This window comes from Pinus tabuliformis, chromosome 4_2 (assembly GCF_031772625.1).
Source record: "Pinus tabuliformis cultivar Carrire ecotype Pingquan chromosome 4_2, CPIR1, whole genome shotgun sequence".
NCBI lineage: Eukaryota > Viridiplantae > Streptophyta > Pinopsida > Pinales > Pinaceae > Pinus > Pinus tabuliformis.
The window spans coordinates 35,666,509-35,954,866 of record NC_142304.1 but is presented as its reverse complement, the minus strand read 5'-3'; the positions used below and the strand labels follow the sequence as shown (position 1 = coordinate 35,954,866).

Here is a 288,358-nt window from a genome sequence, read left to right as displayed (position 1 = left end):
TGAAAAAGGCGAAGCCTTATCGAATCGTCGTTTAGGGTGTTCGACGAACACCACAGATGAAAAGTCATCACGTGATTCGATGGATCTTCACCTGGATTTCCATTGAATTTAGGAATGTCAGATGGAAGTTTATGAGGAATCGCTGGCCACCAAGGGGCATAAGAATCGGATCGTTGGCTAACCGGTGTAGATCGGGTAACTCTAAAGTCGCCACAAATGGTAACTACTGATTCAGGTTAGGCGAAGCATAACCAGGGTACGATGGAATCGCTTGAGCAGTGGGCCTTTGCATACCAGCATAATGTAATTGATGTTGGTATGACTGATACGGTTGGTGGACTTGACCACTGTAAAGTGGTTGGTTTTGACCGTTTTGGATATACGGTTGTCCACTGTTCGCAAAGATCTGCTGCTCAGAACCTTGGTACACTTGCTGGAATTGCGGTTGTTGGTATTGCACAAGCCATGGTTGTGAAGTCATGTTATGTTGTGCTATGCTAACCGTTGGACCAAGGTGTGGGGTAATTGTACCTGTTTGGACCTGTGTTGCCCCACCAGTTGGCGATTATGGTTGTGACCCATGGTCAAGTGGCTGTTGCATTACAACCTGAGAAATCTGAGGTTGACATGCAACAGGCATCGCTTGAACTTGTGACACGGTTACAATAGCCGGTGTGGTTGGGATGTTCGTCATAGGTACACACTGTTGCATAGAATATACAACCCTGGGTTGTTGAGGTAGCATAGGTACCCAACTACTTGATGCGATTCCAGTATAACCTGAATACTGTTGTGAACTCACGTATGGGTACCCTCCCAGAGGGGGTAATGAAAGGGCATACTGCCCCCCATACGGTAGCAGTCCGGAACTCAAGGGGATTGATTGTCCTTGGGGACTGGATTGCCCAAATTGACCTCCAAATGGATCAATTTGGCGAGTCTCAACATAAGAGTTACCGGGTATTACTCCGGATGAACAAACTGGAACAGACCATACTGTCGAAATAGTCTCTTGGTGGATTCCTTCTAGCTGTTGTGAGCTAGTCGGGACAGCTGGTATGCCGGCAAACATTGTCGGAGTGACGGCAGGGGCTTCTGTGTCGTTGTGTCATTTGACATAGTCCTAGATGATGACGGTTGTTCAGACATCTTAAGTCTATCCAATAGATTGCCTAGCGATTCTACAGGAACTTCCACTTGTGGTGAATTAACTTCTGATGAAGGAAACAGAGTGACCCCGACTCCAAAATGGGTTGGAGTACTTGCTTGCGGATCCTCTGCAATTTCCTCTATCGCAATCAAACCCGGTGGAAGAGGAAGACCGTCAGGTCCGTAAAATATTTCTGGTGCCGAAGAAGTGGTTGCTTCGACAGCGACAGTTGTTTGAGGAACCAAACTCTCTGGACTGGTTACAGATGGAACTGGTTCAGTTATACAAGTATTTGCCCCCAGACTAGGATCAGTATTACTATCCTTCTGTGGCTGTTGAACTTCTTCTATAGAGGCAGGGTTTCCAGAAATGTTAGGAGTAACCGGAACCTCAGATGCAGTTGGAACACTTGTTCTAACTTTTATAGGAGATTTTGAACCAGTTAAACGAGTTCGCTTTGTCCGTACTGTTTTCCATTCCGGAGACAAAGACGGTTGACTCGTAAGCCTCCGCGAACGACGGGGTTTCAATTGAATTTCTTCCACGATTGCGGATTACTCGATCAACCAAAATATTAAAAGGGGAAATTTGTGTTTCCGAATTGAATGAATTTTATTAGACGCTTTTAGACACAACTTGCTTTTTCACTTTTTAAGAGTCGAGAAAAAGCTAAAGATGACTCTAGTCTCCTTCGATGTTTTAACGAGCCCGAAGTGAAAAATGCTCGGATGGACTTTTTCAGTTATAGAGTTTGAAAAAGGCCAAAAGAAACTGCTCTGGAGATCTAGGCAGAGGGTGTGCCAAACCTTTCGCAAAACCACAGAATACGTTTTACGGTACGGGTGGTCGATCTTCGTGAATGCTGTGTTCACTACATTACGATCAGTAGGGTGGCCGACATGGCTTCCTATGGATAAAAGATATATGCCTATAGGGGTCTCCCAATATATACGCGACGGTACGTGGGAGCACAAGTCCGTATTAGTGCCACCGACTCTCAGGAGGAATCACCCACCTTCTTCGAGATCGACAGTCACTACGTTTAACGACGCCGGAACACGTCTCTAGCTTAGACCTCTATGTGTTTGCGTTATGTTTCAAAGCGTTGTTATGTAAATTAAATTTATTTTAAGGTTGATTTTGTTAAAGTTTGCCTTTCAAGGTTCACCACGAGATGTATGATACAAATTCCTAAATGCAGTCTAAGATGAGAAGCAAGCTTTTCAAATCTTTTAACTTTGAAAATCCTAACTACTGAGGGAAAAGAAAGACATCATCTTTTCACATAGATCAAAGAGCACACACTAATGCACTTTTTCCTAAATCAACATGCAAACTTATCAAATGCAAAATGTACAATGCAGGTATTTCTTTTCTCTTTCTTAATGTTGATGTAATACAAAAAAGAAAGCTGTTGTATAATTTCGAATTCAATTTCAAGTGAAAGCAAACAAGCTTGTCCAAAATCAAAAGACACCTTAAGATTTACTTGTTTCGACACTAGAAATATATAAATTCAAACCATATGACGAAAGCAAAAGCTCAATCAGCTATGAAAAGCAAACAAACTAACTCTTAAGATCAAAACGACACTTAATCACAGGTCTAGATCTAAGAGGCCACAACAAGACTAGTTCACTTTCGTTATGGGAAACTGCAAATGATGTAAGGAATACACAAAGAACAAATACAGTTTCTTTATACAACCGAGGCGGAATAGTGGCAAAGAAAGGTGGTTTCAGATAGGCACATTGACTGATAACAGGCTGCAAAAACAAGGATGAAAACAGGGCAATAAACAGCAGGGAACCCCAGTAGCAAAAGGCAAAACTGGTTCAGCGCAGGTAGTACACTATCAGTTTGACATTCAGCGCAGGTAGCCCCTTCGGGATCTGTGCTGAAATGCAGACTGCCTTCACAGTGCCTGCACTGAAGAGATAAACTTTCGTTTTTCTCAGTTTCCGGGTCACAGATTACTCAAAAATTCACAGTTTTTGGCCAAATCAGAAGCTATCAATCAAGTACACACTAGAGGATGATTCAAAGGAGGATGAAGACTATCACTAAGAGCTATTTAGAGTCCTTGTGGATCAGCTCTTCAAATCATAAACATGCCCAGAAACTGAGCTAGAGTAGCTGCCCTCTACTTTGCATCTGAAAGATTCAAATGCAGTTCGATTCGGTACTCCCTGTGTTTAGGAAATGAATAGAAAAAAACACAAGCAACCAACAAGATACGATCCCCAGCGGAGTCGCCAATTTGTTGTTGGGAAAATTATCCAATACGGAATGACCCTATCCCACTCTAAGGGTGATAGTACCTCAGCAACAATCAAAGCAAAGCTATTCGAGATTACTTCTTTATGAGATGTAAGAGAGGGGAGAAAGAGATCCACTAACCGATGTCTTCCGCTAATGTTTGATCCAATCTTCTCTCCTTGCTGCTTGCTCCCAGCTCCTTGCTCTTTCACTGGCCCAGCTACACCAAGATCCTGCAAAATGGCAACAGAGGGAAACTACAAGAAGCATACATTCATAACTGATTCAAGGATTAGAATAAATCAAATACAAAAGTATAACAATACACCATTGAAACACATGCATATAGAAGAACCTCAAATGCTTTATTAATGGAAGAAGTAAAGTTCAGGAAGTGATACAACCATAAGAGGCCCAATCCAACATCACCTCCCAGCAGAAAGAAATCTCCTCTTCACCTCCTTCAAGCAAATCACCCAATAGTTCTAAACTCAAACCAACAACACTTCCTTACATTCACAAGATTCCGGCCCCTCTAGACCTCATGAGAGAGCTCTATATATAGGAGTTTTGGAGAAAGGATGAGTCAGCTTGAGGCTGGCATGAAGCTGACTAGTGTCCTCTCCCACCTCAGTTATTCTTCAGTTCTTGAGTCCACTTGGAGGTTCTTGCTTCCACTTGTAGATCTAGACCCTCTTACTCATCACCAGTTGAATTCCCTAATCCAAGTGTCATTTTGGAAGCTTCCTGGGCATTGACACCTTGAGGAATGACTGTGCCACTTGGCCAAACTCGCCCAGCGCAGGTAGCCTTCTTTGCAGTTGACATTCAGCGCAGGTACACAGTGGAGCAGTTGACATTCAGCGCAGATGCTCAGTGGAGCAGTTGACATGATCCAGAATTAGCTTGTTTTTGAGTGTTTTCAGGTGGAGAACTGATATTCAGTGCTGTGGTTTGCTGACCTTGTTCCTCTAGGGGTAGGAGCAACATGTTTAGGGACTTTGGATCCCTTAGATTATTGACATTTCATGCTTCATGCTGTAAGGCACAAAAATGTCTATAACAGTTGCCCCCTAAAGTATGAGGTCGTTTATCAGGTGAAATGCTTTATCAGGAGGATCCGAAGTTCATTCAATCGTTGAGAGGTGACCTGTAATAAAATACAATACAATACATTATTTTTTATTCTGCTTTCATGATCTAGCTGAGGTGGGCATTCCCATGCTCAGCTTTATAAATTCATTTTGGTACATAGAACAGATGATCGTCTGATGGTAGACTGATAATTATCTACTGAAATTATCATCCTTTGAGTAGGATGATCATCTGCTGCAATGATGTACATGTCAAATGTCTTTATATTTCCTGAATATATATCGCAGCCCGGATGGATGAAACTAGATCCGGGGTCTTCGAACTCGTTCGATCTTTACTCTAAGTACAAGTCGATCCATGTGAGAATTGCGCTGAAGTCGAACATGGAAAGACATCGCTTGATTACCGGTCAATGATGTAAACCGTTAACAAGCGCGAGAGGAATCACCGATAATGATAATGACCCTCAAGGTACTGCAGTACAATTCACGTGGTGTGAATAAAGGACTTGGTGTCGAACACCACGCAAAATCTTCTGGTCGAAGGTCATTGATGTATACATGTCGCCAGAAGTGAGAAACTTGCCATTGAGGCATGCAAGCTTCAAAGTACTGAGGGGGGTGTTCCTAGATCAACTTCTTGGATAATGAGCTGAAGTCGACAAGAAGCGATCTGTCAAAGGAGGGCCTTAATGAATCCCACATCAGTGACACGGAACGGAGCTAATGATTTTAATGGAGGTGAAAACAATCTATGACATATGATTCAGGGTGGCGATCATGGGTGGATGAAGGATAATGTATGGCAGTGGATGGGACACGGTTGACTCTTTCTGAACAACATCTCTTGAACATATAACGACACTGATGCGATGGATCAGTAGCATTACCCCAAATGTGGATGGTTTGGCGAGACCATGGTGATGAGACCGGTGAATGAAACAACCCAACCCGATGTGATACGGAGGAAAAGTGTCATGTTCAAGAGCGACTTGCTACCATTAAAGTTTTGAGGTTCTCCCAATTTTTCCCCAGTCATTTCTGACCAGTACCTCTTTATTTTTGTCAAGCTTGAGAAGGATAACATATGCTTGTTCTATAACCTGCCCTTCGAGCAAGCCCATCGCTATGTTTTAACGAGCCTAGCGATAGGGAAACTAGTTCTCGTCTAAAGACAAGTTTGTCGCTATTTAATCATTTTAACGAGTCTAACGACAAGGAAAACTCGGTCCTTTTCATTTTTAGAGAGTCTGAAAAGGTACAGAAAGTTAACTCCAAAATTCCTTTTTCGTCATCTAATCCCTTAAGTCCGAAAAAGTATAAAACAATACAGAAGGGATGAATTTTCGATAACTTTAAAGAGCCGAATAAAACAAGCGCTCGACCTTTTTGTGTAATAATCCCTCAGGTCCAAAAAGATTAAAATCTAGAGGAAGGATAGCTCTTCCGGTCACTTTAACGAGCTGGAAGGCCAAAACACGGCAAACTTTTCATATTTTACGAGTCAGATGAAAAGAGCTCAAACAAGACTCATCTTTTGAGGAACGAGTGATAAACAGGGATAGCAGCAGATTCCAGGTACAGGTTGGAATTTTCCAATCACGGCAGTGTCACAAGGATGGCTAGGTGAAATCACTCTTCGCAGCTATTCCTCAAAATGGGTAAACAATCATATGGAGGTGAACGATCGGCCAAATGGAATGGAGGTGGAAGGTGCAAACACGACCAAGGCTTTTATGGCTAATAAATTTACGATCACAGAGGTTATTTACCGGGATAGGTTCATTTTTTAATGAGCTTGAAATCTGGAGGAAACTCTTGCTCACGATCGCTTTTCTATTTTTTAACAAGCATAAATTCCGCGTTAAAACTGCTCGGATCTTGCTTTTCTATTTTTTAACGAGCATAAATTCCACGGTAAAACTGCTCGAACCTTCTGTTTATTTTTTAACGAGCATGAACTATGTGCTAAAACTGCTCGATTGATTTTGCATGCCCCCAGCATAATAATGCAAACGAGGCGCATGCCCCCTAGACTTCAGGAGGTCATTTCATTTTTTAATGAGGTTGACACAGTAAAGAACTATCCTCTTGACTCTTTATTTCATTTTTTAATGAGGTTGACATGAGATAGGAACTATCCTCGAAGTTTTAGATCCATTAGAAATAGAAGGTTTCATATTCCACTGTGGCCTTTTCCGCCAGATTACTCGGAGGCGGTAGGGCAAAAGTACCCATTAAAGTGGGGTCTTTTAGGAAAATTACTCCGATATTTTGGAGAGAATGATTTCTTCCATGGATCATTGGGATGCTTCCCATAATAAATGGTGGCACAACTTCTGTCGAAGTTGTCGTCGAACTGCTTGGTTGATATTTTTCCTTGCCGTTTGACAACTGCGGATTCCCGTAATCTTTGTTCCTTGTCGAAATCAAAGCATCATTCTATTGCTTGGAGGTTGACAACATTAGCACCTGGCACGGGGAAGAATTTCCACTATCAACCATATTTTGACCTGGATTCGGAAACGGATCAGTTAACACAGCTGGGGTTTGTGAATTCTTTAAGAATCTTTTTAGCTCAGCTTTGTATGGACAGTCTGCTGTCCAATGATCCTCGTCACATATCAAACATGGACTTTTTGGTTTTCCTTTCCCAGGAGGGTTTGAAGAAGATCTTTTAGGAGATGATTCTCCTTGTTCTTTCTTCTTCCCTTTGTTTTGCTTCTTCTTGCTTCCTGGTTGATTGGTTTCTTTGCCTTTATCTGTTGATACGGCATTTACTTCCGAAGCAAGAATTTCTTCTTTTGCATTTTGATCTGAATTCTTACGGGCTTTCTTTGACGAAGCCTTTATCGATTTCACATTTGCCGTGCCAATCACGCCATCACCGACATGAGAGTCACAATTGGATTTAGGAGGAGGAGGAATTGAAAATTCCGGTCTAGGAGCGTCAGGTATTTTGTCGTAGAGCGTGCCGGACTGAGTATAAACTAAGTCCAAATACTGAGCATGAGCGATAACTTGCTCCTCTGTTACGACTCCCCCCTTTGCCACATCTTCTGTTATAGCAGGAAGTAACGACTTTATAAACCATTCAGCTAACAGCTGATCGGGAACGTATGTTTTCACCATCCTACGACGACGACGCCACTCATGTATATGATCAGATATATGGGTGGCCGTTGTCTGCTTGAAGTTGGTTAATATTTTTGTTCCTGTTTCATACCTTATCGGTAATTGAAAATGGGTTAAGAAAGTCGTGGCTAGGGAGCTAAAATTGTCGAAAGAGGCTCTAGGTAATTCAATATACCATTTAGCTGCTGGACCTGTCAATGTCCTCTGAAAAAGGCGAAGCCTTATCGAATCGTCGTTTAGGGTGTTCGACGAACACCACAGATGAAAAGTCATCACGTGATTCGATGGATCTTCACCTGGATTTCCATTAAATTTAGGAATGTCAGATGGAAGTTTATGAGGAATCGCTGGCCACCAAGGGGCATAAGCAATCAAATCGTTTGTTAACCGGTGTAGATCGGGTAACTCTAAAGTCGCCACGAATGGTAACTGTTGATTCAGGTTAGGCGAAGCATAACCAGGGTACGATGGAATCGCTTGAGCAGTGGGCCTTTGCATACCAGCATAATGTAATTGATGTTGGTATGACTGATACGGTTGGTGGACTTGACCACTGTAAAGTGGTTGGTTTTGACCATTTTGGATATACGGTTGTCCACTGTTCGCAAAGATCTGCTGCTCAGAACCTTGGTACACTTGCTGGAATTGCGGTTGTTGGTATTGCACAAGCCATGGTTGTGAAGTCATGTTCTGTTGTGCTATGCTAACCATTGGACCAAGGTGTGGGGTAATTGTACCCGTTTGGACCTGTGTCGCCCCACCAGTTGGCGATTGTGGTTGTGACCCATGGTCAAGTGGCTGTTGCATTACAACCTGAGAAATCTGAGGTTGACATGCAACAGACATCGCTTGAACTTGTGACACGGTTACAATAGCCGGTGTGGTTGGGATGTTCGTCATAGGTACACACTGTTGCATAGAATATACAACCCTGGGTTGTTGAGGTAGCATAGGTACCCAACTACTTGATGCGATTCCAGTATAACCTGAATACTGTTGTGAACTCACGTATGGGTACCCTCCCGGAGGGGGTAATGAAAGGGCATATTGCCCCCCATATGGTAGCAGTCCAGAACTCAAGGGGATTGATTGTCCTTGGGGACTGGATTGCCCAAATTGACCTCCAAATGGATCAATTTGGCGAGTCTCAACATAAGAGTTACCGGGTATTACTCCGGATGAACAAACTAGAATAGACCATACTGTCGAAATAGTCCCTTGGTGGACTCCTTCTAGCTGTTGTGAGCTAGTCGGGACAGCTGGTATGCCGGCAAACATTGTCGGAGTGACGCCAGGGGCTTCTGCTGTCGCTGTGTCATTTGACACAGTCCTAGATGATGACGGTTGTTCATACATCTTAAGTCTATCCAATAGATTGCCTAGCGATTCTACAGGAACTTCCACTTGTGGTGAATTAACTTCTGATGAAGGAAACAGAGTGACCCCGACTCCAAAATGGGTTGGAGTACTTGCTTGCAGATCCTTTGCAATTTCCTATATCGCAATCAAACCCGGTGGAAGAGGAAGACCATCAGGTCCGTAAAATATTTCTGGTGCCGAAGAAGTGGTTGCTTCGACAGCGACAGTTGTTTGAGGAACCAAACTCTCTGGACTGGTTACAGATGGAACTGGTTCAGTTATACAAGTATTTGCCCCCAGACTAGGATCAGTATTACTGTCCTTCTGTGGCTGTTGAACTTCTTCTATAGAGGCAGGGTTTCCAGAAATGTTAGGAGTAACCGGAACCTCAGATGCAGTTGGAACACTTGTTCTAACTTTTATAGGAGATTTTGAACTGGTTAAACGAGTTCGCTTTGTCCGTACTGTTTTCGATTCCGGAGACAAAGACGGTTGACTCGTAAGCCTCCGCGAACGACGGGGTTTCAATTGACTTTCTTCCACGATTGCGGATTACTCGATCAACCAAAATATTAAAAGGGGAAATTTGTGTTGCCGAATTGAATGAATTTTATTAGACGCTTTTAGACACAACTTGCTTTTTCACTTTTTAAGAGTCGAGAAAAAGCTAAAGATGACTCTAGTCTCCTTCGATGTTTTAACAAGCCCGAAGTGACAAATGCTCGAATGGAATTTTTCAGTTATAGAGTTTGAAAAAGGCCAAAAGAAACTACTCTGGAGATCTAGGCAGAGGGTGTGCCAAACCTTTCGCAAAACCACAGAATACGTTTTACAGTACGGGTGGTCGATCTTCGTGAATGCTGTGTTCACTACATTGCGATCAGTAGGGCGGTCGACACGGCTTCCTATGGATAAAAGATATATGCCTATAGGGGTCTCCCAATATATACACGACGGTACGTGGGAGCACAAGTCCGTATTAGTGCCACCGACTCTCAGGAGGAATCACCCACCTTTTTCGAGATCGACAGTCACTACGTTTAACGACGCCGGAACACGTCTCTAGCTTAGACCTCTATGTGTTTGCGTTATGTTTCAAAGCATTGTTATGTAAATTCAATTTATTTTAAGGTTGATCTTGTTAAAGTTTGCCTTTCAAGGTTCACCACGAGATGTATGATACAAATTCCTAAATGCAGTCTAAGATGAGAAGCAAGCTTTTCAAATCTTTTAACTTTGAAAATCCTAACTACTGAGGGAAAAGAAAGACATCATCTTTTCACACAGATCAAAGAGCACACACTAATGCACTTTTTCCTAAATCAACATGCAAACTTATCAAATGCAAAATGTACAATGCAGGTATTTCTTTTCTCTTTCTTAATGTTGATGTAATACAAAAAAGAAAGCTGTTGTATAATTTCGAATTCAATTTCAAGTGAAAGCAAACAAGCTTGTCCAAAATCAAAAGACACCTTAAGATTTACTTGTTTCGACACTAGAAATATATAAATTCAAACCATATGATGAAAGCAAAAGCTCAATCAGCTATGAACAGCAAACAAACTAACTCTTAAGATCAAAACGACACTTAATCACAGGTGTAGATCTAAGAGGCCACAGCAAGACTAGTTCACTTTCGTTATGGGAAACTGCAAATGATGTAAGAAATACACAAAGAAAAAATACAGTTTCTTTATACAACCGAGGCGGAATAGTGGCAAAGAAAGTTGGTTTCAGATAGGCACATTGACTGATAACAGGCTGCAAAAACAAGGATGAAAACAGGGCAATAAACAGCAGGGAACCCCAGTAGCACAAGGAAAAACTGGTTCAGCGCAGGTAGTACACTGTCAGTTTGACATTCAGTGCAGGTAGCCCCTTCGGGATCTGCGTTGAAATGCAGATTGCCTTCACAGTGCCTGCACTGAAGAGATAAACTTTCGTTTTTCTCAGTTTCTGGGTCACAGATTGCTCAAAAATTCACAGTTTTTGGCCAAATCAGAAGCTATCAATCAAGTACACACTAGAGGATGATTCAAAGGAGGATGAAGACTATCACTAAGAGCTGTTTAGAGTCCTTGTGGATCAGCTCTTCAAATCATAAACATGCCCAGAAACTGAGCTAGAGTAGCTGCCCTCTACTTTGCATCTGAAAGATTCAAATGCAGTTCGATTCGGTACTCCCTGTGTTTAGGAAATGAATAGCAAAAAACACAAGCAACCAACAAGATACGATCCCCAGCGGAGTCGCCAATTTGTTGTTGGGAAAAGTATCCAATACGGAATGACCCTATCCCACTCTAAGGGTGATAGTACCTCAGCAACAATCAAAGCAAAGCTATTCGAGATTACTTCTTTATGAGATGTAAGAGAGGGGAGAAAGAGATCCACTAACCGATGTCTTCCGCTAATGTTTGATCCAATCTTCTCTCCTTGCTGCTTGCTCCCAGCTCCTTGCTCTTTCACTGGCCCAGCTACACCAAGATCCTGCAAAATGGCAAGAGAGGGAAACTACAAGAAGCATACATTCATAACTGATTCAAGGATTAGAATAAATCAAATACACAAGTATAACAATACACCATTGAAACACATGCATATAGAAGAACCTCAAATGCTTTATTAATGGAAGAAGTAAAGTTCAGGAAGTGATACAACCATAAGAGGCCCAATCCAGCATCACCTCCCAGCAGAAAGAAATCTCCTCTTCACCTCCTTCAAGCAAATCACCCAATAGTTCTAAACTCAAACCAACAGCACTTCCTTACATTCACAAGATTCCGGCCCCTCTAGACCTCATGAGAGAGCTCTATATATAGGAGTTTTGGAGAAAGGATGAGTCAGCTTGAGGCTGGCATGAAGCTGACTAGTGTCCTCTCCCACTTCAGTTATTCTTCAGTTCTTGAGTCCACTTGGAGGTTCTTGCTTCCACTTGGAGATCTAGACCCTCTTACTCATCACCAGTCGAATTCCCTGATCCAAGTGTCATTTTGGAAGCTTCCTGGGCATTGACACCTTGAGGAATGACTGTGCCACTTGGCCAAACTCGCCCAGCGCAGGTAGCCTTCTTTGCAGTTGACATTCAGCGCAGGTACACAGTGGAGCAGTTGACATTCAGCGCAGATGCTCAGTGGAGCAATTGACATGATCCAGAATTAGCTTGTTTTTGAGTGTTTTCAGGTGGAGAACTGATATTCAGTGCTGTGGTTTGCTGACCTTGTTCCTCTAGGGGTAGGAACAACATGTTTAGGGACTTTGGATCCCTTAGATTATTGACATTTCATGCTTCATGCTGTAAGGCACAAAAATGTCTATAACAGGGATCTTAAGGGGGAAAAGGAAAAACCCAAAATCTAAGGGGAGAAAAGGTAAAATAAACCTATACAAAAGTGTTGTAAACTAATGGATTGGACTCTGAAAATTAGGGGCTGAAAATACTGAAACCCTAGACTCCTCACTCAGTCAATCTCTTCCTATAACAATGTGGAGGTGTACTGTAAACACTAAGGGGATTTTTCCTTCCTCAAAGGGAATAGTTAAGAGCATATAGGCCTAGGGGAGACTTAAACAGAGATAGGAAACCCTTCCTAGTATACACACAACAGTCTTGGAAAACCTAAAGAAATATTGTAAAAATTTCGGGAAACTTTGAGAATGCAGTACTGACCTAGAACAGTGGAAAACACAGTTTTTGGGCCAAAAAGTGAACTCTGTAATGCATATATGGTGCTCAAAAGTGTGTTTTTCTCTTGGGACTCTCAATCAATAGATATTACACAAATTATATTGTCTCCTGGTCGGCTCGTACTTGTGACTTGTGAAAAGAACCAGAAAAACACTAGAATCCAAAAATTTGACAAAAATGGAAATAATACTATAAATAGAAATTGAGAGGCTAAAAATCCCTATAGTGAAACCTGAACTTTACTAAAACTTCAGTCACCTAAGAATTTTGTTATTACATCAGCAGGGTCGCCATTTGTTAGCATGAAATTTCTTGGAAGGTGTACCAAAAACACTTCACTTAAGTCATTAGGTGACACGTGACCCTAACATCAATTTGTGACTGCTTACGCTTCAGATCTACAATAAAACTTGGAAAAACCTATAACAAAAAACACATATATGATCCAAAACTCCAAACAACAATATATATATCCAATGTAATAACCTAAATGGAAACAATTTTAAAATGAACAAATATTTTATTGATAACACTTGGTGAAGGAGATCTACAAAAGGGTTGGAAAATATCCCTCTCTAGGATGGGTCCTCTGATGTCCTTAATGCTTCAGTAATCGATTCTCTCTCTCAATATGTGAAAAACCCAAAGCAATGTGGAGAACTCAAGTGGGAGCTCAAGTGAAAAGAGACGATAATGGTGATGATGATAATGATTATCATGAATAATGAATGGAAACCCCTCCTATTTATAACAAAGTATTGATATAATCTTGAAAACGGTAAATAATAAAATAATACTGACCAAATCAAGATATAACCATTAGGAATACTTTAAAATGATCAAATATCTTTATTTAGAAATAATTAACAAATAAAATGATTTATTAATTATTTCACGAGCATTAAGAATGATGTGAAATTGAAATAATTATTAAATAGTCTTTTTGAGACATGTTTTCGGCTATAATCGCATCAAAATTCATTCGTCGACGCATTTCGAACCATCAAGTGTGGTTCATTGTCAGGACAAGATGAAGAATCAGATAATGGCAACAAGTTAAATAAAGAGACCGATCATTCCAACGGCTAGAAAGAAATGACTACTTTTTACCAAAAGAAACGGTTACATTTGACTGGACCAAGAGTTAGGGGAAATTTAATTAATTAATTAATTAATGAGTTAATTTGTTTATTAAATTTATTGATTTATCTATTTAAATATATATGTTTATAATTAACTAATTTTTTTTTTATCTATGTTTATATATAAACATATTTATTTATATATATCATGTTTAATTAAATAAAAACTAAAAGTATATATTAGTAAAATTTATACCTAAACGAAGGAATTAAACCCAATAAATAATTATTAAGGGAAAAATCATTATCTTACTTTTACTATATATATATATATATATATATATATATATATATATATATATATATATATATATATATATATATATACACACTATTATTGGAAACATGATGAGATAAGTTAGGAATAAAACTAAATAATAATAATAATAATAATAAATAAATAAATGCGAGAAATACCAATTAAATAACAAAAATGGAGAAAACAACAAATAAATAGAAAAGGGGACAAAGAGGAAATTCAAACAATTCATGAGTCAAGGGAATAAAATTGAAACTAAAATTAAAACCATAAAAGAAATAAAAAGAAATGAATGAAGAAGGGAAAAAAAGGTGGGGTGGGGGGGTGCTAGGAGGAAAGGGTAGGGATCCAACAACTACTAATTTTCTAGTCGTCATCCCTGTTAAGATTACTCTACCTCTTTTCAATTTCAACGGCCTCCCTAAACTTATGGTGATGAAAAGGAGCAATCCTAGCAATAACCTGAGCCTCCTCAATGCATATGTGATGCTTAGTCTTCTCCATGTGTTCTGCCAAAGCTGAAGACCGTGTCCTGCAATACTTGACATCAACTACGTGCTCATGAATCCTCTGATTAATAAAGCACCCAATTTCACCAATGTATGGGGTCCCATAAGAACATTGTTAGGATATTTCGACACATAGGATATAGTTAAGTTCAACTTGGTCTAGTATAGAGTTAGGTTAGAGTTAGGTAAAGTGTGTTTCTTTACCGTTGTACATTTTGTAACTTACAATCCGACGGTCACGATATGTAGTGATCCGACGGTTCACTCTCACCTCGGTATTACCGACACTTGATCCGTGGCTTGACACCCGATTGGTCCATGAGTTCTATTTAAAGCGCATGGAGGGTCATTGTTCGGGTAATCTGTGCATGAGAGAAGCTTATGTAAATTTTCATTCTTTGATTAATAAATTGCCTGTAGTACCCACGTTGGGACAGGCCGTGGACTGTTTCCCTCCTTGCACTTTGAGGGTTTTAACCACGTCAAAAATACTGGTGTATTGATTTGAGATCTGGTTGTGAGCGGTGTCCTTTTGGTGTTCTTTCTGAGGAACTTACCCTGTAAATTCCTACATGGTATCAGAGCTATTTGAGGGCCGCGTCCGTTGGTGATCCAAATCTGAAGCCGGTAGAACTGCATGCGGCTGTCGTTTCCTAGATCTGCTGTTTCTGACTGCTTTCGGGCCGAGAGGACTGCTCTGTTGCATTCGGAGCATCTGTTCCAGTGAGGAACCCCTTTCGTTTCACGCGAAAAGGTTTCCGGTAGCCCTAGCTGCGTCATTTTTCAGATCGGGAGGTATACAGTGTTTTTTGCAGTTTACTGTTATTTTCTCTCTGCTTATTTCGGTCTCAGTTTATTTAGCTTTTTTTAACCGGATCTATACCTTTCATTTCTGCGTATGCTCTTTGCCCTGCGACTCTGTGCGATCTGGGCAAATCAGAAACAGAAAGGAAGGATTTTTCTCATGCGTATGCTCTTTTCCCTGCACCTTAGTGTGATCTCGGAAAATCAGAAACATTGAGAAAAATATTTAGTTTTTCGGCTAAAGCTAACTTTGAGATTTTTTTTAAAATTTCTAGTTTTTTGGCTAAAGCTAACTTCGAGCCGCAAGGTTCATTTTTCTTTGCATATTCGTGTTGGGTTTTGTGTTTTGTGTTTTGTAGGGAAAAAGAGCTTTCTCAAGGCAAGCACGCAAACCAAGCCGCCCCCCCCCCCTCTCTCTCTCTCTCTCTCTCTCTCAAATTTTTTGTATAGATCAATTGGTTCAAAGCTATTTTAAGAGAGTAGAGGTCTTGGGTTCAAGTCTCCATTTTGTGGGGGCGGATTTTTTTTTTTCATTCCCGCACATTCGCGCACTTTGCCGGCAACGTCAACAATTTTTTTTCAAAAAGCCATAACTTCTTCATCCGGAAGCCTTTTTCAGAGCCGTTTTTTTTAAAACCGCCTATTTTTTCGAGATCTATCCATTGGAACACTTACTTTCAGCATCTTCAGCTTCAGTTTTTAAAAAAAAATGGAAAGTCCATGCCAAGTCATTCTTGACAGCACTAACTACTTCCAATGGGTAGCCTACATGGAAGATTTACTTAGAAGTAAAGGTCTCTTCAGAATAGCCACAGACCAAGAGAAGAAACCAAAAGATGAAGACAAGGTTGCAAAATGGGAAAATAGACAAGATCAAGCACGTGGTTTGATAGGGATGTTATTTCTCCTGATCTTAGATTCCACATTGCAGAACTTGAGACTCCTCATGAAGCATTAGAAAAACTCGCTAAAGTTTTTGGGATTAAAAATGAAATTAGAGCCCATCAACTTGAAAATGAGCTGCTTACTTTGGATCCTAATAATTTTTCTTGCATTGAAGATTTCTTGTCCAAATTCAAGACCCTTAGATATCTCTTGGAAGGTGTTAAAGTTAAGAAAGAAGATGGTAACCTTATTTATTCCATCCTTACTAAGTTGGGACCAGCCTACTCTGTATTTGTTTCCACTTTCCATTCTACAAGGGAAGCTTTCATTTGTCAAGGACAAGACTACAAGGCCCCTTCCTTTGACTCCTTTTGTGATTCCTTAATAAGAGAACAAGAAAAACTCTTACACCTTGGTCTTCTTAATCTTGGAAACTCTTCCACGAAAGCGTTAGCCGCCCAGCAGCAACCAAATTCAAAGAATCCTAAGAAGTCATTTCCTCAAAAGAATGGTCCTAAACCATCTCAGCCTCAAAATGAAAGATCATTTCAGCAAAATGATAAGACCAATAAAAACAAATGGAAGAAGACTGATAGACATTGTAACTTTTGTAATCGAGATGGCCACTTAGAATCTAAATGCTTTAAGAAGATGGAAGCCTTGGAAGCCGCAATGAAGAAACATAACATCCATGTGGAGCCTACTTCAACTTCAACTTCCGGAATGGCACTTTCTGCATGTCATTGTCAATCATCTCAGTCTGGTTATGCATTAAATGTATCTTCTTCTTCTTCTCATTCTCATGAGTGGCTCATTGATTCTGGAGCCTCTTGTCACATGGCCAAAAACCAAGCCATGTTTTCTTCTTTAAATGATTGTAACACCAAAAATATATATGTTGGTGATGATAGATCTCTTAATGTTGTAGGGACTGGAACTGTTCATCTAGACAATGGTCAGTTTAATGATGTATTATGTGTTCCAACCTTATCCTGCAACCTTCTATCTGTCTATCAGATAACTCATTCAGGTGAAGGTAAAATTGTTGAATTTTCACCTCATGATGTTGTAATCAAGGATCTAAAAGATCCTAAACAGATTCTAGCTACTGGTCTTGCTGATGATTCCAAAAGGTTGTATAAGTTTCACAACTTTGGGTCATCAAATCTTCCCTCAGTATTTGTTGCTCATAATGATGAAGTGAGCAAACTTTGGCATGAGCGATTTGGTCACTTAAACTATCGCTCCCTTCAGCATCTATGTAAAGAAAATATGGTGACAGGTCTTCCTATGGTATCTTGCAGAGATGGTGTTTGTTCCGGATGTGTACTCGGAAAACATCATCGGGACAGTTTTGAAAAACGTGCCTCTTGGCACGCCTCAGCCCCTTTACAGCTTGTGCACAGTGATTTATGTGGTCCTCTTCCTGTTGCTTCATTCTCTGGCTGCAAGTACTTCTTAACTTTCATTGATGATTTCTCCAGACGCACTTGGGTATACTTCTTAAAACTCAAGAGCGAAGTATTTAACACCTTTTTGGCCTTCAAAGCCTTTGTTGAAAAACAATCTGGACATCAAATTCTTAAGCTAAGAACTGATAATGGTGGAGAATATGTTAAAAACACATTCATCAACTTTTGCACCGAAAATGGAATTCAAATGCAACATACTGTTCCATACACTCCACAACAAAATGGTGTAGCTGAAAGGAAAAATCGCACCTTAAAGGAAATGGCTAATTGTATGCTGCAATCTAAAGGACTCAGTCTTAGTTTTTGGGCCGAAGCAATTAATTGTGCAAATTATATAATCAATCGCACTCCTACTAAGGTTCTAGAGAATATCACTCCAGAAGAAGCTTGGAGTTCCATTAAACCAGATGTAAGTCACTTTCGTGTGTTTGGAAGTGAAGCATGGGCCCATATTCCAGATGAAAAGCATAAAGCTTTAGAACCTAAGAGTGAGAAATGTACTTTTGTTGGATATTCTGAAGATGTAAAAGGTTATAGACTTATTCCATTTAAGTCCAAAAATGTTATCATTAGAAGAGATGTAAAATTTGATGAAAATAAATCGGCCTGCGAGCCTAGTCCGGCGGATGTGCCACCTCTTCCTATCTCTTCTACTTTTGAAAACATTTCTTCTTTAGATGATGAAAGCGAGGATGATAATCCTCCCCCACCTTCTCAGGATCCTCAACTTCCAAGATGGGTCCGTGCTACTCGGGATGCAGCAGGTGATCTTGCCGGTGATCCTACAGATCAGCGACGTACACGTTCTCAGTTTGAAAGAGCCTCTTCTTTACTGGCTCAAGCTCCAGTAAATCATGATCCTGACACTTTTGCAGAAGCTTCAGGCCATCCACATTGGGAAGCAGCTATGAATGAAGAATATCATTCATTGATGACAAATGATACATGGGATCTTGTTCCTCTACCAAAGGGACAAAAACTTGTTAGATGTAAATGGGTTTACAGAACCAAGTATGGACCAGATGGGAAAGTTGATAAACATAAAGCTCGTCTCGTTGCTAAGGGCTTTTCACAGGTTGAAGGCATTGACTACACTGAAACCTTCTCCCCTGTTGCCAAAATGAACTCTATCCGCCTTGTTCTTTCCCTTGCTGCCTCTTTAAAATGGGAAGTCCATCAGATGGATGTTAAATCTGCCTTCTTGCATGGGGACTTGCAGGAAGAAATCTATATGGAACAACCCATTGGCTTCATACAAACAGACTCCAGCCTTGTTTGTCGACTTAAGAAATCCCTTTATGGCCTCAAGCAAGCTCCTCGGGCTTGGTATGCCAAAATGGATAGCTTTCTTTTAGAATCTGGCTTTTCTAGGTGTCATTCTGACAATACTGTCTACACCAAGAAAGTGGGCAACTCTCTTATCATCCTTGTTCTTTATGTTGATGATCTTATTCTTACTGGTAGTGATCCCAACCTTATAAACCATGTGAAGTCCAGCCTTAAAAAGAAATTTGAAATGACAGACTTAGGACACTTACACTATTTTCTCGGTCTTCAAGTCTTGCAATCCCAGGAGGGTATTTTCCTTTCCCAGTCCAAGTATGCTTGTGATATTCTTCGTCATTTTCACATGGAAGACTGTAAGCCAGCCCCTTCTCCCTTTCAGTCTGGAGTCAAACTTTCAGTCTCTTGTACTTCTCCTGAAGTTGATGCTACCTTATACCGTCAACTTGTCGGAAAACTCTTGTATTTAACCCATACTCGTCCTGATCTTTCCTTTGCTGTTGGCCTTGTTGCTCGTTTTATGCAAAACCCCCGTGAAAGTCATTGGAAAGCAGCTAAAAGAATACTTCGTTATGTTCGAGGTACAGTACAGTTTGGGATTCATTACAGTGCCAAAGCAGCTCCTCTGTTAGTTGGTTTCACTGATTCTGATTGGGCTGGTGACCCTGATGATCGGAAGTCTACTGTCGGTTATGTCTTCACTCTTGGTTCAGGACCTATTACATGGGCTTGTAAGAAACAGGCTGCCATTTCTCTTTCGTCAGCAGAAGCAGAGTATCGTGGTGCCGTGGAAGCTAGTAAGGAAGCCTTGTGGCTTCGTCAGATCCTATCAGAGTTTGGCTTTGAGCAGCAGCATCCAACCACACTTTGGTGTGATAATCAAAGTGCCATTCAGCTATGCAAAGATCCAGTCCAGCATCAGCGCAGCAAACACATTGAACTACACATGCACTTCATCAGAAAGCTCATTCATGACCATGTTCTTGAAGTGCAATATTGTCCAACAGATGATCAGGTTGCAGACATCTTCACAAAGGCTCTCACAGAGGCGAAGTTCACTAAACTTCGATATATGCTTGGAGTTCAGGAAGTTGTCACTAAGGGGGGATAGGCTCTAGTGCCTCCTTCCTTCTCCTATTGTGTCATATTTGTAAATCCTTCAATCCTATCCCAAGTTGTTCTTAAGGGGGGATGTTAGGATATTCCGACACATAGGATATAGTTAAGTTCAACTTGGTCTAGTATAGAGTTAGGTTAGAGTTAGGTAAAGTGTGTTTCTTTACCGTTGTACATTTTGTAACTTACAATCCGACGGTCACGATATGTAGTGATCCGACGGTTCACTCTCACCTCGGTATTACCGACACTTGATCCGTGGCTTGACACCCGATTGGTCCATGAGTTCTATTTAAAGCGCATGGAGGGTCATTGTTCGGGTAATCTGTGCATGAGAGAAGCTTATGTAAATTTTCATTCTTTGATTAATAAATTGCCTGTAGTACCCACGTTGGGACAGGCCGTGGACTGTTTCCCTCCTTGCACTTTGAGGGTTTTAACCACGTCAAAAATACTGGTGTATTGATTTGAGATCTGGTTGTGAGCTGTGTCCTTTTGGTGTTCTTTCTGAGGAACTTACCCTGTAAATTCCTACAAACATGGAATAACATAAACACCTTTCATATCCTTCAGTTCAACTAGTTCTTTTACAAATATTAGGGAGCTATGAATGGTGTTAATGGGTCTAAAGGTTGAGGGAACATTATGCTTCCTTAGGATTTTCACAGTCTTGTCAATGGTCCCCTGGATGAAAGGAAGATGCACCCCTGAGATTCGATCTTAGGGTCTTTCTTAACCTTGGGACCTTTAATAGGTTTAGTGAAAGCTTTAAGACCCTAGTGCTTAGTATACCCATTATTAACAAAAAAATTAAGGAGATGGGATTTCTCTCTATAAATGTGGTTTTCATTAGAGATTCCTAGTGCATGAGTAGCTAACATGTTGATAACCCTAAAATTTTTAGCAAGGAAATGATGAGACTTGGCACGAGGTTCAAGCGAGCCTACAGTAAGCGAGCATGAGTGTAATGCAAACAGAACGGACTCTGGACCTTAGAGTGTTGGCTTAGTGGGTCCTGACCCAGGTTTAGAGTTAGTTGTTCCAACCAACAAAACCCTACACTATTGGCCCTTTTGGCAGCAACCCGTGCAGCACAGGCAACAGTCTCACCCGAAGCAGTATGGGGGGATGCAAGAACTAAGTTTCTACATCGAGAGACTAGTGTGATGTCTTCCCATGCCTTAGATCTGCCTCTACACATATTGATAGACTTTTAGGGGCTATTACTATAACTCTATTACAACAACCTTTATACCTTTGCGAAGGTCCACAAACATTCCTTGTGAACCTTTAACAGTTAATTTACCTACATACATGCATCATAAAGAAATCCTAAATTGGAGTTTTCATATATCTACTTAATTTGTTAGAAAACATAAAAGGAACCACCAAAATCTTCATGGAAGTTCTTAAGCATTTATTGCATACATTATTAAGATAGATTCAAGATAATCACATAGCATTCAATCAATATTTCATAAAATATGTCATTTATCACCAACATATAACATTAATAAATATAAAGAGAGATACTCAGTAATTCCTCAAAAACAATATTTATTGTTCTTCACTTCACTGATTATAGACTCAAACTACCTTGCGCACACAGTTGCAGGGGTCTGTGCACTCAGTTGTGGACTCTACCTAGGCCTCCGCACACTTAGCTACAAAGCCTTCCCTTCTCTACCTAAGCATAGGAAGAAGATCCTTCCTTCCTTAGCTCTTGCCCAAGACTCTTCAATGAACCCAATTCTCTATCTCTATTCTTCTTCTTCCTTTCACTAAGACTCAACTATTTATAGACTTTCGCGTACAATTCCATGGTCCATAGACCATGGGCGAATCTCAAAACCAACTCAAAAATTTACTGAAAACAAGGAGCTAAGCCTCTCTGACTCTTATTTCTCTACACGCTTTGCATCCACAAATCATGGATACTTTACATCTCTTACAAAATTGTATACATAATTTGTTTTTATTAACCCCAAAATAACCTAGGGGACCCCATCCCAATAGGCCCCCAACACAAAGTTCATGACTCGCCATTGAGTCACTCAACTGGTTGTTCCACTTTCTGGCAGTGTTCACTGAATGCTTTAGTTAATGCTTGTAGCTCCGTTGTACTGTTGCTTGCTGCACCTCCTAACCACTTTCTCTATGGTTGGCCCCTCCACTACTAGCTATGTAGGCCTCTGCATATGTTGAATAGCCTTCAGCTTCTCAAGAATGATTTGTGAGAACTGGCTGGCTTCCTCTATCCAAGGTTCAAGTTGTGCATTGAGCATAGAATTCTTCTTCTGCAATTCCTGTATCTGCAACAATTTTTCTTTACCTTCTTGTAGGTGCACGAAACATTGGACTGGTGCCATGTCTATGCTGTCGTGTTGAGCTCATCGTATTGTTGTTGTTCTTCCCTATGTTTTGTGCTCAACTGTTGCAGCGTAGGATCTTCCTACAATGTACCCCATAGGCCTAGCGCCTAGGTGAAGAGCTTGTCGCACCCTTGAACAACAACATCTATCTGGGCCATGGATTCTTTAATTGTTGCATTCCTTTGTTCCCGAACCTCTGGTGGTGTGTTCAGCTGCAATTTCAACTGTAGCTCAATTATCTACATCCTGAAGTTAAGATTCACCTTGTCGATCTTTTCCTTCTAAACACACACTACAGTAGCCAACTTCCTTACCTTGTTTGAGACCTTTGCATCATCAGGTATACCTAGCTCAGGGATGGATTTGCAGGCTTGCTTGATCGCTGTAACCAGGTTCTAACGTTGTGTGTGCAACTCTTCCCGCTCCTTCAGGGCCTGAGTCTTTTCCACTAAAAGTTGTTGGTTGTTGACTTTGAACTCATTGATGGTAGTGAGTTCGCGCTATTCTCTGATCTTGAGCTCTTCCATGATCCCTTGATTTAGTACATGAGGGTACTCAAACGGTGGCATGGCAAGGTTCAATCCCATGTCTTTCACTGTTTGAAGCACCACGTGGTGCTCATCCGAATCCATGCAGACTGACCCTTTAGGTAAAGGAAAGACTCTAATGCTCTGAGGCTAGTCAATCTCTGATAGTGCACATCTTTCATGTGTCAGGCTTGCTTGCATGTCGCTCGCCTTCCCGACATCTTCCTGAATTCTATTCACTTGGATCTAGAGCTCACGCAGATCCTTCTAGATGCTCCTGAGCATCTCCATGTATTGTTCCTCTATTCTTTGCAGCACTTCTGTCGTTATGTCCCTAATTTTCTCACCGATCTCATAAAGATCGCCCTTTATTAGCACCATGGGATCAAGATGTGTTTTCTTATTTGACTTCTACTTCTTTCACTGCCCACTTTGCAACTCCTACGTGCACTTCTTCAGTATGAAAGGGGTGGTTTCCTCCTCACCTCCACCCCCTCCTTGCTTTGACATCTCTTGCTCATTAGTATGGTGGGAAGTAGACTTGTTGCTGTCCTCTACATCCTTCTATTCACGCTCTACCTACCCACTGTTAGAGCACTCCTTCTCCATACAGGCCTTCTCTGCAGTTAACGTAGCAGCCTCCTTCCTTCTTTCCTCGGCTAATGTGTGTGTGGCTTATTGAGCTGCATCTTTCTGATTTTGTGGATAAGATATTTCTGTGCTTATGCTTGTTCCTACATCTAACTCCATATCATGTGCACCATTCCTGTGGCCAGAGCCACAAAATCTCTTGGATATCAGTATTTGTCACCATATAAGGCAATGTGTGCCATATCTGCTTAGGTTCTTTGTGCGCTTTGATCAAGACCCTATGGAAATTGGCTTTGCATTCTGCATAAGCCGATAGCTGCATGTACAAGGTTGGAAACAACCTTGGCCATTGCTTAACTGCCATGTGCATGCCCATATGCATCAACACCCAAAATATCTTTGTCTCGTTAACATGCTCCAGATCTTTTGATGGTCATAACAAGGCAAACTGTGTTGCCTTGGGCAATTCTTCTTTGTGCAGAGGAAATTGGCTATCCTCCAGTAACCTCCAAGCAACCAAAATAATTGACAACAACCAAGCATAGTGAAATGGGTTGCTCTCCTCCTGGGCCTCACAATAGGTTGCAAGGAACTCGTGACATAGATACTTGTCCTGGTTGTACTGAACCCCCTTCGTGCATTCTGATGCGAGTGATATTACGAGCGCTAGAACTGCATCTGCATGACATTTTCTCATTACCTTGCCTGCTAAATTCTAGGTATCCAACTGCGCTATTAGGTCTAATATGGACATGATAGAGTACCCTTGTGACTTTTTAATCAGACCAAACTCCTTCATTTTATCTGCCAACTCTTTCTCTCCGGTTTTTCCTCCAAATTCTTTGGCAAGGTTCGCGCCTTTGTAAGGTAACTTAGTGATCCTATGGATCAACATGTTGGTGACGGGGATATGGTTGCCTAGTCATAGGTACCCATCATGCACCAGCAGAAGGATATGGCACACACATAATATATTAATGGGGGAACGATGATAATTTGACACCCACAAAAAATTGAGCAACCCTGACTACTCAACACCTCACACCCACTTCATGGGTTCCAAAATTGTAACCCCCGTGTCATCAAAATAGGTTTTTACATTTTTGTGTGAGTGGCAAAGTGTGGAAACTTTGCGTGGTCTGCAAGGTCCCAATATTCCATTTTAATAATTGGAATGTGCACCATCCTAGGACCCTCAAACACAGTTTTCTCACGTACAAAAGGTGTTGACACTGAAAATTTCCCCTTCGCCATCAATATCCTCGATTCCCCGAAGTTCTTCTTCCTTTAATTCTAGCACTTTTTTTGGTTGCTTATCCTTTTTTTTCTTTGCCTGTGCCTCGCTATGCTTCCTCTATGATGCTCACACCAGCATCGGCTTCTTTTGTTTTTCCTTTGCATCTGGTTGCTTTTCTATCGTAGCAGGCTATTTTTCTTTTCCCATAGTCTGTTTTGGCTTGGGCAACCTAGGTGTCGTGGGAACAACAGGGCTAGCCTCCACACTGGACATGTCTGGTCTTGGTGCTTCAGGCACAACTGCTTCCAAACTGATGGCTTCAGCGGGATTAGTGGTAGTCATTCTTTCTATAAATAACTCTCAAGCTTCGGGAGAACAGTTTGCTAGTGACATAAAGTCTTCCTTGAATGCTCGACTCGTATGCAACAGACAACAAACTTCACCAACAAGTCTTAGAGTGCAAAGTTTTCTCTGTTGGAATGGAACACATAATTTATAGGTGAATTTGAATTCAAATCCAACCATTGTCTCCAAATTATGATAATAAATGTTGTTTTGGTGGTAGATCTTCAAATATTTTCACCTTAATTTTCGCCACCCCGCTCTTCTTAACCATCTTCTAGCCATCAAGTCATGAATAGTAACTCCAACAGTCATTTTCCTGTTGGGTTGCATGGTACCTTCCGCCCTAGTGCATCTTCCTAAGCACAACTTCATTTGTTGTATCTTCGTCACTCTCTGTGTACCCTGCTCGCTACCTTGTCCTCCAAGCTAGGCAATGTAGTTTATAGTCCAGCATTCCCTTGCAATTTCCTGGAGCACTAATACTATCCTACTGCCATATAGTCATTGCACAAGATCTCCTATTTACAATTTCAACCTTCTCCCTTTCACTCTTCTCGGGAAGGGTTCCTCGTTCAACTTCACAAGCTGAACTGTGACACCATCTATAAGTTCCTTGACAATATATGGCCCTAACCAATGCATCTGGAATTTACCCAAAACTTTAGTGAACTTACTATCGTATAACAAGACAAGATCGTTTACCTTGAATGTGTGAAGCTTGATATGTTGATCATGCCATGCTTTTTCGCATTCCTTCTGCACTTGTTGATGGAATCCTGTCAAAAATTGGTCTTCTTTGATCTCCATTAGTTGTGAGAGCCATTCTTCCAATGCCTCGTGATCTACCATATCCGTCAACGATACTATGCACAGACTAAGCACAATGTATTCCATCGCCATCATGACTTTGACCCCATATACTAATCTGAACGACATTTTTTTTGTGAACTTCTTACAAGTAGTCTTATAAGCCCATAACACTGCAGGTAAGTGTACATCCCATTCATACCACTGTGTGTTACAGATATTTTTCAGTGCGTTCTCCAAAATCTTGTTAACAGCTTTGATAATTCCATTTACATGTGGGTGATATGGTGAAATCTTCTAATGGTAGACCTCGAACACCTAAGTTAACGTGCTGATTGTTTCATTTAGAAAGTGCATACCCCGGTCACTCAACAACACTTTTAGGCATCCAAATCTCGTTAAGACATATTCAAACAAGAATTTTGTGGTCATAGCCACCATACGATCCTTGACAGGCTGTGCTTCATCCCATCTGGTTAGATAGTCCATCACAGTGATAATTTAGAGTGCACCTGTTTTCTTTCCAGGGGGATGAATTCGCCCAATAACATCAATCTCCCACTTCTCAAATTCCTAAAAAGACACCTTAGGATGTATTGGTAACTCATCCCTTCGTGTATATCTACCAGTTCTTTGGAATGCATCACACACCTTACAATATGCCTTGGAATCCTTATGTAATGTTGGCCACCATAGACCTGCGTGCAAAATCTTTTGCGCGGTTTCTTTGCCTACGTAGTTTCTTCTCCAAGCCAAACACTATCCAGTGATCAAAGTACTCTTCCACAAAGTTATGAATGAACTCCTTGAATGCTTCTATAACTACTCAGGAACATATTGCAGTCGCATTCTTTAGTCTAAATGGCATAGCAGTGTATTGAAAACAACCCCACTCTATCTCGAAGGTCATTTTTCTTTGATCCTCTGGCGCAATCTTGATTTGATGATACCTTGAAAACCCATAAGTAAAGGACTAGGCCTCCTACCCTCCCACATTGTCTAACACTTTGTCTGTAAATGGTGTTGGAAATTGATCGTGAACACATGCATCATTAAGCTTCCACAGATATACGCAAATCCTTATTTCACCTTTTTTTTCTTTTCTTGGACCACCATCGAGCTCACCCAATTAGATCCTTCAATAGGTTCTATGATTCTTGCCTCTAGAATCTTATCCAGCTCTTAGAAAAACTTTTCCTTATACCTATTATTAAGGTGATAAGGCCTTTTTCTTTATAGGCTTCGCATCCAGCTTCAATGTGATGTTCATAAGGCCCAAATCACCAATTATGCCCTTTAAATCTGAAAAATTAGTGGGGAAGAGATCCTAGTATTCGTGAAGTAATTCAACAACTTTATCTACTGTAGTGTCGTCCCAATAATCTCCAATTTTCGTGAACTTCGGTTCTTCCTTCGTGCCAATGTTTACTTGCTTCATCTTCAAAGGTGAAAATATGTCCAGGTTTTCTATTTGTGGGCATTCAACCTCCCGATGCCCTTCTGCCTTTGGAATATTGAGATTCGTTGGCTCTTCTTTCTCTTCTTCAAGGGTCACATTATAGCATTCTAGTGCATGGCACATTTGGGTGCTCCAATCCGGTAGGGTCCATTACATAGGTTCCTTTGGTGTTCTGAAGATAACTTCTTTAATCTCTTGCAACGCTTCGTCGATGCTAGAAAATTCATCTTCAAAATTGAAAGTAAAAAAGAAACCTTCCTTTAATTCATCCCAATCCACAGTGCCATGGCGGAGCTCCATTGCAAGATACTAATTCATGGGAATTGTATCCAAGATATGAAAAAATATGTGTACCCATTCTGGCTGCGGTTTTGTCCCTAGTTCCTTAGTCCACTTTGCTAGTTGATCGCACAGATCATCCTTCTCATTATACTTCTCAGTCATTCTGGTATTATCACGCCTAAACTTTAGCTTCATCATTCTTCTGTAATCTCGTCATCCAGAAAAACTAACCTTATGCGTACCCCAACATCGTGCAGGCATAGCACACAATTCCAGCTCCAATGCTTGAAAGTGGTGGTCCTCAGGGACTTTGCACTCAAATTCATCTAAAATCATATCTACATCAGTTAAACCATGATAATAATGTAATTTTCTTACCTTTGACAAAACACAGCGCAATGCCTTCGTCATCATATTGCATCGCAATGCAGATACTTCATGTAAGCTATTTTTCCAATGCTCTAATTCCTCATCTGAATCAGAGGTGCAAGAACTCTCTCCATCCCATGCAATCCACCCATCTACCATCGGATTGAACCATTCCTCATCTCGCACTATTATCTTGTAAATTTGATTGAGCTCATCGTCACTTTCTTCATAATCATGGACTGGTGTAGTATATCATGCCCCTTCTAGAGGGTAGAGTGGCACTATAACCCTAAGTGACTTTCTTTCAAATGACATTGTTCTTTTCTTCAAATTGATGAACCCATTCATATCAATAGCCTAATCAATTCCTAGGAGCGCGGGGTAGGGATTACTATCGTTAATGATTTCTATAACTTCAAAGTCTACCACTGTACTTGCACCTTCAATATCAACTGTTACTCAATATAACCGTCCCATGGGGATGATTTTTTGTTGGTTCACCATCTTGAGCTGAATCAAAGACCACTACAACGCAGGTCTCCCCATCCTTTCCCATGTCTGTTTTGGTAAAACGTTTTCATCGGACCCCAAATCCAAAATGACCTGGTCCATTTCATAATCACCTATTTGCATTGTTAGCTGCTCTCTCGCCATCTTCGATCCTTATGCTTGCCAATCTTTCCAACCACGCAGTGTCCATTAGGGGCTTCCTCTTTGTTGGTGCATTTATTTATTATTTCCTACAGGTCTTCCTTAGCCTTTCTATTGTGCAACAACTTCATGAAAGTCTCTAAAAATGTACTAAGTACATAAGGATCAACCTCTGCAGGCACATTGATTTCTTGCATCTTGTCCTGGCTTCTTGAGGTGGAGGCCTCAACAAAGCTCTTCTTGGCTTCCATAAATGTTTCCTTAGCATGATCCAGATCAAAAACAACTTCTTTCTCTGGAGCTTTGCAGACACATCCATCTTCTTCAGGTTGTTGACCTTTATTAGTGTAAGTTGTCATTCCACTTCGCAGCACAATATTAACAATTTGATCTTCTTCGTGGGGCTCAACCCGCATCATTTGTAAATTTTGCATAGGATGTTGAGGCTTCGTTTTCTTCTCTTCCATCATAGCTATTAACACTGGGAATTCTTCTATAGTATGGTTGAACTATCTGCAATATTTACATGATGGGTGTGTAGGATTCTGGCATTCTCATGCATAGTGCCTCGGCTGTCCGCAGTTGTAGCAGATAATCTGACCATGACCTCTACCAGGTCCTTCTCCCTGTCGTCCCTATCCTTGAACCTGATAACCTCCACCTGCTCCTTTAGTTCCTTGATCTAGAGGTCAAGTCTTTGCTTGCCTACAGTATGTAGGGTTTCTTTTGATCACCAGATCATATTTTCGACAATGGCACTCATCATGGCCCACCAATTTGTATAAATTACAGAACAACTACTGGGATTTCTGAACGAACTTCTGAAGGAAATGGAAATTATTCGTTGCATGCTATCTGGTAACTTGACAAATGGCACACCATGACATAGCCCCCATGCTCGGCCCTGCTGGGGCTTTTTGCTTTAGGGGAATTGTCCCCCCTGCTATAATATAATTTGTGTACATGGGACAATGATCTTTATCCTGCCCATGGCCCTTGCACTTCAAACACCAAACTTCTGCACTCATTTATGGCTTAATCTCCTTGTATTTTTTCAGACTCTGTAATTCTAAGTGTAGGTTTGCCAAATGTGAATGGATTTGTTTTACCCCTAGGTTTGTATCCTAGATAGGTGATGCATGCAACCTCATCACGATTTCCAAGGCTTCTACCTAATTTGCTATCCTTTTTTATGGCAGAGCAATTCTCAAATGGGACAAAAGTGACGTAATAAACTGGTCACGTTGCTGGCTATCCGTGATCTGCAAGTTAGCATGTCTGATTTGGCACTTCAACCTCTGATCAAATTCCTAAGTCATCTCCTTGACCTTCATCATGATCTCTTTAAACTCAATCACTGACTGAGAGTCAGGTTTAGGCTTACAAAACTCTTTGTTCAAAGTTGTCTTAGTCTCTGCTAGCGTTGCATGAGGATTATCAACGAAATACTTAATGTACCAGGTTAGTGCGTGATCGTACAAAGTGGTAACCAACTGTGCCTTCTTTATATTGTCGTCAAAGATGTGTTGCACTATCCATACAACATTCACAACAAACTAGAATTGCTTCGGGTCTTCATTTCCTATTCCTTTGAAAATCAACATCTTCATTGCGTTTGCCATGTTGAATGGTGGTGCTGGAGGTGGAGGTGGAGGTGTGGGTGAAGGTGTATGCGATGAAGGTGGAGGTGGAGGTGGAGTGGATGGGTTACTTTTTCCAGGAATCCCTTGAGAGAATAGTTGAATAGCTCTTTGCGGCATAGTATGCCACACCCCTTTGTAGTTGCTTGAAGGAGGTTCAATCAATGGACTATACTCTGGTCCCAATCTTTCACGATTTCTAAACAATCTTCCACTTCACATAGCTCCAACATCAAGGTAATGGAATAACTCTTTTTTCACATAATAGCATTTTAATCCAATTATTCAATGATCGTAAATACTTACCTTGCGGTCCTTTGAAGAATCTTTGCTCTGCTTCACTATAGCTGACTAAGGTATCAACTGCAAATTTTGTAACATATCCTCCCAGAATTCGATTGATCCAATGATTGAAAACCTGTGTGATCTTGTTTTAAAAATCTTCTAGGTTTTGCACTAATTCTGGAGTCGATACTATAGGACTATCGAGCTTCCACCTTCCTTGACTATCTATCAATTTAGCTAACCACTCATACAATTCACTTGGGAAGGTGCAGAAGAAGATTTCATGTATCTCTATGTACATATATCTATTCAACCAATCCTCCTTCGATGGGCACAAATTCCTCTTCTCTTGTGCCGCAAACTCGTGAATCTTTTGATCCAACCACTTTTCAATTTCTTTATTAGATGGATTCCAATGACACAACATCACATATCTCTTTAAGAAGTTCCCAGTCTTGAAAATGGAACCATTTGTTGGCTTACGGGGTCCTAATCTAGGTTCAGAGTTATTTGTGCCAACCAACTAAACCTTACACTACTGGCCCTTTCGGTAGCAACCTGCATAACATAGGATGTAGTCTCACTTGAAGTAGTATGGGGAGATGCAAGAACCAAGTTTCTGCATCCATATAGTAGTGTGATGTCTTCCCATGCCTTAGATCTTCCTCCACGAAGAGTCCTTGCGGACATTTAACAGTTAATTTACCTACTTACGTGAATAATGGGAGTTCATGCACATCTTCTTAATTCCTTAGAAAACATAAAAGGAACCACTAGAATCTTTGTGGAAGTGCTTAACCATTTATTGCGTACATTATTAAGATAGATTCAAGATAATCACTTAGGATTCAATCAATATTTCATAAAACATGTCATTTATCAGCAGCATCTAACATTAACATATATAAATAGAGATACTTAGTAATTCTTCAGAAAATAGTCTTTATTGTTCTTCACTTCACTGATCACAGAACCATAATACCCTGTGCACATAGCTGTAGGGCTCCACGCACTCAGCTACGGACTCTACCTAGGCCTCCACGCACTCAAATCTGGAGCCCTCCATTCTCTACCTAAGCGCAGGAATTAGAGCCTTCCTGCCTTAGCTCTTTCCCAAGACTCGTCAATGAACCCAATTCTCTATCTTTGTTCTTCTTATTCCTTTCGCTAAGACTCAACTATTTATAGACTTTTCCATAAAATTCCATGGTTCGCGGACCATTGGTGAATCCCAAAAATGACTCAAAACTTTACTTAAAATAAGGGGCTAAGCCCCTTTGACTCTTATTCATCTATGCGCTCTGCATCCACAAAATGCAAAGACTTTACATCTCTTACAAAATTGTATACAAAATTTGGGTTTATTAACCCCAAACTAACCTAGCGGACCCCATCCCAACACAGAGTCATTCCCTTGCCAGAAGGAATATTACGCGCAGATTTAGAGGAATATAATAGCTGGCTCGAAAAGATCAAAGGTGTGGGTGTGAATTTAGTCACGCTGCCACTTCAGACCCTTCATGCACTTCATCAAGGTGTCTCGAATGAGCTTTAGATCAGAGAACAGTGTGCACTATCAGTGATTAGTGAAGTTAAAATGAACAATGAGAAGATCTTCACTGAAAAGGCTCAGGCTCTTAAGGAAAAATAAGAGCTAGTAGCACGAAGCCAGAGCCTAGAAGAAACAATTACACAAATGTGTAATTCAATACCAGAGATACACATTCCATAAGATGTGGCAGCTTCAACAAAGGTTTGGAAATTGGCTGCTGCAGTGAGACAATATAAGGATGAGATAGGCCGAGTTACTTTTTATTTTCAAATGAATATCTCAGAACTCTATTTGAAATTGTAGTTGATTACTTCATGAGATGTCAAGGAGCAGCGTGACACAGCCATCAGAGAACACATGTATACTTTGAAGAATGCAGTATCGGGATGAAATGGTCTTTTTGAAACTATAATGGAGCTATGGACTAAGTTGCAGGAGGACTATAACCTGCAACGAATGCATACAAGGATCATATATGCACAACAATAGGTTGATGAGATCAGGGCTACTATGTGCACTTTGGTGTGAGTCCAGCGCTTTGTGCGCTTGCAAGAAATGAAGTTGTTGTAGGCACAGGTTGAGGAGTTGTAACACAAAGAAGCAGTTTTGAAGGTTCAGATTCAACCATGGATAGTGGAAGAAAGCCATATTACTCTAGCCATCTTGGAAAAGTTGAAGACTTTCTAGCAGACAAAAAGGACCATGTGCCTCACGATGGAGGGACCTACTACAAAGAAGCTGATCAAAGAAGTGCAGTAGGTTGCAGTACAGAGCACAATGGAACTTGAAGTCTTGAAGATGGATTTCAATGACCTCCACAATAAAGTCAAGAAGCCAACTCAGTGACTTGAGGGAGAGTGTTGAGGGCCTACTGGGATGGGATCCCTAGGGTCAAATTTTATTAGTAAAGTCAATTTCTGTAATATTTTTTGTTAATGAATGCAAAGTCTCCGTGAAATGTGGAAGTGGAGCATGAGTCTATGTAAGAGTCAAAGGGTCATTATTGTTGGAAATAATACTGAGAGGGGGGGGGGGTGAATCAGTATTATCAAGTTCTTTTAATAAATCTTCCTTATTTATACTTTGAATTATTTTTGCATGTCAGTACCATAAAATAATGAACATGAACAAAGAAAACAGATAGTCACACCAAAGAACACCAGATGTAAGGTGGAAACCCAATGTGGGTGAAAACCACCTGCTGCAATATGTCTCTATCTTCTTTCAAATTAGAAACTCCTTTTACAATGGTTTTGTACTGGTGCAGTCCTTTACCAGTACGGAGGCTGCAACCTGCAGAGAGCTACAACTCTCTCTCGTTTTCCAGTCTCTCCTGGAAGGGAGCTACAACCCCCTACTTCTTTTCTTTCAAGGACCACTTTTCATAAATTTTCAAACTGGATCCATGAACATCAAATGATCATAAAGTACAAGTAAATCACCCAGTCAACTGCAGTAACCAAATCAATAGTAATAGTAAACTAAACCCAGAACACCTTATCAACAGAGAAAAGTCAGTCAAATAAATGCCTTAATACAGATAAGCAGTTTTTCTTTCTCTGGCCTGTGTGGCTACGCACTTCACCTTCTGCTCCCCTGCGTATACCCGCAGAGAGCCTTCTGCTGCACCGCGTACCCACACACTGTTTCTTCAATCACGCTCCGTACTATTACTGTAGGCACGCACCCATAGATACTATCGCGCCGTGTACTGCTATTGTAGCCACGCACCCACAGATGCTATCGCGCCGCGTACCTATGCACCTGCGGCTTCTGAGGCGGTGCGTACTTTCCCTGTGCCTACGCACCTGAACCTCTGTCGCGTTGTGTACGCACACACTGCGCCTTATTCTGCTCTGCGTACCCACGCACTTCTCCTTCTTCTCCTCTGCGTACCCACGCACTTGCACCGTTAATCACCTGCGTACCTCTGATTAGGGCCGAATTGGCAGTCCCCCAGTGTGCCACAGATAGTCAGATGCTCAGATCTGATCATGTGCTCGAGAGATCACCCTTGATAGATTCGCTTTCAACTTCACTTTTATATAGATCAAGCTTTTAAAACAATAACCCAATATTTCAGATCTTAAGATATTCAATTTGCAAAAGATGCCTTAGCCAAGTGATCTCCTTTGCTTTATATAGGCAAGCTCTTCCTAAAATCATGGATCAATACCATAGATAACCAATACAAGGGGCCCAAAAACATGGGGCTCAATAATAATAATAATATAAAACAATACCACTGGCCAAACATAGGAAACCCCACGTGAACGCGCTTCTCTGCCTTGAAGTAAGTGAACTGGGGGTACGCACCTTCTGAACGGGTGACCTGTGTGTGTGGCCGCAGTCCCTTCACGGCGTACCTGCGGGTACGCACCTTTAGAAATATTCTCCTGCGTACCTCTCAATTTCCAACATTTTTGAGAGGCTGATCAGAGCATTGCCACTTGAGGGTGTTGCCATCAAGTACAACATCTGTATCATAGAGCCATACCAGAATCATAATGCCAACAATTATTCCCTTCTATGGGTAGGTGATAGGATGGTTTTTTAGACCCCCCCATGGTCCACGGACCATGGTATTGTAATGCTAAGGCTATATATAGTTGAGTCATAGCGAGTCTAGGAGGATAACTTTTTGTGCAGAATAATTGTAAGGGCAAGGTGCTAAAGCAAGAAAAGTATGTTTCCTGTACTTAGGTGAAAGGGGAAGGCTCCTACAACTGAGTGCACAGAGACCTTGGTAATTACACAGTTGAGTGTGCAGGCCCCTATAGCTGAGTGCGCATGGATAAGAGGTCTGTATCTGAACGTTCACATCTTAATAAAGACTGTTTTGAACCGAATCTATGCATTTGTGCCTTCTTTATTTACTTTTGTTTAAGTTTATGTATCTTCGCTCTGTGACCTTTTTTATGTGAATTGATGCTTAATTTCTTTGCGAAACAGATAGATCTATAATGTTTATGCATAATAAGTATAATAATTAACCACCTTTGCGGAGCTCAAGAAGTTGTTAGACAAATTTTCTATAGTTAATTGATTGGAAAGGATAAATATGTGCAACAGTAGATCTAGGTCATAAGGGCTTCAGAATATACAACTTATTGCACAAAATTAGTGAATCTGTATATTTTATGCATGTTAAGCATGACCATGTACCTTCGTAAAGGTCTAAAGGTCATTTCGATAGAATTTCAGTAATTGACACTCAGAAGGAATAGATCTACACAAAGGGCAGTCTAAGCTATAATATCTTTAAGAACACCATCACACAACCCTCTAGATGCATAAACCTAGTTCTCACATCCCCTAATACTTCTTCAAGTGAGACCGCAACTTGTGCTACTCAGGGTGTTGCCGAAAGGGCCAATAGTTAGGGTTTTCTTGGTTGATGTGAACAACTCTCAACCTAGGTCAAGACCCCTTATGCCAACAATAAGATAGGATCTGGTAGGTAGGTCAGCAAGATGTCAGGTATATGGAGATTGTGCACAAGTTGCATCATGGTGTTGGTATAGGTACAGGTGATAGTATAGGTACAAGTACATGTGCAGGTACAGGTACAGGTAGTGGTACAAGTATTGGTGGTAGTATAGACATGGGTACACATATAGGTGCAAGTGAAAAATGTATGGATTATTGTCTTATAGTAGATGGATTGGTGAGGTTCCCAGAGAGGATAAATGTACCCGATAACAGTGAGCTCAAGAAGGTGATGTTGAGAGAGTTTCATGTGAAAGCTTATTCAAGTCACCCATTTTATCAGAAGACATTGACAATGGTGACGATATTTTAATATTGGTCAATTCTGAAGAGGGATGTAGCATGTTTTGTGGCTAGGTGTTTTGATTGTTAGCTAGTGAAGGCAGAGTGCAAACATACAGCTGGACTATTATAGCCGACTGTGATTCCAAAGTGGAAATGGGAGGTCATTCCCATGGACTTTGTCACAGTGTTACCGAAGATAGTGAGACAATATGATTCCATCATGGCTATCGTGGAAAGGTTAACAAAGGTTGCACATTTCATTTCAGTGAAGTCTACATTCTCATCTAGCAATGTAGCATGGGTATTCATCCGAGATGTGGTTAGATTGCATGGTGTTCCAAAGAATATTGTGTTAAAGAGGGATGCGAAGTTCACTTCCAAGTTTTGGAAGGATTTGTTTTCAGGTTTTGGCATAGAGTTGACCTTCAGCACATATTATCATCCACAAACAAATGGACAGATAGAAAGGGTCAACAATATATTGGAGGACGCATTGATGATGTATGTGACGCATCAGTAGCAGAAGTGGGAAGAGTATCTTCCTTTGATAAAGTTCGCATACAAAACCGGTTATCAGGAGTCATTGAGGATGAGTCCTTTCGAGGCATTGTATGGGTGCAATTGTAACACTCCTATCAGTTGGAGTGATCCGGTTAGTAGGGTATTCATTGGACCAGATATGCTGGCACAAATGGAACAAGAAATGTAGGTGATCAAGAAGAATCTATAGGTAGCACAAGATAGGCAGAAAATATACGTAGATCAGAATAGGTTGTTCAAGGAGTTCTAGGTTGGGGAACATACGTACTTGCACATCAAATCAAAGGAGATCTCCTTGCGAATTGAATCATGTGCCAAGCTAGCACCACGGTTTGTGGACCCTTCAATATCATTGAGAGGATTAGGTCAGTAGCCTATTGACTTGCACTGCCTCCGACAATGAAAGTACATGATGTTTTCCATGTATCTTTGCTTGAAAAGTATGTTAAGGATGTTGATCATGTGATTGAATGGTCTATATTGCAGGTGGAAGCAGATGGAGAATGCTAGCCAGAGCCTCAAGTGTATATTGCAGAGAAAGGTGCTCATGCTCCGGAACTGAGCAATCAAGAAAGTTAAAGTGAAATCGAAGCACTTTGGGACCAGTGAAGATACATGGGAGATGGTGGATTAGATGTGGGCTATGTATCCTTCCTTGTTTGTCAGTTGAGGCAAAGAGGTTTGATATGCTGTTTTGGTATATGCCTTCATAGGGTGTTTTGGTATATGCTTTCATATGGTGTTTTGGTATATGCCTTCATAGGGTGTTTTGGTATATGCTTTCATATGGTGTGTTGGTATATGTTTTGATATGATTTTTGGGTATATGTTTTGGTACATTTTTTTGGTATATATTTTGGAGATATTGCTATATGTACGTATGTATATTGATGTAAATACTACCATGAGCTGTGTTATAAATCTTCACTAAGAAGTATGGGTGTCATGTCATTATGATTATATTGTCATGTTATTATGATATCACGTGGTTATGTTATCATGATGTTATGATTTCATGTGGGTTGGCACTTAGCAGGATGATCATTGTAAATATTATAATGAGCTATGTTATAAAGATCTATTATGTGGTATGTTTTCATGATGTTTTTTTTTTAGCAGGTCCTTCATTGTAAATATTGCATTGAGTTATGTTATAAAGCTCCACGAGCATTATTTCAGTGGGTTGCTAAGGTATATGTGTGATTGAACACCGAGGGTGGTGTCACCAAGGGGTAGGATTCTGTAATAGACTTGGTGAAAATTCCATGTAATAAAAGTTAAAAATAATAACCATGGTTGATGGGACATTTATTTCAAGATAAATGTTGGGAAAAACATCATAAGGGGTGTCCATTTGGTTGTTTATGGATGAGGAAATTGGCAAAGAAAATGGATAAGGCTTTGGAAAGGAAAAATGGCATTTTTGGAACAATTACTTATGAAAATAATGGAAATTATGAGAAAAAGGAGGTGAAAGGTCACAAGTTACATGTGAGGAGGAAAATGAAGGAAAATAATAGAAAATGAAGAAAATATAGGCCTCATTCATAAAAAGGATTATGAGGATCAGTTGGTAACCTTTTGTGAGTTTAACTTTGGAGATCTCTCATTATTTTTTATCTCTCTCTCTCACTCTTGGATGCTTAGAGTTTCTTAGAGAACTTTGGCATTTGAGCAAGAAAGGTTGAGAAGGTAAGAGGAAGTAAATATCAAGTTGGGAAAGGCAGGATCAAGTAGCTACAATAGGCTTCATTGTAGGTATTGACTTGCATGTGTATTTTCCTTTATAGATTTGGCATGCATGGTATTGTGTGTGGCTCTTTTATATCATGGCATGGGTTTTTCTAGTTGTGATAGTGTTCTTCAAACTAGCCATTCCATTTCCTAATAGTTTTGATGAGATGGGTTTCTTACATTTAGTTAATGTGGGATGGTTAGATGGATTCAAAGCTAAGTGAGGTGGATCTCCGAACTGGAAAACACATGGCCTAGTGGTCATTGAACTAGACTGTGGATCACAGTAAATCCACTGGCCTAGTAACCCCTAAACTAGACCGTGGTTTGTGGTAAATCCAGAGTGTGTGCCTAGGAATCCTTGCCGATGAATGATGGGATATACGGTAAAGCCAAGAGGTGGATATCTCTCCATTGGGCCTAGTAGTCCTAGGATGAAATGTATGGTAAATCCTAGAGATTGTGTCACGGTGTGGGACCTAGTGATCCGTAGATCAAACTGTGGATTACGATAAACCCTAAGAGACTAGGAGGCACTCAAATTCCTCACGTGTAGGCAGAGAACTCTGGTGGCATCCATGCTTGTTGGTGTTTTTTGTGGTCTGTTCTGTGAGTACCACATTCATGCTTGGAATATGGCATGGGGGTGATTGGCGAAAGAGAGACTTGGCTTAACGAATCTATCATCGAGTGGAACATGGTAGTCCCATATCTAGTTGGTTTGTTGCATTCATTAATGAGAAATTAATTCCCTTGATTTTCATGTGTAAATGTACTAATGTATATGTGGAATTTATCGCTGATATGTTTATGATATTTCTGTCCCTATTATGTTGGTTATATGTATTTTTTTATGAAAACAACTACGTATGGCTCTCAGCATGTTTTTAATTCTAAATGAATGGATAATGTATCTATGGCCTAATAAATGATAATGTAGCAAATGAGATGAGGGAAAAATGGTTCATAGTTATTCTCAGATAAGTATGAGATCCCTACACTTAATTCTGTTATATACACCTATAGGTTAAATCTTGATGATATGTTTGACGAAATTCATTTCATGTCTAGTAGGGGTTTGGTTAAGGTTTTGTTCAACTTATTGCTTTGGCATCATTGGTTTCCTGTTATTTTATTAATCTTATGTTATCACTCCATTATGGGCAGTGACTTGGGCTTTTGGCATGAAAAAGTGGCTTAAATCCCAGGGTCATTAGCACATAACTTGCAATTTTGGTCTTTGGTCGCTCCCTTTCCCATAGCATGAGAGCCACTATGGCCTAAGAGATCTAGAAAAACAATGGGACCCAGGGACAAGTTGTCTACATTGGGTCCCCAGACGCTGACACATAAGCCTTGGAGAGAAACTTTGGCTTTCTCAACATTGTCATGCCTATAGCATGAGAGCAACGAAGACCTAAGATGGTCAAAACTTTAGTAGGACCTAAGGACATGTTTCTTGAAGTGTTGGATTGGTTTTTGCGGGTCCTAAAGTTGATTTTCGATGACTTTGTGTGATGTTTTTGTCGATTCCACTTCCTTAAGGTCACATAGGAGGTCGAATCCAATCATAATGGCCTCTTTTCACATGTTTACCTTGGTTGTCTAGTTTCTTGGGTAGATGTGGGGGGATGGCCTTACATTGGTCTTGGTTATACATGCCATATCTATCATTTGATGTAAATGTCATGTAAATACCTATGATGTAATCATTGCAAATTTCAGTCATGTATGGACAATTGTGGTCAAGCCTTTTTGGGCATGTTATGTAACTTGTAACCCCACTGTGATTGGGTGACTGATGTAAGTTTGAGTCCATGGTGATAGGAAAGGTCATGTCATAGAGTTATGTACTTCTATGTTTATCTTTAGAAAATTTAACATGTGCTAAAGGGGAGCATGATCAATTCAGATCAGATTTACAATGCTCATGTAAATAAAGGGAGAGAAGCCTTCATTCAAGCCTTGGTTAGCCCTTTGCCCTTGATGTCAAAAGGGGATAGTAACTTGGTGTTTGAAAATCTTGGTTCTTAGTTTGATGTGTTTTATAAGTACTTATAGGTTGTGGTGACAAAACACCAAAGTGGTTGCCATCAATTCCAAAGGGTGAAATTGTTGGCATTATGACTAATGTGTTGTCCTTTATGGTAACCTACTTGATGTGTTGGCTTTTCATGGAAAGCTACTTGATGAAGATGTCAATAGGATGTGTCTACATGTGACAAAGAGTTTGGTTAAAGGCATAGTAGTTCATAGATAGAGGAATGATAAAGATGAAGCTTCAAAAAATATACATGGGTTCTATGAAGCAAAGCCACATACACAGACGAGTATGAAGAAGGAAATGCGCGTACAATTTCCACACCATGGTATTCTAAATACCAAGGGTATTTACCATAGTATTGAGTCTAGCAATGGATATTTGATCCCGTCTAAGAATACCATTGACATTAGTGTGGTTTCTGCCTATGGTATTGTCTAAGGGCTAATCTATATAAGGAGATGAAGTTCAAAGTGTTTGGCGTGTGCAACTGATGACTATTTCATGAATAGTTAGATCCAAAGAAAGTGTGCATGTAATGGGTTGTTAATGATTTTCTTGATCTGAAACTGCGATTGCACCCCAGAATTTGATGATGGATCAAATCCAATAAATCTGAAATGACTATATTGATAATGGGTTGATTTGATCTATGACAAAATGTTTGAATGTGTGATTATTCTATATGCCAATATTTGGGTATGTTTCAAAATTTTTTATGCAATGATGGTTTTGTGTCAATAATTGCACATATGTACGTGGGTTTGATAACCTGAAAGGTGTGTACACATGCAAGTTTAATACAGGTAAGACATCTATCTATTCAGATCTGTACGCAAGTTTCATTCTTGAAAAGTGCATATACATGCGGAAATGCTTTGTGGAAAGCACATATACAAGCCAGGGTTTTGTTGAAAAGGATGTTTGATCAGTCTAACTAGTCATGTTGTGTTTTCGTTATCTATCAATGAAGTCTTAGTTGATGGTCTTGGTTTAACAGTGATAGTTGAAGTTGAATTGATTGATTGAAGAATGATGATGCCACTAGTTGTATGTGATTGAAGATCAATGATGGTTCTGTGATTATTTCAGAATGATTTAGTGGTTTTTTGTGTGACTCAAAGTTCATTTCAGAATAACAGTGATTCAGTTTTAGGGTTTAGTGTTTTAAGATTTGTATGTAGGTATGCCTCATGGAAAGCGCGTATACACACAAGTTTGTTACAGTAAAGTAGTGTATATATTCTGATATTTTATTGATGAGGGTTTTTAGTTTATTCAGTGAGTTGATGCAGTCTTTCGGTTTAGTATTGGTATTATGGTTACAGTGATATAACTACTTTGGTTGTTTGAGAATTAGTTTATTAAATTTTGTCTTAGTTGGTTTAATGATTGGTTGATTCAGTTGGTTCTATGATTGAGTGATTTGTTGCAGTGATTAGTTTCAGTTTTGATAATTGATATTGGGCTTAAATGATGGTAGTAGGTATAGTATGAAAATTTGATTAAACGTGATGTACAAATTGTGATGTTTTATAGTAGGTGGATCCAGTGTGGTCCACGCTGGTGTTGAGGGTTGGGCACTTCAATGAGTAAGTTGAAGCTTCCTTCTAGTGGTAGTTGGTAAATCGGATCAGGGTGTTGGAGCTCCCTTCCATTGGGTGTTAGTAAACGAGATCAGGTGGTTGGAGCTCCCTTCCAATGGGTGCTAGAGAATGAGAGAATGTTGTAGCCTTCTACAGGTGGGTGTTTATGTGCTGATATGAGTCTGTGCCAATACAATATTGTACGATTTTTTATTTATAACATAAGATGAAGATAGAGATGAAAACAATGGTGGGATTTTTTTCCACATTGGGTTTCCACCTAAAATATTGGTGTTCATGTGTGTTGATGTGTTGATTATGTGTGATGATTATTATGTTCTTATTGCACATTGTTACTGATTAATTAATTCCTATTAAAGTATTGATACACTAGTTTTAGTTAAATTAACTGAAAAGTAAGATAACTGGATATATGCTAGTTTTCTTCATAATATTCGTGTACATACACGAGTTTCTTTCAGTAATGTCACATATAGAAAGATACGTAAGAAAATAAAATTTTGATTGATTTTTAAAATACAGATTCACCCCGCCCCACCCCCCCCCCCCCCGCCCCTCAATATTTTTCCCAACATTCAAGACATATTCCCCCATGGTTCGCTTAATATTATGGCACTTTCTAGAGAAATTTATAGTTCCTCCATTTGAAACCATCACTATACACTCTAGTGCTAGACATAGGAAGCAATTCAATTCCTTAGCTATCTTACAATGAATAAAATTATGGTACTACCCGAATCAATCAACACTATTACCTTTTTCTTCTTCATATATCCTTCTATCTTGAGAGTTTGAGGATTGGTAATTCCTACCAATGCATTACAAGATATGATCAAATACATTTCCTATTTTTCTGGGGTTGTTTCCTGGTCTATATCCTCCTCTTTTGATGTTTGTTGTTCCTTTTCTTCCTCCTCTTCACAATCTATGTAGAATAATTTATTCTCGGCACACTTTTGACATTTAGTGTATTTTCTATCACAACTATAACAAATCCCTTTTGCTCTTTTTTCCTCCATTTTTTGTGGTGTCAACCTTGTAGGTTGTGGAAGACTAGGAGCAATAAGACTTCCATCTTTAAAGTTATTAGTGGTAGACTTCCTTGTTTCCATAATTTTTCTTTTAACTGTTCTGCCACCCTAAATACCTTATCCAATGAATCAGGTTCGCAAAGGTGAACGTCATGTTGAATGTTATCTTTTAAATTCCATATTAAGGCATCAATCCTATTCTCCTATGGGATCTCAATTACCCTAATAATCAATTTTTGGAAGTCTTCAATGTGCTCCACCATTGAGCCCTTTTGTTTGAGATTTATCTATTGGCTAAAGAAGGTGTCTCTCTTTGAATATTCATAGTGTGCTATCATTTCCTCCATAAAATTTGACTAGGTGACAAGTGGTTTACGAGAACAAAGCCATCTATACCATATAATTTGATTATATTATAAATATAAAGATGAAATATATACCTTTTGTGAGGGTTTCACATCCTGTAGATCAAAATATTGCCTCATCAACAGTATCCATGTTACCGGATCCTTGCCATCAAAATTCCTCATATCTATTTTTGGATTGTGGTGGTTCCTAAACCCCACCTTAGAGTCTCTAAAATAATAATTCATATTCCTTTTTTCCTCATCATAATTTTCATGGATTACCTTGCCACCACCGGGAAGCCTTTCTCGCAACAACTTTGTTGGGATGGGGTCCCCTGGGTCAGTTTAGGGTTCGTTAACCCAGATTTTGTATATATTTTTGTAAAATATGTAAAGTCTCTATGATATATGCAAAGCACATAGATGAATAAGAGTCAAAGGGACTTAGCCCCTTGTTTTAAGTAAAGTTTTGAGTCATTTTTTGAGATTCACCCATGGTTCGTGGACCATGGCATTATATTTAAGAGTCTATAAATAGTCGAGTCATAGAGAATCTTAGAAAAGAAGAGACAAGTTAAGATAGAGAATTGGGTTCATTGAAGAGTTTTGGGAAGGGGCTAAGGTAGGAAGGCTCTACTTCCTGCACTTAGGTAGAGAAGGGAAGGCTTCGCAACTGAGTGCACGAAGGCCTAGGTAGAGTCTGTAGTTGAGTGCACAGACCCCTGCAGCTGTGTGTGCATGGTAGTTTGAGTCCATAAGTAGTGAATTGATGATAAATAAAGACAATTCTACAAACAATTACTAAGCAATTTTTTTGTATCTTTTTATGTTATATGCTGCCGATGAAAGACATGTTTTATGAAATAATGATTGAATGCTACACGAATTTATTGAATTTGTCTTAATAATGTATGAAATGAATGCTTATCTAATTCCATGAAGTTTCATATTATTTCTCTTTTGTTTTCTGACGAATAATGTAGATCTACACGAACTCCAATATAGGGTTACTTTTTTATTCACGTAAGTAGGTAAATCGATTGTTAAAGGTCCACAAGGACTGATCATGGACCTTTGCGAAGGTTTGAAGGCCGCTTTAACTGAGTTGTGGTGATGTGCCCTAGAAGTTTATAGATCTGTGCGGAGGCAGATCCAAGGTGTTGGAAGACATCACACTAATCTCTGGATGCAAAAACTTGGTCCTTGCATCTGCCCATACTGCTTCGAGTGAGACTTCAACCTACACTACACGGGTTGTTTCCAAAAGGGCCAGTAGTGTATAGTTTTTTTGGCTGGCACAACTAACTTTGAACCCGGGCCAGGACACCCTAAGCCAAAAAATGGCTCTGTTTCCGAGACCGGGATTTTCTTAAAGAGATGTGTGATGTCGCATCATTAGAACTCGACCAAGAAAGAAATTGAAAAGTGGTTGGATCGGAAGATTCACAAGTTCGCAGTGCAAGAAAATAGGAATCCATTTCTATCATAGGAAGAGTGGTTGAATATATATCTGTATACAGAGATACACGAAATCTTCTTCTACACCTTCCTAATTGAATTGTACGAGTGGTTAGCTAAATTGATAGACAGTCAAGGAAGGTGGAAGCTTGATATTCCCATAGTGTGGACTCTAGAATTAGTGCGATGACTAGAAGCCTCTGAATAAAACATCACTTGGGCCGTCGATCATTGGCTCGATTGAATTCTGGGAGGATTTTTTACAGAATTTGTAGTTCATACCTCAATCAGCTATAGAGAAGCGGAGCAAAGATTCTTCAAAGGACCACGAGGTAAGTATTTAATATCACAGAATACTTGGATTAAAATGCTATTATGTGAAAAATGGTAATGCTATTACCTTGATGTTCGAAGCTACGAAGTGGAAGATTCTTTAGAAATCGCACAGTATTGGGACTAGAGTATAGCCCATTGGTTGGACCTCCCTCAAGCAACGACGAAGGGGTAGTGTAGACTATGCCGCGAAGTCTTGTTCATAGAATAACTTAGGATATTCCTAGGAAAAATCATCCATCCACTCCACCTCCACCCCACCTCCAACACATACACCTTCACCCACACCTCCATCTCTACCACCACCATTCAACATGGCGAATGCAATGAAGATGCTGATCTTCAAGAGCATAGGAAGTGAAGATCCAAAGTAGTTCTGGTTTGTTGCGAACGTTTTATGGACAACACAACAAGTCACTAATAATAATAAAAAGAAGGCTTAGCTGCTTACTGTCGTGAAGGATCTTGCACTAACCTAGTACATTAAGTATTGTGTCGATAATCCTCTTGCAATGCTAGCAGAGATGAAGACATCTTTGAACAAAGAGTTCAGTAAGCCTAAAATCTAACTCTCATTCGGTGATTGAATTAAAGATATCAAGATGAAGGTTGACGAGACGCCTTGGGAATGTGACTAGAGGTTGAAGTGCCAGATTAGACAGGTTAACATGAAGGTCATAAATAGCCAGCATCGTGAGTAGTTTATCACGTCGCTTTTGCACCACTTAAGAATCACATTGTCACAACAGAAGATAGAAATGTAGGCAGAAGTCGTGGAAATCATGATGAGACTGCACACATCACCTATTCAAGATACGAACCTAGGGGTACAACAAATCCACTCAAATTTAGCAAGCCTACACCTAGAATTACATAGTTTGAAGAAAGACAAGGAGACTAAGCCTAACATGCGCGCAGGAGTTTGGTGTTTGAAGTGCAAGGGCCATGGGCATGATAAGGATCATTGTCCTGTGTTCAAAAATTATATTATGGGGTGGGGGAGGCATTCCCCTGATGCCAAAAGCCCCAACGGGGCCGAGCATGGGGGCATCACTATGGTGTGACATTTGTCAGGTTACTAGAAAACATGTGACAAATAACTGCCACATGCTTCAAAAGTTTGTTCAAACACCTTAGCAGTTGTTCTATAATTTCTGCAAATCTATGGGCCACGATGAGCACAAATGTCGAAGTTATAAGCTGATGATGGAAAGAACCCCTACTTACTATATGCAAGTAAATACTTGGCCTCCAGATAAATGTGTAGGAGGAGCGCGCGGAGGTTTTTAGGGCTGAGGACAGGGCCGAGGAGGAGGACCTAGTAGAGGTCGTGGTCAAATTATCTGCTACAACTGTGGGTAGTTGATGCACTTTGCGCAAGATTGCTAGAATCCTACACACCGGTTAGGTCAATACTGTAGAGAGTTCGACCATACTAGAGAAGAATTTGTTGTGTTAATAGCTAAGATGCAAGAGAAGAAAATGCAGCCTCAACAACCTACGTAGAATTTACAAATGATGAGGGCTGAGCCTCGTGAGGAAGATCGAAGCATTAATATTGTGCTAGGGATTGGAATGATGACTGGCACTGATAAAGGTAAACAACCCGAAGACAATGGATGGGTTCGCAAAGCTCCGAAGAAAGAAGCTACCTTTGACCTTAATCACAAGAAGGAAATGTTCATGGAAGTGAAGGAGAGCTTCACTGAGGCCTCCACCTCAGGAAGCCCAGGCAAGATGCAAGAAATAAGTGCGCCAGTAGAGGTTGATCCTTCAGTACTCACTACATTTTTGGAGACCTGCATGAAGATGTTGTAAGATAGTAAGGCCTGGAAGGACTATAGGAATTAATAAATAAATGTGCTAGTAAAGAAAAGGCCCCTGATGAACATCACACTGTCAGAAAGCTTGGTAAGCATAAGGCATGAACAGGGTGAGAGATGTTGCTAATAACGCAAATATGTAACTATGAAATGGACTAGGTCATCTTGGATCCGGGGTCTGATGTGAATGTTATAACAAAACAGACATGGGAAAGGATAGGGAGACCTACACTGCAGTGGTCTCTGATTCAGATCAAGATGGAGAATCAATAGAAAATCATCCCCATGAGATGGTTATATGAACTAATAGTTGATATTGGCGGTGTGAGTGCAGCAGTAGACTTTGAAGTTATAGGAATTATCAATGACAGTAATCCCCACCCTATGCTCCTGGGAATCGACTGTGTTATTGATATGAACGGGGTAATTAATTTGAATAAAAGAATAATGTTGTTTGAAAGAAAATCACTTTGGGTTATAGTGCCACTGGACCCTGCAGAAGGAGCACGCTATACTGAACCAGTCCATGACTATGAAGAAAGTGATGACGAGCTAGATAAAATCTACAAGATAAAAGAGCAAGATCAGGACTTGATCAGTCCAACAACAGATGGATGGATTGCATGGGACTGGGAGATTTCCTACACCTCTGATTCATACGAGGAATTAGAGCATTGGTAGAATCGCTTAAATGAAGTTTCTACATTGTGATGAAATCTGATGACAAATTCGATGCGTTATGTTTCATCGGAGGTAAGAAAGTTACCTTATTATGATGGTTTAATTGACGTAGATCTATTCTTAGGTGACGTTGAGTGTGAAGTCCCTAAGGACCACCGGTTTCAAGCATTAGAGTTGGCACTGCGCACTACGCTTGCGCGATGGTGGGGTACCGATAAGGATAGTTTCACTGGATGGCGAGATTACAAAAGAATGATGAAGCTATAGTTTAGTTGTGCTAATACCAGAATGAATGAAAAGTATAATGGAAAGGATGATCCACATGATCACCTAGAAAGATGGACTAAGGCATAGGGGATAGAACCACAGCCAGAATGGGTACACATATTTTGTCATACCTTGGATACAATTCCCATGAACTGGTATCTTGAAATGGAGCTCTGCCATGGTACTATGGAATGGGATGTATTGAAGGAAGGTTTCTTAGCAAGCATCGATGAAGCACTGCAAGAGATTAAAACGGTTATCTTCAGAATGCCGAAGGACCCTATGGAATGGATCCAACCGAACTAGAGCACCCAACTATGCCACGCATTGAAATGCAATAATGTGACCACTAAAGAGAAGTAAGAAGGCCCGAGGAATGTTAATATTCTGGAGGAAAAAAGGGCATCGCAAAGTCAAAGGCCTACCAATATCAAACTCAGACATCTCTGCACCTTTGAAAACGAAGCAAGTAAACATTTGCACTGAGGAAGAACCAAAGTTCGCAAAGATTGGAGATTATTAGGATGATGCTATAGTAGATAAAGTTGTTGAATTACTTCATGAATACCAGGATCTCTTCCCCAATAAGTTTTTAGATTTAAAGGGCATAATCCGTGATTTTGGCTTTATGAAGATCACATTGAAGCGAGACGTGAAGCCTATTAAATGAAGGCCTTATCGTCTTAACCCTAAGTATAAGGAAAATGTTCGCCAAGAGATGGATAAAATACTAGAGGTAGGTATCATAGAACCTATTGAAGAATCCAATTGGGTGAGCCTGATAATGGTCCAAGAGAAGATAAAAAAGAGAAAAATAAGGATTTGTGTAGATATGTGGAAGCTTAATGATGCATGTGTTCATGATCCATTTGCAACGCCATTTATAGATGAAGTGTTAGACAATTTTGGAGGGAAGGAGGCCTATTCCTTTACTGATTGGTTTTTCAGGTATCATCAGATCAAGATTGCCCCAAAAGATAGAAGAAATACCACCTTCACAATAGAGTGGGGTTTCTTTCAATACATTGTTATGCCATTTGGATTAAAGAGCATGCCTGCGATATTTTCCCAAGTAGTCATAGTAGCGTTCAAGGAATTCATTCATAACTTCCTGGAAGTGTACTTTGATGACTGGACGATGTTTTTCTTGGTGAAGTGTCATGTAGCAAGTCTGTGCCTTATGTTGGATACATGTCGCAGATACCAGATAGTGCTGAATTTGAAAAAATGCATATTATATGTTCCTTTTGGAATCTTGCTGGGTCATGTTGTGTGCAAGCAAGGATTAATGGTGGACCCTACAAAGATTGCAGCAATTGTGAACTTGGAGACCCCTAGGAATGTCAAGCAACTCCCCATGATGCTGGGAAATATGGGATACTATAGAAAATCTATCAAAGCTTATGCTCAAATTACCACGCCCATGGAAAACTACTAGAGAAGGATGCGACATTCTATTGGGATGAAGAATGTCAGCGTAGTTTAGATGTGTTAAAAGAAAATATGGTAATTGCACCACTCTTGGTATTTCCCGATTGGAAAAAGGAGTTTCATGTACAAGTGGATGCTTCTTGCATTGTTCTGGGTGCAGTTCTAACACAGGCCGGTGAAGGAGAAATGGACCATCCTATAGCCTTCACAAGTAGGAAGTTATTGAAGGCCAAGAAAAATTATTCAACGACTAAGCGTGAAGGGGTGGCCATGGTCTATTGACTGCAAAAATTCAGGCATTATCTATTAGGAAGGCATTTCAAGATGTATACAGATCATTTTGCCTTAAAATACCTGGTCAACAAGCCTTTGTTGGGGGGAATGATTTCCAGATGGTTATTATTATTTAAGTAGTATGACTTTGAAGTCATTGTGAAGTCGGTAAGATTGAATGTTGGACCTCAACATTTGTCACAAATTGAAACAGGCGAAGAACCCAATAATTTGGAGGAAGGTGTTTGGTCAATTTAGTGTCCTAAATTAATCTACATAAATTATCAATCCGGGTATCGTAAACTGATGAAGTGTAGTGCACTGTTTGTGCTAGCTAACCCTTCGTACTTCGTTGTTTGTATGTCTTATGTTGTTTTCAGAGTTTTTGGTCTTTTAATTCCTAATGATTTACAATGTAAATTATCAAAACTAAATCTAACTTTCTTAAAGACTGCTCAAAATCTAAAAATGAAAACAGAGCTAAGAAAGATATGGAAACAAAGCTAAGAAGGAAATGAAAACAAAGTTTCTATTCTCATTTTACCATTATTTCCAAATCATGAATTAGAATTGAAAGTGATATTTGCAATTGATGTCTAACTAATTGCAGAAATAAAACTAAATGAAATTCTTGGTTACTCTGCCTCTCAATTTTGGGAGAAAGTCTCCTTGGGATGGCATTTGAGTAATTCCGTACTTCATTAATCTAAAAGAAAGAAAATACAAAGACGCAGAAATAACTCATTGCATAGATGAAATGTTCAACCACTTAGTTAAGGATGAATTATCAACTTTAAGGGTTTTCCATAAACATTCATTAACATCATGAGTTAGTATTTTGAACTAAAAATGAAATGGCAAAGACAGTAAATGACACTAATCAGTTTAACTGAGAATTTAAACTCAAAATAGTAAATGAAGTAAACTATTCAACAATGTATCCTTACCATTCTTCAATCATTCTCTCATCCTGAAACAAGGTTAGTTTTTGATTGAAGAAACAAGATTACACTATTGAGTTCTATCTTCTAAACTATTGATAAGAACTAAAAAGAAATCAAGCTAATGGAAGCTGCTCTAAATTATAAACACTATTAGTAATAAAGATGATTATAAACACAGTTTCAGAAAGAAAATGATGAATTTACAGTTAACAAGAAGAAGACAAATAAATAAAATAAAACCTCTTCAGTGTAGGGGCCCTCTGCAACTGATTAGGCTACACTTGCTCAATCAAATCCATGAAAACTCCTTCAAATGTTCATAAAAACATGCGGTCTTCTCATATTAAAATAGGGACACAAAACATCCAAAAATTACAAAGTCTGGAACTTCGATTTCACATAAAAACGACTACTATTACTGCTAACCTCTTTGGTCCTTTACACAGGTATTTATAAGAAAAATCAATAACTGTTTTTGGATGAAAGAATGCTATAGCCAAACACATAGAAGACAGATATGCAAAATTTCCTCCCCGGTTGCTGGAGAAATAAATCCAAGACATGGTGGCTGTTGGATTCGTTTGTACAGTTGGCAGTTGGAGTCTATAGGTATAGGTAGTTGCTCCAGATAATGCTTCCCATCACTGTGAAACACATTAATTAACCACGAAACAGATTCCTATTACCCTCAGTCTCTTTTCGTTTGACTTATCCATTAACTGTAGCCTTATGCTATATTCTTTGTCGACCTGGGCTGAATGAATATGACAGGGCCCATTTCATGATGATTTCAAAGCTGCCCATGTGGCTAGTTTCTCCTTCTAACACCTTGTTGTTGGGAAAAGTATCTATTCAGAACGCCCCTATCCCACTCTAAGGTGTGATAGTGCCTTAGCAACAAACAAGGAAAACTACTTTCGTATTCTTCTTTATGAAATGTAAATGAAGAGGAAGGATAAACTAACCTGTGTCTTGTGCTAGTTTGTTGATCCAATCACTCTCCTCTTCGACAGCTTCCAGCTACCTGCTCTCTTACTTGCCCAGCTTCACCAAGTTCCTACAAGATCACAGAAGAGGAAAACTACAAAGACATAGATTTACATTCATAAATAGCTTAGGATCAGATTTAAGCTAAACATGCAAATATAACAGAACATCATTGATACACAAGCATGTAGGAGAAACTCAAATAGTTTTATTGATATAATAAGAATATCCAGGAGGAGATACAACCAAGTGAGTCCCGATCCAGCATCTACCTCCCAGCAAAGGAATCCCTTCCTCACCTCCAACAAAGCATAAATCACCCAATGCACTAATCTCAATCTCAAAACCAACAGCAATTCTCTGCAAAGTACAAAATTCCAGCCTCTGGATCTCTGGGATGAGGGATCCATATATAGATGTAAGCAAAGAGGATGAGTCAGCTTATGTTTTGACTTGTGGCTTCTCTCTGTCAGTTCTTGCTTCCACTTGGAGACTGAGAGCCTCTTACTCATCACTGGTTGAATTCAGTGAGGCAAGTGTCATTGGAGAAGATTCTGGAAGCTTCCATTGTCTCTCCACCTCGTTGAATGACTCTGCCACTTGTCATTTCCCACTCAACGCACCTGGGTAGTGCATTCAAGTGCATTGCAACGCACCTAGCCAGTGTATTTGAGTGCTTTGCAACGTAGCCAGCTAGTGGAGCATCTGAACTGATCCTGATTTGACTAATTCTGAGTAGTTTTTGGTGGAGAACTTCTGGGAGAAGCTGTCATTGGTTGACCTTGTTCCTCTAGGGGTAGGGACAATGCTTTTAGGGACTTTGGATCCCTTGGATTATGGACATTTCATGCTTAGAGCTGTAAGGCACAAAAATGTCTATAACAGTTGCCCCCTAAAGTATGAGGCCGTTTATCGGGTGAAATGCTTTATTAGGAGGATTCGAAGTTCTTTCAATGCTGGGAGGAGACCTGTAATAAGATACAATACAATACATTATTTTCACACTTTTTTCATGATCTAGCTGAGGTGGGCATTCCCATGCTCAGCTTTATAAATTCATTTTTGTGTACATAGGACAGACAATCGTCTGATGGTAGACTGATGATTCTGATGAAGTCATCATCCTTTTGGTAGGATGATCATCTGTGCCGTAATGCTGTACATGTCAATTTCTTTATTTTTCCTGAATATATATCGCAACCCAGATGGATGAAACTAGATCCGGAGTCTTCAATCTCGTCCGATCTTCACTCGAAGTACAAGTCGATCCATGTGAAAAAATGTTTTGAAGTCGAACATGGAAAGACATCGCTTGATTACCAGTTAATGATGTAAACTGTTAACAAGCGCGAGAGGAATCACCGATAAGGATGATGACCCTCAAGGTACTGCAGTACAATTCACGTGGTGTGAATAAAGGACTTGGCGTCGAACACCACGCAAAATCTTTCGGTCGAAGGTCATTGATGTATACCTGTCGCCGGAAGTGAGAAACTTGCCATTGAGGCATGCAAGCTTCAAAGTACTGAATGGGGTGTCCCTAGATCAACTTCTTGGATAATGAGCTGATGTAGACAAGAAGCGATCCGTCAAAGGAGGGCCTTGATGAATCCCACATCAATGACACGAAACAGAGCAAATGATTTTGATGGAGGTGAAAACGATCTGATGATATATGGTTCAGGGTGGCCGTCATGAAAGAATGAAGTATAATGTATGGTAGTGGATGGGACACGGGTGACTTCTCTGGATGACTTCTCTTGAACATGTCGGCGACACTTATGTGATGGATCGGTAGCATTTACCCCAAATGTGGATGGTATGGCGAGACCATGGTGATGTGACTGGTGAATGAAACAACCCAACCCGACTCAGGCACGGAGTGGAAGTGTCATGTTCGAGAGTGACTTGCTACCAATAAAGATTCTTTGAGTTTCTTCCCAATTTTTCCCCAGTCATTGCTGACCAGTACCTCTTTATTTTTGTCAAGCTTGAGGAGGATAACATATGCTTGTTCTATAATTTGCCCTTCGGGCAAACCCATCACTATGTTTTAATGAGCTTAGCGATAGTGAAACTCGTTCTCATCTAAAGACAAGTTTGTCGCTATTAATGTTTTTAACGAGTTTAACGACAAAGATAACTCGGTCCTTTTCATTTTTAGAGAGTCTGAAAAGGTACGTAAAGGTAACTCCGAAATTCCTTTTTCGTCATCTAATCCCTTAAGTCCGAAAAAGTATAAAACAATACAGAAGGGATGAATTTTCGATAGTTTTAACGAGCCGAACAAAACAAGTGCTCGATCTTTTTGTGCAATAATCCCTCAGGTCCAAAAAGATTAAAATCTAGAGGAGGGATAGCTCTCCCGGTCGCTTTAACGAGCTGGAAGGCCAAAACTCAGCAATCTTTTCATATTTTATGAGTCAGATGAAAAGAGCTTAAAGAAGACTCGTCTTTTGAGGAACGAGTGATAAAATGGGTAGCAGCTGATTCCAGGTAAGGGTTGGAATTTTCCAAGCACGGCAGTGTCACAAGGATGGCTAGTGAAATCACTCTTTGCAGCTGTTCCTCAAAATGGGTAAACAATCAAATGAAGGTGAATGATCGGCCAATGGAAAAGTGGAGGTGACGGTGCAAACATGACCAAGGCTTTAATCGCTGATAATGTTACATTCACGGTGGTTATTTACCAGAGGATAGTTCATTTTTTAACAAGCTGAAACGCGGATTGAAACACTTGCTCGGTCTTATGTTTATTTTTTAACGAGCATGAACTATGTGCTAAAACTGCTCGATAACATGGTCTAGTTTTGATTTTTTACCATAAATAGCTTCGTCCTTTCAAAGATAGTACTGTACTTTCAATTGCTTCATCAAACTAGTTAGAAATGAACAACATTTGCTTGGAAATGAGATTAAAACGCTAATATTTTACTTTGAACTACATAAAAAGCAATTAAAAAGTGTTTTTACCTCTCATTTTACCATTTCATTTGAACTTGGTTTGTTGGAGCTTTGGAGGTGCCTCTTCCCCCTTGATTTTCATCAGCTGATTTCGGGAGATTCTGTGGATGATTCTCGGCGCCGTCTGGACCAGGTAGGAGCTAAACCTGAGCTCTTTCATTTCATGGTTTCCTTTCTGCATTCTATGCTTCATTCTCTGCTTTTGTGAGCCCCTAGGGTTTGATGGGTTCGTTCTGCCATCAACGCACCCTGGGCATATCGAAACCTGTGCTGAATGTTGACCAGTATGAAGGCAGTTTGACATTCAACGCAGGTGGAACACTGCTGTAGGTGCGTCGGGTGCAGAAAAGGAATTTGTTGCACAGTTTTTGATGAAAATTTTTTCCTTTTTCTCATCAAAACCAGGATCTAACTCCTCTCTTGTTTGTTTTTCAGAGATCTCGGAGCAAAATGACCCTTACATGGCGAGAACGAGAACATGAAGAAGAGGACATGATTGCCCTACATGATCCGGTTACAGTGAACGCACTGCGGAACTGTGGCTTGCTGAAGTTCTTCCGCATCTCTAGCATGAGACAATAGATTAACCTACTGCAGTATTTGCTCGATGCTTGGGATCCTATCAATCAAGTTTTCCAGATTAGGGGCAAATCTATCCCCTTGACTGCAGTAGACATTTACTTCTTGACTAGCTTGTCGAGGCGGGGTGCCCCCATTTCTTTGTCAGGTTCGTCCCGAGGGAGTGACTCTGTGAGAGAATATGTCCGCCAGTATTGCAGGGAAGGATCTCAGCCGAGTAAAGACGGCAAGATCATCATCCGTGATGTCACTGACAGGTCCCTTAGGTCTATCCTATTTACTTTTGGTAGGATGGCCGGTAGTGCGTCTCTTCATGTAGCCAACAGATCCTATATGCAGCATGCCTTGGAATGCCTCCAACCGAAAATATTCAACTGGTGTGATGCAGTACTTCTTGTGATGAAAAGTTAGTTGACCAAGATAAAGGACGGGAGGTTGAAGAACTTTGGGTTCGGTTCTATTTTGACCGCCTTTGCCTTGGAGAAGATACCACTGATGCAGCCGCAGTACATTGCACTCGACTTACCTTCTCCTACTGAACCACGTATGCAGAGATGGGTTGACCATATGTCTAGGCATGCTGGCCAATCTCAGATTTCGTTTTCTGATACCTTCTTCAGGTGGTTTGATCGTCAGAAGATGGCTTATGCTGAGTATCCATATGCTGGCATGGACTTCCGGGGTGATCCGGATTTAGTACTGCCAGATGGCGAGCAGTGGGGTGCTATTGGTAAAATCTTTGACCATATCACTGTTTACTATTTTATTTATAATGTCCTTGTGCTTTATTCTATCAAGACTTTAATCAAACTCATGTGTACATGCAGATGTTCGTCCTGTTCGTCCAGTAGTTCGCCTGAGAGTGCCAGCCACTGCCCCAACAGGAGAGGCTGTCGGGAGGGTTATTCTTCGTGACCTTGATGTGGCCGAGACTCTCACAGCTCTGCAGGAGTAGGTTGAGAGCCTTACTCTCGGTATTCCGGATGTGAGGATCGACGAGCTACCTTTGCAGTTACAACGGCTACTACTGGTGTGCCTAGACGATGGACTCGTCTCTTACGCATGATCGCACAGGCTGTGACTTGCTATCACGAGCATCACTAGACTAGGGTGCCCCCTAGCATTTTGAGTTTTTGGGTCATGTGACCGATTTTGTCTTGGTTACCGAACATTATATGTAAACCATAAACAGTTATATATATATTTTGATTTTCAGGGTTTTATTCTGGTTGAGTTATATGATCCACATGTTTCTTTTTATAAATTTTGCAAATGTCTATCTAACACATAGTTTGCTAATGAGTCAGTTAATGTGTTTAAGTTTCTAGAAATATGTTGGTATTGAATAAAATCAAATTGTCTTTCCAAAATCTTAACCCTTAGGAACATGCGATAAATAGCTCGGTTTCGGATGGAATATATACCATTGAGTTGTAGTGTTACTAGTTGTGAGTCTAACCTGACGATTAGTCGGCGTATACCATGGGTGATGGCATTAGAGAGAAGTTCTATCAACGCGCTATACTCAGCGATGTTATTCGTTGACTGACCAATACATACACCTCTGAAACTTACTAACTCGCCGCTTGGATCAAAAATGGCCCAGGCTGCGGAGGACAAGTTCCGCGAACTACGACTTGCTCCGTCGGCATATCCAACACATGTCTCCAAAAGGTTTGACATCTGCAATAAATGTAAAAAGGTGGATTATTCGACCAAAACGAACACTTTATCGAAAACAAAATACAACAAAAGCATACTGGTTACTATTTAAGCATAGTAACGCTTGAGGTACAACCCATTACGAGGTTGAGCCAGTGGAACTTCGTCATAATCCATTAACTCGTAGGCTCCTTTTGCTAACACCCGTTTAACAATATAGGGGCCCATCCATAAAGACTTAAATTTACCTGCTCCCAATTTATCGGATTCTTGGTCGTAAAGCAAGACCAAGTCACCTTCTGAGAAGACACGGGGTTTGACATTTTTGTCGAACTGTGCCTTGACTCGTTTCTTATGGGATTCGTTAGCCAAAGCGGCATCACGACGGGTTTCATCCAATTGGATTAATTCCAAGAAACGCGCCTCTTCTTCTGAAGTTCCAGGGAGGAGATTGATTGCGAGTTTAAGAAACGAGATTTCGCACTGGACTGGTAAGACTGCTTCCAGGCCATATACCAGTTGGAAGGGTGTGAACCCGGTTGCATTCCTTACCGATGTTTGGTAAGCCTACAAGGCTGAGTACAGGATTAGGTGCCACCTTCTTTTGTGAACTCCGATCATCCTTTGCAACATACGCTTCAGGACCTTGTTGATCGCTTCAACTTGTCCGTTGGCTTGCGGATAATACGGAGTAGAGCTGTCGTGAGACAATCCTAGTTTGGCAGCTAATTCGAGCATCATGTGATTGTGAAAATGCGATCCATGATCTATGACTATAGCCTGTGGTACGCCGAATCTGGTGACTACATGATTGAAAAAGAAAAGGGCAGTTGTTTCACCAGTATTATCTAATGTAGGCATCGCCTCGGCCCATTTGGTAAAATAGTCGACTGCGACTATGATATACCCATGCCCCCCGATCGAGGTGGGGTTACATGTCATGAAATCGATGCCCCATTTGGCAGACGGCCCAATAGCAACTATTGGCTGTAGAGGTGCGGGTGGTCTTCTGGTTTTGCTATCAAAAATTTGACAAGCATGGCAACTTCTGACTGCGGTTATGCAATCTTTGAACATTGTTGGCCAGAAGTATCCTGCTCATAAGATTTTTTGTGCTGTAGCATATCCAGATTGATGCCCACCACAAGCTCCTGAATGACACTCATTCAGGGCTTTTTCGGCCTCCTCATGGGTGAGGCACCTTTTCAGAACTATATCGATACCACGACGGTAAAGTGTATCACCAACGATCATGTAGTCTTTTGCTTGGTATCGAATACGTTTTTGTTCAGAATGAGAGGTGTTAGGCCTAAAATTTTGGGTTTGGAGATAAATTATTATATCTCCATACCACTCATTGCTTGTAGATATCAGAAACAAATTCTCATCCACGATTGATTCTTCGGATGTTTCATCGTTGGACGACGATGGGAGATCACATAATAATTCTGCAAAAACTAGAGCTTTCTTTGATTTGGATTTTACAAATTCCAGATCAAACTCTTGAAGGATTGCTATCCATTTTGAATATTTGCCCCCCAGCAACTGTCGCGACAATATATAAGTCATGGGGTTGCAATCTGACAGAATGGTAGTTTTCCGGAAGAGGACATAGTGTCGAAATCTTTGTATCTCTTGAACAGCTGCAAGCGCTAGTTTTTCAACATAAGAATATTTGCTTTCTGTATCATTTAAGTTTTTACTTAAATAATATATAGGGTGTTCAATTCCATCGACTTCTTGAACTAAAACCATTGCGATGGTTGTATCTGCTGCAGCCAGATAGAGGTTAAAATCTCTTTGATAATCGGGGGCGTACATTAATGATGCTTTCATTAAGGAATATTTTAAAGCATCAAAGGAAGCTTGCACAACCTGATCCCAGAAAAAGGGTACCTCCTTTTTCAAAAGACGTGTATAACCTTTAGCAAGTTCGGTGTAATTTGGAATGAACCTCCTCAGAAAGTTTGCTTTCCCTTGGAGTTTCTGAATATGAAGCAAATTTGAAGGTGGAGGCAAATTTATGATTGCCTGGACCTTGCACGGGTCGAGACGAATCCCATCCTTGGAGACTACAAAGCCAAGTAAACGACCAGAACTGACGCAAAATACACATTTGTGCGGATTGAGTCATATCTTGTAGTGTCGGCAACGTAGAAATATCGCTCTTAAATGCTGCGGATGATCAGTCCGCTTTCGCGAATGAGCCAGAAGGTCGTCGAGGTATGGTTGAACGATGTTTTTGATGTCATGGAAGGCATAATTCATTGCCCTCTGAAACGTCGCCCCTGCGTTCTTTAAACCAAAGGGTAATTTTCGATATGCGAACGTGCCCCACGGACAAATGAATGCAGTCTTTGACTGGTCCTGTGGGCGGATATTTATTTGATTATACCCGGAAAATCCATCCATGAATGAAAAGATTTCGCATCCGGCGCATTCATCAATTATCTGGTCGATGAAGGGTGTAGGGTAGTTGTCTTTTGGACAAGCTTGATTTACATCCCAATAATCGACACACACTCTAATTATCCCTTGTTTCTTCATAACAGGGACAATATTCGATACCCAATCGGTTAGAGGAACCGGGTAGATGAAACTAGCATGGAGAATTTTTTCAACTTCTGCCTTAATGGCAGCAGCTTTCTTGGGGTGCACCTGCCTGAGCCGTCGTCTTACCGGTTTGACATCTGGATACATCTTAATTTCATGTTCAATGATACTCGAGTCGATGCCTGGCATCTCACTGTATGACCAAGCAAAGACATCTTTGAATTCACGAAAAAGAGCGTTATATATTTCCAGTTCTGAAGGAGAACAACATTTGCCAACATAAATATTCTATACAACATCTGTTTTAGTCGAGATATTTATGGCTATAGTCTCTTCAATGTTGGATAAGTTTCGCTCGGAATCCACCGTATTTACAATATTTGATAGGAATTCAAAAACTGAAGGATGATGAAGGTCATCTTGAGTATCTTCTTCATAATCCGGAAGAAGGGAACGATGGTGGCAATCATTCCATGGTGCCCCTTCAATCAACATTGATTGTACGATTCCTTCGTCGGTTCCATGCACTCGCAACCAAGGATCTGAAGGGGTACCATATTCTCTAGACCTATCTACCCAAACGCTTGATGAGCGTTGATTTGGGTTTGCCTCCCATGCTAGAAACATTGATTGCTATAATACTTCTATTAGGCTTGGGGGCAAAACCATTGCATGATCCATGTTGATATCGTTTTCTGAGATCTTTGTGGAAGATATCATATTGCAGGTTCCTATCGACGCTACTTCCGCCAGATTGATTGGAGGTGGAAGAGCAAAAGTTCCCATTAGTATAGGATCTTTTAGTAGGCCTACTCCGATATTATGAAGCGAATGGGGGCTTCCATGGATCATGGGAATGCTTCCTGTAACTTGAGAACCATTAGGGAGGAAGTTTTGTTGATCGACGATTGTAATCCCTCCTTGAAAGGGAAATGCAATCTTTCTAAAATAGGTCAACACAATAGCTACCATGGCATATATCCATGGTCTTCCTAGTAGGATGTTGTAATCAAGATTCCCATCGATGACTTCAACATCTATTTCTATTGTTTTTCCCCCTAGTTCAACTTTCAAGTTATTTAGGATACCATATGGGGTATATGTCCTTCCGTCGAATGCTTTTAATGTCGTCGAAGATCACAACAAGGTTGGAGATCCTAAAGTTTTCCAGCAACTCATCGACATAATACATGTAGATGCCCCCTCATCAATAATTGTTCGATGAACAGTTTTGTTGAGGGCTTTCACTTGAATAAGGAAAGCTAGTTGGGCTGGTAACTGAGGATCGTATCCTTTGTGGTCGAAGGATACAAGATTGGAATCCTTAGGATCAACCCCACCAATGGTTGATAATAAAGCCTGCCTTTGGGATGGGCAATTTTGTAGTACTTCAAGAGTCGACATAGCGGATGGCGATTGGGCCAAATCTTCCACTATGTTATAATGCTGCGCCGCTCTAGCGCGGGGATTAAACGTCGACTTGTGTACTACTCCCTTTGGCGATTTTATTGTTAATTCAGGAATGATGGGTGGTACAACTTCTGTCGAAGTTGTTGTCGAACTACTTGGTTGATCTTTATCCCTGTCGTTCGACAGCTGCGGATTCCCGTAATCTTTGTTCCTTGTCAAAATCAAAGCATCATTTTGCTGTTTCGAAACCGACAACATTAGCACTTGAGACGGGGAAGCATTTCCACTTTCAACCAGATTTGTTCCTGGATTCGGAAACGGATCGGTTAACACTGCTGAGGTTTTCGAACTTTTGAAAAATCTCTTAAGCTTAGCTTTGTATGGACATTCTTCTTTCCGATGATCCTCATCACATATTTGACATGGATATTTCAGTTTCCTATTTCCAGGAGGGTTTGAAGAAGATTTTTCGGGAGATTGCCCATCCTGTTTCTTCTTCTTCCCTTTTCCTTTCTTCTTGCTTCTTGGTTGTTTGGTTTCTTTGCCCTTATCTGTCGATACGGCATTTACTTCCGAAGCAAGAAGTTCGTCTTTTGCATTTTGATCTGAAATCTTACGGACCTTCTTAGATGTAGCCTTTGTCGATTTCATGTCTGTTTTGCCAATCACGCCATCGCCGGCGTGAGAGTCATTGTTCGATTTAGGAGGAGGAGGAATTGAGAATTCTGGTCTAGGGGCGTCAGGTAAGTTGTCGTAGAGCGTGCTGGATTGAGTATAGATCAAGTCCAGATATTGCGCACGAGCTATAACTTTCTCTTCTGTTACGACTCCCCCCTTTGCCACATCTTCCGTTATGGAAGGTAATAACGACTTGATAAACCATTCAGCTAATAGCTGATCGGGAACGTACATTTTTACTATCCTGCGATGACGTCGCCACTCATGTATATGATCAGATATGTGAGTGGATGTTGTCTGTTTGAAGTTGGTAAGGAGTTCTGTTCCCGTTTCATACCTTATCGGTAATTGAAAATGGGTTAAAAAGGTTGTGGCTAAGGTACTGAAGTTGTCGAACGAAGCTCTAGGCAATTCAATATACCATTTTTCCGCTGGACCCGTTAATGTCCTCTGAAAGAGGCGAAGCCTTATCGAATCATCGTTGAGAGTGTTTGATGAACACCATAGATGAAATGTCATCACGTGATTCGATGGATTTTTGCCCGGATTTCCATTAAATTTAGGAATATCTGATGGAAGTTTATGTGGAATTGCTGGCCACCAAGGGGCATAAGCAATTGGATCGTTTGTTAACCGGTGTAAATCAGGTAACTCTAAGGTTGCCATGAATGGTAACTGTTGATTCAGGTTAGGTGAAGCATATCCAGGATACGATGGAATCGCCTGAGCAGTTGGCCTTTGCATACCAGCATAATGCAGTTGATGCTGGTATGACTGATACGGTTGGTGGACATGACCATTGTAAAATGGTTGATTTTGACCGTTTTGAATGTACGGCTGTCCACTGTTCGCAAAGATCTGCTGCTCAGAACCTTGGTATACTTGTTGGAATTGTGGTTGTTGGTATTGCACCAGCCACGGTTGTGAAGCCATGTGCTGTTGCGCTATACTAACCGTTGGACCAAGGTGTGGGGTAATTGTACCCGTCTGGACCTGTGTCGCCCCACTAGTTGGCGATTGTGGTTGAGTCACAGGGTCAAGGGGCTGTTGCATTACAACCTGAGAAATTTGAGGTTGGCACACAACAGGCAGCGTTTGAACCTGTGACACCGTCACAATAGCTGGTGTAGTCAGGATGTTTGACATAGGTACACATTGTTGCATTGAATACACAACTCTTGGTTGTTGAGGTAGCATAGGTACCCAACCACTTGAGGTGATTCCAGTGTAACCTGAATATTGTTGTGAACTCCCGTATGGATATCCTCCCGAAGGGGGTAATGAAAGGGCATACTGCCCCCCATACGGTGGTAATCTGGAATTCAAGGGGATTGTCTGCCCTTGGGGACCGGATTGCCCAAATTGACCTCCAAATGGATCAATTTGTTGAGACTCAACATAAGAGTTACCGGATATTATTCCGATTGAACAAACATGAACGGACCAGACTGTCAAAATAGCCCCTGAGTGGGCTTCTTCTAACGGTTGAGAGCTAGTTGGGACAGATGGTATGCCGGTGAACATTATCGGAGTGACGGCAGGGAGTTCTGTTGTCGCTGTGTCAGACGACATAGTCCTAGATGTTGACGGTTGTTTAGACATTTAGAGTCTATCCAAAAGATTACCTAGCGATTCTATAGGAACTTCCACTGGTGGTAGACTAACTTCTGATGAAGAAGGATATAGAGTGACCCCAACTCCAAAGTGCGTTGGAGTACTTGTTTGAGGATCTTCTACAATTTCTTCAATCGCAATCAAACCAGGTGGAAGGGGGAGACCGTCAGGTCCGTAAAATATTTCTGGTGCTGAAGAAGGGGTGGAATCGACAGCGACAGATGTTTGAAGAGCAAGACTCTCCGAACCAGTTGTAGATGGAACTGGTTCAGTAACACAAGTGTTTACTCTAAGACTAGGATCAGTATTACTATCCCTCTGTGGCTGTTGAACTTCTTCTGTAGAGGCAGGGTTTCCAAAAATGTTTGGAGTAACCGGAATCTTGGATGTTGTTGCAACACTTGTTCTAACTTTAATAGGAGATTTGGAACCGGTTAAACGAGTCCGCTTTGTCCGTACTAGTTTCGATTCCGGAGACAAAGATGGTTGACTCGTAAGCCTCCGCGAACGACGGGGTTTCAATTGACTTTCTTCCACGATTGCAGATTACTCGATCAACTAAAATACAGAAGGGGAAATATGTTTCTGAATTAAATGAATTTTAGATGCTTTAGACACAACTTGTTTTTTCAATTTTAAAGGGTCGAGAAAAAGCAAAAGATGACTCTAGTCTCCTTCGATTTTTAATGAGCCTGAAGTGACAAGTGCTCAGATGGACCTTTTCTGTTAAGGAGTCTGAAAAGGAACGAAAGGGACTGCTCTGGAGATCTAGGTAGAGGGTGTGCCAAACCAATCACAAAACTGTAGAATACGTTTTACGGTACGGCAGTCAATCTTCCCGAATGCTGTGTTCGGTGCATTGCAATCAGTAGGGCAGCCAACACGGCTTCCTATGGATAAAAGGTTTTAAGCCTATAGGGGTCTCCCAATATATACTCGACGGTATGTGGGAGCACAATCCGTACTGGCACTTATCGTCTCACAGTGGAGGAATCACCCAACCATCAGTGAGGACAACAGTTACCAGGTTTTACGACGCCGGAACACGTCTCTAGCCTAGACCTCTATGTTGTGCGTTAAGTTCCAAAGCGTTGTTAGATTCATTCAATTTATTTTAAGTTGATATTTCTTAGAAGTTTTCCTTTTTGGATCACCACGAGATGTAGATGTAATTCCTAAATGCAATCTAAAGATGATAAGCAAGCTTTTATCTCTTTTCAACAATGAAAATCCTAGCTACAAAAGGGGAAAAGAAAGACACAATCTTTTCTCAAAGAGCAAAGAGCACACTGTAAATGAACTTTTCCTAAATCAAACCATACAAACTATCAATATGCAAATGCACATATGCATGTATTTGTTTTCACTTTCTTAATCTTGATGCCTAAAAAGAAAGTTGATGTACAAATTTGAATTTGCTTTCAAGTGAACAACACAAACAAGCTTCTTTTTCGAAATCAAAAAGGTAGAAAAGATTACGACACTTTATGATTTTGAAGTAAACACTCGTTTCAACACTAGAAAGAGACAAATTCAAACCAAAGCAAAAGTAAAAGTATAATCAACTGTCAACAGCAAAGAAACTTTCTCCTAAGATCAAAATCGACACTTACGACAGATCTAAATCTAAGGACGACATTATGACTATTTTACTTTTCAATGGAAAACTGTAAATGATGTAACAAATACACAAAGAACACCTACAGTCTTTTTGTACAAAGGAGGTGGAATTAAGGCAAAGAAAAGGGGTTTTCAGACAGGTACACACACTGATAACAGGCTGCAAAAAACAAAGATAAAACTGAACAAAATGAAGCAAAGAACCTCAGCTGCACAGGGCAAAGGCTGATCAGCGCACCTGTTGCACAGAGAAACTGAATTGCAGTGCAGGTAGCCCTCTTGGGACCTACGTTGAAATGCAGAACCTCTTCACAGAGCCTGCGCTGGGGCAGAAACGAGACTTCTATCCGGGTTCTGGGTCACGGTTTGCAGTTTAATCTATGGATTTTGGCCGAGTAAAAGCAATCAGTAAGGTACAATTAGAGGGATGATTTAAAGGAGGACTAAGAGCTATCACAAAGGGCAATTAGAGCATTTATGGATCAGTTGTTCAAATCATAAACAAATCCAATGGGTGGATTGAAGTAGCAGCTACTTTGCATTTGATAATGGCAAATTCAGTTTGATTGCTACTTTTGTGTTTATGAAGCAAACAACAAAGAAACACAAACAAACTAACTAGACACGATCCCCAGTGGAGTCGCCATTTTGTTGTTGGGAAAAGTATCTATTCAGAACGCCCCTATCCCACTCTAAGGTGTGACAGTGCCTTAGCAACAAACAAGGAAAACTACTTTTGTATTCTTCTTTATGAAATGTAAATGAAGAGGAAGGATAAACTAACCTGTGTCTTGCGCTAGTTTGTTGATCCAATCGCTCTCCTCTTTGACAGCTTCCAGCTACCTGCTCTCTTACTTGCCCAGCTTCACCAAGTTCCTGCAAGATCACAGAAGAGGAAAACTACAAAGACATAGATTTACATTCATAAATAGCTTAGGATCAGATTTAAGCTAAACATGCAAATATAACAGAACATCATTGATACACAAGCATGTAGGAGAAACTCAAATAGTTTTATTGATATAATAAGAAGATCCAGGAGGAGATACAACCAAGTGAGTCCTGATCCAGCATCTACCTCCCAGCAAAGGAATCCCTTCCTCACCTCCAACAAAGCATAAATCACCCAATGCACTAATCTCAATCTCAAAACCAACAGCAATTCTCTGCAAAGTACAAAATTCCAGCCTCTGGATCTCTGGGATGAGGGATCCATATATAGATGTATGCAGAGAGGATGAGTCAGCTTATGTTTTGACTTGTGGCTTCTCTCTGTTAGTTCTTGCTTCCACTTGGAGACTGAGAGCCTCTTACTGATCACTGGTCGAATTCAGTGAGGCAAGTGTCATTGGAGAAGATTCTGGAAGCTTCCATTGTCTCTCCACCTCGTTGAATGACTCTGCCACTTGGCGTTTCCCACTCAATGCACCTGGGTAGTGCATTCAAGTGCGTTGTAATGCACCTAGCCAGTGTATTTGGGTGCTTTGCAATGCAGCCAGCTAGTGGAGCATCTGAACTGATCCTGATTTGACTAGTTCTAAGTAGTTTTTGGTGGAGAACTTCTGGGAGAAGCTGTCATTAGTTGACCTTGTTCCTCTAGGGGTAGGAACAATGCTTTTAGGGACTTTGGATCCCTTGGATTATGGACATTTCATGCTTAGAGCTGTAAGGCACAAAATGTCTATAACACACCTGGAACCTGTTAGAGCATGGAAGTAGCTGCAAAATAGTCGGTTAGCTACAGAATAGGCTGTGTTCCATAGCTAATATACAAAAATTTATTCAAGCAACAAAACATAAAATCAGAATATGTAAATCACTAAATATCCTCCTCAAGATAGTATATACTAGTTATTAGTGATGAAAATGCATATTTCTTATGGGAAAAGCAAAGAAAAGGAATGAGAACAGTTGCTATGGAAAGAGTAATTTTGAGGCTCAACATACCCCCACTGAAAAAAATTACATGTCTCCATGTAATTTTCAAAAATGTGAACTTATTTCTCCTATTGCATTTGTTTTGACACTTCTGCCAACACATCCAACTTCCTTTTGTTACTTCTCCTTGCACTAACTTCCAACTTGGGCTTCTTCATAAGAAGTTTGTATTTTAGGTTGATAAATGTTCTGCTCAAATTCATATTTTTCCTCTTCAAATTCCTATTCTTCTTGTACCATAGCCCTAGGTGCAGTATTGTATTGTCATGAATGGATTTATCCAGTTTTCTTTGTCCCTTCAGGGTTTCATTTTCTTGCTTAATATGCCTGTTCAATATCTCCGACTCATAGATTTTTTGTTTGAGAGAGCTAGTTAGAGGTTCTTGTGGATTGACAGGTTGCTCTAGATTGGTTGAGGATTCTGGATCCATTGAGGTATCCTTCCTTTATAATGACTCTATGTAGTCATAGACTTGTTTCTATACTAGATCTATGCCAGGAGAAGCTCTGCTTGGGTTGCCTTCAAAATTCTGTGAAGGGGAATTTTGTGGACTGTATTTAGGTGGAATACTGTCAGGAGATTGAACTGGGGTTTCTTCCTCTAAGTTTATGAACTGGGCTCCTTTTGTTGTTACCTTCCTCACCTTACGTCAGAGTCTAGAGCTCCTTCTCAGGTTTTGGAAGCTTATGGTTTCTTCTCTTGTGTCCTTCTTCCTCTTCTGTGTCTCCTTCTTTTTCTTAATTTCAACTCCATTGATATGTGTTTTCACAATTGGACTTCCTAGATCCATGTACTTTTGTATGACAATTTTTCACATCATTATTTCTGTTATTTTTCCTACCAGGTGAATTCTATTTGTTTCCTTTGTTTCTCTTCCTGGTTTCCTTATGCTCAACTCCTTTATTATTTTGGCTAGAATTGGAATTTCTTTAATGGCTTGTAGCAAAGGGATTTTGATACAGACATTCTTCAATTCATCTAGAAAATCATAATTTTGCAACATAATATGCTTTTCTACTCCTCTATCAATTTGTAATCTTTCAGAAAAAGGAGGTGTAGAAGTAGATGTTGGTTGCTCAATGATAGGAGCTGTGTTCACTCATTCTTTTTGTTTTTCTTTTTCAATGTTTTGCTTTTGGAGAGACGTTCCCTCAAAAATTTTATTAACCTTTAGAGAATCTTCCTCGGAACTATCTTGTTCTTGAATAACTACATAAGGTCTTTCCTTTTCTAATATCCTACTAGATCTCAGTTGAACATCATTAAGATCTACAGGAGTGATCATATAAGTTGGAAATTGTTGTCCTTCTACCATGTAAGAATTATGAGGATTTTTGTTATTGGGGTTTGGTAATGGTTGGGCAGGTAGGTGATTTGGTTTCTGCTGAAATGGCAGTAAGAGTTGAGGATTTTGGTTTTGTTGTGGAAATTGTTGTGGAAATGGTAATGAAAGTTGAGGGTTCTAATTTTGAAGTTGTGGCTGCTGATTTTGTTGTGGAATGTGTCGGGGAGGATAATTCTGATACGATGGAGGATATTAATAATATTGAGAAAATCTCCCTTAATGATTTTGTAGTCCTTGTGCCCATGGTTGAGATTGAGATTGAGGTTGAGGCCAAGGTTGCTGCCAAGAATTCCAATTTGGTGGGCGCTGGAGATACATTTGATTGTTAAATCTCTAATTTTGTGGCCCCTGCCAAGGTCTTCTAGCAACAAAACAAAGAGGTTCTGCAGAAGTTCGAACTATTTCTTCTTGAAAGACAGCCTTAAGACCTGGAATTGAAGGACAACCCTTTGTCTCATGGATTTCTAAGCAAATCATACAAGTTTCTACAACTTTTGCATCCAAAGGAAATTCTCTTAGAGCATGTTTTTTTTTTTCTGCATTTTGGACAAAAAATGGCTAAAGCATCAGCCTCGGTTTTCTGCTTGTTTTGTAATTTAAGGGTGTCTATTTTCTCACTAAGACTCCCTAGAATGTCAGTTTTAAATTCATCAAGCATATTACCAATTTATACACTACTTACAAATACAGTTGCAGATTTGTTTACTCTAATAAGAGAAGGATCTCTTGGACCTTTCCCAGTTTTAGATTTCCCTCTTGAGAGATGAACACATAATTCTCCTATATCATTTAATGGGAGTTGAGAGATATCTCCCATCCCCATCATGTTGAGGATATCTATCCACTCATCTCTAATGGCTTTTAATAAAAGAGCTTTCAAGTATCTTCATCTAAATTGTTCATCTTTGCTCTTTTCAAATTATAGTTGAATCTCTTAATAAAATCCTCTATGTTTTGATACTCTCTTTGCATCATTTTGAACACTTCATCTTTGTGATTGGTAGGCATGCAATAATCCAAATACCTATCCAAAATTGTTTTCTTCATGTCATTCCATGTTCTAATGGACTAAGTGACTAACCCCATGAACCATTTCAAAGCAGCTCCTTTCAATGTTGAAGGAAACAACTTAAGTTTTTGAGAATCTTCTAGATAGTCATAGGTTCTGCACAAGACTTCAAACTCAAATAAGAATGTTTCAGGATCCTCACTTTTTAACCCATGGAAGTTTGGGAGGACAGAGGGTGAGATATTTTTCATTGTGGCATTTGTTTCCTAATCCACTATAGGGAATCTAAAAGAATTATCTATTTCCCTATTTCCTCTACCTCCTCCATTGTTTCCTCTACCTTCTCAATTATTTCCTCTACCTCCTCCATTATTTCCTCCACCTCTCCCTCTACCCCATCCTCCAAATAGTGAGAATTCTCCATCTTGTTCTTCTTCTGCCATTATAGTTTCTTCAGATTTAGTACAGGGTTCAACCTGTAAGGTTACTTCCTCCTCCTCTGGTTCTTCTATTAATGGAATATGGGAGAGAGGTTCTACTTCTTCTTCCTCACCAGGTATTCCTAATTCTTCAACTAAAATGTGCTCTCCTGTGGAGGTGAAAAAGGCTATTCCTGTTGTTGGAGATTCGAAATTTTCTCCCCTAGGATTGACTTGGTAGATGAAGTAGGAGAAACTTTTGATTGGATTTCTTCCCCTGGAATTATAGGAGTCTTATGGATGGGAGTATGAGTTTGGGATGGAGGTGTGTATTTTCTTGTTCTTGGTGGAGTAGGTGGTGTTGTAGGAATTGAACTTCTACCCCTAGCTATAAATCTATCCCTAGAGTCTCTTTCTCTATGCATGTCATTATTTTTTTTGAATGTAAGAGATAAGGCTACCTAGTTACACTTCCTCAGCAACAGTGCCAAAATTTTTGGTAAATTTAGTGTCCTAAATTGCTGTGCATAAATTATCAATCTGGGTATCGTAATCTAATGAAGTGTAGTGCACTGTTTGTGCTAGCTAACCCTTCTTACTTCATTGTTTATATGTTTTATGTTGTTTTGGGGGTTTTTGGTCTTTTAATTCCTAATGATTTACAATGTAAATTATCAAAACTAAATCTAACTTTCTTTAAGATTGCTCAAAATCTAAAAATGAAAACATAGCTAAGAAAGAAATGAAAACGGAGCTAAGAAAGATATGGAAACAAAGCTAAGAAGGAAATGAAAACAAAGTTTCTATTCTCATTTTACCATTATTTCCAAATCATGAATTAGAATTGAAAGTGATATTTGTAATTGATGTCTAACTAATTACAAAAATAAAACTAAATGAAATACTTGGTTACATTGCCTCTCAATTTTGGGAGAAAGTCTCCTTGGGATGACATTTGAGTAATTTTGTACTTCATTAATCTAGGAGAAAGCAAATATAGAGATGCAAAAATAAATCATTGCATAGATGGAATGTTCAACCACTTAGTTGAGTATGAATTATCAACTTGAAGGGTTTTCCATAAACATTCATTAACACCATGAGTTAGTATTTTGAACTAAAAATGAAATGGCAAAGCTAGTAAATGACACTGATTAGTTTAACTAAGAATTTAAACTAGAAAATTAGTAAATGAAGTAAACTATTCAACAATGTATCCTTATCATTCTTCAATCCTACTCTCATCCTGAAACAAGGTTACTTTTCTATTAAAGAAACAAGATTACACTATTGAGTTCTATCTTCTAAACTATTGATAAGAACTAAAAAGAAATCAAGCTAATGGAAGCCACTCTAAATTATAAACACTATTAGTAATAAAGATGATTATAAACACTGTTTCAGAAAGAAAATGATGAACTTACAATTAACAAGAAGAAGACAATAAATAAAATAAAACCTCTTCAGTGTAGGGGCCCTCTGCAACTGATTAGGCTATGCTTTCTTAGTTAACTCCAAGAAAAATCCTTCAAATGTTCATAAAAACATGTGGTCTTCTCATATTAAAATACGGACACAAAACATCAAAAAATTACAGAGTCTATATCTTCAATTACATAAAAACTATTACTATTATCGCTAACTTCTTCAGTCCTTTACACAGGTATTTATAATAAAAATCATATAATTGTTTGTGGAGAAAAGCATGCTACAACCAAACATGTAGAAGCCAGATATGCGGAATTTCTTCCTCGGCTGCTGGAGAAATAAATCCAAGACATGGTGGCTGTTGGATTCGTTTGTACATGTGGCTGTTGGAGTTTATAGGTATAGGTAGTTGCTCTGGATAACGCTTCCCATCATTGTGAAACACATTAATGAACCACGAAACAGAGTCATGTTACCCTCAGTCTCTTTGCATTTAACTTATCCATTGACCGTAATCTTATGCCATCTTCTTTTTCGACATGGGTTGAATGAATAGAACAAGGTCCATGTCATGATGGTTTCAAAGCTACCCATGTGGCTAGTTTCTCCTTCTGACACCTGGAACCTATTAGCACGTGGAAGTAGCTGCAGAACAGCCGGTTAGCTGCAGAATAGGCTGTGTTTCATAGCTAATATAGAGAAATTTATTCAAACAGAAAAACATAAAAGCATAATATGTAAATCAGTAAATGTCCTCCTCAAGATAGTGTATACCAGTTATTAGTGATGAGAATGAATATTTCTTATGGGAAAAACAAAGAAAAGGAATGAGAACAGTTGCTAGGGAATGAGTAATTTTGAGGCTCAATAGAAGGATTTCCAGATGTGTAGCTCTTTGTGGTGCACGTAGCTGATGACCATTTTGTAGAAATTATTCACTTCTTAACTACAGGGATGGCCTTGAAAGGATATACAAGTTAGAAGAAGAAGGAATTAGTAGTGCGCACAGCTTACTTTTCAGTCATTACGGGTCATTTGTACAAAATGGGTGTAGATGAAATATTGCGGAGATATGTGCTGGATTTTGAAAGTGACATCATTCTCGACAAACCTCATGGGGGAGTTGTGGGAGGCCATTATGCGGATAAAGCAATTACACAGAAGATTTTGAATGTAGGAATATGGTGGCCAACATTGCACAAGGATTCCAAGGCATACTATAAGGCATTCGATACATGTCAAATAAATGGCAGATTGTCGCGAAGGGATGAGATACCACTACATCCTCAAGTATCTTTGTAGGAATTTGAGAAGTGGGCGATTGATTTTATTAGGCCAATACAACCCCCTGGAAAGAAAATGGGCTCACAGTACATTATTATTGCAACAAAATATCTAATTAAATGGGCAGAAGCATAGCCAGTAAAGGATTGTGTAGGGGCTATGACAGCAAAATCCTTGTTTTAATATGTCTTCACAAGGTTTGGATGCCCAAAAGTGTTGATGAGTGACATCAATATGCACTTTCTGAATGAAATGATCAGTGCATTGACTGATGAATTCTAGTTCTACCATTAGAAGAGTACACCATATCACTCGCAGGCAAACATAATTGTCGAAGCTTCTAACAAAATTTTGGTGAACACACTGAAGAAGATCTGTAACACATAGCAGAATGATTGGGATGTACACATACCTGCAGTGCTATGGGCTTATAGGACTACTTGTAAGAAGCTGACATGAGAAACTTCGTTCAGATTAGTATATGGGGTTGAATCCGTAATGCCAATGGAATACATTGTGCCTCGTCTGCACATAGCATATTTAACGGATATGGCAGATTGCGAGGCCCTAGAAGAATGGCTTGCGCAACTCATGGAGTTTGAAGAAGACTAATTTTTGGCAAGATTCCATCAATAAGTACAGAAGGAACATGAAAAAGCATGGCATGATCGCCATTTCAAGATTCACACATTAAAGGTAAATGATCTTGTACTGTTATATGATATTAAGTTCACTAAAATTCTGGGTAAATTCTAGATGCATTGTGTAGGGCCATATATGGTCAAGGAAATTACAGATGGAGGTGTAGTTCAGCTCGTGAAGCTGAATGGGGAACCCTTCCTGGGAAAAATGAATCGGAGCAGGTTGAAGTTGTATACGGGGGATCCTGCGAGATGACTATATGGTAGTAGGACAATCTTCGTGGATAAACTACACTACTGAGTTTGGAGAACAAGGCAGTGACTAGGCTGCGTAGAGATTGATGAGGATGCATTGGATGGAGCTGCATGAAAGCGAAAGGTACTGCACAGCCCAACAGGAAAATGACCATTGGAGGTACTATTCATGACTTGACAGCCAGAAAGCAATTAAGAGGAGAGGGGTTGTGGCAATTAAGGTGAAAATATTTGAAGATCTGCTGCCAAAAAAACATTTATCATCTGAATGTGGGGGGAACTATCGGATTTGATTTCAAAATACCCTATAAATTACGTGTTCTGGTCGAGTAGAGAACACTTTGCATTTTTAGTGTTGGAGCCTTTTGTTGCTTGTTGCATATGAGCCGAGCCTTCTGGGAAGAATTTTTGTGACTCATGAACTATTCTTCCATATTCCAAGAGTTATTTATGGAAAGAATGACTGTTGCTAACCCTGTCAAAGCCCTTATTTCAGAAGCAGTTGTGTCTGACATGCTAGGACTGAAAGTGTCTAGTATGGAGGCTATGCTTGCTATGCCCATGGCACCGAGGTCACCTACGCTGAAACAAACTATGGCTAAGGAAAATAATCCTGCTATGAAATAAAAGAAACCAGTCGTGAAGGAAAAACAAAAGAAGTCAATGCAAGTGTGAATTTCATTAAGGAAGCAAATCAAGACACAGGCAAAGCAAAAACAGGATAAGTAGACATAAAAAGTAGTGGACCTATAAGAGTAGGAATTCCAAGGTATCGAGGATGTTGATGCCGAAGGGGTGGAGCCTATGATGAGGTTGCTTGAGTATATACCTCCATGAAAGGGAAAAACTAATGTCACGAAGGATCTTGATACAGGGAAATTTTCCGTTTCAACACCTTTTTGGCCTGAGCAGGTTGTGTTTGAGGGTCCTAGGTTGGTGCATCTTCGGTTGCTTAAAATGAAAGATTGGGACCTCACAGACCATACAAAGTTTCTGCCCCTGGCAACTCACAAGTATATGAAAAAAATATATTATAATGACACGGTGGTTACAATTTTGGATCCCATGAAGTGGGTCCGCGATGTTGAGCAGTCAGGGTTGCTAAATCTACTGTTAGCTCTGCATTATCATCGCTCCACCATTAATACATTCTGTGTGTGCCAACGCCTCACGTCGGTGCATGATGGGTACCTAAGGCTAAGAGAGCCTATCCCCATCACCGACATGTTGATCCATAGGATCACAAAGTTACCTTATAAAGGGGCAAACCCTGCCAAAGAGTTTGGAGGAAAAACTAGAGAGAACGAGTTGGTAGAAAAGATGAAGAAGGAGTTTGGTATGATAAAAAATTCGTGAGGGTACTCTATCTCATCTCTATTAGACCTGGCAGTAAACCTGGCTACCCAAATTCTCGTAGGAAAAGTAATGAGAAAATATTGTGCAGATGAAGTTCCAGCGCTAGTCATATTGCTCGCATCTCAGTGCGCAAAAGGGGTTCAATACAGCTAGGTCAAGTATCTACGTCAGGAGTTACTCATGAACTGCCGAGAGGCCCATGAGGAGAGAAATACATTTCATTATGTGTGGCCATTATTTTTGATTTCCTTGGTTGCCTGGAGGTTATCAGCGGATAACCAATTTCCTTTGTACAAAGAAGAATTTCCCGAGGTAGAGTGGTTCACCTCATTATGGGCCTCAAAAGATCTAGATCGTGTTAAGGAGACAAAGATATTTTTTGGTTGTGATGGATATGGACATGCATATGGTTGTTAACTAGCAGCCAAAGTTGTCTCCCACCTTGTACGTGCAGCTATTGGCCTTTGTAGAATTCAAATATGATTTTCATAGGGTCTCGATCAAAGTGCGCAAAGACCCTGAGCAAAAATGGCACCTGTTGCCTTATATATTGACAAATATAGATATTGAGGAAGTTGTAGGTCTTTGGACATAGGAATGGTGCATGCCTATGGAGTTAGATGCAGGAACAATCATACGTGCATAAATCTCTACTGCGCAGAAGCAGAAGGATGCTGCTCAAAAAGCTGCATGCACATTGGTTGAGAAAAAGAAGAAGGAGGCTACTACGGCAGCTATAGTGAAGGCCCGTATGGTGGAGGAGTGCGCTTCCAAAGTGCAGGTAGAGTGAGAACAGATGGATGTCAAGGAAAGAGAGAAGTCTTCATTCGACCACATTGATGAGTAAGAGGTGTCATAGCAAGGAGGAGGTGGCGATGAGCAGCAAACCACTCCTTTCATCATGAAAAAGCGTGCTTAGGAGAATAAAGGTGGGCAACGAAAGAAACAAAAGTATGATAAGCAGATGCATGTTGACCCCATGGCACTGCCAGAGGGCAATCTCAATGAGATCAACAAAAAAATTCGGGACATGATGACAAAGGTGTTGCAACAATTTGAGCAGCAATACATGCAGATGGTCGAGAGCATCCAAAAGGATTTGCGTGAGCTACAGATCTAGGCGAACAGAATTCAGGTGGATGTCGGGAAGGCGAGCGGTGTGCAAGAAAGCCTCACATAGGGAATGAGTTCAGTTTCAAAGATTGAATGGCCTCAGGACCTCAGAGTATTTCCTTTACCTGAAGCGTTAGTCCGTGTGGAATTAGATGAGGATCGCGCAATGATTCACGCAGTAAAAGATATGGGGTTGAACCTTTCCGTGTTACTGCTCGAGTCTCTTCATGTGCTACATTAGAGGGTCATTGATGAGCAAAATGTTATAGAACAGCGCACACTCACTTCCGTTAGTGAGTTCAAATTCAACAACTAGCAGCTTTTCGCACAAAAGACTCAGGGCCTGAAGGGGAAGGAGGAGTTGTAGACACAACGTCAGAACCTGGTCACAACGATTGAGTAGGCCTGTAAATACGTACCTAAGTGGGGTAACTCGATGATGTAGAGGCTTGAGCCAAGGTAAGGAAATTGGCTGCTGCAATGCGTGTTACCGGGAAATGTGTCTATTTAGAACTGCTCTATCCACGAAGGTGTGACAGCTGCCTTAGAAACAAACAGAGAAAACTACTTTTGTATTTCCTTTATGAATTAAAGATAGAGGGGGATAGAAAGAACCGACCTGTGTCTTGCGCTAATCATTTGATCCAATCCCTCTCTTCTTTGACAGTTTCCAGCTACCTGCTCCCTTACTTGCCCAACTTCACCAAGTTCCTGTAAGATCACAGAAGAAGAAAACTATACAAAGACATGGATCTATATTCATAAACAGCTTAGGATCAGATTTAAGCTAAACATACAAATGTAACAAGCATCAATGATACACAAGCATGTAGGAGAAACTCAAATAGTTTTTATTGATATACAAGAAGATCCAGGAGGAGTTACAACCGATGATTCCTGACCCAGCATCAACCTCCCAGCAAAGAAGCCCCTTCTTCACCTCCAACAAAGCATAAATCACCCAATACTCTGATATCTATCTCAAAACCAACAACAATTCCTTGCAATGTACAAAATTCCAGCCTCCGGATCTCTGGGATGATGGATCCATATATAGATGTATGCAAGGAGGATGAGTTAGCTTATGATTTGATTAGTGGCTTCTCTCTGTCAGTTCTTGCTTCCACTTGGAGACTGAAGGCCTCTTACTCATCCTTGGTCGAATTCAGTGAGGCAAGTGTCATAGGAGAAGATTCTGGAAGCTTCCATTATCTTTCCACCTCGCGGAGTGGCACTGCCATTTGTCATTTCCCGCTCAACACACCCTAATAGTGCATTTAGCTGCGTTGCAATGCACCCAACTAGTGTATTTAGGTGCTATGCAACGCAGTTAGCTAGTGGAGCAGCTGAAATGATCCTGTTTTGACTTATTCTGAGCAGTTTCTGGTGGAGAACTTCTGGGAGAAGCCGTAATTGGTTGACCTTGTTCCTTTAGGGGTTAGAACAACACTTTTAGGGACTTAGGAGCCCTTGGTTTATGTACATTTCATGCTTGGTGCTGCAAGGCACAAAAATGTCTATAACAGATGCCCCCTAAAGTATGAGGCCGTTAATCGGGTGAAATGCTTTATTATGAGGATCCGAAGTTCTTTCAATGCTGGGAGGAGACCTGTAATAAGATACAATACAATACATTATCTTCATACTGTTTTTCATGATCTAGCTAAGGCAGGCATTCCCATGCTCAGCTTTATAGATTCATTTTTCATGTACATAGGACAGACAATCGTCTGAGTGTAGACTGATGATTCTGATAGAGCCATCATCCTTTTGGTAGGATGATTATCTGTGCTGCAATGTTGTACATTTTAATGTCTTTATTTTCCTGAATATATATCGCAGCCTGGATGGATGAAACTAGATCCGGGGTCTTCAATCTCGTCCGATCTTCACTCGAAGTACAAGTCGATCATGGCTTGATTACTAGTAAATGGTGTAAATTGTTAACAAGCACGAGAGGAATCACCGATAATGATAATGACCCTCAAGGTACTACAGTACAATTCACTTGGTGTGAATAAAGGACTTGGCGTCGAACACCACGCAAAATCTTTCGGTGGAAGGCCATTGATGTAAACCTGTTGCCGGAAGTGAGAAACTTGCCATTGAGGCATGCAAGCTTCAAAGCACTGAATGGGGTGTTCCTAGACCAACTTCTTGGATAATGAGCTGATGTCGACAAGAAGTGATCCATCAAAGGAGGGCCTTAATGAATCCCACATCAATGACACGGAACGGAGTAAATGATTTTGATGGAGGTGAAAACAATCTGATGATATACGGTTCAGGATGGCGGTCACGAAAGAATGAAGTATAATGTATGGTAGTGGGTGGGACACAGGTGACTTCTCTGGATGACTTCTATAGAACATGTCGGTGACACTTATGTGATGGATTGGTAGCATTAACCCCAAATGTGGATGGTATGGCATGACCATGGTGATGTGACCGGTGAATGAAACAACCCAACCCGACTCGGACACGGAGTAGAAGTGTCATGTTCAAGAGTGACTTGCTACCAATAAAGATTCTTTGAGTTTTCTTCCCAATTTTTCCCTAGTCATTGTTGACCAGTACCTCTTTATTTTTGTCAAGCTTGAGGAGGATAACATATGCTTGTTCTATAATTTTCCCTTCAGGTAAACCCATCGCTATGTTTTAACGAGCCTAGCGATAGTGAAACTCGTTCTCGTCTAAAGACAAGTTTGTCACTATTAATCTTTTTAACGATTTTAACGACAAAGATAACTCGGTCCTTTTCATTTTTAGAGAGTCTGAAAAGGTACGTAAAGGTAACTCCAAAATTCCTTTTTCGTCATCTAATCCCTTAAGTCCGAAAAAGTATAAAACAATACAAAAGGGATGAATTTTCGATAACTTTAACGAGCCGAACAAAACAAGCGCTCGATCTTTTTTTGCAATAATCCCTCAGGTCCAAAAATATTAAAATCTAGAGGAGGGATAACACTTCCTGTCCCTTTAACGAGCTGGAAGGCCAAGGACTCGGCAATCTTTTCATATTTTACGAGTCAGTTGAAAATAGCTTAAAGGAGACTCGTCTTTTGAGGAACGAGTGATAAAATGGGTAGCAGCTGATTCCAGGTAAGGTTTGGAATTTTCCAATCACGGCAGTGTCACAAGGATGGCTAGTGAAATCACTCTTTGCAGCTGTTCCTCAAAATGGGTAAACAATCAAATGGAGGTGAATGATCGGCCAATGGAAAAGTGGAGGTGACGGTGCAAACACGACCAAGGCTTTAATGGCTGAAGTACTACATTCAAGGTGGTTATTTACCAGGGAATAGTTCATTTTTTAACGAGCTTAAACGCGGGTGGAAACTTTTGCTCAGTCCGGGTTTATTTTTTAACGAGCTTGAACCTCGCGGTAAACACTGCTCGATTAATCCAGTCATATGATAAGAATGTCTCATATAAAAACGGAAATTTTTAGAGTTTTGCCCCACATCCTTTCTTTATGCAAGTTAGGAGACGACCAATCCTACGAGTTTAAAGGGTTAGAGGTCCTAAAAATTTAAAAAATAAATAGTCGCTCTTTGCTTGCACTCCAAAAGGTTTGCATGCCCCCAGGTATAAAACAGAGTTTCAAGGTTACCTCTACTTCTCTCCATCAAAACACTTGTTTTGACAAGAGGGGCCTACCTCTTACAGGTTACCCAAAGATTGTTCTATTCGCGGCACAAACAAAACACTTCTTTGGCGATATCTATCGAAACAAACAAAGGTGAGCGACGATGCCCGCCAACTCACATAACTTTGACAAGAGAATCTTGTTCTAGAATAACCCCTCTTCCAATCACGGATGGGGTACAGACTAGTCATATTCTCCTGCGGAAACCTACTCTATACCCAAAGTTTTCCTACCGAAGCAGACCAGGATGCATGCCCCCTGGGTTTCAGTCATATCCCTCCGAATTACTCACGCTCATCGGGAGGACGGACTGGAAATTGAGACATTTCTTGCGTGAAAAGACCATTTAGGGATGGTATATGACTATTTTCTATGCGTGATCCGGGAAATGAAAGCTGGTCCACGAGCTTGACCACTCTTCCTTCATGCGGAAAACACATTACTCTAAAGAGTGAGGAGACAATCGCTCCCATGCAATAAATATAGTCTCGTCCAAGGAGTAGATTGTAATCTAGGGGTCCTTGAACTACCATTATGTTCAGGTGAACGGTTTTCCCTCTCAATGTTATGGGCACATCGGGAAGGATCCCTAAAGGTCGATTGGTTCCTTTATCAAAGCCTGTCAGATTTCTCATCTCAGGCAAAAGCGATGGCGAACCAAGCACTTTCCAAGAAGTCGAGGAAAGGATACTCACAGAAGCCCCCTCATCTATGATGGTACCAGCCATAACCATTCTATATATTTGGACGATAATTCGGAATGGTATGCTAGCTAGTAAACGGGGTCTGCCTAGTTGATTCCAGTCGAAGGAGACAACTAGGTTGCTTGGAGGTGGGACCGAATAGACGGCCGGGTATGACTCTGACGAACTTCCTTCCTGCGGTAAAGGAACGGGTATATTGCCCCCATGTTTGTTGGAGTCTGTGTTTATGAAGAGAATTTGGACGGTGTCATCCTTGTTATCCTCAGTGAGTGTATCATCTGAAGATGAAACCTCTGAAGGCAAGACCGGGTCAACTTCCGCCTCGACCTTTTGACTTTTGTCTGGTATGGATCCAGATGGTTCATCTTCAATGATAGGTGCTTCAGCCGACCACCTCAGCGGGCTAGCTGGATTTTCGACTAGTGACGGACTCGGCAAGAGTTTTTTATATCCAGGAGGAAGTCGTAACGGTGAAACCGGACGATCATCCAAAACTCTTTTAGCTTCGTCTAAGAAGGGACAACGGTGGACGGTATGATCGCCTTCACACAGTTTACAAGGAAATCTATATTTTCCTTTTTGTCCCGGGACTTCACTTTCACTAGTCGACGGTGTGCTTTCAACATGATCATCAGAGGTTGATGACACCGGGTTGTGCAATCTAGGAGACCAGTCCCTTAATATCCGAGGGATGCAAGGAAAATTTCTGTGAAAGTGGTCTCCTTTGCAAATGACACATGGAAATTTAGGCCTGGTCGGTGCAGTGTGTGGATTTTCATTAGACGACACTCGTTTTCCCCCATTCACCTTTGGCTCCTTCTTCTTCTTCTCTTTCTTCTTCTTTTCCTTCTTCTCCTTAGGAACTTGATTTTTGGCTTTACCAACCCCATCAAGCGAAGAGGAAGGAGGAGAGGAAGAGTTAGAGGAAGTAGAAGGTTGGTGGGAAACTCTGGACTCATCTAATTGCTGATTCGATTGTTCAGGAATAGTGGTGTTCTGAATGACAGCGGTTGAGAAGAGCCATACAAGCAAACCAATTGTCAGTCTTGGAAGCGACAATGTGGCCATATGGGGTGCACCAACATCTCCCCAAGAGGAGAAGGGACTAGGATTTCCTCCAAGGGGAATTCCTTGGTTGGTAGACTCCATTTTCTCAACCCAAGATCAATGTAGGAAAGGGGTAATGAATATTTCGTTTAAAATAATTTTTTATACGCTTTGACACAACTTGTTTTTTCAGTTTTTAAGAGTCGAGAAAAAACAAAAGATGACTCTAGTCTCCTTCGATTTTTAATGAGCCTAAAGTGACAAGTGCTCAGATGGACCTTTTCCGTTAAGGAGTTTGAAAAGGAACGAAAGGGACTGCTCTAGAGATCTAGGTAGAGGGAGTACCAAACCAATCGCAAAACTGCAGAATACTTTTTACAGTACGGCAGTCAATCTTCCTGAATGCTGTGTTCAGTGCATTGCGATCGATAGGGCGGCAGACACGGCTTCCTATGGATAAAGGTTTTAAGCCTATAGGGGTCTCCCAATATATACTCGACGGTACGTGGGAGCACAAGTCCGTACTGGCACTTATGGTCTCAAAGTGGAGGAATCACCCAACCATCAGTGAGGACAACAGTTACCAGGCTTTACGACGCTGGAATACGTCTCTAGCCTAGACCTCTAAATGTTGTGCGTTAAGTTCCAAAGCGTTGTTAGATTCATTGAATTTATTTTAAGTTGATCTTTCTTATGAAGTTTGCCTTTTGGGTTCACCATGAGATGTAGATGTAATTCCTAAAATGCAATCTAAAGATGATAAGCAAACTTTTATCTCTTTTCAGCAATGAAAATCCTAGCTACTAGGGGAAAAGAAAGACATAATCTTTTCACACAGAGCAAAGAGCACACTGTAAATGCACTTTCCTAAATCAAGCCAAACAGACTGTCAATATGCAGATGCACATGTGCATGTATTTATTTTCGACTTTCTTAATATTGATGCTAAAAAGAAAGTTGATGTGCAAATCTGAATTTTCTTTCAAGCGACAAACACAAACAAGCTTCTTTTCGAAATCAAAAAATAAAGACGATTACGACGCTTTACGATTTTGAAATAAATACTCGTTTTTGACACTAGAAAGTCACAAATTCAGACCAAAGGCAATAGTACAAGTATAATCGACCATCAACAGTAATCAAACTTTCTCCTAAGATCGAAATTGACACTTGCGACAGATCTAAATCAAAGGACGACAGTACGACTATTCTACTTTTGCAATGGAAAACTGTAAACGACTCAACAAACACACAAAAACATCTACAGTTCTTTTGTACAAAGGAGGCGGAATAACAGCAAGGAAAAGGGGTTTTAAAACAGACACATACACTGATCACAGGCTGCAAAAATAAGAGACAAAACTAGAAAGAATGAAGCACAAGAACCTCAGCTGCACAGGGCTAGTCTGATCAGCGCACCTGTAACACAGAGAAACTGGATTACAGCATAGGTTGCCCTTTTGGGAACTACGCTGAAATGCAGGAACTCTTAACAGTACCTACGCTGGGGCAGAAACGAGAATCTTTCCGGGTTTTGGGTCACGGTTTGCAGTTTAGTCTTTGGTTTTTGGCCGAGTAAAAGCAATCAGTAATGCACAATCAGGGGGTAGATCTAAGGAGGGTCTAAGAGCTATCACAAAGGGCAATCAGATCATTTGTGAATCAGCTGTTCAAATCATAAACAGATCCAGTGAATGGATTGAAGTAGTAGATGTCTACTTTGCATTTGTTATGGCAAATGCAGTTCGAATGCTACTTATAAGTTTATGAATCAAACAACAAAAAGATACACAAACAAACTAATTAGACAATCGTGCCCAGCGGAGTCGTCATTCTGTTATCGGGAAAAGTGTCTATTTAGAACTTCTCTATCCCACTAAGGTGTGACAGTTGCCTTAGAAACAAATAGAGAAAACTACTTTTGTATTTCCTTTATGAATTAAAGATAGAGGGGGATAGAAAGAACCGACCTGTGTCTTGCGCTAATCCTTTGATCCAATCCCTCTCTTCTTTGACAGCTTCCAGCTACCTGCTCCCTTACTTGCCTAGCTTCACCAAGTTCCTGTAAGATCACAGAAGAAGAAAACTATACAAAGACATGGATCTATATTCATAAACAGCTTAGGATCAGATTTAAGCTAAACATACAAATGTAACAAGCATCAATGATACACAAGCATGTAGGAGAAACTCAAATAGTTTTTATTGATATACAAGAAGATCCAGGAGGAGTTACAACCGATGATTCCTGACCCAGCATCAACCTCCCAGCAAAGAAGCCCCTTCTTCACCTCCAACAAAGCATAAATCACCCAATACTCTGATATCTATCTCAAAACCAACAACAATTCCTTGCAATGTACAAAATTCCAGCCTCCGGATCTCTGGGATGAGCGATCCATATATAGATGTATGCAAGGAGGATGAGTCAGCTTATGATTTGATTAGTGGCTTCTCTCTGTCAGTTCTTGCTTCCACTTGGAGACTGAAGGCCTCTTACTCATCCTTGGTCAAATTCAGTGAGGCAAGTGTCATAGGAGAAGATTCTGGAAGCTTCCATTGTCTTTCCACCTCGCAGAATGGCACTGCCATTTGTCATTTCCCACTCAACGCACCCTGATAGTGCATTTAGGTGCGTTGCAACGCACCCAACTAGTGTATTTAGGTGCTATGCAACGCAGTTAGCCAGTGGAGCAGCTGAAATGATCCTTTTTTGACTTATTCTGAGCAGTTTCTGTGGAGAACTTCTAGGAGAAGCTGTAATTGGTTGACCTTGTTCGTTTAGGGGTTAGAACAACACTTTTAGGGACTTAGGAGCCCTTCGTTTATGGACATTTCATGCTTGGTGCTGCAAGGCACAAAAATGTCTATAACAATGCGCACTTCAAAGGATAACGTCGATAAGGTGACTTTCGACCTACAGATGTAGATAGTTGTGCTGAAGTTGAAGTTGGAGCTGACTACACTGTTGGAGGTTTCGGAACAAAGAGGAGGAGTGATAAAAGAATCCATGGCTCAGCTAGATGTCATCGTTCAAGGATGCAACCAACTCTTCACTCAGACACTAGGCCTCTGGGATATATAGGAGGATCTTACGTTGCAATAATTGAACATAGAACTGAGGGAACCATAATAGTAGTATGATAAGCTTAGTACAACAACACGTATGATGGAACCAGTCCAATGCTTCGTGCACTTATAGGAAGGAAAAGAAAAATTGTTGAAGATATAGGAATTGCAGAAGAAGAAGTTTGTGCTTAGCACATGTCTTGAGCCTTGGACAGAGGAAGCCAACTAGTTTTCACAGACCATTCATGATAAGTTGAAGCTAGTGTAGTAGACACAGAGGACTACGCAACTGGCAGTAGATGGGCCAACCACATAGAAACTAGTCTAGGAAGTATAGAAAGCAGCAAAGCAGAGTACCATAGAGCTTCAGGCTCTGACCAAGGCATTCAACAAACTCTTCCAAAAAGTGTAGCAACCAGTTGAGTGACTCGAGGGTCAGTGACGATCTTTGTCTTGGGGGCCTGTAGGGATGGGGTCCCCTGGGTTAGTTTGGGGTTACTTAACCCAAATTTTGTATGCATTTTTGTAAAAGATGTAAAGTCTTCGTGATATATGCAGAGCGCATAGATGAATAAGAGTGAAAGGGGCTTATTCCCTTGTTTTAAGTAAAGTTTTGAGTGAGTTTTGAGATTCACCCATGGTTTGTGGATCATGGCATTGTATTGAAGAGTCTATAAATGGTCGATTCTTAGTGAATCTTAGAAAGGAGGAGACAAGTTAAGATACAGAATTGGGTTCATTGAAGAGTTTTGGGCAAGAGCTAAGGCAAGAAGGCTCTGATTCCTATGCTTAGGTAGAGAATGGAAGGCTCCACACCTGAGTTTGTGGAGGCCTAGGTAGAGTCCGCAACTGAGTGCACAGACCACTATAGTTGTGTGCGCAGGGTAGTTTGAGTATGTAATTAGTGAATTGAAGATCAATAAAGACAGTTCTCCAAAGAATTACTGAGTACCTCCATTTGTATCTGTTTATGTTATATGCTGCCGATGAATGACATGTTTTATGAAATAATTATTAAATGCTACGTGAATTTATTGAATCTATCTGAATGCTTAGCCACTTCCACAAAGTTTCATATTATCTCTCTTATGCTTTCTGACAAATAAGGTAGATCTACACGAACTCCAATCTAGGGTTACTTTTTGATGCGCATAAGTAGGTAAATTGATTGTTAAAGGTCTGCAAGGACTGATCGTGGACCTTCACAAAGGCCTGAAGGCCACTTTAACTGAGTTGTAGTGACATTCCCTAAAAGTTTATCGATATGCATGGAGGTAGATCCAAGGCGGTGGAAGACACCACACTAATCTCTGGATGCAAAAATTTGGTTCTTGCTTCCCCCCATACTGCTTCTGGTGAGACTGCAACCTATGCTATGTGGGTTGTTTCAGTAGTGTAGGGTTTTGTTGGTTGCCACAACTAACTCTAAACCTTGTTCAAGATCCCCTAAGCCAACAAATTTTGTCAAGACATTCATCGCATCCATGTCTACTCTAAAAACCTCCATGTTTCCTTTTATACCATCCACGTCACCTTGTATTTCTGCTTTTAAACCATCCATGTCCCTCATTTTTAGTTCATCTTAGGTTGCTCTATGTGAGAGTGAAATTTGTTGCACTTGGTCCCGTGATTTTGATATATCATGTTGGAGTTATTCCTCTTCATGTGTCAAAATAGAGCTTTAATATGGCTTAATGGGTGTAGAATATTTTTATTTTGGAGGAATTTTAGAACCAAATATTGACATATATGCTTCAATATGCCCTTTGAATCACTTCACACTGATTTTTCAAACAACATTTATGTAATTTAAAAAAAAAATGCACATCTTTTTCTTGCTTTTAGGAGCTCGATATTTAAAGGTTTGTAACTCTGTAATTTTGGATCTTCAAGGTATGAAATTCATTATTTTGGTAGCCCTATGAGCCTTCTTTCCAATGCTACAATTCAGAAAAAAAATAATGGATTCTTCAAGATTATGTTATGTCAAACCTCCCACAGTGTCCATATTATGGACTGGTTTAGTAGAGAAAAATTGTACATAATGCCACCTATCACATTTTTATCCTTCAGACCTGAATTTGTTACACAAGAAACTAAATTCCATTATATTTCTTTCACATTTTATAAAATTATAATCCAATACAAGAAGATAGAGTTATGACGATTTTCCCTCGGTCACTAGTTTGAGACTAAATTCTGGAGCATGACAAAACCCTAACTTCTTCAGACAATATATCATAAACTATAGTGAACCAGGGTCTGAAATTCTGACATGAAGTTCACCAATATTTCTTCTCCACATGGTCACAATTTTAGCTTCTGAAGCTTCATATAAAAAAATTCATAGCGAAAATTCCACGATGGCCTATTTGAAGCAGCGAAACCTTAGAATCCAAAGCTCTGATACCAAATGTTATGCAATCAGCTCACAAACTAGAAGAAAAGATAGATCACAAACCTTAAATTTTCCTCTTTGAGGGGGAAACCTCCTTTACATTACATAAATGAACAATTCTTGGATGATTGAGATGACAAGACATCCTTTGTATATATATGAGTATAAGGGATCACAATATAATCAAAGCCTACATAACAATAATAATGTAAGGGAACAATAATAACAATAGTAGGATTCTATGGGGCACAACAATAACAATAAGGGGTCAAAAGGAACTAAAATTCAAACCTTGCAATGGAAGCTCAAGGCCCTTAAACTTAAAATCAAGATTTGGAATAGGGAAGGATTTGTGGATATCTTTAAAGAAAATCATCAACTAGAGGAAGCAATGGAATAGATCCATATCTAGATCATTCAATAAGGATGATCAAAACCACTCGTGAAGGAAGAAGGGTGTTTACTTAATCAACTTCAAGAGCGATGACAATAAGAGGAAGCTTTGTGGCATTAGAAATCCCTAAATCAATGACCGCGAGAGAGTGAGAGAAATTCAAAGTTTTTCCACTAGTCCATGATCAGTCATGATTAGCATAACCACATTACCTCTCTATCCTCTAGGAATGGAGATCTTCTTGAAAGCCACTAAGACATGGAATAGGAATTGATCTCCTTCTTCTCAAATTTACTTTAAGAGGATGTTTTCGACCGCTTTGAATATATAGAAAAGGTCACTCAATGTATTCCTCGAATTGTGAATACAAGTTAGAATGAGGCTCTAGTGCACCCAATTTTAGTTGATGAGGTGGAAATGGTTATTAAAAAGATTTCACGAAATAAATCCCTTGTCTTGAATGGCTTTACCTCATAATTCTTCAAGGCATGTTTGTCCTTCTTAGACTCCGACATAGTGGACTTGGTGGAGGAATCTCATCAACATCGCCAGCTATGTTCAAGTTTGAATTTCACTTTTCTTACTCTCATTCCTAAGCCTAATGTTGCCAATGATCCTAGTGGTTTCTACCCCATCGCCCTTTGTAATGTTATTTACAAGATCCTTTCCTCTGTTCTGCTACGTCGGCTTATGCCCATATTGCACCATATTATTAGTCCATAGGGATATGGTTTTGTGGAGGGGAGACAAATCTTATATGGGATAGTATCTGCTCATGAAGTTATCCATTCCTTGAGGAGCACTAACTTCCTTGGCATGCTAATGAAGCTAAGAGTTTATAAAGCTTATGTCCGCCTCAATTGAAATTCTTTCTCTCTGTCTTAAGGGATTTTGGATTTGCAGAGGATTGGATTAGGTGGGTATGTTCCTTGATTTCCACCCCTTTCTTTTCTATTCTCCTCGATGGTACTCCTTTGGCTACTTTGAGATCTTCTCATTGGCTTTGCCGGGGTGACCCATTCTCACCTTTCGCGTTCATCATTTTTTCTGAGGTTCTAGGCCATTTATTTGGTAGAATAGTGTGAGATAATGAGATAATTGGTCTCCATATCCCAGGAACTGATATATCTATGTCCCATAAGCAATTTTTAGATGATAATTTGTTGTATTTTCAACCTTCTTTCTGAGAAGAAGTGGCCTTTGATGGGATTCTCGCAAAATTTTTAAAGGATTTAAGTATGCTACTTAATAAAGAAAAATATCATCTTTACTTTTTCCCACGTTCTGAAAATGGTGCAACAATAATTGGAATGGATTATGGGTTTCTCTATTGACTCTATCACATCCAAATACTTGGGGGTCCCTCTCGCTGTAAATCCTTTGCATATTTCCTACTGAAAGGAAGTTTGTAATAATCTTCTGAAGTGCTTCACAAATTATACCTTTCATGTACTACACCTTGCTGGACGAGCCACTCTTCTGAAATAGTTATTGCAATATATCGCTATTTATCATCTCTTGGTCCTCATAGCTCCCAAACTAATCTATAAAGAGTTGGTATCAATATGTCACAAATTCTTATGGCAAGCTGCTAAATTGTAAAAACAAAAGTGGTCCCTTGTGCCATGGGATAACATCTGCGTCCCAAAGACTCATGGTGGACTGGGACTCAAAGACCCGGAAGATTTTCACGTGATCATGGGCGCGAAGCTCTGGTGGATATGGGTGCAAGGTGATATGGACCAATGGAAGAACATATGGAGCCAAAATATAGGAAAGGTAAATCTCAAGCATCCCTCCTGTGGGACCATTTCGCGCCTGTCGGTTCGGCTATATGGAAACTAGCTTGTTGTAACAGTTTCCTTATTTGTGACAACTTCTTCTAAGAAATCAAGAATGGCTCTACCACTCTCTTCTAGAAGAATCCTGGGAGCAGTTTCCATGCTTAGATTTGAATGTCTCTCTACAAGGTCTGAAAGAAAGCCTAATCCATCTTAATGACTAGACTGTTGCAAATTTCTAGTCAAAGACTCCTTACTAATCACATTATCATAATTGGAAATTGTCCTAGGATTGGTAAGTAGATGATCCTCTGGATAGTTGGGTGGCCTTGACTCAAGCTTTGCGGGAGTATTATGTTCCTGTCTCATTATCTCTGGATAAGCTACGGTAGGGTTATAAGATGTGGGGCTCATTTGATATTAAATAGGCTTATCTGCTTAAGATAAATTCTCCATAAATTTGAAGAGGAGGTTTGTGGGAGAAATTCTAAGGCTGGAAACTTTTTGATAAAGTTTCTCACTTCCTGTGGTTTTTGGGTCACAAAAGAATATGGACATGGGACCAGTTTCTCAAGAAAGGATTTATTGGGCCATCCCAATGCCTAATGTGTAAACAATAGGAGGAGAGCATGAATCATCTATTGACCACTTGCAAAATCTCCAATGAAGTATGGGTAGGGGTGGGAAAGATGTTTGGACCACTGGAACAAGACAATGAGGAGATGCTTTCAACAATCAATAAATAGAAGAGGGTTCGATTCAAAAGTCAAATAGTAAATAGATCCTGGATCCTAGTCCTGGGATTTCTGCTTTAGAATACCTAGAAAGACTAGAACCACACTATCCTTCATAAACTAACCCAATCAAGTTATTCCATTTGGAAGACCATCAAATAAAATCTCAGGGAATCTATATTGGTAGAAAAAGGGGATGAGAAGGACTAGAAATCTTACCCACCTGAAACTAGAATTCTCTCCTCACTCAACTTTTCCTCTAAATTGGGCTTTGTACTATCTCTTCCTCTACCAGCTACTCTAATTACATCACATTCTAGATTCATTCCTCCCCCTATGGGATTTTCAAAAGTAAACCTGATGGTGCCTCTAACAGAAGCCTAGGTTTGACGAAATTCGGGGGGGGGGGGGGGGGTGATTCATGACTTGCAAGGCTCTCCCCTAGGTGTATTTGCTGGCTATTACAGAGTAACTACAAATAGTGTAGGAGAGATAATGGGTCTAGTTAAAGGCCTTCATCTAGAGCTCAACCTTAGTTTCTCCAAAATTCAAATCTCAGGTGTTTCGAAACTGGTTATTCATATAGCTCAAAAACTTTTGGATGGATCCCCCCCATCTAAGCTGGTGCACAACTAGTGATTAGAGACTCAAGCTTAGATCAATTCCTTCCTAAACATGTCTTCCTTTATTATAACAATCCACATGTTGAGATCTGGTAATAAATTAGGTGAATGGCTCATAAATTGGGGAACAATGGAAGGTCATGGTGATTTTTCTATCGTGTGGCCTCTAGCTCTAAGTTTACCTGATTTGGATCCAGAAGAAAAGGAATCCCTACCTAAAGTACTAGAAGAAGATAAATCCTACCCTGATGGGGGTGTACGAACACTTGGCTGGACCACCTCGAAGTTCACCTCACAAGGCATGTGGTAGGTAAAGGCTTTATGAAGTATAATGTGATGAGATGAGGTGGAAGTCAATAAAACTCTTCAAACCCACCTCTGGTTTTTATATTCTACAAAGATGACCATGTAATGGTTGTTGTACTATGGACGATGAAATTTGTGTGTAGGATGGAGGATGAGAGTGTTAGAGGCTGAGCAAGCTTGCCAAGGCCATGGGGTAGCTTGACCTCGGTGGAATACTTGGACTTTGGTACTGTGGCATCCTTGATGGGATTTTGTGCATTCATATCTGATCCTGATTCGTTTGAAGGTTCATTTCCTCTCTCATGGATTCAGTTTGGTTATGCAAGGTGGAACTCCGGGTGTCGCTAAAGGAGGGTTGCTCTAGGATGGTGGGTACTTGGCGATTTCTAGGTTATTTTTTATATTTGGTTAAGATATTTTCATGTGTTGTGGTTACTGATGGATGTTAGTAAGTCAATGTTGCATATTTCCTAGTGGTGGGAATGACCTTGTCTGTGGCTACATTTTCTTTCTCAAGTCAATTTTTGTATAGATAGTTAGGGTATTCAGTGGCATCTCCTTTTTCTGAGGCCTTTTGGAAAATTTCACAAAGGACAAGGTGTTTTTTGTGAGGAAGTTTATAATTCCCTTGTTTTTTGTCTCCTAGTTTCTTATATTGAGGAATCGTCGAGAGTGTCCTTTTGTGCTTTTGGGCAAACAATTGTGGCTAGCCTTCTGCTGTTAAGGCTATGGACTTAAAGAGGAAGAGAGACACCTAGGGGATTCATCATCATGGTACCTGTGCATATTTATTGGGTAGCCTAGCTTGGTCAAAGTTGTAAGCCCAAAGAGGGGAGTATGTGGCACTGTTCGTGGCTACTTAGGCATGTGGAGGTGGTTGGTTGCTACTGGGAGGAGGTATCCTCCCTACACATTTTGGTTGGTGATATTCAAGAGTGGGCATTCATGCCTCAGCAACATGGACATCCCCATCATGGAGGAGGGCATCAGTGCGAGGGTGGATGACAATTTTTGGAGTTGAGCTTGACTTCATAGAATGCAGTCAGTGGAGAACAAATGGATGAGGTTGCTCAAGATCGTGAGTGCTCACCATGTAGATTGGAGGCTCTAGCCTCGATAGGATACATTGCATATTAGATCATAGACATCCAAGCCAACTTGGACATTATGAGAGAGCATTGTTATGAAGATCAGAACAAATTGGTGGTCTACTTTAATGACATACAATTCTACCTGAATGAGACTCTAGAGCTGCTAGAGAGTATTAGCCCCAACCATACATACCTAGATTACCACCTCCGTGATTTGGAGGCATGAGTAGCACACGTCGATTTCCATATGCATGATCAGGTTGGCTTCCTTATGGGTTCCCCTAGACTTCACCCCCACCACCCTCCGTGATATGATTATCTCAGGTTCTTAGTATTTTTTGTCATATTTTTGTTATGTAAGACTATTAAGCCTATTGGAAATAATGGTTATCTAGTTGCATATTTTGCTATCTATGGAACGCCTTGCTCTCCCCTCTATCTTCTGTGAAGCTAAGTGTTGTTGGGAAAAGTATCCAATACGGAATGACCCTATCCCACTCTAAGGGTGATAGTACCTCAGCAACAATCAAAGCAAAGCTATTTGAGATTACTTCTTTATGAGATGTAAGAGAGGGGAGAAAGAGGTCCACTAACCGATGTCTTCCGCTAATGATTGATCCAATCTTCTCTCTTTGCTGCTTGCTCCCAGCTCCTTGCTCTTTCACTGGCCCAGCTACACCAAGTTCCTGCAAAATGGCAAGAGAGGGAAACTACAAGAAGCATACATTCATAATTGATTCAAGGATTAGAATAAATCAAATACACAAGTATAACAATACACCATTGAGACACATGCACATAGAAGAACCTCAAATGCTTTATTAATGGAAGAAGTAAAGTTCAGGAAGTGATACAACCATAAGAGGCCCAATCCAGCATCACCTCCCAGCAGAAAGAAATCTCCTCTTCACCTCCTTCAAAGCAAATCACCCAACAGTTCTAAACTCAAACCAACAGCACTTCCTTACATTCACAAGATTCCCGCCTGCCTAGACCTCATGAGAGAGCTCTATATATAGGAGTTTTGGAGAAAGGATGAGTCAGCTTGAGGCTGGCATGAAGCTGACTAGTGTCCTCTCTCACTTCAGTTATTCTTCAGTTCTTGAGTCCACTTGGAGGTTCTTGCTTCCACTTGGAGATCTAGACCCTCTTACTCATCACCAGTCGAATTCCCTGATCCAAGTGTCAATTCGGAAGCTTCCTGGGCATTGACACCTTGAGGAATGACTGTGCCACATGTCCAAACTCACCCAGCGCAGGTAGCCTTCTTTGAAGTTGACATTCAGCGCAGGTAGACAGTGGAGCAGTTGACATTCAGCGCAGATGCTCAGTGGAGCAGTTGACATGATCCAGAATTGCCTTGTTTTTGAGTGTTTTCAGGTGGAGAACTGATATTCAATGCTGTGGTTTGCTGACCTTGTTCCTCTAGGGGTAGGAACAACATGTTTAGGGACTTTGGATCCCTTAGATTATTGACATTTCATGCTTCATGCTGTAAGGCACAAAAATGTCTATAACAGTTGCCCCCTAAAGTATGAGGTCGTTTATCGGGTGAAATGCTTTATCAGGAGGATCCGAAGTTCATTCAATCGTTGAGAGGTGACCTGTAATAAAATACAATACAATACATTATTTTTCATTCTGCTTTCATGATCTAGCTGAGGCGGGCATTCCCATGCTCAGCTTTATAAATTCATTTTGGTACATAGAACAGACCATCGTCTGATGGTAGACTGATAATTCTCTGCTGAAATTATCATCCTTTGAGTAGGATGATCATCTGCTGCAATGATGTACATGTCAAATGTCTTTATATTTCCTGAATATATATCGCAGCCCGGATGGATGAAACTAGATCCGAGGTCTTCAAACTCGTTCGATCTTCACTCTAAGTACAAGTCGATCCATGTGAGAATTGCGCTGAAGTCGAACATGGAAAGAAATCGCTTGATTACCGGTCAATGATGTAAACCGTTAACAAGCGCGAGAGGAATCACCGATAATGATAATGACCCTCAAGGTACTGCAGTACAATTCACGTGGTGTGAATAAAGAACTTGGTGTCGAACACCACGCAAAATCTTCTGGTCGAAGGTCATTGATGTATACCTGTCGCCGGAAGTGAGAAACTTGCCATTGAGGCATGCAAGCTTCAAAGTACTGAGGGGGGTGTTCCTAGATCAACTTGTTGGATAATGAGCTGAAGTCGAAAAGAAGTGATCCGTCAAAGGAGGGCCTTAATGAATCCCACATCAGTGACACGGAACGGAGCTAATGATTTTAGTGGAGGTGGAAACAATTTGTGAAATATGATTCAGGGTGGCGATCATGGATGGATGAAGGATAATGTATGGCAGTGGATGGGACACGGTCGACTCTTTCTGAACAACATCTCTTGAATATATAACGACATTGATGCGATGGATCGGTAGCATTACCCCAAATGTGGATGGTTTGGCGAGACCATGGTGATGAGACCGGTGAATGAAACAACCCAACCCGATGTGATACGGAGGAAAAGTGTCATGTTCAAGAGCGACTTGCTACCATTAAAGCTTTGAGGTTCTCCCAATTTTTCCCCAGTCATTTCTGACCAGTACCTCTTTATTTTTGTCAAGCTTGAGGAGGATAACATATGCTTGTTCTATAACCTGCCCTTCGGGCAAGCCCATCGCTACGTTTTAACGAGCCTAGCGATAGGGAAACTCGTTCTTGTCTAAAGACAAGTTTGTCGCTATTTAATCATTTTAACGAGTCTAACGACAAGGAAAAATTGGTCCTTTTCATTTTTAGAGAGTCTGAAAAGGTACAGAAAGTTAACTCCAAAATTCATTTTTCGTCATCTAATCCCTTAAGTCCGAAAAAGTATAAAACAATACAGAAGGGATGAGTTTTCGATAACTTTAACGAGCCGAATAAAACAAGCGCTCGACCTTTTTGTGCAATAATCCCTCAGGTCTAAAAAGATTAAAATCTAAAGGAGGGATAGCTCTTCCGGTCATTTTAACGAGCTGGAAGGCCAAAACTCGGCAAACTTTTCATATTTTACGAGTCAGATGAAAAGAGCTCAAAGAAGACTCGTCTTTTGAGGAACGAGTGATAAACAGGGATAGCAGCAGATTCCAGGTACAGGTTGGAATTTTCCAATCACGGCAGTGTCACAAGGATGGCTAGGTGAAATCACTCTTCGCAGCTATTCCTCAAAATGGGTAAACAATCATATGGAGGTGAACGATCGGCCAAATGGAATGGAGGTGATAGGTGCAAAACACAACCAAGGCTTTTTATGGCTAATAAATTTACGATCACAATGGTTATTTACCGGGATAGGTTCATTTTTTATTTAACGAGCTTGAATGCGCCAAAACACTGCTCAATCTTATGTTTATTTTTTAACGAGCATGAACTATGTGCTAAAACTGCTCGGATCTCGCTTTTCTATTTTTTAACGAGCATAAATTCCGCGGTAAAACTACTCGATAATACCAGTCATAAGATAAGAAATGTCTCCTGTAAGATCCCATGTTTTATAGAGCTGGCGCCTTACCAAAGCTATGCTCCCTCTCATCCTTTCTTTATGCAAGTTCGGAAACGGCTAATCCCAAAAAACAGATAAATAACCGCTCTTAGCTTGTACTCCAAAAGGTTTGCATGCCCCCAGGTATAAAATACAATTTCAAGGCTGCCCCTACTTATCCATCAAAACATTTGTTTTAAAGGGTGAGGCTGGCCTCTTTCTGATTACCCAAAGATTGTTTTGTTAACTTCTTCAAACGAAAACATTTCCTCGGCACTATCTACCGAAGTAGACAATGGTGAATGACCTTTGTCAAACACGTAACCTTGACAAAAGAATCTTATTCTAGAACAACCCCTCTTCCATCCACGGATGGGGTACGGACTAGTCATATTCTCTCGCGGAAATTCTACCTTATACCCAAGGTTTCCTCTGCCCGAAGCAGACCAGGATGCATGCCCCCTGGGTTCCAGTCCCATCTTTCCGAATCACTCGCACTCATCGGGAAGAAGGACTGGGGGTGGAGGCATTTCTTGATTGAATAGACCATTCAGGGTTGGTATGTGACTATTTGCGATGCATGATCCCGGAAATGAAAGTTGGTCTACGAGCTTGACCATCCTTCCTTCATGTGGAAAACACATTACTCTAAAGAGTGAGGAGACTATTGCTCCCATGCAATATATATAGTCTTGTCCAAGGAGTAGGTTATAATCCAAGTGTCCTTGAACGACCATCACGTTCATTTGAACGGTCTTCCCTTTCAATGTAACAGGTACATTGGGGAGGATCCCTAATGGTCGACTGGTTCCTTTATCAAAACCCGAGAGATTTCTTATCTCAGGCAAAAGCGCCGGGGAACCCAGTGCTTTCCAAGCAACAGAGGAAAGGATACTCACAGATGCCCCTTCATCAATGATAGTGCCAGCCATTACCATTCTGTAAATTTGGACTATGATTCTGAATGGTACACTGGCTGGCAACCGGGGTCCGCCTAGTTGGTTCCAATCAAAGGACACAACCAGGTTGCTTGGTGGTGGGACCGAATACACGGCCGGATATGACCCTCATGATGTTCCTTCCTGCGATAAAGGAATGGGTGCATTGCCCTGATGCTCATCAGAGTCGGTGTTAATGAAAAGAATCTGGATGGTGTCATCCTTATTCTCTTCAGTGAGGGTGTCATTTGAAGATGAATCTTCATTGACGGTGTCATTTGAAGATGAAACCTCTGAAGGCAGAACCGGGTCAACTGCCGTATCGACCTTTGGACTTTCGTCCGGTCTGGATTCAGTAGGTTCATTTTCAATGACTGACGCTTCAGTTGACCACTTGAGTGGGCCAGCTGTATTTTCAACCAACGAAGGACTTGGCACGAGTTTTTTTAATCCAGGAGGAAGTCTCAACGGTGAAACCGGGCGATCTTCCAAAACTCTCTTCGCTTCGTCTAAGAAGGGACAACGGTGGATGGCGTGATCGCCTTCACACAGTTTGCAGGGGAATCTTGCTCCCCCTTTTTGTCTTGAACCTTCACTTTCGCTGGTTGACGGTAAGCATTCAACATGGCTATCAAAGGTTGATGCTCCCGAACTGTGCAACCGAGGGGACCAGTCCCTTAGTATCCGGGGAATACAGGGACAATCTCTATGGAAGTGGTCTCCTCTACATATGACAAATGGCGATTTAGGCCCGGTCTGTGCTGTGTGTGGATTTTTGTCAGATGTCTTTTGCTTGCCCCCAGTCGCCTTAGGCTCCTTCTTCTTCTTCTCTCTCTTCTTCTTCTCCTTCTTCTCCATGGGAGCTTGGCTTTTGCCGGCTCTACCTTGCGAAGACGAAGGATTGGAGGAAGAGTTATAGGAAGTAGAAGGCTGGTGGGCAGCTCTAGACTGATCTAACTGTTGACTCGACTATTCAGGAACCATGGTGTTCTGAACTACATTGGTTGAGAATAGCCAAATTGGCAGGCCAATTGTCAGTCCTGGAAGCGACAATGTGGCCATGTGGGGCGCACCAACTTCTCCCCAAGAGGAGAAAGGACTAGGATTTCCATCATGTGGAATTCCTTGGTTGGGGCGTTCCATGTTCTCAACCTAAAGATCAACGCAGGAATAGGAGGTGATTATGTTCCGTTTAAAATAAATTTTATAACGACGCTTTAGACACAACTTGCTTTTTCACTTTTTAAGAGTAGAGAAAAAGCTAAAGATGACTCTAGTCTCCTTCGATGTTTTAACGAGCCCGAAGTGACAAATGCTCGGATGGACTTTTTCATTTATAGAGTTTGAAAAAGGCCAAAAGAAACTACTCTGGAGTTCTAGGCAGAGGGTGTGCGAAACTTTTCGCAAAACCACAGAATACGTTTTACGGTACGAGTGGTCGATCTTCGTGAATGCTGTGTTCACTGCATTGCGATCAGTAGGGCGGCCAACACGGCTTCCTATGGATAAAGGCTTTGTTCCTATAGGGGTCTCCCAATATATACGAGACGGTACGTGGGAGCACAAGTCCGTATTGATACTTATCGCTTCACCGTGGAGGAATCACCCAACCACTCAACGCTAAGATATCACGTTTAACGACGCCGGAACACGTCTCTAGCTTAGACCTCTATGTGTTTGCGTTATGTTTCAATGCGTTGTTATGTAAATTCAATTTATTTTAAGGTTGATCTTGTTTAGCAGTTTTCCTTTATGGATCACCACGAGATGTATAGTAATACTCCTAAATGCAGTCTAAGATGATAAGCAAGCTTTTCAATCTTTCAACTTTGAAAATCTTAACTACTGAGGGAAAAGAAAGACATCATCTTTTCACACTAATGCACTTTTTCCCTAAATCAACATGCAAGCTGTCAAAATGCACATGCACAATGCAGGTATTTCTTTTCTCTTTCTTAATGTTGATGTAATACAAAAAAGAAAGCTGTTGTATAACTTTGAATTCAATTTCAAGTGAAAGCAAACAAGCTTGTCCAAAATCAAAAGACACCTTAAGATTTACTTGTTTCGACACTAGAAATATATAAATTCAAACCATATGACGAAAGCAAAAGCTCAATCAGCTATGAACAGCAAACAAACTAACTCTTAAGATCAAAACGACACTTAATCACAGGTCTAGATCTAAGAGGCCACAGCAAGACTAGTTCACTTTCGTTATGGGAAACTGCAAATGATGTAAGAAATACACAAAGAACAAATACAGTTTCTTTATACAACCGAGGCGGAATAGTGGCAAAGAAAGGTGGTTTCAGATAGGCACATTGACTGATAACAGGCTGCAAAAACAAGGATGAAAACAGGGCAATAAACAGCAGGGAACCCCAGTAGCACAAGGCAAAACTGGTTCAGCGCAGGTAGTACACTGTCAGTTTGACATTCAGTGCAGGTAGCCCCTTCGGGATCTGCGCTGAAATGCAGACTGCCTTCACAGTGCCTACACTGAAGAGATAAACTTTTGTTTTTCTCAGTTTCCGGGTCACAGATTGCTCAAAAATTCACAGTTTTTGGCCAAATCAGAAGCTATCAATCAAGTACGCACTAAGGGATGAAAAGGAGGATGAAAAGCTATCACTAAGAGCTGTTCAGAGTCCTTGTGGATCAGCTCTTCAAATCATAAACATGCCCAGAAACTGAGCTAGAGTAGCTTCCCTCTACTTTGCATTTGAAAGATCCAAATGCAGTTCGATTCGGTACTCCCTGTGTTTATGAAATGAATAGCAAAAACACAAACAACCAACAAGATACGATCCCCAATGGAGTCACCAATTTGTTGTTGGGAAAAGTATCCAATACGGAATGACCCTATCCCACTCTAAGGGTGATAGTACCTCAGCAACAATCAAAGCAAAGTTATTTGAGATTACTTCTTTATGAGATGTAAGAGAGGGGAGAAAGAGGTCCACTAACCGATGTCTTCCGCTAATGATTGATCCAATCTTCTCTCTTTGCTGCTTGCTCCCAGCTCCTTGCTCTTTCACTGGCCCAGCTACACCACGTTCCTGCAAAATGGCAAGAGAGGGAAACTACAAGAAGCATACATTCATAATTGATTCAAGAATTAGAATAAATCAAATACACAAGTATAACAATACACCATTGAGACACATGCACATAGAAGAACCTCAAATGCTTTATTAATGGAAGAAGTAAAGTTCAGGAAGTGATACAACCCTAAGAGGCCCAATCCAGCATCACCTCCCAGCAGAAAGAAATCTCCTCTTCACCTCCTTCAAAGCAAATCACCCAATAGTTCTAAACTCAAACCAACAGCACTTCCTTACATTCACAAGATTCCCGCCTGCCTAGACCTCATGAGAGAGCTCTATATATAGGAGTTTTGGAGAAAGGATGAGTCAGCTTGAGGCTGGCATGAAGCTGACTAGTGTCCTCTCTCACTTCAGTTATTCTTCAGTTCTTGAGTCCACTTGGAGGTTCTTGCTTCCACTTGGAGATCTAGACCCTCTTACTCATCACCAGTCGAATTCCCTAATCCAAGTGTCATTTTGGAAGCTTCCTGGGCATTGACACCTTGAGGAATGACTGTGCCACATGTCCAAACTCACCCAGCGCAGGTAGCCTTCTTTGCAGTTGACATTCAGCGCAGGTAGACAGTGGAGCAGTTGACATTCAGCGCAGATGCTCAGTGGAGCAGTTGACATGATCCAGAATTGCCTTGTTTTTGAGTGTTTTCAGGTGGAGAACTGATATTCAGTGCTGTGGTTTGCTGACCTTGTTCCTCTAGGGGTAGGAACAACATGTTTAGGGACTTTGGATCCCTTAGATTATTGACATTTCATGCTTCATGCTGTAAGGCACAAAAATGTCTATAACACTAAGGGGGCCATGAAACCCATTTTTGTACTCTAGATTTCACTAATGATAATATGATGTAGCTCTTTTGACCGAAAAAAAAATGATTGGCCTAAAGGATCGAGACCTTATAGGATGAAGACTTTAAGGTCACAAACAAGATTGAAACTACACATCATATAGTTAAACAAGAAGTTTAGAGGAAAGGAGAGAAGTTGAAGACCTTGATTGTAGAGGATTTGGTAAGAATCATCAGGAGAGAGAAAGATGATTGGATTTTCTCAAGGAGAGAGGAAGAAATTCTATGGAAAATGTAGGAAACTAAGGTAGAATTGAGGGGAGACTTAGGCGACCTGTAGGGCATGGATCAGATGGAGGATGTGATGGATGATAATCTAGCCTACTGGAAGAAGAGATTTATTGCAAAGGAACTAAAAGTCAACCAGTAAGATCAAACAAGAAATGAACTAAGTGCATCTAGAAAAACAGAGTTTTGCATCAAACTAGTCTAAACTATGATCTATGAAAAGAAATGCTGAGAAATGCTGCAAGAAAGGAAAGCATGAAAGAATACTCTTGCAAATAAAGAAGTGAGCATGATGAAGAAGATCTGAAGCAAGGCAAAACTAGACTATTAACCTACTAAAAAGTTGCAAACACTAGAAGTCCTATGAAGGAAGAAAATCTGTGTTTTTGGGGCAGCAAGAGGATCTTTGTCTCAAATCATGGTCCCAAAGGGAGGAAGAGAGGCCAAGGCACTGTTGCTAGCCTTTTGAATCTTTTTTTTTATCACTACTTAACCTGCTATAGGAAGCAAAAATGGAAGCAACTATTGAATCATCAAAAGCAACCTATTCTTAACCATCAAAGAAATACATCTAACAGGAAACGAATCTAGGAACTGAAATAAAACATAAAAATACAAGTAAAGAGGAGCTGGGATACTTGGATTAGGCCCTAAACCAAGAGCTTTAGCGCTCTGAGGTAACTCAGTGCTAGCTCAAAAAGGATTCCATCTTTATTATCAAAACAATAACAAGATTACATAAAACTATCTAAAAAATAATAAGCTCGAAGTTGGAGCAGAGTTTACATAAGCAAAAATTCAAAAAGAATCCAACCCTAGTGAGGCCCTAGGCCTATCTACTTATACAAATGAAGCCACAAACAACTTCCTTAAAATTAGGGAGGCTTGGCTCCCAAAACTCGAGAGAATCATCAGTCATCCTCCACTTGCTTGACTGCCTTCTAGTGCATGATTTGGCTACTTGTACTCTGAAATGAATGAAGGGGAATTCGAAGTGAGGAGTAATAAATGAGGGGAATTCCCTCCTATAAGTCCTCTCATTTTTCCACTTCGAGTTATTGCTGCCATTTTTCCACTGGATCCTTGACTTTGACCTCAAAATTCATCAATAATCTACATTAAACACATGTTATACCACATGGCATCATAACTAACTCAACTCACTCCATAAGCACAAATATAATCAAAAAATCTTACAATAAGCTAAGAGAGTGGTTGATTTGACTAGGTTAGGAGGTAAAATGAGCCCATATAATTACCCATTTATGAGGCTCATCATCATCCCCTACTGAAAGTGTTGCTCATCCTCTGAGCAACTTGGTCCATCTCCTCATCTTTTATGGCCCTGGTGGCCTCCCTAGCATCCCAAGCCTTTGATGTGGTCTCCTCTTCCTTGTCATAGAATCCTGCCTTCCATTCTATCTCTTCCCATTGCTCCTCTTCTTCTTCTCTTCTACCTTCCAACATGCCTAGCAGCAGTGGGGGACTCAATTTGAGGCCAATCCAGTTGACCTTCAGCCTTTGCATGGAGTGCTTGTACAATGGCACTCTTCTTAATGCCTCCTTCATCCTCATGGGGGAATGATATTCACTGATCTACAGACTATGTGGTAAGGTGTTCCATCTCCTCATGCATGTATGCACACAGTCATCCCCAAGTAGCCTTTTCATATCCTCAAAGTGTGCAATGGATTATGCCTGACCACTTATATATCTAGGGGAAATCTGAGGATTATTGGCAAGCAGGTTATGTGTGTTGATGAATGCCATGGGATTTGATGGCTTAACTTTGATCATTAATGGCTCATTCTACTCTTTTATCATCAACCTTCCTATTTCAGCTGCCCTCAACTCTTCATGGTTCATCCATGAGGCCATGGCCATTAGTTGCAGGTACCCTAGCTTGGCATTGGGGTCTCACACATTCATGTCTATGAGGGCCATGTTATGTAGGTAGAATTCTGCCATCTTTGCCTTATCCTCTTATGTGTTGTGGTCACACAGGTCTATAAATGATCCAGGTGAATGTTGGTGGCCACCCATGTATCCCATTTGGGCCCCCACGATTGTCTCTTTTATTTTTTTAGTTTCCTTAATTGTAGCAAAATTTACTATTTTTAGCAGTTTTTCGGGTCGTGAACTTCCGTAGTTGTTTTGAGGTCGTAAACGATGTTTTTTGGGAACTATGGGAGCAACATGGGTCAATGGATTGGTTTTTCTCTTCTCAAAGTTCTAGTGTTTGGATAGATCTTTCTAACGAGCTATTGTACATGTCAAACGGAGATCTGGTTCCAGAGTTACGACCCCGGAAAGTTGATGTACCAACTTACCGAAAATGGGGCCCACAATTTGGCGTTTCATCTTCTAGGGTTAGGTTTTTCGATGTTAAGGGTTTCCATTGTTACTCAACAATAAATAGGCCTTCGAGCCTCATTATAACACAGTTCAGAGGCATGTAGCTGCCACATCTCTTCTCAGAGATAAGCTACCATCGCCCTAACTGGTTTATTTCCATGTCTGTTTGTAAGCATATTTTAGTATTTTACATTAATGAAATGAAGTATTATTTCTGCTACGTCTTTGTGTATATGGTTATCTCTGTACTTGCGTTCTTTTTTAAATCTGGATCAGTGGTATCAGAGCGGTCTGCTTTTTCTCTATTTTCTATGCATTTCCCCAACGAGGTTGGGATATAAGGAGTTAGGGCTTGAACTGGTCAAACCTTTGCAAGACCAACCTCGCAAATCGCGATGGCCTCCCATGGTGGAAGAAAAGAAAGACAAGGGGGCAGGATATCCTATATAAATCTTGCTCGAGGAAGCCCTCGAGCGGCAAAGGAACGTGATGATGGATAGCTTTGCGCAAATCCTTCAACAGCTACCCAGAGGCGATGCATCGGCTTCCAACAGCTACTTTGGAAATGCCACAACGTTTAAGGTACAAGTTAATTTTGAAATCCCCATCTTTGAGGGTCAAACAGACGCAGATGTCGTAGATAAATGGTTAAATATGCTAAATGGGTATTTTTCTGTTCATGAATTTTCGAGCCGGGAAAAGATTGTTTTTGGTCTTCTCAAAGTAGCCCCCCATGTCAAGCACTGGTGGGAAACCTACTGCGAGCAGAAGAATGAAAGTACGAGCTCACTATTTTCAGCTACACCCACTTGGGATTCATTTCACGATGTCATCAAGGAGCAGTACTACCCTGTCAAAAGCTATGAGGACAAATACATCAAATGGACCATATTGTGGCAGGGAAGGGACCAAGATGTGTCGGAGTTCACAAAAATTTTTCATACCCTTCACACACAGTTGGGTATCAAGGACTTTGAGCTGCATTTGGTACTCAAATACCGCGGTTTCCTACAAAGATATATCTAGGAAGAGATGGAGTTATTGAACATCTCTTCACTTGGCACGGTGTACTAATATGCTGTCAAAATCGAGCAAAAGTTCAAACAGAAGAAGCGAGACTTTGGATCTGCAAATCCGAAGGCCAAAGGACAAAGCCAAGGTGGGGCAACCCAAGACAACCCGTCGAAGCCACAAGAAAAGAAAAACAACACGAAGTCAAAAAAGTACACAGGAAAATGCTGTGAGTTCCACAAGAGCCCCACTCATAACACAAGTGAGTGTCGGACCAAGCAGTCACTGGTGGAAAAGTTGAAGGCTTCAGAATCAGATGCATGTTCTGACCCTGAGTCAGAACCTGACAAGGGGAATGGCAAAGGGAAGCAGATCATTGATGCGGAGCCCAACGTCACTGTTGCCACCGCCAATATCCAAAAGAATGAACCTGAAGATCCAGAGGAGGGGGAACGTCTTTTCCACTCACAGATGTGGGTGAAGGGTTCGCCACTTCAATTCATTGTCGACAGTGGCAGCCAAAAGAACCTCATTTCAGCAGAGGTCGTGAAGCAGATGGGCATACCGACTACACCACACCTACAGCCGTACAGTATCGGGTGGCTTCATGAAGGGTGAGATATCAAAGTTTGCCAGCAGTGCCACCTTCCTTACAGCATCAAACCCTTCACAGATGAAGTATTGTGTGAAGTTACACCTCTAGATGTTTGTGATGTATTATTAAGCCAACCATACTTGTGGAGGTGACAGGTTGTGCATGATTCAAGGCATCGTGATATCACTATTTCTTTGTGTAATACATTATACAGGATACCAGAGGCAGCACTACCTACCGCCGCCTCTTTAATCACTGCCAAGAAAGGCAACAAGCTCATCTCCCAGACTAGGAAATTCATTTTCTATCTAGTTCACTCCCAGAGTAAGGGGAAGATCATCACCACATACATGACCCCCATGAAGGGTTCCTCCATGCAGTAGTAGCAGGAAAGGGATATGGTCATGAAACAACACAGGAACAACTTCTCCTCACCCACAGGGGCACCACACAAGTTTCAGGTGGGCAACAAAGTCTCGTTGAATTGGCAGAAAAATACCTTACCAGAACCCATCAGAAGCTTAGACCACTCCGACATGGTCCTTACAGTATTACCAAGTTCATGGGAAATAATCCTTTGTAGCACAACATTCCTCCATTCCTTCACTTGCACCGAGTGTTCAATGTGGACCGTCGTCGACCAAGCTTCCCACCATTACTAGACACACCAGAAGTTGCAGAAAAGTTTACCAGGGACCAAGTTCAATAGATGGAGGAACTCAAAGCAATTGGAACCATTGCTTTCTAAGGGGGAAGGAATGATCCATGTGTATGTTGGTGCCCACCCACCTATCCCATTTCCCCCCCACAATTGTCTCTTTTAGTTTTTTATTTTCCTTAATTGTAGCACAATTTACTATTTTTAGTAGTTTTTCAGGTCGTGAACTTCCAGAGCCGTTTTGAGGCCTTAAACGATGTTTTTTTGGAAATCTGGGAGCAACATGGCTCCATGTACCAATTTTTCTCTTCCCAAAGTTGTATTGCTTGGATAGATCTTTCTAACGAGCTATTTTACACATCAAATGGAGATCCGGTGCCAAAGTTACGACCCCAGGAAGTTGATGTACCAACTTACCCAAAACGGGGCCCACAATTTGGCGTTTCATTTTCTAGGGTTAGGTTTTTGGATGTTAAGGATTTCCATTGTTTATCAACAATAAATAGGCCTTCAAGCCTCATTGTAACACAGTTCAGAGGCATGTAGCTGCCACATCTCTTCTCAGAGATAAGCTACCATCGCCCTAGCTGGTTTATTTCCATGTCTGTTTAAAAGCATATTTCAGTATTTTACATTAATGAAATGAAGTATTATTTCCGCTGCATATTTGTGTATATGGTTATCTCTGTACTTTGTTGCGTTCTTGTTTAAATCTAGATCAGTGGTATCAGAGCAGTCTACTTTTTCTATGTTTTTCTTTTCATGTCCCCAACGAGGTCGCGATATAAGGAGTTAGGGCTTGAACTAGTTGAACCTTTGCAAGACCACCCTAGCAAATCCCGATGGCCTCCCATGGCGGATGAAAAGAAAGACGAGGGGGCAGGAGATCCTACAAAAATCTTGCTAGAAGAAGCCCTCGGGCAGCAAAGGAACACGATGGTGGATAGCTTTGCTCAGATCCTTCAGCGGCTACCCAGAGGTGACGCATTGGCTTCCAACAGCTACTCTGAAAATGCCACACCATTTAAGGTACAAGTTAATTTTAGAATCCCCATCTTCGAGGGTCAAATAGATGCAGATGTCATAGATAAATGGTTAAATATGCTAGATGGGTATTTTTCTATTCATGAATTTTCGAGTCGAGAAAAGATTGTTTTCGCTCTTCTCAAAGCAGCCCCCATGTCAAGGAATGGTGGGAAACCTGCTGTGACCAGAAGAATGAAAGTACGGGCTCACTATTTTCAGCCACACCCACTTCGGATTCATTCTAGGATGCTGTCAAGGAGCAATACTACCCTGTCAAAAACTATGGGGACAAATACATCAAATGGACCACACTACAGCAAGGAAGGGACCAAGATGTGCTGGAGTTCACAAACATTTTTCATACCCTTCACACACAGTTCGATATCAAGGACTCTGAGCTACATTTGATACTCAAATACCATAGTTTCCTACATAGATACATCCAGGAAGAGATGGAGTTCCTGAACATCTCCTCGGTCGGTACTGCGTACCGATACGCTATCAAAATTGAGCAAAAGTTCAAACAAAAGAAGCGAGACTTTGAATCTGCGAATCTGAAGACCAAAGGACAAAGCCAAGGTGGGGTGACTGAAGACAACCCATCGAAGCTGCAAGAAAAGAACAACACCACGAAGTTGAAAAAGGACACAAGAAAGTGGTGTGAGTTCCACAAGAGCCCCACTCATAACACAAGTGAGTGTCGGACCAGGCAGTCGCTGGTGGTAGAGTTGAAGGCTTTAGAATCAGATGCATGTTCTGACCCTGAGTCAGAACCCGACAAGGCGAATGGAAACGAGAAGCAAATCGTTGATGCAGAGCCCAACATCACTGTTGCCACTGCCAAGATCTAGAAGAATGAGCCCGAAGATCCAGAGCAGGGGGAATGTCTTTTCCACTCACAGATGTGGGTGAATGGTTCGCCACTTCAATTCATTGTCGACAATGGCAGCCAAAAGAACCTCATTTCAGCAGAGGTCATGAAGTGGTTGGGCCTATCGACTACACCACACCTGCAACTGTACAGTATCAGATGGCTTCATGAAGGATGAGATCTCAAAGTTCGCCAGCAGTGCCACCTTCCTTACAGCATCAAACCCTTCACAGACGAGGTATTGTGTGATGTTACACCTCTGGATGTTTATGATGTATTATTAGGCTAGCCATCATTGTGGAGGCGACATGCTGTGTATGAGTCAAGGCCTCATGCTGTCATTATTTCTTTGTGTAATACATTATACAGGATACCGGAGGGAGCCCCACCTATTGCCACCTCTTTGATCACTGGCAAGAAAGGCAACAAGCTCATCTCCCAGACTAGGAAATTCATTTTCTGTCTGGTCTGCTCCCAAAGTAAGGGGAAGATTGTCACCACATCCATGACCCCCATGAAGGGTTCCTCCATGCAGTAGTAGCAACAAAGGGATATGGTCATGAAACAACACAGGAACAACTTCTCGTCACCCACAGGGGTACCACACAAGTTTCAGGTGGGCAGCAAAGTCTGGTTGCATCGGCAAAAAAAACGCCTTACCAGAACCCATCAGAAGCTCAGACCACTCTGACATGGTCCTTAGAGAATTACCAAGGCCATGGGAAACAATGATTTGGAGCATAACATTCTTCCATTCCTTCGCTTGCATCGAGTGTTCAATGTGGATTGTCATCGACCAAGCTTCCCACCATTACTAGACACATTAGAAGTTGCAGAACAATGCACCAGGGACCAAGTTCAGCAGATGGAGGAACTCAATGCAATGGGGACCATTTCTTCCTAAGGGGGTAGGAATGATCTAGGTGGATGTTGGTGGCCACCCACATATCCCATTTGGCCCCCCACAATTGTCTCTTTCAGTTTTTCAGTTTCCTTAATTGTAGCACAATCTACTATTTTTAGTAGTTTTTTGGGTCCTGAACATCCAGAGTCGTTTTGAGGCCCTAAACAACATTTTTCGGGAAATATGGGAGCAACATGGGTCCATGGACTGATGTTTCTCTTCTCAAAGTTGTACTACTCGGATAGATCTTTCTAACGAGCTATTGTACACGACAAATGGATATCCAGTGCCAAAGTTATGACCCCGGGAAGATGATGTACCAACTTACCCAAAACAGGGTCCACAGTTTGGCATTTCATCTTCTAGGGTTGGTTTTTTGGATGTTAATGGTTTCCATTGTTTCTCAACAATAAATAGGCCTTCGAGCCTCATTGTAACACAGTTCAGAGGCATGTAGCTGCCACATCTCTTCTCAGAGATAAGCTACCATCACCCTAGCTGGTTTATTTCCATGTCTGTTTGTAAGCATATTTCAGTATTTTACATTAATGAAATGAAGTATTATTTTCGCTCATCTTTGTGTATATGGTTATCTATGTACTTTGTTGCATTCTTGTTTAGATCCAGGTCAATAAATTGCCTGTAATCTTGGAAAGGCAATGTGCCTCTTTGTGCCAAATTCTTTATCTGAAATTGCAACCATTAGTCCTTGAGATATAGGCCATAGGATTTTGCTAGTGTTCTACATTGCAATGCCTCCATGGATAAGCTGGCCATGCATGCCAGGTGGGTCTCTTTCTCTTGCAGTTGTATTTCTCTTCCAGCTGTCTCCTTAGCAATTCATTTTTAGTTTCAAGGTGGCTTCTTGTAACTGCTTCCCTGTGTCTGATAGCACTCAACTCTCTGCCCATTTCTCTGATTTTGTTCTCCATATGGCCAATAGCCTCAACTCCTTTGTATTTGGCTATTTGCATCCACGTATGTGTTCTTATTCTCTCTTTCTCTAATTCGAAGAATAGTGGAATTGCAAATTTTTGTGGAATTATTCTTACTCCCTCAAGTAGGTTGTAGTAGGAGGCAAGACTAGGCTGGGGATCAGGTTCTTGTAGCTCTGTTTCTTCCTCCTTTAACTGTGGTTGTCCTTCCATTTCTTTCTGAAGCTTTTGGGTCTCCTGTAGTTTTGACAGTGTCTCCTATAGCACTGTTTGAGCCTCCTGTACGACTGTTTTTGGGTCCTGTAGTTCTACATTTTCTTTCCATGTGGGAGATCTAGTAGTCCCCCTTTCATATGTGATAGGTGCCTTGGAAGGGGATTCTTTTCCTTGGGCAGAGGGTGAATCTTCAATTGTAATTGGCACTTTTGAAGAGGGCTGAGGTTTCCCTGTTTTGATTCTTGTGCTCTTCCTAGCCCTGAAATACATGGAGGCCTGCCTTTTCCTCTTTTGTTTTAGCTTGATTGGTGTACTGAGGGTAGTGAGAGTAGTTGTTGCCTCTCTTTCCAGAGTCTCACGGGACACTTCTCCTTGTTTTGTCTTTTCTGCCTCTTTCTTTCCTCCATCTGTCTCTTTTTCTGTCTCTGTTCGTTCTTGCTCTATTTATTCAACTTTCTCCTCCTCTATCTTTGTTTCTTCCTCCTTCCTTTCTTGTTCTACTAAGTCATCAGTTGCTTCACCTTCTCCCCCTTGCTGCTCTTCCTCCTGATTGCGAGTAGGACTGATATCATAGGTTAGGGTATTTATGTCATCCTCAACTATCATGTTTCAGAAGATTTCCCATGCTATAGCGAGTGTAAATGTATGCAAGGCTTCTTCCACTAAAATCTTTATTAACCCATGGTGAGCTAGCTACTCTGAATTTCCTGCTTGAACCTTAGTGCTGGAGTCAATGAGGGACTACATGAGGAAGTAGGGGATGCTGAGCTTCTGAGGGGCTGGAGTGTCCATGCCATACCTTAATTAATGAAGGATTCTAAAGTGATAGCCATAGACAATGTTGTACCTCCCCTCATAGGAAATGTATTTGATTATTTGGTAGCTAACCTCATCCTAAGGATATGGTATGCTAGCCCTTCTAATGCCATTTTTATCCTCTACAATGGTTTCATTGTTTTGGAAAAAGTTTTTCTTAGCAACCTGGCCAATTGATTTCTCATCCGTACTCCAAGGCAGCGCAAGTGGAAGGGTAGTGACCCTACTGATAAGTTCAGGGGTTATCTCCATGGAAATACCTCTAAAGGTGACAGTGGCATGTGTTTTGGAGTGAGGGACCAAAGAGTGGGAAAATTCTTGGGCAATTTCCTCATCAAACCCTCCGAATTTCTCAAAAAAGTTCATCCAATCTTCTCTTGTGAATATGTCCACTACTTGGGATGTGCATGGAGCCTGGAGGAATTGTTGGGTTCCTTCCTCATAAATCCTCTTGTCATTTTGTTTATATTCTTTTTGGAAACCAAATGTGGAGATGGAGACAACAATTTTTGAAGAAAACAGAGAAACAAAGGAGAGTGTGTTTTTTTTTTAACAAAAATTCCTTTATGTATTTTCTCCTCCTAAAGGGTTTATCTTCTCCTCAAATTGAAACCACTACTTGCATATATTGATATTTTGGTGGAATGCATGGAACCTACCTCCTCAGCTCGAAAATCGTGCTAAAACTCATGTTTTCTCCCTTCAAACAACTGACTGCGCCTCCTGTAGAAGCCTGATGTCCCTCCTGTAGAATTCTTGTAGGTGCTCCTGTAGAACCTATAAGTGCCCCTGTAGAAAACTTTGAGAGTAGGAATATGGGAGAGATCAATGGAGAACGATGGTTACGAGGCTGCGGGGGCACAAAGAAACTGCTGTAGCTGAGTTTCGAGGAGAGAATGAAGGAAAAGATGGTGAGATTGCTCTAGGCAGAGTACTTATTGCCCTTTATGGATATTTCTGGTGATGGAGGGTGAGCTAGCAAAGTATACGTGGGCCATATTCAGACTGTTGGTCCCCACTTGCCTTATCATCATGGCCCCTCCTTGTAATCATCCCTCATGATTGCATCGGAGTTCACACTTCCTTCACTACCTGTCCTTGACATCTTCCTTGAGTTGACTGTGCGCACATGTGGATGGCATCTTCGGATGAGTGGAGTCAACTAGATGAAGGTGGCCAAGTTAAGTGGCCACCTTTCCCTCATCCAACCTCAACCATCTCATTACTTTTGCATGCCTTCTAATTACACAAATGCAAACAGAGGAGCGAGTTAGTTACTTACTTGAGATTTGAATGTATTTGTTGTGAGGTGTTGTGGTTCTCTCTCTCTGCTGCATGCCTTTGTTTCTTTTAATGCATGTTGTCTGCTTGCTGATATGTGGCTGTGTCTTGTGCAGGTTATTCTCTGGCTAGATCTGAGCTTCAAGTGTCTTCTTCAAACTTCATGTTTTCACTCTGTTGTTGCTGATGCTGGATTTTAATGGGATCAGCTCCTACAGGAATTCCTACAGGAGCTCCTGTAGGTGCTTCTCCCTTTGAAACTTCAGCTTCTTTCTATGCTTTGAGCTATGAGGATGATGCTAGAGATGTAGATAGGTATGGATAGGTATAGGTAGGCTTCAGGTGAGGTGGATGGTGTTGTTTCCTCTCTTATTTTTTGTGTTTTTTTCTTTTCCTAAAAAACTGTTTTTTTCTGTGTTTTCATTGGACAGGAGGAAGAATGATGCTTGGGGTGTGATGTAGGCTTGGGAATGATGGCAAGGAGGTTTGAAGATTGTAGGAGGTTCTATAGGTTCTTTATGAAGCTTCCTTGTCCCTCAAACTACCTTTTATACCCATTTCTGGCTCTTTCTAATTCCTACAGGAGCCTCCTGTAGAAAACACATTTCTTGAAAAAGAACATAGTGAGGTGAAAGAAATGCCAAGAATGATGGAGAAAGGTATGGGAAGGTACGATAGGTGATGGTGTTGGTTTCAGGGCTCCCTTAGCACCTTCTACTGCTTCTTGTAGTCCTCCTGCAAACTTGGAATGCAAATGAAAATTCATTTTTCTTTTTCTCTCTTTTTTTTTTTTGAAAACAACTAGGGCGCCTCAGGGAGGTTTTCACCATAATTGCCTACCCTGGGTGCCTCCAAGGGAGTTTTTCACCTAGGGATCTTATTTTTCTCTCTTTTTTTTGACATCACTCGGCCGCCTAAGAAGAGGTTTTCAACCCAATGATGGGACTCAAGCGCCTCATGGAGGTTTTCACTTGAGTCCTTATTTTTTATTTTTTCTTTTTCTTTAGTGAGTGGGTGAAGTGGAGGCTAAGACATGCTCCACTACCATCACTGTCTTATTAAAATCTTCAATGAACTCTCACTTGGAGAGGGGTTTCTTGTAGACCTTCAACCGGTGTCCATTGACAAGCATGGGGATGGCTTCATCATCAATGGTTCTGATTAGAACTGAACCATTGTCATTGCATTTATCCACAGTGTAGGGTCCCAGCCATCTTGTCCTTAGCTTGCCTTTGAAATCTTTGTATCTTGAATCATAGAGTAGTACCCAATCTCCCTCTTCGAATTGCTTCTCCTTGACATTTTTGTCATGCCATATCTTTCTCTGAAGCTGAACTACCTCTATATGGAGAATGGCCTGCATTCTGTGTTCATCCAATCCATTGAGCTGAAGTAATCTTTCTTTCTGTGCATGGCTGAGGTCTAGGTTTAGCTGAGATGCCATCCTTAGGGTATTGAATTCAAATTCTATTGACAGCAAATCCTTCTTCCCATAGACTAGCTCATAGGGTATTAACCCTGATGGTGGTCTTTCAAGTTGTGTTGTAGGCCCAAGTGGCCTCAACTAATCTGTCCACCCAGTCTTTTTTGTTGTTGCTCACTACCTTTGTCAAGATCCCTTCCAATGATCTGTTAGTGACCTCCACCTACCCATTGGCTTTTGGATGGTAAGGGGTCGAAGTCCTGTGCTTGATTCTATGATGTGTGAGCAAGTCTTCAATCAAATTTGAAGTGAAATGACTATCTTGATCTATGACCAACTCTCTTGGATACCCAAACTTGTATAATATGTTCTCTCTCAAAAATTTAGCTACTTTTTCCTCTGTCACTGCTTTGATTGATTTTACCTTTGCCCACTTTGTCAAGTAATCGGTGCACACAATCATGTATTGTTTCTGCTTTGAAGGAGGGCCGATAGGCCCCACAAAATCCATGCCCCAATTCTCAAATGACTCAAAGGTCAATTGAGGTTGCATGGGCATCTCATCCTTTGGAGTAGGTTTCCCCATCCTCTGACACCGATCACTCTGGCTGGTATATCTCCTCACATCCTGATGAAGAGTGGGACAGTAGTAGCTTGCTTGCAGTATCTTGAGGGTAGTTTTTTTTGGTGCAAAATGACCTCCGCAAGGCCCGTCATGACAGGTCAGGAGGATGTCAAAGACTTCCTCCTCCCTGACACATCTTCTCAAGATCTGATCTGGCCCAAATTTGAAGAGATTAACCCCAATCCAGGTGAAAGGGGTGCTTTTCCTTATTATCGTGCTCCTCTCTTTTGAAGACAGGTGTGGTGGGAATTGAGCTAAAACCAAGTAGTTTGCTATATCAGCAAACCATGGAGAGAGTACTGAGATAGAAAACATATGTTCATCTGGAATTTGGTCATCCACCATGCCTTCTTCACCTGTAGGCAAATTTACTCTAGACAAAAAGTCAGCAACAACGTTTTCTATACCAGGGTTATCAATAATGGTCAAATCAAACTGCTACAATAAAATCAACCATCTAATAATGCGAGCATTTACATCTGGTTTGTTCATTAAATATCTAATTGTAGCATGATCACTGTGCACAAAAGTTTGATAGCCTATGATATAGTGTTTGAATTTGTTTAAGGAATGCACGATAGCTAGGAGTTCCTTCTCGGTCACTATATAGTTTAAATCTACCTTTGACAAGTTTTTTCCTATAAAGTATATGGCATATAATAACTTTTCATCGATTTTTCCTAAGGCTACTCCTATTGCTTTGTTCGAGGCATCTGTGTAAATGCGGAAAGGTAGGGCCCAGTTTAGGCCTCTCAGAATTGGGGCAGTCACGAGCTTGCTCTTCAAGGTATCTAGGGCTCCTTGACAATTTTCTGACCATATGAACTCAACATCTTTACTTAAGAGGCAAAACAAAGGAGAGGCTAGCCTGTTGAAATCTTTAATGAATCTCCAGTAATACCCAGCTAAGCCTAGGAAACTTCTAACATCTCTCACTGTTTGAGGAGGTGGGACCGTTTGGATGATGGCAATTTTGTTGGGGTCCACCTGCAATCCTTGTTGAGATATTGCATGACCTAGCAGAGTCCTTGATCCGAATTGGATCCATGAAGGATAATCAAAAGAACCATGGATGTACCAGGTCGGGACAAACTTCTAAGAATTGAGAACAACAATCAAAAACACCTCTAAACTAGTGGCAGTTGGCAGCCAGCGTGGAATGACGAGGACCTTGGTCAAAGCGCGCTGACTGAGGCCCATGGTATTTGTGTGGGAGGCGAAATTAGCCCCTGGGAGGCCCGGATCAGGAAACAGAGGGATTTTTTGATGCACGATTAGTGCTAATCACGCATTACTGGGCGAAAACCCTCAAAATGGAGAAGCCCCGAGTGCTCAGTCGCATGGACAGCCGGGAAGACAGTGGGACAAAAGGCAAAAAGGCTAAAGGATAAGGCGGGACCTGCCCTCCGAAAAACCAATGGTATTGATCGGGGGCACCCTCAAGCAGTAAGCAGAATTGGAAAAAACAAAGTGATCCCACTCAACATTCGACGCGTGGCAAGCAGAGGAGAGAGAAAACCACTGCTCATCATGCGCTAACGATTGAGAAAGTTAACCGTGCAAAATGAGCATATGGCATTGGATCTAGGGGATCCAGATCTGACGGTTGACCTTGCGTCCGATGGCAAGACTAGATTTAACAAGGGAATAAGCCATAATTTAGAAGGATTTGAGGTCTTCTTTGACCGCCACAGTGGCAGAAGACTCATTCCATGACATAACCAAAGAATTGAGCCGACAAAGCAGGCTGGCGCAGTTTACAGGAGGACATGTGGCCAGTCCCTGTGAGCTTGGTGATGACGCCAAACAGCGAACTCCAAGTGCAGCTGTAGTCGGCGATCTGATGGAGGTGGAAGGGGAACCAAGAAGCCATGGGAACGAATGGCCTTAAAGCCATAAACAGAGACAGAAGACACACAAAGAGGAAACAAAGAGAAGCAAAGAAGACAATGAAGCAAAGAAAAGAAGAAAGAAGATAGAGGGTTGAGCTAACCAAAGGCAGCGTCGAGCATTAGAGAGCTTGAGAGGTTCAAGCCATCCCCGAGAGGATCTGTCAAACCAGAGAGGTCGAAGAGCTGGTAGGAAAGGAGTTGGTTCACTCTAGTGGCTTGGGGAATCCAAGAACCACCCTGCCAAGCAAATATATTTCAGGAAACTCACATTGAACTCCTACATTGTAATTCTCTGCTTAAGACACAATATTAAGGCCACCACTGAGAGATGGACCAGAGATGTAGCCCTGGAGGATAGGGTGAACTCATTAAATTCTTATGTTCTTGTGTTTGCTTACTGTATTTCTCTGTTGTCTTTCCATTTCAAGTGTCTTTGTATTTTCAATCTGATCGATCCGTTGCCTAAATAACATAGACACGCACTAGCACATGAGTCTGTAATACCTCCATTCAATAAATCTTTCACTGAGGTCACTCATAGGGTGATTATCAATTCAAGTGGTATCAGAGCTTAGGGTTGTAAGGTTAGACAAGCTTGTGTTGGTTTATCTGTTGAATGCTCACTAGATCAAAGCGTAAATTAGGAGAAGGAGAGTTGGTCGAAACTAATCCTGAAATTGGCAGAGTCTATCCTCAGAAGACAATGTTAGAGTAAGGTTCTGTGGGGCCAGACCCTCAATCCATAGAAAGTTTCGAAGCTATAAAGTCTATGGTAGAAAATTGTATAAGGACTTTAGAAAGCATAAGGATGAAAATTCCTCAGGTCATAAACAAGATAAATAAGAAGATGAGTCTCACTTCCATGACCACTCCAAGGGAAAAGGGAAAGAGGAAAGCTTTCTCACACCTCCTAATAGCCCTGTGCATAATAAGAAAGCATCTTTGATCAAGCTAGATGTTAATTTTGACATGCCTATATATGATAGAGAGCTAAATGCTGAAAAGTTGGACAACTGGATTAGACAAATTGATGTGTATTGCAGACTACAGAACATAGACTCAGACAAGAGCAAGACTCAGCTAGAAGGCCTATGCCTAGGAGGCACTGCCTTAGTTTGGTGGGAAGGAAGAACCCAAGCTGATATGAAAAGATATGGTAAGACTATCTCTATTTGGAGTGACTTTGTTTTTGCAATAAAGAAGGAATTCTATCGATTGGCCTACATGCAACAATGCATGATGAGTTGGCAAACTCTTCGGCAATTGAAGGGGCAAAGTGTGCAAAGGTATACTCAAGAATTTAGAAAGAGAGCATTGGTTCTAGGAATTTCATTAGACTCACCAGAGACTCTTTTGAAGTACATTGGGGGTCTACACAGCTACATGAGGCATACCATCCTCATGTTCAATCCCACTAGTATAGATGAGGTATCTATACAAGCTACTCATATAGAAGCTAGAGGAAAGAATGGAAATCCAGAAGTTGGGGGACCATCCCAACCCATTGCAAGAAAGAGCAAGGAGAAACGAAAGCAAAAGTGGAAATCAAGGAAGGCTAACACTGCACACAAAAGCAAAGCTTCATGCACTCACTGTAAAAAGGATGGGCATGATGATGAGCATTGTTGGATTCTGCACCTAGAGTTGAGACCTAAGAAGTCTGAGGGCAAGAAGAAGAAGACTATTGCAGCTATTCAAAAAGATTTGGGGTCAGACTCAGGAGATGAAACAACTACTGTAACCACAGGTATAAAAGGTAAGAATTCTGAAGCATCTACTAGTAGTTTTGCCCAATCTGTTATTGATGAAGAAAATGAGAGAAAAAGACATGAGCTTTTCCATATTCAAGTTGTTTCGAAATATAAAAATATTGATACTTTGCTTGATAGTGGCTCACAAGTAAATCTAATTTCTGAAGCAATTGTAAAGAAATTGGGATTAGCAACTACACCTCATAAGCATCCATACCCATTAGGATGGTTGAATGATAAAGCACAACTACAAGTGACTAGACAGTGCAAACTCAAGTTTTCTTTTGGGTTAGCATTTGTAGATGAGGTTGAGTTAGACATAATTCCTTTGGATATATGAGGAATGTTTTTAGGAAGTCCTTACTTGTATGATAGGAAGGATATCTTCTATAGAGCTGAGAACAAGTATCTACTTGTTAAATATGGAATCAAATACTTTGTAAGAGCTCATAAGCTCAAGAATAATTATATTGTCATAAACTCAGGGCAAATGAAAAGAATGATAAATTAATGCAAACAATTCCTACTGATGGTTGTAAAGGAAAAGAAACCTGATAAAACCAATGTATTTGAGGGCTGTAATGCTAAACAACAAGCTAATATAGAAAAAGTTGTTCAGAGTATGGTGTCTTATCTCAAGAACCTAAAGGTCTGCCACCCAAAAAGGGAATAGTACATGATATTATTTTGCATCAAAATGTTCCATTGCCTAACATTGGAATGTACAGTTGTCTACTTTACAGAATGTTGAAATCAAGAAGCAGGTGCAGGAGTTGCTCGAGAAGGGGTTCATCAGGCCTAGCACATCACCATGTGGGTCACCAATCGTTTTGGTGAGAAATAAGGTTGGCTCATGGAGAATGTGCATTGACTACTGAGCACTGAATAAGATAACAATAAAAAATCATTATCCCCTTCCTCGCATAGATGATCTTTTAGATCAATTGAAGGAATCTATTTATTTCACCAAGCTAGACTTGGAAAGTGGATACCATCAGGTCAGAGTTGCAGAGCAAGATGCATGGAATACTGCTTTCAAAACAAAGCAGGGATTGTATGAATGGCTGGTTATGCCTTTTGTCTTTACTAATGCTCCTACTACTTTCATGAGATTAATGAATGATGTACTCAGACCTTTTCTTGATGATTTTGTTATTGTGTACCTGGATGACATTTTGATCTTTAGTAAAACATGGGAAGAACATTTAAAGCATGTTAAGCAGACACTATATGTTTTGAAAAGAGAAAAACTTTATGTTAAAATCTCAAAATGTGAATTTGGCAAGACATCTCTAAACTACTTGGGACATATAGTAGGGGGTGGTGAATTGAAAATAGATCCCTCTAAAGTGATAGTCATTGTAAACTAGCCTAAACCCAAGTCTACTACAGAAGTGAGAAGCTTCTTAGGAGTACCACAATATTGGAGGAAGTTCATTTCTAACTTTTCCTCAATTGTAGCTCCCTTACATGCTTTAACAGGACTGAACAAGGTGTTTCAGTGGGGAGGAAAACATCAGGAAGCCTTCGATACCTTGAAAGAAAAGATTAGTATAACACCTGTACTAGCACTGCTAGATCTACAAATACCATTTGAGATCCAAACAGATGCCAGTGACTATTCTATGGGCGCAGTGTTGACTCAGCATGGTAAACCCATATGTTATCATTCTAAGACTTTTAATCCTGCAATAGTTAACTATCCTACATATGATAAAGAATTGTATGCATTAGTTCAGAGTGTGAAAAAGTGGAAACATTAATTAATGGGCAAAGAGACAGTAATACATATTGATCATCAACCACTTCAATATTTGCACTCCCAAACTAAGTTGCAACAATCAAGACATTACAGATGGATGGATTTTCTACAACAGTTTCATTTAGTCATCACATATAAAAGGGTATACATAACAAAGTTGCAAACATGTTATCTAGACCCAATATAAATGCATCTACCATACTTGAGCATACTTTTGTACTACATGAAAGATACATTGAACAATATGCTCTAGATATGGACTTTAAAGATGTATATGCAACTTTGAGTCAAGGAAAAAGAGTAGAAGAATTGGATTATCATGTGAAGGACCAACTCTTATACCATTGTGGGAAACTTTGCATTCTACAAACTGAGAGAGTAAAGATAATTAGGGAAGCACAAACTTCTCTAATATCAGGTCACTTTGGGGTAAGTAAAATAGTTGCACAACTGCAAAGTTTTTGATATTGGCTGAAAGTGAATGAGACAGTTTCTAGATATGTAAGAGGGTGTGCTATGTGTGCTAAAAGCAAGGCCAGTAACAGAAAACTAGGCTTATACACTCCATTTCCAGTTCCTTCTCACCCTTAGGAAAGTGTTTCCATAGATTTTGTTGGAGGACTGTCTAAATCTAGGAAAGGTCATGATTATCTATATGTTGTTGTGGATAGGTTAAGCAAAATGTGTATTTTGATACCTTGTAATAAACATATTACAATTGAACAAACTGCAAAATTATTCTTTGAACATGTATGGGTTCATTTTGGATTACCCACTTCCATTGTATCTGATCGAGATACCCGATTTGTGGGGAAGTTTTTGTCAAGTCTGTGGGAATGGATGGACAACAAACTGAAGAAAAGCACAACTTTTCATCCACAAACTGATGGCCAGAAAGAAGTAGTTAACAGGACAGTGATTCAGTTACTGAGAGGATATTGCAACAAACATCCTAAGCTTTGGGATGAACATTTGTGTTATGTGCAACATGCTTACAACATCGAAAAACATTCTTCTACACAGAGATCTCCTTTTGAGACCTGTTTTGGTTTCACACCAAGGTCTCCTTTGGATTTTGTCTTTGGTAAATATACAATAGTTGATGGACACTGTGATGTGGATAGGGCAACTAGGTTCATTGAACAGATCCAGGAGATCCACCAGGCAATACATGAATAGCTAGAAAAGAGCCAAGCCGAATACAAGGCTAGGCATGAAAAGCATCGGATGGAGCATAGTTTTCAAGTTGGTGACCAGGTCTGGATGTATATCAGCAAGGACAATACGCAAGGTGAAGGTAAAAAGCTAAATCCTATCAGGTATGGACCCTTTAGGATACTTGAGGAGATTGGTGAAAATTCTTTTCGCCTTGATCTACCAGCTTACATGCACATCTACTTAGACGTAAATTCTGATTACTTGAGATTGTTTGAACCTTCAATGATTGAGGTCCCTGAAAAGAAAAGTCAATTGCCTTCTATCGATGACCTACTACCTGAATATCTTAATGAATTGCAGGAAGACACCGTACTGGACAGGAAGGTGAGGACGATGCACAGGGGAGATGTGGAGTACCTCAAGATTGGGCTCAAAGGTTCAAAGCCAAGCAGTGCAAAGTGGATTGAGATTAGACAAGTGAGACAACAGTATCCTCACTTAGTCGGTGCTTGAAAACCAACTTTTGGTGGTCCAAAAGATTTTCAGTGGGAAGGCTGTGATTCGAATTGGATACATGAAGGATAATCAAAAGAACCATGGTTGTACCAGGTGGGGAAAAACTTCTAAGAATTGAGAACAACAATCAAAAACACCTCTAAACCAGTGGCAGTTGGCAGCCAGCGTGGAACGACGAGGACCTTAGTCAAAGCGCGCTGATCGAGGCCCATGGAGACTGCACGAGAGGTGAAATTATCCCCTGGGAGGCCCGAATCGGGAAACGGAGGGAGTTTTTTTTATGTGCGATTAGCGCTAATCGTTGGGTGAAAACCCTCAAAATGGAGAAGTCCCGAGTGCTCAGTCGCATAGAGAGTCGGGAAGACCGTGGGAAAAAAGGCGAAAAGGCTAAAGGACAAGGCAGGACCCGTACTCTAAAAAATTGGCGGTATTGATCTGGGGCACCCTCAAGCAGTAAGCGGAATTGGCGAAAACAGAGTGATCCCACTCAGCAGTCAATGTGTGGCAAGCGGAGGAGAGAGAAAATCGCTGCTCATCGCGTGCTAACAGTCGAGAAAGTCAACTACATGAAATGAGCGGATGGCGTTGCATCTGGGGGATCCAAATCTGATGGTTGAACTTGCGTCTGATGGAAAGAATGGATTTAATGAGGGAATAAGCTACGATTTAGAAGGATTTGAGGTCTACTTTGACCACCACGATGGCGAAAGACTCATTCCATGATGTAACCAAAGAATTGAACCGACGAAGCACGCTGGCGTAGTTTACAAGAGGACATGTGGCCATTCCCTGTGAGCTTGGTGATGATGGCGAATAAGGAACTCAAAGCATAGCTGCAGTAGGCAATCCGATGAAGGTGGAAGAGAAACCAAATAGCCATGGGAATGAATGTCCTTAAAGCCATAAACAGAGACAGAAGGCACACAGAGAGAAAAAACAATGAAGCAAAGAAGGCAGTGAAGCAAAGAAAAGAAGAAAGAAGATAGAGGGCCGAGCTGACCAAAGGTAGCGTGGAGCACCAGAGAGCTTGAGGGCTTCAAGCTATCCCTGAGATGATTTGTCAAACCAGAGAGGTCAAAGAGCTGGTCGAAAAAGGGTTGGTGCACTACAGTGGCTTGGGGAATCCAAGAACCACCCTGCCAAGCAAATATGTTTAAGGAAACTCACATTGAGCTCCTACATTGTAATTCTTTGCTTAAGACACAATAAAATAAGGCCACCACTGAAAGTTGTACCGGAGATGTAGCCTTGGAGGATAGGGTGAACTCCTTATTAAATTCTTGTGTTCTTGTGTTTGCTTACTATATTTCTCTGTTGTCTTTCCATTTCAAGTGTCTGTATATTTGCAACCTGATCGATCAGTTGCCTAAATAACATAGACACACACTAGAACATGAGTCTGTAATACTTCCATTCAATAATTCTTTAACTGAGGTCACTCATAGGGTGATTATCAGATCAGTCCCTTTAGTCATAAAAAATTCACATTTTTCCAGACTGAGGGACAAGTTCATCTCAATACACTTGTCTATAACTTTTCCTAGGTTAGATAAAGCTTCCTAAAAGTCAGAGCCATAAGGAGTAAATTCATCCATGTATATCTCTACTGCATCATGAACTAATTCAGAAAATATACTTAGTACCACTCTTTGGAAAGTGGCTGCAGTGTTACACAATCCAAAAGGAAGGACCTGGTATGCAAAGGTACCCCAAGGACAAGTGAATGTTGTCTTATCTTGGTCTTACGAGCTGATTTCAATCTGATTGTACCCGCTAAACCCATCTAGGAAAGAGAAAAAAAATTTCCCTGCCAAACCTTCTAACACTTGATCTATGAAAGGTAAAGGAAAATGGTCCTTTTTAGTGGCTTTTTTCAATTCCTGATAGTCGACACAGATTCCCCACTTACCATTTTTCTTTGGCACTAGCACCAAAGGAGAGACCCATTCACTGTCAGAGATGGGATAGATGAATCCTGCGTCAAGCAATTTCTGTAGTTCTTCCTTAACAATATTTGTAAGTGCTAGATTCATCCTCCTTTGAGGCTACTTGATTGGCTTGCAACCCTCCTTGATGTATATATCATGAGTACATACTGAAGGGGGTACTCCCTGCATCTCCTTATAACTCCAGGCGAAGGCATCTAGGTGTTTTCTCAGCGGGCCACATAGTTTCTTCTCTTGCGAAGTGGATAGGGATGGATTGATTTTCAAGGTTCTTTCTGGACTAAACTCTATATTCTTAACACGAAGAGAATTGGAGTCGACTGCACAGAGATCAGTTGAGGGGTTGTTTTGGGTTTCTCTTACTATGTCCTCTAATGGTGATACACTAGGAGGTGGATTCTAAATCATATTTTCAATCATATCATCCTCATCTTGCAGTTTCCCCCCATGGTGATTTCTAATGCACAAAGCGATGCAGAATAGACTTCATCCTCATCTTCCTCCTCCAACTAGAGAGGTAGATCATGTTCTAGCAAGAGTTGGGCAGGAGGATATAGGATTAACTACATGGAGATATGCTCGTTCTTTATGGTCATGTTCCCAGCTCGACAGCTGATGTAGGCATCAACAGTAGACAACCAAGGTCTTCCCAGAATGAGACGATACCCAGTGAGCTTTGCCTTTGGCTGGAGAACTAAGAAATTAGGAGGGTAATCCCAAGAATCAAAGGAGACCATCACATCTTCCACAATCCCCTCAAGAGTCACGATGGAGCGGTCTGCTAGCTGCAGCACGGTCGTGGTCTTCCTCAAGGAGCCCTGGAGGTTGAGTTTGAGCATTGTGTCCTCTGTCATCACATTAATGGCAGCTCCCAGATCAATCAAGGTGTGTGGGATCATGGTGCCATTGATGTGGACATCAACTACTGGGCTTCCAGGGTCCAGATATTTTGGACAGATTACCTGCCCTATCGTCAGGTCGGATAGTTTCCCTATGATATTGATGGTTGGGGCATCTCTCTTGTACCTTCCTGGATTCCTAAAGCACTTCTCTTTGATCAACCTATTGTAGATAGGCACATATTTTATGGCTTGGAGAAGTGGTATCTTCACACATAAATGTTTCAATTCTCCCAGGAGTTTAGTTTCTTCTAGGGTAGGCTGGACTGCCACGGATAGTCTCTCAGGAAAGGGTGGATTTGATTTAGCTTCGCTTTCCTCTTTATCTTCCTCAACCTCCCTAGGTGGAGGCTTGCTATCTGGGAGAACTTTCCCAAATCGCAAGTTAATTTCCTGAATCTCTACAACATAAGTTGAGCATGATGGTTCCCCACTATACACTTGTTGAACTTGTCTGTTGTTCGGGTTTGGATTTGGTTGGGCAGACATTTGGGGTTGCTTTGGTAGAGCAGGAGGTAACAATTGTGGTTGGGTAGGTGGTGGAGGCAAAAGAGCAGGAGGAGAGTTGTATTGGGGCCTCCACCCCTGATGAGATGCATTCCACTCAGGCTGCAGTTGAGCATATGATTGAAATGTATGGGTGGCTTGTTGGTCATGATATGGAGATGTGAAGGGCCAAGGAGGAGGTCTGGACTAGGAAGGATGGGTTGTGGGGCCCCAAGAAGGTATGGGAGTGACTTGGTTGGGGTTGTAGTATGCCTGAGATGTCCCTTGCATCCCCTACTGATATGGTCTAGGTCCATGCGGCCTCCTTTGGTTTATGTAATAGAGCTATTCAATGACTCCCTCAACCCCTTGATATATAGCTTTAAGTCCAGGCAAGGAAGGGCACTTATCTGTAGAATGATTCTCTTCACAGATTGAACAAACCTCTATAGAGTTCAATGGGCATTCATTCCTAGGATGCCTCCTGGTGCATCTAAGGTAAAAAATGGCCAAATCCCTCTCTGCTTCCTCTTGTTTCCTTTTGATATGTAAGGTATCCATTTGCATGGCAAGAGTCTGTAGCATCTCACTCTTGAAGTCTTCCAGCGTGTTTCCAATTTCTCCTTTAATGGATGAGTCAGAGGAAGAGGTACTAGTTATGGGTTGACTCCCCCTACCTTTCTTTCTGGCTGCTCTAGAATGGTTTCTAAAAATAGTCTTTATGTCCTCATAGGATAGTTGGTAGATGTCTCCCCCAGCCAGTAGATGGAGGGTGTCTAAAAGATATTCTTGAATTCCTTTGAGTAGGATCAAGTTCAGAGACTCAGGGTCAAGTGTACACTCAGCCCTTTTGTAACTGAGTTGGAATCTCTCTTCATAGTCTTCCAGGGACTCATCACTTCCTATAGTCATTCAGAAAAATTCTTCTTTAGTATATTTTGACCTACAATAGTCTCGATACTTGTTGTTAAAGGCTTGTTGCATCTGAGCCCAAGTTGTGATGCTATTGCCAGGTAATCCCATGAACCAGCGTAGTGCTGCATCCTTGAGAGTAGAAGGGAACAATTTCAACTTTTTCTCATCTTCTGCATAGTCATAGGTTCGAAAGATAACAACAAACTCAAACAAAAAGGTGTCAGGATCTTTTGTAGTCAGACCATGGAAATGAGTTAGGGAAGAAGGGCTTATATTCTTCATTTTGGTGTCCCCATTGGTCTCCCGAATGGGAAAGGTACCTTCTATTCTCTCTCCATTCCCCCTAGCATTTCTTTGTTCAACCACTGGCTCCAAAGAAGTGTTTTCTTCTTCTTCTCCCCCTATAGGTTCTTCAAATATGTCTTGCTATTCACCTAAGGGTTCTTCTTGATCGCAACCACCGAAGAAGAGAGAAGGCTGGCTGTGTGAAGCAGTGGGGGTGTTGGGCAAAAATTTTCCTGAGTTATCTCTATTCCTACGAGGCATGAAAGGAAATATTTTTGGTTGGTTTTTGTTTCTTTTCTCCCACACTAATAGTACCTATAAAACTGAAATTGATTGAACAAATAAAAATACAACTAACTGAAATGAACTCGTTGAAATGAAATTTGCAGAATTCAAAAAGGAAAACAAGGAAATGTAGAACTTGAAAGGAAAGGAAATGACTAGTCTACTCTTGCTGAAATGAAATTTGCAGAATTGAAAAGGAAAGCAAGGAACTGCAGAACTTGAAAGGAAAGGAAATGACTAGTCTACCCTTGCTAAAATAAACAATTAGTAGAATGTTGCAATAAGAAATAGAAGAAAGCAGTAATCGTATAATACTCTTACCATTCCCTGATAATGGCACCAAAAATATGGTTAGCACCAGTATTGCAGCAATAATACTGCAACTCCTAGGCTACCTTCTTTACTCTTATCAACCCGGTAGTTCGTAACAAACTTGGAAGCATCGATGATGTATGCACAAGTACTAGTTCTTACTACAGGTTGTCACTTGGTCAGCCGGCGCAAGATCACTTGAAGCTCAAACCAAATTCTATGGATTCCAGAAGAAGCTCTATATGTGATGAAAGGAGAGAAATATCACTCTATAGATGCTACTCTAACTACAGAAAGGAGAAATACTGAAATGTAAAGCAAACCTAGTAAACCCTAATTAACCAACTAATCCTACTTTTGCAGAAAGCACTATGAAAACCATGAAAGGAATGACATTACCTACTCAAGGAAGTAAACAACATCTAACTAAGCTATTTCTGGAAGTAAATAAGCAAAAAACATCTTTTTGGATTTTTATGTATTTTCATGTGAATTTGACATGCATGCAATTTATTGTGTGTGAATGTGGCAGTGAATAGGTGGTGTTGAAGGGTGGTTTTGGGACTTGAGAGGATGTAGGATGGTGTGGATGGGTCATAGGAGGTCTCAGGTGGCCTTCTGGAAGCTTTTCCTACACTCGGCCTTCAAAAGGAAGCCTACAAGAAAATCTACAAGAGGACACAGGAAATCTACAGGAGGAAAACAATGTTCTACAGGAGGCCAAGAGCAGTTTTCACTATTTTGAGGGTGTGAGAGTGGGTGAAGGAGGTGGATGAAGGTTGGAATGAGGTGTTAGGACACCTAGGGTCAGAAATAATCATCAGGAGAGAGAAAGATGATTAGATTTTCTCAAGGAGAGCAGAAGAAATTCTATGGAAAATGCAGGAAACTAAGGCAAAATTGAGGGGAGACTTGGGTGACGTGTAGGGCATGGATCAGTTGGAAGATGTGATGGCTAATAATCTAGCCTACTACAAGAAGATATCTACTATAGAGGAACTGACAGTCAACCAATAAGATCAAACAAGCAATGAACTGAGTGCATATAGAAAAACAGAGTTTTGCATCAAACTAGTCTAAACTATGATCTATGAAAGGAAATGCTAAGAAATGCTGCAAGAAATGAAAGCATGAAAGAATAATATTGAAAATAAATAAGCGAGAAATATGAAGAAGATCTGAAGCATGGAAAAACTAGATTATTAACCTACTAAAAAGCTGCAAACACTAGAAGTCCTATGAAGGAGGAAAATCTATGTTTTTGGGGTAGCAAGAGGGTCTTTGCCTCAAATCATGGTCCCAAAGGGAGGAAGAGAGGCCAAGGCACTATTGCTATCCTTTTGAATATTCTTTTTATCACTGCTTAACCTGCTATAGAAAGCACAAATGGAAGCATCTACTAAATCATCAAAAGCAACCTATTCCTAACCATCAAATAAATACATCTAACAACAACCTAATCTACAAACTGAAATAAAACATAAAGATATAAGTAAAGAGGAGCTTGGCTGCTTGGATTGGACCCTAACCCAAGAGCTTCATCCCTCTGAAGCAACTTAGTGCTAGCTCAAAAAGGATTCCATATTTATTATCAAAACAATAACAAGATTACATGAAACTGTCTCAAAAAATAATTAGCTCGAAGTTGGAGCAAAGTTTACATAAGAAAAAATTCAACAAAAATCTGACCCTAGTGAGGCCCTAGGCCTCTCTACTTATAAAAATGAATCTACTGACAACTTCTTTCAAATCAGGGAGGCTTGGCTTCCAAAACTCGAGATAATCATCAGTCATCCTCCACTTGCTTGGCTGCCTTCTAGTGCATGATTTGGCTGCTTGTACTCTGAGCTGAATGAAGGAGAATTCGAAGTGAGGAGTAATAAATGAGGGGGATTCCCTCCTATAAGTCCTCTCCTTTGTCAACTTCATGTTATTGCTGCCATTTGTCCACTGGATCCTTGACTTTGACCTCAAAATTCATCAATAATTTGCATTAAACACATGTTAGACCACATGGCATCATAACTAACTCAACACACTCCATAAGGATAAATATAATCAGAAAATCATACAATAAGCTAAGAGAATGGTTTATTTGACTAGGTTAGGAACTAAAATGAGCCCATATAATTACCCATATATGAGGCTCATCACAAATCCAAGCAAAGTCCATCTAAAATATAGAAACACAAATTGGAGACTAATAGGGTGGAAGATAAAAAGTCAATGAAAAGGCATAGACAAGCAATTGAAGACACAGTGAGAGGAGAGGCTCCATTCAACACTCTAGAAATAAGGGAAGATATCCATGAGTACTTATCTAGTGTTGAAACTAGAGGACACCACCAACAATAGAGAATTGAGAAAAAATTAATGCCAAACGAGTTCAAGAAATCAAATCCCCCTACCTTTGATCGAGAAATTAACAAGGCTAAAGAAGTGGAAGTATGGTTGTTAGACTTGAATAAATATTTCAGATTCCAATACTACTTTAAAAATATGAGTGCTAGAGTATCCGTTTTCATCTTGAAGGGTAAGGATGATAGATGGAGCAAGAATTTGAGAAATATCAAGGGAATTAGAGAGAAATAACTATCATCAAAAAGGCTTGAGAAATATTTATGTGAGAAGTATCTATATGAGAGGTATAATGACATCAAAGTTAAAAAACTCCATGAGGATAAGCAAGTGTATCTTACCATGGATGATTACACCAACAAATTCCTATAACTTTTGAGGTATGTGTTGTACATCGAATATGAGAAGATGAATATTCAAATATACCTCAATGGGTTACCACAAGATTACCGAGACATGATTGGGTTTGATGAGCTAATAAATTTGGAGGACACCATCTAGAAGGAAAAGTACTACTACAATCATGCCAAGCATATGGTTGAGTTCTAAACATATTGGAAGGAGAGATATAAGGTAACCTTGAAGGGAAAAGATCCAAAATCCTCATGCTATATAAGACAGAAGGGAAAAATGTGAAGTTCACAACTGCTGCAAAGGGTGAGTTACAACATAATTTCACTATCACCAATAGAAATTGGTCCACTAAAAAAATATGAGAAGAGATTGAGGATTCCAAGAAAATTCCTTTGCAGTGTTGGACATGTGGAGAGAAACACCTCTAAAAGGATTATCCTCAACAATAGAAAAATAGTAAAAGGTTGCAAAATGTGCAAGAGGAAGCAATGGTGAACGATGCAGCTCAAATTGTGCCTTGAATTTATGTTGCATTAAACATAAGCAAGAAAATCATCAAGCTTCAGTAATCCAAATGGAAGGTATGGTTGTTAAACAACTTATTTCAACTTTAATTGACGCAAGTTCTCATTATAGCTTTATCATCCTTGGTGAGCACCAGTATTACAGCAATACTGCTGCAACTCTTGGGCTTCCTACTTTACTTTTATCAACCCGGTAGTTCGTAACAAACTTGGAAGCGACGCTGATGTATGCACAAGTACTAGTTCTTACTGCAGGCTGTCACTTGGTCAGATAGCGCAAGATCACTAGGAGCTCAAGCCAACTTCTATGGATTCCTGAAGAAGCTCTATATGTGATGAAAGAAAGGAAAGCTTACTCTACAGAGGCTACTCTACTTGCAGAAAGGAAAAGAAGATTGAAATGTAAAGTAAACCTAGCAAACCCTACTTAACCAACTAATCCTACTTTTGCAGAAAGAGAGATGAAAAACCATGAAATAAATGCCATTACCTACTCAAGAAGTAAACAACATCTACTGAAGCTATTTCTAGAAGTAAATGAGCAAAAAAACATCTTTTTCGATTTTTATGTATTTTTATGTGAAATTGTCATGCATGTAATTTATTTGATTGTGAATGTGGCGGCGATTAGGTGGCGATGGAGGGTGGTTTTGGGACTTGAGAAGATGTAGGATGGTTTGGATGGGTACTAGGAGGTCTTAGGTGGCCTTCTAGAGGCTTTTCCTGCAATCGAACTTCAAAAAGAAGCCTACATGAAAATCTACAAGAGACTGCAGGGGATCTACGGGAGGTCTACAGGAGGATGCCGAGAGTAGTTTTGGAGGTTTTCAAGGTGTGAGAGTGGGTGGAAAGGGTAGCTGAAGGCTGGGATGATGTTTTAAGGTGCCTAGGGGTCACCAAGGATTGCTAGGAAAGGAAAACATGGTCGGGGAAGAGGAATAAACCCTATGGAAAAACGCAGAAAACTAAGGCAGATTTGAGGTGAACTTTGGGAGACCTGTAGGGCATAGATCAGGGAGAGAATGTGATGGCTAGTACGTTGAATTTTTGTGAGAAGAGATTTGCTACAAAAGGACCTGAAAATCAAACAAGGAGATCAAGCAAGCAAGGAAGCTAAGTACATCAAAAAACATAATTTTGCATCAAGCTAATCTAGATTATGAGCTATGGAAAGAAATGCTAAAAAATGCTATAATGAGAGAAAGCATGGAAGGAAACTTATTGCAAGATAGAAATGAACAGGGTGAAAGAGATCTAAGGCAATGCATTAACCTTCTAACAAACTGTAGCACTAGAAATCCTATGGAGAAGGCAAATATGTGTTTTTTGTGGCAGCAAGAGGGTCTTGGCCTCAGTTCATGGTCCCAAAGGGAGGAAACGAGGCCAAGGCTTTGTTGATGGCCTTTTGTATATTCTTTCTATCACTATTCAACCCGCTATAGAAACTCAAATGGAAACAACCTTCTAAATCACCAAAAACAACCTATTCTTAACCACGAAAGAAATTTATCTAACAACAACTAATTCACAAACTAAAACAAAGCATATAAATACAAACAAGAGGAGCTTGGATGCTTGGACTGGGCCCTAACCCAAGAGATTCAGCCCTCTGAGGTAACTCAGTACTAGCTTAAAAAGGATCTCATCTTTATTATCAAAATAGTAATAAGATTACATGAAACTATCAACAAAAGTAAGATCGAAGTTGAGCAGAGCAAAGTTGCAACAAAAATTCAAAAGTTTGACTAACTTCCTAATGAGGTCCTAGGCCTTTCTACTTATACAACTGAAGCTCCCAACATCTTCCTAAAAATTAGGGAGGCCTGGCTCCCAAAACTCGAGATAAACATAAGTTATCCTCCACTTTCTCGACTGCCTCCTAGTGCATTGATTTGGCTGTTTGTGATCTGAGATGCATGAAGGAGAATTCAAAGTGGGCAGTCATAAATGAGGAGGATACCCTCCTTTAAATCCTCTCCTTTCTCCACTTCAAGTTATTGCTACCAATTGTACATTAAATCTTTGACTTTGTCTTCAAAATTCAACAAAAATCTGCATTAAACACATATTAGACTCCATGGCAACATAACCAACCCAACTCATTCCATAAGCATAAATATAATAAAAAAACATGCAATAAGCTAAGAGAATGGTTGATTAAACTATGTTAGGAGGAAAAATGAGCCCATATAATTACCCATTTATTGGGTTCATCATCACCCCCCTACTGAAGGTGTTGCTCATCCTCTAAGCAACTTAGTCCATCTCCTCATCTTTGATGGCCCTGATGGCCTCCTTGACATCCCATGCTTCTGAAGTGAGCTTCTCCTCTCTGTAATAGAATCCTGCCTTTCTGTCCACCTCTTCCCACTGTTGTTGCTCTGCTTCCTCTTTTCTACCTTCTAGCATGCTTAGTAGCAATGGGGGACTCAATTTGAGACCAATCCAATTGACCTTCAAATTCTGCATAGAGCGCTTGTATAGTGGCACTCTCCTTAATGCTTCTTTCATACTTGTTGGGGAGTGATACTCCCTGATCTGCAAACTGTGTGGTAGGGTGTTCCATCTCCTCATACAAGCATGAATATATTCGTCCCCGAGTAGTCTTTCCATATCCTCAAAATCTGCAATGGCTTGAGCCTGATCATTGATATAATTAGTGGCAATTTAGGAATTATTTGCAAGCAACTGGTGTGTGCTGATGAGAGCCATGGGATCTGATGTCTCAGCTCTGATCATTAAGGGCTCATTCTGCTCCTTTATCATCAACTTTCTTATTTCTGCTGCCCTTAACTCCTCATGATTCATCGATGATGCCATGGCCATTAGTTGTAGGTCCCCTAACCTAGCATTGGGGTCCCACACATTCATGTATGTGAGGGCCATGTTATGCAAATAGAATTTTGCTATTTTTGCCTTGTCTTCTGATGAACTTTGGTCACATAGGTCCATAAATTGTCTGTAATATTGGAAAGGCATTGTGCCTCTTCATGCCAAAGTCTTTATCTAAAACTGTAGCCATTGGTCCTTGATGTATAATCCATATGATTTTACTGGTGTTCTACATTGCAATGCCTCCATGGACCAGCTGGCCATGCATGCCAATTGTGTCTCTTTTTCTTGCAACTGTCTTTTTAGTAATTCATTTTCTATTTGAAGGTGAGTTCTTGTGATTGCTTTTTTGTATGACAACACTTAGTTCTCTGCCCATTTCTTTGAGTTGATTCTTGGTATGGCCAATATCCTCAACTCCCTTGGATTTAGCTATTTGCATCCACCTGTGGGTCCTTATTCTTTCTTTCTCCAACTCAAAGAAAAGTGGGATTGCAAATTTTTGTGGAATTATTCTTCCCCCCTCAAGAAGATTGTAGTAAGAGCCAAGACTAGGCTGGGGGTCAGGTTCTTGAGCCTCTGTTGCTTCCTCCTTCCCCTGTGACTGTCCTTCTAGTCCTTTTTCAAGATTTTCGATCTCTTGTAGTTTTGGCAGGGTCTCCTATAGAATAGTCTGTGCCTCCTGTAGGACTATTTTTGAGTCTTGTAGTTCTACTTTTTCCTTCCATGTGGGAGATCTAGGAGTCCCCATTTTATAAGTGATAGGTTCCTTGGAAGGGGATTCCTTCCCTTGGGCAGAGGGTGAATCTTCAATAACAATGGGCACTTTAGAGGAAGGCTATAGACTGTTCTACAAGAGACCCTATCAAGACTACAGGAGATCGAAAAACTTGAAAAAAGACTAGAAGTACAGTCACAGGGGAAGGAGGAAGCAACAGAGGCTCAAGAACCTAACCCCTAACCTAGTCTTTTCTCTTACTACAATCTTCCTGAAGGGGAAGAATCATTCCACAAATATTTTCAATCCTACTATTCTTTTAGTTGGAGAAAGAAAGAATAAGGACCCACAAGTGGATGCATATAGCTAAATCCAAGGGAGTTGAGGATATTGGCCATATCAAGAATCAACTCAGAGAAATGGGCAGAAAACTAAGTGCTATCAGACAAAGAAGCAATCACAAGAACTCACCTTCAAAGAGAAAATGAATTGCTAAAAAGATAGGGTTTCCCTTGTTTGATCCTTATGCTCTTCCTAGCCCTGAAATGCATTAAGGTCTGCCTCTTCATCTTTTGTTTTGGTTTAATTGGGGTGCTAAGGGCAGTGAGAGCAACTGTTGCCTCTCTTTCTAGGGCCTCAGGAGACACCTCTGTCTTTTCAGCCCCTTTCTCTCCTCCTTCTGTCTTTTTCTCTGTCTATGTTGGTTTTGTTTCCTCTTGTTCTGCTTTGGTTTCCTCCTCCTCCCCTTCTTGTTCCTTAGTTTCTTCCCCTTCTCTCCCTTGTTGCTCCTCCTCCCCACTATCGGAAGGACTGATATCATATGTGAGGGCCTTTATGTCATCTTTTGTTGTCATGTTTTGAAAAATTTCCCATGCTATGGGGATTGTGACGGTATGGAGGGCTTCTTCCACTAACATTTTAATTAACCACTGGTGAGCCAGCTGATCTAGACCTCTTTCCTTTAACTTAATGCTGGAGTCTATGAGGGACTGCAGGAGAAAATAGGGGATGCCGAGTTTCTGGGGTGTCGGAGTGTCCATACCCTATATCAGCTCATGGAGGAGTCTAAAATGGTATCCATAGACTATGTTATACCTCCCTTCACAGGAAATATATTTGATGATTTGGTAACTGACCTCATCCCAAGGGTAGGGTATGCTTGTCCTTATAGCGCCATTTTTGCCTTCTACAGGATGTTCATTATTTTGGAAGAAGTTTTTCTTGGTAGCCTGTCCAATTGGTTTTTCATATTTTCTCCAAGGTAATCCAAGAGGAAGGGTGGTAAACCTACTGATAAATTCTGGGGTGATTTCCATGGAGAGACCTCTAAAAGTAACAGTGGCATGGGTCCTTGAGTGAGGAACTAAAGAAAGGGAAAATTCCTGAGCAACTTCTTCATCAAACCCTCAGAATTTCTCAAAAAATGGCATCCAATTTGCTCTGGTGAATATGGCTACTACTTGGGGATGTTCATGGAGCCTGGTTGAATTTGTGGGCTCCTTCCTCATGAATCCCCCTGTCATTTTTCTTATACCCCTTTTGAACACGAAATGATGGAGACAAGAATTTTGTAGAAAATAGGAAAACAGAGAAACTCTGTGTTTTTTTTTTCTAAGAAAACAGGCAGATTTTTTTTTATGTAATTCCTCTTCTTCTATGGAATCAATTCCTCCTTAAAATTATATCATTCCTTGCACATATTATTAATCCAGGTGTGTATGCATGGAACCTACCTCCTCAAGCCAGAAATTGAGCAAAAACCCCGTGTTTTCTCCTTAAAAACTGCTTACTGCCCCTCCTATAGAACTGCCTGTAGGTGCTCCCATAGAACCTGTAAGTGTTCCTGTAGAATGCTGATAGCAGGAGGATGGATGAAAGTGATGGAGAACGATGGTTTCGAGCCTTTGGTGGTGACAAGGAGATTGCTGCAACTAAGTGGAAGAGGATAGAATGAAAGAAAAGGCAGTGAAGCAGTTTCGAGGAGGAGTGCTCATTTCTTCTTTTAGATATTTCCAGTGAGGGGGTGAGCTGGAAAGAATGTACATTGCAATATTTGGACTGTTGGTCCCCACTCGCCTTGTCATCTTGATTTCTTCCTGCAACCACCTCCCATCATTGCATCAGAGTTTGCAAACCCTCCACTACCTATCCTTGGTATTTTTCTCTGAGTTTGACTACATGCACGTGTGGTGGCATCTTCAGATGAGCACAGTCAACTGGATGAGGGTGGCCAGTTAACTGGCCACCTTTTCTCATTCAACCCTAACCATCTCATTTGCTTATGCATATCTTTCAATTACACCAATGCAATAGAGGAGTGGGTTAGTCACTTACCTGTGAGTCGAATGTATGTGTTGTGAGGCATTTTGGCTCCTTTTGTTGCTGCATGCTTGTATTTCCTTTGTTGCATGCCTGTATTTCCTTTGTTGCATGCTTTCTACTTTCTGATGTGTGGCTGGTTGTTTTGTGTAGGTATCCTCTGGTTGGATCTAGCTTCATATGTCTCCTTCAATCCCATGGTTGCACTTCTTTTGTTGCTGTGGCTTGATTTTAATGGGATCAGCTGCTACAGGAATTCTTACAGAAGCTCTTGTAGCTGTTTCTCACTTTAAAATTTTAGCTAATTTTTTATTCTGGGAGCTGCGATGATGATGCCAGAGAAGTTGATGGAGATGGAGAGGTACTTGGTAAGTTTCATGTGATATTTGAGGTGTTGCTCCCTTTATTTTTATTTTTTTTTTCTAAAAACTGGTTTTTGTGTTTCCCTGTGACAGGAAGGGAAAAAACTGATGATGATGATGTGATGCAGGTGTGGGATGGATGGCAAGGAGAGTGGATAGCTATAGGAGGGTTTACATGCTCTTCATGAAGCTTCCCAGCCCCTCAGTATTGCTTTTGGAACCATTTCTGGCTCTCAGTGATTCCTACAAGAGCCTCCTATAGAAAACACAAGGCCTCCTGTAGAGCACACAGTTTCCGGAAAAAAACACAGTGGGTTGGAAGAAAGGTTAGAAATGATGGAGAAGAGTGTGGAGGAGATTAAATAGGCTTTGTGGCGTCTTCTCTTTCTCCCTGTGGTCCTCCTATAACTGGAAATGCACATCAAAATTCAATTTTCTTTTTTCTTTTCTCTGTTTTTTTCTCTCTTTCTTTTGCATCACTGGGCCACCTCAGGAGAGGTTTTCAACCCAATGATGGGACTCAAGCACCTCATGGAGGTTTTCACTTGATTCGTTATTATTTTTTCCATTTTCTCTGTTTCTTCAGTGTGTGGAGGCTGAGACATGCCCCACTACCATCACCGCTTTATTCAGATCTTCAATGAACTCTTGCTTGGAGAGGGGCTTCTTGTAAATTTTCAACCTATGTCCATTAACAAGCATGGGGATGGCTTCCTCATCAATGGTTATGATTAGAACAGAACCATTGTCATTGCATTTTTCCACAGTGTAGGGTCCCAACCATCTTGTCCTCAGCTTGCCCTTAAAGTCTTTATACCTTGAACCATAGAGCAGTGCCAAATCTCTCTCTTGGAATTGCTTCTCCTTGATATTTTTATCATGCCATATCTTCCTCTGAAGCTAAACTACCTCTATGTGGAGGAGGGCCTGCAATATTTGTTCATCCAATCCATTGAGTTGGAGTAGTCTTTTCTTCTGTGCATGGCTGAGGTCTAGGTCCAGCTGAGCTGCCATCCTTAGTGTATTGAATTCAAATTCTATTGACAGCAAATCCTTCTTCCCATAGACCAGTTCATAGGGTGTGAACCCTGTGGTGGTCTTCCATGTTGTGTCGTAGGCCCAGGTGGCCTCAACTAATCGGTCTACCCAATCTTTTCTGTTGCTGCTCACTACCTTGGTCAGAATTTTCCAAAGCTCTATTAGTGACATCCACCTGCCCATTGGCTTGTGGATGGTAAGGGGTGGAAGTCTTGTGGTTGATTTTATGATGTGTGAGCAGGTCTTTAATCAAATTGGAAGTGAACTGATTGTCTTGATCTGTAACCAATTCTCTTGGATACCCGAACTTGTAGAATATGTTTTCTCTTAAAAAATCAGCTACTTTTTCCTCTGCTGCTGCTTTGATTGCTTTTGTTTCTGCCCACTTTGTCAGGTAATCGATGCACACAATGACATACTACTTTTGTTTTGAAGGAGGGTTGATAGGACCCACAAAGTCCATGGCCCACTTCTCAAATGGCTCAAAGGTCACTTGAGGTTGCATGGGCATCTCATCATTTGGAGTAGGTTTCCCCATCCTTTGACACCAATCAAATTGGCTAGTGTATCTCCTCACATATTGATGAAGAGTGGGCTAATAGTAGCCTGCTTGCAATATTTTGAAGGCAGTCCTCTTTGCTACAAAATGGACTCCACAAGGCCCATCATGACATGTCAGGAGAATGTCAAAAACTTCCTCCTCCCTGACACATCTTCTTAAGATCTGATCTCGGGAAACTTTGAAGAGATTTTCCCTAATCCAGGTGAAAGGGGCACTTTTCCTCACAATCTTGCTCTTCTCCTTTAAGGACAGGTGTGGTGGAAACTGTGCTAAAACCAAGTAGTTTGAAAATATTAGAAAAGCATGGAGAGAGTACTGAGATAGCAAACACGTGTTCATCTGGCATTTGATCATCCACCATTCCTTCTTCATTTGCAAGCAAATTTACTCTAGAGAAAAAGTCAGCAACAACATTTTTTTACTAGGCTTATCAACAATGGTAAAATCAAATTGCTGCAGCAAAAGCAACCGTCTAATAATGCGAGCATTTACATCCGGTTTGTTCATTAAATATCTAATTGCAACATGATCAGTGTGCACAAAGGTTTTATAGCTTGTGATATAATGTCTGAATTTGTTTAAGGAATGCACCATAGCTAGGAGTTCCTTCTCGATCATCATGTAGTTTAACTCTGCCTTTGACAAATTTTTGCTTATAAAGTATATGGCGTAAGGTGAATTTTCATCAATTTGTTCTAAAGCTTCTCTTATTCCTTTGTTCGAGGCATCTGTGTGAATGTGGAAAGGTAGGGCCCAGTTTGGGCCTCTCAAAATTGGGGTAGTCACAAGTTTTCTCTCCAAGGTATATAGGGCTTCTTGACAGTTTTCGGACCATATAAATTCGACATCTTTCGCTAAAAGACCAAACAAGGGAGAGGCTAACTTACTGAAATCTTTAATGAATCTTCTGTAATATCCAGCTAAGCCTAGGAAGCTTTTGACATCTCTCACCTTTTCAGGATGTGGGGCCCTTTGGATGATGGCAACTTTGCTGGGGTCCACCTGCAATCCTTGTTGAGATATTGCATGACCTAGCACAGTCCCTTCAGTCATAAAAAATTCACATTTTTCTGGACTGAGGGACAGGTTCATTTCAATACACTTGTCCAAAACTTTTCCTAGGTTAGATAAATCTTCTTGAAGGTTAGTACCATACGGAGTGAAATCATCCATATATATTTCCACTGCATCATGAACCAGTTCAGAAAATATTCTCAATACTGTTCTCTGGAAAGTGGTTGGAGCGTTACACAAATCAAAAGGAAGGACTTGATATGCAAAGGTACCCCAAGGATAAGTGAAAGAGGTCTTATCTTGGTCTTCTGGGCTGATTTAAATCTAATTGTACCCGCTAAACCCATCTAGGAAGGAGAAAAACTTTTTCCCTGCCAGACCATCTAACACTTGATCTATGAAAGGCAAAGGAAAATGGTCCCTTTTAGTGGATTTGTTCAATTCCCGATAATCGACATAGATTCTCCACTTACAATTTTTCTTTGTAACTAGTACCAAAGGAGAGACCCATTCATTGTCAGAGATGTGGTAGATGAATCCTACATCAAGTAATTTTTGCAATTATTCCTTAAAAATGTCTTTAAGGGTTGGATTCCTCCTTATTTGAGGTTTCCTGACTGGTTTGCAATCTTCCTTAATGTTTATATGATGAGTACATACTGAAGGGTGCACTCCCTTCATCTCCTTATAACTCCAGGTGAAGGCATATAAATGCTTCCTCAATAGGGTGCATAGCTCCTTCTCCTAGGAAGTGGATAGGGATGGATTAATTTTCAAGGTTTTGTCTAGGCTGAACTCTATATTCTTAACATGGAGAGAGGTCGGGTCGGCCACATAGAGATTAGTTAAGGGATTGTTTTGGGTTCCTTTCACTATGTCCCCTAATGGAAAGGTACTGGGGGGTGGACTTTGAATTAAATTTTCAATGATAGCATCCTCATCTTGGGGTTTTCCCCCCATGACAGTTTCTAATGCACAAAGTGGTGCAGGATAAACTTCATCCTCATCCTCCTCCTCCAACTAGAGAGGTAGATCATGTTCTAGTGAGGGTTGGGCAGGAGGGTATAGGACTCACTGCTTGGACATATGCCCATTTTTTATGGTCATGCTCCCAGCCTGACAGCTGATATAGGCATCGATGGTAGCCAACCAAGGTATTCCCAAGATGAGAGGATACCCAGTGAGCTTTGCCTTTGGCTAGAGAACTAAGAAATCAGTAGGGTACTCCCAAGAGTCAATGGAGACCATCACATCTTCCACAATCCCCTCAGGGGTCAGGGTGGAGTGGTCTGCTAGCTGCAGTACTGTTGTGGTCTTCCTCAAGGAGCCCTAGAGGTTGAGTTTGAGCACAGTGTCCTTTTTCATCACATTAATGCAGCTCTCAGATCAATCAATGTGTGTGGGATCATGGTGCCATTGATGTGGACATCAACTACTAGGCTTCTAGGGTCCAAATATTTCGGACAAATTACCTGCCCCAACATTAGGTCAAATAGTTGTCCTATGACATTGATGGTTGGGGCATCTCTCTTGCGCCTGCTTGGATGCCTAAAGAACTTCTCTTTGATCAACCGATTGTATATAGGGACATCTTTTATGGCTTGGAGAAGTGGTATCTTCACACATAACTATTTCAACTCTCCCAGAAGTTCAGTTTCCTCTGGGGTAGGTTGTGTTGTCCCGGATAGTATCTCAGGAAAGGGTGGAATTACTTTAGGTTCACTTTCCTCTTTATCTTCCTCAACCTCCCTAGGTGGAGGCTGGCTATCTGGGAGAACCTTTCCATATCGTAGGTTAATCTCCTGAATCTCCATAGCATATGTTGGGCATGATGGTTCCCCACTATATACTTGTTGAGCCTATCTATTGTTTGGGTTCAGGTTCGGCTGGGCAAGCATCTGGGGTTGCCTTGGTGGAGCAGGAGGAAATGATTGTGGTTGAGCAGGTGGTGGAGGAAAAAGAGCTGGAGGAGAGTTGTACTGGGGCCTCCACCCTTGAGGAGATGCATTCCAGTGAGGTTGTGGTTGAGCATAGGTTTGAAATGAATGAGCAGCTGGTTGGGCATGGTATTGAGATGGAAAGGACCAAGGAGGAGGTGTGGACTAGGAAGGATAGTCGGGGGTCCCTAAGAAAGTATGGAAGTGATATGGTTGGGGTTGTAATATGCCTGAGATGTCCCTTACATCTGTTGGTATGGTCTAGGTCCATGCGGTCTCCTTTGGTTCATGAAATAGAGTGGTTCAGTGGCTCCTTCGGCCCCTTGGTATATAGCTTTAAGTCTTGGCAAGGAAGGGCGCTTGTCTGTAGAATGATCTTCTTCACAAACGAAGCAAACCTCTATAGATTTTAATGGGCATTCGTTCCTAGGATACCTCCTGGTGCACCTAGGACAAAAAATGGCCAAAGCCCTCTCTGCTTCCTCTTGTTTCCTTTTGGTATGCAACATATCCATTTGCATGGCAAGAGTCTGCAGCATCTCACTCTTTAAGTCTTCCAACGTGTTTCCAAGTTCACCTTTTATGGATGAATTGGATGAGGAGGTACTGGCTATGGGTTAACTCCCCCTACCTCTCTTTCTGGCTCCTCTAGAATGGTTTCTAAAAATAGTCTTTATGTCCTCATAAGGTAGTTGGTAGATGTCTCCCCCGGCTAGTAGATGGAGGGTATCTAGAAGGTCTTCCAGAATTCCTCTTAGCAGGACCAACTTCAGAGATTCAGGGTCAAGTGTGCACCTGACCATTTTGTAATTGAGCTAGAGCCTCTATTCATAATCTTCCAAAGATTCATCACTTCCCATGGTCATTCAGAAGATTTCTTCCTTGGTATCTTTTAACCTACAGTAGTCTCGATATTTGTTGTTAAAGGCTTGCTAAATCTGAGCCCAAGTTGTGATGCTATTGCCAGGTAACCCCATGAACCAGCACAATGCTGCATCCTTGAGAGTAGAAGGAAATAGTTTCAACTTTTTCTCATCTTCTGCATAGTCATAGGTTCGACAGATGACAACAAACTCAAACAAGAAGGTGTCAGGATCTTTTGTGGTCAAACCATGGAAGTGAGGTAGGGCTGAGGGACTTATATTCTTCATTTTGGTGTCTGCATTGGTATCCCGGATCTGAAAGGTACCCTCTATTCTTTCTCCATTCCCCCTAGCATTTTTGTTTTCAGCCATTGTCTCAGGAGGGATGTTTTCTTCTTCTTCTTCCCCTATAGGTTCTTCAAATATCTCTGGTTGTTCACCTAAAGGTTCTTCTTGATCACTGCCACCAAAGAAGAGAGAAGGTTGGCTATGTGATGTAGTGGGGTTGTTCGGAAACAATTTTCCTAAATTATCTCTATTCCTATGAGGCATGAAAGGAAATATTTTTCGTTGGTTTTCATTTTTTCGTTGCTTGTACCTGCAAAACTAGAATTGATTGAACGAACAAATTGCAACTAATTGAAATTAACTTACTGAAAACAAATTGCAGAACTGAAAAGGAAAGCAAATGGAATGCAGAACTGAAAGCAAGGAAATGACTAATCTAGTTTTGCTGAAATGAAGTTGCTGAAATGAAATTTGCAGAATTGAAAATGAAAGCAAATGAAATGCAGAACTGAAAGCAAGGAAGTGACTAATTTAATTTTGCTGAAATGGAAATTACAGAATTGAAAATGAAAGCGGGGAAATGTAGAAACTGAAAGAATCAACTACTCTACTTTTGCTGAAATAAATTACTTAGCATAAGGTTGTGATAGAAAATAGAAGAAAACAGTAATCACAAAATAATTTGATGCTTCCGCAGCAATGGCACAAAAAGGTGGTCAGCACTAGTATTGCAGCAATAATGCTACAACTCCTGGGCTTCCTACTTTACTTTTATCAACCCGGTAGTTCGTAACAAACTTGGAAGTGACAGTGTTGTATGCACAAGTAGTAGTTCTTACTGCAGTCTGTCACTTGGTCAGCTGGAGCAAGATCACTGGAAGCTCAAGCCAACTTCTTTAGATTCCAGAAGAAGCTTTATATGTGATGAAAGAAATGAAAGCTTACTCTACAAAGTCTACTCTACTTGTAGAAAGGAAAAGAAGATTGAAATGTAAAGTAAACCTAGCAAACCCTACTTAACCAACTAATCCTGCTTTTGCAAAAAGAGAGATGAAAAACCATGAAATGAATGCCATTACCTACTCAAGAAGTAAACAACATCTAATCAAGCTATTTCTAGAAGTAAATGAGCAAAAAAACATCTTTTTGGATTTTTATGTATTTTTGTGTGAAATTGTCATGCATGTAATTTATTTGATTGTGAATGTGACAGCGATTAGGTGGCGATGGAGGGCAGTTTTGGGACTTGAGAAGATGTAGGATGGTGTGGCTAGGTCTGAGGAGGTATCAGGTGGCCTTCTAGAGGCTTTTCCCGCAATCGGGCTTCAAAAAGAAGCCTACAGGAAAATCTACAGGAGGCTGCAGGGGATCTACGGGAGGTCTATAAGAGGATGCAGAGAGCAGTTTTGGAGGTTTTGAAGGTGTGAGAGTGGGTGGAAAGGGTGGCTGGGATGATGTGTTAAGGTGCCTAGGGGTCACCAAGGATTGCTAGGAGAGGAAAAGATGGTCGGGAGAGAGGAAGAAATCCTATGGAAAAATGCAAAAAACTGAGGAAGATTTGGGGTGAACTTTGGGTGACTTGGAGGGCATAGATTAGGGAGAGAATATGATGGCTGGTATGCTGACCTGATGTGAAAAGATATTTTCTACAAAAGGACTTGAAATTCAAACAAGGATATCAAGCAATCAAGGAAACTAAGTACATCAAAAAACATAATTTTGCATCAAGCTAATCTAGATTATGAGCTATGGAAAGAAATGCTAAAAAATGCTATAATGAGAGAAAGCATGGAAGGAAAATTATTGTAAGATAGAAATGAGCATGGTGAAAGAGATCTAAGGCAAAGCATTAACCTTCTAACAAACTGCAACACTAGAAATCCTATGGAGAAGGCAAATCTGTGTTTTTTGTGGCAGCAAGAGGGTCTTGGCCTCAATTCATGGTCCCAAAGGGAGGAAAGGAGGCCAAGGGTCTGTTAATGGCCTTTTGTATCTTCTTTCTATCACTTTTCAACATGCTATATAAACCCAAATGGAAACAACCTTATAAATCACCAAAAGAAACCTATTTTTAACCACGAAGGAAATTTATCTAACAGCAACTAATCCATAAATTGAAACAAAGCATATAAATAAAAACAAAAGGAGCTTGGCTGCTTGGATTGTGCCCTAACCCAAGAGCTTTAGCCCTGTGAGTTAACTCAGTACTAGCTCAGAAAGGATCTCATCTATATTATCAAAATAATAATAGGATTATATGAAACTATCTACAAAAGTAAGCTTGAAGTTGAGCAGAGCAACGCTGCAGCAAAAATTCGAAAATTTGACTAACTTCCTGCTGAGGCCCTAGGCCTTTCTACTTATACAACTGAAGCTCCCAATAGCTTCCTTAAAATTAGGAAGGATTGGCTCCCAAAACTCGCGATAAACATAAGTTATCCTCCACTTTCTCGGCTGCCTCTTAGTGCATTGATTTGGTTGTTTGTGTTCCGAGTTGCATGAAGGAGAATTCGAGGTGGGGAGTCATAAATGAGGGGGATACCCTCCTATAAATCCTCTTCTTTGTCCACTTCAAATGATTATTGCCAATTTTCCATTAAATCTTTCACTTTGTCTTCAAAATTCAATAAAAAACTGCATTAAACACATATTAGACTCCATGGCAACATAAACAACCCAACTCACTCCATAAGCATAAATATAATAAAAAAGCATACAATAAGCTAAGAGAATGGTTGATTAAACTATGTTAGGAGGCAAAATGAGCCCATATAATTACCCATTTATGGGGCTCATCAATCCTATAGGTTCGAAACAAATGTGCTCTGTAAAGGGAAAGTCATGAGAAATCATGGTTGGTATAGCTAGCCATTGGATCCAAAAACAAGGTGAATAAATTAGTGGAATCATCCACCCTTAATATCTTGTTGTTAGGATAATGATTTCCTAATTGGCATAGATTGGATGGTGACCCAAAGAACCAAAGTAGATTCCTACAACAAGTCACTAGAGTGTCTCAATAATGAATGGGAGTAAACAATGCTTTAGGGAATGAGGAATAGTATCACCATTAAGAAAATATCAGTGCTGCAAATGAAAAGATGCAGAAAAAATCATTGCACCCTGCATATGGTCCAAGTGACCAATCAATCAAAAAGCAGTGAGGTCGTAATGGAAGCTCACTTGGTGTTAAAGTAGTTCAACGATGTGTTTTCGAAGGAAATATTGAGATATCCACCTAGGAGAGAAATCGATTTCTCCATTGAGTTTATTCCTATATTAGTTTCAATCTCGAAAGTTGCATATCACATGAGTGCACCTAAGCTAATGGAGCTAAAATTACAACTGAAAGAAATGCTAGACAAGGGGTATATTAGACATAACATGTCCCCATTGAGAGGCCCAATGCTATTCATATAGAAGATGGATGACATGTTATGGTTTTTCATTGATTACTAAAATTTGAATAAAGGTATAGTGAAAAATCAATACCCACTACCCAGAATTGATGACATGTTTGATCTACTAAGAGGGGATGAGTGTTCTCAAAGATAGGTTTCAAATCTAGTTATTGTCGAGTTCGAATTAAGGATGAATGCATTGGCAAGACAACCTTTATGAAAAGGTATGGAAATGATGAGTTCATGGTGGTTCCATTCGGACTCATAAATTCCCTTGCCACACTTATGTGTCTAATGAACAATGTCCTTAACCCATATTTGGACAAGTTTATATTGGCTTTCGTGGATGGCTTCTTGGTCTACGTGAAAAAAAGAAGAAGAGCATGGAGATCATTTTGAATAGATATTGAAATTACTGAGACAACATGAGCTATATGACAAGTTCAACAAATTTGATTTCTTCCAATCAAAATTTCAATACTTGTGACATATCACTTCCAAAAAGGAGTGGTTGTGGATCCATAAAATATTAAGGTCATCATGGAGTGGCCTACTCCCCACAATGTCATGGAAGTTAGATCATTCATTGGATTGGTTGGATATTATTAGTAGTTCATTTGCAATTTTGTGAAGATTGGCATCCAATCATATCCTTGCATAGGAAAGTAGTCAAATTTCAATGGACTTCAATGTCCACAACTTGTTTTGGAAAAGTCAATAAATTACTCACATAACAGACCTATGAAAGGACTTATTCATTTTCAAAGATGCATGTAGGGAAGGAATAGGTGGGGTCTTAATGCAAGAAGGACATAAAATTTGTTATGAATCAATGAAACTAAATGAGCATGAGGAGAACTATGTCACTCATTCCTTAGAAACTGCAACAATAGTGCACAAATTAAAAATGTCTAGGAACTACTTTCTTGGGAGAAAGCTTATGTTGATGTCAAACAATGGAGGACTAAGATACTTGTTGACCAACTAAATTTGAATTTTAGATAAGCTAGATCGTTATATTTGAATCATGAATTCGACTTTGAGATAAAGAACATTAAGGGCAAGGAGAACAAGATAACAGATGCACTTAGTATGATTCTACAAGTGGCTCACCTGGAATCCATGAAAACTTGTAAAATTGAAATAAAAGAAAGGATAAAAGAGGCATTGATACATGACATACATTACTAGCATGTGAGGGAATTTTTGTAGCAGTAACTAGAAGGACCATCTAGCAAGAATTACTTGATCACTGATGATTGTATGTTCCTTGTATAAGAAACTTGAAGAATCTCATAATGGATGATTTTGATAAAATACCTTATTCAAGTCATCCTAGTTATCAAAAGATGATAACATCCATGAAGAAAATGTATTATTTGTTAAGAATGAATAAGAAAGTGGATAACTATGTTGTCAGGTGCCTAGAATGTTGATAAGTTAAATTTGGATGTAGGCACCCAATGGGATTACAACAACCAATCCCAATTCTTGAGTGGAAGTGGTAAGTAATATCTACGGAAGTCATCATAGGATTTCTAAGAAATAACAAGTAACATGATTCCATTATGGTGGTAGTGGAGAAGTTGAATAAGGAAGCTCACTTTATAGCTATCAAGTCCATCCACAAATTCATTGACATAGCTCTGATTTTCATGAAGGCGATATTCATATTGCATGGCATACCCAAGAAGATCATATTATATCAGGATGCCAAGTTCACTTTCAATTTTTGGAAGGATTTTTTTGTTGGTTTTGGAACCTAGATAGATTTTAGTACATCATATCATCCTTAGACTAATGGACAAATTGAAAGAGTGAACATAACTTTAGAGGATGCATTGAGGATGTATGTCATGCATCAACCAAATAGGCGTGAATCGTTTCATTCGTTAATGGCTACCAAGAGTCACTAAGGATGATCACTTTCAAGGATTTGCATGGCAGAAAATGTAACACTCCCATTAGATGGGATGATTGAGTGAATATGATAGTTCTTAGACCACACATTCTAAAGGAAATGTAGCAAGAATTTATTAATATGAGGCCAAATTTGAAGGTATCCCAGGATAGAAAAAAGAGTTATGCAGATCAACATAGAATGCGTAAGGAATTCCCAGTAGGAGATCATGTATATCTCCACATCAGGCTAAGGAGAGTTCACTAAGAATGTGATATTATGCTAAGTTAGCACCCTCATTTTATTCACAATTTCAGGTTTTTGAAAGAGTGGGGCTAGTGTCTTATTGATAGGCATTACCACGAACAATGAAAGCACATGATTCTCTTCACATTTATTTTATGAAGAAGTATGTACATGACAATAATCATGTCTTAGATTGGTATGTTATAGAGGTGGAATTCAAGGAAGAATTCCAACTAGAACCATTATGCATCCTAGACTGGAGGTAGATTATGCTCTAAAATTAAGTAATAAAGCAATTCAAGATGCAATGGAAGAACTTTGTACTATATGAAGAAACTTTGGAAATGGTAGATCAAATAAGGGTACTATACCCATTTTTGTTTACTATAAAAATGCATGTAAGAGTTATAAATATAAAGTTAAGTATTTGTAGTTTTGTTTCCTATTTATAGAACATTGAAAGTTGTGTTCCCTTATGGGGGTTGTATTTGTAATATCTTGTGAAAAGTGTTTTCATTGATGTCAAGTGAACAAGCGAATACAAGTTCGGGGGGGAGTTTTTTGAAGATTATTACTAATGAGATGTGGCCTATGATTGAAGGAATTTTTTCTAGAAGTAAATTACTTAAAATAACAAGGTAATTATTTATTTGGATAACCCTCTCATAGGCCTTTCCTATGGCATGTAACACTTGGTATAACTCATAGGGGATCAATAGTTATCCTGGTGAGAAGTTTAGCAAGGTTCCAAGGCATATTGTTCCACTTGGACCTGATAATGTACAATCAACAACTAATGTGGCAGAGCTCTTGTAGGAGCATGATGAGATAGAGATGAGGTGGGAAAAAGTGTGTGGCTGACAAGTAGGAACACATAAATAACAAGTAGACTCTATCACTGATAGGTGGACTCTAGCATGGATAGGAAGAAGTAATAGAGCTCAAGGTTTCAATTTTTTTTGGTGCCATGTGCACAAAATGAAAAATCCTAGACCCCTTCCCCCTCCATTAAATTTCAGGCATATGGGGAGTGGGCAAGATGACCTCTATTTTCTGATATAAAAAATATATTAGGATTATTTCGGTTTGCTAGTGGAGATGCATGGGATTCAAACGCATAAGCAGAAAATTGTGAACCACACCCCCCGCCGACCCCAAATTAATCATCGGATTCAATCGCATAAGCGGAAAATTTTGAACCACACCCCCCCCCCCCCCCCCCCCCCCCACCCCATCATTGTACTTGTAGAGGGTGATTAACCTCATTCATTAATTGAGTGAAGGTAAATCATATCAACAAACAAATAATTTTGAAGGTGTGAACAAATAAGTTAGGTAGTCTAGCATAGTTGGTGGCCTAGGTGGCACTAACGCAATATTGTGACACAAGAGGACAAGTTATGTAATTTTGACAAGTGACATCTAGCATGGTAAGGAAATAGTGACAAGTGGTGAGGATAGAAACAACGTAGCCAACATAAGTATTGATTTAGCATAGGTAGCAACCTAACATAGGTGGCAGCCTTGTTAGGGATGACATAGCAGGGTGATATTAGCAAAGGACATGGCAGGTGAATTTGGCATGTGTGGGTGTCTAAGTGGCCTACTTCTGCGTGACTCATGGAACCACTCAGAGGATACCATGTGGTAGGATAAAATTAGTAGATGATGTGGTAGATGACATGGCACTTTCTCATGATTCATGTCAAGGGCTTGTTTGGAAAAAAAAATCAATATATTAACCTTTGTTTAAAATAGTAGAAAATAAGGCATTATGCCCCAAAATAGTAGTGGGGCCCTTAGAGTGTAAATCTTATGGAATTATTTCGGTATCCATTGATCCAGGGATGTTCACACATTGACACCTTTTAAACATGCCTAGATATGAGATTTAACAAAGAGTTGGTCAAAGTTCTGCCCAATGTGGCTCCAGAAGAGTTATCCGACATATCTAGGGATCCGAATAATTTCAATGCCAATTAAAATTAATTTATATGGATACTAGATAACGGGCATAGTGCCTTTTGAGTTAAGTTATTGATTCTAGCCCATGGTACTATAGAAAAATAGCCCATGTGAGGGGCTGTGAAATTTGGTGTTTGGACAAATTTGGCATTCTAGAAATTTGGCGTTTGAGTGCCAAAATTGAAAAAGAACAATTATAGTCTAAACAACAAATTTCGACAAACAAATTGAATAACACAGAAACTAATTTTTGGACAACATGCATGAAATGACATGATGGAACGAAAAAATATGTTTTCACATGCAAGCTGAGAATATAATTGTTGTTATATATAGAAGCAAGTGTTAACTAATTGAACATCAGAGATAACAACAACCAACTTAAGACAAATTTGAATCCTAACTACAAGCTACAATTTAAAGTAGAAAATCAGCTGAGAATAAACAAAGTTACCAACTTAATGAGAATTGTGACCTCAAAATGAGAACTCTAGCCAAAAATACCCCATAAAACATGAAAAAATGTCCTAAAAATGAAAAGTGTTGATGCTGGGACAACATTTATTCTTCAAGGTAAATTTTCAACATTTTTTTAAAAATGGCAGTATAAACTATTTTTTTTGCCCAAAAAACATGAAAAAACACCCTCAATACAAAAAGTGTTGATGTTGGAACTACACATTTTTTTCAGGGTAAATTTTCAACATTTTTAATAATGGTGTTAAAGATAAAATACCATGAATCTGAAAAACTTTAAATTACAACATTTTTTATGCATAGTGTTAAAGATAAAATATGATGTCTCTAAAAAGTGTTAAAAGTCCAACAATTTTCAGTCATGGCGTTAAAGATAAAATATCATGACTCTAAAAAACCTTAAAATTCCAACAATTTTTAGTCATGACATTAAAGATAAATATCACGCCTTTGAAAAGCCTTGAAATTCCACAATTTTGAGAAATCACATTAAAGATAAAATACCATGACTTAGAAAAACCTTAAAATTTTGACAATTTTTCAACCATGGAATAAAACCAAATATCATGACTACAAAAAACCTTTAGTTTTCAATATATTTCAACCATGAAATTAGGGAAAAATTAAATGACTAAAAAAACTTTAAAATTGAACATAAAGAGTCATTATACCAAAAGAACAGAGTTACTAATCAAACGAGAACTATTACCTCAAAACGTGAACTGTAGCCCAAAAACCCAAAAAAAACATGAAAAAAACCCAAAAACGAAAATTGTGTATGCGAGAACGATGTTTTTCTTTAGGGTAAATTTCCAACAAATTTTTTTAAATGGAAGTAATTTTTTTTTCCTTTTTTTCCAAATGGATGAAAAAAACACCCTCAAAATAATAAGAGTTGATGTTGCAACAAAGAAAAAATCGTGTTACAATTTTGACACTTTTTAGGAATGGAAATAAAAATAAAATATCAGGACTTTGAAAAACCATAAAATTCCAATATTTCTTAGACAGGATGTTAAAGATAAAATATCATGTCTCAAAGCCTTATAATTCCAACAATTTCCATCCATGTTGTTAAATATAAAATATCATGACTCTTAAAAACCTAAAATTGTAATTATTTTCAACAATATCATTAAAGATAAAATATCATAACTCAAAAAAAACTTACGATTTTGACAAAACTTCAATCATGGAATTAAAAACTTAATTTTTTTAACATATTTCAACCATGAAATTATTGACAAATTATATGACTAAAAAATTTTCTTTAAATGAACAAGTAAATTAAAGATCCACTATTCGAAGAGTAATTTTTATTTTAAAGGCTAAAACTATAGGCCTTTTCAAATCTTAGCCTAAGACAACTTATCTTATTGCAACAAAAACCTAAAAATCAACCGTCAAAACAAAGTGTCCCCTTTTAATGAGGCATTAAAATTTCAACATTTTAAAAACTATCTTATGCCAAATGATAACAATGAATAATATCATGGCAATATCACTGTATAATTTAAAAAATCAACATTAATTTCTATCATTTCTTTACTTTTAGTCAAAATATCAAATTTGGTAGATCGAATATAACATACATTATTTTTGTAATTCATTATTGCATTGTGATTTCATTGTGGATATTCTAAAGAGATGAATTATTCATAATTAAAACATACAATCCAACAAACGTAGAAACGACTCACAGCTTCATCTAAGATCACATGGAAGTCAAAATATTTATTTCAAGTCACCATGAAAACATCATTTATATAAAATGTCTCAGACATTTACTTAAAATTTCCCATAGGTTTTGGAACACCATCAAAATCTACATATCCATATGAATGACTGGATGTAGATGAAGATGACCCATATTCTTCTCTTTCAACTAGAGCCCAATCTGAGTCAACATGCATGCCCAACTTATGAGGTTTCAAAAGTATTCTAGATCTACGACTAGGTTCAATAGACTCCCATATCAACATTGTTTCTTCTGGTAGCAACTTCTTCAAAATATATATGGTCGTGAAGCGAATACTTCTTCTCTTTATTAAATTTAATTGATAAACAATTATGTCAACATCATCCAATTTTAAGAGGACTGTGCGGTGACAATTTATATTTGTACCCTTTCTTTTTCTCTTTCTATCAATTTGTTTATCAACTGCCATCTTTGGATTGTACACACCATTGAATGGGTGGGTATTTGTGGCATACCAATGTAATTCAACAACCGTAATATCTTCATTTTATTTAATAACCTTTATAACCTCGAAAACCCATAATGGATAGCCAAGTGGGTCTCCATTTTCTAATATTGCTATCATGGAACCCTCCTTAACATCTTGCATAGAACCCCTGTAAAAGTCTTCCATGGCTTCATGTTGTGCACATAATCTTCTAGAAACAATATAGATTTATCTTTCCTCTACCCGTGGAGAATTAATAATACTTGATATTATTGTTTTTCAACAATGTGTCTTTCCTCCTGTTCATTTGGCATATTTTGCAGCCAAATAAATGGAGTCTTCAAAAGTGTATCTTCATTTCTTGATCTTGAAATGATACCACTTTGATTATTGAAAATCACTCCCACCAAACTAAATCAACAACATCAAAGTACTCATATGTATGATCTCTAATACATCTTTTAATTTCTTCCAGACATTTAAAGTAATTTTTCTCTCTCTTATTCTTTAATGCATTATGGAGTTCAAAAACTAATTGTAATAATAATATCTTTGATGCAAATATTGGATGATCTAGAATGAAATCCAAAAATGCTAAACTGATGACAACCCCCATTTTGCAAGAGTTGAATACTTCTTGCCCCGTATAAGTTGTTTTTGCCATCAATTTTTAAATACGAAATTGGTGCTCGAAGCTAATGTCATTTAAGTTATTCAATGCATTTCTCCTCACCATGCAATCCCAGAATGAACCTTTGGATGTCAATAGTTTCTTCCAACACATAAAAAATAGGCTCTGGCATGTATGATTTCTTAATACATTCAATTAATGATGGTAGGATCCCAACATCCTTCCTCCTCAATGTTACTGAAAAATGACTAAACATCTAATCAATATTGTCATGAGTGTGCCCAACAAGAAGGAAACCAACCTTTACCTTTTTAAAAATTCCCAACTCAAAAAGCATGTTTAGATATCAAAAAATAACTTTATTTTTGTTTTCACGGCTTGTGTTGTCTAATTACAGATACAAAACTTCAGGAATAATACCATACCAATGAGAAACCACATCATGGATTATAGTTATGGTCATATTTGCATCATTATGAATATTTGGAGTTGTGAAGTAAACCCTTGGCAAAATCTTCCCATTAAAGACCGTACAACCAACCAAGTGAAACTGAATAAAATTTTCCTCCTATAAATTTTTTGGTGTGCAGAAAAAATGTGGCATAAGTGTTTTCTTTTGGTCCATACCATCAATTATCAAACCCAAATATTTATTTGGATTATCATAACACTTGTTTCTATGCTTATACAATTTTCGTCTTTCACTTGTTTTTTGATTATGATGCTCTTGAAGTGCTTTGACAATGGAATATGCACATAAAATAAAAGAAACCTATTAATAAATATATTTTCATAGTTTATAACTATCCAATTTTTAAAAATAATGTTATGAAGCCATACCTTTTTCTGCCCTTGACATTTATCCCTTTGTTATTTAAGAGAAGCACATGTACTGCAAACCCCCATCCTTGCCTTCTTAGGAATACGAAAATTGTTGAATTCATTCTTCTATATCTTTATAAAATATGAATATGTAATAAAATTACCATCTCCTTCAACACCTTCTGCAAATTCTCTTTATAAGTTGTAGATTTCTCGTCTTGAGAAATTAATGTATTGTGTCTATATTAGGCATACACTCTCCATTATTTGAAAAGAAGTCTCTCATCCATGACATTGCAGTAATTCTTGATGACCCAACATCTCTTTTATAATGTACTTCTAAGTAAAAGTAGGATCTTTTTCCATTTTTTCTTGGATTCTTGACAAATGAAATTAGCAATTGAATGCAACACTTTGAAATCCTTTCTACAGAGAAATACATTCCCAATATGATAATTGATAACCTTCTAGTGAAAATTGAATGCAACCCACTAAATATGAATTTTGCATGCTTTTATTGATTGACAAATATCTCTTCCTTTGCTCCAAAGCAAACCTGAAATCCATATGTTTCAAGAAATCCTTTCGACAACATTCACTTGAAATCAGATCATTGATAGAACTTCTACTTGTGAGATATTTTGTCCTAGACCTTGCATAACTGGAATATTTTGGATTGATATGAAAAGTTATACTCCTACTCCTAGATACAATATTTGCTTGCAATGTCTCCATAATTTCATTATTCTTTGTAGAAGAATTTCGTCATCATTAGGAGGAATATTATCCTCACTATGATCATTCTGAACATAGTTAGAAAATTCACCACCATCATTTCTTAGAAAATATTCATTGCCATCCTCACCTGGTGGAAATTATTTACTACCAACATTTGTGCTTTTGAAATCCTGACTCGGTTCTATTCCCCGGTAAGGTAAGGTTCTATCGAGAAACACTTTTTGCTTCCATCTCGCCCATTGAACCCACTTCACACCGCACCAAATTCCCATCAATCAATCACTCTGCTGAGTGGGACAGGCTTCTCCTCTCCCTTTGGTCTTTAGGCCTTACTAACCTTCTTTCCTCGCCGACCTTGTCTTATCTCAATCTAGCTGCCCCCTCGCTTTCGCTAGAAAGAATCCCGTTCATGAACTCTAATAAGGCAGGTTCAAATTGTCACCATCTTCATCCATGCTTTTGAAATTCTTGCTTGGAGGATTCAATTCATAATCACCATGAATTCATTTGAAACACTCACTTAGAGAAAATACATTATTAACATATGTTCCTCTACAATTATCATTTGCAAGAAATTCTTCATCCTCCCCTTCATAACTAGTGGTTTCATAATCCTTAGGATTATGACTAAGTGGAAAATATGACTCTATTCATAGTCAAATTATCATTTGCAAGAAATTCTTCATTCTCCCCTTCACCATTGGTGGCCTCATAATCATTGGGATTAGGACTAAGTGGAAACATTGAATTTCTATTTAATGGAAAATTTTCGTCCTCCCCTTCATCAGTGGTGCTCTCATAATCCTTAGGATTAGGACTATGTGGAAAATTTGACTCTGTAAATCCTTCATCCCCCCCTTCATCAGTGGTGCTCTCATAATCCTTAGGATTAGGACTAAGTGGAAAATTTGACTCTCTATTTAGTAGAAATTCTTCATATTGGCCTTCGTCAGTGGTGCTATCATAATCCTTAGGATTAGGAATAAGTGGAAAAATTGACCCTCTATTCACAGGAGATTATTTTTGTTTCCCTTCATCAATGCTTATCTCATCATTTTTAGGATTAATACCAAGTGGAAAATTCGTCTCTCTATTCATAGTAAAATAATTCCTCTTATATTCATCAAAATTAATAAATTTGTTGCAAGACGAAGATGTCGATGCTACAGAAAGAAAAACTTCATTATAAAAAGAATCCATGACCTTCAACCAGAAGATGTCAAATGATACAAATGCACTCTCTCCCAATGACAATTTATAGCTTAGAGATTGAAAATTTCCCTCTAAAGTTTCCCCCCAAAATTTTTCTCCAAAAAATTTCCTTCCAAAGTTTCCCCCTAAAAACTTTTGCTCCCTCCAAAAGTTTCGTCTAAAATTTACTTGAAGAAATATTAATAAACTTTTGATCTTGAAAAGGTTCACACTACTTTCTATTCAAAATATCCACATAAATTTTCATTTAATGCATTCCTTCAAAATTAAAATAATTTTTCTATTTAAATTATTTAACATTGACTACTTAACTAAATTAATTTTTATAATTAATATTTTATTTTCTATCCTACAATGAATAAAATCTAAGCCTATAATATTAACTATATATTAATTTTATTAATTTTATTTTCAATCCCACATTCGAGAAATGCTAATACAATCCAACAATATTTGCTACATAATAACATTCATTGTTTCTTTTCGTCACATCACATCAAGTCTTCTGGGTTTTTCTAAGAAGTATGGAGCAATTTTGTGAAAGAGATGCATCTTCATCAATAAGACATTCAACGAGATTTTTTTTGCATTTGAAAGGTTAGTTTTCCTTCTATGTTGACTATTTAAAAGGGAATTTGGGGAAAATTTGTTGTTTTATGGTCTTTATGCTCCAATATTTTTAATTTTTTTTTACTACTTTTCTTTTCTTTTTTCAAATTTCTTTTTCCACTATCATATTTTATTGGAAAAACCACATAAAAAAACTATTTTTTCATATTTTTATAGTGAAGAAGATGAAAAAAAACCTCAAATTTGTAGGCTTTTTAGGAGAAAAGAGTTTTATTTTTATTTTTTAGGGCTTTGAAATGAAAAATGCGGGTGTTAATTTTTTAACTTTTTTTTTAGTTTGGTTTTGGGGGGATTTCAATTCCAGCATGAAAAAAAAGAGAAAAAACTATTCCATTAGAAAGAAAAAAATCCATTTATTGACTTTTTTTTATGAAAAACAAAAAAAAAAATTAATTAATTTGTTTTTAAAACCATATATATTGCCTTTTAATTTTTATTTTTTTTAGATTCATTTTTTGTTAAATAATACAAGTATATATATATATATATATATATATATATATATATATATAGTTGTATTTAGTGCTACTTTTTGGAAGCTTTTCCGTGTGGATTTTTACGGTCTAATTTCTCTAAAATCCAGCCAAAATTCATTGAAATCACAAGATTGATGGGTAAACCCTGCACAATAGAAGTGCCAGAAGGGTTTTCCATGATGATGAATCCATATATACAGTAGAAAAACTAATTTAAATAACACAAATCAATATTTAACTTCAAAAGTTTCACTAGATTCCGGCACCGGAAACTCCAAAAAGTCGCATTATAGACAACTCCTATATATATATATATATATATATATATATATATATATATATATATATATATATATATATATATATTAACTTTATTATTTATTTTCTTTAAATGGGCTCAAAGATCTGTGGGTAGGCCTGACCGCTCCCGAACAAGCCCACTTATCGACCTTTGGCCCCTTGCTGGGCTGAGGGGTAAATTCCTAGAATCGGCCCATCGGGGAGTTGAACGCCCATGGGCAGGCCTACCGAGCCTTTCAAGACTTGGCCCCTTAACCTAGCAGGGATTGAAGGCTCATGGGTGGGCTTGCACAGGCATGGAAGGCCCACCCACAGGCCTTCAGCGCCCCACTGGGTCAGCCGAACGCCCGTGGGCAGGCCTGCACGAGCCTGTTAGGCCTGCCCACAGGCCTTCGGCCCCCTGTTGGGTCGAGGGGCCAATTCCTGGAATTGGCCCCTTGGCTGGGCAGGGGGCGGAAGGCCTGACTTTTTACCCCTAATTTAAAAGAATATATATATATATATATGTATATATATATATATATATATATATATATATATATATATATATATATATATATATATATATATATATATATATATAATTTCTTTAATTTATATTGTTTAAATTTTTTTTCTATTCTTTTTTTAGTTTTAAATTAATATATGTGTTTTTTTAATTAACACACACACACACATATATATATATATATCCAGGTAGATGGCATCAAAGAAGGTCTATGTGATTGTTTTTGGAACAAGAACAACAATTCCATCATCTAAAGTTGTAGTTGCACGCTCTATGAATACTACTGAATATACCCGAACTGAGAAAAATCGTAAAATTTTAGCAATTGGCCTGTAAAGTATATTCAATATTATTTTTGAATCGAGGAATTTATGAAAAATGAATTAAATAAATTTTACATGGCATGTTAAAAATATTGGGAATGATAGTACACATATCTATATATATTGTGGTATGATTAACTTTGGTGAACCATATGAGGTGATGGGCAGAGTATGAGAAATATGTTCGGTGCCAAATGTAGATATTGTTTATGTTCTTGAAAAATTAGCCAAGATACATGAAAATGTTAGATATCATCTCTCAAAGGTCAAGTATGACACATATGAAGAATCTACACCGTGTGAAGAAATTGCACCCAACATTTCAAATAACATTATAAGTATGCTTATTTATATTTATGTGTTATGAATTATTGTAAGGATCATTAAATTTTTTATAAATGATTGATCATTGAAATATTGTATTTTTTTTATAGGATTTTGCTAAGGGTCATTCAATAATGTTGGAGGGTATTTATTATTTGGAACCAAATATTATGAATGTGATCAACAGTTTCCATACAGAGACAAAATAAGAAAAGAGAAATAATCCATGACACTGCCATAGTACATACATGGAATCATCAAAAAATCCCTAAGGTAGGTCAATCTAGCAAAGCTAAAAATGTTTCTTTTGAAGATGTGGAAACTGAAGATGAAGCTGAAGCTAGAAAACATGTTACCATTAGTGAGGAGGAGATTAGAACTGTTGTTCAAAAGGAGAAAAGAAATAAAACACCAAAAAGAAAAATGGCCATGAATGTCTCTCTTCTAGTTGATGATGAGGAGATTGTTTATGTAGAAGAAGATATATTAACTAGTAAAAAGAAAAAAGAAAAAATTGTTCAAACTGTTAAAATCATGGGCAACAATGAACATCAAAGTGAAATTTCTAAAGGAAGCAAAGAAATCATAACACTGGGTGTTGATTTAGAGTATGGCATTATTAAAACAAAACAAAATGTCATTCGAGATCACTTGATGAATAATAAATTAATTATTGGTGGCAAAACATTTTAGCTCAATGTCAGCTAATTATATAGGCCAGATGAAGGACAATATCAATATAAAACTAGAAAAAAGCACCTCACCTACATGTTTATAGTTTGAAAACATTGTTCAGGTACAATCCATATGCACATGTAGTGGATTATGTGGTTCTTGTTGATCCAAATAAAGTTCCCAACAAAAATCCATTTGATAGGACATGATGTTTTGAATAAAACTATTATGTAATTGGAGAGAACCATTCAGAAGAGGCCAGATGACAATTGATCAAAGAATATCTCAATAACTCTATTTTTGAAATAGTGAAATACATCATTTATGTTGGTTTAACATTATCAAAGCAAAATTTATTAGTGTGGGATCATAATGCAAATAATGAGTATAGAATGTCAATGACTTTCATCCAAAGGGTCAGATTTATTCATAATGAATTTTTAGAAAAATGTGGTGGGGATTATACAAAAGTTAATTTAATCTTTCAGAAGGAATGTTGTATGGAAACAGGTTAACAAATTGAGGATAAAATCAATTCAAAATGTGGCAAAGTAAATTAAGAATTATTCAAAGGCATGGATAACATTTTCCAGTTGGCATTTAGAACTAGGGAGATATGAAAATTGATTGATGATACATTTGACATGTGGGAGAATATTACCATAAAGAATTATAAGGTTATAAATTCTAATCCCATAATATGTACCAACAGTAATATAGGCCCTGAAATGAAGTCACTTCCAGATGATATGAATATCACACCTTTGAGAACATTGCAATGAGTGAGGGATGAAAAACTAGTCAAATCAATACTATGTCGTGTGAAGTCAGGTGAATTGTCATTGGACGAAATGTGCTCATAATTTCAAAAGTAAGTTTGTTGAATTATTTTTCCTTTTTCTTGAATTATAATTTTCTTTTAAATATAACATATTGTTGTTGGCAGTAATTTTTATACATATCACTATATTAACATTTTTTAATTTATTTATTCAATCATAAGTTTTATATGAAAATACAAGAACGTATGGTTAGAATGTTGAATGAAGAGAGTGGTGATGATGTTGTACACAACTACCCAAAATCAAGTTCTACAACAACATTTAAATATTTTTATCTTGCATCCAAAAATGCAAGTTGATTTTTACATTCATTTTATTCATATGTAAAAATAGAATGTTACTTATACTTTTATTTGTTTACTTCATTAAAGATGTCTAAGAAAGATGCAAGGGGAGTACCAAATACTTTCAAAAGATTTATTGAAAAAATTAAATTACAAATGTTGAGAAAGCAGCATCTTAGGAATGTTGAACTTGATCCTACTCTTACTCATTTCATTTGGAATGGGTTGGACACTATCCAATATCAAATAATACAAGGTGATTGTGAAGACATTGCAAAACACCTAAAAGGAAATATGCCCTCATTATGGCAGGCATTCCTCATGGTTTCACTTTCCCATACATTGTAAATGATAGTGAGCCTTATACTTATCAAAATTTTAGTAAAGTGGTTACGAGCTTTCAAGAAGTCCCAACATCACCACTTTGGAGGTTTGTGACATTTCATTCAGACACATAATTTGCAATGTTATTAACAAGCTTCAAGGGAAAAGCAAACTCAGAGATGAAACTTACATGGTAAGACATTGAAATTGTATGTTTGATTAATGTTAAAAAAATATTTATGTACAAGTTAATTGAACTTTTACTATGTCATGTTACAGGAAAAATTCGAATCTTATTTCTTCCATAGATCAACTAATTATAAGTGATTATGATTTCATCCATGTTAAATGTTGGACAAAATATTATAGCCATAAGCCTATTCTTTTGAATCGAGTACATGGAAAGGGTCATAGCCAAGTACTGGTTCATGATGTTGTCGCAAGAAAGTTAACATATGAGGATAGAGATGAAAAAGGAGAAATAATTAACATTTATCAAAAACCACACACATTGATTAATTATCTTACAGATTTATGTTCAAACGAAGGAGATTGGGTTTCAGATTTATTTTCAGGTTCAGGTAAGTTTTATTACATACAATTGAATTTTAATATTTTCTTTTTTAGTTTTTATGTATTTATACTAATTTGCTTACTTATTTATTTTGTGCTTGATAATTAGGTACAACAGTAACATGTTTCTTAAAAAAAAGGAAGAAACTACATTTGGATTGAAAAAGACCCACTACAATGCAATTTTATTCAACAAATAATTAATACTCCTCAATTTCTTCTAGATGCAACGCAAGAAGTTGGTTTGAGGAAATGAGATTTTAATGAATCGAATGTGGCAAAAAAGGCAAAAAAACTTCAACCACCATCATATGGAATGATTCGAAAAGGACACTCTAGGGGACTTGCAGACATTAAAGATCCATTAGAAGAGGAAAATGATGAAACTCAAGTAGAAAATATTGTGGAAGAAGAAAATAATGAAGTTGTAGAAGATGATGAACATGGATTATATGATATTTTTGATGAAATTTAAGTTATGCTTGCAAATAAAGCTCAATATTGAGAGATATTCATTAGTTTTACTTATAATGTTTTGACTTTGAGATTTTATGAGAAGAATGAGCATTTGATTATTGTTTTTATATGTTCAATATTTGTGTTATTTGATTTTCACTTTAATTTTTATGGGAAACATTTTTTTTTTGTAAAAAAAATATGATTACTATTAATTTTTCACATAAAATTCATAAAAAAAATGTTGTTTTTTAATTTGTTTTTTGTTAGGATTTTCCCATAAAAACCGTTTATTTTACATGTCATTTTTGACAAAAAGTCTCAAAATGATATTTTTTCGTTATATTTATATTGAAAATGTGTATTTTTTTGTCAAATGTTTAAAAAAAAAATTGTGACAATTATTTGATGTGCATTGAAATATTAATTAATATTACATAACCATGTAGAAAATACTAACTTTAAAAGATTGACCATTTTTTTATTTTTTAACTATGCGAAAAAAATAAAATTCCATTATAAAAAAATTGAAAACAAAAATAAGAAAACAAAAATACATAAATAAACTTAAAAATAAATACCTTAGGGAAGAAGACGACATTAGAAAATGTAAAGTGTCAAAAATAAATCCTCTAAAAAAAGGAGTTGATCTTGCATCAACACTTTTTAAAATTATCATGAAAATCACTCACATTTAAAAAAAATGGTGATACTTGATAAATAAGAAAATTTCAAGTGCGAAAAATATGCTTAAAAAAACGGTGTATTGTAAATCACAACTTTTCAAAATCAAGTGATTTTTTGCTACCTCAAAAAAATGGGTAATTGGTAATTTTCCCATTTGATCGGTAACTATGTTAGAGTAGCTTATTTTTTAAATGTTGAAAGTATAGATATTTTAAAATCATAGCCTAATACTACTTGACACTTTGCAATGAAAATTTAAAAATCAACCTTAAAATTAACATGCAATGGAGGCGAAGTCGACCCATTGCAATGAAAACATAAAAATCAGCCATGAAATTAACACATTGTTGTAGCGGACTTGATCCATTATAACAAAAACTTTAAAATCAATTATCAAATTGACACATAATGGGGTTGGGTTGCTAGTTGAGCATTGACATGGGCTCTACCGAAAAAATTAAAATAAAACATAATAATAAATAAATAGATAAATAAATAAAATGAGAAAAACAAAACAAAACAGAGAATAAAATATTGAAAAAACTTCTTTAAGAAAAAAGCTTAAAAAAATAAAATGTAAATAAATAAATATATAGAAACATTAAAAATAAAAGATAAAAAAAATGACAAAAAAATCAACCATTAAAAAAGTAGGAAAAGAAAACAACAAGAATTAACCAAAAAAAGATAAGAATTTAAGTAACAAAATTTTAAAAAATATACAAGAAAAAAAAAACATTATTAAAAATGCATGAAAAAAAAAAGGTATTTCCGAAAAACATAATTTTAGGAAAAAAAAAAATAACACCTAAAAAACAAAAGCAAAAAAATTAAATAAATAAAAACAAATTGAATAATAAAAAATAAACAAATAAAAAAAGGAACAAATAAAATACAAGCTTAAAATAATTAAAAAACTTTATTTAAGTCATAATGAATATTAAGATCAAAACAAATAATAAAATCAAAAGAAATACATTAAAAAAAACTTAAAATGAATTTAAAAAAAAAAAACTAAAAATAAGTTTAAAATAAAAATAAAAATAAGAAACATTTAAGTTAAATTAAAATTAAAAACTAAAAAAAATATATTATAAAATTTTAAGAAAAATAAATATTTCTTTCAAGCCTCAATAAAAGGTCATCGTGGGGCCAGCGGAGTGGTGTTGATAGTGTTCAACACCAGTCCATAGATCATGCGATGACCTTTTAGTCTCTAGCTGGTGGAGGATAGATTATGGGAATTGACCCTTCAACAGTTGGGGACTGAATGGCTACCCCAAGCCAGTGAAGCAATAAACATTGAAGTTATGTTGGTCATGCGACAATCTTTTAGCCAACCGGAAGCAATTTTCAAGGGTTTTTTTTGTTTAATTCTATATTATTTTTAATGTTTTTAATTTTTGTTTTTAATTTTAACCTTTTTTTGAATATTATTATATTTTTTAATTGTTAATTTCTATTTTTAATGTTTTTTATTTAATTTAATTGTATTTTTTTCATTGTATGTTTTTATTTTTTACATTTTTTTTTTTACTTCAATTTTACGTGAATGAAGTTTTTTGGAAGGAAAAACTTCAAATGTCACCATCTTTGGATGTAAAATTCATAAAAAAAATTCATAGAATTGTTTATTTTTCTAACTTTTTTTATTTAATTTTTTTCATAACAGTCTATTATTTAACATGTCATGCTTAATGAAAAGGTCCTGAAATACATATTTTTTTAATTATATCTTTATGCAAAAAGTGTATTTTTTTTCAAGTGTTTATTTTTTTTTTAGTTATAATTATTTTCAGTGTATTAAAGTATTAATTAGCGATATATAGATATATATAAAATTCTAACTTCAAAATATTAATTTTATTATGTTTTTAAAGTTTGAAAAAAAAAAGTAAAATTTCATTATAAAAAACATTTCAAAGTAAAAAAAACACAAGTTTGGAAAACCATTTAAAAAACATCTTAGGGTAAAAAACAAGAAGATGAATAATACAACTTGAAAAATGGTTAAATAATCGACATTAAAAGAAAATTGAATACTTAAGACATAAGAAAATTTAAATTTTCGAAACTATGTCTCCCAAAAAAAGGTTGATGTTGCATCAACGCTTTTCAAAATTCGCATGACAATCTCCAACATTTAAAAAACAATATCCATACTTAATATATCAAAAAATTTAAGTGTCAAAAATAAGACCAAAAAAGAATGAGTTGATGTTGCATTAACACTTTTAGAAATTGGCATGAAAATCACTAACATTTAAAAAAAGTTCATACTTAATGCATAAAAAAATTTAAAGTGTCAAAAATATGCTTAAAAAAGGTGCATTCTGAGTCAACACTTTTCAAAATCAGATGATTTTTTATAACCCCTGAAAATGTCAAACATCAATAGAACTCCCTTTTGGTTAGTAATTTTATTAATAACTGAGAGATTTAAATATTTATAAGAAGAAACAATGTTGCAGAGGGTAATTGATTTGTATTGTATTGTATGAAATTGTGAGAGGTGTGTGTTGGGATGAAGAGCAAATCTGAGGAGGAGACATTGATGACGAAATATTTTATTAAAAAGAATCACTAGATACAAGTTTTAAAATTTATGAAAGAAGGGTCTACAAGGTTGTGCGGGTAGGTTCTTGCACAATAGGGAGTTGGTGTTTCCTTTCAATTGGTGTTGATAATGATGGAGTTGGTACTTCCATTCAGTTGGCACCAATAAACCAAGGAGTTGGTGCTTCCTTTCAATTAGTGTTGATAGATCAACAAGTTGGTTCTTGCAAAAGAAAAGGGAGGTTGGATCCATTTGTAGGTTGTAGCCTACAAAAGTTGGTGTAATGTGAAGTTGTAGCTTTATTTTGCATCAAAATAAAAAATAAATTATGGTTTTTCCTTGTTGGGTTTCTACGTTAATATCTTGTGTCTAGACTTTATGAGATTAGTGTTTCTGAGAATCGTTTAAATTTGAGCAAGTAATTTTAAAATTGTTAAAATATTGATTCACATTTCCCCCTCCCCCCTCCCTCTCGATATTTTTTTGGTTTCTAAAAATTAGTATGAGAGAAGGTTCCTTCAGAAATACTCTAATAACTATAAGGAACAACAAACATAATTCCTAACCAAGATATAAATCATACTATCAAGGCTCCTATCTTTACTGAAAAAATCTACGCATTTTGGAAGGTGAGGATGAGGACTTACTTACAATCTCTTTGTGCAGTTGTGTGGGACAGAATACAAAATGGATATGCAAAGCCACCTATCACACTTAACAAAGAGGATAAACTTGAATTCACTTATAACTCTAAATAAGTGAATGCACTCCTTACTGGTCTTCTTGAATCTAAATTGGCCAAATTTATGCAGGGAACCACAATCAAGGAAATATATGACAAAATGAGAAATTTCTATGAACTCAATTGTAAAGAAAACAAGGCTAAACTTCAAGGTTACAAAATTCAGTTTGAATCCTTAAAGATGCATGAGGATGAGGAAATATCTAAATTCTTCTTTCAATTGGATAAAATAGTCAATGCAATAAAAGGGCTTGACGAAATAGTAACTGAGCTAGCTGAATCATGTGTAGTTGGAAAAGTGTTAATATCACTCCCTACAAGATTTCATGCCAAGTTGCGAGCCATTGAGAAAATTTGAAACCTCAACACTCTAACATTGGATTAATTGCATGGAATGTCAACTACCTATGAAATGAGGACTTCAAAAGGAAAAACTACATCAAAGGAGACAACCTTCAAGGTTGAAAAAAATACCAAATAAGATCAAGATGTCTCAAGTTCTAAATTGGATGAAGAGGAGGAAAAGTTTCTCAGAAAATTGAAGAGGTGATCCAGCAAATACAAAGGTAATTTTTCGTTCAAAATTTTTAATTGTGGTAACGCAAGTTATTATGCATATAAATGTCCATAAAGTAAAAGAAAATGAACATGAATATAAGGATAAGTATATGAAAGTACATAATGATAGGAATACCAAAAATAAGAGTTTATATACTCAAAATGCTAGTAGTTCCTCAGAATATGAAGATAAAAAATCCTCTAATGAGGACAAGGCTAAATGTAGTACAAAGGAGTTCGTGCTCATGGATTTAGACAATCTAGAAACAAAACAAGTAGAGTCTTATGAAGAAGTGGTTGAAGCATATTTGGAAGGTGAATTAATAAGTGCTTTAGAATAAATTAAAGGATAAGGGAAAATAATAAGATGTAAAAAGAGATGCTAAGAAATTTTGAAAAAGCAAGGGTAACTCTGAAAATTTGGCACCTCTTCTTCTAAAACTTGAGGAAGAAAATAAGATTTAATATACTTAGTTGGAACAACTTAAATAAAAAGGTAAGAAATGTGAAAATATTTAGGAGGAGGTAGTCACCCTTAGAAAAGAGTTATAAAAGACTAAGGCATGGCTCATGCTAAATTAGAAATTTATCAAAGGATCTAGTAATTTGGATGAAATTCCAAGTGTCCAAAGATCCCCTAATATCAAGTCTAGTTTGGGATATGAAGGAGAGACAATCCTAAAAGCACTTGAATACAAGGAATCCATCACCATTGTTGATGTATTCAAAGGACTAGACAAAGTTGCAGCTAAAGAAAATGATCCCCAATAGTAGTACTAGGAAAGTGGAAAGAATAGCAGCAAGATAAAAATGGGTGAAAATAAAAATCAACAGAAACAATTGAATGTAAGTTTCAGCCATTCAAACACCCACACTTCTCAAGAATGAATCAACAAATAGTTCTTGTACTTTAAATAAGAAGCCAGAAAATAATCAATAGAATAATGGTTCCTAGGTATGAGAATATTTTTCATGGTTATTTTTCTACATGCACAAATTATTGACATAAAGTTGCATTTTGTAAAGCATACTTTAAAATGGGAAAATATGAAATCAGAGAAACAAATCATATCAACCAAATAGGAGATTTTCCAGTTTAAAAAGTAATGTTCTTAGGAACATCAATTATTTTTCATCATTGTTTTATGTGATTAAATGTTATAACTAGCATAATTATGGGAATAATTCAACTGAATATAATAGTAGAAAACTCAGACTAGCTCCTAAGATTAAGAATGCCAAATAGGAACACAAGGTATGGTAGTAGAAAAAGGAAGAAAGTAATGGAAAATGTGGCATTGTCTTATATGCCCAAAATTAAGGCAGTCATTGATATGTAGACAATGGGTGTTCAAAGCACATGATAGGTGACAAGAATAAATTCTTGTCTTTAAAAGAACACAAAATAGGAAATATCACTTTTGGAAATGATGCTCCACACCGTAAAATCATGGGAAACGGTATAGTTATTCTGCTAAATGGAAAAGGAAAATATGAGAATGTGCTCTTTGTAGATGGAATCAAACAAAACCTATTGAGTGTGAGTCAAATGTGTGATCAGGGATATGATATCCTTTTCTAATCCAAAGATTGTGAAATAAAAACATTAGGCATAGGAGAAGTAGTGACCAAAGCTACCATAATATAAAAGAATGTATACATTTTAAATTAATAGAATGAGAAGTGTTATTTAGGGAAGTATGATGAGAGATCATTATGGTATAGAAGGTTAGGACACCTCAACTTCGACCATATTTTGAAAATGGGTAAAAAGGAAGTTGTAAGAGACTTTTCAAACATCTTTAAAATAGATAACACAATTTTGTAAGTCATGTTAAGTTGGTAAGAAAATTCGAGTTCCCTCCAAGGGAAAATAAAAATTATCCACCAAGCCTTTACAATTAGTCCACATGGAATAATGTATTCTTGCAAGAACTCATACTCCAAGTGGTCAGCTATATTTTAGGTTGATTATTGATGAGTATAGCAAATATACTTCATTTTCAATCTTAAAAGAAAAATTAGAAACATTTGAAATTTTAAAATCTTTAAAGCCATGGTTGAAAATGAAACCGGTTGAAAATTGAAGTGTGTAAGAATAGATAGTGTTGGAGAGTTATATTCTAATGAGTTTGATAATTATTGTAAGGAGCATGTCATAAAGAGGAAATTTCCCATTGCAAATACTCCACAACATAATGGTGTGGCTAAAAGGTTGAATAGATCATCATGGTAATTAGCAATAACAATGATGGATGAGAGAAATATACCAAAAGAAATTATGGATGAGATAAATATAACACCAATTTTTTTGGTTGAATATGTTCAAACAACATTTCATATTTTAAATAAATCTCACTTCTAGCTAAACATTGACAAGGCCCGCTATGAACTGTGGTATGGAAAATTGGTAATGTGTTGGGTGTGGAGCCTGATTATCTTCCTAATTGTTCAGAGGTTTTTTTCTTCAGCCACGTTGGATCCCTATTCCTATCTGGGTAGTAATTCCTCCCATATGATCACTGTTAGGGGGGTCGAGGGGGGCGACGATAATTTTATGAGACCCCTCTGACGAGGGTTTGGGGGAAACGCCCCCGAAGCTAAAAATATATGAAAAGTTTCCATATAAAATATTGTAATTCCATAGCCAATTTGGTTCATTTATTAGGAAGATGATATGATGGTAGAAGTTATGTTAATTTAGGGTGTTTTACCCTAGAAGGAAACCCTCAATTTATATGACGGAATTGTATTGCGATTGTGTATTATTATTTTGTACGAGAAAGAGAGAGGAGATTGTGTGATTATGAAGAGGAAATTACAACAAATTTATTGTAGGTTGTATCTCTTCATTTTGTTGGATAATATAAAAGGAAGGACTAGTTGTTTCTTTGTGGATGTAACCCAAATTGGTTGAACCACATATATCTGTTTCTCCCATGTTTTATTCATTTCTATGTTTTCTTTTTCACAATATTTTATGTTCCATTACTCTGCTAATTACTTTCTAACATAATGATAAACCACTTCAAATTATTTTACTGCAAGTGAAAAATTAAAATTAATGATGATAATATTGGTAAGTTTCATGCAAGAGATGGTGAAGGAATATTCCTAGGATATTCAACTAAGAGAAAGGTTATATATGTTACAATAAACGCTCAAGAAAAATAGCTGACAACATTGATGTAAGAGTGAATGAGTCTATTCCTCTCAAAGGTAGGAAGCCAACATATATCAACCTGAATGATCAATCCAACAATGAAGATGATGATGAACAACTTGAAGAATCAATCAATGAAGAACCAAAGAGCCCCCATCCAAAATACCCCTCAAGGTATGTACACAAGCATCATCCTTTGAATCATATTGTTGGTAATTTTCATGTTGAAGTCTAGACTAGAAGAAGAGTGATGAATCCCCCCAATCACATACATTTTTCTACGATGTCTATGATTGATCCAAAATATTTCTCTCAGGAAATCCAAGATGACCATTTGGTGAACACTATGAATGAAGAACTAGATCAAATTGAGAAATATCTGACTTGAGAATTGGTTCTAAGGCCAACAAACAAAAATGACATTAGAACCAAATGGGTCTTCAAGAATAAATTAAATGAGGATGGACAAGTGGTGAGAAATAATGCTAGATTAATATGTAAAGGCGATTCTCAAGTTGAAGGTTTAGATTTTTATGAAACATTTTCTCCTATAACTATATTACAGGTTATTAGAATGTTTTTAGTATTTTCTAGTTACAAAAATTTCAAGGTATATTAGATGGATGTGAAATTAGATTTCTTGAATGGTGAGCTTGTAGAAGAATTTTATGTTGAACAACTTGAAGGTTTTTAGCTACTAGAAAATCCCAAAGAAGTGTGCAGGTTGAAAAAGGAATTATATGGTGTAACGCCTCCTCCAACATTTACCCAGTTTCACCAGTTTCCCTTTGGTAAACATGAGCTGAGGGTCACTATGATAAAACTCAACCTCCTATATGACCTTAAGGAAATAGTGTCAACAACTTGAGACTTATTAACTTCCTTCAAGTGCTACAGGACCTTCACGAGCAACCCAACTGCTTTAGAAGTCCAACCCCTGAGATAACTCTCTTTTTCATTGACCTAAAGCTCTAATCGCCCCTTTGCAAGGCATACCAACAACTATGGATCTCTAGTAGCACTGATAAGACTACCTCCATGTGATTGTGGACTTTTATGCTCAATTCTATGCCAACGCCCCCGAATCTTGAGCCACTTCTTCAAGGCCAAGACTCAGGCCTATACCCAGAACTCAGTGAAACTTCCAAAGTTGATAAATGACATAGAATCAATTATTTTAAACCAAAACTAAGGCCAGGACTTGACCTGACCCTCCCAAAACATAACTGGAATTTCGTTAAACACTTGGTAAACATGCAATGTACAGGTCATTAATGTAAGTTTGAACATAAGAAGTTAAAAACTTATATGAGGTTTAACAAGAAGGATCACCGCCTTTTCACTTTAACTTTCATAACATCAATTAGTTATTGCATTCATTATTAATTCATTTACAAGTAAAAAAATGGAAAGAGTCGTGACTAAGAACTATCAAATAACCATGCTTATAATGAGCTTATGACCAACTAAATAACAATGAGAGAAAAACCATTAGAGCCACATAATAACAAGTAAATTTACTCATCAAAAGAAAGAGAAACTTAGTTGTTATTAAACATAGGAAAAATCCAACTAGGTTCGATACTTCCACATACCACCCAACCATAGATTGGCTTAACCACATATTTCTTTCAACCAATCACCCTCATGCCATATTCCAAGCATGAAAGTGGGATCTCATGGGATAAACAAATCCATAAAAAACCGAGGGAATCTAGAGGTCAAACTATATCCACCCTCACCATACCATGATCTCAACTAAACCAATGTCAAGATCACAAAACCAAACTGAAATTGGATGCCTCAGGATTGCTTCTCTAATACCTTGAGGAATTTTCCTATCTCGACCCTCAGGATTTACCGTGTATCCCACCATTACCGATCAAAGGATTCCTAGGCCTTTGGGAATTTTCCTGAGACACCTCACCTAGATCTAAAATATTCTGACAATCCAAGGCTCAAATCGACAAAAGTCCCATCACACCATGGCTATCCAAAAATGGAAAGGTAGGGCTAGAATCTATTTTCGAAACCCAAAAAAGCTCATGCCAATGATAGAAAAATAACTAAATGCCAACATGCACATACCATGCATGTTAGAACTAGCTAGGAAATCATACATGCAACCAATTAACTGCAAGTATTGTTGTTGAGGATGTTTGATCCAACTTTTCCTTTCTTGATCCTTTTTTTCCTTTTCTTTCCTTGTCCTTCCTTTTCTTTCTTTCTCTCCTTCCCCTCTTGGTTCTCTTCTCCTCTATGAGACTAATTCCAAAACTAAACTGACAAAAGGCTACCAACTGATGCTCATATGTATTTTTATGATTCATGCCTCTAATTTCCTCATGTTTCCTCTATTTTCCTTCAATTTTCTCCTCACATACAACTTGTTACCTTTCACCTTCCTTTTCTCCTGATTTCCTTTAGTTTCATAAATAAAATGTCAAGTAATGCCTCTTTTCCTTTTCAAAGCCTTTTCCAATTTCCCTTAGCTATAAACACAACAAGTTATGCCCACTAGGATATTTTCCAAACATTTAGCTTTGAATAAGTGTCCTAACTTTTATTACATGAACTTTTAACTTGGGGTTGTTACAGACCCTTCCCCTTAGGGAAAACCATCCTCAGTGTTTTATGACACTTACAACCAAAAAAACCACTGAAAGCCAAAACATACTACCCATGGAACTTTATAACCCATCTCGTTATAGTATTTACAATGAACAACCTTCCGAAAGAAAAACCATAATGACCAACATGACAACATGGCAATTATACTGCTTATTGGAGCTTTATAACACAAATCATTGCAGTATTTACAATAAAAACCATACATGAATATGGACATATGCCAAAATTTCTTTGCCTTAACTGGCAAACAATGAAGGATACATAACCCACATCTGATCAACTATATCCCATGTACCTTAATCGGGCCCAAAGTGCTTCCACTACACCTTAACTTTCTCTATTTCTTTTTTCCGTAGCATGATTTGTTTCCATTGCAATATGCACTGAGGTTCCAGTTGGAATTATCATTTTGGTTCCACCTGCGATACAAACCAATCAATAACATTATCAACATCCTATACATATCTTTTAAGCAATGAAACATGGAAAACATCATGGAAAGCAAGTCTATAGTCCATTGTTGTAAGGCTCTCAAGAATCTCAAAAGGTTAGCAATACTATGGTGCCAACTTGGCACATGATCCAATCCTTAAGGATTTCTTCTTGGGCATGATGCGTAAATACACAAGCTCCCCAACCTCAAAAATCCTTAAATTCGCTATGTTGGTTTGATAACTCTTCTGCTTACCCCATGTTGCTTTCAGATTCTTCTTTATAAATTGCATTTCCCATTCCATGTCTGGTCCAATAAGTACCATGTTCATTGCATCACTCCAATTAATGGGAGTATTACAACTCTACCCATACAGTTCCTCAAACAGACTCATCCTCAGTGACTCCTGATAACCGTAAGAATACTCAACCAATGGAAGGTACCCCTCCCATCTCCTCTATTGATGTACCATGTACATCCTTAGCATATCCTGCATAATCCTATTGACCCTATCTATCTGTCATTATTTTTGTGGATGATAATATGTACTAAAGACCAACTCTGTCCCCAAACCTGCAAACATCTCCTTTCAAAACTTGGAAGTGAACTTGGCATCCATATCTGATACAAGATTCTTTGGGGCACAGGGAAATCTCATGATATCCCTAATGAAGACCTTTTTTACCCCACTAGATGAATAAGTAGTCTTCACTGGAATGAAGTGAGCTACCTTGTTGAACCTATCTACCATAACCATGATAGAATCATGATGCCTCAATGTCGTCAGAAGAACTATAATGAAGTCCATGGAAATGACCTCCCATTTCCATTATAGAATCAAAATAGGCTAAAGAAATCCACCTAGATGTTTACACTTTTCTTTCACCTACTGGAAATCCAAACATCTAGCCATGAACTCTTCCACTTCCTTCTTCAGATTCGACTAGTAGTAGAACTTCTTCACTATTGTCAATATATTTTGATATCTTGGGTGACCTGAATATGGCTTTACAATAAACTCACTAATGATAAGCTTCTTGAGTTCACTGTCACCTATCACATAGATCTTGTCCCTAAATCGCACCAAGCCATTTTTCGTGAGATGATAGTCCATATCTTGATCACCTATAACTTGTGTATACGTTCCCTGTACCTATCATCTCGTTGTCCTACATATAAGATATGATCCTAGAAATATGTTGCACTTGAGTTCACTACTACAACATGGCTCAACTGCACTTTCCTTCTGAGAGCATCTGCAACCCTATTCTCCTTACCCTTGATGTATCTAATATCGAAGTCAAATTCACTAAGGGTATCCAACCGTCTAGCTTTCCTAGCATTCAAATTCGATTGGTCAAACATATATCTCAAGCCACTATGATTGCTCATCAACACAAACCTCCTTCCATGAAGATAATGTATCGACATCTTCAAGGCATGAATAATAGCTTCCAACTCAAGATAATGAGTCACGTAGTTCTGCTCATGCTCAATCGGTTTCCTAAACTCATATCAGATCACCCATGCCTCCTTCATAAGGACTTTACCAATGTTGGAAATAATACTGAGAGGGGGGGGTGAATCAGTATTATCAGATCAGATAAAACTTTTCAATTTCATACTCAGAAACATATACGCGACTTCAGTTAAGTGAACCCGCGTGTACACGCGACTGTGTCTAAATAAACTAGCGTATATGCAGAGATCTTATGATTCAGTTAATCTTATCTTCAGTAAATGCATCAAGATATTATTAAGCATATTAACAGTAAACAGGTGCAGTATAACTGAATAGATCATCACACAAAAGCCACACACATGAACACCATGATATAAGGTGGAAACCCAATGTGGGTGAAAACCACCTGCTGCAATTTGTCTCTTTCTTCTTTAATGAGAAACTTCTTTTACAATGTACTGGTGCAGTCCTTTACCAACACGCAGGCTACAACCTGCAGAGGGCTACAACCCTCTCTCATTTTCAACTACTTTTGGAAGGGAGCTACAACCCCCTCAGCTCTTGTACTAGCTGATCCATTTACTAGTACGTAGGTGCTGACCCTACAACCTTCAGGGACCACGTTTCATACATTTTCATACTGGATCCATAAGAGTACAAAGCAAACATTACCGCAATACAATCATCAACTTATACTTGCATCATAATTCATTAAACAACCCAATACAGAATCACTGAAACCTTGTCATCAAGAACACAGAACCCTAACCAGAATCCAGAACTCTGCAACAGCCACCAGAATCAGCAGCAACCTGAAATATCAACCCTTATCATGCATACGCTACTTCACTGTACCAAAACCGCGTGTATACGCGCTTTCTCCAAAGGAAACCCGCGTGCAGATCTAGAAATGATTACTTCTGCCTTCGCTGTCAGATCCGACCCTTGCCAAGCGTCCCGAACAGATAACCAGTACTACCAGATCTTCTCACTGCGTCAGACACACCATCCACACCACTTTACCTAGTGATCTTCTCCTTATATAGCCTTAGGCCTTGTTCAATACCAAGAGCCAAAACCATAGAAACACAATACCATCAACTTCAAAACTAGGGATCGACACGCCCGTCGAGACACAATGGTCCGAAACCATAGGCACAACTTCCAAGGACTAACCGCCATGGACCAAAGGTACTTTTCCACATACACGCGCTTTTTCTGAAGCCAACCTGTGTGTACACGCGACTTGGGCTTAACAAACCTGCGTGTATGAACTTCCTTGGCAAGCTGTACTAGAATCTGTCTTCTGATTAAGTTGCCATCACCTGTACCAACTTCTAAGCATCTGTACCAACCTCTGAGTGAGTTGCCATCAAGGACAACACTTGAATCATAATGCCAACAATCTCCCCCTTTGGACTTGATGGCAACCACCACACCAAGTCACTCTCCCCCTTTGACATCAAGGGCAAAGGGTGGACCAAGATATTCTCTTCTTTGGTATACCTTCTGCTGTCCATACTCCCCCTAAGTACCTGCTGAAATCTCCAAATGTGCTCCCCCTTTGTGTATGCCAAAGTGTACCAATCTATCCATCCTGCTCTTGCTGAATTGTGCTGTTCATTCTCCCCTTGACTGTAGGCAAGATCTGCAAAAGATGTTCTTCAAGAAGAACAAAGACTTATACATCATAGAAGACCTTCCTATCACCAAAAGACTCAACATACATTCATCACCCAACCTAGTGGGGATATACCAATATTGACTCATCCACCTAACAATGTGGAGATACATTAAGAGTTTACTCATGATAAAACATGAACATTACATCATTCATCCCAGGCATAGTGGGGAAACCAACAAAGGCCGTTACATGACCTTGACATCATAAAAGAGATACATGACATAGTGATGAAATATCTAGACCAAGACTTTATCAACAACTTCTAACCATAATGCCAACAATGCATTATTTGAAGAATATTCTCCCCCTGAGTGTGAGCCAACCATGTCTGAACCATTTCCTGAGTCTGTTCTGCTCCCCCTGAGCCTGAGCCAACCATGACTGAACCTGGGTCTGTTCTGCTGCCCTTTCTCCATATACGTGACTTTGCAGCCTGTAACTCGCGTATATACGTGACTTGTCTTCATTATATCAGCATATGCAGGATGGAATACTGAATTTCATCACTTTCAGATTCCCCTGTGTCTGTTATGTCAGTTGACTGAGTTATCCCACACCTTTCTGTCTCTGTCTTCTTCAATTCCTGCAACTGTGATGATGTATGGTCCCCTTGTCTTGAATTTTGAAATCTGCTCCTGCATTCCCTTGCTTTATGCCCATAGTTGTTGCATGTATAACACCTTATATTTTTCATGTTCCTTCTATCACAATCAATTGCTTTGTGTCCATATGCATTGCAAGCAAAGCAATACCCTCTGAAATACCTGGGATGCGATGATCTTTCTTGAACCATTCTACTTCTGCATCTGGCTGCAACATGTCCAAGATTATGACATACATAACATTCAACATTATTCAGTGGAGGAAATAATCGTCTATCACGTCCATAGTTAGGAGTAAAGGATATTCCTTGAGAAATTTCTTTCCTTGGTTGTTCCTTGAGCATTTCAGATTTCTCATTAGAGTTTCTTGCTTCACCTTGTGAACTAGATTCACCTTCAACATATTCATGAAAACCAAGACCAGTCTTGATAGCAGGAGATCTTTGACTATTAAGAATATCATCCAAGACTTTAGAACTATCTTGAAATCGTAAGAGCTTATCCTTTTCTTCTAGTTTACCTTTCAAGATATTTACCTCAACCTGATGTTGTTCTTCCTTTTTCAGATACTGCTTCCTTAGGTTTTCTTCAGCTTTTCTCCCTTCTTCCACTTGTCGCTTTAGTTTGATCACTTCATGTTCTTGATCTTCAAGATCTTCCTTTAGAGAGAGGATCTTTGATTCAAGTCTCTGAATAGTTGTGCTCTGATCTTTTGCTATATCCTGCAATCTCTCCCTTACCCTGGTTTCTGTCTCCAATAGTTCTTTTAGTTTGGCAACTTCTTCAGTTTCTGCATTCTTCTCTTCATGTGCCATGAGACTTTTAATATCCTCGCTATTATTGGGTGAAGCATTCTTCTTCTTATGTGCCATGAGACTTCTAATATCCTCACTATCATTTAATGAACTTTTAATATGGGTATAATAGCTTCTACCATCTTCTTCATATATCTTTCCTTTGTTATGAGGACATCTAGCAGCATAGTGACCAACTCTACCACATAGAAAACATTTGAAAGGTAGCTTATCTTTGAACCGTCCAGTTCCCCGTTCAAGATTCTTGACAAAATTTACCTCATCTTCTTCCTCTGACACTTCGAATGCGGCCTCTGGTGGTACCTCTTGTCGCATTTCAAAAGCAGTTAAGATCCCGTGAAGCTGTGACATGGTAATTTTCCGCACATTCTCCTTTTCTTCTATGGCAGATACTTTAGAATCAAATTTAGTAGACAGAGATCTCAAAACCTTTTGAACTAGGACAACTTCCTCAAATTCTTCACCTAGATCCCTCATACAATTCACAATCTCATCCATACGCAGGAAATAATTAGCTACGCTTTCATTACTTCGCATCTTAAGAGTTTCATACCGGATTCTGAGAGTTTGAAGCTTTGCTATTTTTACCTGATCATCTCCTTCGTAGCTTGTAACGATTTTGTCCCATATTTCCTTAGCTGATTTGAGATGCATGATCTTCATAAATTCTGATTGAGTCAAAGTACTCAATAGGACAGTAACTACTTTGGCATTGAGCTCATATTGCTTTTTCTCTGCTGGATCTGTAGGAGTTGCTGATGGGAATTTGTATCCTCCTTCTACGATTCCCCAAACTTCTGCTCCAAGCGACTGTAGATATGCAGTGGTTCTTATCTTCCAGTGAGTAAAATTGTTCCCGTCAAAGACTGGTGGCCTGATGTGTGCCTCTCTTTCTGGATTAGCCATTTGATGGATCTTTTCCTTCAAGCGATCAAGCTTCCTCTGAAGGACTGGCTCTGATACCAATTGTTGGAAATAATACTGAGAGGGGGGGGTGAATCAGTATTATCAGATCAGATAAAACTTTTCAATTTCATACTCAGAAACATATACGCGACTTCAGTTAAGTGAACCCGCGTGTACACGCGACTGTGTCTAAAGAAACTAGCGTATATGCAGAGATCTTATGATTCAGTTAATCTTATCTTCAGTAAATGCATCAAGATATTATTAAGCATATTAACAGTAAACAGGTGCAGTATAACTGAATAGATCATCACACAAAAGCCACACACATGAACACCATGATATAAGGTGGAAACCCAATGTGGGTGAAAACCACCTGCTGCAATTTGTCTCTTTCTTCTTTAATGAGAAACTTCTTTTACAATGTACTGGTGCAGTCCTTTACCAGCACGCAGGCTACAACCTGCAGAGGGCTACAACCCTCTCTCGTTTTCAACTACTTTTGGAAGGGAGCTACAACCCCCTCAGCTCTTGTACTAGCTGATCCATTTACTAGTACGTAGGTGTTGACCCTACAACCTTCAGGGACCACGTATCATACATTTTCATACTGGATCCATAAGAGTACAAAGCAAACATTACCGCAATACAATCATCAACTTATACTTGCATCATAATTCATTAAACAACCCAATACAGAATCACTGAAACCTTGTCATCAAGAACACAGAACCCTAACCAGAATCCAGAACTCTGCAACAGCCACCAGAATCAGCAGCAACCTGAAATATCAACCCTTATCATGCATATGCTACTTCACTGTACCAAAACCGCGTGTATACGCGCTTTCTCCAAAGGAAACCCGCGTGCAGATCTAGAAATGATTACTTCTGCCTTCGCTGTCAGATCCGACCCTTGCCAAGCGTCCCGAACAGATAACCAGTACTACCAGATCTTCTCACTGCGTCAGACACACCATCCACACCACTTTACCTAGTGATCTTCTCCTTATATAGCCTTAGGCCTTGTTCAATACCAAGAGCCAAAACCATAGAAACACAATACCATCAACTTCAAAACTAGGGATCGACACGCCCGTCGAGACACAATGGTCCGAAACCATAGGCACAACTTCCAAGGACTAACCGCCATGGACCAAAGGTACTTTTCCACATACACGCGCTTTTTCTGAAGCCAACCTGCGTGTACACGCGACTTGGGCTTAACAAACCTGCGTGTATGAACTTCCTTGGCAAGCTGTACTAGAATCTGTCTTCTGATTAAGTTGCCATCACCTGTACCAACTTCTAAGCATCTGTACCAACCTCTGAGTGAGTTGCCATCAAGGACAACACTTGAATCATAATGCCAACAACCAAGCCCTCTCTTGCAAGAATTTTTACACACTGCAAACTCCTTATCCAAATCTGCAATCTTTAACACTAGAGCATTCGTCAACAACTACTTTCATTGTTCAAAACTGGCTACACACTCCTCTCTCCATTATAACTTCACGCCTTTCCTCTAAAATGATATAATAGGATAGGAAATGTGTGAGAAGTTCCTAATGAACCTCCTATAGTAATTTGATAACCCCATGAATGATATGACTTCATCCACATTGCTAGGAGTTTCCCATTCCATGATATCTCTTATATTTTCTGGATCTATTGTTGTGCCTTCCTTGGAAACAAAATGTCCCAAGTAGTGCACATTTTTCTAAAATAATATACACTTGCTAAGCTTGGCATACAACAAATTCTCTCTTAGAAACCTCAACACTTCTTCTAAATGCTCGGCATGGTCTTCCTCATTCTTAGAATATATCAAGATGTCATCAATGAATAGAATAACAAACTTCTCTAGATAAGGACACAACACACTATTCATCAAGCACATAAAAATAGATGGAGAATTAGTCAAACTGAGTGGAACTACAACAAACTCATAATGCACATACCTAGTCCTGGAGGTGGTCTTCTAGATGTATTCTTTATTGATACATACTTGATGGTATCTTGATCTCGAGTTAATCTTTGAGAACATTACTACTCCCTTCATCTGATCAAATAAGTCACCGATCCTTGGTAATGGGTACATGTTCTTGATCACCACCGTATTTAGTTTCCTGTAATAAATTCACAACCTCAGAGTACCATTCTTCTTCTTCACAAACAATACTAGTGTATCCCAAAGAGATACACTTGGCCTAATGTATCCCTTATCGATAATTTCCTTCAACTGCAACTTTAACTCTACTAACTCTGGACTGCTCATCGTGTAAGGTGTCTTTGATGATGGTGATGCCTCTAGTACTAACTCGATAAAAAATTACACTTCCCTGTGGGGAGGAAACTCTAAAATCTCTTATGGAAACACATCTTGAAACTGCTGAAATATAGGATACCTATTGAATATTTCTCCATCCTCAACATCATTACCCTTGTTACTAGAAATATGAATTGCAAACATTACACACCCTTTATTTCAATTGTGCTTAGCCTGCATAGTTGTAACCATCCTCATTGATGTAGGCTTCTTCTTTCCCTGTAATATTCTATTTTCCCCATTATAATCTAGGCACTCAATAGCCTTGTCGTAACAATCTACTTTGGTCCTGTGAAGATACAACCAATCCATACTCAAAAGCATACTATATGATCCAAATGGAAATACAATCAAATGTGTTGTAGTAAGCATACCATTCAACTCAAATGCACAAGCTCTTACCCAGTGATGTACTATCTTCTTAGTACCTGTAACCAAGTACACGAATAAAGACTATACATCCACCTTTTTTCTCAAGCCACACTTATCCACAAGGTCCGGATCACCATAACTATAATTAGATCAATGATCAATCAAAATAGAAATAACTTGAACACAAAGTTTACCATCCATCTCAAGAACATATGCTTGATGATCTGCTTGCTTATTTTCAATAGCTGCATAAGTTCGAGGAATACTATGACCAACATCCCAAACTTTCTTCACCTCCTGAGAACTATAGATCTTAGGCCTACCTCCCTGGTACAATGAAAAATCCTTCTTAGAATGATCTTGCGCACATATCCAGCACTATAACGGTTCTCTACCATCACCTCTGATCTCTTGCTCTCCAGGCTGCAACCCATGCCCCTTATGAATTGTATTTAACTTCTTGTGAGGAACCATATTTTCTTTCTCACCTACCATTTGAGGTATTCCTCGCTTCGATGGCCACTTCCCTTACCTTTCTCATTTCCTTTCAAGTCACATTTAGACTTAGATTTGTGCTTTGACTACTCATAACAATGCTTTAGCTTCCTGATGGCTTCCTCCAATGATTTAGGATCATCAAACTCAATCCAATCTCTATATGTTGCTAGTAGCCCACTGATGAATCTTTGGATCTTAGAATTCTCATACTTGAGATAAGGAACATACCTCAACAACTCCAGGAACTTGATATTTTACTCATCATCCGTCATAGAAGCCATCTGCATCTCATAAAACTCCTTAGCTTTGTCATCATAGTACCTCTCTCACAAGTACTTCTTCTTGAAGATTCTCTCAAACTCATCCCAAATCAACTTGTCTCCCTAAATTCCCTTGACATTCTTCACATCTTCCCACCAAAGATTAGCTTTCCTATTGAGATTGAAGGTGGCTATATTGGCTTTCATGTTCTCTGAATAGTTGTGCATTCTGAATAATTTCTTCATCCCAAGCAACCATACCGCTGCATCTTCTGCCTTATTCATTTCTCCATCAAATGTAGGTCACTTTAATTTCTTGAAATCCTCAGGTAAGTATTCACCCATCCTATAAGGATGATGATGGTGATGACTGTGATGATTTCTCCTAGATGAGGAACTAGAATGATGTCCATACATATTAGTCCTCCTATTAGTTGTATCTAATGATCTTCCACCTCTAACTATATCGCCTATATCCAATATATATGCAGAATGAGATCTACTACCATAGGCTCCATTATTTTTCTCGACATGTTCTTGATTGATTCTCATATATGCCTATTTCTATGATAAGACTCAACCTTCTATATGAACTTAAGGAAATAGAGTAACGTGAGACCCTACTGACTTCCCTTAGGCGCTACAGAAACTTCGGGAGCATCCCAACCCCTCAAGGAGTCCAACCCTTGAGATAAATCCCTTTTTCACTTACCTAAAGCCCCAGTCACTCCCTTTCCAAGGCATATCAATGACTATGCCCCTCCAGTCACACTAATAAGCCTACCTCTATGTGATTGTGGAATTTTCTGCTCAGTTCCATGCCAGGGACCCCGAATTTTGAGCCACGTTTTTAAGGTCGAGACTCAGGCCTCTGTCTAGAACTCAGTGAAACATCCATAGATGATAGATAACATAGAAACAATGCATGTAAAACAAAACTGAAATGAAGACTTAACTTGACCTTTCCCAATCAGGACTGACATTCCATAAAGCACTTGGTAAACATGCAACCTACACGTCCTAAATGCAAGCCTGAACATAAGGAGCTAAACAATTATCTGACGTTAACAAGAAGAATCATTTCCTTCTCACATTAGCTATCATTACATTAGTTAGGTCTTTCATTCATTATTCATTTAGTTACAAGTAAAAACATGGAAACATCCATGACTAGGAACTGTCAAATAACAATGCTTATAACAAGCATATAACCAGATAAGTAGCAATGAGAGAACAACCATTAGAGCCACATAATAACAAGTGCATGTAATCATCAAAGCCAAGAGAGACTTAGCTGTTATTAAACGTTGGAAAAATCAAACTAGGTTCGGGACTTCCACATGTTAGAACCTAGATTTGCCTCAGGCTGAAAAGGCAAGGTTCTAGGTCCACATCAAACCATGCTCAGCCTCGTAGCTAGCCCTACGAGGACAGGAGAGGGCTCTCTCCGGGTCAATCTCAGCAAAAGATAATCAATGGGGCTGGAGATGACTAAAATACAAACTAATCTTAGGCTAGGTATGAAGTGCAAGGATTTGATTTGATTTTTTGGGGGTTTTTGTTGGAAAAAGGGAAAGGCAAATTTGGGACTAGGGATGAAGGCCAGTTCTTGCAGAGTTCAAGTTGGGGCAAGGAAAGCAATGGATAGGATGCCTTAAATTGAATGAATGGATAGGAAGGATTGCTGAGAAGCTGAAGAGGGAAAGATTATATCAAGGATCCTCTACAAGCTGAAGAAAGCATATAAAACTAAACAAAAGTCAAAGGTAGATCATAGCAGTTTATGAATTCCACCTTAAGCACTCATTTGTTTAAGTTCTGAAGCAAAGAGAATCGAAATGGCATACATAAAAATTAATGAACTTACAAATACATGGAGAAAAACACCATCCAACACAGAGCCACAGGGATCCCAACAAGTGCTACAAAACCCTGATCTTTCCTTTGCCAAAAATGCAGAAGTGAATGTACAATGGAGTGCCTAACTTTTCCCAAGTGTCCAACCATGAAAATGACTTAGAAATTACATAATATATACAAGCCAAATCCATTCCCTTGCCTCTAAGCATCGAGCTCATCATTCTAGGAGCTGTTTGAACCAATTCTAAACAAGGAACTAAAATCTAGGTAGTCAAACAACTTACCCCTATATGAAAGGAAACTGATTCATTCAGTTGTTTTTCACTTTTTAGTGAATGAATCTTCTAGAACAAGTAAAAATGTGCCAATATTACATCATGATTATCAAAATACATCATGAAAGATCAAGAGTAACCTCAAAAAGCAAAACTAGTCAAAACTGGGCGAATTTATGAGCTATACAGTGAAAAATAGGCAAAAATCCTCTATGCGCCGCCCCTGATTCTCTATGCATCATGCCAATTTGGAGCTGATTTTGTGGCACTTCTTGAAGTCCAAATTGAGCCCAAGATAGCTCTTTGGAAAGCCCTTCCCACCTACTTTCCAACCCAAGTGGAATTTCTGGATTTGGTGTCCATTTTCCCCTCCAAATGTCCAATCTCCCAAGATTGCTTCCTGTGTGTCAAAATAGGGGCAGTGAGGTCATTTTTTGAGGGTTTTTGGCCTCCTGAGGACTCAAAACCTGCCCAAATTTCTTGGCCATGCACCAGAAAACACAATTTTTCATCAAAAATCTACAAATGTAAACTTCTTGTGATTTGGAGCTCCCTAGCAAAAGTGCGCACCACATGGCATGGCACATAAGGAGAAAAACCCTGTTTTTTGTGCCGAAATTTGTCAAAATGCCAAAAATACCCCAAATTTCTTGAAATTTGGGTTGGAGCTTCTCCATCAAGTGTCATGTTGGGATAAAGAGGCTTCGTCCAATATCCAAAGACGATCATGCTCCTTTTGCCTCTTTTGCTTCCTTATTGCCTTCTTTAATTTTGCCTTTAGATTCCTTATTCATGCCTTGGAACTCATATGTCGCGCCCTGTAATGGAAAACCATGTGTCTCAACAATGCTTTATCTCTATCGGCCTTGTCCAGAAGTCTCTCCAATTGGATGTTGATTCTATCGAGCCAAGACTCCCGATCCTCATTAATGTCTTGCTCCAATGAAGTGAACTCAATCCTCCTCCTTTGTGCAGCTTGGCGATTCTCGCGGATGTTTTGTAACTCCATGATTGCTTGCTGATCTTCAAGCTGTTTGTTCCTCTGCTCTAGGTATTTCATAGTCCACTTAGCCCTCTCCAAGTCAAGGGATAAGGCTTTGATCTATGTTTGCTGCTCCTGAATAATCTCTCTAAGATGTGCACTTTATGGGCCCGTATCTATATCATCATCATGAATGAGAATGAAGTCGGTCTCTTGTTCACCTGAAGGCCCTTCATCCTACATTGGCCTCTTGCCTTTGTCCTATACCTATGACGCTGATGTCGGAAGTGAGGCCCCTTCCACACCAGGTGGAGATAACACTCGCTTTGCTGCTGCAAACAAATGTCTAGTGCGACTCTGATATGTGATGAATACCGGCACACTAACGGTCTCATGGCGCTCATACTGATGAGAAGGTCCACCTATCTCATGCCCAACCTCTTAAAGCCCCTGTGAAGCTCTGAAAAAATCACGAGAGATGAAATCATCCCAAGTGATGCCCTGTAATCCAAGCTGATGAACCACCAAAATCTTGATGAGAGCAAAATGATAAACACTGTTAAGTTGCTGCTAAGGGGTTTTGTGCTGCACAAGGGTGGTCACCTTCTCTATGTTTCGGAAAATGAAATACGGAATGTTCATCATCCGTACCCTGGTGAAATGCATGAGCAACCTGATGTGATAAGAATAAACGAGAGAACCCTCCCTCACAGCTGAAATATTTCACGATTAATTTCATTAGTGGAGCATATTCATATTTAAGATATCGGAATGGAAACACTCTCTTGAGCTGCCTCAAGAAACCGGTTTTAATGTATGGCTCATAATGCTGCCGGTCAATCTTCTTCCTCTTGGTCCATGGTTCCCCAATGTTTGGTATGCCGGTTGCCAGTGAGACAGATTCTGGTGTAAGTGTGAAGGTGACACTAGCTAAGGTAGCTTGATCTCCATGTAAATGCAGCACAAATAGATGAGCCAACTCATGATGAAATTGAACATTAGCAACTTTCTGACAAAACTCATAACATGACTGATGCTAAAAACAAAACATGGCAAGAGGGCAGGCCTGTAATTTAGTGAGGGTGATTGGTTCTTCTCTGATATGTCTGCCACCTCTATGAGGCCTCCGGGGTGCATGTTCCTCCATGGGTGAGTCACTTTGGGTTTCCATTTCATAATCAGATGAATGCTCAGATGCCATGACTGTTGTTATTCAAACTACCTTGGAGAAATAGATGCTAGTGTATGAAAACTGTGTTGAACTTCTCTTTTAGTGATGTGCCTAAACTCTGCCACCAAGGGGAAAACAAATGAAACAGGGACTGTTAGGAAGGGGAAAGTGGAATCTCAGAAATTGAGTGAGGGGAAGGGGTCCAAAAAGGCAAAACACAGGCCTAGCCTAGAAAATTTCCAAGTTGTAGCAAGAAACTAGGGTTTGTGCGAAAATGAGGAATTTGGGGGATCTTAGTGATGAGAAGTGTTTAATAAGGTACATTAAGGATAAGGGAAGGTGTATGAGCATCAGGATACAAGTTTTATCGATGATTTGACCATCCAAGAGAAATTGCCTTCAAAACCCTAGGAGAGGGAAATGACCTTACCTAGGCGCAATTGAAGCATGAACAAGGCATAAAATAACCCAGTGGAACTTGGCATGATGATGATAATCCTCTGAATGATGGCACATTCTGCCGAATGGTGACATGAAGACTAGGGTTTGGTGCATTTGGGATTTTGAGAAAGGGAACTTAGGATAAGGGATTAGTGATTTAAGAGGTATGTAAACTTGGGAAAAAAGGGAAGCAAGGGGCCAATGAGGTAAGGAAGTAAACTAGGTGACACAACAATGAATTGAAACCCTAGCAGCAAGTTTCTTTGAGGTAATTTTAAAAGGTAAGGTTTGGTTGTTTTACACAAGCATCATGAAGCACCACCATCAAAACATCATCAAACTTGGATAGAAAACAACTTTGAAGACTGTAACTACATTGTATCTAGACCATTCGAAGAGATTTCAGGTGATTGGAGCAAGTTTGGGAAATGTTCGGGCTCTCTTGTTGTGTGCGCCGTGCCCCACCTATGCGCCGTGCCTTTATTAATTTACACTGCGCAACGCGGCCCAATGCGTCGCACCGGCTGTATGCGCCGCGCACCTGTTTTTGACCGATTTCTCCCAATTTCTCTTGCTTACCTCCAAACACAACTTTGCTTTGCTTCCAAGAGTGCAAATGAACTTTTCAATTTGAAGAAATGACTTATAAACTAGGAGCTTTTAAGTTTTTGGCTCATGAAACCCACTTTCATAATATTTGCAAATGACTTTATTTCAAACTCTACTTTTTTTTTGTTTCCACTTGATTTTTTGAGCCAATGATGAATCTCCTTGTCTATTATGCAGGGATGGATGTCATTGGATTTGGCAAAGGAGACCAGGGTTGTGCTTGAAGAATTTCACAACTGAAGGAGCTTTGAGAATTACATATTCATTACAAAAAACAAATTTGACGATTTCTTCTTCAAAATAGAGTTTTGAAGAAGAATCATTCTCGAGCATTATTGATGATGAAAATTCTGAAATGAAAACTTATTGGAGACATCCTCATGGCCTGCTGGCATTATTTGACATTCTGAAGACCAAACCCTAGACCTAATGACTGAAATGACTCTTTGCTGACCACGAGACCAAACAAGATTGTACATGACTTTAAAATTGACTTTGATGAGCAGACACAGACCGGAAGATACATAACATGAGGGGCATGAGTGAAAATACCCTTCCGTCAAAAGATCGATGCTCCTAATGGAATGCAGATGATCGAACTGAATGAGACCCCTAAAATGAAATGCAACAAAAGAGATTTTGATCTCTGACGGAGGGCTGAAGAGACCGACTCTAACATTGGCTCCAATGGGGATGGTAGCTCCTTGGAGGTGCCAAGAACTACAGATCTTTGGGTGAGCAGACAGTGCCTTCGTCCATTGGGCTATGGAGTCGATGACTTGACAAAACCACACAAGATTTGTTAACTCATTTATTGATTGAAAATTGGACTCAAAACTAAAATTGAAAACCATGATAAAACCAAACATGACTAAAACATAACTAACAAACCTACCCTAAGTGTTCTTTTCATCACTTGATCAAGTGAAATGGAACAGCCAATGCAACCAAGTAAGCATTCCGACTACTATTTGATTTCTTCCCTAATGCTTTCTGATGCACAGGAAAAGGGAAGAATCGAAAGGCATCTCCCACGGAAACTCGGAATCAGGTTGACTACTGATAAACTTGCAAAGCATGAATTGACTGGATGACTTCAAGAATACTATGAAAGGATCTTCATAAACATCGCTATTGATTTCCATTAACAGATTACTACTCTGGTCCAAGTAATCTTCATAGCTAGATATTAAAATTTTCCTCACATTTGTGCTGTCTTTCTTTGGTGATTGCAGCAAGTTGTCAAAAGGATCCTGAATTTCGTGAATAACCAAACTCTGTTGCTGATTCCAAACAGAACAAAAATCTCCTTTATCAATCTCCTCATATGACTGCAAACTTTGATCTGAGCTTTGTAATGAAAAATCTGTTAAACAAGACAATGAAGGTGACCTTTGAATCAGATTATTATCAACATTCTCTTCTGTCAGATGGGTAACTAATTGAGAAGAACTTTTACAGCACACATCATCCAACATATGAGCAATAGGATCATCAAAAACTTGAGAAGACTGTTGTGATGTATCTATTAAACTGCACTAGGGGCTAGAGCCAGTCATTGCTAGTGGTTAGTCATAGCCAGGTCATTCATCACTGCCGATAGCCAAGCATAGCTAGAAGGGAATTGCCAGCTGGTGTCATTGCCAGCCGATAGTCAATCATTACCAGCCAATCATAGTATGACATCCTACTGGCTGTTCATCGTTTTCTTTAGAGATATTACGAAGATTATGCCTTATAAACTAAAATGCTTCGAAACAAAAGGGTACAAAATCCTCTTGCGTCATTAGATCATGTATTTTTGCTGCCACACCTTCATCTGTAATATGACCTTCATCTTCAACATTAAAACTGAGAGATTGTTGATCTCCTACAGGCTGCTCATTTGAAGATTTACTATGCAATTTACCCTTCAAAAACTGAAATTATTCAAAACAAAATGGTAGGGAGTCATCCTGTATCATTTGATCATATGTTCCAGCTTCCATGTCTTCATTTGCAACTTGACAATCAATGGCTTTTAGGGACTGCAAAGTTGAATATGAGAAGTCTGGAACAAAGTTTTCATCGCCCTCAAGAGGGTCGAAATCAAGACTTGTTGACAGCTGATTTCTGATTGCACGGAAGTTGTCTCTGATGAACTGAAATGAAGCAAAACAAAAAGCAAAGATCCTTCACTTACTTCAAAATTTTATGTACTTTCCTCATCATTTTCATAGCTGATATGCATCTGCTGATCACTGTATTCGAGCTGCTGAAAGTGAACTTCTTCCTCCCACAAACTAGCTGCTGGTTTGTCTGAAAGATTAGCTTCTATTTGGAGAACATAATCATCATCATACTGATCAAACTGAGACAAATCATCAGTATAAAACACATCATCAAGCATACATGTCATATCAACAGATCTCTCTTCTCCAAGATGATCTATAAGACAATCACTATGACAACTGGGATAAGAAACAAAATGTTTTGGATTAGCCACTTGCTCCTTTTCAATCAGTGAGCCATGATCGCGAACATCATACTGATTCCTTGTGGTGATCTTTTGCATCATCTCTTCCACTGCACTTACCAAAATGTCAAGCTTTACCTCTAGAGATGTTGGTTCCTCCGGATCTATGTTTTTCATTTCTTCTTCCTTCAACCTTGCCCTTCGGATCAGCAAGTGAGCCTCTACATTTACTGCACTTTTCTGCATCTCTTCAAGTGTTGCAACATTTATTTATCTCAACTGAAACTCCATTTCCGGATCAAAGGCACCCGGATAGTGCAAGAGAGCAGATCTAGGAGGAGGTCTTATATCAACCAGCATTGAATAATAAACTTGATTAAATCTAGCTTAAAATTGTTGTACTATCTCCCCTGGAAATCTTTTTAGCTGGTTATACTCTTCTATAATAAAGAAGAGGTTTTGTCTTACCACCCACCTATCAAGGAAAACTTTGACGAACTGTTGGAAATCTGAGATGCTAGCATCAGGCAGGGCTTTGAACCAACTCTTGACTTTGCCTTGGAAAGAAAGAGTAAAAAGCCTTATACTGACATCTTCTTCATCAACTTAAAAAAGGTCTAGAAAAGTCTCAACATTCTGCACATGTTGCTCAGCGTTGACATTCTTACTTTCACCGTCAAATCTCGGCAAGTATAGATCATAGTGTTTGGGGAAAGCATGAAGAACAGAAGGTAAAACAAGAGGTTTATACCTATCTAGGACTATGGAAGGTGTAGGAGTATATACAAGAGCTATAGGATCAGATCTTTTTTCTTTAGGCTCAGCACGCTGAAGAGAGTCATCATGAGATGTGGGAAAAGTAGGGAAGCCAGGATCAAAGGGAAACTCAGTATTTACACTTTTTGAATAGATCGAGTGAAGATTTTGATCACCTTTATCATACAACAAATTCTAAAAAACTCTCAGGACAGCTTCAAGAATAGCAAAGAAGTAATTTACAAGAAAGCAGACCAGATATTGAATACCATTCCACTTTGGATACCTGAACTTTGTGTAAGATCCTTCCATTTTCGCAGAGAAAGAGTTAGTCCTCCAGTGGAGTCTTTACAGGAGTCACCAGGTGAATGCTTTCAGCCTTCTTATGTCTGATCGTTGTCCACCATCAACCATCAGATCTGAACTTGATACATGTACTGGGGTGATCGTTTAGATCAGATGTTCAATTTATAAACTAAACCAGAGATTGACTGAAGTAGCATTTAACTACTTGCGCTAATGAAAAGCAAAAGCATTTCGAAGGCTACCTGGCTAACTTCAGGATCCGTCTGTAGTCTACATAGTGAAACAATGAAAATAAACTTTCTTCCCCAGTATGGTCGCCACTATGTTAGAACCTAGATTTGCCTTAGGCTGAAAAGGCAAGGTTCTAGGTCCACATCAAACCACGCTCAGCCTCGTAGCTAGCCCTACGAGGACAGGAGAGGGATCTTTCCGGGTCAATCTCAGCAAAAGATAATCAATGGGGCTAGAGATGACTTAAATACAAACTAATTTTAGGATAGGTATGAAGTGCAAGGATTTGATTTGATTTTTTGGGGGTTTTTGTTAGAAAAAGGGAAAGGCAAATTTGGGTCCGAGGATGAAGGCCAGTTCTTGCAGAGTTCAAGTTGGGGCGAGGAAAGCAATGGTTATGATGCCTTAAATTGAATGAATGGATAGAAAGGATTTCTGAGAAGATGAAGAGGGCAAGATTATATCAAGGATCCTCTACAAGCTGAAGAAAGCTTATAAAACTAAACAGAAGTCAAAGGCAGAGCATAGCAGTTTATGAATTCCACCTTAAGCACTCATTTGTTTAATTTCTGAAGCAAAGAGAAGGTAAATGGCATACATAAACATTACTGAACTTACAAAAACATGGAGAAAAACACCATCCAACACAGAGCCACAAGGATCCCAACAAGTGCTGCAAAACCCTGGTCTTTCCTTTGCCAAAAATGCAGAAGTGAATGTACAATGGAGTGCCTAGCTTTTCCCAAGTGTCTAACCATGAAAATGACTTAGAAATTACATAATATATACAAGCCAAACCCATTCCATTGCCTATAGGGGTCGAGCTCATCATTCTAGGAGCCGTTTGAACCAATTCTAAACAAGGAACTGAAATCTAGGTAGTCAAACAACTTACCCGTATATGAAAGGAAACTGATTCATTCAATTGTTTTTCACTTTTTAGTGAATGAATCTTCTATAACAAGTAAAAATGTGCCAAAATTACATCATGGTTATCAAATTACATCATGAAATAACAAGAGTAACCTCAAAAAGAAAAACTAGTCAAAACTGGGCGAATTTCTAAGCTGTATAATGAAAAATAGGCAAAAATCCTCTATGCGTCGCGCCTGATTCTCTATGCGTCACGCCACTTTGGAGCTGATTTTGAGGCACTTCCTGAAGTCCAAATTGAGATCAAGATAGCTTGTTGGAAATCCCTGCCTGTCTACTTTCCAACCCAAGTGGCATTTCTAGATTTGGTGTCCATTTTTCCCTCCAAATGTCCAATCTCCCAAGACTACTTCCTGTGTGTCAAAATAGGGGCAGTGAGGTCATTTTTTGAAGGTTTTTGGCCTCCTGAGGACTCAGAACATGCCCAAATTTCTTGGCCGTGCACTAGCAACCATAATTTTTCATGAAAAATCCAGAAACGTAAACTTTTTGTGATTTGGAGCTCCCTAGCAAAAGCGCGCGCCACGTGGCATGGCGCATAGGGAGAAAAACCATGTTTTGGGTTGGAGCTTCTCCATCAAGTGTCATTTTGGGCTAAAGAGGCTTCGGCCAATATCAAAAGATGATCATGCTCCTTTTGCCTCTTTTTCTTCCTTATTTCCTTCTTTAATTCTGCCTTTAGATTCCTTATTCGTGCCTTGGAACTCATATGTCATGCCCTATAATGGAAAACCATGTGTCTCAAAAATGCTTTATCTCTATCGTCCTTGTCCAATAGTCTCTCCAAGTGGATGTTTATTCTTTCGAGCCAAGACTCCCGATCCTCATTAATCTCTTGCTCCAATGAAGTGAACTCAATCCTCCTCCTTTGTGCAGCTTGGCGATTCTCTCGGATGTTTTGTAACTCCATGATTGCTTGCTGATCTTCAAGCTATTTGTTCCTCTACTCCAGGTATTTCATAGTCCACTTAGCCCTCTCCAAGTCAAGGGATAAGGCTTTGATCTCTGTTTTCCACTCCTGAGTGATCTCTCTAAGATGTGCACTTTGTGGGCCTGTATCTATATCGTCATCATGAATGAGAATGAAGTCGGTCTCTTGTTCATCTGAAGGCCCCTCATCCTGCATTGGCCTCTTGCCTTTGTCCTATACCTATGGTTCTGATGTCAGAAGCGAGGCCCCTTCCACACCGGGTGGAGATAACACTCACTTCGCTACTTTAAACAAATGTCTAGTGCCCCTCTGATATGTGATGAATACAGGCACACTAACGGTCTCATGGTGCTCATACTGATGAGAAGGTCCACCTGTCTCATGCCCAACCTCTGAAAGCCGCTGTGAAACTCTGAAAAAATCACGGGAGATGAAATCATCCCAAGTGATGCCCTGTAATCCAAGTTGATGAACCACCAAAATCTTGATGAGAGAAAAATGATAAGCACTGTTAAGTTGTTGGTGAGGGGTTTTGTGCTGCACAAGGGTGGTCATCCTTTCTATGTTCCGGAAAATGAAATACGGAATGTTCATCATCTGTACCGTGGCGAAATGCATGAGCAACCTGATGTGATAAGCATATAAACGAGAGAACCGTCCCTCACAGCTGAAATATTTCATGATTAATTTCATTAGTGGAGCATATTCATCTTTAAGATATAGGAATGGAAACACTCCCTTGAGCTGCCTCAAGAAACCAGTTTTAATGTATGGCTCATAATGCTATCGGTCAATCTTCTTCCTCTTGGTCCATGGTTCTCCAATGTTTGGTATGCCGGTTGCTAGTGAGACAGATTCTGGTGTAAGTGTGAAGGTGACACCAGCTAAGGTAGCCTGATCTCCATGTAAATGCAGCACAAATAGATGAGGCAGCTCATGATGAAATTAAAAATTAGCAACTTTCTGACAAAACTCATAACATGATTGATGCTGGAAAAAAAACATGGCAAGAGGGCGGGCCTGTAATTTAGTGAGGGTGATTGGTTCTTCTCTTATATTTCTGCCACCTCTATGAGGCCTCTGAGGTGCATGTTCCTCCACGGGTGAGTCACTTTAGGTTTCCATTGCATAATCAGATGAATGCTCAGATGCCATGACTGTTGTTATTCAAACTACCTTGGAGAAATAGATGTTGGTGTATGAAAACTATGTTGAACTGCTCTTTTAGTGATGTGCCTAAACTCTACCGCCAAGGGGAAAACAAATGAAACAGGGACTGTTAGGAAGGGGAAAGTGGAATATCAGAAATTGAGTGAGGGGAAGGGGTCCAAAAGGGCAAAACACAGGCCTAGCCTAGAAAATTTCCAAGTTGTAGCAAGAAACTAGGGTTTGTGTGAAAATGAGGAATTTGGGGGATCTCAGTGATGGGAAGTGTTTAATAAGGTACATTAAGGATAAGGGAAGGTGTATGAACATCAAGATACAAGTTTTACCAGTGATTTGACCATCGAAGAGTAATTGCCTTCAAAACCCTAGGAGAGGGAAGTGACCTTACGTAGGCGCAATTGAAGCATGAACAAGGCATAAAATAACCCAGTGGAACTTGGCATGATGATGACAACCCTCTGAATTATGGTACATTATGCCGAATGGTGACATGAAGCTCTTGGGACAACCATTAGGGTTTGGGAATTTTAAGTATGAGACTAGGGTTTGGTGCATTTGGGATTTTGAGAAAGGGAACTTAGGATAAGGGATTAGTGATTTAAGGGGTATGTAAACTTGGGAAGAAAGGGAAGCAAGTGACCAATGAGGTAAGGAAGTAAACTAGGTGACACAACAATGAATTGAAACCCTAACAGCAAGTTTCTTTGAGGTAATTTTAAAAGGTAAGGTGTGATTGTTTTACACAAGCATCACGAAGCACCACCATCAAGCCATCATCAAACTTGGATAGAAAACAACTTTGAATACTGTACCTACTTTGTATCAAGACCATTCCAAGTGATTTCGGGCGATTGGAGTGAGTTTGGGAATGGTTCGGGCTCTCTTGCTATGTGCGCCGCGCAGCACGCCCAATGCGTCGCACCCCACTTATGCGTCGCGCCTTGGTTAATTTACACCACACAATGCGGCCTAATGCGCCGCACCGGCTGTATCCGCCGCTCACCTGTTTTTGACCGATTTCTCTCGATTTCTCTTGCTTACCTCCAAACAAAACTTTGCTTTCCTTGCAAGAGTGCAAATGAACTTCGCAATTTGAAGAAATGACTTATAAACTAGGAGCTTTTAAGTTTTTGGCTCATGAAACCCACTTTCATAATATTTGCAAATGACTTTATTTCAAACTCTGCTTTTTGTTGCTTCCACTTGATTTTTTGAACTGATGATGAATCTCTTTGTCTGTTTTGCATGGATGGATGTCATTGGATTTGGCAAAGGAGATGAGGGTTGCACTTGAAGAATTTCACAACTGAAGGAGCTTTGAGAATTACATATTCATTCAAAAAAACAAATTTGACGATTTCTTCTTCAAAATAGAGTTTTGAAGAAGAATCATTCTCGAGCATTATTGATGATGAAAATTCAAAAATTAAAACTTATTGGAGACATCCTCATGGCCGGCTGGCATTGTTTGACGTTCTGAAGACCAAACCCTAGACCTAATGACTGAAATGACTCTTTGTTGACCACGAGACCAAACAAGATTGTACATGACTTTAAAATTGACTTTGATGAGCAGACACGGACCAGCAGATACATAACATGAGGGGCATGAGTGAAAAGACCCTTCCGTCGAAATATCGATGCTCCTAATGGAATGCAGATGATCAAACTGAATGAGACCCCTAAAATGAAATGCAACAAAAGAGATTTTGATCTCTGATGAAGGGCTGAAGAGACCGACTCTAACACCACATAACACTAGACCATAGATTGTTTGAACCAAATATTTCTTTTAGCAAATCACCCTTGTGCCATATTCCAAACATGAATTTGGGATCTCATGGCATAAATGAATCCATAAACAACAAAGGGAATCCAAAGGTTAAACCAACTCCACCCTCATCATATTGTGATCTCACGTAACCTGGTGTGGAGATCAAAAAACCAAAACGAGAATGGATTCCTTAGAATTTCTTCTCCAATACCTTGAGGAATTTTCTTGTGTTGACCCTCAAGCTATATCATGTATCCCACCATTACCAGTCAAGGGATTCCTAGGCCTTTGGGAATTTTCCTAAGACCACCTCGTAAATCTTCTGGCAATCCAAAGCTCAAACTCAGAGAAGTCCCATCACACCATGACTATTGGGAAATAGCAAGGGAAGGCTCAAATCCACTATCGAAACCTGAAAAAATCCATGTCAATGATAGAAAAAGAACCAAATACCAATATGCACATACCATGTATGTTAGAGCAGCTAGGAAGTCATACATGCAACCAATTATGTACAGGTATTCCTGTTGAAGTTGCTTGATCCTTGCTTTCCTTTTCTTTCCTTGTCCTTCCTTTTCTTATTTTCTTTCCTTCTCCTCTTGGTGCTCTTCTCCTATCTGAGACTAATTCCAAAATTGAACTGATAAAAGGCTACCAATTGATTCTATTATACATTTTTATTATTCATGCCTCTAATTTCTTCATTTTTCCTCTATTTTCCTTAAATTTCCTCCTCAAATGCAACCTGTGAACTTTCACCTCCCTTTTCTCTTCATTTTCGTTATTTTCATAAATAAAATGTCAATTAATTCCTCTTTGACTTTTCAAATCCTTTTCCAATTTCCCTTAGCCATAAACACAACAAGTGATGCCCACTAGGATATTTTTCCCATTGGAATAAGTTTCAGTTGGCTTAGGGGGTCTTAACCCAAGTTTGGAGATAGTTGTGCCAACCAACAAAACCCTACAATACTGGCCCTTTCAGCAGCAACTGACGTAGCACAGGCTGCAGCCTCACCCAAAGTAGTATGGGGGGATGCAAGAATCAAGTTTCTACATCCAAGGACTAGTGTGATGTCTTCCAGCACCTTAGAGATACCTTTGTGTAGATTGATAGACTTCTAGGTCTCATTACTGTAAGTCTCTTAAAACGACCTTTATGCTTTCACGAAGGTCCACGAACAGTCCTTGTGGACCTTTAATAGTTAATTTACCTACTTACGCACATCATAAAGCAATCCTAAATGGGCGCTCATGCAGATCTACTTAATTAGTTAGAAAAGATAAAATGAACCACCAGGATCTTCGTGAAAGTGCTTAAGCATTTACTGTGTACATTATTAATATAGATTCAAGATAACCATGTAGCATTCAATCAGTATTTCATAAAACATGTCATTTATTAGCAGCATATAACATTAATAGATATAAATAGAGAGACTGAGTAATTCTTCGAAAAACAGTCTCTATTATTATTCACTTCATTGATTACATACTCAAACTACCCTACGCACACATCTGCAGGGGTCCATGCACTCAGCTATGGACTCTACCTATGCCTCTGCGCACTCAACTATGGAGCCCTCCCTTCTCTACCTAAGCACGGGAAGTAGAGCCTTCCTGCCTTAGCTCTTTCCCAAGACTCTTCAATGAACCCAATTCTCTATCTCCATTCTTCTTCTTCTTTTCGGTAAGACTCAACTATTTATAGACATTTCCATACAATTCCATGCTCCACAAAACATGGGTGAATATCAAAACTAACTCAAAACTTTACTTGAAAAAAGGGGCTAAGACCCTTTGACTCCTATTCATCTATTTGCTCTGCATCCACAAATCGTGGAGACTTTACATCTCTTACAAAATTGTATATGAAATTTGGGTTTATTAACCCCAAACTAACCTAGGGGACCCCATCCCAACAGGCCCCCAACACAAAGATCGTGACTCACCCTTGAGTCACTCAGTTGGTTGTTCCACTTTCTGGCGGAGTTCACTGAATTCTTTAATCAATCCCTATAGCTCCGTTGTACTTTGTTTTCAGGGAAAATTTTAAGAACCCCCCCTAAATTTATAAATATAATAAATCGGCGAATCTCCATGGTATATAGGAAAAATGGAAGGCGATTTTATCAATAATATAATATGTATATATAATATTTTGGCGAATCTCTCACCAGGCATGACGAATATTTTACTCAATTATAAAATCTTGTAAGATCTTGGCGACTCTTTCACTAAATAATAAAACTTTGTAAAGACCTAGTGAATCTTAGCATAGGCTACATGCTGGTTTAATCCCCCCATTTAAATAGGCTACATTCCAGGTGAATACCATGGGTCAATACCATGTGCCATTTTGCTGAATACCATGGGTCAATACCATGTGCCTTTTTTATTTTTGTTAATTCTAATATTAGGGTTAATAATGGTTTTTTTCATGGTATTAATAACAATCTAGTCCATGGTATTTGTCCCATAGTATTTTGGCCATAAGTTTCACCTAATTATAACCTATTTTTTGAGTGTTCGTAAATATAAGGTGACTTATGGAGTAAATACAAAAAAATGTTTTTTTTCGTTTACCATACCTCTCGTTTATTTATATTTTTATTAATTTACCATACCTCTTTTACAAATATGGTATTTGGCCCATAGGATTCACTTAAATAAAACCTCTTTCTTGAGCCTTCATAAATAGAACGAGGGTTATGGACTAAATATAAAAAGAGGTTTTATTTTTTTACAATACGTCTAGTTTATTTATATTTTTATTTATTTACCATACCTTTTGAGTAAGTATAAAAAGACATGTTATTTATTTACCATAACTCCACTTTACTTATATTTTTATTTGTTTACACCCTTACATGTATATAAGGTGACTTATGGAGTAAATATAAAAAATGTTTTATTTATTTACCATACCTCTCATTTATTTATATTTTAGTAATTTACCATACCTCTTTTATAAATATGGTATTTGGCCCATAGGATTCACTTAAATAAAACCTATTCTTGAAAATGGGCGAATGGATTCACTTAAATAAAACCTATTCTTGAAAATGGGCGAATGGAAGGTTGTAAGTCCTAATTTCAAGGGCTAAATTTACCTTTTTTACCCTCCCCCTTAAAATAAGGTGGGCTATTTGAGGTGATTTGTAAAAATGTACTATGATACAAAATATTCGCCCACTAAAAATTTAAAACCCCTTAATTTCGCCGAAGGGCGAACATTCGCCCCTAAAATTATCCTTGTTTGTTTTGCTTCTTTTTGCACGCCCTGGACTAGTTTATTTGTGGTTGGCCCATCCACTACCAGTTGCGTAGCCCTCTGCATCTGCTGCATAGCCTTCAGGTTCTCAAGAATGGTCTATGAGAACTAGCTGGCTTCCTATGTCCAAGGTTCAAGTCGTGCGCTCAGCACAAACTTCTTCTTCTGCAATTCCTATATCTGCAACAATTTTGTTTTACCTTCTTGTAGACGCGCGAATCATTGGACTAGTGCCAATGTCCGTGCTATCATGCTGAGCTCATGCTACTGCTGTTGTGCTTCCCTAAGTTATGTGCTCAACTATTGCAATGTATGATCTTCCTGCAATACTTAGTAATTCTTCAAAAACAGTCTTTATTGTTCTTCACTTCACTTATTACAAACTCAAACTACCCTGCACGCACAACTTGAGGGGTATGCACAGTCAACTGTGGACTCTACCTAGGTGTCCACGGACTCAGCTGTGGAGCCTTCCCTTCTCTACCTAAGTGCAGGAAGCAGATCCTTCCTACCTTAACTCTTTCCCAAGGCTCTTCAATGAACCTAATTCTCTATCTCCGTTCTTCTTCTTCCTTTCACTAAGAATCAACTATTGATAGAATTTTCCATACAATTCCATGGTCTGTGGACCATGGGTGAATCTAAAACCTGACTCAAAACTTTACTTAAAACAAGGGGCTAAGTCCCTTTGACTCTTATTCATCTACATGCTCCGTATCCACAAATTGTGGAGAGTTTACATCTCTTACAAAATTGTATACAAAATTTCGGTTTATTAACCCTAAACTGACTTAGGGGACCCCATCCCAACATTCTCCCTTGATCTTGGTCTTATTTTTCCTTTATTAACTTTTATTACATTAACCTTTAATCTTGGGCTATTACATATGGACTCAAACAACAACACAAGGGATGGAAATTCTGTATTGAATATATATATCTTCTACATTGCGGATTCAAAAGAAGAGTAGTAGACAACAATTTTCCTAACGAATATGAAAATGAAAATATTTTAATTATTGTTGTTTATGTTGATGACATTATTTTTGGTAGTGATGAAAATGTAGTTAGTCAAAAATTTGCAGTTGATATGCAAAATAAATTTCAAAATGTCCATGCTTGGGGAACCTTCATTCTTTCTTGGTTTACAAATTACACAATTAGCTAGAGGTATATTCATCTCCTAAGGGAAGTACCTCAAATAAGTGTTGAAAAAATTTGGAACGGAAGAATTCTCACTTGTCAGTACTCTAATGGTCACTAGATGTAAGATCAACAATTATGATGAATCACCTAAGGTAAATCAAACAATGTACAGGTCAATAATAGGTAGCATATTATATTTAACAACTAATAGAATAGACTTATGCAAATTGTTAGTGTTGTTTCCGTATATCAATCACCCCACAAACAAAGTCATCTCTTGGCATCCAAAATATTCCAATATTTGAAAGCTACAATGGATTATGTGTTATGCTCTTAACCTGCAAAGTAATACCCAAACATAGAATTTGCGAAGAAAAGATACCGAGAACACAAAATATGCGACGAAAATATACCCAGAGCACAGAATAGCAATGATTTTATTATTCAGAGAGAAATGTTCACAGGCCTCTTCGAGGGGGCAACCTCCAATAGAGCAGAGCTCGATTACAAAACAAGACACGATGCTCCTCGCAGGGAGTCTCTATCCTTTATATATGACTCATACATGCAATACCACGCGCCAATATCGTGGGTTTTATTAATACCATCTATCTAATACTACCGCCCATTTACCATCTATCTAATACTTCCGCCCATTTGCAACTAACTGTGGTCCCGTCATTAATTGCGGGTTAACCACTTACAAATATTAATATGGGCTTTATTGACTCTTGACTATGACGTGATCCCAAGACATAAATAAGGGGGTTAGGGTGGGACCCTAACATGCCCTCCCCCTTAAGACTAGCCTTGTCCTCAAGGCTGAAGCTGCGGAAACTACTGAAGAATAGTGGCTGGTTCCCAAGTTGCATCTTTCGGAGAGGTGTCTTTCCATTTGACGAGGACCTCCTTAATCATGCGGCCGCGCAGGTGCTTGTCTCGTGTGTCTAGAACCTGTTCAGGTTGAAGCCAGATTGACCCTTCTTCGTCCAATTCAGGTAGACTGGTTTGAACTCGGCAATTGTTCCCAATCACTTTCTTGAGGGACGATACATGGAAAACTGGGTGGATTTTTGTTGTAGGTGGCAAAGCCAACTTATAAGCCACTTCTCCAATGCGCTGAAGTACTTGGTATGGTCCGTAGAATTTTGGGGAGAGCTTTTGACAACCCTTGTCTTTGAGTGATGTTTGCTTATATGGTTGCAGCCTCAAAAAGACCTGATCCCCTTCTTGAAATTGGTGCTCTGAGCGATGTTGATCAGCCTGTTGCTTCATACGGTTCTGGGCTTGATGAAGATTCTCGCGCAGATGGGCAAGCATGGTTGCACGGTGTTGTAGGAGTTGATCCACGGCTTGTACTTTGGAGCACCCCGTGAGATAAGAAGTAGGGGAAGGCGGAAGTTGTCCATAGACTGCTTCATAGGGAGTCATTTTGGTGGTGGCATGATAGTTGGTGTTATACCACCACTCCGCCAGAGGTAACCACTTTACCCAAAGGTGTTGCTTTTCTGAAGTGAAACACCTAAAGTAGGTTTCTAGACATTTGTTGACGGCTTCGGTTTGACCATCTGTTTGCGGATGATATGAAGTACTGAGTTTGAGTTGAGTGCCTTGTATTCTGAAGAGCTCCTGCAAAAAATTACTGGTGAATATTGGGTCACGGTCGGACACAATAGAAGTGGGCATGCCATGCAATTTGAAGATCTGATCCATGAAAGTTTGAGCAACCAAGGTTGGTGTAAATGGGTGGGGTAGGGCGCAGAAATGAGCATACTTCGACAGTCGGTCCACAACCACCATGATGACTGACTTGTTACCAGACTTTGGAAGACCTGTAATGAAATCCATGGAGACCTCTGTCCAAATTGACGCCGGGATGGGCAATGGCTGTAATGTGCCTGGTGTGTTGACGGTTTCCCCTTTGTGGCGTTGACAGACGTCACATTCTGCTACGAAAGTAAGGATGTCCTGTTTCATGCCGGCCCAAAAAAATGATCTTCTGGTGCGAGCATACGTCTTCTGAAAGCCCGAATGTCCTGCAATGGGAGATGAGTGCAATTCTACCAAAATGCGACTTTTGAGGGTGGATGTTGGCGATATTACAACTCTGTCCTTGTAGCGAAGAATATCATTCTGCCACGAGTAGCCCTTGCTGGAATTAGGATCTACCTGCAATTGAGAAATGAGTTGGGAGAGCCCGGGATGTGAAAACCATTCCCTGCGAGCCTCTTCAATCCAGTCGGGAATGGGGAGGGAAATTGTGAGCAGAGTACTTTCCTCCTCAAATTGGCGCGACAATGCATCTGCTACCCTATTGTCTTTCCCTTTCTTGTAAATGATCTCATAATCATATCCCAGCATTTTGGCTAACCATTTATTTTGTTGTGGGGAGGATAGGCGTTGCTCCAAAAATTATTTAAGACTGTGATGATCTGTGCAGATTTGGAAACGTCGCCCCAACAAGTAAGGTCGCCAGGTCTCGACTGCATGTAAGATGGCCATCATTTCCTTCTCATAGGTAGATTGGCCCAGATTCTTCCCACTTAGTTGTTGGCTGGTGAAGGCCAATGGTCGCCCTTCCTGCATTAAGACCGCTCCAATACCTGTTCCCGAAGCATCACATTCAATGACAAATGATTTGGTGAAGTCCGGTAGTGCTAAGACAGGAGTGAAACACATGGCGGTTTTGAGAGCAGTAAATGCCTGTTGTGCTTCCTCGTTCCAGAAGAAGGAATTTTTCTTTAGGAGTTGCGTTAAGGGCTTCGCTATGCGGCCATAGTTGTAGACAAATTTACGATAATAGCCTGTGAGACCCAAAAATCCTCTCAAGTTTTTCAAGGTCTTAGGTTGAGGCCATTCTTGCATTGCCTGGATCTTTTTGGGGTCCACCTTGACACCTTCACGCCCCACAATGTGGCCCAAATACTCAACTTCTTCCATGCCAAACGAACACTGAGACATCTTGACAAATAATTTATGCGTTCGGAGCAGTTGCAAGAGTAGATCTACATGCTGAAGATGTGCCACCCAAGTGCCACTATAGATGAGGATGTCATCGAAGAAGACAAGGACAAATTTTCTGAGATATGGTTTGAGGAGGTGATTCATAAGGCTCTGAAAAGTAGAGGGGGCATTACAGAGACCAAATGGCATGACGAGGAACTCATACTGGCCTTCATGAGTTCTGAAAGCTGTCTTGGGAATGTCGACTTCCTTCATGTGGATTTGGTGATAGCCTGAGCGAAGATCCAACTTAGTGAAGAATTGAGCCCCATTGAGTTCGTCCAGCAAATCGTCAACCACTGGGATGGGAAATTTATCTTTGACTGCTAACTTATTGAGGGCCCTGAAGTCGGGACACATCCGCCACTCCCCATCTTTCTTGAGGACCATGACCACTGGGGATGAATAAGGACTAATGCTGGGACGAATGACACCTGCTTCCAACAATTCCTTGATGATTTTTTCTATTTCATTCTTTTGGGTGAACGGATATCTGTATGGCCGCACATTTGGGGGTTGGGCCCCTGGAACCAATGTGATGCTATTATCATGTTCCCCTCGCGAGGGTGGAAGCTCATGAGGCTTGTCAAAGACCGTCCGATGTTTATTTAAAATCTGTTGCATCTCAGGATGAATTGGCGGAGACATGGTGTCTACTACCTGGATGGCATTAAATTGAGCTACCACTCCATGATGGCCCTTTTTTAACAATTTTTCCATCGTATGCGAGCTGATGATAGAGGGGGCTCCCGCCTGTAGTCCACGGAGGGTATGTGTGGAGTTGTTCTGCTTAAAACTCATATATAACTCCTGGAAATCCATTGTGATTGGCCCAAGAGTGCGGAGCCATTCCGCGCCTAGGACAATGTCGCAACCCCCCATATGTATTGCAAACATGTGGGTTTTCAATTGATAATCCCCCATTTGAATTTTGACATTTTCACAGCGACCTTCACATTTCATTGTGCCCCCATCTGCAATCTGGACTTGGAAGTTAGAAACTGCCCGAGCGAAACAATGTGCTGCTTCAGCGATCTTTTGATGGATGAAATTATGGGTACTTCCACTATCAATCAAGACTACTACTGGGCGATGTTTAAGAAAACCCTTGATTTTGAGAGTTTGAGGGGAAGAAATTCCTGCCAATGCATTTAGCGAAATAATTGGTTCATCAGATACAATTTCCTTTTGGTTATCTTCTTCGATCTCCTCCAGTTCCTCAAGTGGTGGATCTTCCTCGGTGGAGCTGTAGTCAGTGGCATCTATTTGAAAAAACTTGTGCTCTTTGCATTTATGACCCGGGGAATATTTTTCATCACAGTAGTAACATACTCCTTGCTTCCTTCTTTCGGCCATTTCCGCAGGTGACACCTTTTGAATCTTAAGTGTCTGAGTCGTATTGGGAGCCTGTGAGGGACGACCTTTAGCGGGGAAGTTGGGGCGGCTGGATTGGGCTGTTAATGCATGTTCCACCTTACGGGCTACCTGGCAAGCCTCTGTCCATGTGGGAGGGTGGTGGAGTAGAACCTGAGCTTTGATGGCTTCTTTAAGACCGCTGATAAAGCATTCCATGTAGAACTCATCTGTGAGACCCCTAGTGTGGAAGGCTAAGGCTTCAAAAGCAGTAATATATTCCTCCACTGTACCCGTCTGTCGGAGCTTAGTGAGACGCCCCAAGAAAGAGTCTTCCTGTTCAAAGCGACTGCGAAGAGTTTTGGCAAATTGGGCCCAATCCCGAAACTGTCCATTGCAACGCTGATGCCATTCCTTCCATTGCCATCGTTCATTGCCCAAGTACATGGTGCCCACCATAAGCTTAGTACCCTCATCTATGATATGATTCAATTGGAAATACTGCTCCATTTGTGCTAGCCATGCGGACGTGTGAGAACCGTCAAATTTATGCATATCCAACTTGGGAGGTCGCTGACTAGGTGGTGGATGGGTGTGCCAGACATGATGAGAGTGGCTAGACTCACCCTCATGGTATTCATGGCCATTATACGCCTCCTCGTGGGCTGGCTCCTTTCCCTTTCGGAGTGCATCAAGTATCTGGTTACTAATTCCTTTAAGCTCAAGTTCGATAAGCTTCACCGCCGATTGGAGGGAGTGCACATGCTCTTCAATTTTGTCGATACTTTCATTGGCCATTGCTTGGGTGCAAGTTTCTACCATACACCAACCTGAGGACAAAAATTGGGACCGCCTAAAAAAAATTTCACTAAGAAATTGAATGGTACCACCTTGCTCAGCTCGTCGTCCTGATTCTGATGGGCTAGGTCACCAATAAGCGCCCCGGAAGATCTCAGACTTTTTTTAACGGAGTTTTACTCCCTGATCAATACTACAGTCGCCAAATCCTCAGAATGTCAATGCCGCCAAAAGTCCTGCGAAAATTATATCCAGGGACAGGAACCCTTCACAACTACTCCGATCTGGTGGATCTGAGAGATCGGAATGGTGGAACAACTGCTGCTGCTGATCTGATGGAGTTGCGGGACTGATGTCTGCTGCTGCTGCCCTTGCTGATCTGGAATAGGTGATGTGTGATCCCCCGATAGAAAGGGAACTATGGTCTTGAGGAGTGTCAGGTGCTACAGATCGCAATATACATAAGGGTCTGACAGTAGTACTCGGCCCAATGTTTCAGGGCTCTAACTAAGGAGGATCGACCGTACCCTTAGCCGTACAACCCAACTACCCTATCGTACGGGCGAGTAATCTCTCCGAGTGTTGTTCTCGATGTACTGTAGCCACAAGACGGCCGAAGGTTTATCTATGGCGAGGTTTCAAGGGAGCTAGTGGGCTTCCTATATACCCAGAGGGTACGTGGAAGACAGTCCGTGCGCGGTTCTGTCTAATGTGCTACTACTCGAAGGGGTACCCATAGGGGTTACAAGGGAGTCCAACAGACGTGACCACCTCTTGTATTTCCTGCGTGCATGCCTCCCCAAATCCGCAGGTTTATGCGCTTAACGACAGATCCCGTGGTTTAAAGACGCCAGAACACGTCTCTAGCCAAAAAAAAACATTGCTAAAATTTGGAGATCCCACCGAGCCCTGGAAAGTGCTCTGATACCACTTGTTATGCTCTTAACCTGCAAAGTAATACCCAAACATAGAATTTGCGAAGAAAAGATACGGGGAACACAAAATATGCGAAGAAAATATACCCAGAGCACAGAATAGCAATGATTTTATTATTCAGAGAGAAATGTTCACAGGCCTCTTCGAGGGGGCAACCTCCAATAGAGCAAAGCTCGATTACAAAACAAGACACGATGCTCCTTGTAGGGAGTCTCTATCCTTTATATATGACTCATACATGCAATACCACGGGCCAATATCATGGGTTTTATTAATACCATCTATCTAATACTACTTCCCATTTACCATCTATCTAATACTTCCGCCCATTTGCAACTAACTGTGGTCCCGTCATTAATTGCGGGTTAACCACTTACAAATATTAATATGGGCTTTATTGACTCTTGACTATGACGTGATCCCAAGACATAAATAAGGGGGTTAGGGTGGGACCCTAACATTATGGGTTATGGTATCCACGATGTAAAAGCTTCACATTAACTACATATACAAATGTTGATTGGGATGGAAATATAGATGATAGTAAAAGCACAATTGGATATTATTTCTTTCTTTGAGAGTGCCTAGTGGCTTGGTTGAGAAAGAAATAAGAATCTATCTTTCCCTCTACTGCAAAAGATGAGTATATTGCAACAACATATAATTGCACATATTTTTTGGATGAAGTAAACGTTACAAGATATGAAGGTAATTTATCCAGATGCTATCCCCATTATCTGTGATAACACAAGTTCTATCTACATATCTAAGAATCTTTTTCTTCATTCAAAATGAAACATATTCCCATAAATTATCACTTTCTTAAAGAAAAGGTTGACAATTACATTTTGAGGCTGGAGTATTTTAAGTAGATAACATCTTCACTATGGATCATAGAAGCTTGAATACATAAATCTTCACTAAAATTGCTACTTGAGAACCTTTTGAGTATTTTAGGAAAAACTTGGCAATGATTTCTCTCTCCTCTCTTAACTGTCCTTGTTCCTAAGAAAAGAGGGGGTTTGTCCAAATAAGTGTAGGGATAGCTAAATAACAAATATTAAGATTATGAGGAGTTGACAAGTCTACAAGAGTATAAAAACTTAGGGGGAGTTCCTAAGCCCCTTTACACTATTTTCAAGAGGGGACAATGAGAAAATATTAGCATGATGTCATGCCTTTTGATTATTGATACAAATATATTTAGAGGTATAGGATGCAATTGGCTTCTAAGAAGAAAATGGGGGGAGCGAGAAAAGCAAAAAGATTGTAAAGTGTGAACCTCGTAGCAAGATAAGTGTGCCCAAGTGATTGAGTTTCCACCAATGACCGACAATGTTTCATAGGAATTTTTGGTGGTGTTACCATTAATTCCAAAGGGGGAGATTGTTGAGAAAAATTTTGTCATTGATTTCAATTGAAGAAGTGAATACAAGTTTAAGGGGAGTCTGTTGATGATTATTATTGTTCATAAGTAGCCTATCATTGAAGGAGTTTTGTCTTGATCCAAAAAACTAAACTTGATTTGTTGAAGGCATCATTGTATCTATGTATTTTTGTTTATATCTATATTTCATTTCGTTCCTTCATTAAATACCAAAAATAGTAAATTATGCTACAATTAAGGAACCTGGTGATAGCTAAAATTCAAATCGATCTTGTTGAAACAATTGTCCCCCTTGAGTTAGTTTAGAAGGTAATCAATCTATGGGGTTGGATACCTATTGCTCACAGTGATTTTGTTTAGTGCCAAATAATCAATGCAGAGCCTCCACATCCCATCCTTCTTCTGCACACATATAATCGGGCTCCCATAGGGTGAGTAACTTGGTCAGATGTTCCCTTTTTGTAGCAAATATAGGATTTTCCACTTGATCTCTTCATTTTCTAAAATGGAGCAGCGATATATCATCCCACTGGGTATAGGTGCTCCAAGAGTCTGATTGATTGAATTCTTGACCTGACAGTGCAAGGGTGCCCCTATGTGTGGGAAGAAGATGTAAATTTATTCTTTTGTGGCCTTATCTACCTTATTCTACTACGTGGGGGAACACTACCAAGGGACCATGGATGTGGCCATGACCTTCCTCTTAATTTGAGAGCGAATCAGAAAGAAAACCAATTTCTCAGTCTGAGAGATGATCTTACTGCATTGCTTAGCATATCTCAAAGATATGGCGGTAGGTGGGGTTACCTTTGGTATTCTATACAACTTACTGCACAAATAAATAATAAAAGCGTAAGGCCTTGACTCATACACATCATGAAACTTCCACAAGTATGGATGGCCTAATAACACATCACAAACTTCAAGAGGAGAAACGTCACATACTACCTCATTCATGAAAGGTTTGATTTTGTAGGGAAGATGACACTATTGGCTGACGTGAATATCTCATCCTTGCTGGACCCACCCAATGGTGTATGGCTATGGGTGTGGTGTGGTGAAATGGCCTAGCCGCTTAATGACCTATGCTGAAGTGAGGTTCTTTTGGCTCCCACTATTGACAATGAATTGCAATGGAGACCCCTTCACCCATATTTGTGAGTGGAAGATACACTCTTCTTATGGATCCTTGGGATCAACCTTTCACATCTCGGTGGTAGTAATGGTGGCGCTAGGATTTACATTAATAATTTTCTTACCTTTGTCATTCCCCTTGTCGGGTTCTAAATCAGAGTCAGAACATGCATCTGACTCTGAAGCCTTTAGCTCGGCCACGAGTGACATCTTGGCTTGAAACTCACTTGTGTTGTGAGTGGGGCTCTTTTGCAACTCACACCACTTTCCTGTGTCCTTCTTTGTCTTTGTGGTGTTATTCTTCACTTTTGGCTTCGATAAGTTGTCATGGGTCACACCCCCTTGGCTTTGTCTTTGTTTAGTCAACAGAGTAACCTAGTCTTTCTCTTTTTTTCTATGCATGTCCTCAATGAGGTTAGTGTATAAGGAGGTAGGGCTCAAAGTGGTTGAAACTTTGGAACACCATCCTCACTGATCGTGACAACCTCTCATAGCGGAAGAAAAGAAATACTAGGAAGTAAGAGATCCTTTCAGAATATTGCTTGAAGAATCCCTCGAGTAATAGAGGAACAAGATGATGCACAAATTTGATGAGATACTTTGACATATGCACATAGGTGATACATTTTCATCCAGCAACCACCTTGGGAGCACCACTCCCTTTAAGGTACAAGTCAAATTTGACATTCCCATATTTGAAAGATGAATAGATGTAGATGCTGTAGATAAATGGTTAAATCTATTGGAAGGATATTTTTCAGTTTATGATTTTTCCAATAGGGAAAATATTTCTTTTCAACTCCTCAAATTTGCCCCCCACATCAAGGAGTAGTGGGAAACCTATTGTGAGCAGAGCGATGAGAGGGGCATAATAACCTTTGCAAAACATGATCTCTGTATTTTTTTTTTAATATTTGTATTTCATTTTGTTCCTTCATAAATCTAGATCAAATGGTACAAGGTTCTATAAAGGTTGTTATTCCGCTCTCAACCCTCTTCTCATAATAGGTTTCCCACCAGAGTATAGGGACGGGCCACTTAACGACCTTTCCTAAGATGAGGTTCTTTTGGCTTTATCAAAGGGGTTGTGGCCAGTCAAGCTATGAAGAGCTCTATCATAGCTGTGTTGTACATATGGAATATCTCATCCCATGTCCATGAATTCTATGGCTTTACCCATTTTCCAAAAAACGTTTTTAGGGCCTCAAAATGGATCCAAAATTTTACGACCTGACAAACTACCAAAAATAGTACATTTTGCTATAATTAAGGAAACTGAAAGAAAAAATGGTAGGGGTTCAAGTGGAATAGGTGGGTTACCAACAATATCCACCTAGATGAGTCCTTCCCTCATTAGGAAGCAATGGTCCCCATTGTGTTGAGTGCTTCCATGATATGGGGAAACTTCTGCTCAACTTGGTCCCTAGTGAGTCACTTGCTCTAATGCAAGAGTTGGCCAACTTTCACAACTCAATACAGTTGGATCCTCTATTTACGAGTGCTCTTGATATTTATGTCCATGATCCGATCAATTGTAGAATGTGAAATGTAGTTTAGGTTGAGCTCTGATGGTGTCAACTACTCAACAATGCCTAATGTGTCCAACAATGGTGTAAAGTATGGCCGAAGGTAGTCCAGATTGAATACAGGGTGCAAACCAAGGAATGGGGGGGTACTGACCTCAAAAGTGTTATTTTGCACAATCTTGGTGATGGTGTAAGTCCCGTATAGAAGTGTTCAAATTTTACAATAGACTATAGCGAGGTGATCTTTCTTCATATGTAACCAAAACTTGTCGCCCAAAAAAAACTTATGGGGCACCTAATGTTGATCACATCGTTGTATGTATTTAGCATTAGGTTTCTCCTGGATGTTGCGAACCAGCTGCAGGATATGCAGAATGCACTCAATAAACCTAATGGCTTTATTAGCTTCAAACTAAACATGGGAATATTCTTCATGTGTAGTTTCAATTGGCAGTGCAACATCAAGGGGACATAATGGTTGAAATCCTAGGCCCACTTTAAAGGGGCTATTACTAGTCGAGTTATGGAGAGTTTTGTTGTAGCTGTGTTGTAAATAGGGAAGAATCTCATCCCATGTCCCTGGATACTTATATTTGTACATGCATAGTATGTGCACAATCATCATGTTGACAAACATTTTCTAGCCATCAGTCTAGGGGTGGAATGTAGTCGACTTGGTGATATTTTCCCTAAGCTTATGATTAGACCAATCTCATTTTTTGTTATTTTATTTCAACATTTATGCTACCAATCCAGTGGATAAAGGGTATAGGGAAAGCAAATCTTAAAAGTGAAGCTCTTCTTTGAAATATTGTTGGGATATGGCTTGAAGTATTGGAGAAATTAAAATGGTGTTCGTAGTGGCTCTGGTGTGTAGTTGGGTCCATGGGCTCGTGACTGAAAATTTTTCAAGCCTTCAGTTTGAGGAAGCATATACGTCCTTGTTTAGGGATGAAATATCAAGTTGACAGAGGGTGGAAATTTCATCATGATTTCACTTGATGAGTTAATTGTCTCAGGATTGCTGTGTCATGACATGTATATGTATGGCTTGTTCAGTGCTTCTATGAAGCTCACAGATGATTACATTATAGGAATTGTGGTTGTGTTTTATACATCAAATTGGGACATATTCCAGGGCACCCATGATGAGTTGGAATTTATTTCTTGGCAAATATATGAGGCTAAGAATGGATAATCCAAACCAATATTTATGGCAATGGAAGCGCGACCTATGGATGCGAGGAAGAATACATGCTCTAGTTCGATCCTAATGAAGAATTTCAACATTGCACCATTATTTGGACATATAAAAGCACAGTATTCTTTGTGGATGATATCCTTATATGAGAAATTCTAAGAACAGATACCATGGGCACACACTATCCACAAAACCCATGTCTGTATATGCCACCATATGGGATAGTTCATATTGGGCCACCAAAGGAGGCCGATACATATTCAATTACAACTCTTCCCCTTTTCTTGTCACACTAGACAACCGTAACTTGGAAGGATGCATTGTTGATCCCTTGGATCAATTTTCCACAGTCTCTTGCTCAGCATATACAACCTCCTTGGCATCACTTTATAAACTTGTCAAGATTTCAGAAGACCAGAGGGCATTAATGGAATAGTTCAAAAAGCATATAACCACCACATCTCTTCTTGGAGATAATCTACCATCACCTGAGCTAGTTTATTTCTATTTTTCATGTAAACAACTTTCAATTCATTGTTAATAATCGATTGAAATTATGTTTTCATTGTATCTTTGTATTTATGTTTATATCTGTATTTATGTTTTGACTGTATCTTCAACTTGTTGGATAAAGATATGTCACCTATGGGCATCTGTTGAAGGATCTAGGCAAAGTTGTCCACCATCATGTTCCTCTGAAACTTGAGGGCTTCTTCAAGCAATATTTTGAAAGGAGGCTTGAAGGCCTATTTTTTATTGAGAAACTAGCTCAATAAGAACAAAATCAGAGTGCTAAACAAAATCAATGTTATTTATTATCAGGCACTAAACAAAATCAATTCACTAAGGCATTGATTATCGGGCACTAAACAAAATCAATATCAGGAATAGGTATCCAATCCCATGAATTAATGACCTTCTCGACCAGCTCAAGGGGGCCAAGTATTTTAGCAAGATCAATTTAAAGTATGGCTATCTCCTGGTTCCTATAGAGCCAACAGATGTATGGAAGACCATGTGCAAATACATGGAAGGCCTATTTGAATGGTTGATCATGCCCTTCAAGTTGACAAATGTGTTACAATCAGTGATACAACTAAAATAGAACTTCAATTCAGTAATAACAAAGTAATGAAAGCCTAGAACAAGCAAAATTTCCTTCGAGCGACAGAGCTCAAGGGGGCCAAGTATTTCAGCAAGATCAATATTAAGTCTAGCTATAATTGTTCTTGTCATATCACCGATCAATAATGAATTGAAGTTATGTTTTATTGTATCACTGATTATGAAACCCTCCATCCATTAAAGGCATTGTTGTATCTCTATATTTTTTTTATATTTGTATTTCATTCCATTCCTTCATAAACTATAAAAAAGAGTAAACTATGCTACAATTAAGGAACCTAGTGATAGCCAAATTTCAAATCAATCTTGCTTAAATACTTGGCTCCCTTGGGCTTTTTTGCTCAAAGGCATTTGTCTTGTTCTAGGCTTTCAATACTTTGTTATTAATGAATTGAAGTTATTTTTTCACTATGTCTCTGTATTTGTTTTATATATGCATTTCATTTTGTTCCTTCATAAATCTAGAATGTGGCATCCACCCATGGAATTTACCCATGGGAGCCTATTTATTATTGAGAAACAAATAAAAACCCTAAACATCCAAAAACCTAACCCTACAAGATGAAGCACCAAAAGTGAATGGGCCATGTCGCGGTAAACTGGTACATCAACCTCTCGATGTCATAACTTTGGCATTTAATCTCCATTTGACGCATACGATACCTATTTAGAAAGATCTATCTGAGGAATACAAATTTCTACCACAAATCATTTTTGAAGCCTTTGGGATTGACCATTTTCCAAAAAAACATCATTTAGGGCCTCAAAATGGTTCCAAAAGTTCAGGACCTGAAAAACTGCCAAAAATAGTAAAACATGCTACAGTTAAGGAAATTGAAAGAAATAATGGTGGGGTTCCAACTGGAATAGGCAGGTGGACACTATCCACCTAGATCAGTCCTTCCCCCTTATGAAGTAATGGTTCCCATTGTGTTGAGTGCCTCCATAAGATGAGGAAACTTATGTTGAGCTTGGTCCCTAGTAAGCCACTTGCCCTGGTGCAAGAGTTGGCAAGATTTGACAACTTGATGTAGTTGGATCCTTTGTTTATGAGTGAGATTGACCTATGTGTCCATGATCTGATAAGTTGTGGCCTATTCAACTAATTCAAACTCATGGAAAGTGGTATCCATCCATGGTATTCATCTACCCTTGGTATTCATCCATCCATGGAATTTTCCCATGGTATTGTAAGTCGCATCCACCCATCGTATAATTCATTCACCCATGGAATTTAACCACCCATGGAATTTAGCCATGTTATTGTAACTAAAAGAGGCTATAAGTGACAAGTCACATTTTGTAAACGAACAAATTTTCCACCACAATGTAGCTTTTACAGTTATTCTATATTTCAATAAAAAGTGTATTTATGGTTTTGTTTACTACGTGTTCTCTTATTTTTCTTCCATATCAATTTTTCAGATCTTGGGGGAGGCCCCCAAGAAAAAATTGATATGTTAGAAAAAGACGAGAACACACAGTAAACAAACCCATAAAGAATTTTTTAATTAAAATAGTGAATAACTGTAAAATTTACATTATGGTGGAAAATTTTTCCTTTTACAAAATGTGACTTGTTACATATAGCCTTTTTTAGTTACAATACCATAGGTAAATTCCATGGGTGGGTAACTACAATGGGTGAATTAATACCATGGGTGGATGCTAATTTCCCTTTGGAGCATTCCTCCCCCTTTAAGAAGAAATGGTCCCCATTGCATGAAGTTCCCTCCTTAGAAGAATTTGTTGAATATGAAGAGGCATTGAAGAGATTGCTTTTGTGTGGTTGATAGATAACTGTGATGGAAAAATTTCGGGGATAGAGATACCCTATAATGCTTGTGGCCAAAGGTTATACTGCTAGTGTGAGGCTTAGTAAATAGACCTCGATGAACCATGGGTTTCTGATTATCCATAACTACAATGAATGAATATCTGAGGATAGAGATACTCGGTAATTGTTATGACCGATTGTGATGCTGACAATGTGCGATCTAGAAAATGGAATTTGATGACAAGGGTTTTGTGCAATTGACCCATAACCTTGGGTTTGTGGGTCACCCATAACCATGATGAACAAGGGTCCTAGGATAGAGATACCCTGTAATGCTTGTGGGCCAACTGTGATACTAATAGTGCAAGGCCTAGAAATGGACCTCGAGATAGTTTGTTTTTTGGTATACCAAGGTATGGTAGAAATATGGTGACTTTTCACGTGGCTTATCTTTGTAAATTATCACCATCCAATGACATGTTGGAAAGAATTCCTCCAAGGGCTCAAGTTTCACATTTCTAATTCCCATTTTTATGAATTGATAGAGGAACATGATCAAAATCACGTCAGGGAAACTTTCCAAGTCCAAGCTAGACAAGAAAGAATTTAGAATACATAAACTCAAGAACATAAGCTAATATCCAAGAAGAATTAGCTAGAATAAAGATTGATGCTTTGGATACATGACACAAGATTACCAAATTTACAATATTTCATTGATTTCCATACTCATTTTCCTAGCCATCTTTCATTTCTTTCTCCACCAATTTAGGATATGTAACATCGTTAATGGATGGTAAATCATTGGCATCTAAAACCATTTATGCACCTTGTCAAGGAAACTCTCTTGAAAAAGATGATGGCCTTCATACAATATCTGTACCAAAATTATTGACAAACTTTAAGGTTTCCAAGTCATCAATGACCCATGGTCGAGGTAGTAAACTTTCACAACTGACCAAAGAGGGCATGCCATCCTTTTCGAATATTTCAGCAAGATGGGTAGCACTCATATAAAAAATCTTTCCTACAAAAATTCCATTTATCTAGTTTTCTAAATGCTTCCCTCCATCAAAGTGTGATACAACAAATAGGATCAAATATTTTTCCTCCTCTTCTTCCTTGAATTTCTTAAATATATCTTTGAAATCCACTTCACTTAAGCACCGCTCCCATAGTCTCTCTGAAAATTTCTTGCTTTAGTCTTGGCATATGAAACATAATCATCTAGATTTAAATGTTTCCTGAAGGAGGTAATGGAATCCCTGAAGACTTTGATCGAAGTGAGCCTCGCTAGATTGGCCTCACAAGGATAATTTGAGATAGAGCGACAAGGAATTGCACATGGTCTATATGGAGATTCAATGACGTGGTGAGTAAAGGAGATGAAACCATTGAAGATGATCTCTCTATTGAATGATCGATAAAATATAGGTATCCATCCACTGATGGAAGCCATACATCATCATATGTGAGCCAAATCCTGGTAGGGGTGATGGGGTAGCCTTTGGCCCTTCACGGAACTAGAGAATGTACACAAATATCTCCTAAAACACCACCTTTCACAAAATTCCATAAGAGCCATATATATATATATATATATATATATATATATATATATATATATATATAGATATATATATCTATATATATATATATATATATATATATATACATATATATATATATATATATATATATATATATATATATATACATATATATATATATATATATATGTATATATATATATATATATATATATATATATATATATATATATATATATATATATATATATATATATATATATATAGATATATATATACACCTGTCGGCATGGACAGATGAGTATACATTGCTCCATGAGAATACATAACGTTATAAGGGAGAGGTGGTGTCCCATATTACAGGTCATCGTAATGTAGATCCCCATTGGCCATGGCAATGGCTATGGCACTGAAGAGAGTGTAGTATAGTGGTATGTTATTGTTTTACACCATGTAGGGGTATGTGTTGAGAAAAATATAGGAATTGGTGGAGGACAATAATTGGAGGACTGAATGGAGAAGGGAGTCAATGATGTTGGGGCAGAACTGGACAACAGAGGACAAGTATGAGACATTGAGGGTGTTGATCTAGATCTAGATCTAGAGGTTCGATCTAGAACAAATAATGTTGGAAACATAGGAGAGAACCCAACACCATAATATTGATGAAAAAATACATAAAATGAATACATCCAAAACAAAATATGAAGAGAGAACAAGATATACCATAAAACTTAATTATTAAATGAGAGGGAAAATGTTGCTACATCTACATTGTGTGGATAAATCTATCCTGTTATGAAGTGAGGCTCATTATTTATAGCCTTTTTTGTGTTTTAATACCATGGGTAAATAGCATGGGTGGTTACCATGGGTGAGTTATTTATGACTTTTAGTTACATTACCATGGGTAAATTTGCATTCGGATCATTCCTCCCCCCTTAGGAAGCAATGGTTTGCATTGCGTGAAGTTCCCTTTAGAGAATCCTTTGTTGAAGATAATTTGTGGATGACCAAGTGTTGTTGAAGACAAGGGTTTTGTGTGGTTGACCCAAAACCAAGGGTTTTTGGGTGACCCATAACTCAAGTTTCATGGATGACCCATAACCATGATGCATGAAGATCCGAGGATAGAGATACCTTGTAATGTTTGTGAGCCAACTGTGATATTGACAGCGTGTGGCCAAGTAAATGGACTTTGAGGAGAAGAGTTTTGTGTGGTTGACCCAGAACCACAATGAACAAGGGTTCGAGGATAGAGGTATCCTGTAATGCTTCTGTGCCATCTGTGGGGGTGAGGATGCATGGAATAGAAAATGGACCTAAAGGTATTTCACTTGTCAGTTTTCCTAGTAGAAATCTGAAAACTTATCAAGTGGCTTATCTTTGTGGATTCTCAAATGACTCATTGCAATAAATCTGTCATGTGCTTTTTCGCACTTGCCACTATCAGAAAGGGTATTTATAAAGGTCCCAATAGACTCTATGCTAGGAAAAACACCCTTGTTTCTCATGTTTTTCCAAATCAACGAGGCTATGTTTATAACTTTCATGACTAAGGCCACTATATAACTATTTCTATCTGGATCATACTCATTTCTAGTCATCTCACGAAATATGTTGGAAACTTCCTCCATTTTTTTTTTACCTTGATAAGGGTTCGAAAAATAGTATTATAAGTCACAAAATCAAGAAAATCGCCATTAAAAACCACTCCATTGAAAAAACAGTAACAATCACCCATTCTACAAACATAGCAATATGTGATTATCACTGAATTGTAAGTAGTGGCGCTGGGAACATGTCCACATCACATCATAGTTTCAAAATATATGGTCACTTCATCTTCTTTGAGAGAATATCATGAACCACAGTGTTGAAAGATCTCTTACCCGGAGAGAAATTTCTACTCCTCATGTCATGCAGGAACTTTAATGCCTCATCAACTTGGCTTAACTTGTAGTGGGTGCCCAGGAAGGAATTATAAGCAGATTTATTGAGAGGATCCCACATGGGCTGCATGATCATCTTTCCAAAAGTATTCTTATATTTCACGGAATTACCTTCCTTCTCTCAACCCTTCAATAGAATTGCATAGTTATTGGCATCTGGAGGGAATTTATCTCCCAAATTCTTGTGAAACTCCAAGAGCATCGTCAATTTCATTGAATCTAATATATTCTCGACTGGGTTGGAAGGATTTGATATGAGAAGAACATGAATATTTAACCCTCTCCTTTTTGTTCGACTCAAAGCCATGTCTAGGGAATTTATTGTGACATTAAATTTTCCAACTCTGGGACAAGGAATAGTTACTAATTCAACACCAACATGCTATTTAGGATCCCTGCAAAAATATGGATTGTAGGGTGATGGGATCGAAAATTCATTTATTGGGTCTGCCAAACAAAATCAGAGCATTTTTATTGTTGGAGTAGCCCCTACTATCAATACTATTTGATAAAAGAGCATTTTTATGACTTCATGCATAAAATCAACCATTACAGATCTGAAGATTGGAATTCCATAATAATCTTGACGGCCTACAATTCCTCTTAATCCCAAAGGTGTATCACTAATCTAATCAAATGATAACTGATTTAGGCCAAACGCATTTGAATAATACCATCTTGGTTGTGATCGAAATAATAGGGATTCTCCTTGTATGCCTACCAACCCTATAGTAAGGGGAATGTTTGTGCTCGATCACATGGAGAGACCTTGAAGAGACCAAGATAGGCTTTCAGGGGCTTCTAGAGGGCCTACAAGGTAGGGGAGGACCTCCTCATGAGGGGCTCTCTTGAAGCAATGGTGCTTGAGGTAGAGTTGAAGGAAGTAGAAGAGGGCACAGGGTATGATAACCCATCCATGTCCTTGAATGACACATTGTAATAGGATAACTACCCTCATTACGAGTTCTTCTATTATCCTCATTGCATGAGTAATACCACAGAGTTGAACACGACCCTTTTAGTCCTTTCCTACTAATTCCTGTAGTTGTACGGATTGCGCTCCTTCACTAGTTTTAGCAAGGATATCTTGACATTCAAATTCTTGGTCTTGTCGGGCACACATATGGGTTATGAGTCTAGCTGATGCATTTGTGTGAAACTTGACCCTGAGACCTTGGTTTTGTAAAGAAGACTTGTATGCGGAGACCAAATCCAAATGGGTGTTTGGTTTGCAGAGCAACAAGATGGGATGATAACTCTTATTGTAGAGAAAATAAGATACCAAAAGAGGAATTGAGGTAAACAATTTTGTTGATAAAATGGAGCACGTTGTGCACTGAAGTGTGGAGTACTTGTTAGATATGAATGGAGTGTCAGATGATAGTGTGAGATAACGGGAAATTTGCATTAAAAATTATGAACTAATTTTTTTTCTAAAGTTCGACATCTCGTTCCTAACCATAATAGGTATTTGAATATCGACAATGATCACAATGATAAGAGATTCATAATATAGAAATCCAAGTAATGGCCCAAATTTGTAAATAAATCTAGATGTATATCAATTTGACGAGATATTAATAAAACTATTTGATACGACCTAAAGTGCTTGTTGTCCATTAACCTTCGCAGTGATTTTAAACATTCATACTAGAAATCACTAGGATTAGATAGAATGAAAATATCAAAGGAACCAAGATGAAGGCCATAACATGCTTGGATCCATCCTCTTCCTTGCTAATATAGGCATTCAACCAACAAATCACAATTATGAAAGAAGCATGACAAAAAAAAACATGATAAAAATTGAACATGGTAGTAGCACCTACTTTAGTACCACTGATTTGGATCTAGATCTCAAGGATAGATCCAAAATCAATAATGTTGGGAATAGAGGAGAGAACCCAATACTAGAACATTGCTAAAAAATAATGCATAAACTTAATACATCCAAAACTAAATATGAAGAGAGAGAAAGTTATACCATAAAACTCAATTACGAAATGAGAGGGAAAATGTTGTTACATCTATATTTGTGTGGATAAATCTATCATGTTATGAAGTGAGGCTCATTATTTATAGGCTTTTTTGTGCTGCAATACCATGGGTAAATACCATGGGAAATTACAATACCATGGGTAGATACCATGGTTAAATACCATGGGTTATATATTTATGACTTTTAGTTACATTACCATGGGTAAATTTCCATTCGGGTCAAGCTTCCAAGAAAATGTAAGTGGATACTTTGATCTAGAAACCCAACTCGATGAGCTAGAGTGCCTCCTGGAGGTTCTACATTACTAAGAGGAGAAGTGGCCATCTTGATTGGTTGATATCTGGGTGGCTCAAGAGCTTGTTGGCCATCGTGATCATGTGGATCCAAGTGACAATCGAAGAGGTAGCTAGGGTTTTGAGCTATTCATTGGTCACTACCATCACCATGTGGACACTGGTGTTGGCCAGCACGTTGAGAATGTTTAGATAAAATTCAATGATATTGACCTTTCAAAATCCCAACAATTTTATCAATGCCACGACTTGCTCCGGCAGATGCAGGTCATCCCCCAACCACTCTAAGTTTATTCCCTTGTTTTACGTACAAGTTCTCCTCCTGGCCATTATTGCTTTGAAGTTCAGAGAAAAACGAAGTAGCAGCCGCAACATCATGAAGAAGAATACTCCTCTCATTATTGCAATCTAATAATATAATCCAAAGATATTTTGCTGACAACTGTAATTCCTCGTACAATATTGGACCCTAAGGTCTCTTAGATTCTCATATTTTTCCGTAGGTGTTGACCGCCTTTTTTTTCTATTTATTTATTTATTTATTTTTATTTTTTTTCTCTGTAAGATCTGTCTCCATTAAGGGCCACTAATCAAATCTCCAAAGAAGAAGAATTGAGAGCTTTTATAGCCCAGGAAAATGAGGACCAACAACATGGTGCATGAGAATGGAAGCCAATATTTCTTCATATTAATCTTGTTTATTCATTTATGTTCTAAATTCAATGATCATGGTCATTGGAATCCATCATCTCTATACATTTATTCATCTCTACAGTCTATTGAAAGAGATCAGAAGATAGGTTTGTCTCTACCTCTCTGATGATTGTGAGAGTTTCAAGACAAAGAGAATTGTTGACAGATCCTCTCTATAACCCTTGATTTCCATGGAGTCGTATTTGTCTTTGATACCATTGATCTATATCTTAGGGGAGGCCCCCAAGATCTAAAAAATTGATATGGAAGAAAAAGAGGCAAATGTAGGGTAAACGAAACCATATTTTTTTTTTTATTAAAATAGAGAATAATTGTAAAAGCTACATTGTAGTGGATAATATGTCCTTTTACAAAATGTGACTTGTTACTTATACCCCTTTTTTTTTACAATACCACATGTAAATTCCATGAGTGGGTAAATACCATGGCGAATGAATACCATGGGTGGATGCCAATTCCAATACCATGGGTAAATTCCATGGGTGGATGAATACCATGGGTGGCTGCCACTTTCCGTTTGGATAATTTCTATAAGTAAATTGTTCAAAATAACAGTAAAGGGTTTAGTTGGATAGCCCTCTTAGATACATTTTCAACTATATATAACACTTGATATAAATCCTAAATGATCAAGAGTTATCTTGGTTTGAAGTATAGAAGGGTTCCAAGGTGCATGGTTCCACTTGGACCTGATAATGTAAAATGAACAGCTAATGTGCTAGCGCTGATGTAGAAGTGTGATGATATAAAGCTAAGGTGGCAGAATGTGTGTGGCTAAAAGGTAGGAACATGGAAATGACATGTAAACTCTAACATTGACATGTGGAATCTATTGTGAACTAGAAGAAGTGACATGGATCAAGATTTTGATATTTGTTTTTAATGCCATGTGCACAAAATGACAAATCTCAATACCCCCTCCCCCCCCCCCCCCACCTCCCTCAATAAATTTTCAAGTATATCAGGGTTTTCAGGTGGGGGTGGGGGTGGGGGTGGGGGGACCGCCAGGTTGAATCTCTTCCATCTCATCTAATGAAAACATGCGAATTTATTTGGCACACTACTGGATATGGGTGGGAGTCAGTCACATAAGCAAAAAAATCATGGACCTCCCTTGTTAATGATATTACAGGCAGGGTCATGAACCTTAGCTATTGATCGATTTCAGGTAAATCAGAACAATGACCGATCATAATTGAACATATGGATGAATAATTTAGGCGGTCTAGCAAAAGTGGTAGACTAGGTGGCACTGATACAACATTGTGATGCAACATGATAACTTCTGTGAATCAATAAGTGGTAGCCAATGTGGCAAGGATGCAATTATAGGTGGTGAGGATAGTGGTGACACGGTAAGCACATGTTGCATTCTAACTGTTATCACCCAAAGAAACTCTCCTAGGTTGTATATCAAAGATGCTCGGGAACATTACAAACTCAACAAAAAGTTGGAAAAATGGTGGATGAATGAAAGAAATGTTGCATATTCAAGCCAGATAACCACTTCTACTATGATTTTCCCCAGACATGGGTGAACACCCCCAGACTACAAGGCTTTAGACCACCAATTACTTACAGTTTTAAAGAAAATGTGATGATGGAGAAGACTGACCACACCAGCAGATGCACAACACCCTATGATGGTCGGCTGCAACCAGTTAAAAGGTCTGTAAATCTGTTTTCTAATACATAGACAAGATGACAGCCCTCTCACATTAAAATAACGGAAACCTACAAACAAATTCAATGATACATTCTAAATCCTAACACAAAGGTGGGATGATAGCCCCTCTAATGCTAAACATTAACAGCACACGAATAACTGCAAAGCAGGCACAACCTAGAACAAGAAGGAGAAGTGGACAATGAGCAATTAACAACAAAAGAAGCTTGCATTAGTAGAAAATGAAGACCAGACGTTGCAGGTATCACAACAGTTACAATCTCCAGAAGTTGAACCTTACAGCAAAATAACACTCATCAATCTATTACATTCTGTCTTCTGGGTATATATAGAATCTGTTTACAAAATTGCTCTGCTAAGCTATGCGTGGAGGTGTCATAATGGACCACCAACCGCATTTACATTCAGATATGGTCTTTGATACAGACTGCTGGTTTTAATGGAGTGAATTATGGATTAAAATCCATGCCTGATAAATGCTCTCCACTACTCGAGGTCGTCCTATTTGTCCTTGGCCATGCTGCTTGTTAAATGTAGTCGCTGAGATATTATTATGCAGGTACAGGGAGCTGTTGGCTTCGTCTTTCCTCGGGCAGTAGAGAGCAGTCGGGGGTTAAGGTTTCATTGTGGAAGAATAAGCAGGCTGGGAATAAATCTCAGCCGTTGGATCGCAGAGATCAATGGCGAATATCGCTGGCGGGAGGAATCAGGAAGAATAGGTGGAGTGAATAACAACCATCGGATCACAGAGATCAACAGCTGCAATTAACTGACAAAGATTATCGAGAGGACACGTGGGTGATTAAATAAGGGTCATCGGATGATAAAAATCAACAGTGGAGAACGTGCGGGAGGAGCCATTGGGAGGCGGACAGGTGAGGATGACGAGGGCCATTAGATTTGGACGTGGTAGATCTGATGGCCATCGCATGCAGAAGATGCACGATGAATAACGGGCGGGGGACCGTACCGGAAGGGCAGTAAGCAGTTTCCCTGCACTGATTTTGGGAGAAGGTGGTCTACGTACAATGGGCCACGATCAAATCAAAACAGGACGCGTGGTAGATGGAAACTGCAGCCACCGCGGGTTATCACATATACAAGTTGCGCAATCGGGGCTCGCGTCAACCGTCGATCTCACCATGGATGGTGGGATGGAAAGGAAATTACATGGGGCTTCATGTGTATGCGAGAAAACATAGAGACTGTTAGATCTGTGATCAACGGTGAAGAACAAGGGTGCGGGTTATGATCTAAATTACATGCACGCTACTGTGAAAACCACGAATTCGTAGTTTTAGCCTCTACGCCCGGGACCACAAGGAAAAAGGGGGTAAACAGGGATGTTTAAACACGGAAAAAAGAGGTTTAGGGGTAAGAGAAACGAGTAAGGCAGGGTTATGGAGTTACAATAAGAATGAGGGAGAAAAGGAAACCAGCAGCTGCGAGTACCTTAGCAACCAAAACCACCACTGTCCAATCTGATTTTAACCTTTAAACACTGAAACTGTAGCAGAGCTATCATTGGCTTCTTCTAGGGATGAGATCCTCCCTGCGAGGTCTCAAGAACTGCAGACCAATGCCTTCATGCAAAACCAGCTTAAAAACATTTGCCTAGTATCCATTGGGCATGGAGTCAACTAAGCCTACAATAGAAACCTATAAAAGAAAAAGCTTACAATCATTAAAGCCTGAAAACTGAAACTTCAAAAATTGCCCATTTGCTGGGCCACAAAAATTGTTGCCTATCATCCAGTTCATCATATATCAGCAAGAAAGGATTTATTTGATCCTCCACCTCAAACAGTTTAGGACATTTGAGCTTGAGAGGCAGATATGGATCAAATTTCATTCCCCTTCTGTGTATTTTCCTCCTTGGAGGTTCTTCAGGGGAGCCTTTGTACACTTGCTGAATAACCACCGTTGTTGTGTACTTGTCTGTATCTTTTGCAGTCTACACAACTAATATGAAAGATGCACCATTGTATTCTTGTGCAGGGGACACAAAGACATTTTCTACTCCTGAATCTTTGTTTGAACAATCCTCATCCAAGGAGGAGCCCCAAAATTGCACATACTCTTCCTCTGTCATCTGATAAGCTGCCCTTTCATTCTGTGTGGAGACCTCTTGGGCAGGCATTAGAAAATCAAAACTGATGTGATCAGTCTCAACCTTGAGCATTGAAATATGTTCTGCCTCAGTGTTCAAGTGGAAACTCTGAGGGATTGTCATTTGAGCAGACAAAGAAACAAAAGATGATGGGGAGCCTTCCTCTCCCTTTTTAATCATTGGACTGGGGACCAAAGAAGGCTACAAAATTGGCAGATTTGCATAGCCATGTGAAGGTGAGCTAGCATCAAGCACAGATTCTTGGAGGAAGAAGGGATCTGCTACTGACTGCCACTGCTGGTCAACTTGTTGTTCTGCAGCAACAACAAATTGCTGAGCAGTCCCTTTGGATATTGCTTTCTCATAAGCAGCCCTGGTTAGGAAAGGAGCACCTTCCAAACTATGGACCTCCTCCTCTTCTTCAGGTTGCTCTTCTTCCATGACTGAATTCTGCAAAAGGGTCTTGACCCCTTTATCTTCATTTGTAATTTTATTTCTTTGCAGAATCTGTAAATGCTCATTTGCTTCTTTATATGGATATGGAGTTGGAAAAGAAAAATAACAATGAGCTCTAGCCTCTTCAGAGTACTGCTCAGCTTTTAGTTTGGAAACTTTAGAGGCCAAGAACTCAATCATCCTAGCTAATTCATCTATCTCACGCTCTGAGGATGATGAGGATTCACCTCCCTATCTTCTGCTTTCAGCATCTCCTTCAAGTCTCTTTGCTGCCAGAATGTTTGATTCAACTTCAAAAGCTACATCTTGCATATCAGCCAAAGAAGTGCATCCTTTTTCCCTTAACAGTAGGCAGAACTGAGAATCAAAGGAATTAGAATAAGTAAGCATGGCAGAAATAGGGGTAGGCTTTACTTCAACTCGCATTCTGCTATACATATGATTCATCTGATGTTAAATTCAGACAGCAGCTCACCATCTTCTCTCTGCAAGTTACCAAATTCATCATGATAAAAGAGCAGTTCATTATTATTTCCCCAGTGCTTTAAAAGTACATCATATAGGGCCTCAATATCTACAATAGACCTAGGGGGTAAATTTCTAAACCATTTTCTAGCTTCTCCATCTAGGCTTTGAACAAAAATCCTCATCCAGACATCCTCTTCATTGATATCTAGGTTATTAGCATAGCTATAGAAGGCCTCTAAATTCTCCTCGGCTAATATTCCTTCTGCACCAGTAAACTTAGGCATAAATTGTTGATAATCTCCTATAGGCATGGCATTCAAAGGAGTAGGCAAGACGAGGGGTCCATACCTAGCAGCAACTATTTGTTCTATCTTTGTGAGGGCTTGCTGGCCTGCCATGACTAAGGTATATGAAAGGGATACTGGTGGACTAAGTGGAATGGATCAATGAAAAGAATGATAGAAACAGGGGAATATGATGGACAACATGGATGCTTTTTTCAACTGAGGTCCAAAAGGGAAATGAATAACAAGGAGTTGTATGAATCTCTGAAGGTATTTCTACACTGGCAGAGATACATAAATATTCCAAGGCTTACCTGATTCTGATGCTCCTTGCTACAGTATTTTCTTTTGTTTACGATCTTCTCAGGATTAGGCACTAGTCAACTGCTGATTTCTGAGGATATCTGTGAGCATACCTCACTAACTGCACCAGAACTGCAATGTGGAGTCGCCAAATGATGGTCTTCCTCCAATGGAGTCGCCAAACAGATGATTACAACCAGAAACTGTGTTCAAACTTTGTCTGTCATCAAAGCTTGAAGCTGTGTCATTCTCCCAGGGAAGATGAACTTCAATTCTCCTCTCCCTGGCAATGATGCCAATTAATGTTATCACCTGAAGAAACACTCCTAGGTTGTATATCAGAGATGCTCGGGAACATTACAAACTCAACAAAAAGTTGGAAAAATGGTGGATGAATGAAAGAAATGTTGCATATTCAAGCCAAATAACCACTTCTACTATGATTGACCCTAGACATGGGTGAACACCCCCAAACTACAAGGCTTTAGACCACCAATTACTCACAGTTTTAAAGAAAATGTGATGATGGAGAAGACTAACCACACCAGCAAATGCACAAGACCCTGTGATGGCCGGCTGCAACTAGTTAAAAGGTCTATAAATCTGTTTTCTAATACACAGATAGGATGACAGCCCTTTAGCATTAAAATAACGGAAACCTGCAAACAAATTCAATGATACATGCTAAATCCTAACATAGAGGTGGGATGATAGCCCCTCTGATGCTAAACATTAACAGCACATGAATAACTTCAAAACAGGCACAACCTGTAACAAGAAGGAGAAGTGGACAGTGAGCAATTAACAACAAAAGAAGCTTGCATTAGCTGAAAATGAAGACCAGACGCTGCAGGTATCACAACAGTTACAAACTCCAGAAGTTGAACCTTACAGCAAAATAACACTCATTAATCTATTACATTCTATCTTCTAGGTATATATAGAATCTGTTTACAAAATTGCTCTCCTAAGCTATGCATGGAGGTGTCATAATGGACCACCAACCACATTTACATTCAGATATGGTCTCTGATACAGATTGTTGGTTTTAATGGAAAAAATCGGCCTTTTTAGATAGTTTGATGTCCTTCTCTGGCAGCTGGAGTGAATTATGGATTAAAATCCATGCCTGATAAACGCTCTTCACTGCTCGAGGTCATTTTGTTTATCCTCAGCCATGCTGCTCCTTAAATGTAGTCGCTGAGATATTATTATGCAGGTACAGGGAGCTGTTGGCTTCGTCTTTCCTCGGGCAGTAGAGAGTAGTCGGGGGTTAAGGTTTCATTGTGGAAGAATAAGCAAGCCAGGAAGAAATCTCAGTCGTTGGATCGCAGAGATCAACGACGAAGATCGCCGCCAAGAGGAGTCAGGAAGAATAGGCGGAGTGAATAACAACCGTCGGATCATAGAGATCAATGGCTGCGATCAACTGATAGAGGTTATCGGGAGGACACGTGGGTGATTAAATAAGGGTCGTCGGATGATAAAAATCAACGGTGGATAATGTGCAGGAGGAGCCATCGGGAGGCGGACAGGTGAGGACGACGAGGGCCGTCGAATTTGGACGCGGCAGATCCGACGGCCATCGCACGCGAAAGATGCATGACGAATAACGGGCGGGGGACCATACCGGAAGGGTGGTAAGCAGTTTCCCCACACTGCTTTTGGGAGAAGGCGGTTTATGTACAACGGGCCGCGATCAAATCAAAACAGGACGCATGGCGGATGGAAACTGTCGCCCCCGCGGGTTATCGCTTATGCAAGTTGCACGATCGGGGCTCGCATCAACCGTCGATCTCACGATGGATGATGGGATGGAAAGGAAAGTACACAGGGTTTCATGTGTATGCGGGAAAACACAGAGACCGTTAGATCTGTGATCAACGGTGGAGAACAAGGGTGTGGGTTATGGTCTAAATTACATGCGCGCAACTGTGAAAACCACGAATTTGTAGTTTTAGCCTCTGCACCCGGGACCACAAGGAAAAAGGGCGTAAAAAGAGATGTTTAGATGTGGAAAAAAGAGGTTTAGGGGTAAGAGAAACGGGTAAGGCAGGGCTATGGAGTTACAATAAGAATGAGGGAGAAAAGGAAACCAGCAGCTGCGAGTACGTTAGCAACCAAAACTAGCACTGTCCAATCTGATTTTAACCTTTAAACACTGAAACTGTAGCAAAGCTAACACTAACATAAGTAGCAACCTAGTACAAGTGGCAGTTCAGTCAGTGATGATGGAAAATGATGAACAGAGGAGATGACATGGTAGAGTATGCCAAAATGACATATGGCAGGTAGATTTGGCCTTTGCAAGTTTCCAAATGGCCTATTTTTGGGTGACACATGGAACCACTCAAAGGATGCCACATGGAAGTATGATGTTAGTAGATGACATGGCAAATTACATGTAACATCTTCAAGATTCATGCTAGAGGCTTGTTTGGAATTTTGTTTAGGATATTAACCTTTAACTAAAATAGCGGAAAATAAGGCATCATGGCCCAGATATGGGGGCTTCACTTAGAGAGAAATACCATACCACGTGTGTTCATATTAGGGGATATATATTTAGGAACAAATTATATAATATTTCGAGTATATAATAAGGGGTAAAGAATTTTTAGATAGGAAGGTATAAAAAATGGAGCTCAAAGTTAATGAAAAAATTGTAAAGATGTATAAAAAATGTTAATGAAAAAATGGATACCTACAATATCTACAGAAAGTAGGGATTTTTTTAATTGGGCAGATGTATTGGGTTCGTATTGGTAGGGGTAAAATAATGTGTTTTTTAGAGGTATTTTCCAATAACAAAGTTATTGATCAAACGAGAACTATTACCTTAAAACAAGAATTCTAGCCAAAAAAACCCCAGAAAAACATGAAAAGAAGCTCAAAAATGAAAAGTGTTGATACTCCATCACCATTTTTTTCGGGTAAATTTTCAACATTTTTTTAAAATGATAGTAAAAGTCGATAAATCCTTTTTTTTTGGTGCCAAAAACACCTTGAAAACAAAAAGTGCTGATGTTGGAATAACGTCTTCTTCTTTTGGGGCAAATTTTCAGCATTTTTTAGCAATGTTGTTAAAGATATAATATCATGACTCCAAAAAACCTTAAAATTCCAACAATTTTGAGGCATGGCATTAAAGATAAAATATCATGTCTTTGAATGCCTTAAAATTCCAACAATTTTCAACCATGATGTTAAAGATAAAATGTTTATAACTATTTTTAACCATCGAATTAACGATAAAATATTGTGACTTAGAAAACCTTAAAATTTTGACAATTTTTCAATCATGGAATTAAAACCAAATATCATGACTATGAAAAGCCTTAAGTTTTCAATATATTTCAATTATGGCATTATGAAAAAATTATATGACTAAAACAACTTTAAAAATGAACACTTAAATGAAAGAGTCATTATACCAAGGGTAGTTTTTTTTTCAAATGTTAAAAGTATAGCTATTTTAAAATCTTAGCCTAAGATAATTTGACGTATCACAAAAAAAATTTAAAAATCAACCATCAAATTGACATGAGTGTAGGTGAACTTGACCTGTTGCAGTGAAATCTTAAAAACTAACCATGAATTGATAAACTATGGTGGAAGACTTGATCCATTATAACAAAAAATTTAAAATTAACTATCAATTTGACATATAATGGGATTGAGTTACTAGTCAAGGATTGACACGGGCCCTGCAAAAAAAATAAAAAATAAAATAAAACAAAATAAAAAATAAATTTATAAATAAATAAAAAATGAAAAATACAAATGAAAGCAAAAATTAAAATATTGAAAAAAATTAGAAATAAAACAAAAGAAACAAAAAAAAAGTTTAGAAAGATAATAAATAAAAAATAAAAAAATATTAAAACATAAAAAAATAAAAGATAAAAATGACAAAAAAAAATCAAACATACAAAAATATATAAGCCTACCGGGCCGCCTGTCTGAGGACAGTTTCGCTATCCAAAAGTACCTTGAGTTGTAAGGCGCTGGAGTTGTGAAGACCCGAGGAGAGAGGTCGTGTACTCGTGCATGGTCGGTTGAGGAAGGTTGCTTGTCACAGACCTGTTGTTTGGAAAGCTTCGAGCTTAATTAAAAGTAAGTTCTAATGCTTCAATGCTTCATCTTTTTATCTGAATATTTGGTGTAACTATGCTCTGTTGATCGGTCTCCCCCATTTTGGTATCAGAGTCACACCCCGTTCCTTGGACTAGACATATTACATTCTATAGACAGAGCCTGAGGTTAGCCAGGTAGCCTTTGAAAAGCATTTTGTTTTACGAAGTGCTGAGTAGATAAAAGCTGCTTCAGTCAATCTCTGGAATAGAATTGTGAGAAGTTCAATATGGCCAATTTCCTGAGATCCTTTTCTACCATTGATAAAAGATCAGTATCTGAAGTAGGAAATAGATCACTTGAGTCAGAAGTAAATGAACATGAGAAAGTAGAGGACCCTGAGAATTGGAACCCGCCTGTATTGAATACAAAAGAAATTTATCCAGTTCCCATCATGTTCAAACTCTCTAATAAATATTACTTCAAAGAACTTGAATTAAAAGTCAGAATCAAAGGTCCGTCTGTACAGATAGTAGGTTTGAATTTATTTTCAGAAGATGAAATCAAAAAGTTTAGAAAATATGTTGTTGAAGGAAGATTTTTCTATTTACATTTTGGAGCAATTAGAATTGGTTTAGCTCCATTGTTCAGACATGGGTTGAATACTCCTTGTATAGCAAAACTATTTGACACAACGCATAATACATATGATCATGCCCGCATAGGGACCATAATGGGAAATTTGTCCTCAGGATGCCAACATGGAACAATCTATCCTGACTATGCTATTAGTCTAACTGATGTTCATCTTAAGGACTGTTGGAAAGCCTTGATAGAAGTACAAGGACTGTCTATGGTAGATGACAATGAGTTTGTATCTATAATAGTTCAAACATCTTTTTAGTTAACTAATACGGTGCATCCAAAACTAAAACAACCGGTGTTAACGGATTGTGTCACAGTAGGGGTAGGAAATTCTCAAATAGAAGGTGTGCATTATGATAAAGAATCCTTACCCAGTGACTGGTATGTTCAATACAAATCTTTGGCTGCAGACAATGCAAATAGTATGATTAAGAGGATGTCTGTCGCAGATGGTTGTGTTAAGATAATTCCTAATCCTAATCAACCTAGAATTTCGAGGCGAATAGTTTTGCCAGAAAAGCATGTATTTCCAGTTGAAGAACCAATCCATCAAAGTGGAAGAAGATATTTTTATAGACAAGTGTCTATACCAGAAGAAGCTTCCACTAGTACACCCCGGTCTAACAATCAGTTGTATATACCAGAGGAGAAGTCATTTTTTGCAGTAAATAATATGTTTAGGACGCATGTAAATACTTATCCACCTATGGAAGAATTTTAGTTTGGAAATAAAAGATATGTAAAAGGAGGAAAATGGCCACCAAAGACAAAGTTCTGTGTTTCTTCATCTCAAAGAACGCAACCCCAGAACAACAATTGTTGTTTCATCTACAAGAAGAAAGGACACTTTGCAAGAAAGTGCCCCCAAAAGTCATCCAGCAAACTCAAAGCATGTGTAGATATTCAAGAATTTCAAGATGACTGGTCAGTTGTAGAGTCAGATGATGAAATTTCAGAAGTATATATTCTTACTAAAGTTTCAGATGTTGAATAAGATAGTGTACAAAAAATGAATATATGTCTTTCTTGTACAGAAAGTGAATTTCCTAGTGAACAACATTACAGTGATGAAGAGAGTTATTCAGACACTGAATTGACAAGTGAGACAGACGACGATTCAGAAGATGATTATGAAAGTACAAAATCAGTAGCAAAGGATAAAGGTAACCGCTCAGTATCACCTTTACCTCCTTTGAATTCATTCTGTCCATATCCAAAAACAACAACAACTTCAACCAGTTTGCCACAACCAGAGGTCAACCTAGAAGAACAGAGCACATTATTGAAAAAGATTGTCAAGACCAATAGTCTCATTTATATACCAGTTCAAGTGCAAGTAAAAAAAGAGTGGATTTCAGTAGATGCATTTGTTGATACTGGAGGTTCTAACAATTTGGCAAGGCCATCTTTGTTCAAACCTTTGTGGAAACCTCTAAAAAACATACTGGTTTCAGAAACCATTGGCGGATCTATATATCTCACACATTATGTAGACAATGTTCCTTTAAAAGTTGGGGGGGGGGGGGGGTATTATAAAGATTTCAGCAATTCAACATTATGATCCCTCAGCAAGCTTAATGTTGGGAATGCCATTTATAAACTCTGTGCTACCTGTTACAATCAGCCAGGATAAGCTGATTATTAATTTAAAAAAGAAAGCTATATCTGTACCTAGATTTTCACTTGTAGATTCAGAAGCTAGGCACGAGAATAGTCAAAAGAGAGCAGGAACTAGAAGGCGATTAAAAGATTCAAATGATTGGCAAGAACTTCTGCAAATCTATGAGGCTAGAGTAGAAAATGTATCAGAACAAGTCGCATGCATTAATCCCAACTGGTCTACAGAACAACAGGATATATATCAGAGACTTCTAAAGAGCTGCTCAGACAACCCACAACAATTCTAGGAAACTGAAAGTCTGATGCAAGAGATTGTCATCTTACATGACAATGGAGTAAAAGGTAAGTTGATTCCCTGTACACCAGCTAATAAGCAAGAAATAAGGAATCAGATAGAGGAGTTATTAAAAATGCAGCTTATTGAACCAAGTGAATCTCATTATTCTTGTTCTGCATTTTTAGTAAGAAATCATTCTGAGATTGTAAGAGGTAAGCCGAGGATGGTTATAAATTATAAACCTCTTAATGCCATAACTCAGAATTTTAATTATCCATTTCCAAGACCAGAAACAATTATGCAAAAGATCCAGCATAGTAACGTATTCAACAAGTTTGATATGAAGTCAGATATTATCAAATCCAGATCCAACCCGAAGACCGGCACAAAACTACATTCATCTATCCAGCAGGGTTCTTTCAATGGAAAGTTGTTCCGTTTGGTCTGAAAAATGCCTCGGCATTCTTCCAGAGAAGAATGGATTACATTTTTGCAAAATATGATTTTATTGTCACATATATAGATGATATATTAATTCATAGCCCAAATGTACATACTCATCTAGAACATTTAGAGATTTTTCTTAAAGAAATTAATCAGCATGGGATAGTTCTGTCAAAAAAGAAAATGTCTTTGTTTCAGGATACTATTGATTTTTTGGGGATTAATGTTGCTAATGGTGCAATTCAGATGCAACCCCATGTGCTAACAAAATTAACATAGCTTCCTGATGAATTGAAGGATACAAAGACAATTCAGAGATTTTTGGGAGTGCTAAACTATCTTCACAAATATATTCCAAATTTGTCTGAAAAAACAGCCCCGATCAGAAAGCACATCAATAGCGGATGGTCGCAGGAAGCAACTGAGGTAGTAAAAAAGCTAAAAGAAGAATGTCAGCATCTTTCGAGACTTCAGCCACCAGGTGATGGTTTACTGATTTTACAGACTGATGCTTCTTTAGAATTTTGGGCGGCTGTACATTTAGAACAAAGAAAAAAAGTGAAGGTGAAAACGAGGAAAGACTGTGTGGCTATGCTTCTGGAGAATTTACTTCAAGTCAGAAAAATTACTTCATAGCTGAAAAGGAGACTTTGGCTATTTTCAATGGAATTAAGCTTTTGAGGTATATCTCACCCCAGTCCATTTTCTAATCATAATAGACTCCAGAAATTTCAAATATTTTTTGACTGCAAAGATTTCATGGCAAATTGCAAAAGGTAGAATTTTAGCCTGGTAGATTTGGTTTCAGCAGTTTGACTTTCAGGTTGAGTGGATTCCAGGCAATTCTAATTTTTTAACAGACTCCTTGACTAGAGACATGAATAAAATGTTTATAACTTGTAAATATTCAGTTTTTGAAATTCCAGGCAAAACTCCTAAAGATGATAATTTTGCCACTTTTGTAGATAGATTTTGAATTCTTGAAAATCATGCAGGATCTGTGGTCGATGAGATTAGAAAGGTGGTGGGATTGAGATTAAGAAGAAATATGTGGATCAGAAAGTGCCAAGCTTGGCAATCAAAGAACTTAGCCATTTCCCTAGGCCTAGACGAAAATTTGGTAAAAGTTTTCCCTTTACCAAACATGAAAGTAAAACTCTTCTTTAAGAGTCTGTGTGATCTTTGGTCTAGTGCGTTTACTAAAGAAATGATCTAGACACTCAGAATTCTAAATTATTATCAGATCATTGGGGGTGTTGATTTTGCATTAAACATTTATACTGGTGCAAAAATCCTAGATCTCGAGGAAGTTTCTATCAAAGAAGAGATAGTAAAGTTCTTAGTCTCTTTAAAGATTCCAGATATTTTTGAAGAACTTGAAGCTGCTTTCTTACAGAGATTTGATGAAAACTATGCAGTCACTGATTCATTCCATCAATACGAGATCTTTGATAAATTTACAGATTGGGAAATTAGAGGAGGAACGTGCAGAAAGATACAGGTTACCAGAGTATCTCAATGTTTCCAAAGAACACTACAATATTTGAGAACATTTGCATTCCCTTGGGATTACCATAGCCTAAGGCTGAGAGAAAGAATAGATCCAAATCCATTTTCTCAAGTATTTGGTTATGACAAGATTGGTGAGTTAGAAACTGGTAACAATCAAGAATTAATCAAACAGCATGCAGAGTGGTTTCATGAATTTGGAAATCTGAGATTGGTTGAAAAGCTCCAAATTCTTAATAAAATAGATGAGTTACAGGGACAACCGAAGGTTTTAAAATTTGAAATTAATCAAAAGGCTTTAGTCACTATTTCAGTTCTCTCTCTGAATTGGAATAATAATGTTATTCATATAATAAGCCTAATGATTTCAAAGAAAATATGTACATCCATGATTTTTGAGCTCGGTTGGCAACATAGAGATATTTTAAATGAAAACTGTAGATCATGGATCCAGCATGCAATTGAAAGCTCCACCAACATGTTCCAGATATTCAAATGGGACTTGCTAGATGGCATTGAGCTGGAAGTACAGAGATCACCTGCAACACGGAAAGCCTTTAAAGATTCCTTTCTTGATATTGAAATAAGTGCACTACCCTTTCTGAACAAATGGGAAAAGCAAGAATTGATGCATACACCTCAGCAACTAGGTCTTCATAAGATAAAAATGAATATTGTACAAGGAGAATCATCATCAGCGGCATCTCACAGGACAATAATGCCACCGAAAGAAAAAGATGAGTTGACAGATGCTCAGGACCCCGAAGACGGAATCGACGAAGAGTACAATTGTTTGATGGACAGCCACCTCAAAATAATAATTGATGAATATGAACCATCTCCAGGATCATCAAAAGAAGACATGTGGGAGAACAGAAGTCCGATGGGACCCTGGTAGATTCTTTGTTAGCAATGTGATGATGTGGTCACCTGGTGTAACAAGAATCTTTGTACTGGAAAAGATTGAGTAGACACTGTCGGTGAAAGAAATACCGATAGGAACCTCAATAATTTCCATCTTTTACGTCATCGCTTAGATAGGATTAGATTTGATAGAGTTCTATATAAGAAAGAGTCTGCAGATGTTCAAGGCATCGATCGCTAGAGAGCATTGCCTGAGAGAACTCTGAGACTTTCTGTTGTAACAAGCTTGTTGTATTTGGTTTGATTTTATTAATATTGAAGCCTACTGGGCCGCCTGTCTGAGGACAGTTTCGCTATCCAAAAGTACCTTGAGCTGTAAGGCACTAGAGTTGTGAAGACCCGAGGAGAGAGGTTGTGTACTTGCGCACGGTCGGTTGAGGAAGGTTGCTTGTCACAGACCTGTTGTTTGGAAAGCTTCGAACTTAATTAAAAGTAAGTTCTGATGCTTCAATGCTTCATCTTTTTATCTGAATATTTGGTGTAACTATGCTCTATTGATTGGTCTCCACCTAAATGACCCAAACCTAGGAAGTTCAACGATACAAAGGAGGATGTCCCAACCCGACATGAAGCAAAGAGTGTCATGTTCAAGAGTGAGCTGCTAACACAACTGATAGGTTTCCAAATTTTCCCCCACCATTTCTAACAGGTACTCCAATTATTTTTTAATTGCAAGATTGAAGGGGATAGCATATTCTTGCACTGTAAGTTCATCCTTCAGACTAATCTGACCTAGTAAGCTTAACGAGCCCTAGGAAGGAGAAGCTCACGTTCATCATGGTGATGAATTTGATGTCGTTTAATAGTTTAACGAGTCTGAAAAAGGTGTGACTTGGTATCTTTTTCATGTTTAGAGAGTTTGAAAAAGACACGTAAAAGAAAACTCCACATGGTCCCTTTTCGTACGTTTGTGTATCTCGAGCCCAAAAATGTAGAAAACAATACTTGAGAGAACCACTTGACCATTTCAGTCAAGGAGTACCTTTTTCGTAAATAGTGCCTCCAGCACGAAAAAGGGTAAAATTATACTGGGCACACGATGTTTTGCATCCGTTAACGAGTTCAAAATGACAAGGGCTCAACCATAGTTTTGGTTTTAAAAGTTCGGAAAAGAGATGAAAGCAGATCTCCCATTTTATTCTCTTTTACAAGTCAAAAAGGGAAAAATACTCGGTGATCTTTTCATGTTTTACAAGTCAGAAAAGAGCTTAAAGGTGACTCGTCCTGGATGAACGAGTGGTATAAAGGGTAGAAATTGGTTCCAGCAATGGTGGAACTACTCAAAACATGTAATGGTTAAGAGGTTGGCTAAAAAAACCACTCATCATTGTGGTTCCTCAGGAAAGGAAAAAAACAACCAAGTGAAAGCATATGATCGGCGAAAGAGATGGTGGCGATGGAATGAAACAATGAAGGCTCATCTATTAAAAATTAGCTGGCAATCATGAGATGTAAATTGGGCATGGGTTCATTTTGACACAAGCTCGAACCATGGAGAACTCTGCTTGAATTTGGTTTCATGTTTACACAAGCTTTAAATGAAAAACTATGCTTGGTATAAGATAAGTTTGCATGTTCCCAGCATAATGACTCAATCGAGGTACATGCACCCCAAGCTTCATTTCAATCAAAAGGTACATGCCCTCCAAAAAACCAACAAGAAGTTGGGGTTGAGGAGCTGCACGGTTTTCCAAAAATTTGGAAGCTTTATCCATAAGAGGACAAAGGTGAAGAAGATGCTCTCCTTCACATAACCTACAAGGGAATCTAATCTTTCCCTTCTTCTTACCATCATTAGCTGAAGACGTAGCATCAGCATGATCTCTAGAGGTCGATGGGGATGGTTGATTCAGGTCTTGAGACCATTCCTCTAAGACTCTGGGAATGCCAGGATAGTCTCGAAGGAGATGGTCACCCTTACACAACATGCAAGGGAATTTGACCTTCTGTGGAGGATTAGAAGGTTTGTCTAAGAGAGGTGCATTTGGAGTAACAGCGGCACAATTGGCCTCTCGCTTATATAAATTCTTCTTCTTCGTCTTCTTCTTCTTCTTCTTAGCCTCCTAGTTATTGGATTTCAAACTTTCACCAAGCGAAGTAGAAGAGGAAGAGGAAAAAATAGAGGAAGAAGGGGAGAGGTCAACCTTAGAATCAACGTGATGTGATTCAAATGAAGGAGATGGAGTGGCAGGAGTTAGGACACTTTAGACCACCGAGATCGAAAATAACCAGACAGGTAAACCAATGGTTAACCCAGGGAGGGACAATGTTGCCATATAAGGAGCACCGACATTTCCGAAAGAAGGAAAAAGACCAGGATTCCCATCTGAGGGGAACACTTGACTGGTAGACTCTGGAAGCGTTGCCATTGGAATTGACCCTAAAGAATCACTAAGGAAGATAACTTTCAATAGGATTTTTGTGGGAAGTCAATTTTAATTGATTGAAACAAAACTTTTCCTTTTTGTACTTTAAGAGTCAAGAAATGATGAAAGGTGACTCTAGTCACTTTTGGAATTAATGAGCTGGAAAGGTCAAGTGCCCGAATGATTTTTTAATTTTAAAGAGTAAAAAATATCAAATGGCTACTCAGTATGATCTAGGTAAAAGGATTACCAGGTAATTGTGAATTGCAGAATACGTCCCAGCGAACCGAGAAGTATGGGAAGGCGATCTCCCTGAATGTTGTATTCAATGTATCACGTTTACAAGGCGGCCGACTCAGCTTCCTATGGATAAAGCATCAAAGCCTAGAGGGGTCTCCTGTTATAGACTCGATGGTACGAGGAGCACAAATCCGTACTAGTGCTGTCTAGTGCCGAAGCGAGTGAAAATTGCTAGGTTTAAAGACGTCGAAACATGTCTGTAGCCTAGACCACTAAATGTAAGCGTTAAGTTTCAATGCTTCCTTAGGTTAATTCGATAATTTTAACGGTTGATATCGAGTTAGTTTTCAATTACAAGGCCCTACCGCTGTCATTTGAAAAAGCTCCTACATGCAGCTATATGAAAAAACAAATCTTTGTCTTCAATGAAAGTTAACACTAATTGAGAGATAGAGAACACACAATCAATGCAACAATCAAAGAATGAAATATTTCACTAATAAATATCCTAAATGCACTAAATATTCCTATAACAACAAAATAAGTTTCATTTCATTTCCAATGCTTACGATGATGCAATTCTAACTTCTCAATGATGCTACTAATGAAATATTTTTGCTTAAGTAAACTAGAATGATGTTCTCCTTTTCGTAAAATTCAAAATGAATCTTTCACATAAAGCACTTTTAAATGAAAGTTTTCACAATTCTGAACAAACAAGCATCAATCAAATCCAAGGCATGATAAATGAAACTAAAATCAACTTCTTCCCGGAATCGAACAAACCAAACACATAAATGCTTCAATCAACAAACCAAGAAATGTAATCTATGCTTGGAAAGAGAAAAGAGAAACTCGAAATAAGAGAACAAACGAGACTCTTTCACTCATTCAATTGAAAACAAATAATCCTAGTCAATTCTAGGTGGAAGAAGAGAGTCTGAGGGTCAAGACACACTGCCGCTTGAATGGGATAAATTCTAATTTTTCTTAACTTAGAGACCGAAGTGACTTTTGGGCCAAAATTAGCGTTGGTCAAGGGTTTCAAAGAAAAAATAAAAAATAACTTCACACAGTGCAAGACTTAACACATCAGAGGATGGGCTAAACCAATCAAGCACACAAAGCAAGCTAAATGAAGCTTTCTAGTCAGGGAGAAGATGGTTTAAACAACATACAAGGTAGAAATTGTGACGGAAAAACACACTGGCCAAGATCGGGGACAAACCCTAATCTTCACTTATATGCATCAGTGCAACTACCTAATTGACAAAAAGTGCCAGAGGCTAGTTGACACGACTGTTTCTTAGCATATCGCACTAATCAGTGCGACTATCAGTGGATTAAGTGTGTTCATCAAGGGAGCTAAGGAAAGAAAATAAAAAAATTTCAAACATGGACCAAATCTACTACTATGAATTTTAGACTCAAACCAGTAAGCAGAAGAAAAGAAACAGAACCAAAGGGAAAAAGTGGAACTAGAAAAGTTCACGTGAAATCATGAAATCGAAGACAAACAAAAGGATTGGGTCCCCAATGGAGTCGCCAATTTGTGGTGAAGTAAAATTATAAGTGTGCACACAAACAAATTCCTCTAGCCCAATAATGGGTCTAGCCACAACAGATGCATTCTGTGGAAGATTTCCTCATGTTAGAACCAATCAAAAGGGCCTACCTCTTGGTACACTTATCCCGTTTGATGATGTATGTGCTCGCTCGCTCCAGCTACCTCTCGCTTCCTTCTTCAAGCACCTGAAACAAGTAAACAAAAATAGACAAAAAATGTGATAATAGACAAATTATAATTCAACCTACTTAACAAGTCAAGAAACATTAAGCCATGAATACGTAATATGACAAATCATGTAGGAAATCAATCGATAATTGCATATATTAATATCAAAGAGAGATTACGACCATTTTTCTTGATGTTGCAGTCCTTCTCTAACAAGACTAGGTTCCCATTCACTTCTGCTACCATTCCATAATGGCCTCAATCAACAATAGTTTTAAGGCTCTTCCCTTTAGGCTTCACTCTAAACCAAATCACACTGCTCCCTCACACAACTAGATAGCTACAACTAGTAATAGTTTGATGTCTACTCCAAACCAAAATAGCATAAACACACCAACATCAAAACTCCAACACTAGCTTGTGCTTGGGAAGAAGGGAGGTTTATATAGGATGAATGGATGGCAAATGGATTCTCTTTTCATGGGAGAAGGGCTTATCCCTTGAGGTAGTTCCATCATTATAGGGGAAAGGAGCCCAAACTGACATCCTCGACCCCATCCAACCAAACCATTTACCAGACTTCTGTTACAGAGCTTCTAGAGCTAGAAGCTTTAGCTCCTAATTTAAAAAACTTTCCATAACAGGATCGGCACAACTGGAACATAGCTCAGTTACTTCGGCTGGCGTGAGGGATAGTGCTAATCTCTACATATCAGTGTGGGGGAGACAAAGGTCATTAGCACTGGTCTTGTAAACTGGGAAAACAAAAGTTTTAGGGGAAATGGTGCAAGAGGGAATTGATTTTCTCATGAAGAGGGACACAATGGGAGTTTCTTCATGAAGGAAAAGCATGCGGGGTTCACTGTAGAAGTCCTCCAAGATCAAGGAACGGGGAGTACAGGGACAGTGATAAAATGTTGTGTAACACCAGGTTTGAAGCATGTTGATTTAAAATTTTGTGAGAATTATGTTTATGGAAAACAGAAGAGAGTCAGATTCCTCAGAGTTGGGAAAGAAAAGAAGAGTTAAAAATTGGAGCTTGTGCATACATATGTATGGGTAACTGCTCAGGTATCATCTCTCGATGGCTCTCAATATTATGTTACTTTTATTGATGATGCAACTAGAAAATCCTAGATTTATTGTATTTGAAATAAATATGATTTATTTGATACTTTCAATAAATGGAAAGATTTGGTTGAAAATGAGACATTAAAAAGGTTGAAGTGTCTCAGATCAGAAAATGGAGGTGAATATTTCAATAAAGAGTTTGATAGGTATTTTTCAAAGAATGGAATTCACAGAGAGAAGACAGTTCCAGGAAAACCACAAGAAAATGGTGTGTCAGAAATAATGAACAGGACAATCATGGAGCGTGCAAGGTGCATGAGATTGCATGCAAGATTGCCTTTAAAATTTTGGGCAGATGCTATAGATACTGATGCTTATCTAATAAATAAACATAGGGCCTTCAAGTTCCTTGGATGGTGGTATTTCAAAGGAGGCATGGACAGGTAAAAAGGTAAACTACTCATTTTTAAAGACTTTTGGTTGTGAAACCTTTGTCCACATTAATAAAGAAAATAGATAAAAGCTTGAGGAAAAATCAAAGAAATGTACCTTTATTGGATATGGTGTTAATGACTTTGGTTATCGCTTTTATGATTCTGAAAAAGAAAAAATCATTAGGAGCATAGATGTCATATTCAATGAAAAGGTTTTGTATAAGGATTAGATGCAGGAAAAGAAACATGAAAAAGAAAAAAGAGAATACACGGTGCTTGATGAGATCACAGAAAAGTGAAGGTGCCTGAAAATCATAATGATCAACAACTAGAAAAAAAACAACAACCACAACAGCAACAAGCACCTCAAACATGTAAAAGTGGTGTTAGAAGATCTACCAAGATAAGTGGAACCCCTTAACGATACTCTCCTTCATTATATTATGTGTTGTTGACTGATTCTGGTAAACCAGAATGTTATGAAGAAGCAGTGCAAGTAGAAACCAAGAAGAAGTGGGAGCAAGCCATCAAAGAAGAGATGGAATCCTTAGCACATAACTAGACTTGGGACTTAGTAAGGTTTCCTGCAGGTAAAACAACATTGCAGAATAAATGGGTTTACAAGTCGAAGGAAGAAGATGGAGGTAGAAAATGGTATAAAGCTAGACTTGTGGTGACGAAGTTTGCAAAGAAAAAGGGTATAGACTTTGATGAGATATTTTCTCCTATTGTTAAAATGACTTCAATAAGAACTATTTTCAGTCTAATAGTAGTTGAATATTTTCATCTTAAGCAATTAGATGTAAAGACAACTTTGCTCCATGGGGATTTTGAGAAAGAGATATATATGCAGCAGCCACAAGGATATGAGGTAAAAGGGAAGGAGAAACTAGTGTGTAGGTTGAATAAGAGCTTGTACAACTTATAAAATGCTCCAAGGCAATGGTATCTAAAATTTGACAGGTTTATGTCTAAACAATGTTATACTAGATGTCACTCTAACCATTGTGTTTATCTCAAAAGGCAAAATGATGGCAGCTATATTATATTGTTATTGTATGTAGATGACATGCTTGTTGCAGGTTCTAACATGCATGAAATAAATGTGCTCAAAATAAAATTGGAAAACTCAATTGCAATGAAGGATTTGGGTGCTATAAAACAAATCATTGGAATGAGAATAACTAGAGACGGGAAGAATTGCAAATTAACATTATCTTAGAGTGAGTACATACAAAAGGTGTTGAAAAGGTTTAATATGCAGAATGCAAAACTAGTTAGTATACCTTTGGCTAGCCATTTCAAACTAAGTAAGGAAATGTGCCCCAAGTCTCTGGAAGAAATGGATTATATGTCTAATGTTCCATATGCATCAGCAGTTGGAAGCTTAATGTATGCAATGGTCTGCACAAGTCCTGATATTCCACATGCAGTGGGAGTTGTAAGCAGGTACATGAACAATCCAAGAAAAGAACATTAGATGGTAGTGAAGTGGATTCTCAGGTATTTTAAAGGTACCACAAATCAGGCATTATTCTTTGGTGGTTCAAACATTGCTCTACAGGGATATGTTGATGCAGATATGGCGGGTGATAGAGATAAGAAGAGGGGAACCACAGGGTATGTGTTTACTATAGGTGGAACAACTGCCAGTTAGGTCTCAAAACTAAAAAGTGTTGTTGCACTCTCAACAATGGAAGCATAGTATGTTGCTGCTAGAGAGGCTAGTAAAGAAATTATTTGGTTACAAAGGTTTCTGGATGAATTGGGTAAGAAGCAGGAGTTGGGAAAGTTATACAGTGATAGCCAGACTGCCATACATCTTGCAAATAACTCTGCGTTTCATTCCAAGACTAAACATATACAAATCAAGTGCCATTTCATACGATCAGCATTGGAAGATGGATAGTTGAAGCTGGAAAAGATACACACTAGCCTGAATCCTACATATATGTTAACAAAAGTTCTAACTAGGGAGAAACTAGGATTCTACTAAGTTTCAATTAGTCTTCAAGTATGATGAAGAAGATGAGAAACAACCAGGTCCAAAGTGGAGTCATTGTCTAGCAAATTAAGTAGCAATGGAGTTGTTATAATCAGACTCCAAGTGGGAGATTGTTAGGTGTGGTGGCTGATTATCTTCTGTATTCAAAGGTATCGCCACATTGGACCCTAGTTCGTAATGGGGTGGCAACGCTGCCCATCTATGTACAACGCTAGGGGGGTCTTGGGGGGGGTGGGGGGGGGTGCAACGATGATTATTTGGATCCCCTCCACTACGAGGGATTTGGGGTAGCGCCCCTGAAGCTAAAAATAGATGTAAATTTGCCTTGTAAAATGTTGTAATTTCGTAGTCAATCTGGACCATTCATTACGCGGAGATCTGATGGTAGAAGCTATGTTTAATTTAGGGGTTTTTTCCCTAGAAGGAAACCCCTCGCTATATATGAGGGAATTGGATTGCGTCTTGTTGAAGCCCCAAAAATCGGGTCGACAACAAGGGGGATACCCCCCCGGTCCGGACCTTCGTTGGCAGCTCCTTATCCGTTTGGTATAGCGGGTCCAACTGGGGATAATGGGACTAGTTTCCCAATCTATGAGTGTGTGCGTGTAGAATTTGATGTTGCTGAGCTAACAATTCCTATTTAAAATATTCTAATTCTAACTCTAATCTAATTCTATGCTATTGTAATCTAATAAACAGCACATCTAACTCTATACTAACCTGGGATGTAATTCATCTATTATGCGATCTAAAGAGAATTCAAATAACAACTGGTAATAAAGATCATTCAGTGATTATAAGAAAGGAAATGAATCAAGATGAACCACTTCGCATAAAATGTTAGATGAAACAGTTGTGAAAAACATATCGCATAATGAGCTATTCATACATTAGGCATAAATAGATAGCTTTCACTGTACAAAAGTGCCAAATGATAACTCAAGCATTCATGCAATAATACATAAACAACTAGAAACTGTATATCACTTTAACATATAAGCAGAAATGGTCAACAGATAAAAGTACCATTTATGACTAGTCCTACTCATAAGCTTCAAGCAACAATGATTTATCTCTCCTTGCTCTAACATCCACTAAGAGTATAGAAGTGCAACATCAGTAGCAGATATCAAATGCAAACATCAACAAATCTTGATCCATTCATTCACCGAAACCTCCTCTGAGGGTGCAAAAGTGCATGTTCTGAGGACAAGTTTTTGATAATTTTTTGGACCCTTCTTTAAATGCATGAGAAGGGTTTAAATACTACTAACTAAATAACATAATTACACAGATTCAGGATATGGTTTAAATGACCGCCCTTTTTCTAAGCAAAACTATTTCTAAAAATTAAATCTAATATCTAACTATTTCTGCATTTGCTCCTTAATGTTGCTAGCATTCAGTATTTGCCTGGGTAGAGTCGGCTGACTGTCTTCCGCTTTTGGTTGAGCTAAGCAAACAGAAATGGTAAGAGCTGGCACCATCTTTTCAGCAAAATCGATGATATACTCGAGATTCATCCTCTGGCTATGTGGATTTACTGTGTATATCCAGTAATAATCCAAGTTCAACTTGGTTAACCTTTGAATTGCTTCTGCCTTTTCTTTTAGCTTTATGTTTCTAGTTTGTTCTTTACCATTGCTTTCTTGCATTTTTCGGGCTTTACAAGTGACTGAGAAGTTATAGGCTTTGCTTTTTGAGCAATTTTCTCAGCGATGGCGCCTAGGAAACTACCTCCGTTCTTTGATCCGGGCCTCTCTGATGTGTTTTTCGCCTTTACCGCCTTTTCCTTCACCGAGTATAAGCTTCAAAATTTGTAAAAATACTGCTTTCGTGAGCTTCTGACCTTGAGCATTAAACCACCTGTTGATATCAGCATTGTTCAATTACTCATTCAACCATGGCTGTGAATGAAAGATCTGTAATGGATGGCTTCGCAGCGTTCTGTGAATCTGCAGCTCTGTTGCACGCGGCATCCGTTTATGAGGGCATATTTTTTCTGTCTTTGAACATTGGAGCGTTACTCTTTTTCCCTCATAGCTTCCTGCACATTGCTTTGCATAACTTCCGTTTTTCGTTCCTGCAGTACACAAATGAGGAGAGAGTAATGACAATAAAAATTGACAGGAAAGCTTTTAAACTCTACGGATGTACAAAAACATGCCATCTAACGTAACCTGACTCTTCGAACAACACAAAACCATCTTTCATTAACAACTGGCGTATAATTCATTAATTATCATTAAAAGTGCGTATCCAGTTCTTGGTTTATGGGAAAATTTTCTTGAACATTGAGCCAGGAAAATTTGCGATGGACTGTTCTTGTGATTCGCATTGCAACATCGCAGCATCGCATTATCGTAATTTCATTGTGCTGTGTTATCGCAAGGTCATTTGATCATGTTGCCGCAAGATTGTGGATCGCAGTATCGCAGTATTGCGAAATCGCAGATCGCTGTAATCGTTAAATCGTTATGCATTTTTCATGCAACTTTGCAATATGCGATATGCCGATATCGCATATCACATATCGGCGATTTTTTAAAGGTTTTCCAATGTCAGCGTTTATTAATGCATGCGATGTGATGGAGTTCGCGTCGCAATCTTGTAGTTTATCATTTTTACTCATAAGGAAATGTCCTATCATTCTTTGCGCGATGCGATGTAAGGAGTAAAATACATGAGCCTTAATTGATTTTTCAAATTTCTCCTAAGGGTCCCCACTTACCTAGTGTTATTGCTAATACTAAATAAGGAGGGGGGTTGTTGGTGGCCACAACAACTGGCGATTCACTTGGAAGAACCAGTTATCTCTGCTTTTCTATTGAATTTTCTAAACTTCCAAAACAGAAAATTTTTCAGAAAATTAAACTTTATTATGGAAATATAAAGTACATTATTCTTTAAACTATCAATGATATTTTGTTTCGACCATTTTCCACTTCAATTATTTGCTTCCTCAGGCTAGTCCTTGTATTTACATCAGTCATTAGTTGGTCCTGTAAAGATAAAACAAAGTCTCCTCTGTAAACTAGTTTTAAATATGCTCATTTGTCGTAGGTAGAGCCTCTGCTGCCAGCAGGTGTTTATAGCCTCGACAGGGTTACCTGCTACCCAGCGATGATCCTGTATCCTACTTAAGGGAGCCTACAACTTTCAAAGAAAAATCCATATCCACACTTATTGCTTTGATTTTCTTTTTACTCTTAAAGAACAATGTCTTGTTTTGGTAGCCAAATTATGACACAGTCATTCACTTGATTTATAACTTTGCTGAACAAGATGGCTCGCGATGAGACCCCTTGTCTTTTGATTGCAACAATCTTGAGTCATTGCCCTGTTGTGGTGTACAGTATTGGCAAAGTCAACAAGATATAATATCTATGATAATGATAAGCCAGCTGGTGATGAGACCTCTTATTCTTCAAGATAAAGTGTATCCTTGGATCGTTACTCTGAAAGTTGTGATTTCCTTATCAAGGAGGAAATCATTGTTTCCTTAAGATAGCTCTGGACGACAATAATAGAGTTTTTGGAAACAACTATTCTACAAAGAATCTTTATTTCGTTATTGAGACCTTTCATTGTACTGAGATAAAACAATTTCTTCAATAAAGGTTGCTTTCATCAAACTTTTTGAAGTTGAAACTAGTATCATATCTAGGATAGAGTTTTTTACTGTATCTATCTATAATAAAGATCAGTTTTCCAAAATATTTGCTATTTATACAAGCAAAAAGTTCAAAATCTGAAAGAGAATTGGTGTTTTTTTCGTAAATGCCTAATGTAACCATTCACAACTGGTTTTATTATAAAAAAGAAAAACAACTATTCTACAAAAAATAGAAGAATAATCTTCTATGGAAAATATTTCTGGAGAATTTGTCCATTAACAGGCAAAGGATCCCTCTTACCTGCTAAATCCTGTAACACAAACGTTGATGGACCTATGACTTCTACAATCTAAAAAGGACCAAGCCACATTCTTTGAAATTTTGTATGTTTTCCCTTTTCTTCATGAGCCTTGTCCCACTTTAAAACTAAATCTCCCATCTGAAAATCTTTTCTGGTCATTATGTTTGAATCAAAAGAGGATTTTACTAGTGCTTGATGATGAGCATGCATTTTCCTAGCCTGTTCTCGTTGTTCTTCTAATTTGATTATTTCCATTTGTCTTAGCTGTAAGGTGGAAGTGGGTACTTCATCAATGTATTGTACTAAAGACAAAGAGGGAATTGCTAAGTGAGTCGGAAGAACCGCTTCTTTCCCATAAACTAAATTAAAGGGAGAAGTGCGGATAGAAGCTTTTTGCGTTATCCGATCTACCCATAAAGCATATATGAAAGCCTTGTGCCAATTTTTATGATTTTGGTCAACTGTTATTTTAATAATCCTGATTAGGTTTTTATTTGTTGACTCAGCTAGCCCATTACCTTGTGGGTAGTAATTGGCCGAATATTTAAGTTTGAATCCTATTTTAAGTGTGAATTCAGTCATTGGATTTCCAGAAAAGTATGATGCATTATCAAACATTAAAGCGGATTGCAATCGAAACCTGGTGATTATAAATTGATCTATGAACTCAATGATATTTTCAGAATTAGTCGTCTTGAGTGGAACTGCTTCTACCCACTTAGTAAAATAATCTGTTGATGTGAGGATGTAGCTATGCTGCTTAGAAGAGTGAGGAATGATCTCACCTATTATGTCCAAGCCCCACTGACTGAAAGGTTGCTCGATGTTTACCAGCTGTAGTGGCAAGGACGGCTTCTTTTATCTTCCAGTAGTAGTTTGGCAGATTTGACATATCCTCACGTAATCGTGCGAGTCTTTGAATAGCGTGGGCCAGTAATATCCTGCGTGTAAGATTTTATGTGCAGTAGCATCTCCAGCATAGTGTCCGCCTGCCGGACCATCATGGAGTTCCTGTAAAACTTTTTTAGCTTCAACTTTCTCAAGACACCTAAGAAGAACAGAATCATAATTTTTTCTAAAAAGTATCATTCATGAGCTGATATTGTTTGGCTTTCAACCTCAGAGCTCTTTTCTTAGTATGATCGAGGTGTGAAGGAGCATACCCATTCTTAAGATAATAAATGATATCAGCGTATAATGATTCTGCATCGTTTTGGCTTACCTCGCACATTTGTACCTCTTCAAATGGATTTTCAGAAATTTGCGCTACTCCAGCTAGCATTTTGCAGAAGCTTTGACCTCTTACAATGTTTGCTGGTTTAATCTCAATGTCATATTCTTGTAAGGCAGTAACCCAATTGGACCTTTTCTCACCCACATCCTTCTGTACTAGAAGGTTCCTTACCTCTGGAAACGGTACTATAATCTTAGTATGGGTTTTAAGTAAGAAATTTCTGAAGTATTTGACTGCTTTGAAAACAACATAAGCCTGTTTCTCCACATCTGAATAATTTAGTTCAACACCCTGTAAATTTGAACTGAAAAACGAAATTGGAGCTTCCGCTTTTTCTTGATTTTCTTGGGTTAATATCGCAGCATATGACTTATCTGAGGCAAAAGTGTATAAAATAAAAGGCTCTGAAAAATTCGGAGTTGCTAAAGATGGAGCATTAATAATAGCTTGTTTGATCAGGTTGAATGCTTCATGTTCATTTTGGCCCCATTTAAAATTTGAATTCTTTTTAGTCATGGTTTGCAAAGGAGACACGATTCGTGAAAAATATGGAATGAATCTCTTTACAAAGTTGATCTGACCAAGGAAAGATTGCATGGCTTTTTTGTTATGAGGTAGGGATATTTCAGAAATTTCTTTGATTCTGTCGGGATCAATGTGAATACTGGATTTTGACACTATGAATCCTAGAAGTTTCCCTTCACTTAGCGTGAAAAAAGATTTCTTTGGGTTAAGCAAAATTCCATACCTTAAACACCGTTGAAATATTTGTTTCAGGTCTTCGAGATGGTCGCTTCGTTTCTTTGAGTAGACTGTTATATCATCCAAATAAATTACTACAGATTTATTGACTAAACCTTTGAATGTGCTGTCCATGGCTCTCTGAAATGTGGCACCAGCATTAATCAAACCAAATGGCATCTTTCGATATGCATATGTGCCCCATTTAGTTCTGAATGTGGTTTTCAATTAATCATCAGGATGTACCAACACTTGATTGTATCTTGAAAATCCATCCAAGAAAGACATTAATTCTGAGCCCGCCACTGCCTGCAGTATCTGTTCCATAGGTGGTAGAGGGAAATTATGTTTTTGACAGGCTTTGTTAAGGTTTCGAAAGTCAATGCAAATCCTAATATCTCCATTTTTCTTTCTAACAGGTACCATATTGGAGACCCATTTGGAATGTCTGACGGGAAAGATTATTCTGGCTTTCAATAACTTATTGAGCTCAATTTTTATCTGATTTTCTAAATTGGGGTGGATCATTCTCAGCTTTTGTTGGACAGGTTTTTCATTATCGATCATGGGAATAGTATGTTGGATGATAGAAGTGTCATATGTTTTCAGCTCATCATAATTCCAGGCAGAAACATTTTTATATTGTCTCAAAAGACGAACATACCCAAGTTTCTCTTCAGGGGCTAGGCCGAGGCCTAGATTAATGTTTTGTGGTTTAGCATCGGTTCCTAGGTTTACTAATTCGTAGTTCAAGGTTGAACTTTGGAGTTTTGAATTGGTAGACCTCTTAAACCGATCTTTCAAATCGTACAAGTCTTCTAACTTGACCACCGACTTAGGTATAGCATTATTAGTGCTATTTTGTTGCAATTGTCGATCGTGCTAGTCTTCATCAATTATTTGATTGGAATAGGATCCTTCAGATGTGAGGAAATTTACAATACCAGGATCATCATTGAATACTCTCCAATTTGTGATGTTGCCAGGAATGGATGGTCTAAAGATTAATTCTATTGAGAATCTATCTGGACTAAAATCTTCGGAAGGAATAAGCTTAGAAGCTACGTTAGCCAAAAGGTTTGCACTTGCATTTTGGAGTTTGGGGATTGAAGAAATATTAAACGCTATGAAATGCTCAGTCAGATCTTGTACTAAGGATTGATAATGTTTTAAATGACCTGATAAGAAATGTATAGTGTTACGTACCTGTTTAACCACAATCTCAGAGTCTCCAAAAACTTGAAGATACTTGACGTTTAACCCGATTGCTTTGTACAAGCCTTGAACCAAAGCCTCATATTCTGCTGTATTTTTTGTGCAATCGAATTCGAGTCTGCATGTGAGCATGATTTTATCTCCTTCTGGACTAATCAGAACGCATCCTGCTCCTGCTCCTGCTCCTTCGTTAGATCTAGAACCATCAAAAAATAATTTCCAAAACAAAGATTTATTTATAGGTTTATCTAAAAATTGATACATTTCAAACTATCAGTTCGAGAAAAATTTTCGACTTGGGACAAAACAGAGTGTTCTAAATAGGGTGATGCATGAGAATTGAAATTTCCGAGGAAAGAATCTACCGTGTAATTGCCAATAATGCTGCTGTTATACGCTATTGGTTCATTTTCTCCCTCTAACTCCATTACTATGTACTTCTGATGTAACTCTCGTTCAACTTTTATTTGATTGGGTTTACCATTGTAGGGCAGCCACATGTGCGACCAGTCAGTTGCAAAGTATCCATGAAGTTTTTCTGACCAATCCCTGCTAAGAATTAAGCCATAGAATTCTGGGATATCAGCAACTAGAATGTCAATAACCTGACATACCTTCGGGTTGGATGACAACCCTATGGTTACTTGATTTAGTTCACCAATCACTTCGACTTGCGATAGATCTAGCTGAACTATGCGCACTACAGATTTCTGTGGTTGAACATTTAACTTGGCACATATGGATTTGGGTAAAATATTCGATGACGCACCAGAATCTACCAAACAATTGTGCACATTTTTATTGAAGATTTCATAAGTAAGGAGAAATCGGGGAGTGTGAGATCTTGATCTTCCTCCAATTAGAGCGATGTCATTTGGATCAATCTTATTGATCGCGTTAGTTGGAGGTCTTCCCATGTTATGGGAAGCTTGAGAAAGTACAGTGGCAGGCAAAGGTGAAATTGGCACGGCATGTAATTCTTTCATCATTATCTTCTGTTGATGCTTCAACTTGCTCAGTTCGTAAAGGGTGATGTTAGCCCTAGTCTTTTTCATGTCTTCAATAATATTGTACTCCATTTCATCCGACACTATCAGTGTTTTAGATGGAGTTGTTTCATTTGTTTGGACTGAGCTGGTTTGAGTCGCTTTAGACGTCGTTTTCTTTGTTGCGACTTTATCCTTTATTGCAGAGCTTGCGCTCTTCGGCTTAGGGGTAGTTTGGGGAGGATCAAACTGATTTTTGCTTTGTGTGCTAACTGGAAATACTTCTTGATCTTCTTCTTGTGGGAGGATGAAATCCCACATTCTTTGTAATTCCACAACTTCTTCGTCATCAGTCTGCCCTTCAGTGGCAATTTCCTCTTCCTCTTCCTCGAATTCAACATTTGAAATGGCATTGGGTGGCTTTGAATCTGTTGAAGGACCTCTTTTAAAAGCTCTGTAGGGCTTTTTCGAAGAAGTTTCTGCTACTTGCTTTTTTATGTCGACCATTTCATTGGACATGGTCTTTAGAACTTTCTGCAATCCTTCCAAATCAAATGGATCTTTTGCTTGTTTCTTCTTGGAGTCTTCCTTGAAGGTGACTTGTTGGATTTACGCTCCTCTATCACGGATTTCTTTTCCAGGGCTATTATTCGTTTCTCTACTGCTATTGCTTCTTTCATGTTCTCGGCTAAGGTTGTTTTATTGGCCCTGTCCACGAAGATTTCTATGTTCGATGGTAGAGCAGTGATACACCATTCACATCGTACTTCTTCGCTGGGCTGGGAAGCAGTAGGAATTTTGTTGAAATGTAAATTGAAATCCTTGATAGGATCTCTAGTTTCGGCTTTAAGATTGGATAGGTCATTGATTAAAGTTGTCGTAGACCTGTCATCACCAAACTTAGTCAGGAATTTCTCCTGGAAGATGTCCCAACTTGTGACAGATCCGGAGGGTAATGAAAAATACCATGACCCGGCTGTTACCTGTAGTGTATAAGGAAAAAGCCGAACAACAACATCTTCATTAGTAACCCCATTGAGATTAATGGATAGCATGAAGTTGTTTATGTGCTCTTCTGCTAGCATGCCTGCCTCGGGATTAAATTTAGGCAACCATTTCTCAGGATGGGCCGGTATTTGACTCAAGCGTGCAAGCATTAAGACTGCCCCAGGGTTATTCCATGGAGTCTGGGCCATTGTTGAACTGCTAACAAAGGAAAGTGCAAAAGATGATCCCTGCGGCTGGGAGGATGAGGATACTACGATTGTAGATGATTGAAGAGGGGTTGTGGGGGTTCCCGTGGACAGATGGATGATGATCTATAGTGGTGGAGTGGATGGTTGACTTCGTGGTGAAGAAGTTGAGATGGATGATGTTGACGAAAGAGTCTCGCTGTCGGACTCTTTAGGTAATTTCCTCGCTCTTTTCCTGGTGGGAAGAGGTAATTCGCTTGGCTGAATGCCAAACTTTTCACTCTTTAGCCTAGTCAGGGGATGAGCAGGATTGTACTGCGAAGTCACATTGCCTTGAGATTTATTAGACCTTTGAGGAGAAATGGAAAATTGTTGAAGTTTGTGAATGAGGGATTCGACTTCAGGAAGTTCAACAGTAGATTATTCTGAAATATCAGGGTGTGTAGCAGCGGTTGATACTCAAGTGACTTCTAACTCTGGATTTAAGTGTAATGGAGAAGTCGGGGGAGATGATGAGGGTGATTTACTCTCAGAATGGTATTCAGATTTAGATTTTCTTGCCATTCATAGTTCAAGCCCTCCTTCTAGTGCCAAATATGTTGAAGCCCCGAAAGTCGGGTCGACAACAAGGGGGATACCCGCCTGGTCCGGACCTTGGTTGGCAGCTCCTTATCCGTTTGGTATAATGGGTCCCGCTGAGGATAATGGGACCAGTTTCCCAATCTATGAGTGTGTGTGTGTAGAATTTGATGTTGCTGATCTAACAGTTCCTATTTAAATATTCTAATTCTAACTCTAATCTAATTCTATGCTATTGTAATCTAATAAACAACACATCTAAATCTATACTAACCCGGGATGTAATTCTTCTATTATGCGATCTAAAGAGATTTCAAATAACAACTGGTAATAAAGATCATTTAGTGATTATAAGAAAGGAAATCAATCAAGATTAACCACTTCGCATAAAAAGTTAGACGAAACAGTTGTGAAAAACATATCGCATAATGAGCTATTCATACATTAGGCATAAATAAATAGCTGTCAGCGTACAAAAGTGCCAAATGATAACTCAAGCATTCATGCAATAATACATAAACAACTAAAAACTGTATATCACTTTAACATATAAGCAGAAATGGTCAAGAGATAAAAGTACCATTTATGACTAGTCCTACTCATAAGCTTCAAGAAACAATGATTTATCTCTCCTTGCTCTAACATCCACTAAGAGTACAGAAGTGCAACATCAGTAGCAGATATCAAATGAAAACATCAACAAATCTTGATCCTTTCATTCACCAAAACCTCCTCTGAGGGTGCAAAAGTGCATGTTCTGAGGACAAGCTTTTGATAAATTTCTGGACCCTTCTCTAAATGGATGAGAAGGGTTTAAATAATACTAAATAAATAACTTAATTACATAGATTCAGGATACGGTTTAAATGACCACCCTTTTTCTAAGCAAAACTATTTCTAAAAATTAAATCTAATATCTAACTATTTCTGCATTTGCTCCTTAATGTTGCTAGCATTCAGTATTTGCCTGGGTAGAGTCGGCTGACTGTCTTCCGCTTTTGGTTGAGCTAAGCAAAAAGAAATGGTAAAAGCTGGCACCATCTTTTCAGCACAATCTATGATATACTCGAGAGTCATCCTCTGGCTATGTGTATTTACTGTGTATACCCAGTGATAATCCAAGTTTAACTTGGTTAACCCTTGAATTGCTTTTTCCTTTTCTTTCAGCTTTATGTTTCTAGTTTGTTCTTTACCATTGCTTTCTTGCGTTTTTCGAGCTTTACAAGTGACTGAGCAGTTATAGGCTTTGCTTTTTGAGCAATTTTCTCAGCGATGGCGCCTAGGAAACTGCCTCCGTTCTTTGATCCGAGCCTCTCTGATGCGTTTTTCGCCTTTAGCGCCTTTTCCTTCACCGGGTATAAGCTTCAAAATTTGTAAAAAGACTGCTTTCATGAGCTTCTGACCTTGAGCGTTAAACCACCTGTTGATATCAGCATTATTCAGTTACTCATTCAACCATGGCTGTGAATGAAAGATCTGTAATGGATGGCTCTGCAGCGTTCTGTGAATCTGCGGCTCTGTTGCACGCGGCATCCGTTTATGAGGGCATCTTTTTTCTGTCTTTGAACATTGGAGCATTACTCCTTTTCCCTCATAGCTTCCTGCACATTGCTTTGCATAACTTCCATTTTTCGTTCCTGCAGTACACAAATGAGGAGAGAGTAATGACAATAAAAATTGACAGGAAAGCTTTTAAACTCTACAGATGTATAAAAACATGCCATCTGACATAACCTGACTCTTCGAACAACACAAAACTGTCTTTCATTAACAATTGGCGTATAATTCATCAATTATCATTAAAAGCGCGTATCTAGTTCTTGGTTTATGGGAAACTTTTCTTGAACATTTAGCCAGGAAAATTTGCGATGGACTATTCCTGCGATTCGCATCGCGTTATCGCAATTTCATTGTGCTGTGTTATCGCAAGGTTGTTTGATCATGCTACCGCAAGATTGCGGATCGCAGTATCGTAGTATCGCGAAATCGCAGATCGTTGTAATCGTTAAACTGTTATGAATTTTTCATGCAGTTTTGCGATATGCGATATGGCGATATCACATATCGCATATCGGTGATTTTTTAAAGTTTTTCCAATGTGAGCATTTCTTAATGCATGCGATGCGATGGAGTTCACGTCGCAATCTTGCAGTTTATCATTTTCACTCATAAGGAAATGTCATATCATTCTTTGCGCGATGCGATGTTTTCTTAAGGAGTAAAATACATGAGCCTTAATTGAATTTTCAAATTTTTCCTAAGGGTCCCCACTTACCTAGTGTTATTGCTAATACTAAATAAGGAGGGGGGTTGTTGGTGGCCACAACGCGTCTATATAGATCTGTATTCTGAGTGAGAAAGAGAGAGGAGATTATGTGAGAGTGAAGATGGAATTACAGTGGATCTATTGTAAGTTGTATCTCTTCAATTTGCTGGATAATATAAAAGGATGAACTGGCCATTTCTCCGTGGACATAGCCCAAATTGGGTGAACCATGTATATCTGTGTCTCTCTTGTTTTATGTGTTTATATTTCTACAATATATTTTATGTGTTCCATTTCTGTGTAGTATTTAATTTTCTAACACATGCATCTACTGTAAACATTTCAGGGAAAACGGGTACAGGTTTTAAGATATATGTTAAAAATACATTTACGCAGCGCACTTTCGCAGTGAGTTGTCTTTGCATGGATTTAATCACATGCTTGAACCTTGGCTCAGAAAAAATGGATGATTGATGATGTTTCCACCCTTGTAAACCTTTTTTAAGTTCCCATACATAAAAGTAATGCGAAAAAATTGATTTTTAATTAAACCTTAATGCTTCTAACAGTTTCACAACAACTTGTACAACATTCCAAGTTTTGTATACTTGCAGCCTGTCTCTGACAAAATGAAATTGATGGGTTGTCTTAGAATGTCCCTGTGAAGCTTAGGAACCTATGAAATAGACCTAGAACTGAAAGCAAGCCTCCAAAACGCTATCTCCCTTTGTTATCAGATTCCCAACAACTTCCATAGCACCTGTGACTAGGGTTCTTTGAGAGAGACAACCAGACAAGGGGTTGATAAATGATACTCAATTGAAGTTATAAATAGATATATGTAGGGTTCAAGGCACAAATGGCCACTGACTTGATGATTTCTTGAGATGTGCAGTGTGTTCCTCAGTTATGTAGCAGATTCAAACTTTCGCAGCAATTTCCAACTTTCACAGCAGGTCTCTAATTTTCACAGCAAGTCTCTGATTTTGATAGTCTTTCAGATTAATCACATCATAAGTCTATATTTTTCACAACAACTCCTCTTTCCAACCTTGCAACATCCTTCCTTGACCTCTAGAACTTCTCAAGAGCCAAGATGAATTACGAATGAGGGTGAAATGAGGAGGCATAGGCAAATTTAAACTCCTCATCCCACTAGAGCCTTCTTTAAAATATGATGGCCCACTTGTTGATGTGAGAGATGAGTAGGGGATATCTTTGCAATGATGACCATGACATTACACAACTGATTATAACTAACTCTCAAAACTAACTCTTATAATTGACATGACATCAATATAACTAACTCATGATAACCCGATTTTTCATGACATGACCACTAGACTCTTTCATGGTGACCAATGACCCCTTATGATTATGATTCATGACACTACACTTTGAATTATGACAAATATACCCCTTTTGACTCAATTTTTTTTACATGACACTCAATCCAAAACTATACAATATCACTCATGAATCTAAAACTGATATTTAGAAAATGACCTGAAATGAATAGTAAGAGAGAAATGACTGAGATTCCTATAATATAGGACCCTAACATCAGCTCCAATGGGGTTGGCATCCTCCTTGTGAGGTTCCAAAAAAACCGTAGACTAGTAGCCTTATCCATTGGGTTGTTCCCAATCTTGAAAACCTGCAAATTGATTGCTACTCTGATTTGCAACCAGTTTATTCTGTAACCAAATCCATTGAAATGAAAATCACTATACAAACTGAAAATGAATCCTGAAATGTACCAATCTTCCAAAAACAACTTTTGGAAACTATCATGTTGTTGAAAAAGTTGCTCAGAGTTCTAAGCTTATTGACACAGTTATCTACACTAAACTACTGAATAACCTGCTCACTCAAGTGATATGAAATTTCTAGTGAATCCAAGCAAGGAGATGGCCACTCACTCAAATTTTACCCACACCCTCCGTAAGTAAACATAAAATGATACATAATGGAAACTTAAATTCCAGATGAAACCTAAACCCATGCTCTATAAACATCAAGAAATATAACTTCACTAATGAATAAAATAGGGTGGCAAAAGAATGTTGAAGAATATGCAAAGTCATCTCTTCATGATGAACAAAAATGGTAAGAGAAGCTTCATATATTGCTACTAGTTGTTCTATGTTTTTAGTTTCAAAATCATTCTCAAATGTATCAACAAATGGTTCATTTTGAATTTCAAAAGAGTGAAGAGAAACAAGTTCTTTCACATGATCCTCCTGTATATTTAATAACCTACCAAAAAGGACTAATTCACTACCTAAATTTTCCATGAAAACCATTTCAAAGATATGATTTTTGTAGGCTTTTTCATGAGACAAAAATTCAACAAAAGAATGAGATGAATGAAAATTTGAAAAACAACCTTCATCCCTATTTTGGCCACATGAAAACTGACAATCTTGCTGCAAATCATCATTCAAATAATGGCATGTAACATGGATTTCATTATGAAAATTTGATTGGTCTTCAGTCAAGGAAGAGAAAATTGTTTCCTGGAAAAGTTCTTATGTATCAAGGGTGCTAATATCAACTAATTCTTCATCCTAATCACTTAAAAAATAATAAGATTGTTGAACATGTTCATTCAATACATGAGAAGAAACATGAACATATACATCAATCTTTTGATCAACTTCGTTGATAGTTAAGGAAGAAACTGCTACTTAATGAGAACTTTCTTGAGTGTCATGGAAACTAGATTCTACATTTTGACCCTGATGATGGAAAGGTTTCTCATGTAAAGCCTCTAGTATCTCTTCATCCATGAACTGATCATCTTCATAAAAACTCTCCAAATGCTCAATAAAAATTTTAAAACGAGTGCAAGAGTCTTTGACCAACAACAAGGAAGGATGACATTCTTTATATCTCTCATAAAACATTGTATTAATATCTAAGAGAAGATAAACAAGCATTTAGAAATATTTCATACCACGATTGTGCATTTCCCTCCAAGGATACCATGAACATCTTCATGAGACAATATTCATGAAAATCAACCTTATGTCTACATAAATGAATTTGAAATTTGACCAAATGAAGAGAACCATCATCTCCTTCCTAATCTCTGAATTTTGGAAAATAATTCTACCAATTTACATATGGCATGTGGTTTGGAAATCCTAGAATATGAATGTGATGCATAGGGGCAAACCTTGCATGATGATTTCTTGATGCAAAGTCTCCCCTGCCTCCTTTGACCATGTTTTTCATGACATGGCCACTAAAATATTTCATGGTGACCAATGACCCCTTATGATTACCCTTCATGACATTACACTTTGAATTATGACAAATAAACCCCTTTTGACTCAAAATTTTCTACATGACACTCAATCAAAACTAGACCATATCACTCATGAAACCAAAACTGATATTTACAAAATGACCTCAAATGAATAGTAATAAATAAATGATTGAGATTCCTATGACATAACACCTTAACACTGAACAAATCTCATTTTAGGTCAAACAATAACAAAAATCCCTATGAGATTTGGTATCACAAACCTGGAACAATCAAACACTTCATAAGTTTTGGTACCAGATGTTATATCAAGCGAAATTATGAGAATCTTAGAAGGTTTGATGCAATAGAAGATGAAGGCATTTTTCTGGGATATTCACATAACAACAAAGGGTATAGATTCTATGACAAGAACACCAAGAGGATCATTGACTGTATTGATGTTAGGGTGGATGAAAACATTGAACATGAAGAGAAATAACTAGTGACAAACAACGCTCATGAACTAGAAAACATTGGTGAGGAGCACAATGACCCACCTGTATAAGAATAAGATTATGAAAAACCCTCTAGTTCTCAAGCCAAAGATCCATCAAGGTATGTAAAAAAATACAACCCATCTGATCAAATTGTTGGAGAATTAAAAAATGATGTGCAGAAAAGAATGAAGCTGCTTAATCCCCCCACACAAGCACATGTTGTCATGTTGTCCATGGAGGAACCAAAGGATGTTTTGCACACCAGTTGAGATCAACACTAGTTAAAATATATTCATGAAGAATTGAACCAAATAGAGAAAAATTAGACTTGGGAACTTGTTGTAAGACCTGCTAATGAGAATTCCATTAGCACAAAGTGGGTTTCTAGGAATAAATTGAATGATCATGGAGAAGTGGTAATAAACACAACTAGATAGGTATGCCAAGGGTATGCTTAAATAGAAGGACTATAATTTGATGAAATATTTTCTCCTAGTTCTAGATTAGAATCAATAAGAATGTTTATGGCATTCTTTTTCTTTAATAAATTCAAAATCTATCAAATGTCAAATTTTCATTTCTCAATGGAGAACTATTGGAGGAAGCATACATAGAGCAGCAAGAAGGTTTTTGCTGACAAAGAGACTAGATTATGTTTGCAGACTCAATAATGCCTTGTTTGGTCTCTAGCGATCCCCTAGAGCTTGGTATTCCAAGCTAGATAGATACTTGATGAAGTGTGGATAAAAGAGGTGCAACTGAAAACAACTTATATGTCAAAGCAAAGGATGTGAAACTTATATTTGTGGTGGTATATGTTTCTGACGTTATGTTTTCTAGTGATTTAGATTTGCTAACCAGTGAATTTGATATTTATATGAAGGATGAGTTTGAGATATCCATGCTTGGAGAGCTTTCCTTCTTCCTTAGATTGTGTATTGCACATACCCCATAAGGAGTTATTATCTCTCAAAGAAAGTATCTCCAATAAGCGTTGATGAAATTTTCCATGGAAGAATGCTCTTTAGTGAGCACTCAAATGGTGAAAGGTTGAAAACTTAGCAATATGGATGAATCTCCAACAGTGTCCACCATATTTTATATATATCTACCATTGGAAGCCTCTTATATATGATAGCTTCATGACCAGACATTATGTAGGTTGTTGCTATAGTTTCAATATTCCAAGCATCTCCCAGACAAATCCATCTACTAACAGCCAAGAGGATCCTTAAATATCTAAGAGAAACAATGGATATGGATTTTGGTACCCTAGAGGTAACTATTTTTCATTAACTATTTATATTGATGCTGATTGGGCATGTGATGTAGATGATTGAAAGAGAACAAGTGTTGGTTCTTTATTTCTTCAAGAATGCCTAGTTTCATGGTTGATAAAGAAGAAATCTTCCATTTTCTTATCTATAGCTGAAGCATGGTACATTTCATCAGCTTCATGTTGCACTCAACTATTGCCGATGAAGCATACCTTTCAATATGTACAAGTGTTCTATGATCAACCTATTCAAATTATTTATAACAACACAAGTGCAATAAGCATGTCAAGGAATCCAATTTTTCACTCCAAGACAAATCATATTCCAATCAAGTATCATTTCTTGAGAGAACAAGTTGCTAATCAAATTGTGAAGCTGGAGTATGTCACAACAAAAGCGAAAGTTGTTGATATTTTCACCAAGCCACATCCTAGAGAAAAATTTGAGTATTTGAGGAAAATATTTGGAGTTGTTCCTCTTTTCTCCCTACACTAGCTCTTCCTTCAAGGGGAAGAAAAGCAGTTGTTATATTTCGAGCATATCAAGATGAAGTTGCTAGCTCCACAGGCGCAACACGATAGAGAGAGACTGTTGACAGGATGAGTAGGGTGATATGGGGAGCATGTTGGTTTCTTTGCCATTGATTTCAAAGGGGGATAGACATATGGTGATCCAACAAAAGAAGTAAAAGGAGACTACTTGGTGAAGGGAGGTATTAGTGATCCAACAAAAATACAATAGCAACACCATAGCAACAGAAACAACTGAAGATAAGAGAAGTGCATTTCAAGGGGAGAAACACTGAAAGGAGACAATTACAGTTGATATGTTTCTCTAAGGATGCTTTATTATATTTTGGTGTTGCCATCAATTCCAAAGGGGGAGAATGTTGGAAATATTTCATCACCAATAGAAACACATGACAAAAGTTTCAACATAAGGCAAAGAAGAACTCGAGAGATCAGGTTACATGCATAAGAAGAATAATTAAGGAGAAACATGGATGAGAATGGTGCAGAGAATTTGGAACCCTTTTCAATGTAGTAGATCATGTCATATGTATATGGGACCCACCTAGTTGGGAAGCATTTGGACAGATCTTTCTAATGGTACACGTAAGTATGAAATTATCCTCCTAGACTGAGAGATAAAGACATTCAACTTTTAGCAAAGATAAAATGGCTTACAGACCCTTTTGTCACATAGACAAGGTTGGAAAAGTAGACAAACATTGTAACAAGGTTAGTATAGTGGATTGAGAGAGTATTGGGTTGACTTGGAGAAAAAACAAAGAAGTAGAGAGGCTTCTCATTGGCCACAGCCATAGAACACACTACAATATATATTGGCGGAGGAAGCCCGAGGGATACCCCAATAGTTGTCATCAAGCACTTAAAAAAAATGAGTAGGGTGATTCTCGTAGATGACTCCATCTCGATAGATGAAACCCAACATAATTTAGATCAAAGAGATGATAAAGAAACATGCAAATGGAGTGTCGTTTTGGAGGAAATTTGAGTAGAACAAAGGAAAAAATAGGGAGCCTCTAATATTTTATAAAGGAAATATGGTGAAAAACTGATGTCAAGACCCTTCTCTTTCTTCTCTAATAGCGGGACACATAGAAGCATATTATTAGCCTAGATGATGGGGGATAATGACTTCAACACACTTAATGGGAGCGTGAAACATGGCTAGAAGATTTTGATTTTTTGGGCACCCAAAGGACCCATTTTTATTGACACATGGACCAATAAGATTTCAACGCATGGTTTGGGTGACATTAGTTTGACATCCTCCTACTGGTTAAATCCCTGAAGATTAAAGAGCAGCACACAAAGGAACTGACAGGAAAGAGGAATCAGGTTAACGTAGGAAGTGTTAGAGTTGAATAAGCCTGAGAGAAATTTCTATTGGTTCTTGAGGCACTGAGAGGACCCCACAAGACAACTAAGCATGAAAGGCACTGTTTTCGAGAAAAGTGTCTATTCAGAACGACCCTATCCCACTGGGTTGTGACAGAGACCTCAGAAACAAACAAGGAAAACTACTCTTGTATTCTCCTTTAAGAACTATAAACGAAGATGATTAAGATGAACCGACCTGTGTCTTGCGCTAGTTGTTCGATCCAATCTATCTTCTCTTTGCCAGCTTCCACCGATCTGCTCCCTCACTTGCCCAGCGTTACCAAGTTCTTGCAAGTTCACAGAAGAGAGAAACTACACAAAGACATGGATTTATGTTCATAAAAAGCTTAGGATCAGTTTTAAGCTAAACATACAAATATAACACACATCAGATATACAAGCATGTAGGAGAAACTCAAGTAGTTTTATTGATAAAACAAGAAGATCCAGGAGGAGTTACAACCGATGATTCCTGATCCGGCTTCAACCTCCCAGCATAGAATCCCTTCTTCACCTCCAACAAAGCATAAATCACCCAATACTCTGATATCTATCACAAAACCAACAGCAATTCTCTGCAATGTACAAAATTCCAGCCTCTGGATCTCTTGGTGAGGGATCCATATATAGATGTATGCAAAGAGGATTAGTCAGCTCATGAATTGATTAGTGGCTTCTCTCTGTCAGTTCTTACTTCCACTTGGAGACTGAGAGCCTCTTACTCATCACTGGTCGAATTCAGTGAGGCAAGTGTCATTGGAGAAGATTCTGGAAGCTTCCATTGTCCTTCCACCTCGTTGAATGACTCTGCCACTTGTCATTTCCCGCTCAACGCACCCTGGTAGTGCATTCAAGTGCATTGCAATGCACCTAGCCAATGTATTTGGTTGCTTTGCAATGCAGCCAGCTAGTGGAGCACTTGAAATGATCCTGTTTTGACTAGTTTTGAGCAGTTTATGGTGGAGAACTTCTGGGAGAAGCTGTAATTTGTTGACCTTGTTTCTTTAGGAGCTGTAACAACACTTTTAGGGACTTAGGTTCCCTTGGTTTATGGACATTTCATGCTTATAGCTGTAAGGCACAAAAATGTCTATAACAGTTGCCCCCTAAAGTATGAGGCCGTTTATCGGGTGAAATGCTTTATTAGGAGGATCTGAAGTTCTTCTGATGCTGGGGAGGAGACCTGTAATAAGATACAATACAATACATTATCTTCATACTGTTTTCATGAGGCGGGCATTCCCATGCTCAGCTTTATAAATTCATTTTCATGTACATAGGACAGACAATCATCTGATGGTAGACTGATGATTCTGACGAAGTCATCATCCTTTTGGTAGGATGATTATCTGTGCTGCAATGCTGTACATTTCAATGTCTTTATTTTTCCTGAATATATATCGCAGCCCGGATGGATGAAACTAGATCCGGGGTCTTCAATCTCGTCCGATCTTCACTCTAAGTACAAGTCGATCCATGTTAGAAATGTTTTGAAGTCGAACATGGAAAGACATCGCTTGATTACTAGTCAATGATGTAAACTGTTAACAAGCGCGAGAGGAATCACCGATAATGATAATGACCCTCAAGGTACTGCAGTACAATTCACGTGGTGTGAATAAAGGACTTGGCGTCGAACACCACGCAAAATCTTTCGGTCGAAGGTCATTGATGTATACCTGTCACCGGAAGTGAGAAACTTGCCATTGAGGCATGCAAGCTTCAAAGTACTGAAGGGGTGTTCCTAGATCAACTTCTTGGATAATGAGCTGATGTCGACAAGAAGCGATCCGTCAAAGGAGGGCCTTAATGAATCCCACATCAATGACACGGAATGGAGCAAATGATTTTGATGGAGGTGAAAACGATCTGGTGACATACGGTTCAGGTTGGCGATCATGAAAGAGTGAAGTATAATGTATGGTAGTGGATGGGACACGGGTGACTTCTCTGGATGACTTCTCTTGAACATGTCGACGACACTTATGTGATGGATCGGTAGCATTTACCCCAAATGTGGATGGTATGGCGGGACCATGGTGATGTGACCGGTGAATGAAACAACCCAACCCGATTCTGGCACGAAGTGGAAGTGTCATGTTCAAGAGCGACTTGCTACCAATAAAGTTTCCTTGAGTTTTCTTCCTAATTTTTCCCCAGTCATTTCTGACCAGTACCTCTTTATTTTTGTCAAGCTTGAGGAGGATAACATATGCTTGTTCTATAATTTTCCCTTCGGGCAAACCCATCACTATGTTTTAACGAGCCTAGCGATAGTGAAACTCGTTCTCGTCTAAAGACAAGTTTGTCGCTATTAATCTTTTTAACGAGTCTAACGACAAAGATAACTCGGTCCTTTTACTTTTTAGGGAGTCTGAAAAGGTACGTAAAGATAACTCCGGAATTCCTTTTTCGTCATCTAATCCCTTAAGTCCGAAAAAGTATAAAACAATACAGAAGGGATGAATTTTCGATAATTTTAACGAGCCGAACAAAACAAGCGCTCAATCTTTTTGTGCAATAATCCCTCAGGTCCAAAAAGATTAAAATCTAGAGGAGGGATAGCACTTCCGGTCGCTTTAACGAGCTGGAAGGCCAAAACTCGGCAATCTTTTCATATTTTACGAGTCAGATGAAAAGAGCTTAAAGAAGACTTGTCTTTTGAGGAACGAGTGATAAAATGGGTAGCAGCTGATTCCAGGTAAGGTTTGGAATTTTCCAATCACGGCAGTGTCACAAGGATGGCTAGTGAAATCACTCTTCGCAGCTGTTCCTCAAAATGGGTAAACAATCAAATGGAGGTGAATGATCGGCCAATGGAAAAGTGGAGGTGACGGTGCAAACACAACCAAGGCTTTAATGGCTGAAAATGCTTCATTCATGATGGTTATTTACCGAAGGATAGTTCATTTTTTAACGAGCTTAAACGCGGGTGGAAACATTTGCTCGATCTTATGTTTATTTTTTAACGAGCTTGAACTATGCGCTAAAACTGCTTGATCTTATGTTTATTTTTTAACGAGCTTGAACTATGCGCTAAAACTGCTCGATAATCCAGTCATATGATAAGAATGTCTCATATAAAAATGGCAACTTTTAGATTTTTGCCCCACATCCTTTCTTTATGCAAGTTAGATGACGACTAATCCTACGAGTTTAAAGGGTTAGCCTACGGGTTTAAAGGGAGGACCTAAAAATTTAAAAAAATAAATAGTCGCCCTTCGCTTGCACTCCAAAAGGTTTGCATGCCCCCAGGTATAAAACAGAGTTTCAAAGTTACCTCTACTTCGGTCCGTTAAAACATTTGTTTTCCCGGGAGAGGCCTACCTCTTACAGGTTACCCAAAGATTGCTCTATTTACGGCGTAAACAAAACACTTCTTCGGCGATGTCTACTGAGATAAACAAAGGTGAGTGGCGAGATCAACCAATTCACATAACTTTGACGAAAGAATCTTATTCTAGAATAACCCCTCTTCCACCGACGAACGGGGTACAGACTAGTCATATTCTCCCGCGGAAACCTACCCTATACCCGAAGTTTTTTCCTGCCGAAGCAGACCAGGGTGCATGCCCCCTAGGTTTCAGTCATATCCCTCCGAATTGCTTGCGCTCATCAGGAGGACAGACTAGGATTTGAGACATTTCTTGCGTGAAGAGACCATTTAGGGACAGTATATGACTATTTGCTATGTGTGATCCGGGAAATGAAAGCTGGTCCACGAGCTTGACCACTCTTCCTTCGTGCGGAAAACACATTACTCTAAAGAGTGAGGAGACGATGGCTCCCATGCAATAAATATAGTCTCGCCCAAGGAGTAGGTTATAATCCAAGGGTCCTTGAACGACCATGACGTTCAGGCGAACTGTCTTCCCTCTCAACGTTATGGGCACATCAGGAAGGATCCATAAAGGTCGACTGGTTCCTTTATCAAAGCCTGTCAGATTTCTCATTTCAGGCAACAGCGATGGCGAACCAAGCGCTTTCCAAGCAATAGAGGAAAGGATACTCATAGAAGCCCCCTCATCTATGATGGTACCAGCCATGACCATTCTATATATTTGAACGATAATTCGGAATGGTATGCTTGCTGGTAAACGGGGTCTGCCTAGTTGATTCCAGTCGAAGGATACGACTAGGTTGCTTGGAGGTGGGACCGAGTAGACGGCCGGGTATGACTCTGACAAACTTCCTTCCTGCGGTAAAGGAATGGGTAGATTTCCCCCATGTTCGTCAGAGTCTGTGTTGATGAAGAGAATTTGGACGGTGTCATCTTTGTTCTCTTCAGTGACTGTATCATTCGAAGATAAAACCTCTGAAGGCAAGACCTGGTCAACTACCGCCTCGACCTTTTGACTTTCATCTGGTATGGATTCAGTTGGTTTATCTTCAATGATAGACGCTTCAGCCGACCACTTGAGCGAGCCAGCTGGATTCTCAACTAGTGATGGACTCGGCAAGAGTTTTTTATATCCAGGAGGAAGTCGTAACGGTGAAACCGGACGATCATCCAAGACTCTTTTAGCCTCGTCTAAGAAGGGACAACGGTGGAGGGCATGGTCGCCTTCGCACAGTCTACAGGGAAATCTAGCTTTCCCTTTTTGTCCTGGGGCTTCACTTTCACTAGTTGACGGTGTGCTTTCAACATGATCTCCATAGGTTGATGACACCAGATTGTGCAAACGAGGATACCAGTCCCTTAGTATCGGGGGATGCAAGGACAATCCCTGTGAAAGTGGGCTCCTCTGCAAATGACACATGGCGATTTAGGCCTGGTCGGTGCTATGTGTGGATTTTCATTAGACGACACTCATTTTCCCTTATTCACCTTTGGCTCCTTCTTCTTTTTCTCTTTCTTCTTCTTTTCCTTCTTCTCCTTAGGAACTTGGCTTTTAGCTTTACCAGTCCCGTCAAGCGAAGAGGAAGGAGGAGAGGAAGAATTAGAGGAAGTAGAAGGCTGGTGGGTAACTCTGGACTCGTCTAATTGCTGATTCAACTGTTCAGGAATAGTGGTGTTCTGAATGACATTGGTTGAGAAGAGCCATACTGGCAAGCCAATTGTCAGTCCTGGAAGCGACAATGTGGCCATATGGGGCGCACCAACATCTCCCCAAGAGGAGAAGGGACTAGGATTTCCACCAAGGGGAACTCCTTGGTTGGTAGGCTCCATTTTCTCAACCTAAAGATCAACGCAGGAAAAGGGTATGAATATTCTATTTAAAATAAATTTTAACACGCTTTGACACAACTTTGTTTTTTCAGTTTTAAAGAGTCGAGAAAAAAACAAAAGATGACTCTAGTCTCCTTCGATTTTTAATGAGCCTGAAGTGACAAGTGCTCAGATGGACCTTTTCCGTTAAGGAGTCTGAAAAGGAACGAAAGGGACTGCTCTGGAGGTCTAGGTAGATGGAGTGCCAAACCAATCGCAAAACTGCAGAATACTTTTTAGGGTACGGCAGTCAATCTTCCCGAATGCTGTGTTCAGTGCATTGCGATCAGTAGGGCGGCCGACACGACTTCCTATGGATAAAGGTTTTATGCCTATAGGGGTCTCCCAATATATACTCGACGGTACGTGGGACCACAAATCCGTACTGGCACTTATCATCTCAAAGTGGAGGAATCACCCAACCATCAGTGAGGACAATAGTTACGAGGCTTTACGACGCCGGAACACGTCTCTAGCCTAGACCTCTAGATGTTGTGCGTTAAGTTACAAAGCGTTGTTAAGTTCATTGAATTTATTTTAGGTTGATCTTTCTTATGAAGTTTGCCTTTTGGGCTCACCACGAGATGTAGATGTAATTCCTAAAATGCAATCTAAAGATGATAAGCAAGCTTTTATCTCTTTTCGGCAATGAAAATCCTAGCTACAAGGGGAAAAGAAAGACACAATATTTTCTCAAAGAGCAAAGAGCACACTGTAAATGCACTTTTCCTAAATCAAGCCATACAAACTGTCAATATGAAAATGCACTTGTGCATGTATTTTTTTTTCACTTTCTTAATATTGATGCCTAAAAATAAAGTTGTTGTATAAATTTGAATTCGATTTCAAGTGAAAAACACAAACAAGCTTCTTTTCGAAATCAAAAGGTAGAGACGATTACGACAATTTATGATTTTGAAGTAAACACTTGTTTTGACACTAGAAATTCACAAATTCAAGCCAAAGGCAAAAGTAACAGCGTAATCAACTGTCAACAGCAAATATACTCTCTCCTAAGATCAGAAACGACACTTACGACAGATCTAGATCTAAGGGCGACAGTATGACCAGTTTACTTTTGCAATGGGAAACTGTAAATGACGTAACAAATACACAAAAACAAATACAGTTTATTTTATACAACTGAGGCGGAATTAAGGCAGAGAAAAGGGGCTTTTAAACAGACAAACACACTGATCACAGGCTGCAAAAATCAGAGGCAAAACTGGAAAAAGTGAGCAAAGAACCTCAGCTAGGCAAGGCTAGGCTGATCAACGCACCTGCTACACAGAGAAACTGAATTGCAACGCAGGTAGCCCTCTCGGGAACTGCGCTGAAATGCAGAGTCTCTTCACAGAGCCTGCGCTGAAGCAGAAACGAGAATTGTTTCCAGGTTCTGGGTCACGATTTGCAGTTTAATCTATGGTTTTTGGCCGAGTAAAAGCAATCAATTGTGTACAATCAGAGGGTTGATTTACAAGAGGTTTAAGAGCTATCACAAAGGGTAATCAGATCATTTGTGAGTCAACTGTTCAGATCATAAACAGGCCCAGTGAATGGACTAGAGTAGTAGATGTCTACTTTGCATTTGTAAATGGAAAATGCAGTTCGATTCACTACTCCTAAGTTTATTCGATGAACAACAATAGAAACACAAATAAACTAACTAGACACGATTCCCCAGTGGAGTCGCCATTTTGTTTTCGGGAAAAGTGTCTATTTAGAACGACCCTATCCCACTGGGTTGTGACAGAGACCTCAGAAAAAAACAAGGAAAACTACTCTTGTATTCTCCTTTAAGAACTATAAACGAATATGATTAAGATGAACCGACCTGTGTCTTGCGCTAGTTGTTCGATCCAATCTATCTTCTCTTTGCCATCTTCCACCGATCTGCTCCCTCACTTGCCCAGCGTTACCAAGTTCCTGCAAGTTCACAGAAGAGAGAAACTACACAAAGACATGGATTTATGTTCATAAAAAGCTTAGGATCAGTTTTAATCTAAACATACAAATATAACACACATCAGATATACAAGCATGTAGGAGAAACTCAAGTAGTTTTATTGATAAAACAAGAAGATCCAGGAGGAGTTACAACCGATGATTCCTGATCCAGCATCAACCTCCCAGCATAGAATCCCTTCTTCACCTCCAACAAAGCATAAATCACCCAATACTCTGATATCTATCACAAAACCAACAGCAATTCTCTGCAATGTACAAAATTCCAGCCTCTGGATCTCTTGGTGAGGGATCCATATATAGATGTATGCAAAGAGGATGAGTCGGCTCATGAATTGATTAGTGGCTTCTCTCTATCAGTTCTTGCTTCCACTTGGAGACTGAGAGCCTCTTACTCATCACTGGTCGAATTCAGTGAGGCAAGTGTCATTGGAGAAGATTCTGGAAGCTTCCATTGTCCCTCCACCTTGTTGAATGACTCTGCCACTTGTCATTTCCTGCTCAACGCACCCTGGTAGTGCATTCAAGTGCGTTGCAACACATCTAGCCAGTGTATTTGGGTGCTTTACAACGCAACCAGCTAGTGGATCACTTGAAATGATCCTGTTTTGACTAGTTTTGAGCAGTTTCTGGTGGAGAACTTTTGGGAGAAGTTGTAATTCCTTGACCTTGTTTCTTTAGGAGTTGGAACAACACTTTTAGGGACTTAGGATCCCTTGGTTTATGGACATTTCATGCTTATAGCTGTAAGGCACAAAAATGTCTATAACAGGCACAAACCACAATATTTAGGAGGAGGCATGTCGAAAGCATCGAGGGTTGGGAGCTACGAGCTAAGAGCTAGATAAAGGCACATGCAAGTATGAAGGACAAGGGTGCAGAGTAGTTAACAAAGGAAGATAAGCCCTTAAAGGCCTCAAACAAGCTAAGCACCTAAAAGCTTAAGTGGAGTTCATAGGACTCGGTCCTATAGTGGAAAATCAAACAAGCGCTAGTGCGAAAGGGGCTAAAGAGAAAAATAGATGGATCTGGCAATGATTTATTTAATAAAATAAAAGGGTTGTGGAAGTTTATATGGTAGAACGATTATGCTTTTGCTACGACAGTTTATTAAAAGGAATTTGGGCCTATGTTAAAGTGCTTAGGCACTTGGATGGATGAGTCGACAACTAATTCTGGAAGCATATAAAATCCTTTAGGCTTTGGCATAATGAGTAGGAAGTGAGTAACAATTTAGTGGTAGTCTTGGTTAAGCCAAAATTAACTATAGCTAAAAATAGAAATGTCTCACTATTACTTGTTAAAAAGGCCAAAATCAACAAAAAATCTCACTTTAACTTGTATAAAGGATGGTTAAAGTATGAGAACTTGGTGAACACATTCAGTGGACTATGCTAGGGCCCAAATCTACCTCAGGTTGAGAAAGGCAGGTCTACGGTAACATCAAACCATGCTTAACCTGGTAGCTAGGCCTACCAGGTCGGGAGAGGGCTCTCTCCTTGTCAATATCAGGAAAATATGGCCAATAAATCTTGAGATGATTGATATAAAGACTAATTTTAGGCTAGGTATATACTCAAAGGAGTTTGATTGAATTTTATGTTGGTTTGCTAGCTCAAATGTGAAAGGCAGATTTGGGTCCGGGGAATGGACTCAGTCTTGCAGAGGTTTCTATGGGGCGAGCTAGGAAAATGGTTTAGTACTTTAAATTGAGTAAAATGTTGAGTCTTACCACTAGTGAGGAGTTAGAGAGGTCATGAAAGTATCAGGAATCCTCTTCAAACTATTGAAAACATATAAAACTAAACAAACCCTAGGGTAGAGAACTGCAAATCAATGAATTCCACCTTTATACTTGATTCATTTAGTTAAGCTGAAAAGAAAGAGATGATGGCATACATAAACACATGTAAACTTGAATCACAGAAGGAAAAAAATTACCTTGCCACAAGAATCCCACAAAATGCTGCAAACCTTGGTCTATTTCCTTGCCAAACTGCAGAGATGAATGTACAATAATGCTCAAAGCATTCACAAGAGTCCAACCTTTACAAGTGACTGAAAAAGTACCAGATATAGGCAAAAAGCAACTAATGCTATCCTTTAGGGGTCTATTTCATGAGTTTAGGAGCTATTACAACAATATCTAAACTAAGAAATGAAAAGTAGGCAGTGGAACAACTTGCCTCTAAAACTTAGGAAACTGATTCATTCAGTTCAAAACTACCTATACATGATGTATCTACCTCCATGAGTGATTTTTTATCATTTTTACATCAAATTCCATCAAGTTACATCAATTTATATCATGAGTTTGACCATGAGAGAGAAAAAGGTCAACTGAGAAAAAACTAGGTGAAAAATAGAGTTTTTGGGAAAAAATGCAATTTTCCATCCTGTGCGTCGTGCCACTTTCCCTGTATGTAGCGCCTTTTTGCAGCTGATTTTGGAGGCCTTCTCGTGCACCAAATTTACTCCAAGTGGGCTTGTTGAAAAGACCTATCTGTCTACGTTCTAGAACAGGTGTACTTTCTAAATTTGGTGTCTATTTGCCCCTCCAAAAGTGAGTTCTCCCAACACCGCTTCCTGTGTGGCAAAAAGGGGGCAGATAGGGCATTTTTGAGGAGTTTTTGACCCTTTTGGAAGCTCAAAACCTGACAAAAATTTCTATAATTTTTTGGGAATTCATAATTTTGCATGAGGAATCCAAAAGTGTTGAGTTTTCATCTAGAGGAGGTCCCTAGAAAAAGTGAGCGTTGGGTGGCGCTACGCACTAGGAAGAAAAACATGTTTTTTCCTTCAAAAGTTAAAAATTGTCAAAAAGTGTGCCAAATTTCTTGAAATTGGGGATGCGTGACCTGCATCAAGTACTATGTTGGGCCAAGGAGGCTTCAGCTAAGATCTTGAGCTTATGTTGCTCTTTCTTCCTCCTCAACGTTTTCCGCAAATTGGCCTTTAAGGTCCTTATTCTCGCTTTGCAAATCTTGTTTCTTGCCAAATAATGAAAAACCATGTGCCTCAACATATTTTTCTCCTTATTGGCTTTCTCAATCAGTTTCTCCAAGTGCATGTTTGCCCTCTCTAGCCAAGATTCCCGATTAGCTTCAATCTCTTGCTAAAGCAGTGTCAACTTGACCTTTCTCCTCTTGGATGCTTGTCTATTTTCCCTTATGTTTTGCATCTCCATGATTGTCTGCTAGTCTTCCAACTGCTTGTTCCCTTGCTCAAGGTAGTTTATGATCCACTTATCTTTTTCCAGGTTAAGAGATAGATCATGAATGTGAAATTATTTTTCTTTGATGATCTCTTTGAGTTTTGAGCTTTGGGAGCCCAAATCAGTCTCCTCATCCTGAATCAAAATGAAGTCTTTCTCCTTACCTTCAAAAGGCCCATCATCATGCAATGGTTGTTTCCATTTGTCCTATACCTGCTTTGCTGAAGAAGAAGGAAAAGCCCCTTTCACCCCGGGTGAAGATAACATTTGCCTATGATCTAAAGACAGAAACAAGACCCCTTCCACCCCAGGTGGAGATAGTACTCATTTGGCTGCTGCAAATAATCTCTTTGTGCCCTTTTGATAAGTGACAAATACAGGCACACTGGTGGTTTGAGTCTCATGCACCTCTTGCTGATGTGAAGGCTCTCCTGTGTCATGAAAAACTGATTGGGTCACTTGAGGGCTTGTGAAGACCTCATATGAAATGAAATCATCCCATGAAACATTCAGTAAACTCAATTGATTCAAAACCACAATCTTGAACAATGAAAAGTGATAGATACTGTTATACTGCTGATGAGGAAGTTTCCTTTGCACCAATGTGGTCATTTTCCCAATATTCTGGTACATGAAATAGGGGATGTTCATCATTCTCACTCTAGTAAAATGCATCAATAATCTGACATGATAGGTGTATAGGTGAGAAAATCTACCTTCACAGCTGAAGTATTTGATTATGAGCTTCATGATTGAAGCATATCTATCCTGTAGGTACCTGAAAGGGAAGACCCCATTGATTTGCCTCTGATAGCCAGACTTGATATAGGGCTCCAAATGCTCTTTGTCCACCAGTTGTCCCTTGTTCCAGTATTCACCCACATTCGGAATACCTGTTTCTTCAGCTATAGTTTCAGGTGTCAAAGTGAATGTGACACCTGCCAAATTGACCTGACCATTGTGAATATGGAGGACAAACAATCTAGCAAGCTCATGGTGGTATTTGACTGTTTCCAGCATCTCACAAAACTGGTAGCAAGACTAATGTTTGAAACAAGCTATTGCAAGAGGGCAAGCCAATAGCTCAGTAAGTGTAGTGGGCTCCTCTTAGATGTGTTTTCCTCCCTTGTGAGGTTTTCTTGGTGCATGAATTTCTTGGGAGGAATCACTTACAGTTTCTTCATCCCTGTCATAAGGTGAATCTGTCTCCATGTTTGCCACTGTTTGATGTTCTATGATGAGTACGAAGAGATTTTATATCAACAATAGATGCTTGGTATTTGATGAATGGGATTGATGAGTGGTACTGATGAATGAAGGATTTTATGTTGGCTGTAGGTTTTTTAGGGAGTGATAGGATTTGGGATTGCAAATTAGGGTTTGGGAATAATGGGAATTAGATATTAGGGTTTTAGGGTTTTCTGGATAAGGGGGTAGGATGAGTGTGAATGGGAGAGGGAAAGGGAAATGAAATGAGGGGAGTGTAGTGGAGGAATGTGAAAATGATTGCAAGGGAGCAACAACAAAAATTACAACTTTCAAAACCCCAGACAGTTTTTCAATGGACTGTGCAACAAACTAGGGCTTGTTTTCGTACCTATTAGAACACCATGAAATATAATCAAACCTCTTGAAATGGAACTTTGAGGATGTTTACTAACTTGGAAGAATAAATTTCACAAGAGTTTGAGCTTGGGCAAGTTGATTTGAGTGAAATTATTCTTGGCAGACTGGTGCGTCGCGCCAAGGAACAAGTGCATAGCGCCTTTTTGTAGACCCATTTTGGAGGTCTTCCCAGTGTCCCAATTAGGTGCAGGATAGCTCATTGGAAATTTTATTGAGTCTACTTTCCAAAAAAACTTGAATTTTTCAATTTGGAGTTCATTTTCCCTGTCAAAAGTAAAATCTCCCAAGACTGGTCAAAATGTGAAAAATGAGGCTTCCTAAAGGCAGAGTTCTATTGCAGTCAACTTTTGAAGGTATTCCTCAACCCCAAATTGAGCTCATGTTAGCTCATTGGAAATCTGTTTGTGTCTAGTTATCATTTGGCTCATCAAGCAAGTCATTTGGCCAACCAAGCTAGGAGAAATCTTGATTTTCCCAAAGTCACTTCAGAGGTGCATCAATTCTCCTGAGGAAACTTTTTGACATTTATATAAAACCATGACACTTGTGTAAAAAATGAAGGAATTTTTTCTTCCTTGGCCTATTATGGAAAAAAACCTCTCTCGGTTTTTCCAAATTCAATTTCTCTTGCTCAGAAACATCATTTGAGTAAAACCTATCCCGATGTCTGGAACAGGGGATTAGTCGAAATGAAGTGAAATGAAGGGGATAAGGGGCTTCTAAATTCTTGAGAAAATTTTGGGAAGTAGGGAGGGATGTTAGGAAGCAGGGGAAAGTGGAATTTCAAATATTGAGTGAGGGGAAGGAGTCCAAAGGGACAAAACATAGGCCTTGCCTAGAAAATTGTCAATTTGTGGCAAGAAACTAGGGTTTGTGCGAAAATGAGTAATTTTAGGAATAAAATGATGGGAAGTGTTTAATAAGGTAAATTAAGGATATGGGAAGGTGTATGAACATCAGGATACAAGGTTTGTTGATGATTTGACCATCCAAGAGAATTTACCTTCAAAACCCTAGGAGAGGGAAATGAACCTTACCTAGGCACAACTGAAGCATGAACAAGGTGTAAAATTTCCCATTGGAACCTGATATGATGATGAAAACCCTCTGAATGATGGTACACTCAGCTGAATGGTGACATGGACCGACATTTGGACAACTTTGAAAGGAGTGAAAACAAACCCTAGACCTAATACCTAGTGACCAAATTTTGCTTGAAGACTCACTGAAATGACAAAATTTGACCTTGACACCTTAAAATCACTTTGTAAGAGCATGTTTGATCACTGGAGGAAGGTTTCAAAGACTAACACTAACATTGGCTCCAATGGGGATGGTAGCTCCTTGGAGGTGCCAAGAACCGTAGATCTTTGGGAGAGCAGACAAGTGCCTTCATCCATTGGGCAATGGAGTCAATAACTTCAAAACACCCAAAAACCAATTACTATGAAACTTTGACTCAAGACTCATAGTTGAACTGACTAATTCAAAACTGAAACAAGACTCTCAAAAGCTGAAACTGGACACTCAACTGAAACTATCTTTAAACTGACTGAAACAAAAAATGACTCAAGACTAAAACACAACTGACAAACTGGAAAATATGCTCAAAATGGAGCTTATTCAATACAACCTACTCTAGTTGTTCCATTCATCACCTGATCAAGTGAAATGAAACAACCAATGCAACCAAGTAAGCATTCTGGTTGCTGTTTGCATTCTCCACAAGTGCTTGCTTATGAACAACAACAAAGAACTACTGAAAGGCAACTCCCATGAAAACTTGGAAATAGATCCATTGAATGATATGGATTCTCTATCCACCTCCAAAAAAACTGCATAAGGATCTTGAAGTTCATGCACATTGGGACTTAGCTCATCCAATGGATTACTTCTCTTCTCCTCATACCATGCATGCAAACTTTGATCTAAGCTTTGTGATGAGACTCCTGCTAAAAATGACAAAGAAAAAGGCTACCAGATCAAGTTTGTATCAATACTTGTTTCAAGCTCACAGGTAGCTAATGGAGAAGGACTTTGACTTTAGACATCATCGGACACATCAGCTATTGGATCATGAAAAACTTGAAAAGACTGCTACAACCCATTTTCTAATGGTTCTGATGAGATTGCATGATTTTCTACAGTCTGCCCATCCTTTATTGAAAATGTACTATGCAAATTTTCCTTCAAAAATTGAAATGATTAAAAACAGAATGGTACAGAATCATCTTGTATCATTTGATCATATGTGCCAGCTTCCAAGTCTTCATTTGCAACTTGACAATCAATGGCATCCGGGGGCTGCAAATCTAGATATGAGAAGTCTTGAACAAGGATTTCATTGCCCTCAAGATGGTACAGATGAAGAGTCATCGACTGTTGATTTCTGATTGCATGAAAGTTGTCTCTGATGAACTGAAACGAAGAAAAACAAAAAGGCAAAGATCCTTCACTTACTTCAAAATTTGCCGCACTTTCCTTGTCATTTCCATAGCTGATATGTGATGGCTGAACATTGTATTCGAGCTACTGAAAATGAACTTCGTCCTTCCACAAACTAGCTGTTGATTTGTCTGCAAGATTAGCTTCTGTTTCGAGAACATAATCATCATCATACTAATCAAACTGAGGCAAATCATCAGTATAAAACACACCATTAAACATACATGTCATATCAACAAATCTCTCTTCTCCAATATGATCTATAAAACAATCATTATCAGATCTATGACAACTGGGATAAGAAAGAAGATGTTTTCGATCAGTAACTTGTTCTTCTTCAATCAGTGAGCCATGGGCTTGAACATTATACTCATTCCTGTGGTGATCCTTTGCATCATCTCTTCCACTGAACTTATCAAAATGTCAAGATTTACCTCTATAGATGTCGATTCCTCTGGATCTATGTTTTTCATCTCTTCCTCCTTCAACTTTTCCCTTGTGATCAGCAAATGAGCCTCTACATCTACTGTATTTTTTTGCATCTCTTCAAGTGTTGCAAGATTCCTTTCTCTCTGCTGAAACTCAATTTCCAGATCAAAGGCTTTCGGGTAGTGCTAGAGAGCAGATCCAGGAGGAGGCCTTATATTAACCAGCATCGAAAAATAGACTTGGTTAAATCTGGTAGAAATTTGTTGTACTATCTCCCTTGGCAGTCTTTTTAGCTGATTATACTCTTCTATAATCAAGAAAGGGTTTTGTCTTACCACCCACCTATTGAGGAAAACTTTGACGAACTGCTGGAAATATGAGATGCTTGCATCAGGTAGGGTTTTAAACCAACTCTTGACTTTGCTTGCAAAGAAAGAGCAAAAAGCCTAATACTGACATATTCTTCATCAACTTCAAACAGGTCAAGAAAGGACTCAAAATTCAATACATGTCTCTCAGCAGTGATGTTGTCGTGTTCACCATCAAATCTTGGTAGATATAGGTCATGATTTTTAGGGAAAGCATGGGATATAGGAGGTAAAATCAGAGGCTTGTATCAATATGGAATTTTACAAGGTATAGGGGTATGTACAGAAGGTGTAGAATCATTCTTGGTCTCTTGAGGTTCATCAGTTTGAAGATGTTCATCACAAGATTCGGGAAAAGGGTCTTGATCAAACTCAAAGGCATGCAAATCTTTGGTATTCACAATCTTCAAAGGGAAGGAATCAAATGCAGGCTGAGGATCTTTTCTCAAATACAATATACTTTGCAAAGCCTTCTTGACATTTTTGGGAAAAGAGAAGAAATAATTTATAACAAAGAACAAAATGTCTTGGATGAAATTCCAACTTGAATACCTGATCTTTCCATATTGTCCTTTCATGTTTTTGCTAGTCAGGTTCATCCTCTAGTGGAGTCCTTGGATCTGATCTCGAAACTGATTTAGAGTCGCCAAGTGAATGATTTCAGCCTTGGTATGTTTGATCATTGTTCACCATCAACAATCAGATCTGAACATGATTACATTTTGCTAAGGAAACCAGATGTTTAGTTCATAAACTAAACCGGATATTGACTGAAGCAACGTTCATCTACTATGAACTTGCAAAGAAAGAGCAATTTGAAGGCTACCTGGCTAACTTCAGGCTCTGCCTATAGTCTATAAAGAAAACAACAATAACAAAAAAACTTTTCTTCCCCAGCAGAGTTGCCAATATGTTAGGGCCTAAATCTACCTCAGGCTGAGAAAGGCAGGTCTAGGGTAACATCAAACCATGCTTAACCTAGTAGCTAGCCCTACCAGGTCAGGAGAGGGCTCTCTCCTTGTCAATATCAGGAAAATATGGCCAATAAATCTTGAGATGACTGATATAAAGACTAATTTTAGGCTAGGTATATACTCAGATGAGTTTGATTGAATTTTATGTTGGTTTGTTGGCTCAAATGTGAAAGGCAGATTTGGGTTAGGGGAATGGACTCAGTCCTGCAAAGGTTTCTGTGGGGCGAGCTAGGAAAATGGTTTATTACTTTAAATTGAGTGAAATGGGGAGTCTTAAGACTGGTGAGTAGTTGGAGATGGCATGAAAGTATCAGGAATCCTCTTCAAACTATTGAAAACATATAAAACTAAACAAACCCTAGGGTAGAGCACTGCAAATCAATGAATTCCACCTTTGTACTTGATTCATTTAGTTAAGCCGAAAAGAGAGAGATGATGGCATACATAAACACATTTAAAATTGAATAACATAAGGAAAAACAATACTAATTCACCTTGCCATAAGAATCCCACAAAATGCTACAAACCTTGGTCTATTTCCTTGCCAAACTGTAGAGATGAATGTACAATAATGCTCAAAGCATTCACAAGAGTTCAACCTTTACAAATGACTGAAAAAGTACTAGATATAGGCAAAAAAAAAAATCATGCTAACCTTTAGGGGTCGATTTCATGAGTTTACGAGCTGTTTCAACAAGATCTAAACTAAGGATTAAAAAGTAGGTAGTGGAACAACTTGCCTCTAAAACCTAGGAAACTAATTCATTCAATTCAAAACTACCTATACATGATGTATCTACCTCCATGAGTGAATTTTTATCATTTTTACATCAAATTCCATCAATTTATATCATGAGTTTGACCATGAGAGAGAAAAAGGTCAAACTGAGAAAAAACTAGGCAAAAAACAAAGTTTTTTGGCAAAAATGGCAATTCTCCATCCTGTGCATCGCACCACTTTCCTTGTGCGTGGTTCCTTTTTGCAGCTGATTTTGGAGGCCTTCCCATGCACCAAATTTTCTCCAAGTGGGCTCGTTAGAAATTTTTGTCTGTGTAATTTCCAGAACAAGTGGAATTTCTGAATTTAGTGTCCATTTTCCCCTCCAAAAGTGAGTTCTCCCAACACTGCTTCTTGTGTGGCCAAAAAGGGGCAAAAAGGGCATTTTTGAAATGTTTTTGACCCTTTTGGAAGCTCAAAACTTGACAAAACTTTCTAGAAATTTCTGGGGATTCATAATTTTTCAAGGGGAATCCAAAAATGTTTAGCTTTCCTCCAAAAGAGGTTCCTAGCAAAAGCGAGCACCGGGTGGGGCTACGCACCAGGCAGAAAAACCTGGTTTTTCCTTCAAAATTTCAAAATTGTCAAAAAGTGTACCAAATTTCTTGAAATTTGCGATGAGTGACCTGCATCAAGTACTATTTTGGACCAAGGAGGCTTCAGCCAAGATCTTGAGCTTATCTTTCTCTTTCTTCCTCCTCAAAGTTTTCCTCAACTTGGCCTTTAAGGTCCTTATCCTTGCTTTGCAAATCTTGTTTCTTGCCAAATAATGAAAAGCCATGTGCCTCAACATATTTTTCTCCTTTTTGGCTTTCTCAATTAGTTTCTCCAAGTGCATGTTTTCCCCCTCTAGCCAAGATTCCTGATCAGCTTCAATCTCTTGCTCAAGAGGTGTCAACTTGACCTTTCTCCTCTTGGTTGCTTATCTATTTTCCCTTATGTTTGCAGCTCCATGATTGTCTGATGGTCTTCCAACTACTTGTTCCTTTGCTCAAGGTAGTTTATGATCCACTTAGCTCTTTCCAAGTTAAGAGATAAGTCATGAATGTTAGCTTCTTGTGCTTCGATGATCTCTTTGAGTTTTGAGCTTTGGGAGCCCAAATCAGTGTCCTCATCCTGAATCAAAATGAATTCCTTCTCCTAACCTTCAAAAGGCCCTTCATCATGCAATGGTTGTTTCCCTTTGTCCTGTGCCTGCTTTGCTGAAGAAGAACACAAAGCCCCTTTCACCCAGGGTGAAGATAACATTTGCCTATGATCTGATGATGGAAACGAGACCAATTCCACCCAAGGTGGAGATAGTACTCATTTGGCAGCTGCAAATAATCTCCTTGTGCCCTTTTTATAAGGGACAAATATAAGCACACTAGTGGTTTGAGTCTCATGCACCTCTTGCTGATGTGAATGCTCTCCTACCTCATGAAAAAGTAATGGGGTCACTTGAGGGCATGTGAAAACCTCATGTGAAATGAAATCATCCCATGAAACATTCAGTAAACTCAACTGATGCAAAACCACAATCTTGATCAATGAAAAGTGATAGATATTGTTATACTGCTGATGAGGAGGTTTCCTTTGCACCAATGTGGTCATTTTCTCAATATTCTGGCACATGAAATAGGGGATGTTCATCATCCTCACTCTAGTAAAATGCATTAATAATCTGACATGATAGGTGTATAGGTGAGAAAATCTACCTTCAGAGCTGAAGTATTTGATTATGAGCTTCATGATTGAAGCATATGTATCCTGTAGGTATCTGAAAGGGAAGAACCTACTGATTTGCCTCTGATAGCCAGCCTTGATATAAGGCTCATAATGCTCTTTGTCCACCAGTTGTCCCTTGTTCCACTGTTAACCCACATTCGGAATACCTTTTGCTTCAGCTATAATTTTAGGTGTCAACGTGAATGTGACACCTGCCAAATTTCCCTGATCATTGTGAAGATGGAGGACAAACAATCTAGCAAGCTCATGGTGGTATTTGACTCTTTCCACCATCTCACAAAACTAGTAGCAAGGCTGATGTTTGAAACAAGCTACTGCAAGAGGGCAAGCCAATAGCTCAGTAAGTGTAGTGGGCTCCTCTCGGATGTGTTTTCCTCCCTTGTGAGGTTTTCTTGGGATGAATTTCTTGGGAGGAATCACTTATAGTTTCTTCATCCCTGTCATAAGGTGAATCTGTCTCCATGTTTGCCACTGTTTGATGTTCTATGATGAGTATGAAGAGATTTTATATCAAAGATAGGTGTTTGCTATTTGATGAATGGGATTGATGAGTGGGATGAATGAATGAGGGATTTTATGATGGTTGTAGTTTTTTTAGGGAGTGATAGGGTTTGGGAATGCAAATTAAGGTTTGGGAATAAAGGGACTTAGTTATCAGGGTTTTAGGATTTTTTGGATAAGCGGGTAGGATGAGTGTGAATGAGAGATGGAAATGGAAATGAAATGAGGGGAGAGTAGTGGAGGAATGAGAAAATGATTGCAGGGGAGCAACAACAAAAATTACAACTTTCAAAACCCTAGACAGTTTTTCAATGGACTGTGCAGCAAACTAGGGTTTGTTTTTTCACCTATTAGAACACCATGAAAGATGATCAAACCTCTTGAAATGGAACTTTTGGGATGTTTAATTACTTGGAAGAATTAATTTTGCAAGATTTGGAGCTTGGGCAAGTTGATTTGAGTGAAATTATGCTTGGTAGACTCGTGCGCCGTGCCAACACCTAGGTGCACCGCACCAAAGAACAAGTGCATAGCACCCTTTTCCAGACCGGTTTTGGAAGCCTTCCTAGTGTCAAAATTGGGCACGAGATAGCTAGTTGGAAATATTATTGGGTCTACTTTCCAACAAAACTTGAATTTTTCAATTTGGAGTTCATTTCCCCTACCAAAAGTCAAATATCCCAAGACTAGTCAAAATGTGCAAAATGAGGCTGCCTAAAGGCAAAGTGTTGTTGCAATCAACTTTTGAAAATCTTCTTCAACCCCAAATGGAGCTCATGATAACTCATTGGAAAGATATTTGTGTCAACCAGGCTAGGAGAAATCTTGATTTTCCCAAGGTCACTTCAGAAGTGCATCAATTCTCCTAAGGCAACTATACTTTTGACATTTCTCTAAAACCATAACACCTGTCTAAAAAATTAAGGAATTTTTTCTTCCTTGGCCTATTATGGACAAAAACCTCTCTCAGTGTTTCCAAATTCACTTTTTATTGCTCAGAAAAATAATTTGAGTAAAACATATCCCGATGTGTGGAACAGGGGATTTGTCGAAATGAAGTGAAATGAAGGGGATAAGAGGCTTCTAAATTCTTGAGAAAATTTTGGGAAGTAGGGAGGGATGTTAGGAGGCAAGAGAAAGTGGTATTTCAAATATTGAGTGAGGGGAAGGGGTCCAAAAGGGCAAAACGCAGGCCTAGACAAGAAAATTGTCGAATTGTAGCAAGAAACTAGGGTTTGTGCGAAATGAGGAATTTGAGGGATATCAGTGATGGGAAGTGTTTAATAAGGTACATTAAGGATAGGGGAAGGTTGTTACAGGGAAAAGTGTCTATATAGAACTGCTCTATCCCACTAAGGTGTGACAGCTGCCTTAGAAACAAACAGAGAAAAACTACTTTTGTTTTTCCTTTATGAATTATAGATAGAGAGGAACAGAAAGACCAACCTCTGTCTTGCGCTAATCCTTCAATTCGATCCCTCTCTTCTTTGATAGTCCATAGCTACCTGCTCCCTTGCACGCCCAGCTTCACAAAGTACCTGTAAGATCATAGAAGCATAGCACTATACAAAGACATGGATCTATATTCATAAACAACTTAGGATCAGATTTAAATTGACCATACAAATGTAACAAGCATCAATGATACAAAAGCATGGAGGAAAACTCAAATAGCTTTTATTGATAAACAAGAAAAGATCCAGGAGGAGTTACAACCAGTTGTTCTGACCCAGCATCAACCTCCCAGCAAAGAAGCCCCTCTTCACCTCAAACAAAGCACAGATCACCCAACAATCTGATGTTTGTCTCTAGAAACCAATAGCAATTCCTTACAATATGCAAAATTCCAGCCTCTGGATCTCTGGGATGAGGGATCCATATATAGATATCTGTGAGGGGGATGAGTGAGCTTGTGATTTGATTAGTGTCTTCTCTCTGTCAGTTCTTACTTCCACTTGGAGACTGAGGGCCTCTTACTCATCCTTGGTCGAATTCAGTGAGGCAAGTGTCACAGGAGAAGATTCTGGAAGCTTCCATTGCCTCTCCACCTCGCGGAATGACACTACCATTTGTCATTTCTCGCCCATTGCACCCCACAGAAGGGACTTTTGAAATGCAACGCACCCTCACAGTGTATTTAGGTGAGATGCAATGCACTTAGCCAATGGAGCAGCTGCAATGATCCTGTTTTGACCAATTCTGAGCAGTTTCTGGTGGAGAACTTCTCGGAGAAGCTGTAATCTGTTGACCTTGTTCCTTTAGGGGTTAGAACAACACTTTTAGGGACTTAGGAGCCCTTGGTTTATGGAAATTTCATGCTTGGAGTTGTAGGGCACAAAAATGTCTATAACAAAGGTGTATGAACATTAGGATACAAGTTTTGTTGATGATTTGACCATCCAAGAGAATTTACCTTCAAAACCCTAGGAGAGGGAAATGAACCTTACCTGGGCACAACTGAAGCATGAACAAGGTGTAAAATGTCCCATTGGAACCTGACATGATGATGACAACCCTCTGAATGATGGTACACTCAGCTGAATGGTGACATGGACCGACATTTGGACAACTTTGAAAGGAGTGAAAACAAACCCTAGACCTAATACCTAGTGACCAAATTTTACTTGAAGACTCACTGAAATGACAAAATTTGACCTTGACACCTTAATATCAATTTGTAAGAGCATGTTTGATAACTGGAGGAAGGTTTCAAAGACTGACACTAACAAACTAAAATAAATGGGAAAAAGATAAAAAATAAGGATTCATGCAACAATACAAGAAAAGCAAGGAAGCCAAGAATATCAAACCAAAAATTTTTATAAGTAGGCTTGACCAACAAGATTGAAAAACATAGTTCTCATGAGTGATTTGAGGTGAAGCCACTCGTGTTCTTAGTAATCATATATTATTGAAGGTATTGGTGTTAATAGGAAATTGTTTTATTTTGAAGTCGGAGTTAGCATTCATGGTTATAGTATGAAAATTGATGAAAGATGAATCAATGAGTGTCAAGCAAGTTGTAGCTTACAAATCAAGGGTTGTTGCTCCTTTCAGCAGTTGCTGGTAAATATTTGGGGTTGTATCTCCATTTAATTGTGGCTAATAAATCAGGAAGTTGTAGCTTCCTGCTAGTTGTTGCCATATAATTGTAACAAGTTGTAGCTTGGCTTATGAAGCAATTAAAGAGAAGTTTTGAAGATTTTTTTTGTTCCTTGTGTGTTCCATAGAGATTGTTGATATCGGTTCATATCGTGCTTATTTAATTAATTGAAAGTAATTTATGATTTCATAATGTTCTTTCATTAAGTGAAAGAAAGTTTTAAACTAGTAAAATTTCTACAATATTGATTCACCCCCGCCCCCCTCTAAGTATTGTCCTAGTTTCCAATAGAATTTAAATATATGTACAACAAATATCTGATAACTATTTATCATATAGTTGTATGTACACATTTGTTTGAATAAGTGGCAGGTATTGGAACCATTTCCTTGTCTTTTTAACTTCATTTTATTCTTAGTTCAAGTTGGTCCAAATTTCTTTTTATCATTTTCTTTTGATTGGGATAAGATCTATATATTTTCTTGATCGATATAGATTATGATTTAATTTTCCTTTCATTTGCATTTTCATTTACCATAATTCATTGCATTTTTAAAAGTCTCCTTTCATAGGAGAAATTCCAATGGTGGCTTTCTTGAGCCCTTATACCAACTTAAGGACTATTTTCTTGCAAGTGCATTGTAGGAGGGTAAGTCTAATGCCTCTTCTTCTTGTTGATAGTAATTAGAAATATCACAAGTCAACCATGAGAGTGAGGGGTAATTGGACCAATTGTAACCAGTTCGAATCACCATCCCAAATGAACAAGGGTCTAATTGGGCCCCTGACCAAGTCATCTCCCCAATGTTTATTATGGTTATTTTTGGCCATCAACATTTTGGCACTAGAAGGAGGGTGAACAACAAGTTGTCCTCTTGAATTTTTGTATCGTAAAGTTTTTTATTTATTTGCAATGGTACCTTCTAAACTTCCCATTTGGAGTTGCATCTCACATGCATTTGCCATCACTCCAATGAAAATTTTAAGATTCTTGTCAAAGGTAAAGTTTGATGGTAAGATAAATTTTTTCTACATGTGAACATGTTTTGCAATTCCTTAAGAAATTTAGAAATTCTTCTTTCTCTAATAATTACAAAGGTGTTCTATGCATAAGTTTCACTCTAACTTTCTTAGGAAAAGCCAAAATATGGTGTGAATATCTATGATTTTTCGTTATTCATAGTTGTGATGAATTTATACTAAAATTCGTTCAAGCATTCAAATACTATAACTGAAAATAGGCATGTCTTGAACTTGAACATTTACGAAAAGTTGAAAATGAATCTACAATAGATTTTATAATTAGATTCAAATTAATTTGTCTCAAATTTTAATTTAAAGATAGACCTTCAGATATCGAGTTAATGGAATGGTTTCAATCTATAATTGTGCTTCCTTATATTAAAAAAGAAATGTCAAGAGCTGGAAGACAAAACATTTTATAGTATATTTGCCACAATTGAAGAGCCATTTGTTTTTAATAGCATGGTTGATCCTCTTCAAGAGGAAAATACACAAATTGCTAATGAATTATTTCGAACATCAAAAATAATTAATTCTAATCCTCAGGGTGCTTTAGATCATGATGTTGTTAATGAATCAACTACTCTATATCAAAATAAATATGTTCTTAATGAGGAAGAAAATCAACAAGAAATAATTCAATCTGAAAATTTCAACAATGTGCATTCTATGGAAAATACTAATGAGTATTCTAATGTTGTAATAATATTTAGCCATATGATTTAGAGAAGCCAAATGACTGTTCTCAGGAATTTATAAGCAGTCACATTCATCACACTACTAAAGTCTGTTAAATCACAGTGAATCAGATTTCTGCGATGAAGAAAATTTTGAAAAAATACAGTTTGAAAACTCAAGAATAAATTTATAATTCTAATAACCAATCTATAAGCAAAGAAATGTTCAGATTCGTATGTTTAAACGATCAGTTTTCTCTTTTATCCCAATCTTTTTTATAATTCAAATCACTCGATAATCTTTCAACACTTCCTTTTTGCACAAATTTTGTTTTAGAAAACAAAGGAGCTTCCACAAATTCAATAAAGCATGAATTGTTGGTAAGTTTTGATCAAGATAATGAATTGTTAATTAATCACATCTTCAACAACTCTGAAAATTGGCATGCTTTTGAATTTAATCATTTTTATAGTTTTACTTTACTTTTTGAAAGAGAAGAAAGTGCCATTAAGAATTATGAAGGCATTTATGACAATGATTTTGAGGTTCACAATATTGAGTTAGTTTATCCTTCATCAAATTATCATGTTCTTAACTCTCAAATTCAATCTACATTTCATGACGAGAGGTATTCTTATGCTCATACTCCTCATTTTGAATCTACAGAAAAGAATAGTGATTTCATTTCTTTAGAAGGGGAATCCATTCCAGTTTATGATTTTGATGTCATTTCAAGTCCTCATTTCTGATCATAAACCTGAATTCCATTCACATTCACAAGTAGATGTTGGTATTAATCTTGATCATATTATCTCAAGTGTTTCTTGTAGTGGATAAATTTCTTCAAATAAATCCCAACTATCTTGTAATTGTAAATGATCATGTAATTTATTGTTTATTCTTCATTTAATATGGGTTTTTTCTAATTTTTATAACACTATTATTTTTTAATTTTTGGATAATTTATGCTAATATTTTGAGAGCCTTGAACATTTTCCTAGCATGTTAGAGGAGGAACATGAAAACGAGTTTCAAGGCCTCAATTATAAACACCAAGAATTTCCAAATTTTCAATTTTAGTTGATGTTCATGTCTTGCTAACTAATTCTATCTTCTAAAATAAATATTCCACAAGCCTTGACACTTAAGACTTCAACAATTCATTTTTACCAACAACCTTATTTATTGCAAATATTCTAATATACTCATTATATTTTCATTGTCACTTCCATGATCGATTTGAAAAGTGTTTGGAAAAATCAATTTTGAAGAAGACTTCTGCTAATGCCATTCCTCTAGTACATAATACTAACATTTTTCTATAGGCTACAACATTTAAAGGTACATCATTTCATTTTCACATGTTATCCTCTATTTATTTGAATCTTCTCCAATAATTAACAAATGTTCATCCTAATTTTTATGATCCAAATGAAATTCGGTTGGAGAATTCATTTGAGGGGAGGTTTCCTGTAAATACATTTTTTCTCGTTTTATTGTTAGCGGTAAATGTAAAAAATTTCATTTCATTTCTATGTTACATAGCTTAGTACTAATTCTATTCATATTACTAATTGCTAATATGTACATATGTGCAAGAACAAAATAATTAGGTTGACTTCAGTGGAAATATGACTATACATAGTCCTTATCGTACTTGCAAAATAGAGTAGGAATAGGAGTAGGAGTAGTTTAGTTGAGTTGTTCATTTTAGATTGATTTTCTTTTTTCTTTCTAAAATAATGTAGTTGTGGAATAATCAAGTGACAAGAGTTTTAGAAAATCCACCTCAACTTATGGAAAAATATTGGAAATTTATGAAATATATTTAACAATATTAATGTTGAAACTTTATTGAAATACTTGTTATTAATCATTGCCTTTCTAGGTGGCGCTCTTTTATAGACTTGACACTTTCCTTAGTTTAGGTTCAATAAATTTGAAGATGGTGGGTATATATGAACTTTGATAAAGATGAAACTTATTCATGCTCTTTAATCTTGATCATGAGAATAGGTTACTTCTTTAAAACATGAAATTTGGAGAAAATCAAGATCTCTAAGGTAAACTACAATGAAATTCTTCAAGGTAAATTTCATATGTTTATTTTCATCTAGTAATTTTCATTTTTATTTTATTTTTTCACTATATTTAGTATTTTCTAATATGACCTTTGGTTTTGTAGGTCTTCACTAGTTACACTGAAGGTTTGATTTTCTTGGCAAAATAGATTAGAAATCCTTTAGTTTACTTTACATGCTTTCTAGTTCACCGAAGCAGTTGTGATGGCACTCAAGTTGCAAACAAATTATGTTAGGGAATCTCTACACCTTTATCCTATTTTAATTTATCATCTTGTTTGTTTTATTTTGAAAATTTATTGTAAGTCTCCTCTTCAACAAATAATCATCTAGGGCTTTTCAATTAAGGTTGAACTTTGAAACAAGATATGTGGAAAGAAAGTGGCAACTTGATGTGATTTCATCTTTTACTCAAAACTGCTCTCTAGATTTAGGATTTCCTTTTGAATAAAAGGCTTGATCTATTCCAAACATTATAATACAAAATTAATTACTCAAATTAAATGACAGACCACATATCAACATGATATTATTCCTCTTTAGGTTGAGATCTTTTTTCTCATTTGGTCTTCTTTGGATTTTCATATAATCATGGACTTTTCATTTACCTTTTCTTTTGGGTTTGAATTTTCTCCCTTAATTTTCAAATTCTTACTAGTGGTTTGATTTTACTTCTGATTTGGTTCAGATTTTCCTTTTGTAAATTTTGTGGAATTTTCTCATTTGCACTCTTTGCAATCATTTGATCTCACTCGTTTTTCTCTTTGTGATATTCTCAAAATCTATCTGGGGGGATATTTCCTATGCAACTCCAATTAGTTTACATGGGTAATATTTACTATATATTTTCAATAGGATTTCATTTATCTAAAGGTCATTCTTACAAAGTTTTCACTTTTCCTTCATGCCAATCATTATTCGTAACGTCTAAATCAAGTATTATAACTCATCCATATAAAGGAATGAAAATGCTTCAAGTTTTCCTTCGAATCCATCCCATACCCCTCCATAATTAAATCCTCTACTTTGGTAGATGAAAAGAATACTAGTGGGGTCAAAATTAACTAGTATCACATTTATTTCTTTAAATAAGAAAAACCTCTTGTACCACCCCACTCTCTTAATCTAATTGCTAAAGTCAAATTTCCAAATATGCTAATGAAAATGGTGGCACAAAAGAGAGTTAAAAGCAACAAAAGGTGTGGGTACAAGTTAACCTGTCGAGATATAGACGTTGGTTGATAGCAGGGCCATGCTTGTATGATATCCAAACATCTTCGCCAGAGCTATGGATGTTCACTGGAAGCAAAGCAATGTTGGAAAAATGAAGTAATATTATACTTAATAGATATATACTAATCCTAAAAGCCTCCTATATATATTTGTTATCCAATAGTAGAGAGAGGATAAAAAATAATAATTATCCTCTATATTTGGATTCATTATTTTAGAATTGAACATTCAAGTACTTTTAGTTTTCATAGCTTATCTTACTTTGATTCATCCTATGTGGGACCTTTGAAAACGATGTAATGTGTTAGAATATTTTCTAAAACTTTTATTTCGATCTTTGATCAATTTATTCCTATTATCCAAACCAGATATAACTACAACGCCCCTTAATTTCTTTGAAAGTATGGGGTCGTCCATGTAAATTTTGCTAATATCACTTCTAGAATGCTTTGGTTTGTTTTATTTTGAGTAATTTTAATTTTTTTTAGTTTTCTATTTTGATTACTTCATTTTCTTCATTCTCCTGTCAACGTTCCAACACTTCAAATTTTTGACTTAGAGTGAAATATATCAGTGGTCAAAATTTGGTATTTTCAGCACTTAGACATAAAAAAACATAAGTATATATTTTATTATGTTTTTATAAATGGTAAATAAAATTGTTTTTAATAAGTTAATATAATTTAATTTATTTATTTAGTTAGTTTTAATTAATTTAGTTAATTATTGTTTAGTCAATTAAACTAATTAATCTAATTTTAATTTAATTAATTTTGTTAATTTAATTAATTATTAATTAAATTTTATGTAAATACATTATTAATTTAATTTAATTGTAAATATAATTTTATTAAATATATAAAATATTAAAATAAAACAAATAAAATAAACTTATATATATATATATATGAAAAGCACTGGGTTGAAGAACGATTACATCACCTGGGAGGACATACCTGAGGTATTTTCATTTGGAGCTCCATCGAATATGGCCAAGGTATTTCCTTCGGGGTGACGTGGAGGCTTCAGAGGATAACTCATATGAGGACTTAGGCAAAGCGTATAATAAAAGGCTGAGGGTATGATTCAATTTCTAATATTAAATATTAAGGAGGTGCTCACCCTCCACTCACTCACCTACTTGGGCCCCTCTTCTCCCATACTCCACTCTTTTCCCTCCACATTAACTCCTCTCCTACGTTAAACACCATATGTTCCTTCCCCCTCCTCCTCCTTTTTTTTTTTTTTATTATTTTCCATTTTATATGTTATTTTCTTTTTATTTATTTATTTTCA

General features: G+C 38.8%; 2 pseudogenes; one reads left to right on the top strand and one right to left on the bottom strand.

The window, feature by feature from the left end:
- The first annotated feature begins 208,223 nt into the window (after window positions 1–208,223).
- Window positions 208,224–209,117, top strand: LOC149168201 (putative xyloglucan endotransglucosylase/hydrolase protein 27 pseudogene; annotated as a pseudogene).
- Window positions 209,118–212,215: 3,098 nt separating this feature from the next.
- Window positions 212,216–212,885, bottom strand: LOC149168200 (damage-control phosphatase At2g17340 pseudogene; annotated as a pseudogene).
- Window positions 212,886–288,358: the final 75,473 nt, after the last annotated feature.